The following is a 255259-nucleotide window of genomic DNA, read 5'->3' as shown; positions in this document are numbered from 1 at the left end:
TTACCTCCCCATAAATACTCCACAACATTTTAGAGAGTTAATTTATTTTCCTCTCCTCCTCTCTTCTTCTGCAATTTGCATTATCAGTTGCTAAATATATTACAGAACGCTTTATCCCCATTCACTGCTTCAAAGACTTCCCTGTAGCAATTTCGTAAGTAATTCACTACTTGATCTTGTAACTCCAGCACATATTGTCAGGCACAGGAATTTTATTTCAGCCCAAATCATCATCCTTTTGAAAGTTAATATCCATTATTTTCCTGTAGTAGAGTTTCATCTGCTCTACAGCAGTAGAAAGAAAATATTTCCATTTAGCTGGAACCATTAGGTGGAGATGTGCGTGATGGAGACATCCCAACACTGCCTGTTAATCTCTCCACTGGAGCTAAGGTCATTTGGAAAATACGAGTTTTCACTTTGCCTCATCTCTGACTTCTAATCTGAGGCGTAATTTCTCTTTCTGCATGGACCCTAAAGTAAAGAGTGCCGATCATCATTTAAGCACGTCTGGTATCTTACCTCCAGGAACGAAATATGACGTGAATTTATAACGCAGGGCTCCTCAAATCCCCACTGGCCCACAGGCGAGCGGTGAGGTGGCATGCACCACAGCACCAGTGACTGCCTTCTGTCACAAACAAATCCATAGGATCTCGGCATCTATGCACAACAGCCAGAGCTGAGAAATGCCTGTTGTCCTGTCTACTGAGGACAGCCCTGAAGCTCCCTTCCTACGTTTTGACCCTTTTGCATTACCGCTTGGATATATATATGAATTAAATGTGCTAGTCCTCAGCAAGGTTCTTGGAAGAAATAGCTTTCAAGGTGGCCTTATTTTCTGAATAATAAATATATATGCATACCGGACTTTGCCCCTCCAAGTAGCAGAGTGAGCCTTTGTTTCTGCAGTGGCAATATCTTATGGTGTTGGCAGATTCTTCTGCTTCCTCAGCCAGAGGATTAGGAAAATTATTTGTCCCTTGCTCCTGGACTGGTTAGCACCGACAGTGCATCTGGCAAAGTCACAACTGACTCATCGATGGTGAAGACTCCGACACACCATGGCAAGGGGAGACACTGCTTCTCACCAGTCGCCACCTTGAAGGGTGCTCAGCTATTCGACAGAGAAATTAATGCAACAACAAAATAAACACAAATTAAAATCAGCATGAATTGAAGTAAAACAGAGCTAGGAGGGGAGGGAGGAATTCCTCCCTGGGGCCAGCACAGGCGCTCACAAACTCCATGTGCCATGGTGTGGGAAGTCAGCAAGAGCTGGGCATTGCAATATTGGTGTCTGGCACTGGGCTATTCACGATTACAGATAAAAATAACATGCAAGAAAATACTTAGTTCTTGAAGAAGAATTTTTTAATTTTAAATGATGACATTTCCTGGTTGCTCTTCATTTCTAGGCTGTCCAGAAAGTAAAACTCCAAAAGGGGCCTTATTTGCTTTCTTTAGAAATATTTTCAGAATTTTTTCTTAAGTGAGAGGCAGGAGGATCTTCTCCTCCTGGGTCAGCAGGATTTGTAACCAAGAGGGGCAGCATTAAGAGCACAAACTGCTACTGCTACGCTGCAAGGTGACCAGCCCTGAGTGTCCTGTTGGGGCTTGTGACAGATTAAGCATCTCCCTTTCCAGCATCACCAACTTTCAGGCGCTCGGAAGCTCCCGACAGGGTCCCAGCAGACTCACCCGCTACGTTTGGTGATAAATTTAAACTGCCCTTCTGTGAGTTGTATCATTTTGCTGTTCGTCCGTTCACCCATGTATTGGTCGGGTGTTCCTCCTCTTATCTCATGTGTAAAATGTAAGGTAAGATATTGGTATGACGCCTGGCTAAAGAAAATAAAGAAAATAACATTTGCCATTAACCTTGAACAATCCCTTCCCTCTCATACTGAGCCTGTTATTGCAATATATTTCAACATACTAAATACTTATGTTAAATCCTCTCTAACAGTTCCCTCATTAGGCTAAACAAAAGTCAGCTTTTTTCCATATGTCCCACCAAGATCCCTAATCATCACCATTGTTTTTCTCTTGGCTTCCTTAATACTGCCAGTACACAGCTCAAAAAGAAATTGCCAGCTTCATCATCAGCTTTAATAACGAGTGTTTAATAATTGCAGGTATAATTATTCGTAACACTGACAAAATTTGCTATTCACCACTAATTTCTTCAAATTGCTCACAACGTAAAGGAAAAATAGACTAATTAGAAAGACATTCATTTCTAATCACGTTTTGTTACTGTTGTTTAATGAACAAAATCTTCAGCTCAGTGTTTCAACAAATTTTTGTTACAATGTAAAGAAAATAAATCTAATGGTGACTTACATGCACACACACTTTGAATTTTGGTTAGAAACACTGATCCCAGACTTCTGTCAGGGGATGCGCCCACACCAAACCAATGCAGCACCAGCCAACGGTGTATTTCCCCATCTTAGTTTTATCCTATTTAGATGCTTTGATTATTCCCACAACTAGAAAATAGGGAGACATGGCACAAAACCCCGAACAAAGGATTGACATGAAACCGAGTTCCCCCCATCACGCTGTCACCATCCCCTCTCCGTGAGGTCAGTGCATCTGAGCAGACATTTCCCAGGTGTTCCCACCTGGGACAAGACCCTTTTCCAGAGGAAATCCAGCAGCAGGACACAGCTTCCTGAGCCACGTGAGGCAGGTTGACACTGGACAGTCTCTCCTGCAAGGTCCAGGGTGATGTTGCTGTGGCACATGGGGTAGGAGCAACAGAATTCGATTTGGGGAGGTGAGCTCCAGCACTGGGAACCCTGCCTGTCCCGGAACAAGCCAAAGCTGTGCTATCAATCACAAGGCTTGCCCCAAACTCTTCCAAAGTGTTGGATCTAAGCTAAATCAGACACTCGGAGTTTTCTATCCTAGTGAGCTATGCTGTGTCCTAGCCTGGTTAACCACAGCTCTAGGCATCAGTACGGTGTGGAACGGCGGATGTGGGACACAAGACCAGGAAAGCACGTACTTCCCAGCCTATAAACACAACACGTTACCCTAGGGATCTCTCAGATATTAAGGGTGCAGAATTGTGGCTATTTGCTAATTCAGATGAGGAAGCCCCGAGGGGATGACTGAGGAGGTTAGAGTTGATAGTGTCACTCCTGTCCAGAATATCTAAGCATTCCAAGTTCATCTGTAAAACCAGTGTGTAGGATAATATAGTCACGTAGATGCATAAACATTTGTTTTCAAAATAATTTGAAAATAAACTTTGCCAGGCATCCCAACAGATAGGAAACAACAATAAACCCAATAAAATCCTACACTATAGCTAGGTAGCAATGCTGAGGTATAACGAGAGTATACACAGCTTTGCTTTCCATTTCTTTAGTATCGAACTCATCCTACTTCCCTTCTATTTCCAAGGAGCTGCTGCACACCTCACGCAATGATTTTATTCATCTCTTGAGATGAAGAGATATTGCCGTGCGCTGGTCCTGTGAAACTCCATTGCTGCCAGAGGGAGCGGTGGGTTCGCAGCAGATCCGGCAAACAGGGCGCCAGGCTTTTCCCTTGGCATCCCCGAACACATGGCAAAACACAGCCCCGCGCTTTCGCAGGGGAGGGGGCTCCAAAACGAAGGCTCTGCCTGGCTGCACGGTATTACTGTGGAGAACCAGGCGGCACTTCTCAAGCCCCCGGCGCTGCTCGAATCGCTCCTCACAGACAACGGCTCTGCAGGACAACTTGCGTCTCCTGCAGACAGCTGTAGAAGTTGATGGAACTGGCTGCTTTTTGCTGGTCAAATAAAAAGAGTAATAAAAATTAGTTTTAGGGTCCAAGCACCTCCAGCTGGAAGTCCCCTTTCTTTCTGAGCAATGGTGACAGTCACGCAGCCAAGCAGCGCTGCTTTCCCTGCGGTGCCCTCTGCCTTCAAATACAAGAGGCAGGAGAAGGCAAAAAGAAAAGGAACACTGGATGGCAAACCTAATAAACCATCTCTACTGACAGAGAGCCCTTGCAATGACAAAAGCACTTCAGATATATTTTAGCCAGCGTTGTTGGAAAATCAGTCTTTTGCAAGCATTTCTTTTAATTAGCTCTTTGCAATTCATGAGGGCTGGCGTTGAGCAGACAGCTCTCTTCCCCAGCGGAGCCCTGGCTGCTCCCGCAGCCCCACGCTCAATTTGCTCAGCTAAGGGGTGCTAATGCTTCAGTATGCAGCAGGCATTTTCTTATATGTAGAAAGACTTAAACAAATTATAACCATCCTATAATTTGGCAGGTTAGAAAAGAAGCTTTTAAAGAGCCTTGTAAAATGAATGACTTAAACCTTCACCCCAGGCTATTTTTAAAATTCATTTGTCGGCACTCCAGCGAGGAGGAAGGCACAAATATATGCATGATCCATGTCTAAAATTTTGATTGCTGAATTAGTTAGAAATAAGCTACCATCTTTGTGGCTATTAATAAATGATTTGGGGAAATGGTGCTGGAACATTGGTCACTGAAATAGCCACAGCTTCATACCCATCCTCCACAGAGCAAGAATTAGAATGAGATTTATGGAGGAATTTATGGCAAAGGAAAGAAGCTGTAGCACACCACCTCTTTGCAGCAGTTATAACTCCTAATTTACACACTCCCTTCCACTGCAATATGTGCACTTTTAATCACGCTAATTATAAAGTGCCCACTTGTCATGATGCTGCAAATCAAGATAGGCAAAGAGAGCTGCACAGGAGTTTGCATACAAAAATAACACTGCTTCATCTACCCCATCCCAGAGAGCCACGAGGTATCTACACTCTGTGTCTCTGCCATCAGGAGTAGCGTGGACCCACAGATCACAGCAAGGATGTTACCTCAGTTGACATCTCTGTGATAGGCAGAATATTTAACCTGGCACCTTCGGATGCTCTGTGGGAGCAGAGGGTGCTGAGCCAGGGGTTGCTTCTGCTCTGTTGCTGCCTGTGCCACTGGAGACTGGGAAGAGCAGAGGGTACTGGAGCAGAGATCAAAGGGATGAACGTTTGCTAAAGGAAACAGGATGAACTACTGCTAGAGGAAGCAGAGGTCCTTCATCTTCCCCAAGATGCAAGAAGAATCCCTCACTAGATGAGAATGCATTTTGTGCCCTCTCTAGGAAACAAGTTTCTATATAAATAATTGAAATGAGTTTAAAATGGATGTCTGCAATTGCTAGCATAGAAAAACCTCTGAGACCGTCAGTCCTCCAACATCTGTTACCTCTATATTAAATCAGTATCATAACCTGTGATTTTTCTATGTGAGGTTTTTAGTGCTAATGTGTTGTTCATGCAATTTGAGAAAGGAAACAGGTTTAGAAATAAGCAGTTCCCCATTCACATTTTCATTCATAATGTATCTGCTTTTAACTGCCTTGCCTATAACTTTAAGGTAACATCTAATATGGAAAATAAAAACCCACCAGGTCTGAATCTACAGTATGTGGGTAGCAGATTCACTAGTGGGAAGTAAGGCTTTCAGGTTTATGTTACCGGTGTAATTGAGGGGTTTTTCTGAATAAAAGATGTCAGCTGTTCAATATCTTTTTGAAATGGTCTTAGGGACCTCCATCTCATTGCTAACAAAACCAAAAGAATACATCAGATCACATCTATGTTCATCCACCACCACTGGCACGAGTTGGACCCCTCTCTGAAGCAACACGTCAGAGGAAAGAACTCTTTATCTGCATCTGGACACAGTACTGGAGACCTTCCTTGGTACAGGTGGCAATGTTCTCCTCTGGGAAGCCCCAGAGCAAATATTCCTGTCCCTCTTACTTTCTCTCAAAAAGAAATTGTGGGAGGACTTAGAACGTCAGAAAGAACATGAAGCAGCCCTACAGCATCTCATTGTTACCAAGCCGTAAGTCAGCATAGAAACTATTATGAATTTGGTCTTCAGATGAAACAGAACAACACAAAAACAACCAAGCTGGGTTTCACATCATCAGACAAAAGAGAGATGAAAAGACGTAAAATATTTACAGGTTAAAACATCCTCATAAGCCCACAGGCAAAATCATATGCTCTTGACATAAAGAATAAAATAGATTTAAACAGAACACATGAAATTAGCACTCGCTGCCACCAAGTGTAGATCAGACACAATGCAAGGACATATGTTTCTACAGCTAACAAAAGCATCGTAGGTAGCATTGCATCACTCTGAGCCCCAGAGCTGTGTCACCACCCTGTGAGACCTAACCCAGACAAACCGCGTTTTAAACTCTGCAACCAGCTATGGCCCGGCTAAGCTGATCCATCTGACTCGCACCAATGCTTACCCTTGGCAATTCCCTCTGCAATTCCTCTTTGCCACCTAGCTGCTCACACACAACTCGGCTGCAGCCACATCACTGCACTTGGCTCTGTAGTTCCAGTTTCTGTTTCATGATGCTCCAGCTCTGGTCCTCACTCCATAGCATTGGTCTCCACTCCAGCCCTCAAGACGTCCTCCCTGCTCATCTCACCCTCCACAGTGTGACACTGCAAGCATCCCCAGATTACACGTTTCACCTAATTCCTAGACCATTCTTCTTACCTGGCTTCCTAGCCCAGGTCTGATCTTCACTGGTCCTGGACTTCAGCTTCACAAACTTTGGTATCTGGCTCATTGTTCCTATTTACCCCTCTTTCTCTCCAAAAATGTGGTCTAGAATCAGATTCCAAGTGAGAACATCTTTCTGCACATCCTTGTGTGTTGGGTTTGTGTGGTGGGGTTTTGGTAGCAGGGGAGGAGCTACAGGGGTAGCTCCTGTGAGAAGCTGCTAGGAGCTTCCCCGGCTCCAAGTTAGACCTACCTCCGGCCGAGTTGGACCTGCCTCTGACTGAAGCTGAGCCATCAGCACCTCTGTGGATAATATAAAGAAGGGACAAAGAAACTTGGACCATGCAGGACCTGCAGCAGAGAGAGAGAGAGAAGACATGGATGGCTGTATGCACTGGGCCCTACGCCCGCTCTAGCCTGGCGCGGGGGCGGGCAGTGGCTGTGGCTTGAAGCGCTCTGAAGCTCCGTGCTCGTGGGTGCCCGCTGGGCAGAACTCGTCCCTGCCGCCTGCGGAGATTAATGGTGGAGCAGTCTGCGCCGGAGCGGGCAGCTGTGCCCGAGGAAGGGCATGACTCTGTGGGAAGGCCACGCTGGAGCTGGAGGTTAACAGTGGAGCAGTCCGTGAAGACATGTGGCCGTGGAGGACCCCAGGCCAGAGCAGGTGGCTGTGCCTGAAGAAGGCCGTGACTCTGTGGGAGGCCCACGCTGAGGTAGTCTGTTCCTGAAGGACTGCACCCCTAGAGAGGCACCCACACTGGAGCAGTTCATGAAGAAATGCAGCCTGTGGCAAAGATTCATGTTGGAGAAGTTTGTGGAGAACTGTCTCCTGGGGAGGGACCCCACGCTGGAGCAGGGAAGGATCATAAATTTAACATTATAACCAATGACATCACAAGAAGCAGCTTGGAATATAAAAAAGCTGACTACAGACATACAAGTCATTCCAACAAAACCAACAGTTTTATTTGGATATGTGCACAACCTGCTGCTCTTTAAACCTTCAGAGCACTGAAAACATGGCATTTTCCCCAAAAATCCAGCTGCATCTGTCTTGAAGTACCCCTATGTAAGTGGGATGATATTGTCGGTGAGTGAGTTTCTTCCTGCAAGTTGGGCAAGAGTTGGCATTCCTAAGGGAATCACGGAGGCACTGACTGCAGAAGACATGGCCACATTTGGTTGACACAATCAGTCGTCCACTTTGCACAATCTGGAAGGAAAGAAAGCACAACAAGTATTTGGAGCAAAGAAATCAACTTTGCTGGTTTATTTGCACCAGGAAAACAGGACTTGGAGTATGTGGAATCAGTATATTACGACTATAATAAGAAGGAACCCAGAGATCTTTCAGTGCCATCTTGGGAAGCTTTGGAACCCAGAGATCTTTCAGTGCCATCTTGGGAAGCTTTGGAACCCAGAGATCTTTCAGTGCCAAATTGGGAAGCTTGGGAAGCTTTGCCCCCTCTCTGTACACCACTAAGGAATGACTTGTAGTCACATGTCAGTTTCACCTTCAATCCAAGGCTTGTCCTTCACATCGGCTGTCTGTAGCGCCACACGTAACCCAACAGAGTTGTGCAGATCACCCTCTGCCCCGTTCTCCCTCCAACAAAAAAGAATCTGTGACAACCTGTGGATCCTTACCTTTGAGTAACCATCCATGCAAACCAGACAGCTAACAGTACCAGGCAGCCTTCGGGGAGAGAGAAAAAATTTGGAAAGAACATGCACCCATTAATTTCACCGTGTATTGCAGGTTACCAATACCTAAGAGTTTGTCAGAAATCGAAACATCCCCTATTCTATTTTTGTAACATCCCAGCACAGTACCGTATTCCTACCATGAACTCCTTCCTTATAAAATGTGTGATTAGAGGAAGCATATTCTTAGACTGTTTGGCTCTGTATTTAATGTATTGGAAACGTTTCAGCATATCTCAAGCCGTACTGTAAGATACATCAGATAACAATTTCATGAACCATAGAACAAAAGATTGTGTCGGGGTTTTGGGGATTTGTTTTGCATGACTTCTCTACCAGAAATGCAATTACATTTTAGGTCTGAAGTTTTCTCATGGTAACCGAATAGAACTCCAAAGCTTGGAACAATTCAGTTCCAACTGCACATCAGAAATGTGACTTTAGAAGGACCCTTTATCTGTCACATACGCATCATTGTCGCTGGGTTCATCTTCATCACCGCCAATCCATGCATTGATGTCCAACTGTTGCTCGCCTCCTTGCCTGAGACTCCTCCTTTGTTGTTTGTAATCTGTAAATTCATTTTGGTCAGTTAGATATAGTATAAAATATATATATATATATATATAGTCGCTCTGATAGCGACTTGTCAAACACAGATTGGATCCATTCTCTAGGACACTGGCCAGATACTTTAGCGCTGTCCTTTGCCTTTTGGTAAATGCAGTTTCAATCCATGCTGCTCAAGTTTGTTGCAAAAGACAAAAGAAAGAATCCAGTTTAGGACTATTCCATTACCAGTTGTAAAATGTCAACTCACCTTCAACAATCTTGCATCAACATACATGGGAAGGGAGAGAAAAGAAAAAACAATTAGACTTTGGTGTGCTCCCCCACTTTTACACACAAACACTAGAGAAGCTCAGCAATCGCAACAAAGCAAGCTAAGAATGGCAGGTGTCACTCTCTTATTTTGATGAAGAATATGAAAAGCAGCAGTAAATTAGCTGCTGCTGTGAAAATAAGGGGGTGGTTGCCCTTGGTTCTGCTCACACTGCTGCAAAGGGACAGAAATGGAGGCAGCTCATGACCCACCTGAACAGCCTCCTCCCTCCTCCTCAGTTTCAGTCCCCTCATTTGATTTCAGCTGGAGGAGATGCTTGCCTTCTTTCTCCTCCAAAAAGGCAAATTCAGGTGGGATATTCACAAACAGTTCAGAGTGGATGAACAACTGCCGAGAAAAAAAACACCCCAATCCCACGACTGTCTTTGGTGGAACTGGAGCTGGGGCAATGCAGATGGTGGTGTCAAGTTGGAGGCCTTTCTTTCGCAAAGGCTCGGAAACAATCTCAGCGGAGATACCCCACTGCTGCTTGTTCCTGGTTTGCATGGCAGTGGTGGCATCCCACAGCTGAGCTTGTAAACTGCACCGTGGAGTGCACCAAATACTATCCTAGCTTTATAAATAGCAGTAAAAGAAAAAAGTGGATTGTTTTTAAGACTTCTGAGAGTAAGAAACTAAACTAGTTTGTAGCACGGTCAGCTCCAGTTGAGCTTGGCATCTCTGTGACAGCCGTACCTTAAACTGACGTTGCAGCTAAACACTTCCTATTTGTGAAGTCAAAGTTATCTCCTTCACTTTTGATTTTGATCCTTGGCCTGTATCTTTGCTATAGCTGGACTAGCTGCAACTTTAAATTGCATCCCCTTATGTTACATTGCCCAGGAGTGGTGTCTACTGTCCCCAGGTTGGGGAGCAAGAAGCTCTTTTCGATTCCTCTTCCACTCTCTGCAAGTGATACTCATAGACGTCGATGCATTCATAGGGCCGTTTGGGGCTGAAGGTGAACTCTGTCTAAAGTCGTAAATCCCAGCCACAGTTTGACCCGGTCAAAAGTCAGGCTACTTATTTAGATGCCAGAAGCCAAGGGCAGCAGATGAGGTTTTGAATACGGAAGGCCTTAGTAAACTATGACTGAAACCCAAACCTTGGAAGGATTCAGCCTAAGTTTTCCTGCTGCCTCCAGGACATCCATTGAGCCTGGTTAAACTCGTTACAGTTTTGTCTAGACATTTAACCAGCCGTTTTTCAAGAAAAGTACCCATGCAGATTGACAAGACTCTGGGAAAACCCTTGCTGTGCCCAGGAAGGGGTTTGCTAAGCAGCACCTTCAGAGCAGCTTTGGTGTTGACCTGCAACACACAGCTTTCATGCACTGATGAGTCAACTTGGAACTGACATCTTATCCGTATAGCCAGATTCCAAGGGGTTTTGCTGACATTGTAAGCATTTCTGAACTCTTGCTAGCACCCCGAGAGATTAAAAATCGGAAGTGTCACAGAACATGAAATTACATGAAGCTTTCCTATGCTTATGTCCCAGTGTATTTACTGCAAACACTTACAAACCTTTCTAGAGGTACCAGAAACAAGACGTTTTAGCAATCAGGTTTGCAAATACTGTAAAGATTAAAATACTTACTGTGCTCATGCTGTTGCTTGATCAGAAAAAGCAAGAGGCAGCAATGCAAAACGACCAATGCGAGGCAAGCTATATTTATCAATTCCTCATAGTCCTTCAGGTACCACATTGGTGAAAAGGCTAGATCTCTCTTTATCTGAGAATGATGTTCTGCCAAAGCTAGAAGAAAAGAGAGGAGGTTACCTGTGCATAATGCTTGTTCTCTTTTACATAGCCCCCTTCTCCAAGATTCCCATTCCTGAGTGACCAGTTTCTGTCCAAAGCTGGAGGGCAAGTCCCAGAGTTGGGTATTTGAGCCTCAGACACCTACAGCTGGGCCTGAAGCCTCAGTCATTCTTCCCCATTTCCTAAACTAAACACCAGACTAAGCTGGTTTCTGAGCAAACCAGAAAAGGATGAAGGAATCTCAATTAAGTTTAAGTGAAAGCAACCCATTGACTCTCAAGGCAATGGTAGTGTGTGGTACGAAGTTCACAACTTGAAGCTTGCTCAAGGGAAACTTATCCTATGTCCAACACACAAGGAGGAGCTGGGGGAGAGGCAGTGGGGAGACACTGAACAAGCGAATTAACTCATTTTAGAAGACAAAGCGTTATAAATGAGAAGGGAAAATACTGTCTTTCATAGAAGTAGTAAACTGGTTCTAAAGCCTAGGAATCAAGCCTGCCAGACAACTTGCATGTCACTGCACACCAGACCGAAGAAAGGCCTTGACAGATCCCTCAGTGTCCAATGACCAAGCCTACGGAAAGCTTTGTTAACGAATCCATCTGAAAAAAAACACCAAAAAAATCAACCCCTGACAGCCGGTCAAGAGAGGTGACTGCGCCGCTGTATTCAGCGTTGGCACGGCCCCCCCTCGGGTCCTGTGCACGTTTCCGGACTCCACGATTTCAGAAGGGTGCGAAGGTCCTTGGATGCCTCCAGAGGAGGGCAACACAGGCAGTGAAAGGGCTGGAAGACATGTCCTGTGAGGAGCAGCTGAGGACTTTGGGCCTATCTAGTTCGGAAGAGAAGGAGGCTGAGGGGTGACCTCTTGGCTCTCTACAGCTTCCTGAGAAGGGCACCTAGGGAGCAAGGTGCTGCCTTAGCCGTCCACCAGTGAGCCCACGGGAGGCAGCTTCTGGTCACAGCAGAAGAAATTTTCACAGCTGTTATGCAGAACCCCCTCCCCAAATATGAACCTCACCAGTTTGGATTGCTTTCAGATTTCTGCTACCCAGCCCAGGAAATGCTTTTAGAACAAACATCTACGCTTACATGGACAGGAGCTCAAGAGTTTTTCAAGCAGGTGTGAGCAAATCGCCTTCTGTTCTCACTGGGACATACGAGACCGAGGCTCAGTTTGTTCCCTGCCAGAGGAAGTCAGGAACTGTCTTTATCTCCTGCATCCTCATGCAGTTGTTACCTAGGCAAGTGCAGTTGTTATCTAGGCAGCCACCTCTGTAACATTCTTTGCCCAGAAATGCGAGTTCTCTTTGCACATTCAGCTTGAAATACTACCAAGTAGGTTCCCTACAGCATCTTGTTCAGGCTGTTTGTTTGGAAGAGAAAGAAAATAAGCTTTAGAGGGACTTTCTCTCCTCCTTGTCCTCTCTCCAGCACAGTGTTTCATACGTGATGTGCACATGCAACAGGCAACATCAGCTTTGTCAACACCCTGACAGCAGGGAGACACCCCAACACCTAGTCATCCTTGAAAGCCAACGCTCCCTGGCACCAGCTCCCTCCACTGCTGAGCCCAGCTCCACAGCCCCCCACTGCCCCAGTCTCAAGCAGGACAGCACCCTGTCAGCCCCCATCACACCTGTCCCTGACAGCACCTTTCTCCCTCTCCCCGTACAACACACACTGGCCAAAAGAAGTACAAAGTTGGGGGATTTTGGATTTCCCCCCCCCCCCAAATCGATTAACAGAGAGTGAGGAAAACCACGTCGGCTTCTGATTGATCAAACTGATAGTTTTATTTGCACCTGCTAAAAGAACTGTTTGCCTACCAGCAGAGTCCAACAGAGACAGGACAGACAGACATAGATACAATTAAATACAGGGAAAATTGAACTATATACAACAAGACATGCATTTACATCATGAAAAAGTCTTTCTAGTCTCTCTCACTTCTTGCCACTGCAAAACATCAACAGAACTCTATTTCAGGCGTTTCTGGTTAGGTATTTTTCCCTAAAATAAAGCCTGTAACACAATTTAGTATTTTTCCATGTACTAAGAGATGAAAATTCATTTTGAGATGCACGTTTGTGGCACTTCACAAGGTAGACAAAAGCTAAAAACTTTTGTTACACATTTTGTACTTTGTGGTGTCTGAATTCCCATTAGATTTCTTTATTGAGACACAAACTGTCAAGTGATCTTTCCGTGGAGGGACTTGGTGCGAAGCTGTTTTAGGCTACGGCTAGTGCACTGGGAAAGATGCACAGATACGTGACTCGCCCTCATCCCCAGAGGTAATCCCTTAAACCCTCTTCTTATCATCCCTCTCGTACAGCAGCCACCCAAAGAAAACTGGCCAGAATTCCTTCTTCTTTGTCCCTTGTTAAGCTATTGGGAGAAAGCTGTTTGAGTGGCCCTCAAATATCGTGCCAGTTTTAGTGATGGCCTCCTTCTCTTCATGCAGTTAATGCTTTAAGCAACCTTTAGTACCGTTTCATCTTTCCTGTGTGCTTCTGGGCCCAAGTGCCAGCCGCTGTTGTCACTGCATCATCCTAAGGCTGCTGTAGTCCCTGGCTGCAGCTTATGTTACCGATGGGAGCACACAGTAAGGAACTGTGTGTAACTTGTTAGTAGTTACCCCACTGCCACACTGCAGCAACTGCCTCTTCCCGATGCCAGGGCTGAAGCAGAGCTATTCCAAACGAGGGTAGGGAAGGTCTTGCATTTCTTAAGCCAGCCTTTAGGGAACAAAACTCTGTAGTACGACACCCGGAAACATAGCAAAACATCCTAATAAAAAAGAACAAAAAACCCTTTCCTTTTGGGTTGCAATCTTCAACAAAGAACTGTGACAGAGCTAATCAGAAGAGCCACCTTTATTAAAGGCTCCTTACAGATCCCCAGGACAGGTTAGCAAAGACGCCTCGGGGATCAATGGTAACTAAATGCATCCTACAACTGTGCCGCACCGGAGCACAGGATGGTGCTTCTAATGGTTCACTCCAATCAACCAACTGCCAAAATGCATCTGAAATGTAGTTTTGCACTTTTTTTTTAATAGACAAGTTCAGCGTTCATAGATGTGGCTACTGCAGATGTGGATCTTAAAATACAGATTTTACTCATCTCATCTACATTTAATTACTAGAATCGTGTTTCTATCAGCTCATCTGGCAGTCCACATCAGCTTGCAGATTTTCACTGTAACAGGTTTAAAGCAGACATTGGTAACTCAGTCCTGGGAAAAAAAACAAAGTGACTGGCTAACCCTGCATAAACTGGCATATCCCTGCCTTGCTTCAAGAGAGGAATGCTCTCTCCTAGGAGATCTATCTATTTTTTTTTCCCCTCAGGGGAAAGGGAGATAAAACTTCTCTCCCAAAAAGCTGCCAAGTCCAGACTGCTACCAAACCTCCTTTAAAGCCTTTGCCTCCTAAATCCATGGCAATACAACAATTCGATTTTCCTTCCGATGCACCAGGCTAAAAGCAGTCAGGTGTCAGTCTAACAGCTGAAGAGAACAGCGAAGGGGACGCATTGAACTTTAAGCATTCCGCTGCGTACGCTCCATGCAGTAAGAAGATCTGTAGGGAGTTTGGTATTCAGCTGACAAGAGCAAAGTGTATCATTTGCTTCTTTTTCATCACTAGCAAGCCTAGAGAAGACCACATTCTCCTCAGCTATCAGGAGAGAGTGCTAGAGAAGAGCAGCAAACCCAAGAGATCATCTCACCACATCAGAAAACAAATTCAGTGCTGTGATTCAAAGGCAGGAATTCGTGGCAGTTCAAACCCTCAACGAAGTATTTTCAGATTGTACATGTTGCAGTTTGTCGACGTATTTTCCATCTCGTGGAGTTCATAAAGACATCTCCATGTTCGAGCCTTCTGCTTAGAAAACCTGACTGCTGGTTAACAGCGGGTGATTTTTATTGCAGGATCCTGGTTGCCAATGTCATATTGATTTAGGATAAAGCCATTCATCGTGTCAGATTTTACTCTGCTTGGGCAAAGATGGTATAGCAGAAAGCAACATAGTCATGAGCTTCGTACAGGACAAAACCAAAGAGTAACGAAAAGGCAAATCGCTGCTTTGTATTTTGGAAGATTACTCATCCATACTTGTATGCGATGCTGAGAATAATTTACAGAGTAAGAAATAACAAAATATTCAGACCCCTCTTATTTAAGCATTAAAAAAGTAGAAGGAAACGGTTTAGCTGCTTCCTTTCTGACATGGGCTGCTGATCCAGTTTAGAGACAGTCATAAATTTAACGTTATAACCAGTGACATAACAAGCAGCAGCTTGGACCATAAAAAGCTGTCTATGTATGTACAAGTTACTCTCCAAAAAATCCATTTTATTTGGATGTGTGCACAACCTGCTGCTCTTTAAACCTTCAGAGCACTGAAAACATGGCATTTTCCCCAAAAATCCAGTTGCATCTGTCCTGAGAAATAGAAGTACTCATATATAAATGGGATGATATTGTCGGTGAGTGAGTTTCTTCCTGCAAGTTGGGCAAGAGTTGGCATTCCTAAGGGAATCACGGAGGCACTGACTGCAGAAGACATGGCCACATTTGGTTGACACAATCAGTCGTCCACTTTGCACAATCTGGAAGGAAAGAAAGCACAACAAGTATTTGGAGCAAGGAAATCAACTTTGCTGGTTTATTGGCACCAGGAAAACAGGACTTGGAGTATGTGGAATCAGTATATTATGACTATAATAAGAAGGAACCCAGAGATCTTTCAGTGCCATCTTGGGAAGCTTTGGAACCCAGAGATCTTTCAGTGCCATCTTGGGAAGCTTTGCCCCCTCTCTGTACACCACTAAGGAATGACTTGGAGTCACACATCAGTTTCACCTCAATCCAAGGCTTGTCCTTCACATCGGCTGTCTGTAGCGTCACACGTAACCCAACAGAGTTGTGCAGATCACCCTCTGCCCCGTTCTCCCTCTGACAAAAAAGAATCTGTGACAACCTGTGGATCCTTACCTCTGAGTAACCATCCATGCAAATCGGACAGCTAACGGTACCAGACGGCCTGGGGGGAGAGAGAACAAAACCAGAGAGAAGATGCATCCATTAGGTTCACCGTGCACTGAGGGTTACCACTACGTACAACATCATGTCATCATCCAGCCACACAGACCAGCAAGGATGCTCTTCCTCTGAAGATCCCTGTGCATCTTGAGCTCTCTGAAGCTGTTGCATTTAAAAGGTAGCTAAAGTTTCTCTTAAGTAAAGGAAACAGTCCATTGGTTTCCATTAGGGGGAAGATGCAGTTGGTCAAGCTGCTCTACTATTTCAAGTAACAGCAGCCTATAGCACTGTGCAGTATACCTATGGCAGTATTAATCTTCTACAGGTCATAAGAGCCTTGTAACAAAGGCACCTAGCTGTCCTTTGCAAAGTATTCCTTCTAGAAGTGAAAAAGGTTGTCAGAAATCAAAACATCCCCTACGGTAATTTAGCAACATCCCAGCCCAGTAACATATTCATACCAAGAACTCCTTCCTTATAAAACGTAGGACAGGAACACACTAACACAAGGCAATATTCAAAAAACAATTTTTAGTTCAGAGAAGGACAGACTGACTCTGTGGCCGTTACCAAGCTGCGGTTACAGATGTACCTCTCCTGCCTTCAGCCTCCAGGACAGCACGATTGCATGCACACTTACTAACAGTCATAGCAACTCTGTGTAAAGAGCGTGTCATACCTTAAGTGCTGAATAATATTCTCCATCAGAGTTTCCTGTCACTTCTATTTACAGATTCATCTCTATTTGAAATCATCACAGTAAGCTGCTTTCATAAGTCTTCACTATAAACACTTGGCTTTATTATGTCACCAAGCTAAACAACAGTTCGTAGTTTATTAAAGTGGAATAGAAAGCATGAGATATCTTTTATGCCGTAATCTTAAATTCAAGCAGTGAGCACTACCAACATCTACCCCTAGTTTCACATACATAATTTAACTCCATTAATTCTCCTATTTTTTACTGCTCAAATTCCTTATGCAGCAGCTGTTAACACCAACTCAGTAATTAATTACAACTGATGATAACCTTCACATCAGCAAGAGCACTCTAACACCACAGAGTAACACTGTAGACAGCTCTGTGGCACTCTCCAGCATCAGTTCCTTTTTATCTATGTCAAGTGCTGCAGCACTGAGTTGTTTTAGCTTTACCTAAACAAAGAACAAAGGCACATTCTTTAACAGAGAAGCTTGAGACTGAAGGAACAAAACATTATTTTTTTCATATTAACTAATCAGTGGAATTTATTCCCCTGCACACTTAAGGACCAAAATTTTTAAAAAATAATCTACAAATGCATTGGCAAAACACACTATGCTTTAGAATACTATAAACCCTTTGAGTGGCACATTTAAGACACCCAAAATTTCCATACCCTAGTTCTCGCCTGCATTGCCTTCCAGTAATCTAAAAGGCTCAAAGCACATATATGAGACAGAAAAAAACTAGCCATCACAGTATTACCTCCACAATCATCTTGCAAGTACACCTTGGGAAGTACCATTCAAGAGAAAAAGGCAGTCAATTGACACAGTGTGTAAAAGAGGAGGTGAACGAGTGTAAGTTTTCACTGGAATCTGCCAGGCTGCTGCCTGCTGCTCTCATGATACCAAGCCTCATCTACAACAGTGAAAGTATTTTCATATCTAGCATCACTGCTAGAGCTTTGCATAAAAAGTAAAAGCAATACACTAAGAGCTATGACCTGTGACTAATCACAGAATCATAGAATCGTTAGGGCTGGAAGGCACCTTCAAAGGTCATCTAGTCCAACCCCCCTGCAAGGAACAGGGATATCTCCAACTAGATCAGGTTGCTCAGGGCCTCGTCCAACCTGGCCTTGAACATCACCAGGGATGGAGCATCCACCACCTCTTTCCTTGCCATAGCCCCACATTCATCTTTAAGGCTGTATGCAAATCTGTACGTCTGTCTTGGGCTGGCTTTTCATCCTAAAGGGCAACCAGTATCATTTAGTCAGCATGCGAAACGTGATGATGTACTCACTGAAAGAGGTAACTAACTAGAATAAGTTAAGACTTCAAAGACAAGCCAGGCTATAGCACATAACATAGTCCCGTGCAAGAAAAGCAAAATTCAACCTTCGGTAGGTCATAAAGCATACGTACTTTGAACTGGCAGTTTCATCTTCCAGCGGTCTCAATTCTCGAGACACTTTATCTGTCATGTACACATCATTGTCTCTTGTTTCATCTTCATCATCACTACTCAGTACACAGCTGTCTGACTGCCGCTGGCTTCTTAGTCTGAGATTTCTCCTTTGCCGTTGATTCTCTGTAATTTAATTTTACTAAGTTAGATATATTATAATACGTGTATCCCTGCAACTATCCTTGAAATGCAACCGTCTGTAACGGTTTGTATTTTAAATGGACCGTATTCAACTGGGTTAAAAGCAACTTGAAACAAACTAGTTTACTAAATATTAAAGCTGAACATCTCCAGACATCGTGAATTTTCTGCTACATATCAACACAAAACATTGCTCCATTCACCCTACACACAGTTCAAACATGATCTTAAAGATCCTCTATGTCAAAAGTTTCATATAGTTACACTACCTGTGAATAAATCTCCCCTATAAAGGGAAGCTATCTCTTCCTACACCTGCTAACAGACGCTACCACACCACGCTGAGGAATTGCTGGGGGGGAGGGGCGGAGAGAGCGCGCGCGGGGGGGGCGCGCGCACGAGCGCGGGGCGCGGGCGCGAGCGCGGGGGGGGGGGGGCGCGCGCGAGCGCGAGGGGGGGGGGCGCGCGCGAGCGCGAGGGGGGGGGCGCGCGCGAGCGCGAGGGGGGGGGCGCGCGCGAGCGCGAGGGGGGGGGCGCGCGCGAGCGCGGGGGGGGGGGCGCGCGCGAGCGCGGGGGGGGGGGCGCGCGCGAGCGCGGGGGGGGGGCGCGCGCGAGCGCGGGGGGGGGGGCAGCGCGCGAGCGCGGGGGGGGGGGGCGCGCGCGAGCGCGGGGGGGGGGCGCGCGCGAGCGCGGGGGGGGGGGCGCGCGCGAGCGCGGGGGGGGGGGGCGCGCGCGAGCGCGGGGGGGGGGGCGCGCGCGAGCGCGGGGGGGGGGCGCGCGCGAGCGCGGGGGGGGGCGCGCGAGAGCGCGAGGGGGGGGCGCGCGAGAGCGCGGGGGGGGGGGGCGCGCGAGAGCGCGGGGGGGGGGGGGCGCGCGAGAGCGCGGGGGGGGGGGCGCGCGAGAGCGCGGGGGGGGGGGGCGCGCGAGAGCGCGGGGGGGGGGGGGCGCGCGAGAGCGCGGGGGGGGGGCGCGCGCGAGAGCGCGGGGGGGGGGCGCGCGCGAGAGCGCGAGGGGGGGGCGCGCGCGAGCGCGGGGGGGGGGCGCGCGCGAGCGCGGGGGGGGGGCGCGCGCGAGCGCGGGGGGGGGGCGCGCGCGAGCGCGGGGGGGGGGAGCGCGCGAGCGCGGGGGGGGGGCGCGCGAGAGCGCGGGGGGGGGGCGCGCGAGAGCGCGGGGGGGGGCGCGCGAGAGCGCGGGGGGGGGGCGCGCGAGGAGCGCGGGGGGGGGCGCGCGAGAGCGCGGGGGGGGGCGCGCGAGAGCGCGGGGGGGGGGCGCGCGAGAGCGCGGGGGGGGGGCGCGCGAGAGCGCGGGGGGGGGGCGCGCGAGAGCGCGGGGGGGGGGCGCGCGAGAGCGCGGGGGGGGGGCGCGCGAGAGCGCGGGGGGGGGGCGCGCGATGAGCGCGGGGGGGGGGCGCGCGAGAGCGCGGGGGGGGGGCGCGCGAGAGCGCGGGGGGGGGGCGCGCGAGAGCGCGGGGGGGGGGCGCGCGAGAGCGCGAGGGGGGGGGCGCGCGAGAGCGCGGGGGGGGGGGCGCGCGAGAGCGCGGGGGGGGGGGGCGCGCGAGAGCGCGGGGGGGGGGGGGGCGCGCGAGAGCGCGAGGGGGGGGGGGGGGCGCGCGAGAGCGCGAGGGGGGGGGGGGCGCGCGAGAGCGCGCGAGACGGACACTGAAGTTAAGTTTCCAAGTAGCATGGCAAGGTAGCACCTATACAACAAGCAGGCCTGGTAAAACACAGAAGGCTTTGTTCAGCAAGTTTCTGAAGTGACAGAAGAGATGCTTAAATCATGAAGTTGCTGTGCGTTCTCACTGCTCTACCCAGGCAGGGTGCTAAACTGTTCACTCTTTTTGTCTGTGTTAAACCAAACTTCCCCACTGAAAGGCAGTTTCTATAAAATCACTTTTTTAAGCAACAATACTTGGAAGTTATAAAAGTAGTTCAAGCAGTGTCTCCTTAGAAATTTTCATCATCTTCCTCCTGAATTAAGGTAACTTGAAAATGGAGCTATATCACCCAAGAGAAAAGGATTAAAAAAACCACCCAAACACATAATTGCCTGGTCTGTAACATTCAAAGGTTAAAGAACTGCTGTTTCTTTTTAACAATTAGAAACCGCATGCAATAATTATCTCTGCAACTCTAGTGTACACATACCAATAATCAGACACTAATCAATCAAAATTACATAGCCACAACATTGAAGTTACTTCCTCCATAAGTATTCAGCTACAACTTCAACTGCAAGTATTTTTCACCTGCTCTTGATTCAAAGCACAGAACAGATTACCTTCTACGTAAGCAGCTAACAACATACTAATACATCTTATACACTATGATCAAGACAAGGTCTGAAAGATGCAAAGGATTAACACCTTTATACCTCTAACTATTGTAACACTTAATAGTAGAAAAAAAATTCCACACTTGTTAATACTTGTGCGCAATAAATTCAGTGTGTTAGACTAGATAATAAAGGTGAATACTACGATCATAAAACTTTTTTTTTTAGTTCCTTCATTGTCATAAAGGCTAAAAAAAGTTTTCCAACATTTTCTCGTTCAAAGCAGATATTTAAGTACTAATTGAGATTAGTCTCAACTTTGATATTACAGAACTTCTGTAGTTGGAAAACAAGAAAACATCTGTTGAGCAGCTGTAATGTATTTTACTTCAGACACTTTCTACAAGCTCTGATAGCGACTTGTCAAACACAGATTGGATCCGTTCTCTAGGACACTGGCCAGATACTTTAGCGCTGTCCTTTGCCTTTTGGTAAATGCAGTTTCAATCCATGCTGCCCAAGTTTGTTGCAAAAATACAAAAAGAGAATCAAGTTTAGAACTATTCCGTTACCAGTTGTAAAATGTCAACTCACCTTCAACAATCTTGCATCAACACATATGGGAAGGGAGAGAAAAGAAAAAACAATTAGACTTTGGTGTGCTCCCCCACTTTTACACACAAACACTAGAGAAGCTCAGCAATCGCAACAAAACAAGCTAAGAATGGCAGGTGTCACTCTCTTATTTTGATGAAGAATATGAAAAGCAGCAGTAAATTAGCTGCTGCTGTGAAAATAAGGGGGTGGTTGCCCTTGGTTCTGCTCACACTGCTGCAAAGGGACAGAAATGGAGGCAGCTCATGACCCACCTGAACAGCCTCCTCCCTCCTCCTCAGTTTCAGTCCCCTCATTTGATTTCAGCTGGTGGAGATGCTTGCCCTCTTTCTCCTCCAAAAAGGCAAATTCAGGTGTGATATCAACAAAAAGTGCATATTCACACTTGCACATGGACTAGTGCTAAGCATCTGACACTGTCCTGCACGACATCCATGTCTCTAAAGTGGAGAGACAAGGATTTGACAGATAGACCACTTGGTGGATAAGGAATTGGCTGGATGGTCACACTCAAAGAGTTGTGGTCAACGGTTCAATGTCCAAGCGGAGGCCAGTGACCAGTGGTGTTCCTCAAAGGTCAGTACTGGGGCCGGTGCTATTTAACATCTTTGTCAGTGACATGGACGGTGGGATTGAGTGCACCCTCAGCAAGTTTGCAGATGACACCAAGCTCTGTGGTGTTGTGGACACACTGGAGGGAAAGGATGCCATCCAGAGGGACCTTGACAGGCTGGAGAGGTGGGCCTGTGAGAACCTCATGAAGTTCAACAAGGCCAAGTGCAAGGTTCTGCACGTGGGTCGGGGCAATCCCAATCGTAAGTACAGGCTGGGCGGAGAATGGATTGAAAGCAGCCCTGAGGAAAAGGACTCGGAAGTGCTGGTGGATGACAAGCTCAACATGAGCCGGCAATGTGCGCTGGCAGCCCAGAAAGCCAACTGTGTCCTGGGCTGCATTCAAAGGAGCGTGGCCAGCAGGTCGAGGGAGGTGATTCTGCCCCTCTACTCTGCTCTTGTGAGACCCCACCTGGAATACTGCGTTCAGCTCTGGGGTCCCCAACACAAGAAAGACATGGAGCTGTTGCAGTGGGTCCAGAAGAGGATCACAAAAGTGATCCAAGGGCTAGAACACCTCTTCTATGAAGACAGACTGAGAGAGTTGGCGTTGTTCTGCCTGGAGAAGAGAAGACTTCAAGGAGGCCTTCTAGCAGCCTTCCAGTACCAAAAGGGGCCTACAAGAAAGCTGGAGAGGGACTTTTTACAAGGGCGTGTAGTGATAGGACAAAGGGCAATGGCTTTAAACGGAGAGTAGATTATAATTAGATCTAAGGAAGCAATTCTTCACTCAAGAGTAGTGAGGCACTGGAACTGGCTGCCCAGAGAAGTTGTGGCTGCACTATCCCTGGAAGTGTTCAAGGCCAGGCTGGATGAGGTTTTGAGCAACCTGATCTAGTGGCAGGTGTCCCTGCCCATGGCAGGGGATTGGAACTAGATGATCTTTAAGGTCCCTTCCAACCCAAACCATACTATGATTCTATGGTATTATATTAACAGCTTCTGAAGGAAAAAAACAAACACACACCCAAACTGCTATTGTCTTTGGTAGAACTAGAGCTGGAGCAATGCAGATGATGTCATCAAGTCTGAGGCCCTTCCTTCGCAAAGGCTCAGGAACGATCCCAGCATGACATATCCCATGCTATTCCTGCTGCTTGTTTCTAGTTTGCACAACAGCAGTAGCACCCCAAAACTCAGGTTATAAACTACACTGTGGACTGGATCGAATGCTATTCTAGTTTTAAAGATAGCAGTAAAAAGAAAAGTGCATTCTTTTAAGACTTCTTGGAATAATGAACTCAACTAGTTTGTACCATGGTCAGCTCCAGTTGTGCTTGGCATCTGTAACAGGAGCACCTTAAAACCATGTTGCAGCTAAACACTTACTACTTGTGAAGTCAAAGACTAATTGTTATCTCCTTCACTTTTGATTTAAATTATTGGCCTGTATCTTTGATAAATCTATCATAGCTCCAACTTTAAATTGCATCCCCTTATGTCACATTACTCATGACTGGTATATATTCTCCCAAAGTTCTAGACTAAAAACGTATTTTACATTACCCTCTATCTATCTGCAAGTGCATTTCCAGAGCAGCTTCAGTATTGACCTGTAACACATGGCTTTCATGCACTGACAAGTCAACCTGGAACTGACATCCTTCAAGCCAGATTCTATCAGGAAGCACAAGACAAACCTAAGTTGACCACAAGATTTAGATGAGTGTGCCATTCATTACTTACCACAACGGAATCATTGTGAGTTAGATCGACGACTACAGGATCAGATGATTCACACGTGAGATCTACTACTTCTTCACCAGCTTCAAAACAGAACGTTAGAAACAAGATCAGAGGTTGCAGAGGAAGAAAATTGCCTGTTACTACGTAACAGGCTGAGGTATGATTCAACCTTGCCCTACCCCTCCTCTCTTCAGGAACTTATCCAGCACCTGACTCAAGCTTTGCCCCTAACAGTCCACATAGAGCATTATCACTACTGTCTTCTGCAAGTTGAATGCAGGAGGAACAGCAGCTGAGGTCCTCATCCAGTTCTGTTGTAGGACAACAGCTTGTGCAAGCTACATAGCAACAAGGTATTCATCTTATATAGGAGAATGTTTATCACACAGAATAAAACAGGAATCATATGGAACAGAATAATTTTACAGTACCATGCTGTAAATGTTCCTGTCTCATGTTTCTTCCAATCTTTCATAGTCAAATTCACAGCAAAACCAGAAAAACCCATATAATTACCTGGAGACCAAGAGTTACTTTTAATTTTTCCTACAATTTCAGAAGGCAATTTAAATACCTATTTAGGAGGCCAAGGAGTCTTTTTAAATTCAGTGTAAAAACGTACTGACCAGTAACTGCCTTTCCCTTGAGGGATGGGACACGACTGATGACAAACATTTCCTTATCTTCTTAAAACCTGGGAGCTCCCAAACTTAGTGTGCTGCTATCTGAAGCAACAGCTGCAGTGACTCCCAGCTCATCAGAACGCACATTCAGATGTTTGAGCAGCTCTTGAGTACCCTTCTTATACAACTCATCTATCAGAAGTGGTGAACATATCACACCTCTGTAACAAACTAAACCAGTTGTCAGCAGACTTGTTCATAGATGCGATACTAGACACTTTCTAAAATCAGGTTTCCCTTCCTCCCTAGTAAAGGGCCTAGAACGTGGAAAAAATACACATTAAACAGGACTCCAACCCTCCAGAAGCAATTGATGTTCTTACCAAGCTAAAAATAAAGCTTACACTTTCTTCAAGTTCTATTGGCTCTGCTTCTGAAGCCATTTCTGCAGTAGAAGCTGTCAGCCTGTTTCGTTTCCGAGCTTGCCTAGAATTAACCGCTCCTCCACGGCGCTTTCGTTGAGCCTGAGAGAGAACAAAACCTTAGCATTTTCTTGCTAAGTAATGTGGCCTTCATCTTTGCAGCACTAATGAAAGCACACAAGGATACACAAAGCATCCCCCTAGAAAGGCTGTAATATGCCAAGAACAGTGGCATGGGTCATTCCTACCTCAACGCATCGCATCAAGGAAAAGATGTCACCCCAGATCTCTTACCAGCTGGGTCACAAAGAAAAAACCTATCGTGATGGTTTGCAAGTGAGAAGTCTATTCACAATTACATCAGATGTTTGCTTCCTGCACACCATCAGAATCAGGCTGACCCAAGGGTTTTGTTGACATTCTAAGTAAGCATTTCTGAACTCTTGCTAGCACCCCGAGAGATTAAAAATCAGAAGTGTCACAGAACATGAAGTTACATTAACTTTTCCTATGCTTATGTCCCAGTGTATTTACTGCAAACACTTACAAACCTTTCTAGAGGTACCAGAAACAAGACGTTTTAGCAATCAGGTTTGCAAATACTGTAAAGATTAAAATACTTACTGTGCTCATGCTGTTGCTTGATCTAAAACCACAGAAAAAGTAAGAGGCACCAATACCAAAAAAATCAATTGCAAGGAAACTACAAATACCAATTCCTTGTATTCCTTCAGGCAGAACACTGTTAACAAGTCCAGATTTCTCAGTATCTGAGAAGAATGTTCTTCCAAAGCTAGAAGAAAAGAAGAGAGAAGATTACCTGTTCGTAATGCTTGCTCTCTTTACACAGCCCCCCTCTCCAAGATTCCCATTCCTGAGTGACCAGTTTCTGTCCAAAGCTGGAGGGCAAGTCCCAGAGTTGGGTATTTGAGCCTCAGACACCTACAGCTGGGCCTGAAGCCTCATTCTTCCCCATTTCCTGCTTACCAAACTAGAATAGTATGAAGGAATCCCAATTAAGTTTAAGTGAAAGCAACTAATTGACTCTCAAGGCAATCTTAGTGTGGGGGCAGGAATCACTGGGAATTGCAGCACAAGCAGCCATCTTCAGAGAACACAAAATTCCAGACAAGCAGTTCTCTTCTCCAACTCATCTCCAGATTCCAACAGGTCAGAGCTGAACAACTTGAGAGGAATCTAAAGTGGAGCAGAGAAATTTCAGCTTAGAAATACTTGTGGATCTACAAAAGCATAAAAGCATACAGGCGCTACTCTGCGGTAACTGTAGGTGTGCATGTCCCTGCCCACCAGACAGCGAACTGCTAAGTGGGGAGAGGTGGAAAGCAAGCATAAAGGCCGTTAGGAGAATCTGACATGGTACTGAAATTCACATCATAAAGCTTGCTCATGGCAAAGTTATCCTGTGTTCAACACACAATGAGGAGCTGAGGGAGAGACAAGGGGGGTGGGACCAGGAAAAAAATCGTTAGAACAAGAACTGCAGAACTGTCTTCTGGATACTGACCTCCAGCTACACTTCAAAGACCAGCACACATGCTATTAACCTATTCTCAGGTCGAGAAACACTGAAACATGCCATGCAGGGGGATGGAAGGAGACTTTTTTCCCCTCTTAAGCTTTCTCTCCATTTCTTAAATCAATTATTTCTTAAGAGACCCATTAACACTGAACTGTGACATTATTAAAAGAAAACATACTCGAGAAAAATCCTTACACTAAGTTTGGTACCTTTCTAAGCCCAAAGATATATTTATGTACAATTTTAAGCAACACGATACACCACTCATCAATTTTCTCCCATTTTTTTCATTTAAAACTGACACCAGATTGCAAAAGCTAAAATCAAAGTCAACATCCCTCCTCACCACCTCCATCCCTCACTTGGACCACTTGCTATATGCGAGACTTAATCAGCGCAGCAGGGGGCCCACAGGCAGATTCTGGGCACCGCAGATGAAACTTTCAGAACGGTTACGCATTAACTTCCTCTCCCATTACCAACCCAATCAGTTTTGATAGTTTTAAGAATTTTTAAGATGCTTTTTAAAAATCTAAACTTACAAGTATAGTTACCCCAGAGTTTTTCTCGCAAACGTGAGCAAGTTGCCTTATGTTCTCACCTGGGATGCGGAAGACGGAGGCTCAGAGTTTGCTCCCTATCAGAGAAAGCCAAGAATTGACTTTCAGTCTCCTGCATCTGCAGTGCAGGACTCACCTACGCAACCATTTTCATAATGAACTGTGCAAGTAACGCGAGTTCTCTTCAAACGCTTCACCCCACTGTTCTTAGGACCTAGATTTCATTTCATCTGTTAAGGAAGAAGGCTTTTCTGCCTGCTTTATCAACATTCTTGGGAGGATCCTATTTTACCCACTTCACTGAATTTCTGGAATAGAGACCAAGAACTTTTAAAAGACGACCATGCCTGATTCTGCACTCACACAAAACAAACCAGACAGACCCTTCTGTGAGCACGTTTTCTAGGGGCTATAGGAGTCCCTCTCTCCATATGATTATTATTCATAGGTTTGGTTTTGGAGCTTGTTGGAGACAAGCAGAAGAGTGAGGTGAAGCAAGGTGGACACACAGCACAAGGGATGGAGGAAAGGGAGAGAATCATCCCTAAACCTAGCACATCTGGTCTGTCAAACCAGTTGCTCAAAGACAAGCTATGATCTTCATCTAACAGCTACAGCTGAAACTGAAAACAACTTTAGCAAAGCAGTTTTCTGATCAAAGCAGGAGGATGAACAAGACTGAGCAACGTATGAGGTATATTAAAAAGTTATGCCGTTCGATTCTAAGTTTTTTTCATCAAGAAAGCCAAGAGACGTTTTCCTTAATTCTCCTCAGTTATGGAACTGGAAAAAACACTTGGACATTAAAAAGCTGGGAAATGTTAGTTGGTACACACATCTGGGTATTATAAAGAAATAAACTTTATTACAAGTTATTAGAATTGCTTTTAAATACAACCTATTAATCTGATGCACTGACATATCTGCACTGCTGAAAGACAGCAAAACCCAACCCTGATATGTTCACTAGACAGCACAGTTTTGGATGTAAAACACCAAGAAGGTTTCTCAAGACTCAATGCTTTTTAAATCTGATACTGAATATAACCCAATGTAATGGTATGTTGACACAGTATCTTTACAAAGGGTTAAAAACACAGTAGGGAGCAAGCACCTGGGATGACTGCAAACAAAATGTTGCACAGATTCTATTTGGTTAAATAAGAGCTATCACAGAAAAAAACCCAAAACCAACCAACCAAACAAACCAAAACCCTTTAAATTTAAAAATTATGGTGAACAGAAAACCAAAATGATACACAGCAGAGACCTGTCATGCTAAGACCACCTTCTCCACATTAACTATTCACACACTTTTATAGCAAGATATCAAGAAACAGATTATTTATAGAATTACTACAACGTGAGTCAGAGGATCTAATATCAGACCTCAAAGACAACACTGGACAGAGCCACCTCTTGAACTAAGTGACAGAGAGCACCATTGTTATTTATATGGTTTCATTTTCAGAATCTCACACCACCAGCTGTAGGCTTTCTTTATACTTAATACAGAGAGTATAAATAAGGCACAAATATTCTAGCTGCTAATGGCTCAAACCTTAACCTCTTCAGAAGCTTATTCTGAAGAAGAAAGTTGAGAATGGATACCCATAGGGAAGCTCATCGCTGTAAAGCCACCTTAAAATAAATCATCACAGGCAGGTTCATCAGTATCAACATGACCCAGCTCAGGAGAGTCATGTTCATAAAGAAAATCACACTGCTGGCATTTATTAAAACTATGGAAGGAGTCTCATGATCCAGTACCATTTTTATCTTGTAAGAACACATCTCTTCCGTGGACCTGTAGATCTCCACATTATTGGTTTATTTGGGAAATTTCATGGAAAGTTAATTACCTGAACTGTAAGAATAGATAGCCAAAATAAAGCAAAGCTTACTTTCTTGAATACACCATAGATCAAGTTAGTAGTGCACAAGAACAGAGGTAAACAAAATAGTTCCAAGTTTTGCATGTTTAGAGACAGACTCATCAATAAGAGGTCCTTAAAGATTTTCAAAACCTCAAGTCCACTTAACTTAATCATCTGATTTGGATAGCCCAAATTAAGTGATAAGGTCTATACGCTCCTCCTTCAGCAGTCACTATGAAACCCAGCACCAAGACTCCCAAAACTGGACAATACAAATAGAATTACTGCACCAACCTCCCCCTCCTCAACCTACAAGCAACAAATAACTCCAGCTGAAGCTGTTAGTGAGCTCATCTATTGCACTTGTAGCAAGATGCATTCAGATATCAATTCAAAATTCTAGAATTAAGGTATTTAAAAAAAAAAAATTTCATGTGAAAACTTAAGCAGATCAACTTAGCAAGCCAATAAATACTTTCAACTTTCACAGACTTTTTACTGCACCACTGCAGGATGACACCATATCAGAAAAAGCCACTCCCCCTTCCTCTCATATGCAGAGCTCTGCACATGCAGTTATTATTTCTGTCAGTTAGCTCTCCCAAGGGCCTAAGTAGAGTTGTTCTCCTAACAACTTCAAGGTTTATTCTTGCTAACTCACCAGCATTTTAAGGACTATATCCACTAACCTTTCTCTGTAAAGGTAGATACTTGAGAAAAATAAAAGTAAAGTCATCTAAATTAAGGATGCTGACGTTAGGAGTAAAAGACTATTGATTCCCATATTTGTCATTTAAGTCTCCTGTTAAATTTTTTCCTCTATAAAAAAGTTCACATTTTCACTGCGTTCAAGTTCAACATGTTTGAATTACAACTCCAAAAAATGTATTCTCCAGACAACATAAACTGAAAACTTTTCTTACATCACTCCAAAAACACAGTCTTGGTCTCCCTCATACTTAGCATGAATTACGGCAAATCAGCTTAAGCAAGAAGTAGACATTTTTACTGTGTCTGACTAACACAAACAAGACTTTACTTCATAATAATCCTAAACATTACAAATACACTAAAGTAACCACCTCAAGAAAGCAGTGATGTCAGTCTTAACATTTGGTGTGTGAAAGGCACAGGTAACAAAAACAGTATACATAGTATTTGTCAAAACATGATACTATCCCTTTAAGACTTTGCTTCTCATTTCCACTATTAAGACCTCTTTCCACTCCTAACAACAGGAAATACCGTATCAGAGATGCAGTATGTATGAAAAAAATTTCTGTGGTCAGAAGATGCACAAGCAAATCACAAAGTGCTAGTCTTAACATTTTTTTATCACAGGGAACAGTAATCTGCCATTTTACTCTTTCAAAACTTTCCTATCATGTACGTCCCATACCTTTAAAGATGTTCTCATTTTTTCAGATGCACTACACCAACTTTAGTGAAAACAAAAGCCGAGTCTACTACGTTTTACTCAAATTAGGTCAAGCAGTCCCATACTACAAAAGCTGGGTGAGAGGCACTATAAAAAGAATAAAGATGAGAGAGAAACAGCCTACCATTGAGATATACTAGCCTACCTGCTCTAAGCAGTCAGCTACATCCACAGACAAATAAGCCATATGTTTATGAGCAGCCTAACAAAAAAAAAAACCCAAACCACAATAACAACAAAAAACAAATCCGAAACAAAACAAAGAAGCAGAAGAAAACACATCCAAAACTTTCAGTTCGCCAGATGTCCTATTTTAGAAACAACAAAAAAAGATGCAGACTGGTCAGAAGAAAAGCTCCTCATTGTTCTTACATGCAGTTGTTCCTCTGAGAGAGGCTACAGCTTACTTTCAACTGTCCCAAAATCAGACAAAGAAGAAGAAAAAAGAAGTTGAGTCTTTTCACGTCCTGTAATGGAGGTGTAGAGGGACGCTGAGGCAGGAACGCAGCATCCCCTTTGCTCTCACTGTCACACAAAATGGGAGAACAAACTAACAACTTCAGGCAGCTACATCTACCGCATACGCCGAGCCACCTCTCTTCCTCCAGAGCAGCGGGGGAACGCCATCGCCTCCTCCCCAGCACCTGTCTCTCTCAGCCACTTCAGGACACCCTCTGAACGCAGCAAACGCAGTTGGTGACCCAGCGGAGGCCAAGGGGCCGAGGCGGCCCGGCTGCAAGAACCGGCCAGTCTCGCTTTCGAGGGAACACGGCGCAGAATGCGGGCGCAGGCCTCGCCGGCCCCCGGAGCTCGGCGCTGCCGGCCGCCAAGCGATGAGGGCGGCCGCCGCGCTCGGGGTGGGGCGGCGGGCCGGAACGGAGGGCCCCTCAGAGCGGCGGACAGAGAGAAAAATAAAAATAACATACGGCCGGGACACGGCACCCCAGGCAGAGCGAGGGCAGGCCGGCGGAGAGCCGAGCGGGAGCCCCTCGGGGCCGCCACAGCGACGGACAGGGCCATGGCGCCGGCCCGCGCCCAGGGAAAAGGGCTCGGGTCGCCGCCCCCGCCCCGCAGAGGGGCCAGCCCCGGCCCAGCCCCGCCGCGCCGCGCAAGGCCCGGCTCTCCGCACCGGTGGAACAAGCCCCGTCTCCCCCCGCCGCCCGCCGCCCTCCGCGCCGGCCCGGCCTGCCCCTCCCCCACCGCGGCCGGGCGCAGCTGCCTTCCCCACTCCCGCCCCGCCGTTCCCGCACCTGCCGCCCACCCCGCCGGGCACCTCAGCGAGACAGGGCGGGCCCGGGGCCGCTGGTGCCGCTCCCGGGCGCCGCTCCCACCCCCACGACAGAGCCTCCCGGCCCGCAGCACTCACCCCCGACACCCGGCCCGGCAGCGGCGTACGGCAACGCCCGCCTCCGCTCTGCCGCCATTGGGGGACCGCGATCCTGCCGCTTCCGGAGTGGCCGCCGCGCACGCCAGTTGGGAAGCCGCGAGAGGGAAGGGGAGGGGCCCCAGCGCTCATCCGGCCCCCGGGGTGTGCCGGGAGTTGTAGTTTCGCGCGCGGCCGGGGCGGGGCGGCCCCGCTGCCCCCTCACGGCGGGACGCCCTGACCCGGCGGGGGGCAGCGGCCCCTCAGAAGCTTTCCTCATTCCCAGGGTTAGTCCAGCTCTGATGGACGCTGAAAGGGGCGGCCGAGGCAGGACAGTGCCTTTGCTGTGTTCTGCAATGTGGTGGTACGGGGAGGGCTGTGTATGAGCTTTGGGGAGGGGGGTCGTCCCCACCCCTCTATCAGTCTTCTGGAAATGATTCCAACGCACTGAGCAAACTTCATCACAGCCATCAACCTGGGAGATTGTGACCTGTTGCCTGTGGCATAGTTAGTGTGTGGCATAATCCTCTGCGTAACTCATTAGAAACATCTGCAGAGGTGTTTCGATGCCCTCACCTCACTGTTGAAAAGGGTTTTTCCCAACTGCTTTGCCGTAACGCAAGGATCATCTGGCCTTTCCTGGATCTTACTGCCCTGCGCCTGGCCGTTTGACTGTTCGTAGCTGAACTCAGAGCTTTCCCTGGGGACTGTTCTTGCCTTCTCCTGCGCTGCGTTAACAGCGCTTGAGATGTGTGCTAGGTATGTTTTTTGCTCACAATTCCAACATACCCATCTCTGTGCCTTTGGTTTCATTTAAATAATAACACATCTGTGCTCTCTAGGGCAGGTGGGATTAGCTGGCTGGGCAGCGGCTGAGCGTGGGCTTTGCCTCATTACCAGGGCTGATTCGGAAGAATGAGCTCATCACAGGGCTGAAACCCCTCCGTCTTCCTCAGGTAATTCGGGCCTCGTTACATGTTAAGGCTTGTTGTGGTCTGGCCATTTACACTGAAATAAGAGACCTCTAGAATGTGCAGCTTTTGGCACTGAAAGGGTTTCTTAATGACTTTGTCACTAAGATCAGACAGGTGAAACTTCTGATTGTGTGTTCTGTGAGATGATTTAAGAGTCTGGTTCACTCAGTCTTGGCTGCATTTACCGTTACAAATGCGTAAATGAATGAATCGTGAATTATTCATGCACCTGTGTTTCCGCAGAGCAGGATGAGTGTAGAGGCATTGCTGCCTGTCAGTTATGTGTGTGGATTAACCAAGCTGTGGATGGTCTGTGCCACACACACTAGCTGAGGCAGAAGCGTGAATGCTTCATGCTTGTAGTGCCATTGGAGCTCACCAGTGGAGCTCCAATGTGCCATTGTATGAGCTCCTTGTAGCGCCATTAATGAGCTCCTTGTAGTGCCATCGGAGCTCAACTGCATACTTGTAGCGCCTTTGGAGCTCACCTGGCTCCAATGGCACTACAGCTGCTTATGTAATATAATGCTACCAAGTCCTCCCAGACCTTTGCTGGCTCTGTGTTGGCTCACCTTAGGTTTCTCTGTACCGCATTGCTGGAACAGAAATACTACAGAAGGTGCTCCAGTGGCCAGGGACAGAGTGGTTCTGGATAGGGTCTGCTGCCTCCAACATCCAAGTTATTCATGTTTGTTGGGATGAACGTGGTATTTTTGATGTTATTCTGTGTATTCTGTTGCAAAACCTGCCATCACTGAAAATCAATAGGCTGTATTGATATAAAAATATCAATATAGGAACATATCCTACATGTCAATATAGGAATATACTAATATTTTTCCCAAAAGACTCGCATTCTTTTACGTTCCTTAAAACGTTGATTCTGAAGATGATTTTATGCATCAGATCCTGCAGTAGCAATAGGGCTATTTGTGACTTCTGAAGGTAAAAATTCCACAGCTGGATAATTGAGATTGCTGTATTCCTCAGTCCTTTTGTTTGAGAGCAGGGGAAGTATGGAGAAGAAAACAGTTATTAATCAGCTTGATTTCAATTCAGTAAGAATTTTGAAAACTGAGCCCAACATCCCAAGGGAAGAAGCATGCAGTATGATGGGTTTTTGAAATTTCCATATTACCTACCTAAGTACACCTGCCTATCTATTTGCTTAATGATGATTTATGTTTTTTAAAAATTCTCAAAATGCAAGACACATCAAAAAGTTTAGGAGGAATGACTCAGCTGTGGAATATCCCAGACTATGACTGTCAGCCCTGTTAATTGCTAACTTCTGGAAAATTGAGGTGTTACAGTCACTACTTGGCTTTGTTTTTTTGGAATACAATGCAACAGACTGCTGAGCAACCGCAAAGGAAGATAAACTCCCTGCCACCAAGGATTTCTTATTTTAAGCTATTACAATCCCCTACTAGACGTAGTGTCATAGTTCCCTCTTCTCTGTAGTTCTGCTCTCATTCCTTCTTTTCACCCTGATATGTTCCTTAACTCTTCCTACTGAGCATACATTACTTTCACGGACTGCTTTAGCATTTACTTTGAATGAAAAAATAAAGCTCATTTTATCAGCTTGTGGAAGTGATCTTCACAGCTAGGTGGCAACAGAAGAATTGCATTAGGCTTCCTTCTGTAAAAAGTGAGAAATGTAACGTGAGAGCATTAAAAGCAGCTGCCTGACTCGTAATGTCAGTGACAGTCTCCTTCAATTTAAATATTTGCAATAGCCATAATTAAACACTTAGTAACTGGCTTTGAGTTAAAATGGAAATACATTGCATAGGCTTACTGCTGTGCAGATTTTAATTCAGATTTACATCCTCCTTGGCTTATGTGCCTAGAATAAGTCTTGTGATTTAAAGGCTGTTTTACACAGTATAGAAATTGTCATAGTGGGCAAATTATCTTCTAGGTGAGTAACAGAGCTTTGACTTTTTCTGGAAGCAGCCCTCTAAAGGGATCAAGCAATGTGATGGTCTCCTTCAACTGTTTAAAGATTGAAGACATTCACATCTGCAAAAAGAGAGATGGTCCATCTGGGTCACTGAATCTAGACTCTGGCTCCTGGAGGCTATCACATCATCTAAACCTTCTAAACAGTCTTTTCGTCATCCTCTAAAACCAGTGTTGAAACTGGTGATCCTCTTACACAGAGTTACTGTCATGTAAGAAGACGTGTTAGGAACTTGGGTTGACCATGCCTTCTGAAAAGATGCATATGTAAACAAATGTTGCTTGTTTTTTTTTGCTCTGATTTTGTTCTTTTGGAAAATAAGCATAGCAAACTGTGGCATAGTATACAATGATAACAGAAATTCAGATCGCAACATTCTTATCCAGATATTTGCCAATGGAGCTCCAAGGGTAAGGTTTTGGTTTCTTAAAGCTTTTGAATCTAACAGAAAAATATGTATCGTTATCACTTAAAACCAAAATTCTGTTACAAAAAAAATCAGCACATTTTATTCCATTGTGCCTGTATGACCTTTTTTTTTTTTTTAATCTCACCGTAAAGGTGAAATAAATAAATTCAACCTTATTATTCTAATAAATAGGCAGACCAGGAGATTTCCAGAAGGCCTGAATTCGTTCCAAATGTATTTTATTTCACTTCAGAGCGCAGTATACAGACTGTGGCTCCACAGAGCGCAGTATACAGACTGTGGCTCCACTTCTTGCTGCCTCATAGGCAGCCATTTTCTGAGCTATTTCTCTGGCCATGAAGCCATGTTGAAGGATCTTGAACTGTCGTTCCCGACTCTCTTCCAGTTCCTTCCAATGGTTCCATTGCAAAGCGTCCTGCAGAAAAGACACACAGGTGATCAGACGGCAGAGGATATAGTGGTTCTCTTTAGAGGATACACTGAACTTCTGTTTGATAATCAGGCTGACTGGCAACAGTTTATTTGCTAACATGATTGGGAAACTTGTCAACATCAAACTGAGCATGATGAATAGAAAGGTAAATTGACTGGGTTTCCCAGTTTGAGATGAATTAAACAGAGCTGCAACACTCCACAAAATGTTAAGTCAAGATAAGATTACATCTGGATGATTTGCTCTAATGTTGCTACCTTATGTTCTTTGCCAACAGTTTATTCTTGAAGCCATAAATGAACAGTTGCACAAATCCTATCAGACTCTACAGGTTTGCTGATTCAAAAGCTGGGCTCACAAGGGACCATTCCCGAAAAAGCTCAGAAATAACAGAAACCTGCTACTTTTTCATCTGATTCTTTGCTTAAAATGATAGAAAGATAGATTTTTTTTTCATTATTGGTAGTTTTTCTTATGGTTAGTTTTCCATAATGGAATATAAATTCTGTTTTATTAAGAATCTAATAGTGATTTATAAATAAATGTTGCTTTGACTTATATCAGCACAACCCTATTGGGCCCAAAGGGCCATCACAAATGCAACTGAAGCCACAATTTGGAAATTTAATACAAGGGGTTAGTGTCACTTTTGTTCTACTTATTGAGGAACCTAAAAGGGAGCAGTGCAACCTGAATGGCAGGTACCTATTGCTTTACAACTAAGGGAGGAATTTTCTCTGATAGTCACACTGACAACATTTTCAGCAATATGTAGTTCAACTACAATAAAGATGCTGGTAAACATATCTGACCAGAATTGAGCCACATAGTAACATTTGGATACGGTCATGCAGAGCTGAACAGCACTGATGGAAGATACGTCACAACAGCTGTATAATTTATAGAAACCTTGATTTTTTCCTATTGTTTTTTCTTTTTTTTTTTTTTTTACACATGTCTTAACATTTCAGCGGAACATAAACAAAACCACTGTGACATCTTAAGACATTTACTGCGTAAAGCGAAGCTCAAGAATAAGGCAAAATCTAACTTCAAAACAACTTTCAAACTGTGGGATTTTTGCTCATTCGTATGACATCGAGGCACTCATACAGACCCATGTCAGGTAGTCAAAAGTTCTAGCATTTCTCTTTTTTATTTTAAAAATATCTCACATTTGTAATTATGTGACTGCTTTCTTTTGAAGTCTGCCTTTATTGCTTCTACTTTACTTGGGACTCCATTCAGCAAAGTGGTTAAGCATGCGTTCAAAACCTTAATTCGGAAAGACATCTCAGCTTAGGAGATGCTTTCTTCAAATAGGTCTTCAATGTTTTCTTTGCTAAAAGGGATAGACCTTGTTGTCTGTATAAGCACCTACATGTTTTGCTTGCCTGAAATGGGGATTCTGAAGGCAGGAAACCTTGATACTCTGAAAGATTGCACTATTTTGTTTTTTAAACTACACACACTTGAAAACTGGTTTTCCTCTTCATTGAATTCAGCTTCATCTAACTTTCTCACAAAACAGGTAAAGAGTTAGTATTACTTTAACGGACTGGGAGATTTACTTCTAATTTTACATTGCGCTAGTACAGTTCTTAAAAAGTGATCTCATCATGACTGTTCACTGCAGTGTTCCATATGCTGTGGTACATGTATTATTACTGGTATATGAACCACTTCTAAATGTTAGGCATGCATGAGGCAATGGCAGAGGCGGCAGCAGCAGCAGAAGCAGCGAGCGGTTCCTCACCGCTTGTCTTTAGACACTTGCCAGGGAAACACAACCAGTGTGAACCAGCATAAAGCCTACAGGCCTAGTAGTGCTTTCGTCTGATATTGTGGGACCAGGCTGAGGAAAGATGAAGTAAAAATCATGGGAATGATAAACCGGAACATGCTTTGGGTGAGAGAGGGGGTGAGCATCCCAGTTTGGTGTAATGGGGGATGAGTGTGATAGGAGGGTAAGAAAGGCAAGGGTAAGGGACAGAGGGTAAGATGCTGTTTCCATGGGATGAAAGTGTGTGGTAATAAAAGTGGGAAGTGTGTTGTATGGATGAGCCCTGCTCTGTGGTGGCAGAATGTGAGTCAAGAAGGTGAGGTCAAGGCCATGGTTTGGAGAAATCGTGCCTACGCAGGAAGGAGGGCATTGCTATTGCCAGACATGTATGGCACCATCTGCCTCTGCCCCCCCTGCCAGTGCTGGCAGTTGAGCAAAGGTCTGTGAACAGCAGGTCTACTGCAGAGCTTTTCTCCTTATGTAACTCCCAGACCTTCCTTGATGTGATGCGGGTTTTCTGGGGGGTAATCTTTAAGAGTCCTGCTTGCTTTTTACGCTCCATCGTTTTTTCTACAATCTTTTTCTGCAAGTTTAAAATGCGTTCATCTTTCATAGCCCTTTCACCAGACTGGGACTTTCTTTTCTTTTCTTCTTGCCTGCAAAATCAAAAAGAAGCAATGAGAAGGTAAAATAATATCAGCCCACAGAATGAATCCATCTGAGCATATTATCATGATAATAATGAATTTTCTCTTGCTTCTGGGAACCAGCTAGACTCAAAACAGGTTTAAATCATATAGCTTGATGAGTGTAGTATTCACAACTTGCTTCTTGCTGTTTACAGAACATCATCATTAAACAGTATAAATGATCTCTTCCCACAGGATGCCATGATGACAGTTTCTGAAGTATTTCAAGCCTGATATGACATTCTTTAGAAAAAGCAAAACGTGTGCAAAACCTGTGATAATACTGCAGTTTTTTGTTGTGAGAACTATGGAGTTTTCCTTATATGATCATCAGTATTCATCTTGATTGCTGTATTTCTTGGCAAATGAAAGATACTCTTTTCTGTGCAATCTTAATGCCCAGATTCAGAATCTATGGGATGGTGATGTATTAATTAAGGTTAGTGGGTCTAGGTGAGCATAAATTGATAGCACCATGTGCAGCATAAAAGTAAGGCATAAGAGAGATGTTATCAGAGAGTCTCTTTTTTTTTTTTTTCCTTCTATTGTAGCTACTTTTCTGTCCTCTGGAGTTTACTTTTTTTCTGGTTTTGCTTACTTTCACCCAACTGGCACAATTTACTCACAACTTCTTCATGTAGGTTACACCACCTTGCATAGTTATTCACTTACCATCCAACTTTCTCTTTTATTCAATATTGCCCTTGAATTTGGCTCAGTATGATCAAGCTGTAGTATTTATATTATGTCATGAGTAGCTGTGATTCTCTGGCCAAATTCAGAGCTAAAGTAAGTGTCAGATCTACCAAAGAATATACATAATTATACAATATACAACCAGGTTAGATCTGAGTCTTTCTCTCAGCTGGCAAGGATAGTTTTGTAAGGAGTTCTTTCATACTGCAGTAGTACAACATTACAGTTGCTTTTATTGGAAACCAGATTAAGACTCCAAATGACCAAGAACAGAGAGCACCAGGACATTGTTCGGCTGATACTGTAACATAGTGTTTTCAGTATAAGGCGCACTCTTCTGAAGCAGCTGGAGGAAGGGGAAGAAGGAAGTTCCTTCTGATACTAAAGCCACTGATTTGCCTAAAAAAGTGTCTGTACCAAGAGTCCAGGGATCCAAACACTTCTTTCGTCTTGGGAGAGGTGGCTTTTGTCTGCCTTCTTAGCTCCATTTTTGCTGATAGGAAACTTTCTGTAACAGCAAGTATTTTTCAGAGCAGCCATTCTGGACTAGAGTTCTCAAAATCCTCAGGAACTGGATGAAGTGGAGATTTGACCTGTGTTACATTCTGAAATGTGACTGTGAACTCTAAATAAGGGGCAGAGCTTAGCTTGGCTTCTCATTTCCTGAGACACTTCCTGAACCTCTCTGCTACTTCTGTCGTGCCATGTGGTTAGGATAACACTTCCTCATCCTCCTTAGTACTGTGACATACTCTGCCACACTGAGATTAATTTTTAACTCTGTTCTGTAAATCTAAAAATTAAGTACTATCATTTGATATAATTGAGAACATGGATTATTTCTTTTTGCATTGTAACAAGGCATTGCATTCCAAGGGATATAGGAGAATATAACAATAAGGTTTTATGTAAACACTTGATGATTAAATATTATCAGTGGGAATAAGCAACAAAACCTTTCATTACATGCAAATCCAGATTCTTGTAAATACAATTACAGGAAATATAGCAAGACATGAAGCAGCAGCAGCTGCTTCTGAATTAACATTGTAAATAGTTGCTTATCCTCAGAGTAATATTCAGTCCTCCTCTGCATGAAGTCATCTACCAGTCATCTACACTATTGTGAAAAGCTGCCAATCCCATAGGTTTTCAGATGCCACACCACATCATAACAGAAACTCAAAGAGGGGAAGGAATGAAAAAAGAAATTTTAAAATTCTGTTTTTCTGCGACGGTCATTTGAGAACTTTCAGGATAGAAGAAGCTCGTATGATCTCTGTCACCCCATATCACGTACTTCCTAAGGAAGTAAGAATGGGGTAGTATATAGTTAGAAGAATCCTCTCTAGATTCAATAGAAAATTGTGGTACTTTATGGAAAAAAAATGCAGAAACTATTTTAATTTTACTTTTAAGTTTATTTACCAGCTACTGGTACTGAATGTGCACCTTGAATAAAACTCGATCTTTAAAAAATATACTAGTTCCTAAAATGTAATGTCAAATCTTTGGTCCAAAAGAGAATTTGTTCATTTTATTTTCTTTTGGTCTCTGACAAGAGTCTTCCATCCCTTTGTGAGTCTGCCATAATTAAAAAAAAATAAATTTCCCTACTAAAAACTTGGAAAAAATGTGTAATATTTTTGAAGTCCATGTGTATTTGAAATGGTTTAACAAACTCTAGTTTTTGCTTTGTGACCTTGTCAGAAAGTACCTTTTAGTGTTGAGGAGTGAGATGAGATTCTTGAAAGTGCTTACAGGAGTTTGTAGTAGTGTGGGGTGTACATATAAACTACTCAAAGGAGGACAAGTAAGGGATTAATGAAAGATTTAATAGAACATGGATATAAAAGCAAAGAGTGAAAATTCCTTTATCTACCACTGATTTCATTCTCTATTCACTTTCTGTGTAAGCTCTGTGTGCAGTCAACAGCAGAAAGATTTTGGCTGACTATAATGAAGTACAGAACAATTCCATCAGTGATGGGTGCCATAAGTGTCTTTCTACTTAAAATAATATTCCAGGCATTGTAAACTGCAGTTGACATCCCATATTTGTTGCTTTGATAACTTCCTTAGTAAATATAATGAATTTTAAAAATATGTAAGTATTTTTTTTATTTCACATTTTACGAACTTGTCATAGAGTTTGTTAGTCGAGCGTCGTCTTACTTACATATCCCTTGTAATTATTTAACTACCTGCCTTGCAATTTTAGCATCTGGCCAAATGGACTCTACGTCCAAGAGGTCATTCGGCCTATAACTGAAGCAGCAATTCAGCATTAAAGGTTTTCCTATAGGAAATAAAAACACTCGAAACAGTTGGATTAGGCCTTCTCAGCTATGTTTAAAAAATGAGGAATCTGAAGATTTGCAAAGAGGATTCCTCCTGAAAACTACATTTTGCTCTTCATTTACATTTTCAAACTCCAGCTTTACATCAAAAGTATAAGGAGTCAAATGTATGACAGCTCTCAACTGACTCCAAATTTAGGAGCTCGGACTGTATTTCTAAGCTCACCTTACAAAACAGAGTCTTGTGCAATAAACACAAATCTGTTTTTAAAGCAGAAGTAGGATTGCATTATAGTGTAATAAACTGTTTTTTTTTTATTTCCTCATACGCTCAGTCTCAGTGACTAGGGCTGTCTGTACTTCACAGTACCTTGCCTTTTTTCTGTCCTGCACTGTATAATCCTTAGTTATTGCAGTAAGGAAAATGAATGTATCTGTTAACAGTTCGCTGTTAAGGGAGTCATTATTTTGACATTTAAGAACACTACACTATTAAATTGATTACTATTTTGTACTAATGTGAGGGATTTAAGCACTCAAAATCTGACTCCCTTCCAAAACAATTAACTTATTAAGCACCTAATTTTAGGTGGGGAAGTGATTGTTATTCATAACAGTGTTTTTCTCATTTGAAATAAAGAATAGGAAACTGTATAATCAAAGTTCATTCATGGAATCACCGAGTAATTGAGGTTGGAAGAGACCTCTGGAGGTCATCTTGTCCACTTGCTCCTGCTCAAGCAGAGCCAGTTGCTCAGGACCATGTTCAGATGGCTTTAGAACATCTCCAAAGATGAAGAGCCAACAACCTCTCTGGGCAACCTGTGCCACTGCTCGGTCACTCTCACAGTAAAAAAGGTATTTCCTGATGTTCAAAAGGAACTTCCTGTGTTTCCTCTTGTACCTCTTGTACCTCTTACTGGTCACTACTGAGAAGAGCCTGGCTCTGTCTTCTTTACAGCATTTGCTCACATATTTACATTTCTGATCCATCATTGCTGATAAATTTCCTCCTGTTTCAATGCTAGTGAAGAGCTGGTTACCAGCAGTAGGGAATGAGAAACTAAATCTTACTTCCTTATTGCCAGCATATACAGAACCCTATGTATTTATGAAATTTGTGAAATTAATGAAATCACAAATATTATGAAGTACCAGAGCAAAGTCCCTTATATTGCTAATTATTCAGCTTTTTTCATCATTCTAGGCTTTGTTTTTGAAGACCTGAAGCAATAGCCACACATAGGGACAACATGGGACATGTTTCCCTGTTACATCTTTCCACCTCCATGTGCTGTCTTGCCCCTTCCCTCAGTTGCGTGCTGCATCACAGGGTTGTGCTGTCTTATGGGTTTTTGAGGATGGGGCTCTGTTCTCCTCTCCTCACCCAGAAGGCCTTTGACCCCCTAAGTCAGACCTGGACACTCCAAGGAACACCTGCTTTAGGGAGTTTGTTCTACTTGGAAAGGACCATCACAGTTTTCCATCCATAACCCTCCCTTCTGCTTGTTCTCCTCACCCTTCTCATAACCAGCCTTCCCCCTTGCCCTCCTGCCATGGCTGCCCTCACTATTTCCACCCCTGCTCGGTTCATGCCAGGAGAGAGGTGTTACACTGGTGTGTGGTCCTTGGCAAGGAGGGGTTTGAGCACTGGCAAGTGACAGGGAGATAAAAGAGTGCTTTGCCACCTTGGCAAACACACCATTGTTTGTAATCCAGTGAGGAGACCCCAGCATGCTGCGCCATTACCACAGTGTGTGCCGTAAACTTTTGTGTTGGTGGGAATCTGTGCATCTTGTTCCTCAGAACAATTTTCGGATTCTTCTTCCTCATATACAAGGAAGTCACAGAGGATTAGTGTCACTTCAGAGTGTTGACCTGGAATAGTAGCTGCTACCTTCACCTGGATGTTGCCCTGATTTGGAGAGGGGAGGAGGCTCAGGCAGCAGGCACTGTCACATTGCTTGAAAATGAGCAGGAAAACAAATAAGGCAAGAACATGAGCAAGAACAGAAATAAGGCTGTCTTCCATGTACCTTACGTATGTGTCAGTGGCTGGTGGGGGCATGGATGTGCTACTATCATCTGTGTGAGCCAAACAAAAGGGTAGGGTGGTGTTCACTAGATGGGCTTGCACAGGAGCCAGAAATTGAGAATGTGAAGTTTTGTGAGATAGCTTTCCTCTGGACAGCTTTAAACCACATAAGTGATTAGAGCATGCAGTCCCACGACCGCACTAAATCCAACTCAAAGTAAGACCCCCGAAACCACAGACAATGAGGATGGAGGGAGCCTCAGCACCAACCAGTTTGATCTGCTGCTTGATTCTTAGAGCATTAAGTTACTTGCAGTAATAGATGTAGCCTCACTAGAATGACAGGAAATGGTACCTGAAGTATACAGGCATGCAAGTTTAGCGTATTCCAACACTCATAAATCTTTTGGTGCTCATGTTCAAAAGCTGATAACTCAAATGTTTGTCCACTTCATATGCCAGTGCTGATTTTCAAACTGTGTGAAATTCTAGCGATTAAAGGGACGCCCTGCACATGTACTGAATTGATTCTTAAGTGTTCTGCAAGCACTCACAAAGCCACTGTTGTGATCGATGTCACGGCTTGCACTCTGTTAAAGGCTGATGTCTCTGTAATTTTTCATGTTCCATTTCCTATTTTGTTTAATATGGCTCATTATATGCTTGCTCAATGTGCTGCTTTTGTGTTGATGTATGTCTGTAAATGATATTGAAAGGAACCTGCTTGGTAGGGACCCAATTAAACTCCAGCTGACAGTAACGAAAGCACATTTGTTTAGCAAAGCTTAGCCACCATACTTCAGCTGATTAGCAGTACCTTTCAACATAATGCAATTTAACATGTGAATTTATATTGATGCATAAGGCTATCTTATGAAGACTATTGGTAAGATTTGCTATTCTATCCCTATAATTATTAATTCTGTAAACATAAAGATTTGCTTTTTACATCTCTCATGCAGCGTATCAATAATACATCCCAAGCAATTAATCACTCACATTGACTTGACAGATATTTCAGGACTCGAGATCTGTAAATCAGGTTTAACACCAAAGCCTATAGTTTGTTGAGAGAGAAATAAAAGCTGCAGCAGAGTATCTAGCATTTGTAAACAGGCCACCACACCATACTTCTGTATTAACAGAAATAACACCATGGATTTGCATGCTAGATGACAATGCATTAAATACACTCCCAAAGAACAACATTTCTGGTATACTGTGATGATGCCTCTTTGTAGTAGATGCTCCCAAGTTACGAACATAGGTTGCCTGGGAGCCATGAAAGGAAATGTCTTAAAACACCTATAATGAAACTTTATATTTTCTTTATTTGGAGAGCAAACAGGGCTCCGTTAAAATTACTGTATTACTTATCATGAGTCTGACTAGAAGCTTGCAAATTAAGTGCTTAATTTCATTTGGATTCTACCTCTTTGGCATGCTATCTGTTCTAAAAAACATTTCAAGTATCAGGAAAAAGTGAATCAAAGTTAGCTTCTCATTCAAGCATAGCTTATTTTAGGATCAGAACAGTTTTAGGTCTGAATTAGGCCAAAAAGTCTATTTTAAAGAAACCCAGCACTACACAAAATTCACAGACTGCACATCTAGCATAACAAGTGATAACTTTAAGTGGTTACAGTGAAACAGGTTTTATGTAGTATACAAGATCTTAATGCCTAGTTTGCATCTCTGGTGGAAAGAAAGCGGTGGCTTGAGTTGCTCCCACAGGCTTTCACAACACTGAATGTTTAGTGAGGGGAGTATATTTCCAGCTCTAACTCAATTTCAGGTTCTTTAGTCTTAAAATCTTTTCTCAGTATGTGCCATAGAAGAGAGGGTCACTGATCTATGCAGACAATCCACTGCAGCTGCAGTTATTGATTCATTACATTCATTAAACTATTTTCTTAAGTACTAACATAGTAAAACCTCAGTCTTTGGAGATTAACTATCATCAACAAACCAAATTAGAGCTGGGACTAGTGCAAACTAGTTAAATGAATACATCAGTACTGCCTTCTGTAATTGAGATTTAGACCTGGATTATAAATCGGTAACATGAATTTAACTCTAAGAAGCCACCTTTGGTATCTCTGCAATAAACACGAATCTAAGATATGTCTACAGACATGTGTTTTAGCCTGATAGAATATCTTCAGAATGTCAGCCTGACCATCTGTTTGGAAAATAAATATGGCAAGACAAGGACAAGGACTAACCTCTCAAACTCACCAAAGGGAAAAGGTGAGGGACAACTTGTAAGAAAACAATGGCAAATAGTCCAGATGCAGCAAAAATGGCATAAGATCAAGAGGTGTGCCATATTTTACACTTTTACATAGGCTTTCCTCCTGCTCAGCTTTATTTGTAAATAGCTTTAACTTAGATTTTAAAGGCTTTGTGGAAGGGACCTGTCTTATGCATATGTGAAGCATCTACGATTGTTATGGATCCTTTATGACAATGAATAATAAATATGATAATGAATAATAAATATGAATAATGAATACAAAATTTGATCAGAGAGCCTGTAAGCAAAGATTTTTCTTTTTGATCTACTGCTATAATATATTTAATTTATAACTTATTATTGTTATCAGAAAATCTCCTTCCTAAAATATTTTTAACTTCTAAAACAAGGCCTGCCTTTTCACATAACAAATGAGGTTCAAGGAAGAAAACTATAGCCTTAATGTATTGGTTTAGGTGAAAATGAGGAAGCACTTTAAGCAGCAAGCTAAAATGTTTCTAATAAAATCAAATTAGTTCTCATTAGCTGAAAAGGAACAGAAGAAAGGCAGAATTTCTTTCTCAATATATAATATTGGCTCTGAATCCTGGGGCAATATTGTCAACACTAGCCTACGGAGTGTCTTCAACTATAAATTCAAAATGATGAAAAAGATTTGTTAAATCTGTTGAAAATTATTTTCAAGAATAAAAATGAAATTCTGGCCCCAGTGTAATCCTTGGAGTTAAGAAAGGGCAGTATTTTGCTCTCTACTTGTTTTCTTTGTCAAAGGATGCAATGTTGTAAAGGTCACATGGAGTTTTATACTGACTTCAAAGCAGCTGCTCGTCCAAGTTCTGCTCTGAACACCGAAATCTGGTCCAGTTTGTCTAGAAGAAGTTGTTCCTTAGCTCGTTTTTCATGAATTATCTGGTCTCTCTTCTCTTCCTCTGCTGCCTTCTGTGCTTCTCTGAGTAGAGCGAGGCGTTCACGTAGTTCCACTATTGACATTTCACAAATTAAACCATGGCCAGCAGTCTAGAGAACATGAAATATAGGTTTAAATAACACTGTAAATACCAAGAGGAGAGTAAATGAGTAAAAACAAAGTATTTTGATTGTGCTCCAAATCATGCTGAATATATTTGGACTTCAAGAAAAATAGGGGTGGCCCTAACCCAACTGTTAACTATAGGATTGTTTTAAGGTGTAGAGCTTATCTTTCGTATGCATAAAATCACAAGGCTTATAAAACGTTTAATGAATAAGCATTGAAATATACAGTAGACTAATCATAAATGCAATGTATTTGCTGTAAAAAAAATCTAGTTGACTTATCTTTTAGTTTAATTAGGCTTTTGAAGTTTTAAAATGTGTAAAACTGCATTGTTTTTTTTTAGTTTTGAAAATCAGAACAGACTTTACACTAAAAAATATGCATTTTTTGTATTTATCAATTTCCAAAGTATGGATTTGATCTATGATGGCATCTACTATTTTCATCTGAAAAGACTAGGACTAAACAATGCTTTGTACCCAGGAAATGCAGATCTTACTGCCCAAAGTTAAAATATTAAACCCTGAATATTTAATGAAGGTGTTTTAAAATCCACTTTGCAACGAGAGTGATAAAGAACCTGATTCTGAGATGTAATGAGATACCTCTGCACCTTAGTTTGCACACAAAGACAGATAATTTCTATGCATATTTGTGAACACCTGAAGTTTTTGGCCCTCGCTCTTACATATACTCTTCCTTTCCCTATGTCTACACATATATACGTCTGCTTATATGGAACACTTGCATAAACCCACACAAATACTGAGCTGCTGTGTAGCTTTCTTTGCAAAATTTTTTCCATTTCACACCAACTAATATTCTTTTGTCTATCTTAACATAATTTTGGTACACATCTTTGGTGTGTCTCTTGTACCATGGCATGTTATAATGGAATATGTCCGTGCAGGAGGTCAAGATGCTAATCTGACACTTGCTGTACAGTCCTATAACATTAAGAGTGAAACACTGGTTAGGATTTTAATCACAAAAACCTTGGTCTACTTAGTTTCTTGGAACTGGTGACAGAAAATTAATGACAAAGTTTGGAAAGGATGAAGGAGTGGGGTGCAGAATCTAGAAGAACAACCACTCCTCCAAATTGTATTTCTCAGACTGAAATTAAGTGGTAATGATAAACATATCTAAGTAAAACTAATTACAGTCCCTTTACTGGAAAGAAATTATTCAGTTAAAGAGCAATCCTTTTTAGCAGGGAAAAAAAAAAGCCCTTGTATTGAATACTGAGCAAGTTGTTGACAGAATAGCAGTCGCTTTTCTGCTTTTGAGCTTTTCACAAAACAGAAAATGAAGGGAAAAGGAAAAAAAAAAAAACAAATGGGAAAAGAGAAGGATGCTCTGTCATAGATGATAGATGCTCAGATTGTCAGTTTGGCTGCAAGAATTGGCCTGGGTCCAGTCCCTCTTCTCTGGTCTGGGATGCCATCTAAGCAGTCTAGTCAGGTACTTGTCCTTCAGTGATCATTCTCTGTCTGTTCAGAGCAATGGCTCCATGAAATAGGGGGTAGGCCAAGAGAGATGAAGAAAACAGTAAGGTGAGGTAGGTGGGCAGGGGCAATAAAACCACAAAATAGAGTATGACAAATAACCAGGCTTGGCTCTCTGCTGCGACAACATTGGTGCTTAAGAAGGTTTATTATTGAGTTAATCTGGAGAATCTAATGATATCAGCTTGTCAGTGAAGGAGGATGTCTCTTGGGTGGTCATCCCTTGGGACTCCTCCAAGATTTCCAAGAGTCTCTCCTGCAGTTCTGGTCTCCATAGCTTCTCTTTCTAAAGCTTCAAAAGTTGAGTCAGTAAAAAGAGATCATCACTGTTTTTTCACCTACAGTCTGACTCTTCAATTTTGGCTCAGTGGTTTCTTCTTCCATGCTTCTTATGTGTACCAAACCTGACCTAAACAATGGTCGCCAGTAGCATCAGTAGAAGATTGATGGAAGAATTCAATACTAAGCAGTCTTATTTCTGCATCTCTTTGAAAAATATATACTGTCATAGGTTACTGAAAAAGTAAACGATCATTTATCCCCTTCTCAGCTTTCAATTGAGAGTGAATTTACAAACAGCAAGTGCTATGATACCTTGCCTCTAATTTAAACTAGTCAATGACTGTCCAGTTGTATTCACAGGAAGTGAAAGGAAAATGTTTTGCAACAGGGCATATGTACCAGTGGTAGTGTTTGAGCATGGCAAGCAGATATTGAAAAGGTCTAGGAGAGAAAATTTCATAGAAACATTGAATAGTAGAGGCTGAATATTTTGACTGTCTGCATTTCAAAAATATTCAGTGAAGAGAGTGAAGTGGTTCCTAAAATATGAAAAGTCCTACACATGCAGTAGATAATGCTGGTGTTCAAGCAACTTAAGTGCCATCAAGGGAAGAACTGGGTACTTTAAAAATTATGAGAATGAATGAGAATTTTATGGACACATACTTAATTTCTCTAAGCCTGAAAAAGCCTTTTGTAGAAAGAAAAAAACAGGGCAAGCTATCACCAAAAGCATGCTAATTCACTCAGAGTACTGTTGTAATGTTGAGTATAAGGGAATTGTGAAATTGAGATAAAGAATGATTTGGATTGGAAAGGACCTTTAAAGATCATCTATTCTAGCCCCTCTGCCATGGGCAGAGACATCTTTCACCAGATCAGGTTGCTCAAAGCCCTGTCCAACCTGGCCTTGAATACTTCCAGGGATGGGGCATCCACAACTTCTCTAAGCAACCTGTTCCAGGGGCTCCTCACCCTCATTGTAAAAAATTTCTTCATTACGTCCAATCTAAATCTTCCCTCTTTCAGTTTAAAACCATTGCCCCTTGTCCTGTCACTACAGGCCTTGGTAACTTTCTCCATCCTTCTTATAAGCCCCTTCAGATACTGGAAAGGTGCAATAAGATCTCCCCGGAGCCTTCTCTTCTCCAGGCTGAACAACCCCAACTCTGTCTTCATAGGAGAGGTGCTCCAGCCCTCTCATCATTTTTGTGGCCCTCCTCTGGATCCAGTCTACAAGGTCTGTGTCTTTCCTGTGCTGATAACCCCAGAACTGGATGCAGTACTCCAGGTGGAGTCTCACCAGAGCAGAGTAGAGGGGCAGAATCACCTCCCTTGACCTGCTGGTCACACTTCTTTTTTATGCAGCTTTCTGGGCTGAAAGTATGCATTGCCAGCTCCTATCAAGTTTTTAATTTACCAAGGTCCCCAAGTCCTTCTCCACAGGGCTACTCTCAATCAATTCATTCCCCAGTCTGTATGGATATTGGAGATTGCCCCAACCCGGGTGCAGGACCTTGCACTTGGTGTTGCTGAACTTCATGAGGTTCACATGGGCACACTCCTCAAGCCTGTCAAGATCCCTTTCCTCAAGTGTATCAACTGCACCACCCAGCTTGATGTCGTCTGCAAACTTGCTGAGGGAGCACTTAATCCCACTATCTGTGTCATTAGGGAAGACATTACATAGTATTGGGCCCAGTATGGACCCTTGAGGGTTATCTCTCATTACTGGCTTCCACTTAGACATTGAGCCATTGACTGTAACTGTTTGGATGTGGCCATCCAGCCAATTCATTATCCATCTAACAATCCATCCACAACATTCAGGTCCATTCTCTTGTACTTGCAACATGACCTGTATGGCCACTCCATTTTCAGCAGCCTTACACTTTAGTAACCTTACACACAGGATAAGCTTGAATTTTGAATTATTTTTTCATATATGACTTGAAACCTGCTTTTTCTGCTTTGTCGTTTGAGATGAGCTAGATGGGAAAATGTATTTAAAGACACGTCGTGTACTCAGAAACAAACTATTTCAGTGGAAGCTCTATGTGAGGGGTCAACAGCCACTGTAAGCAGCAATGAAACAGACTAGGTTCAAAAATAAGCAAATGCTGACATCCCAGTCACCTTCATTTTCCTGAATGAGAGCCTGCATCATTTTACAGAAGTTGTGATTGAAAAGTCACGACATTTCCACATCTGACTACGTTATGCCATTGTGTCTTTGCAGCCTTGCAGATCTTGCGACTGAATCATCTGTGTACAAAAACATGCGGTGAGACCATGCTAAGGGCTCTGCTTAGGGTCGATGCCATGTGCAACTCTGTCCGATGCAGTAAAAGACCTCTATATTGGAGTACCTCTTGGCATTTCCCTGCAGGTAGTTTACAGTATCCGTGGTGTACAATAATTCTCTGTACTCTTCACTTTTTTCCCTGCTTTTATCACTGTGGTTCAGTAATATTTCTCCACAAAGGTGTGGAGTGAGAACTGCCAGCTTTGGCTGGAAAAGAAGTGGAGAAGTGATGGCAATAGCCGTAAAGGCAACCAAAGAGAGTAAAGGGGAGCTGATTCTATTCTTGTTCACTTATTTCACACTTTAACATTAAATGTATTCTAAAATCTGATAAATGAGATGGAGGATCTTTCTGGTGGCTGCAAAGATAGTAGGTAGCTTTGGAATCGATGAATGGCTCAGTTCTACTCAGAGGAGCAGGAGAAAACCAAAGCATCATATTGACTGTTCCAACAGCCCCATGGAAGGAACACCTGTTACTTCTGTATGGTTTCTGCAGACTAGCCATGGATGTTTTTTGATTCATGATCTTCATTTGAATGCTCATGAAAGAAAGGAAGGAAACCCCCCGAAAGACTATACTTAAAATTGCTAGTGTCATTTTACATTATTTTATGTTATTCTTCTTTCAGTGTGGATAAGAAAAATGGAAGAGTATTTTCAGCTACTCTGATTTAGTGGTAAGATAACAGATTTCCAGATGCTGCCTAAGTCTGGAAATTCTGCAAAAGTGGGCATTGCAAAGCCCACTCTCAGGCATATCAATTGTTGTGCATCAATAGTGAGTCCCAGAATTTTGGAATACATTTACTGTAGACTTAACCACACACACACAAATAATTTGCACAGTAGAAGTGTAACAGCTCAGCAGGTTCTGGATTCTCTTGACCATCTCCTTCATATACCTGAATGTTGACAGTTTTGAAAGTACAAGAAATGAATTTTGCTGATTACCCTGGCAATCCCCACTGCAATACGAACAACTGTACATCAGTACAAAGTTTGTGTTCCTTTAGTCCTTACCCAGGACTGACAAATCTGTGAATCTGTGAAGATGGATAGAACATGTTGTCATCACATGTCAGTCTCTTTCTGAAAGACATTGGGAACCCAGATCCTGTTGGCAAAATTCAAAGAAAGTTCAAGGGGACTAAGGTTTCATTTAGCATCAGAATATTCTTCCTGGTAATATCTTCATTTTAAGAACTTTGTGAAAGTTCCAGTTCAGATCTAACCTTTGTGTCACGGGGTCACTTTGTACTTAATGCTGTGCATCCAGACCGTGATATATCTGCATGCAGTAGAGAATTCCTCTGAATGTGTGAAACATATACAGTATACATTTATGTAAAAATAGTAGTTTTTCCTTTTGATCTTACCTCAGTTAAATCAACAAACTTGTGTCTGATGCTTGGTAAAGACTCAATAGCTCGTATTTGTTGAATTAATTCATATCTTTTCCTAAGCTTTTCCTCCTCTTCTTCTAAAGCTTGCCGAAGAAGTTCTTGATTTTCTTCACAAACTTCCTGAACTGAAAGAAAAGAGATAATCTCTGTTAGCTGGTTGCATGTTTTATTATTTGCATATTTAGTCCATCTGAAGGAAACTTGATATGCATTTGTGAATAATGATAGTAATATTGATCTAAAGGTACTTGAGGGAACAGTCTGGCATTGGTGGGAGGAATGATTAGGGAAACAAATGTGTACTTCCCACCTCCACTATCTATCATTCTATTCAACATGTAAACACACCATATGCACACATAAAGTAGACACGTTGAATTACTGCTCCATAATTTCTGTTCTAATTGGTGCCTACTGTTTCACTATTTAATAAAAGGATATTATACAATAGCAAATATTCATAGTTTTTCAAGCTATATATATGATAGAAATCATTGAATTGCAAAGGCTGATAGGCTTTGCTAGGCCGTTTCAGAGTGGCTCACACCCCCTGCCGCCTCAACCCTTACTGGTACAAGTATGGAGATACACTAGCAGAGAAAAGTCTGCTCACCTACATACGCACAACTAGAGGTAGCCTGTTCATACAGTAGATGTTAACATGGCATTGTATTGGAATATGTACAGCCATGCCAGTAAGAACAGCCTTCTCCCTGGAATTCATTAGCTAATGCATTAACCGGGAATTTTCTTTAAGAATAATGGAGGATGAGTAACATTATTTCTCTTCATCCTAACGACTCCTCTGTCTTGGAGGTGCTACCTCCTTCTCCCTTGTGATACTGTCCTTCTAGGAGGTGGCTTTTCTTTCTAAGCTACGGTTTTCTTCTCTGGACTGTCTTCTCTGAAGAGGACAATAATCTTGAGCCATGATTCTTTCACAATGGTTGCTAGGCAAATCCTCTCTTAATGATATGAATCACAAGAATCTGAACTTCATAACCTGATTTGACAAAAAGTGCAGTCATTCACATATGCTACTTTTAGATGGAAAGGAAACTAGTTGCAGAACAATAGTGCTGTATTTCTGCCTTTTAAACAAGGATTAATTCCCATGACCAGTAGCTTAGAATTTCTGATCTACCCATTACCATCTGATTCCTGGAATTCATATTCATGCATTCATGGGAATATATAGCCTGGATCTTTCCCTCAATTTCCCTTTCCTTTCTGTTAAAATTGTAATTGGCCCACTTAAATAAAGATAAAGTAATTTGGGGGCATTTATCACCATCTCTTATTTTTCTGGCAATATATAAATACCTATCTGCTGTTTGTATTTCTGGAGCTTTATTTTTGCTTGCTTTGCATTCTTGTGTCCTTCCACGACCTGCTCCACCAGCTCTCTCATTTCTTTCTGTTCCTGTAGACGTTTCTCTGCATACTGGTGCATCAGCTCTGATTTCTAAATCCCAAACAAACAGGTGAATAAAATTCCTGGTAACTGGTGATCTGAGTGCCTCAAATAATTGAAATAGCACAAGGACAAATGGATTCAAAGTATTACATCATCCACAACAGTAGCAAAGGACATTGGCTGGGGACAACATAGAAATCCAGATTTAAGCTCCCCTCTCTATGTTTTATTTACCCACAACAGCCCTCCATAACATTTCCACTGCCATTTTCCAGGACTTCCTCCCACATGTTTCTAAAAGCAGACAAAAAAAGCCATCTCTGGATCTGGTTGTGAGGTAGTAAGAAGACTGCCAATCTAATACACAGCTGGTTGTGTGCCTGCAGGATCTTCTTGGACCTAAGTCTTATCTCTGTAACATACAAAAAGTCAACTTTCATCTATCACGTTCCTTTTTTTGTCAGAGGAAACAGGAAGCAGGAAACTGGAATTCTGGAGACTAGATTCCTTACTATACTTTCTGGTTTAGATGGAAGACTTTCTGGTTTTAAAAGAAGGAAGGGGGTCAGCATGACAGCCGTCGGTGAATGGAGAATTGGTGCTCAGTACTTCTGGAGATCTCCATATGGATGAAGTGCCCTGGTGGCATCTGTTGGCAAGCGAAGGAAGCTGCCTGGAATTGGTCAGATTAGAGCAAGTCTGATTTGCACATCCCCAAATCTATGCGTATTGGGACATTTCTGTTAACAAATAAAACACTTATGGTCTGAAATTGAGGTGAATATAATAATTACAGTGATTTTGGAATGAGTGTGAGCCATCACACTATGCTCAGTTGTACATAAGGTTCACTTTAAGTTCTTGCTACAGCCTATCTAAACAGACATGAAGACTCAATGCCAAAAAAGGTTGAAAGATTTTTTTAAAGGCCAGAGAAGGAACTCATTAAGCAAATTTCCCTTTTGCAACGTGGACTTTATGAAAATCTTGTATGTTTGTGGTTGCATCTTAGGTTGCTGAGACACTGCAGAGATATCTGTGAGAGATGGCCAAGAGAAAAGTACTTGTTGTCCTACAGGGCACAGCAGCAAACCAGGCTAATAGAAAAGAAAAGCCTGTGATAATGACTGAAAAATTTTAAATCTATAGTATTAGTTATTTCTTGATCACTAGTTTAGTTTATAGGAAAAGCACTGGAAAAATGTAATGTGAGTTTGGGGAAAAAAAAGAAAAGATCTAGCAATGTTTTTGGGAAACTGTGATTTGCCACATCAGAAACTGTGTGAAAATACTTATTGGCATAAATATTCAGTTTTCCATATATATAGATCCAAAGAGAGTTCTCTGCCTGAATTTTCCCCAAAGAGAGATCTAGGCACGTCATATAATATAAAGTAAATTGAATTATATCAGTTTAAGAAAACAAATTATTTCATATTTGTGGTGCTCATTTTAACAAGATAATGATATTAGTCATGTATTGTTGATTTCATTGCAAATGGTGCTTAGTGTCTTAGTATGTGTTCAAAAAGGATATCCACAATGACATAGATGTAGAGGAGAATGCCTTAACCTTTTGTTTTGTTCAGTTTACTTTATAAGTGTTACCAATCAAATCAAACATTGTAAAAAGTACTTAATATATAAGCATTGCAGTGTCTGGAAGTTATGGCATTATTTTTCCATTGTTTGCAGACTCCAGAGAGTAAAGACACTGTATAGAACTTTTACAACTTCTTATAGTAGGCATCATCTGTGGCATGTTTTGCACTGATTGAATGTACACAAAATTTGAGCAACACTGTATGTGTTACCTCTTCTCTCATTAGGTCAGCTTTCTTCTTGTTTTCTTGAATTACATTCTGATGGGCTAGAACTGCCTCTTCATGACTCAGTTTCCCTTGAAGCCTCCTACACTCTATATCAGTCAGCTGCTCCTCCAAATCTTTTCCACGCATCTGTTTTTGCCATTCCAAGAATTCAGATGGGTCTCCAGCCCCTTGTAGCAAATTTTCAATTCTGCAAGAGAGAAGAAAGAGTATATGATTCTAGGAATCTGACTCTGCAGCCCTGCCTTGGTTCATAAAATATTTCTAGGAATTTGTTGTGATATAAAGTATTCGATCTCTGTAGAGAAAAAAGGCAGTCATCACAAAGTCATTTGACAGATATATTTTCATTCCAGTTTAAGAAGTGTTCCTACTACGTGGGAAGCGAGGCTGGAAGGAGATGCATGAGCACACGGACTTGAAAGTTTTCCGTAAAAAAAAAAAACAAGAGAGGGCAAACTGTAGCTACATATGGATTCTCATAAGGAGCAAGGAGAATCAGGCTGAAGGTACGTACCTTTTCTCAGAGGATTACTTTGCTCAGAGGTAAAAAGAAAAAATAATTTCTCTCTTTGGCAATGTTCTTGGCTACTTTAAGACAGAGAAATTAAAACTTTTCTCCTTAATTCTATTTCTGTTTTGTATTTTGTTAATTAAATAATATTGCTGCAATAAGGCAAAGTAATATTCAGCTATTAAGGAAAACCACGCTCTTATTTTTTGTGCTCGGCTGAGAGAGAAAAGCGTAGCAAAGCCCTGGGGCGGGCCCATCAAAGTCCTGCAGCAGAGGATGGAATGAGTCAAGAATTGGGGCAGAGACACAAAAATGCAGTGAATTGCACCTTACTGCTGCTCCCCAATGCGCATATATATATATCTGTTTTGTGTTAAATTCAGCTGAAGATCAAAACTCATTAATATAAAATAGTGTTAAGGTATGGGGAAAACATGTTCCTTTGCTGAACAAAATTCTGCCGGATAGAGTGAACAGTATCATATGGAATATAAAAGAACCTCACTCAATGTACAGACATAGCTGATAACAGACCTTGAGTGATGCATAATATCTTACTGCTAAAATCCTGATCCATATATGAAAAATTTGCTAGGTTCACAGACCAAATCCAACCTTAGGCAGTAATTCCAGGACTTAAAATGCTAACAATATTGAGTCCTTAGCCTGTTAATTCAAGTGGATTAGAAATAATACTAAATCAAGATGACATGATACAGGTTTTATCTTTGTTAAAATTATTAGTGAAAATATTAAAATTATTTACATTACATACTAACATTAGTGAAAATGTTAAAATTATTAGTGAAATACAACCTGCAGTGGCCATTCAGGAGTCACTCTCTCCCTAGTTAATGTCAGCTGAAAACCTGTGCTGCTGAGTAAGGATTCCTTATGTCAGAGGAATCTTTCTATCAGGATTCCTTAGAGCCTTAAGTGCACTCAAAGAACCCGCCACCTCTTGTTCCCCTCTCCTGCTAAGATTTAGTTGCTTGTGTTCAAAGACAGCTCTGTAGCAGTGCAACTGTGTAACGTTGCATCAGGCTGCAGTGAGAAGAGCTGTGTGAGGAAGAGCTATGAAACGTCCTGTTGTGTGTGGAGAGTTTCTTCCCGGGAGCCACGTTTAAGCTGATGTTAGCAGCCTTTGTCCTTGCCTAAGCTACGCTGTAGGTATGCCTGCACCCAGCCTAGTACCTCGTTGACGCTGCCTTGCTGACTTGGCTTCCTGGCTTGACCCCGGCCCTGGCTCGTCACTGCAGACTCATACAGCAGTCACTGGACCGTTGGCTGATCCTGCTGTCTGCCACTGGATCTGCTCCACTGCCTTGCCAGGGTACTATCGAACTGAGCTGCTGGTCAGCAAGGACATTGTCCCTACGTGTCTTGCTGTCACCCTCAGCTCCTAGCTCATCTTGCCCTGTGGAGCAGCATGCCTTTAGTCCTCCGTATCTGACTGTGATAGAAAGGGACAAGTATTTTTATACACATATAAACAAGTATCAAATTTGGCATGTAGCTGACCACAAACCACTGAAGAAATTGGAGGTATATGAAATGAATTGGCTTAGTATATATGCATCTTTTATAATGGACACAGAAATAGATGTGTATTTGGGTCATTATTTATTCTGGAGAATTGGAATAAGCATAGGAAGTGATCTTTACTGGACTTGGCAAGCGCACAGTAGCTAGAGTGCTAAATCAGAACACAATCACACTGGTTGGCATCTACAGTAAAACAATGACTTTAATGTAAACTTTCATTTCAGTCCACTTTTCTTTTTATTTGTCAACTTTATTTATAGAATAGCTTCCTAATGCTTTACAACAGATCCATTATCTTATTTTACCGGAGTTCACTTAATTATTTTAATGTGGTTAATTATTCTATATCTAGGGACATGAAAAGTAATCTGAGAGAGAAGCATGATTATACCTCTTGAGCTCTTCTTCCATTTTCCGCTGATAGAGGGCACCCTCTCTTAAAATAGCCGCGGCATTTAATTTAATAGGTATATGGTCAATCTGTCAGGAAAGGGAATGTATATACTATAGTTAGTAATGTAAACCGTAAAAAAAGAGCATAAAAACATTTCAAAGGGTTAAATAAATCGACCTAAGACTGCATAAATTTTGCTTAAAGCATTCATCTAGCATTGCTCTGACATTCACAATGAAATTGCATGCTGTTCATAAACCACTCAAGCTGCTTAAGAAATCAGCAAAGTCCTCCAAGTGGATTATAAATTTGTAATCACTTTTGGACCATGTCAAATCCCATAGAATGTGTTCACTTCCTTTCGTTTTTTTCAGTGCTCATATACATAGTGTGCAGGGATTCCATCTGCTTTGGACAAAGAAAATAAACTGCTCCTCTGAAAGACAGTAAGTTAACCAAAACCATTAAAGGAAAACATAAGCAGTACCTTTCATAGGAAGATGTCAAAACTGTTTTACAAATAATCACTGTTATAACTTCAAAATAGTTCTAAGACAACTGGCATCACCACTTGCCATATATCTATTTTCTAGATAGTAGAAGTGAAGTACAGTTCTCAGTGACTTTCAGTCCTCCTGGCATAACTTGGACTAGATCCTGTGGCTGCTTTGCAGTTCTTCAAAGTATTGCCTTAGGACTAACTCCCAGACAACCTCTAAATACTGAGGGAGGAAGGGAACAACGTCTTTGCCATTTAAAAATGTTCCCTGCACAAGTAGGCTATTCAGAAAAAATATATCACCTTTGCAGACACATACAATAGACCTGATCTGAACGGAGGCAAAGCAGTGCTGGTGGGATAAGAGCTGTGATCATTCCTGCAGAAAACAAAGCTTAGTCACGATACATTTGACCTAAATCCAGACAAGTTCTGTGTTCAGAATCCAAACATGTATTTAAATTCCAAATTAACAGCTTAATGAGTGGCTGAGAAACAGATGCACAGAATCACTCAAGCTATATACTGCAAATATTGTATGCACAAATACGTACTGCAGTCTCCTGAAATACATAAGCTAACTGGAAAAAGGATGTTTTATAATTGATATTAATTAGGTAGGATAACAAACACGTTATCACCTAGAAATTCACTAAGTAGAATTACTGTGCTTTCCACACAGATGGCACATTTTAGTGGACGAAAATTAATTACCTCTCTGTGTCTTCACAAAATGATGATAACTTGAAGAACTTAGGAAAAGAACCCAAAACAATGTATTTTATTTCGTTTGTTTGACTCACTCTAGTTACTCCTCTTAATGCCTAATGATATCCTTCCTTTTGATCTACTCAACTCTACTCGAAGTCTTCTGCATTATATGAACATTTCCTCTCCAGCCTGTATTTTATACATTGTCCTGGCTTAGAGCAGACATTTTCATATTTTTTTTCACGTTTCTACGTTTTTTGACACGTAGAAATTTTCATATTTTTGGCAATTAGCTGTGTATACAGATTTCATGTTCTATATTTACTAACTGTAATTTGGATAGAGAACTAAACTAAGAATGATTACAGAAATACTTTTAAGTTCAGTTTCCCTGTTTATGAAACAGAAATATGACTGAAGCCCATATAGTCAAAATAACTAGGACTCCCAAGATATATGCAGACAGGTATAAGTAAAATAACTGAATAGATTCTTCTATGTCACATGGTATCAAGGAAATTTTGTATTTTCCTTGTTCTCTTCCTGTGATGAAATATCTTCCCTTTTTTCAAGATGAGAAAATGCAAATAATCGGGGAAAATGCAGAACACTGTAATTCTTGTGGAAAAAAAACTCTATTCACTATTTCCACCTAATGAACACACAATAGCTCACCAAACCCAATACATATGTAAAGAGCAGGGCCTGATATGAGCAAGAGGCAGACTGAGACAGAGTGATGATGCATTTGTACCGTCTCATTCTACCAGTGAAAAGGATGAATATTTTGTAACAGCAATGAGAAATAATTGCTGCTGCACATAATAAAGGCGTCTGAAATGAAAAAAAAATGTATTTAATAGACTGCAGGTGTTCTAAAAAGAGGAAAGGAAAATACTAGTTGGCTAAAACATTATACAATTTCATTAATTTGAGGACAGATTATAACCTTATTTATACACCTTGGATAAACCTTCCTCTTAGAATTTGTCTACTCACAGAGTTGCACAGGCAGGAAGGCAACAGGAATAGAAAGTATTTTAAAAGTCAATAACAATATGCCTATTTCAGCTTGAAATTTATAGCAGCATCTCGAATGTCACCTAACCAATCTTTAAGGAAAATGTGTTTGGATGAGATAAAACTGATTGTGCTCCTACAGGAGATACTAGCAGGTGTTAGAAGCACCCCTGATCAATGCCATGAGATGCTAAATCCATATTTTTCTTTATGCAATTTAGGCAGATGATTTGACTCTCATTAGTCCACACTAAGGTTTCAGTATTTTAAATTGTCAGAAAAGCAAGTGAAATCTACATAGTCTTGTAAGCCCAGATAAGTACAGGTCATGCGTGTTTGGGTTAACTATGTAAATATTTCTTGGGTTTTTTTTTTTTTTCCCCTCTTTTGAGTGCAGAAGGAACTAGGATCTTACTACTCTTCTGTAATTTAATGCTGCTGGATTGTAAGCAAGCAGACTAAGTAGGTGATACTGTTATTAAAGATAACTTCACTATGTGATAAATGACAGATATGCTCTGGAAATAGTTGCCAGATGCCCAGTTTCCCAAGCAGGGAATCAGTCTTTCCAAAGTGTATATGAGCTGTACCTAAATACATAATTTTAAAGAGTAGGTAGACCTGCTCACAAGATATTTGAGGTCACAATACAAGCACAGCTTCCACATTAAATTATTCTGCATATGAACTTGAAACAAATGAAAGGTGACAGACTGAACAATGTAAGACTGAAGATTATCTGCAGTACAGTTATTGCAGAAATAGCAATGTGAGTTTTGTATGTTACACCATTAAGGCTGAACAGCCCATTTTCCGTGTTTATAATTCTCTGTCCCTTGGAAATCCTAGTACAGAAGCAATCAGTGTAGTGGATTTTATGACCTCAGTATATGTCTAAAGGAAACAAGACAAACATGAAGACTGATTGTATATTGTGTATCAGTCGTTAGCTGAAATGATTGCTCAGCATTCTTTAGGATTTACAGATACAAGATTCTTCTGTCCCTATGCTGAGTTCTTACATCAGGGGTTCACAATTCTTCTTTTCCTGTGGACTATTCTCAATTCTTGCCATTTTACATAAAAACTTCTCCCTTTGGATCTGAAAACACTGTTAAGGCAATATGGTGACATTGTGCAACTGCCCACACCTTACCTGTCAGGGCCCTCAGGGAACCAACAGGACCAGCCTCACCTAGGACCTCCACTCATAGCCTCTGCTCTCTGGTCCAGGAGCCTCACTTAAGCTCAAATATGGACTTCAGTCCTTCCCCATTATGTTGGAGGTAGTTCTGCTCCGGGATGTCTTTCCAGTTCTGTCTCCTGCTGTCGCAGACCTGGGTTGCTGTTGTAGACTTGTCTCCTGACTGGACTTCCTGGGTGGACCCCTGACCTCACTTGTTACCTCGCTTTGCCTAAGGATGACTTGCTGTCAGCAAAACCCGTCCCTACCACCAACCTTGTCATGTTCAGATACTGTGGCCTGGTTGGTGAGAGCACTGTCTGTCCTTTCCTTACCTTTTACTCCTTGTTTCTCTTCCCTGCTGGAGTAGCCACACTCTGTTGCTCCCTTACCATTTCTTTGTGGATTGTTAATAGTGGATAGGCCGAAAATCATGAGCTGTAGATGCAATCCATCCCATTCTCTTGGCTACAGAACTTAGTGTAAAAACATGGATTCCAGTAGCGTTTTCTTCACCACAGAATTTGCATGCATGCTTTTCACTCCAAAGTTTTCAAGTACATCTGACAACAGTACCTTAAAGGCTACTCACCTTGCTTTGGATCTTTTGAGCTTGGAACGCTGGTTTACTCTTCATACTGTCATGTGTGATCTGCAGTTCAAACCAGAAATACATTATTTCATTTCAGAGACATATTTTCAAGTACTCAGCAAAAAATATTCTATATTTACCAAAAATCACTCTTGAGTATTCATCTACAGTAGCATTTACGATCATAGGGGACATATTTTGGAATTGTTATGTACACCAAACTTAGTGGGAATATTTCATATCAAATTACTATACAAAGGTAGGTCCAAATATTGACTAAAATTTATTGACTGAAACAATGCTAAAAAAGTAACAGTTATGTTTTGTTTGACTATGAAATATTACCTATATATAAATATATTCATCTCTTAACTGAAACAGATATTGGGAAGACAAAATATGGCATCAAAGCACACCTGATGGAATTATGGTAATTAATTTCATTTTATGTTTATCATGTTAGCTATAGATACTGATGTGGAAGTGTCTGGTACCATGGGGATTAACACAGTGAATAGAATACGCAGATGTGATGCTGAAATGAATATATTACATACGTAGTTTGGTGTCATAGTTGTAAACTGGGAATCAACCAAAACAATAATTCTATATGAATGGGACCATATTCCCTCAGCTTGGATGCTCTGTGGCATAAAAGTTAATGGAAAAATAATATGTGGGTTTAGAGATATATTGACAGTTTGGAGACTTCTTGAAGTAGTATCACAGGAAGGCTGCTTGTCTCAAAATTAGGAGTCTAATAAAGCAGCACCAGAACTACAAGAAAAGGACCTTGTGCATTATAATCCATAGAGGGAAATGTTAATATATTACATCTGAAAACAATAACACGGATGTGAAATGACAGTACAGCTATAAATGATAGCACATAATTCCTAACCCCAAACAAAAAAATTTTCCAACACTTTGAGGTATCTTTAAATACTCCAGTCATTTTTCATCTTCATACTGGGGGATTTTTAGGTAATAAAGTATTTTGTAGCATACCTCTCCCTTTTCAGACTTCATGGTTGCACACCTGAACTGGTTAGCATTTGCCTTCTGAAGCAGATCCTAAAATTAAAGCAATTAGCTTAAAGAGTATGGTGCATTTAAGTTCTCTAATAAGAATTTTCTGTCTTGAAAAGCCTTGCAGCCCAGACCAGTATATTAATTTGTTTCCAATGAATGAAATCTTCACTTGATAATTATATGAATTTTCATTCCTGATTAAAGACTTGAAGCAGGCAAATTTTGATTTTATGCATGGTTCTGCCTGTTGTATCCTTTGATGATGTAGTGCATCAAGCCTTTGATAGGTCTGCCCTTACGAAACATGTTGCTTATCCAGAATTCAACTTAAAAGCCTCATAATTATCTATGGCACATCAGTACCATAGGTAGTAACTGTTTCCCAATGGCTAACAAGCAATGGCTTTGTTTTTGAGTTAAATTAGATTATGATCAGGGGATCCGAGCACCAAGGGTTGCTCCCATAGGCACAGCCCTGACAGTAATTCCACCTGTCCTTTTATAGAATCATAGAATCATAGAATGGTTCGGGTTGGAAGGGACCTCAAAGATCATCTAGTTCCAACCCCCCTGCCATGGGCAGGGACACCTGCCACTAGATCAGGTTGCTCAAAGCCTCATCCAACCTGGCTTTGAACACTTCCAGGGATGGGGCATCCACAACTTCTCTGGGCAACCTGTTCCAGTGCCTCACCACCCTCAGAGTGAAAAATTTGTTCCTTAGATCTAATCTAAATCTCCCCTCTTTCAGTTTAAATCCATTGCCCCTTGTCCTATCACTACACACCCTTGGAAAAAGTCCCTCTCCAGCTTTCTTGTAGGCCCCCTTTAGGTACTGGAAAGCTGCAATAAGATCACCCCGGAGCCTTCTCTTCTCCAGGCTGAACAGCCCCAACTCTCTCAGCCTGTCTTCATAGCGGAGGTGCTCCAGCCCTCGGATCATCTTCGTGGCCCTCCTCTGGACTCGTTCCAGTAGCTCTATGTCCTTCTTGTGTTGGGGACTCCAAAGCTGAACGCAATATTCTAGGTGGGGTCTCACGAGAGCAGAGTAGAGGGGCAGAATCACTTCCCTCGACCTGCTGGCCACGCTCCTTTTGATACAGCCCAGGATACGGTTGGCTTTCTGGGCTGCCAGCGCACATTGCTGGCTCATTTTCCCTTTTTTAAAGGGGAAAGTACAAGCAGCCACATTTCTAGTTTTTGGATATTTCTGTTGGTTGTATACATAGTCTCTGATCAAAGCTGTGATACACAGACTACATTTTCTAATGGCTTTCTGTTCAGCAGCTGTCCATAACATCGTCGCTTCCATAACTGTCTAGAGTTTGGCTTCCAGTGTTCTCACTCCTTCCAGATGCTTAGACATGGTATGTATAATGACAGCTATAGCTTCTGCAAAAATGCTATCATACAAATGGCATTTTTAGTATATATTTCTTTTAGGACCCAACATTTCAGCTTGTTTAGCAAATAGTCTAGGGAACTGACCTTTGTGAATGCTTTGGATGCCTTTTATAACATTCCAGAGGCGATGAAAACTGCTGTTATTGTAGCTATAATTTCTGTGTGGTTTCCCTTTGTTCCTTGTATTCGTGTATGTTCTCTACTGAGGAATGTGGCTGGTAGTTAAGTGATTATTTTATAGGTGTCATAGATTTTTGACACTATAGGCTCTGCGATATCTTACTTTTGCTCCCCAGTTTTTCTAGGGAGTTTGTACGTACAAATAAGCACACAAATAGGTGTGTACGTACTTTCTCCACAATAATGGAGATAATAAAAGGTTAGAAAATAATGTTGTATTGTTTTCTAATGAAATACCAAGCATAGGCAATGTCATGGGCCAGCAAAAGGAATGCAAAGTTTATCCTCCTAGAACCTCTCACACATTAAAGCATGTACTATAGTTTAGGAACAGAATCCAATGCCCCTTTCACAAGGACACGAGGAGAGCCCAGAACAGTGATAAATGGACTTGTACTGGCTAGTGAAAGTTGGCATAAGGCATTTTCAGAATGGAGGTGGGAGACTGCAGATAAAAAGGACTCAAATAGCATGCCTTTTATCAAGCTTATACTGTTACTCGATTGGATATGGTGATTGCAGTGAGAGGAGGAAGAAAGAAAGTGGAAACTGACATTTAATTAATTCCCTTCCAAGGAGAAGACAACAACAATCTGCTTTAGCTATGATAGGAGCTAACTCATTGAACAGGATTCATATCAAAGTTTGGATCAAATAACTAGATCTGTTTGCTTGTTTTTCCAGGCCTTCCCTTTTCCTGGTCTCTTAACACACAGACCATGTACTCTGCTTCTTTACAAATCATGATGATTTCCCACTCTCTTAGCCTGCTGAAGGAAAGAGTATGGAGTCTGCACAAGCAAGAAGTCAGAATCTGCTGATATTTTAAGACAGTGAGTGATGACGTGGTTGTTTATCAGCTACTATAGAAAACAAACAAAAATGTTGAACATATTTTGCTTTTTTAAGCCTTAATTATTAAGTGAATACCTTAAATATCCACATGTCCTGTGGGAGTAAAGGAGCCATTGAACTATCTCAAGCTTGTAAAGAGAAAGTAATTATGTTTCTGCTACCTTACATGGCTACTTGCATATTTTCTTATGTAGTACTTGTGCAGTGAATAAAAGGTGGACCTCATCTCAGACAATTAATAATAAAAGAAGAAAGATGGAAAAAGGGTGATAGAAACTTCATAACTCTAGAGAAAGAGCCAGGAGCTATTAAGTGCAAAAGAAATATATTTCAGATAAAGTTCTAAGACTTGTGAAAATGGAATATTACAGAAGAAACCATTTAGAAGAAAGAAAATACTAGAACAAGAACATAATACACTTACTTCTGCTTTTTGGCGATTTTTTGTTTTGATTTCCTCTAGTTGCTTTTTTTCCTTTGGAGGTCTGTAGGTGCTTGGAGGAACCTATATTAAAAGGCAATAATCTCCACAATATGGGGTATAAAACATTCTAAGTGACACATTCTTGCAGGAAAAAAACAACAAGTTACAGAGACTCCGAAGAAGTTTAGGGAAGATAAATCCTTTGAAGTTTATTAAATATCCAGTAAGTTCATTATAACTGAGGAAGCCCTTGAGCTGAAATGGTGGGAGACTGAGAATTCAGTTGGAGAGAGCAGCCGCTATGCTTGGCCTGTCCCTGTAGTCTTCCTGGACATCTGTGTTTGGCCACTGCTAGAGAAAATACACTGGGTAAAATGGGCCTTGGTCTGCTATGGCTGTCCTAATGTGCTTGTAAGGGAATACTGTTAGAGGTGTAGATTAAATGTTTGGAGGTAGAGGACTGAGAGGACCTTCCTAGCATTAGTCAAGGATTTGGGAAAGCATTCGCGTGTCAGAAAGTGTTATAGATAAAATGACCAGGAAAGACTTATAATCTGGCTGTCATATGGATCAACAGGACACTAGGGACTGTATGGTTTTGAGATAGGCAGAAGCTTCTGAGGGATTTCGATATTTGCATTAGCAATACATTTTGCCCAGAAGCAAACTCTGAAAACAGACTGGATGTCTTCTTCCTATGTGGGTGAGATAGTCTGCCAGTTTACTGGACATCTGTTTAAATATTTATCTTGCTAAAAACGTTCTAGCTCAATTAGAAGTTACAGAATTAATTCAAGAATTAAAGGGGAAAATTCTATAATCTGTATTATACCGGAGGTCAGTTGAGGGAACGTGGGGATCCCATCTAGCTTTACTGGACTATACAAAGAGCTATGCTTTGAAAAAACTCGTGAATCTGATGTACTTTCCACTGTCTTTGCTATTTGACGTCATTACCTGCAGGCAAAACAAATGCACAAACAGAAGCAGCTAGCAATTAAATGCACTGGTGAGACTGCTCAAGTATTTTTGTGAGCTTTTTAAGCGAAGTAGAACTGAAAGTATTTCTCAGCAGTATCTAAGAATTTTTATTATGCTTTTACGAATGGAGAAATTAAAGCCCAGAGGATTTGCAAAGGGTTGCACAGGCAGTGAGTATCGGTTTATTTCACTCTTCTTCCTAGTCATGTGCTTTATCTGCAAAACTGAACTCATCTGCCAGTGTAAGCTGAAAATCTCTCCTCGGAAACTGCTGTGCTTATTCCAAGTAATTTAAGGAGGAGACTTTTCAATCAGCTCTGTTTCAAAAATGATCTTAGCCTTGTAATTTAGCCCTCTGATACCATAGCGATGAGTACCAATCAGACGGACAGATAGACAATACAGCAATTACCCGGTTGCTGGAAGAGGATGAACAAGTCACTGTAAGTATTTTGTAAATTCCAGCAATAGAGAGATCAAAAAGGCCAAACTGCACCTATTTAATCCTAATGTGAAAAAGAGTGGGCTGGGAGTAAGAGACACCAGCCCTGCTTTTCCTCTCCAGCCAGTGGCCAGGCTCACCTATGCTTTCTGGATATCTTTTTACCAGAGGTTTTTTTAGGGAGTAGGTACCACAAGAAGTTTAAGGAAGAACAAAATGAATAATCACTTTGAACTTTGGTAGTCATCACTCTTCTATTTTTTTTTAAGTTACTGTAGTAAGATGGACAAGGGCAAGCTAATGCAATGCTATTATATTAAGAGCTTCTATTTTTATACATAAGATCATAAAGATAAATATATTGTTGGGTCTGTATATTTGCAAACAAAATCCTCTGTATTGGCCAAATGAATTCACCCATTTAATTATTTTAAACCATCAAGCAACTCCATTCATAAAGCACAGCTGAAATAATAAGGAAAATACCTAAAAAATATACGAAATTTGGCTGAATGGTGTTAGAATAATGTCTCAGTGCAGACTTTTTATTTTTTTTAACTACATTATTGTTTTATAGAAAGTCTGAAAATAAAATAATTGCATAATATTATTATGCTAGCACAGTGGTGATATTAAAAGAATGGATTTTATTTGTAACTCAAGACCAAGATATCCGAGGAAGTTAAATGTGTCCAAATCATTTTGCATGTTATCAGGTTTAAGCAACTATCTCTGTTTCCTTTGCAAACTTTAAGCTAAAGCACTCAGTTTCCTTTGTAAATTGCATGCAAAATGTATGTATGCATGTGTGCATGCTTGTGTGTGCATCCATGTGCTTGTGTGCAAACGACAGTGGAGAGTGGCATTTATAATCTTTAGACTAAATATTTAGAGTGAAATGTTTCATTGTTAAATTTCAAAATTAAAGTGTTTTTCCTTTTCACTTAGTGGCACCCATTTCTGATGGATGAATGTTTATCCTAACCTTCTAGGCCTATGTTACTCCAATGAAACTTTCCAAGGTCAGTGGAGAGTCCCATCCCAATATAGATCACTAAGACAACTGCCCTGCCTTCTTCAATAACCCACATCTCCACTCCTCTCCTGTGAAGGAAGCCTGTGTTCAGTGTACAGGACAGCAGTACTATCCCAGCTCCTGAACTCAATGTATGTGATACATCTCATCTTACTTTGCATTTTATCTCTACTATAGAATATAATGCAACCTAGCAGAAAGAAATACCTAAAATAATAATCTTATTAATCAGAACGAACTAATTTCACTATAGGGATGCAATAACAGTCAGTAGTTGTTCCTCAAAATCTAGACGCCTCCGTATGAATTCATACAGCTGTCGAGCAGTAAATACGCCCATAGTGATTGTGACTACAATAGTCCCTGCTAAGATGCCAGATGACAAGCTCTTTGACAGATTCATGAGAATCATCAGAAAAAATGGGTATCTCACAAAACAAACTTTGTGAGAAAATGGACGAGAACCTTTCTGCAGAAGATTATGGGATGTAATCCGGAAGAGTTGTATTTCTGTGCACTTCTCTCAATTATGTACAACTCTCCACCATACAGTAGCCCAAACTATACCCTGCTCTGAATTTACTAACTTTTTCTTGCCATCTGGGCTGTCTTTTCAGTCCCTGTTCATTTCAGGATCTAAAATGGTGATCCTGGCAACAATATGGCAAATTAAAGTGAAGCTTAATTTGCTGAGATAGGTACAGAAATGAGCACAACATATGTCACTACTATGCTAATGGGTTTAGATTCACACAAGCTTTTAAATTTGCAGACTTGGCCAGAATGTAAACCAAAATTAGTATAATCCTAACAACACAAATGAACTTCAGTAAATGCATCCGCATTAAAGCAAATTTATTCTAAGAGGGGCTGCACAGCATAAAGGTACTAAAATGACAGCAATATGACTCATTCCTACACTGATTCAGTAGTTATTAAACGCAGTTTTTCAGAGCCTGGTATTAAGCTGTTTCAATGTAAAATCCCATTAACTGTATAACACACTACCATTAAATTGCTCTGCCATCCTAAGATGTAAATGGTTTCCAGAGCATTCAACATATGTATTATTTAAAACCTGAAGTGATAATACAAGGTGGCAGATAATGCCCAAAACTATGACTTTCAAGCTCACTTCCCACTGCATTTAAATATAGCTGATTTTGGAGTCTTTATTAAGTTAGTCATAGCAGCTTGATCCCAAATCCTGTTTGCTTTACCCCAGCGAGCTAACTTAAAACTAATTGCATGTCCCCGATTTGTAGCAGTGTAACTGAATCACAATCTTAGACAAGTAAAATAAAAGTGTAGCATTTCAAAGATAAATCTAGTCTCATTTACATGTGAGCAATAAATTCTAACTGGAAAACCTTCATTTTAGAGATTTAAGATTAAAAAAAAATAGAAAGGAATAAAATTCCACCCTCAAGGAGGAGCTGCAAACCTAGAGTCCATCTCATCTCCAGGGAAATTGCTTTGCTATTTAATTTAGTGACAGTTCATCTACAAAAAATCTTAAGTTGATAAAAAATTTTCATTTGAGTGTTCTCTTCTTACCTGCTTCATGCATTATCCAAAGCAAACATCTCACAAATCCAAGGACTACCAGAAACACTTATATCAATGCTGTCATTAATTTGTACCCATTGTATAGTTCTACCTCCAAAAGTCACAAAACAACTACAGGAACCAACCTTTTTCCCTCTCCTTTGTTTGGCTTGCAATTTACTTACACAACATTCACTGAAATGAAAAGAATTAGTCAGCTGGGTTTTTTTTAGAAATCTGACCTTCAATAACACAGAATATTACAAAAATCCTTGTTGATCTGTCATAGGTTGTAGATTTTCTACAATTATTTTGAAAGAGACTATTAACTGCCCTACCATGATTTTGTGCACAAGCATACATAAAACTTAGTGTCTCTCAAAGCATAAAAATACTCACAGGTGGCCTTTTTTCCAGTACTGGTATTGGCAGAGGTACAGGAATGGCACGTGGTTTGGGTACAGTCAAATTAAATTCCTTTGGCTGAGTGACTCTCGAAGTCTTGACAGTGGCAGTACGATTATTTAATTTATCCGTGAGCTGTTTGATCAGTTGCTGTACTTTTGGCTGCCATCTTTAAATAAAAACAGATTTTGCAATTTTATTTACTTTTTTTCTTTCATACAAACTTACACACAGTATATTAGGTTGGCATTGGTGCAAATTCTGTAAAGCTTTCAACCTTTCAATTTTCATGAAATTGACCTATGAATTTGTACTCATGATTTAGTTGGACTGGGCTACTTCACATCTTGACGGGTGCTCGTCCGTTCAGACTACTAGTGGTGAAATAGCCACAGGTTTTGCTGAATAAGCAACTACATGTCCAGTTTGTTTTGCAACTGGATCAGACTATGAATCAGAAAAGCAGCTGTCGTCAGCTAAGGACGCGCTTAACATACTCAGATGAAGAGTCTATGAGCAAACAGTGGCGTGAGTATTGCCACTTTTAGCAACTGACAGAGCACGTATAAATCCATGTCATAGCACAGGCAGCTCTAACAAAAAAAAGGGAAGACATAAGGAGGTTGGTGAATTAGCAAATGAACTCTCAATGAACTCTGTGGGGCAGTGAAGATGATTAGATGATTTTGATTTTCTCTGTGTTTGGATTTTGGCTTGTATGAAGGTTCACACTTCTTCCAAGGAATGACGGGAAGGTACAGAATTCAAGGTAAGTCACAAACAGGGTAATTATGGTGACTGTCACCATTCATGTCAGTTGTTCCTCCTCTGTATACGGCCTGTCCTTAAGTATTATGCATGCAATGGAGCTTTCCCAGAACTTAAAAAGCAGCTGACAATGCAAATTTCCAGTAACTTGTGTATGTGACTGACACCTTAGCTAGTACAGTCATTATGGGATGAGGCTTGTAAGTAACTTCTGGAAGTAATGCAGCTCCATTAAAGTAAATAGGACTCTTTATATTAACCTCATTGACATTAGGAAGAGGAATACGAGACATATTTAAAAGAATTTAAGCTATTGAACTGATTAAACTGATGAATGCATCCTAGGCCCCCAGAAGAAGGTTTCAAGCCTAGTAACCAAATATGGTCTTTAACATTCTCGTACAACTTACATTTACTACTTTTAGGTAAAATATGCGTTCGTTACATTGAACATAATTGACTGTGAAGGACAGCTCAAATGACCTTAGTGTTAATGAAACAAGCAATAGATTAAGCATCTGCCTGTGTGCATATGTGCATACAAAAGTGTGTAGATGTGTGTGTTTATGTGTCTATACATCTCTATCTGTATGTTTATACTAGTCTAAGCATATGTGACAATTAGAATCACTACAATGGAACGTCAAATGTATCCCTGCAGTTCCTGTAGAACACAGTGGAGTTTGGAGTATTGCAAGTCAAATCTGTACTATACATTTGCTAACTTGACATAAGCTACATAGTATAAAAGGATTAATTCTACTGACTTTGATATCACAGTTCCAACTAGATGCAAACTCTTTTTCAGCTGACATTGTAAGAAATTTTTGTCTGTTTGCCATCATCTGGGTTAATCTATACTTCAGTGAGGAGGATGCATGATTGCAGGCACATAGGTATACCAATGCTAGCTGTAATTTAGCTGTCCTGGGTGAAAACAAGAGTGAAAAAGTGATGCAATAGGCTGCAGAGCTACTGTTTCTCCACATGAAAGTGTTCCAGTTTGGTGAGGGTAGTCATGCTGTTCTATCGCCACCTAAACAAAGTGTGGACACACCTGGCTCCTCAGATCATTTAAACTGTTAAATGATGCTGCAATTGTGTAAATCATAGAATCACAGAATGGTTTGGGTTGGAAAGGACCTCAAAGATCATCTAGTTCCAACCCCCCTGCCATGGGCAGGGACACCTGCCACTAGATCAGGTTGCTCAAAGCCTCATCCAACCTGGCCTTGAACACTTCCAGGGATGGGGCAGACACAACTTCTCTGGGCAACCTGTTCCAGTGCCTCACCACCCTCAGAGTGAATTTCTTCCTTAAATCTAATCTAAATCTCCCCTCTTTCAGTTTAAAGCCATTGCCCCTTGTCCTATCATTGCACACCCTTATAAAAAGACCCTCTCCAGCTTTCTTGTAGGCCCCCTTTAGGTCCTGGAAGGCTGCTAGAAGATCTCTCCAGAGCCTTCTCTTCTCCAGGCTCAACAACCGCAACTCTCTCAGCCTGTCTTCATAGGAGAGGTGCCCAAGCCTTCTGGTTATTTTTGTGACCCTCTTCTGGACCCGCTCCAATACGTCCATGTCCTTCTTGTGTTGGGGGCCCCAGAGCTGAAGACAATACAGCAGGTGGGGTCTCACAAGAGCAGAGTAGAGGGGCAGAATCACCTCCCTCGACCTGCTGGCCACGCTTCTTTTGATGCAGCCCAAGATATGGTTGGCTTTCTGGGCCATTTATTATTAAATAAATAATGATTTTAAAAGACTTGTTTATGTGCTTATCTGATTTGTTCAGAAAGGATTTTACAACCACTGGCATAAACAAATCTGTGCCTAAAGCCAAACTCAGGGAAGTCAAACATTTTTTTTTTCAAATGCTTAATGTCATACAGATGTTGAAGTGACTTATGAGGCACAAGTCTAACATTGTAAGATAATTTGAACCTTCTCTTTTTTTCAGAGTATGATATTTATTCAGAGTCACTGAGAACCAAATGTGCAACAGCTGTGAAAGGACTATCCTGTGAGATAACTTTGCCTTTGGGTAAGTAAAAAGGATTACTATAGTCTCACAAAGAGAAGAAGGGTTCCGAGTGACTTCAATAGGAGAAACACTTTAAGAGCAAATTGAACCTTCAGGAGAAGCTTTCCCCAGCCCTTGAACTTTGAGGTGGCCACAGGCTACTTAAGTACTGCTTACCTTAGCAGTGGATCGATCCAGTTCTCTTTTACATACACTGAATCGTAGAATTGGCTCCATTCATCTTCTATCCAAGAGTTCAAATACAAGGCATTGAAGAAGAATCTAAGAAACTAATAAGTTATTTCTTTTAAATATGAATACTGAATGTGTATGTAAGTGTAATATAAGTGTAATACTTATGGTGTATATAAGACTACAAAAAGATAGTTGCTTTTACTGCAAACACTGCTGAAGAACTTGCTTGTATTTTACCCTGTAATTATAATTATAGCTGCTTGGTATTTTTAGGTTCTTCTTAGTTCTGTTAGAACAGTCCCATGTCTTTCAGCTCTATTTTGTGAAACACTAATAGATACTAAAATATTTTTAGTGGCCTAAAAAAATCTAGGGGCTACAACATGGGAATGTGTTGATGCATCTTTAATTTGCTTCAAACATTGTGAAACAAAAGGTTTTCTTCAAAATTAAAGTAATTAGTAGTGCAATATACTGATTTTAGTATAATTATACAATAAAGTTTCACAGTCTAATATAACCACAATCAACTCCTGATTATATAGCTAAAAGATCCATGGTGCCCAGAAACATCTCAGGCCTGGCACTGCACCTGAATTGCTTAAGTTCTTTTCAGCTCCTTGGGAATTGGGCAGGGAGAACTGCTGAGAACTATAGTAAATGCCACACAATATGGTTTCTTCTTTTATTGAGATATAATTAATTGGCATATTCCCATTAAACTAGAAGACTGAAATTTGGCACACTTACACATTGTAGGGCTCTACATGCTGGAGAAATAGCAACTACCATTTGAACTTTTGATTCCCACTGGAGTTCACCAGAAGGTCAAGAGCCTTTCTTTAAAACTTCAACTGCTCAAATGGCCTTTTGAAACAGACTCTTGAAAAATGGCACTCACATTCAGTGGGTATCATTTACAGCAATATAAATTCCAAACTTGAACCTGAACTTCTTCATTAAAATTCTTGGAAATTAATGTACAAGCAAGTATCATGCTGAAATAATCCCAGTAATAGAAAAAAGCACACGATATAGTATAGACATTATGAGACATATCGGAAAGCAGTGTGCAGTCACTTGAGAAGCTTCGAATGGAGACTGCAAAGCTTATTGGTTCAGACTTGGCATCAGCCTTGTCTTGGGTTGGTTTCCACAGAGCTATGTAGCTTTGTATTGCGTTTTCAGTTCTGGAGGACTACCAAGGAGCTTCTTAATTCACATTAAGAAGCCCAAGGTGGCTCAGAGCTTTGTGAATAATTCAGCTAATAATTCAGATTTGACTCAAGGTGTTTGCTGCAGATGTTCAACAGGTGTAGAAAGCCTGCTCCTCGAAATCTCTAGTCTTGATGTGAACATTTCCAAGGAATTAATCTGTAAATTTAGTCTTATTTTCATCTGTTGTGATTTTGGTAGAGTTAAATGACTGGTCAACAACTGAAGGACAAAATGAATATTACCTCTTTGGATTCCCATTCTTGTCTAGAAACTACTCTCTTCCCCAAAACTGCAGATGCTGGCATATCAACACACCATCCAAAAGAAGGTATTTCATCCCTAAAAGCATGACTATAAACTGAGCATTGAATTGTGAAGAAGTTGTTTTTTTGATGCTTCCAGGTTCAGAAGAATTTGCTAAACATATGGTAAGCGATGCATTTCATCCCATTGGTCTAGAAACTCATTCATTCTCCTTATGGAGGATCTTTCTCTGTACTGCATGCATGTTGGATTACATTTTTCACTTAGCACAGTAATTTGTACTTATGCAATGTATAAATAAAATGCTAGAAGGCTAGACAGAGTTTGTACTCTCCAACAGAACTGATGCACTGTATATACACTACAGTTATCGTAACAAAATTTTACATCCAGGTATTGCAGCTGTATATATGATTATAGACCCAGAGAACATGTCCCTTGCCAAAGTACTCTTCTTACCTTATAGAAAGCCCTGACTATACCTAACATTTATAAAAAAATGTGGTTTTAAACCCATGTCAGCAAGTGCGTATGCAAGGGTGGATTGAACATGAGCTGATATACTTAAAATGAGACAGACCCTAAGGGGTGAAGCTAGTTTCAGATTTCTAGGTATTTGGAGGGCTCCCAGGAGTTGATGTAGAAATACTGTAGGTGGTGATTTGTAAATCCTCTGGTTCTCTTTCACTAGCTTACATTAAGATGAACGCCTCCTCCCTCTCTGCATCCTCAGTATTCCTCTTTTATAGCCTAGTCCATCCTCAGAGGCTTCAGTTGGTTGTCTCTTACATTGCCATTGAAACTAAGTCTCCAAACTGTTGTTTCAGCTCTTCCTGACTGATCTTCTCCATCTAGGTCTTCTAAATATTTGCTGTAACTACCTTTAATGAAGTACTTGCTTCTCAACTACCTCTTCAAGCCAGATGAAACAATAATAAATGCACACAGTTACTGATTTCTAGCTGTTGTATTTAACAGCTGGCTATTACCCCTTGAGGCCTCCTACTGCAACACCAGTTATGTACTGGTTATTAACGTGTCACACTTTATTAAGACAAATGGGTAATTATGTGATTTGATAAATGCTATGAGGTACTCCTATGAGGTGCAGAGAATGTTTAATGGTGTAATCAGATATCAATACTGTGATGTATATTTTAGTACTGTTTTAGTCACAGTCCCCAGAGAAATACTACAATAAGGATATGCCCCAGTATGTATCATTCTAGCTAAGGCTTTGAATGCAGCCCTGGAATGGTTATCCTGGCAATGCAGGGATTGCAAACGGCACTGCAGGATCACCAGACATCATTTCTGACCAGAGTCTGCCTGGGCCAAAGTCCACAATCTCAGTTTTGATAATCCATATAACAGATGGCAAGTGTGGGCAGAATAAGGCTCATGAAGCCATAGCACATTTAATTTCTTAACAATAGAAACTTTTGCGTTTTGTCAACTAAATTTCTAGGAAAAATCCCTTCTATTTTTGTTTTGGCTTTGGCCACATGTGACACAGGTTGCAACCCCAATATCAGCAGTTGTTGCTTTCATATCAGCAAAATGCAGTTTGAAGTTCTCACAGATTTCTCTTTGGATGTTACCAGTATCTGTCTCCTTAGAGAAGTCACTGTACAGTCATTTGGTAACAACATTACTCTGCTTATCCTCTGTTTTAAATGTCCCAAGAATTTCACTACTCACAGAGCATGATAACCAAGATTCATTTCCCTTCTAGAAGTGGTGGGATTACATGAGAAGTGAATTGTATCCATTTTACTACTTTAATGTACTCTAGCTGTAGTAGGACAAGTATGTACAATTAAAAACAGTTTTGTAATGCATTTTTACAGGTGGGCTGAATTAATACCTTGCTTTTGAGAATTTGAACATGCTCTGCTAATATTCTTAACATATTTTTATACAACGCGATTGTGTACCTTTCTAAAAAACAAATTAAAAATGGGAAGTTTCCTCATCTAGTATTATCTTTACATCTGTGTAGTCATCTGCAGAGCTGAAATCCTTATATTCACAACATAAGCTTTTGACTCTTGAGTTATGGAAGCAACTGTAAGAAACTGCAGGTTCTGTTTCTCCATACAGACCAGTCACTACCTGAGAATGCTATTAGTTTGGCTGTACACACCCACAGCTATTTGCTGGAGTAGCAAATGCAATCAAGGAGGTTCCTGTCCACTCCTCTCTTCATCTGCTGATTCTTTCCCTCTTATTGTAGTTTAGTTCTTCAGCTATGCCAGCTCAACCACCTGTAGGATTGTACCTTTCAACTGCAACAGAGAAATGAAGAGCAAGGCAAGCATCTCTTTGGAAGGCTTTCCCATGAAGAAACTGTAATGGGAAACTGTAATTTGAGGATCCTGAGGTAAAGGTGTAGAGAAAAGTGTCCTAGCATGGCCTCAGGTTCTTCTGCCATTGTATGACCCAACTGGGACTTTTTTTAACCCCATGTCCACCATGAGGCTGATCTTGTCTTACTATTCCTACCTCATCATAATAGCAATTACTATATTCAGTTACTATACAATGATTTTCCTTTGCAGATCTCAGAAGTTCTTTATAAAGGACTTCACTGCTCTTAGAGGCAATCAGAACGGAAACAAAACAAAACAGCTTCTTGAATGCCAGAAAGCAAACGCTAGTTATTTTGCATTTTTTTAACAAGGCGATTATGAAATTATAAAGCTGTTTACTTCAATTTTTATTTCAACAGAATGTTTTCTCTAACATACAAACCCTGAAATTTTACAACAAATACAAAACAATAACATGTATTAATAACAGAACAGAAAAGTAGGCTTAAGCTAGCAATGCATAGCTAAGTTCTTAGAGTAACAATCACACTAAAGTTACAAAATTGGGTTTTATCCCATGGTTCTGTAATTACACAACCACAAAGAATTTTTGCATGTATTGTTAACATTACAGAATGAGATCTTATGATTTTCTGTTTAAGCAGATGAACATATGTTAGAAAGGCAGCATTATTATTCTGCCTGGATATTCTGCCTAAATGAAAATATTTGAACATGCATCAATCATAGGGAAACACTGTGACTTTGATTTGAATGGATTCCACCATGCAGTCCTTTATGAGAAAGGTCTACTCGCATAAGTCTATCTTATTCAACTGAATAGTCCATTTAATTTCATGAAGACTACTCATTTGAGTAAGGTTTATTTGCACAATTAATAAAATTCCATTCAGCCTGTGATGTACAGAGAAATTTTTTTTTTTTAATTAAAGTAAATCCATTCTAAGTAAATATATGTGCAAAAAAATTTCTGCATCTCAACTGAACTCAAGACACTATAGTCATCAGTCAAAATCCACAGGTCAACATCCTGAAGAAGAATCAGAAATTTCTGACAACTTCTGTTGCTAAGGCTGCAGATCTGCCTTCTGCTGTTTTTGTCTCTGTTGCTGGGGGGACCAAATGCTGCTTCTAAATCCTCTGCTGCAGGTGCATTAATATAATCTAGCATCACTTTGGAGACAAAGATCCTCTTCTAATGCAAAAGAAGAAAACTTAGGTACCATGGTGATGAGGATCTGATAAGATATTTAAGCAAAGCCACGTCTACAGGAAAAAAAAAAAAGTAGCAGGTGCAGACCATTGCATAATGCAGCACTTCTGTATCAGAAAAGAGTTATTCCAGACAAGGAAGGAGGAATTATCTGAAATAGAACATCAGGCCACTGACACTTAAGCCATATAAAGCTAGGTGAATGAAATCAACAGGAGGTAACTGGCATGAAGTGGGAAAATTGTGTTACTAGCTGAATGAGCTCAAGATGCATCCAATTCAGTGGCTTGTATCTAAGATGTTTACCAAAGAAGGGGATGGGAGAGCATTGTAGACAGAGTGCTTTGTCTGTCTACCAGATTATGATAATTCTTCCACCCACTTCTCTGTTTTTTTTTTTAACAGTTAATGAAATATGGCATTTTTGTCTCTGAATGGAATTAATAAAACCCATTCCATAATGAGCTCATCAAAACAAAGTGAATAGAGTGTTTCTAAAAACATTATGCAGTCAACCTAATCTACTCTGTCCCTACGTATTACAAAGCAACTGTACTCATTAAAGAGACACTGGCATGCACGTGAACATGCAAAGGAATAAGCATAAGAATAAATCTTAGCTTTTTGAGTATTAATTACTAAAATTTGCCTATCTCTTGAATTCCACATGCGTTACATGCACCATGTTTGGACTATGCTCTGAAAGATCTGGATGATCAAATTTTACATATGCTCTGTCACCAGAAATTTAATGTTTAGCCTATTTTCCTAAGAAAATAGGGCTTATGAGACAGCCTTGCCATTCAGTTTGTCCCTCTCCCCATCTTTATAACATAACTTTTAAGGTAATCAGCACTTTCAACCATTTTGAAAGAGACACAGAATATATGTTTATTTCTACAAATTTCATTAAAATTAGCAAACAAGTAGTGGAGTGAACCCCAAATTTGTGACTCCAAAGAGGAAAAGGCAGGCAGAACTTTGTTGTCATGTTTTCTATTTGGCAGCAATGGTTTGGTCAATTGCACTTATATTGTAAAGTGGTGATTGGTACATGCATAGCTCCAAAAGAGCGACTGGTTTTTGGAAAGAGGAAAAAAACGATGGAAGGACAATAGGCTTGATAATCAAAGTGGTAGAGGGTTGTTCAGGGAAAAAAAAGAACACTAATCAGCAGAAACTGCAAGTTTTAATAGATTTGTTGCATATGGAAGAAACTTCCCCTGCCTGAAGTCAGAGAAAGAATGCACAGAGGCAAGAGTGAGGGACAACTGTAAATCATGTGATTATTCTATCTTCTCAGATTATCTAAAACACATTTTGGAGTGACCTTTGAATATGAGATAGTCACTGCGTAAGTATAGAAATTGAAGGGTTTTGTGATAACAAAATACTAACCTAATTTCTGAATTTAAACAAAAAACAACACTATTTTCTCAATTTAAATTATCCTGAAAGTTAAGAAAAGTCATCTGATTAATCAAACACAATGAACAGGTCATTAATTATTTTTTTAAAAATGCTTTGTACTTTCATTACCTTATGCATTTTTGCCGTGTCCAGAGATTTCACAATTCTGCTGAACTGCTGAAAACCGAGCTCTTCTAGTTGAAAAGCAGCCAGATAACAAATAACTATCAAAAGATACATACATTTAAAATGCAGCAGGAAATTTTATAAACCTCTATCCTAAAATCAGCATATGCTTAGATTTAGACTGTTAATTTTAAATAGTCCTCAATATTTTTTTATCTAACTGGGCAATATAATGCTTGACAACGAGAAATTGGAATATGAAGCTATAACAGAATGTTAACCTTATGTTCATTATTAGCATTGTGACTCTGTACTGTGGTTTATATAGATTAGTTACCTCTTTCGTGAGCCAGAACCAAGCTAGTGCAAATCTACACAATTTTATGAAAATTCTAACAGCTAAGGATCTGGCCACTTACACAAAACCTGTAAAACAATTGTAGTCCTTCATAGAGGTCCTTTAGGTGCCTGCAAATAATTGCTTGTTCCCATCCCCTCCTTTTACTTCCTGAGTTTCTTCTCTTAGGCAAGTACAAGTCACACGGCCAAATTGAACCAGGTTGTGAATTTTAACCTGAAGCACTTTCTTATCAGTTCACTGGATGGCTGCTAAACACAAGTTCTTAGTCAAGAGAAGATAAGACATAGGGGTGAGAATGAGTGGCCAGCGATGAGAGAAAGGGTGGCCTGTTTCTTTGGGTAGTAGTACCAGATTATAGAATCATAGAATCATAGAATGGTTCGGGTTGGAATGGACCTCAAAGATCATCTAGTTCCAACCCCCCTGCCATGGGCAGGGACAACCTCCACTACACCAGCTTGCCCAAAGCCTCATTCAACCTGGCCTTGAACACTTCCAGGGAGGAGGCATCTACATTCTCTGGGCAACCTGTTCCAGTGCCTCACCACCCTCAGAGTGAAAAATTTGTTCCTTAGATCTAATCTAAATCTGCCCTCTTTCACTTTAAATCCATTGCCCCTTGTCCTATCACTACACGCCCTTGTAAAAAGTCCCTCTCCAGCTTTCTTGTAGGCCCCAGTTAGGTACTGGAAGGTTGCAATAAAATCACCGAAGAGCCTTCTCTTCTCCAGAAGACAAATATCTGCATATTCCATCTGCGAAATTCTGTGTTAGTCTGGCAAGAAGCCAGGGAGGATAGGAGTCAGATGGCTCCTGAGAGACATGACTGAAAAGTTTCTGACAGTATTATGTTGTTGGAAACAGCTCCCTTTTAGAGTAACCAAAATTTTCAGTGTAAGCAAGCTTATTCTGAGAAAATTTAATGTAAACAGAAGATTTAAAATAAAGTTTTCATAGTGAATTTTTCAACATACTCTGGTTTTAATGTTTACAGAGAGGATAGCCCTTATTCTCCGGTTCCAAAATCATAGTTTATTGCCCATAATAATATTATACAAAAGAAAAAAAATTTAAATATGAAATACTGTATTTCTAATTTTTTTTTTTTTTTTGCAAGCGACCATTTTGCAGAAAGTGTTATAATCTTTGGTTTTATTCTGAATTAGAATAAAACCAAGTTTTTAAACTGTGAAATACTCTGGGAAATCCAAATTTGGTTCTTGCAATGCCTCTGCAAGTACGCAGTTTGATACAAGAAGAGTCACAGTCAGTGCTGTGAGATTTTTGCAGACCTGTTATGCTCAGGAGCTCCTGTATCAGCTTTCATTTGACCATATTCACTTTGCTCAATCAGGCTTCACTAGCACTGCAGTATTTTAGCTGCCACCAAACAGTAATGATAAAATCAGTGAATTCTGACCAATGTGCTGCAGCCAACTCAGCGTATCGTTAGGCTTCAGTTTTGTGCTTCAGCATAGCAACATATTTAAGCAGTCTTAGTAGAATATACATTTATCTCCTACAAGCTTTATTAAATTCAAATCTGCTCACACATAGCAACAGCCTTTATAAGCAGCTTTGATCATTTAAGTGTCAATGCAGCTTGGCAAAGGGAATCACAAGCAGCTTAAAAAAATGTAAGCCAATGACCTTAGACTCTTAACTTGTTGATAAAGGAAAATTTTCCGGGGTCTACCCTCTGCCTATGATTAATGGAGGCTTTTGAGTGGACCAGTCCTGACAATCCAATTATAGCAACACTCAGCTTAAAGGTATAATTTATGTGCCCCAGACACTGAAAAACATGGCTTTGGAGAAATGGAGACAATGAAGCATTACCATTTAGAATAAACTCAACATACTATTAATTTCATCCTTGACAGTTTAGGTTCCCTTTCATTTGTTATTTGATTTGGATTTCTATACCTTTCCAGATTGTGACAGAATCAACCAGAATTGCCATAAAAATTTAATAGTTTTTAAAACATAAAATTTAGATATATTAGATATGTTAGATATATTAGATATGTTATATTAGACTTCATAAATCAACCTCAGTATATGTGTATTCAATACATAGCATAAAAATTTTTTTTAAATTATTTTTTAATGTACTTCTCAATGCCTGAAATAACTTTGAGAGTAGTAACTGCTCCGATTAACTAGCTCATACTATCAGATATAGTTGTATTGTAACTGATTCTAACCAAGTAACTGATGAAGGGAAGATAATTGACCTCATTCATGGAGACAGACAGAAGTCTGTTTATGTCATTGTGATGGTCAGTAATGAAGAAACCCATGTATGGATAGAGACAATCATAACTTCATACTGTGAGACATGCTGTGTTCCTCAGCAGAGGTACTAGCTTGCATAGAACAGAATAAAGGGAAATCACTGAAGAACATTTTTTAAAGTGATGGTTAAACTTTCAAGGTACTTCTTCCAGTCACCGATGCTATTTTCCATCTGCATGTTACCTAATCTGCAGGCATATTCTGCAGAATTTTTCTAGGTAAAATTCCAGTTAACACGTGTGAGAGTCCAGACTAAATAACAATTTCAAGATTTTCATCATAAAGCCATTGGAGAAGGTCCTGTATTTCATAATGCACTGGGCACAATGACAATGCTTCAAATGTAATATAATATTAAGACCTACACTAGTAAAATAATATTTTTTTAAAGTTTTGTGGTAAACACATTTGGTGTTTTAAAGAAAACTTACCTATATAGAGATTACGCTCAGAAGTCAGGCAGTATCTCCCATCCTGAACAAAGAAGGCATTGACTACTACATCCAATAAGGATTTATATTCTGTGCATCCAGCTAGTGTATCCAACACAAATTTTTCTTCTGTCACATTAAGAGTCTATCAAGATACAGAATTAATAATGATTAATGTAGTCTGGAAAGGAAATGTTAGTTGTGTACAAACAGAAGTACAATAATTTTGAAGTAATTGGAAAACATCAATAACGAACAGCAGTGCCTTTGGTAGGGCCGACACAATTCTAATACTATCAAATACGGGCAGTCCTAACAAATTAATGGCCCCTGTTAAGCAAAATGTAACCTTCCCCAATGTTAAACTTTCAGTTTATTTGCTGACATACATTTCTATTAAAGGCATTGATGTGTGAATGTCAACAGGAACCGCAAAGAAAATTTGAAGTTTCTGAGCGAGGAGCAATGATTAACTCAGTCAACTGTATGAGAAAGTTTCAGTAAGAGTTTGCTTTTCCAGTAAGAAACCTGTTCTTTGCAGGTGAAGTCTGTGCTACTTGGGGAGACTACATTGAGGGGAGAAACTGGACAGAGATTACAGAAAAGACTCTTCACTGCTACTGTAACCTAATATTGGAGAATATGACTATTTAAAACTAAACTTGTGAGTGCCAGGATTTTTGTTAATGCAGACTGTGTGTTTCTTATCCAGCTGTGCTCTCAGTCACTTGCAATGTTCATGCAACACCGTAACAACAGAAAAAGGAGAGTTAGATGCCCACTGCACACCATTTGGATCCTACTTCATAATCCTTCTAAAAAGTGCGAATGCTCCTTAACAGAGAGTTTCACTCATAATAAATAACCTATGGAATATCTGCTACTACAAGAAATAAACTTCTAGTATGACACACCTTTAAACATTGCAATAAAATCTGAGGCCCAGAACAGTTTGTTATTACATGAATCGAAAAAGGACAGCCACCCTATGCCAAAATGAGAAACAATAACTATTCTTTGATTTAAGCAGGTTAGCCAAGAAGCCAAGAAAAAAGCTAAGTGCATCTTCTGAAAACATGTAGTCCACATTTGATATAGGATCTCTCCCACAGCTCTGAGATGTGGAAACAATTGAATTTCAATAATATATCAAATCAGAGGTTAACCTTGCCTGGTAGACTATCTGCTAGCATCTTGGTCACTTTATTTCCCTAATGTGATTAATTTCTAGTTTAAAAGTATTATTAAAGGCTGCTGGAAGGAACTGTGTAAGTCTTCTGATGTATGACACGATATAGACTAAGCAAATACGAGGCAAAACTTTAAAATTCCAGTTCTAAATTTAAATGTAAAAACGTGATGCAGAAGTGTTCCAAGTGTATTTTCTCAGGTTGTCATTCAGAGTAAGCATAATTCTTTCTTACTACTCCTGCTCAAAAGCCAGGTTTCATTCCTTCCAATTTGTGCATCATCACTAGAAAAAAATAGTGCCTCCATATAACTGTCTCCATATCCATATGTATGTGTATACGCATATACACACACGTGTGTGCAGGCAAAATTACACCCACATACGTCCTTGTAATTTCTTTACTGCCATTGAGATTCCACTGCTAGGCTACCTCCCTAGCAGAACTGTAATAGACAATATTACTAATGATACACATACAGAAACAGAATCAAGCTGTTTGTGGTTTTCAGGTCCTTAAGGCTAATAATAGTTAAAATGATAGAAAAGCTTTATTTCTATAACTGAAGTAATCAGATATGACTCTGAATACATTCTGTGACCCAGATATGTTGGTTAAGAAGAAACAGAGTGTAACCATTACACGGAGACATGAAGCTTCACTATGTCTGGTGGGCAGCACTAGAGACTGAGTGTGAATAAGCAGGATATCACCTACCTTTTTAATCAGGGCTCTGGAGAAAGAAGAACCAACAGGTTGTGGTTGAGATGGGAGGAAGAGAAAGGGGAATGCCTTTGGGAAAATGGAACCAACGAGAGTGAGGTAGCAAAGAAGGAGCACAGAGAAAGGAGTGAAAAGGAAGGTAGAGGAAAACAGGAGATACAGAAGACTTAAATGGAGGATGGACACAAATGGAAGGGCAGAGGAAAGAGACTGAACACATCTGAAAATATGCAAAAAAAAATTGTTTGATGAGAATCATGGACTCCATCTTGCTAAGCACTGAGAATTCTTGTGAGGAAAACAGTCCATTCCAAATACACCTATTCTGGATGAAGATTTACAGAAGTTCTTTCATAAAACCGAAAAAGAAAATCCAGAAATCTAATCCCTCCAACTAAATCTTCATATATATATTCTATGTTTGAGAATTCATCACAAAAAGCAAAACCAAACCTAAATAGCTGAACAGCAAAGTGAGAGGATGACGTAGTTCCAGTAAAGTAGGATTGTGATATTTTGAATCTAAAACAATTGATCCCCTTGAACAAATACTGTTGTTCATGAACAGATCAATCTGCAGACAACAGTAGCTCTGATAATAAACAGAAAGTCACAGTAAAACTGGACAAGCTCATTGGAAACAAACCCAAAAAACCCTTTCACAAGTATTTCCACTAGAAACCTAGAATATAAATTGTTTCCCAGATCTTTATTTGATTAGAATTTTTGCATTCACCTTCTGAGTACTTTGATATATTGTATAAAGTGCTACAACAAACCAGTGCTTTTCAAATGTACTTTGGAGAGATGACCAAAAGTAGACAAACCGATAACAAGAAGATGACACCAGTGCCCAAATCATATCTCCTATACAGTTCAGACTACAGCATAAAAATGCAAGTGCGTATTTACATTTACTCTGCTTTTATTGTTCTGAGTTAACAAATCAGTCACAAGTTAGTTGTTAGGACAAATGTAGAAATAAGTGCTTGGTCTTGCTTGCTCTCTGAGCAAGAAAGTACATAACCACTACATGTCTTCGAGCTAAGCAACAAGGAGGTGCAGCCTGAGGACCTCTGTGCCCCAAAACATCAGTACTGATGGTAATTTGGTGCACCACAGACCAAAAAGTCTTGTCATGAAATATTACAAATTGAATTTGCTTTCAACTACAAATGGTACTAAGTATTCTGTTCCTACATATAAAAATTGAGAATAGTTAAGCAGCCTACAGCTGTGTCATCTAAGGAAGTGATCTCATTAGAACTCATAATAAGCTAAACAAGACGGGGCAGGATGAGTACTTGGCTAAGAAATCTCAAAGGTGAGCCAGGTGTTGGTTAAGCCCCGCTGACAATCTAGTGAAGCAAAAACTGAGCCAATGCTTTAAAATAGCCAGGATACTCTCTGCATAGAAAGTGCATTGTGTCCTTAACAAATATCATCAAGGATATTGACAGTTTATCTGTGTATCTGAAATCATAATTGCTTTGGGAAAGTAATATAGAGGGTAGGTGTAATTTCTAGCATTAATTCCTAAGTGCATTCTTTCTGTGAGGCTTTACGTTGCATTTTGTGTCAGTGGCATGTATTTCAGAAGTGGGTCAAATACTCCTGAAACAGTACAATATGATGACAGACTGTATGTTTATAGCACCTTTTATAAGAGGTTCTCAAAACACTTTACTAACATTAATTGCATTCAATGAGATTCCTTTTGCTAATGTTATTTTGTAAATGCAGGAACTACAATATGGAGCAGATACGAGATTTGCCCCAGGTGAGACACTAAGTCATTGGTGGCAACAAGAATTTATTAATTTACGCTAATTTGTGAGTCTTTGTTCTGTCCATCAGACCATCTTATTACCTTTTCAAGTGTAGTTTACTTCATGTATTTCTCTGAAATAACTACCAGTTAGCTAGCTATGCTCGCAAGTATGTTACGTGAGTCCTTCAGCATGAAGAAGGCCAGATAATTTACAGGTGAAACGTAACATATGCAGCTATCATCTTCTGTTGCACCAAATACTGAAAATTATGAGAAGACAAAATAGATCTTGAACAATATACCTATTGTATGCTCAGGAAACGACCTCTCTATCTCTAATGTTACTGCTTACTATTTGTTGTTTTGTTGTGTAAAGCACAGTAAGTTTGTGGTAGATGAATATAGGATGGTCCTATATTTTTAATGTCTGGAAGCCTGCGTATTACTGTGTTGACCAATGGCTGCACCGAATATAAGTAAAATACAGTTAGATGTCTTCACAATGTCATTCCCATACCAGTATCTGAAAATGTTCTCTTTATGGCATTGAATTTCAGCCTTTTCTGATTCCCAAGTGTTTAAGTTGTGAAGTATGATCCTGTCTGAAATTATCCTGAACGATCCTGTGAAAAAGGTGTGACTCTTCTCTGAATTCTGTGCTGATTGGCGTTATCTTCCACTTTTCAGAAATCTGTAATGCCCTTAGCCTGCTTCCCTGGACATATTTTCCTTGCTCTCTGACATTTAGCTGTAGCTGGGAACCAGTCAAGCTTCTTCAAAAAGAGAAAAGACTGTGTAAGAAAAACAGTGTATATTGTCATACATATATATATATATGTCCTATGCTGTGTATAGAACTTTGTACACAAACAACTTTCAGTGTGTTAGCACAATAAATATCATGAATTAAATGGAGAAATATCTGCAAAAAGCAAGCTTTGCCACAGTGGGCGTATGGTACAATAGGACCTGTTTAAGGGTCAGAGAGATCAGGAAAGGATGGGTATGGAGAGAAAGAAAAGCTCTTGTTTCTGGAAAGAATGAAGGAAATGAACATCAGCCATGCTCCGTTTGAGACTTCTCAGGATAAGGATTTAGTTTAAGGTGAAACAAACATTTAAGAGAAAAGATAATATTTGATTAAAAGATAAAATAGCTTTCGCCTCCTGAGAGAACTGAGTAATAGAATGTACCAAACTTGTCTACTTCTAGGCAGAATATGCACATTTTGCAGATGCAGTCTGATTAATTTATAGTGCTTCAGATATCAGAGCTAATCCTCTCCAAGGGGCTAATCGAAATGCTGTGGAAATGAAAGAAAATATTCCTACTGCCTTCACTGGGTTTTGAATCAGTCACCAGAACCCAGTCCTCTTCCCATCTGAAGTCAGTGAAAATGCTTCCAGTAATTTCAAGGGGAGAAAAACCCCTGGGATCTTAGGATATAAGCAGGAGTATGTCCTGCTTCTGCTATTTACAGTCTATGTTGCAGTCAGAAGCTAGTGTTTTCATCTTCATATGATAATGCTGACCATCATGAAGAGGTACAGTTAAATACTAAATCAGATGAGCAGGACATTGCAGAGAAATCATATTCCATCCTTTCCTTAGAAAGATCCTAATCTGCATTTATGTCAGTAACTAATAAAACAAATTAGACTTGTATGATTTAGTAGGATTTTTTTCACCACATGTATCAAAATAATACATTATTTCCATATTTAAAACTAAATCTATGACGTTTGACATTTGGGGATTTTACTCATCGTTGAGTGGGCATGTGTGAGACACACAGCTGAACCAACACAAATGAGAACTATGAAGAGTTATGCCGAATTACACCATGTTCTTGTGAAATGGAAAGCTCATAAACAGGTTCATCTTCCTATCAACATGAGAGGGATAAAGGAGTGAAACAGTGAATTTGGGGGGCAGTTCTGATTTTACAGAAGTAAGCTTTTCAGTAGAAGGGATTTATACAGGTCAATACAAAGGGTCTGATCCTACAACTCTAATGGAAGCAAATAACTCCATTGAAAATAAAGTGAGTTATTTGCATAAAGGCACAAACATTCCATGGTAACTTCTGTGTTAAAATCTGGCTCTTGTTTTCATAGCAAAAGCTTGATTCTAACAGTCACAAGGAAGAAAAAATGCCTGAGATGCTTCGGTTAGGAACAAAAAAATCTTTTTTTTTCAAAATGAACAGATGCAGTCCATTTCTATAAATGGCCTGATGAAATCATATCCTTATGTACAATATTCACTGGATGACACTCTGGATATGGATCATTTTTGATAGATTTAATTGAAGAAGACAATAAAAAGAAGGGGGTTTAGTACACAAGAATGAAGGTATTTTCTGGAGGGCATCAGTCTGATGAAAGGAGTATTAAAAAGCATTTAGGAAGATAAACAAGGAGAAGTAGTCTGGCATTCAAATGAAGAGCAATAGAAACAGAGATGTAAATTTGAATGTGAATGCTAATAATTTAAAGAACTGAGATAGACTTAAAGGATTATTTTAAGTTAATGTGTTATTCAGGATAATTCAAATTAAATTCTGGTTTAATAGCAACAAAGTCACAACATCAAGCAAAGGCACTTTTTGCACTTATTGTTTGTTCTAAGGAGGTTTGAGAGACATAATATGATTCTTCATGATTTAAGGTGAAGGCTTGTTTGTTGCAACCATCATATTACTAGCAAACCTATGTTCTCATTGAAAATATTTGCAGTGAAAAACAAGTCCAATATTATGTTATAAACATCACAACTTACAAGACAATAAACATGAAGATTGTAAGTAACTGAATTACAAGTTGAAGTGTAGTTTTCTTCCTGGAAGAGAATCAAGTCTGACCATTCACTGAGAACAACAAATAGAAATTCTTTTTATGATGTAAAATTCACGTTGCAGAAATAAAATGTATGGAGTTTAACACAGAATAACCTCTAGACTAATTTTGATCATAACATTTTCTAATTAGCGAAAACCATGTAATTTATCTCCCACTATGCAAGAATTAAAAATCCTTACCATATTGCATTTGTATTTCTCTATGAACAGGAGGCTAATAATCAGTGAGTTTTCCGAAGTCCACTTGCATATAGAAGCGTTAACTAGAAGTTGGAAAATAGGAATTGAGATTGGAATGTGTCTTTCCTTCTCGCTTCCTGAGTGGCCTTGTAGAGACTGTGTTCTCACTTGACATCTTGGTTTTAAGCGCTACGAGCTACCTGACACTTGGCAATTTATTTATACATTTCCATCACACCAAAAGAAGATTCCATCTTTATACAAACAGTGGTTCAGACAGACCCAAACCACTGTCAAAGTAAAGGCTTACCTCTGCTCTTTCAAATTCACTTTGTAGTCCCTGAGTACTAATTTTCTGATTCCCTATTTGTATCTTGAAATACTAAGTGGTTGCAAAGTGCAGTAACTGAGGGAGAAAAATGTATCCCAGCGTTTATTGGATATGGTATCTGCTTGATCTACCTCAATTACAAAAATGCAGGGAAAGAGAGGTGCTTTTTCAAAGCAGTACACAGGGATTACATGTGTGGCTGTCGTTACTGTAAAGGACTGTATAAAGCTAAATCCCACATCCAGTATCTAATGCCATCATTTCTCTTTAAAGAAAGATGGCCAACTGCTTATCTCATTTACACCAATGTATGTACAAGAGTAATACTTCTGACTCTGGGCAGTCACTCTGGAATATACTTGGAAGCAGACTGTACACCCAAATATTTTCCAAACAGATTTCTATCTCGAAGCTTGAGATTTTCCACAATGAGAGAATATGTTCAGATGGGAACACTGATATTTAAATAAAATTAGAAAATGAGTTAAGAAATAAAAATAATAATAATCAAGATGTTGCTTCTGCTTCTGTTGAAGTTAATGAATACCCTCCTGTGCTATTCAAGAGGAACAAGATGAGACTAGCTCACATGGTCTGATACAAGCAACTGCTAATTGATAGAAAGTTGACAAATTTTCAGATTTCTAACTAGCTATTTGGAAATAGTAGCTGCAAATCAAATGCAGGGAAACAGCTAGGGATGTATTTTCAAAGTGGCACACAAGGGCCAAACAGTGCCTTACAAATTTGGCTTTTCGGTTTTCTTATGAAAATCCATGCACATTTTGTCAAGTGAAAAATATTCATTTCCATGTGTTTTCTGTGAACTTATACTGTAGCACTTCCCTGAAGGTTCTGCGTGCCCTTACGACACCTAGCCCAGGGCCAGCAGAGCTTTGGCTACAATACAGGATGAGACTGGGATAAGCCATGCTGGCTCAGTCTGGGGGCTCAAACTGATAGAAGAGAATCTGTCTCCCATTTTCTTTGTGACATCTGCCTCTTGTGGGCTTCAGTTTGGAGAGAGAGAGATACTTCTGATGCGATTTAGGTACAGTAGAGACTGCAACTGAATGTGCAAAAACTTTGAAGTGAGCAGAACACCACCAAAAAGGCGAGCAGGACTTGCTGGACAGTGACAATAGCACTGAAATCAACAACTTGAAGAGATGGAACTGGAACAGGTTAAATGAAGAGACCTGGGCAAGTAAGTTTGAGGGTGAGTAAGAGAAAATACAGGGACAGAAAGATGATGGAGCTTAGAACAGAACCCAGTTTATCTTTCTCTTCCATCTGACCAATATTCTGCTAGCAGAGTATTCCAAACCTCTACAGTACAGCCACTCCCAACTGTTGCGAACTGTCAAAACACAAAAAAATTCTACATGGTCTTTATGAAAGAGCAAAATATACTAGTATTTTTTCACACAATCATGTATTTTGAGTTTTGTTTTAATTATTCATCTAACCTAACATGTAAGTAAAATTAGAGCATCTAGAGATTAAGAAGAAAATTCTGCTGAAGAGTTATTACGCAAAGCTCTGGATTGTGTCAGCTTCGCAGCAGCACAGTGAAACCAACAGAAATGTTGTGTTGGATTTTGAGCAGAATACTCAACAAAGACTGATTCTATACTTAGTAAAGTATAGACTTTGGAAATCTACCAGTTACTTTTTGCTATCATTTGCAAAGCGAGTTATTCACAGTGGCTGGTATATTTTCACCCTAAGGCTTCGACCCTTTGGATTTTATGCCTCTTTCTTGTTTTATATATTCATATTGTAAAGTCTTTCATTTTAACATGTATTTGCTTGGCCACTTTCACTTCTTTTCCTGTGTCTCACTTTGCTAGCCATTTTTACTGCTTTAATTTGCAAGGATTCCCACAAGAATGGTCTTATGCCCCTGGTAGATGGTCGACAGAGATATTTTGATCAAGACAGATTGTGCCTTCCAGACTCGCTCCCTTAGGACTAAATCCAACTTCCTTTCACAACATATTCACATTTATCACGTACACAAACAAGAACCCTAAACTACAGTCTAAAATGCTGGTCTCTTTCTGTGACATTTCCTTGTTGTTGTTGTCAACTTAATTTCAACAATGTCAAAACAAAACTTCAGCTCTCTCCTGCTACTTCTTTCCTCAATTGTTGGTACTATTGCCACCCTGCCTGTCAGTCAAGCCCATAACTTCAGAGGTCATTTTTCATGTAGACTGCTCTCCAGGGTATCATAACCAGTCTACACGCACGCCTTCTTCACTCTTTCTGAACAGTAGGTTTCAAGTAGTATTTTCCTATCGCTTCACAGCTAAAAACTAAGGTAGTGTTTCAACATTTTCTATTTTATAATAATAACATCTCTTTCCTGGGTTTAACTAATACAATCTTTCTCTAGCAGATCAACTATCTGGAATGCCATTGTTAAGATAGTTGTGCTAGTTCATTGTTTTGACCCACTGACTCCACCTAGCATCTCACAGCTGATTCTAGCACATAAAATGGAAGCTGCCTGTCTTTGCTATCAAGATGCTTCACAACTCAGTTCCATTCTACTTATTACCTCTTATTCTTTACTGATGTCATCCTCCATTTCTGATCAGCCAAGGATGCCCATCTCCTCATTTCATTTATTAGATTTCCAAGTAAGTCATTTTATTTACTTTGATCAGCTCCTAGAAACATTCATATTGCTCTTTGAAACCTACTTCATTCTGACAGAGGTTTTGCTCTGCAAAATGCCCTTTGCTATCTGCTGCTTGCAGTTCAGGTGAAAATGTGTGGCTGTCACAGGTACTTATCTCTAGGATCTGGCATTTGACAATACAGGCATCCGTAGTGGCTCCTGCAGCCTGGCAGAGACACTACTGGGGTGCTGAATTCCCTTGAACATATTCTGGAATGACTTGTGCATGCTGTCTTTTCATTTTAAGAGAAATAATCTAGCCCAAAATTGTTGGTTTAACCAAGAACAGCCACAAACAGCTGAACAATAGGCTAACAAGCATATGTTAGGTAGGTCATCAACAGGTTATCAAAGAACTAAACAAGACACCTCAGGTATCATATCAGAAGGACGTAAAGACATTAAACCACCCGAATTCAGTAAAGATGTATAATATGAATGAAACATACAGTGTTGATAATGACTGTAATCTGATTGAATTTTTAGGAGATGGAAAACTAATTAGCCAGTTAGAAAAATCTAATAGAATTGAAGATAGTAACTTGTAGAAAAGGCAAGTCTGATACACTGCATACCTAAGTAAATAAATAGAGAGCGAGCTGTGTCTTGCAATTATTCAGATTTGTGCTCTTGGAATATGACCTTCCTGATTTTTGTCTGGCCAGTAGTACGCAACACTAGGTTTGCTCTTTGTCATGCTGCTAGCATGAGACATACAGGCTTGAATCTAATCCGTGATTGAAAGTGGTGGCATTAAGCAGGATACAAACTGGAGGATGTTTCTGCATGGGTCAGTTAATATTGCCTAATTGGTAAGTGTAAATGTGTAAAAAATGTGTAAATGTAATTGCTAAGTGTAAATGTGTAAATGCAATGTGTAAAATAATACTGCAATATTTTTAGGATCTCATGCCTATTATGAAATAGAAAATAAAGAAGTGAAGCGAGTTTTCCATGATGAATTGTAATCACCCATTTGGTACTGAAACAAAGTTGAATTTTATGTAAACATAGATCTTACTTTTTACATCCTTGGATAAATTCACAGAAAAAATATTACATAGTAAGTGAACTGAAACTATCCCAGAGAAAGATTTCTGCCTTATCTTTGGAATCAGCTACCCTCCCTGTTCTTCCCCTTTTGAGAAGGTTTATTATTAAAATTAAAATTCATGTTTCTCTAATGGAGTTACTGCTTCTTTTGTCTTTATATCACCTTTCCTGGGCTACAATGATCTGAATATTAATTTTTACAAGTATTTATTTCGGCAGCAGTGGCAGCTGAATTTACCCGCTCTCTGTCCAGTGAAAAATGATTATTTTGAAACTGGATCAGTTCCCTGATGTAATTCAACATAGGAATGCACAGGAGTTATGCCAGTACAACAAGGCAGGAGGGCAGTGGCAGAAACTAGGGGCCCAAGCGGAAACTGTTTAAGAAAGCAACAAGCACCCAAGAAATGCGTATGGATCCACTGTCTCAGCGTCTGATTTTCATATCACGCCTCCAGTTCTATATTATTGTAGTGATCTGTGTTTACATAAAATCAATGTAAAAGACTAGCTAACTGGAACAGCAGTGTTTTAGACCTTATTGTCAGAAGTGAAAATGAGCACTTGAGCTACATAGCAGTGTGGAATCAGGGCTCTGGCACTACAGTTTGATAGTACATGGCACGCACGGACAATAGCAGTTTAAACAATATTACTGTCTTCCCTTAGTGATTTTCTAAAGCCAATTTAATCTGGTAACAGCATCAGCACAAGAAAGGGTGGCACTGAGGACAAAGAGATGGGAAGAGGTGACAGACCTCATTGGTTGTCATGGTTTGATGTGGAGGGGGGGGTGGTTCTGGTGGCAGGAGAGGGGTTTTGCTCCCTGCGACCTCCCCGGTTTTGGAACCAGGTTAGGCTTAGTTCTGGCCACCAGATCAGACTGCCATCCCCCTTGGGGTTGAGCCAATCAGCGCCTCTGTGAATTGCCCTATTTAAGTCGGGACAAAGGAACTGGAAAAGGTGCTTTGCCCAGGATCGAGCAGAGAAGGGAGGAGGGCACTGCCCCCGCTCCCTGGCTCCCGGCCGGGCAGCTGCCTGCGTCGGGCCGGCGCCGCCCACGGAGAATGGTGGCGGCGGAGCCAGCTGGGGAACTCGGGGGCACCCCACTCCCGGGGTGCCCACTGGGCTGAGTTCACCTGGAGAGGACTGAGATCTGAGAGAAACAGCTGCATCGACAGCAGGTCAGTGAGGATGGAGCGGGAGGAGGTGTGCCGGAGCCGAGTTTCCTCTGCGGCTGATGGTGAGATAGCAGGCGGCCCCCCTGCAACCAGGACGGCCTCGGCGGAGCAGAGACCCACTCGCAGCCCGTGGGGAGAAGATGCCTGAGCCTGAGGATGCTCGTGTTGGGGTGCACGACAAGGCAGAGAGGCATCTGGAGTCTGCGTGATGACCCACGCCGGAGCGAGTGGCTACAACTCCCTAAGTACCCGAGACTGTGGTAAAGCCCACACCGGAGCAATCTGTGGGGAAGGATTGTTTCCAGTGGGCTGGACTCACGCTGGAGAAGTTTGTGGATTTTTCCTCGTGGGTAGGGGATCCATTGGAGCAGGGGAAAAGGGTGTAAGGACTCCTCCTCCTTTAAGAAAGAAGCAGCAGTAACAGCACGGAATGAACTGACCTGCACTCCCCCAGTCCCTGCCCCCTGTGCTGCTGGGGGGAGGAGGTAGAGCCGGGAGGAAAAGGAAAGGGGGGGGGAAGGTGTCGGTTTTAAGATCTGGTTTTGTTTCTTTCTGTCCTCTCGAGTAATCGGTTTTGTTTCCCTTTGTCCTTCTAAGTAATCATTAATAAACTGTTTTGCTTTGAGAAAGCCCTGTCTGTTTTGCCCAGGACCATGGTTGGTGGGTGCTCCCTCTGTTCTTGTCTCAACCCACAGTCCCTTTGGTTTTTTTTCTCTCCTCTCCACTTTACTGGAGAAGGAGAGACTGTGTGAGTTTTAGTTGCTGGATCAGCCTAAAACCACGACATCGGGAAAGGATGGGAACTCCTTCAGTGACTATAGCTGCATACTGGCAAATCTTAGTCTGGTTACTTGCAGTATTAGATTAAAACCACGTAGCTGTAGCTGATTTAGTGTCCCTTGCCTTCTAGCCCACTGTTCCAGCGGTCACTTATGTCCTCAAAGGAAGAACACCCAATCCTGTGAGTCAGCTCCTGAACTGCATCCATATATACAAAATGAGTGCTGTGGACAAACTTCCATTTCGAAGGAGGAAAGGAGACAGGAAACTACAAAACACGTTATAAGTGGAAAGGGAAGCTTTTCCTATCATTGTCAGATCCATTTTAGGAAGCTGTTGCTTTCCCTGTCTTTTGTTGCTACCCAAGCAGTTATTCAACCCCTCTGATCTTTAATTCCTTGTTTTTCTGATGATAACCACAAGATATTTGGACTTAAGTCATGAATGAAAAATGTCACTGTAAGAAAAATGTAAAGAAATTACAACAACATGTTAGAAAACAGATATCTTTAGATTTAAAATCAGCTAGTAACACATGGTTAGCGATGTAAGATGAACTGAAACTTAATATACCTGTAACATCTTAGCTGATTCATTCAAGAAATCCTCCACGCTCTGATTTTCAGGGTTAAATTTGTTAAGCTGTTGGACTATTATTGCAATATGTTTTCCATGGCTGACCATCTTCACCATGGAGAATCCTATAAATATAGTAAATCATTAATTTTTCATGCCTCCTTCAGTTGTAGCGTAATGTATGTTGATAGGCTCATAGAGAAGATATGCTGCAGTAATGTAAAAGAGAACATTTAGGACAAGCTTTCAAAATCACAGTTACTCAGAACAGTTAAAAAGAGAAATGAGAATACAGTACAAACATCAATAAAATAGAAGACACAATTACATATTTCTTATTCTGAAAACGTCTCAAAAGATCCTTGGAATGATACCCCAAATGGTTTCTGTATCAGGTTATTAGACGGAATATAATTAAAGATAATACTCGAGCAAAAGCATGAAATTTTGCGTGTGCTACACAGATCCTATTTAACACATTGCTCTTCCCAGTGAGACGCAACTGAAAGCAAAATTTTAGTCTTAAATCTTACTACATGTTGCTATTAACAGCCTGTTTTTCCAAAACCACAAAAGAATAGGAAGAGAGAGGAATTATAAGGAAGCAATGAGACAGTGCTGGCCAGCAAGCTGGGCAGCAATCACAACACGTGGTTAGTCTGGGCCACCACCAAGGTTTTTAAAGGCACAGCAGTTGGGTACAGTATCGTAACATTTCTAGTTACAGTGTTTTTGTAGTTTGCCTTTCAGCACTACCATACTCAATAATAATTGCCTATAAAAAGAGTTTGTTTGTGATTATGCTCAATATAGGCATTTAGTTACCTGTGATTATGCTCAATATAGGCATTTAGTTGGACTAAGACAAAAAGTTCAATTAAAAAAAAAAATGTCCAGCAAAACACAGCTGGTTCATGACAAGGGATGGCAAATAAAAAAAGAGGTGCTACTGTGTCTCTGTCACAGGGAGAATCACCGTTTCTCCACTCCTCTGAGAATCATCATCTGTTTCCCTGTACCTGCCAATGTTTTTACACTCACCAGGGATTTTGGACAGAGACAGAAATACCTCTGTACTCATTCAGGCTGAATCATAATTCAGGCTCCAACAGCTCTACCAGTGACAAATATTTTTTCTTCTGGTATATTAGAAATAAGTTTTGAGTTCTCATGCTCTGTACGTGCTGATATTCAGACCTTCTGTCCAAATAATGATCATTAAAACCAAAAATTGGAATACGAAAACTAAGACATAGAGTAACACCTTGAGAACTCTGGACATACAGTGGTTCTTAATAGAAGGAACTTCACTTGTGATTTTATTTAAACAAACTGCCACTATTATCATCAATGTTTTAAAACATACACACCAGGAACAAAACACTTTGTGCTATGACATGCACCCTGATTTCGACATGGCCATTTAGGAGAATATTCTAATTGTTAAGTACAAAAATAATAAAAAAATTATACTATATAAAAACTGGTAGAAATTTTATTTCATTATCAGACGTAGAATTTCAGTTAAAGGAAGTAAGAACCTGACCTAGCCATATTTTACAATGGGGCTTGGAGATCTTTTGAAAGCAATTACATAGGATAAGACTGGCCACAATTGTAGGGACTGGCTTCAATAACCTGAAACATTCCTTCAGGTTTTACATTTGCTCCTACGTTCCTAGCCTAGAAAGACTGCAAATGCATTTCCTCTGATGAAAGCCCTCCTTCCTAAAAAGAGGGCTGAAGTAAGCCTCCCTGCAAAATTCAGTCAGATCAAGTAGCTGCTGCTCAAAATGGAATACGTGTTTCTCTCAGCTGTGTGCTAGAAAAAGCCACGGAACACAGGGTACAATTGTCCCAGTGGTTTCATCCTGCCATTTTCATTTACTCTGGACTTTTCCGCATCGCTGACTGTCACCTGAGCATAGCGGAGAGCAGTTCTGGGCACAGGCCTTCTTTTCAGCAGATTCCTCTCCTAAGGCAGCAAAGCATCAGGTGGAAAACATTTATCCTGAGCAGCTATAGCCTGGATCTTATGTTTATTTTTAATTTGCATATATTTCAATGTTTTGCATACCTACACGTATTTTACTTGACACAGTATTGTTAATGCAATGTCTCGTGGAACGCTACGACGAAATATTCATTGTACAAAGCCTTCTGCAAGTAACTTACACCGTATTTACGAGGTAAGTAAGCCAAAGGGCACCGAGGCTGGCTGCTCGCCGGAAACCACAACAATTAGCAAAAGCTCTGAGAGCAAAGCCCAACGATCCTGTCCACAGCACAAAGCAGACCTCCGCCGCCGCCGCCGCCGCCTGAGGTAAACACGCGAGCGCGCAGCAGCCCCCGCCCCGCCGGCGACCCCGCCGGAGCCCGGCCCCGCCCGGCCCCGTACCTGGCCGCCCCGCCGGAGCCCGGCGCCCCTCTCAGCGCGGCGGGACCCTCCGACCGCAGAGACCGCGACGCGACCGCCGTTGCTACGGGGCGCAGGGGCTGCTGGGAGATGTAGTTGTCCCGCGCGCCCGCCTTCGTCTGGCGGAACGGCCCGATCGGGGGCAAAGAACTACCCGGGCGGGAGGAAAGATGGCGGCGTTTGTTTGGCGCCGTTGCCGAGCAACTCGTTCCGCCTTCCCTCGATTTTCGTGCTCGCGGGCGGCTGTACACCAGTCAGCCCATCACCGCGCACTCGGGTAGGGCTGACTGTCACACGCAGAGGGTCTCTCTCCCGAAGCGGACACGCTCAGCCTCGCCCGCGGAGAAGACTACAAATCCCGGCATCCACCGGGCCACGGCGCGCTGCACCGCGCCCCCGGCTGCGGGGCGTGGCATGCTGGGGCACGTAGTCTCTCCGCCCCCTTCCCGGGTTACGCAAATAAGCAGCGAGGGGGCGGGGCGAGCCCTCCGCGGGGCCGTCCCTGACCGTCACCCGATTGGTCGCGGGAGGCAGCGGGGCGGGAGAGCGTGGGCCCGCCCCTGCGCATGCGCGGGGGGTGGGCGCCGCTGCCGGCCGCGCAATGTTTTGGGGGCTGTCAGCGAGGCGCGCAGCCCTCGGTGCGGGCGGCCGGTCCCTGCGCTGAGGGGAGCGAGCGCGGCGGCCTCTGCCCTGAGGAGGAGCGGAGGCGGCGGCAGTGACGACGACCCGGCGGAGCCTCCCGGCGAGGGGCAGGGCTTGTCCCGGTCCCCCGAGCGGCGCGGGCGGGGAGCCGGCAGCCCCAGTGGCAGCGGCAGGCGGCGGCGGGGTGGCGGCGGCCGCGGTGATGATGAACAGGTTCCGAAAGTGGCTCTATAAACCCAAGGTAAGTTGTGGGGAGCGGCCGGCGCCGGGCAGCTCGGGGGCGCCGGGCTGCCGCTGCCCGCCGGCACCTCGTCTCGCCTTCCCTCGGGGTCACCCTCACGCCGCGGTTGGGAAGTTGAGGCGCGGAGCCGGGCGCGGCGCTGGCGGCCGCGGGTCGGTTCGCGCTGGTGCCTCAGCCGGGGGCCGCCGGCCGCGGAGGGGGCGTGAGGTGGGCGCGGAGCGGGGTTCGGTCCGTTCGCTGTCGGACGGGTCCCGCCGGGTGCCGGGCACGGTCTGTGGCGGTTCCGCCGGGGAAAGGCGGCGGGGGCGGCGGAGCGGGCGGTCGGCTCGTACGGCGTGCGCGCAGCGGAGCGGCTCGCTCGCTGCGGGGGGAGAGATGACAAAGCAGAGCGTGTGCCGCGGCGCCCGCTGGACCGGGCGAGAGCACGGCCCGCCGCACCTCCCCCCCCCCCCCCCGCCACGCAGGGGGCTCTCCCCGGCCCCGGCGGCGCTCCCGGGCAGCCTGCGGAGCGGCGGGCGGCGCGGCGCAGCGCGGATGCGGCTCTGCCGTGAGCCCCGGGCCGTTCTTCGGGGCCGAGCCCCGGGCGGCTGCTCGCTGTGAGGTGCGTGTAGCCCGGACCGGGAGAGAGGCGGTTCTGCTGCGAGTGCCATCTGCGTGCACCTGGGAACTTCTTAAGTTAAAAAAAAAAAAAAATAGTTGAATGCTGTTCTGTAGGTGTAAATTTTTTGCTCTTTTCTTCGTGTTTTGGAATTCTTGGAAGGAGTCCAAGAATCATAGCTTGCTTTGTAATGAAATTATCATCTTCTGGCGTGAGTTAAATAACAACTGTCTGGAGAGTGATCTTGTCTCGCATGTGATATTCGGGTTGTATATGAAGGGCACTACTGGTTTTGAACGACTACAGCATCCTTTTTCTGTCCAGGCATTACAGCAGTCAGTATAGTGATTCACTTCATAAAGTACTCGGTTTAATTTTTGACCCTGCTTGTCACTACCACCCATTTTTTCTTACGTTTTAATTTCAGTAATAGTGTTAAGCCTCATTTTGGTAAATCTTCCATGCACACAGTCCTTTTGCCTGAACTACAGCCAATATGCTGCGATTTAGGGGAAAAAGAAAAATCGAGGTGATAACTGCAAAATAGAAGGTCAGATTATGCTGGCTTTATGGATTTTGTATGTAGTCATAACCCTCGTGAGTACTGTTGAAGAGCACATACTTGTCTGATGTTTCTGCTAATAACGGAAAGAAATATAATTTATAGATTAAGTAACTGAAATTACAGTAACAAATGACAGGTGGCTTTCAACAAACTTTGTTATTTGTGTTTCACACCAAGGAACAACTGAGAGAGAAACAGTTAATTAACCGAAAGAAATATTGGTAATCTTAATTGCAGAAGAAATAATTGCAAATACAGCTTTTGTCACTATTTTTTAATAAAAACTAGTTAGTTTTCACACTAATTTTCTTTCTAATGGAGATTTCATCTTTTTATCATAAAACTTACTTTATTAAGATACCATTCCTTCATTGTACGCTGGATGTTCAGCATCCGAGGTCTCTATCAAATAGTGTATAAATCAGTAACATCTATTGCTGTTAGTTTAAAACCTGCACCCTGTCCTTTTTGTTGTGTGTTTATATTTTCTTTGCAAATAGTTTTTGTTAGTTTCAGTAGTAGCTTTCTACATAATTTTTGTACTTGTATTCAGAGTGGGCTACTGGCGAATTGTAATAGCGTATGTTCCTTCAGAAACAGGCATTTTTTTCTGATGTGCCTATTGAATTGGTATGGATAATATAAACTAAATACACAGAATTTTGCATAGCACTTTTTTGGGAGAAAGTAAGATAGAGGAGCTCACACTTAGAGATTGTAACTTTTCTGGTTATACTACTTGCTTTTCTATTTTGTCAAGGAATACTTAGGATTCCTTCCCCTAAAGTGAGTGAGTTCCACAGTCTATTTGGAAATGGTTTTGAATATAATATATTTTTAAGATTACTTTTTTGAATATTTATTCAAAATGGGGACCATCACAACTAGCGACTTATGTTGCTTAGTTATAATCCTCTGTCAGGTATTTCAGATGCCAGGTACGTTTTATCTGTTAGATTTTGCTACTACCAATGATGGGAGGGCTGCTTCTGAAATATTCCAGATCCTACTGTCATATAATATGACTTCTGCATGGCAGCAGATTTTGATGGTACTGTGCGTTTGGCCTACAGCTTTGATTAATATTCGGAGATACTTTTGAAGGTAAGGGGGGGATGACATCACAGTGCAGCAAATTCAGAGGGATAGCCCTTTTAGAAACCTGGATGTCAAGTTTAGCTTAATCCCAGGGGAACATTTCATAATTGTTCCTAAAAAGAAAAAAAACGAACCACCAACCCCCAAATATGCAAATCAATTCAGCTTAATCTTTGTAAATGGGAGAGAGAGAAGGAAGTGGGATAGAACAGATGCTGTTTAACAAGATGGAATTACAGAACTATCAGGATAATCATCAAGTTACTGTAAGATGCAGGGACCTGCATCTAGGCAGCGATATTTAGTTGTAACTGCATCTCTGAACATACTGAGGATGGGAGAGAAAATGTGGGTATAGGAAGTGGCAAGTCTTGACTGAAGTCACGATCATGTCACGAGAACAGCACCACTTTCCTAGATCCCTGTGCGGCCGGTGCTCTTCCTGTCCAGCCCTATTCTCCAGGTATGCTGATGTACCGGATTTTAATAACCCTGATCAAATGCGGTGGCGGCAGTAACCAGAGCATGAAATAAATAGCAGTGACGTGATCCGTATAGCTGGTAGGACGCAGACTTTTAACTGATGTATTAGGGCTGGAGCAGAGAGGAGATTGTTTCTGGCCTCCTGTGCCACATCAATTTTTATTTGATTTTTTAAATGTTGCCTGTAAGATGTGTCTTCTTTTTGGGGACTGCGGATTCAATGCGTTAAGTTTTTGGAGGGAAGGTTGGTGTTTGCTTTTGAACCGGGAGAAAAGCAGAGGAGTGATTTGAAGCAATAGTGTTCTTGAATTGCTGCACACTCATGGAACAGTAGTTAACTCTGTTTGACCTCCTCAGGACACTGCGGACTTCCCAGGCACTGCCACCTTTCTGAGGCAAAAGATGATTCCTTCTAAATCAAAATATTTGTCTGTATGCACAGATGTAATAGAAATCTTTCCTGTCACTTCAGGGAGTTTCTTATCTTGTGCCTTCTGCTGCCGGAGCATTCCACAGGTGTCAGGTCAGAACCTCCTCCCAGGCGGATCTGAGCAGCCTGCAAAAATACAGAACTGAACTGATCCGTACCATACAGAACTGGTTTTGCAGAGTTTTGAAATGCTTTTGGTATCCAAAGTCTTCAGAATAATTTCTGTGAATGTTGCTGCTTAAATCTAGAGATTAGCTTGAAAAAAGCATGGGTAACTGGCTCACTGGGGTAACTCTTTTGAATTGAGCTTGAGTTCATTGATGTTTTGAAAGAACTGGTTAGTATTTGACAAGGGAAAAAAAAGTCTGACTCTAACCACAACTTCAAGATGTTTTAAATCTATTTGCATAATGGACTGAAATGTCTGCAGCGTATGTTTATTTTTCATATTTTTATTTATTTTAATAATGTTGTTTATTTTGTTTTTCCATCTATGAATCTGAATAAATTTTTACCCGGGGAACAAAAGCCAAGGAATATGTTTTTTCATGAGGCCTTACCTTCTTTTTTGATATCTATTTCAGTTGTGCATTCACTAACCTAATTTTTTGTTCCTAGTTTCTTTTACACAGTGAAAGAATGCAAACTTCTTGTGGTAAATGTTGAAGAATTTCTTATGTTCCTATAATTCCCACAAAATTCATAGACACTGGTAGTAAAGATGCTGCTTTGTCCTAGTTAAATGGTGCTCACAAGGCTTGCATGAGCCTGGAGGTTTTGAATGATTTTTTTTTTAACACCCTCTCCAAGATTGGCCAAGGTACAGCTGTGCCATTAGTGTCTCTTTTGAATAAAAGACTCGGTATTTCCCATGGAGATGTGAAGACAGGTCTATGGAAATAGCCCCAACTTGTAGCTAGGAGTGAAGGCTTACTGACAAGTAGGTACTCAGCAGACCTCTCACATGCTTCAGAGGTTTTGCATCTTCTCCCCCTGGAGTGCTTGGATATGCTGAGAATTGTGGTTGCTATCTTCCTGGGTGTTTGTTTGGAAATACTTTTCATTGGTTTCTTTTTTAAATCTGATTATTACTTTCTGCAGCTGGATTAGCAGATCCATCCTCAAGACAAGAGGTTCTTGCTTCCTGTTAATGTGTTTCGGCAACGGTGCTCTCTGATCAGAAATAACATTTAGGGATAAGTGGAATGGCTGGTACTTGGAAAAGGCCTGTTTCTGTGTTTGTGCGTAGTGCCTTTCTGTAAGTTTTTTTAAGGGCTTTTTTACTAAGCTATGTTCTGTGAAAGTAAGCCATAGCTAGTAATAATTATTGCTAATAATAGTTGTTAAAGGACTTTGAAGAAAAGGTAGATGTGCTAATTTTAAAAAAGCCTTTTAAAAAGGCCTTTTAAAAAAGATAGTAAATGAGTATCTTGGAAGAACACATGGAAGTAAGAGGAAGAGAGAGCATTCCTAGGGGATCAAGAGCAATCCCCCAAAGTAGGAAAATAAGCCAATTGCAAAAAAATTTAATCAAATGACCTCTAGGAGCTTCTACATTACTTTACACAAGAAGTGTTTTAAAAAAGTTGTAGGTGAGTGTTGAACATTGGAAGCTGCACATAAGGTAATCTTTCTCAGCAGTGTTGTCAGGATTGCTCAGTGGCAGAGCTGACTCAAAGTAAAAAGATGGGAAATACAAGAGGAAATAGTCTAAACGGATTTTTTCTTGAGGAAAAGAGCAAATATTTGTGGGGGATAAAACTGGTTGTAAGTAGAAAGAAGAAGGGGTCCTTCAAGATTAATAGAAGTTTGAACTTTAGAAGAACTGAAGATCATAAAAGTGACACAGTTGACTGTGCTTAACGTACTGCAAAGGGAGGATTCTTTTAATTGGTGTTTTGATGGATGGAAATGGTCAGAAATGAAAAAGGATGAAGCTACTGGAGTAGGCAAGTGAATATTGAGACTAGTTTTGGGAGAGTGAATGAAAAAGGAAGAAGTATTTTACAGTGATAGGTAGAAAGCAGTTCGCATCTTATTTTAATTACAATTTTCAGATCTTAAAATCTGAAGGGTGTGCTTCAGTGAATTCAGTCTGGGGAAAAATGTCTTAGAGGAAACTACTTAAATGAAGAGTGAAAGAGGAGGTAAATGCTGTTTGTAGCATAAAGCTTCTTTTTAATGGTGCCATACAGTAACCAAAGCCTTTGGGAACAGCAGTTTGGGGAAAAAAAAGCACTCCTTATTTTAATGCAGTATTTATATTAACATCTAATGACTTGCAAAGACAGAAGAATGAGGAGTTTTTCTTATTTGGGGAAACAGCAGTTACTGGGTTTTTGGAAGTCTTTGCTATTTTCATGATCAGCTCTTTAATCTCCATTATCTGCTTAATTATTCTTGTTGCTACTGTCTAATCAGAGGCTGCAGCTATTGAACCCCGTGAATCAGTATTAGTGGTAACAATCCTGAGCAAGGTGACTTAAAGTCATCACACGCATTCCGTTTTAGAGTTTTGCATACTGAATTGCTTCCTTTTAGAAGCACCACCCAGTGGTTTGAACACAAGTGTGGAACCCTTACGGTTCTTTGTGGTTTCATTCTAGCTCTGCAGCTGACTGAAGATAATTCCCCGCAGTCATATTGTTTCTTAGCCTTGATGTTACCTGTATCCGAAACGGGGAAGTGGGTATTGCAGCTGTCTAAGAGAATTACTTGGCTGTTCTTAATTACTCTCATGCAAGAGAGATACCTACACCTTGCAAGGTTACTTTTGATGTGGATTACTGTGAGCAGAGTCACAGGATATCAGATCAAAGGTCCATCTAGCCTGGTGTGATGTCTGGTGGTGATCTCTTTCTCTGTGTTCTGTGAGAGATGCCTAGGGAGAAAAGATGACATGAATAATAACTGATATTTCCCCTTGGCTTTTTTTTTTAAACTTATGATAGTCTGCAGTATAGGAGTTTGCTGAACTGCAGATTGTACCCTCATAATTCAATAACTTGCCAACATTTTTGCTTAAAATGTCTAGTAATTTTTCAATTAGTTTATACTTCTGGTCTCCATAATGACTACTGGCTTCTCAGTGCTTCAAGCCAAGTTTCATTCTAATGAGCTAAGCGTTTTCTTTATACACTTTTTCAAGCAGCCACTGGTATGACCTAATGTGTCCCTTGTCCCGCAGACTATCTTCTGCTTTTTCTCTTGGAGACTTGATTTGGATGTTTAGATTCTGTTGTTCTCCCCCCACATGGTATTTACCAGGATTTAGAAAAAACCCCAATTTTTTAAAGATCACAGTGCAGTCTTCCTAGGATGTTTAGAAGAATGGCAAAACAAATAAACCAAAAAACCCAAACCTCAACGAAAATGCCCTGTGTGTTGGACGACAGAAGAATATTTTCTTACTGAACTAACTGAAAAATCAACAGTGCAAATACTTCAGATGTGCTTCATTTAACTGCTTTAATAGTTCAGATGATCTACTTTCATGGCAGTTGCGCTAGCAGCATTCATTTAAATGCATTCAGTAAAACTATTTTTAAATAATGATGTTAAAAATAAATTAATTGAAGGCTGAGTTTGTTTGTTTGGCTCATATTTGGAGACTGACCAACCTTCATCATGCATGTGAAAGAGCAAGTTTCTCAAGCTTGGTCATTTTACTGGAGGATGCTGCTAGATTGGAGTCTTTCTTACCTATTCTCAGCTGAGTGTTTGCTTTTATCTTGAAAGTACAAAATATTCTAGCTCTTTATTATAGCTAAAATTGCAAGCTGGAGATGGTTGGTATAATGGCTGTATGTTTTCTGCTTGCGCTTAGAAGTGAATTGCTGCATTCCATGCTAGCTGAAGCTGTTGAATACTGTAAACTCGAGCTGTCCCTAAGTCAGCTAAAGCAGAGCACTTAACCTGTGTCTGATGGATAGCTCAGTGTAATAGAATATCTTTTTTCTCTGAGGCAGTGTCAGCTGCCTGCTGTTTGAAAACAGGTGAGTGACAAAAGTTGTTATGTGTTTGTTATAGAGGTTTAGGTATAGGAAAGAGTTGAGTTTTGGGAGAGATGGGATGTTTGGACAACTTAAAGATACAGCCTTCCTGTCTCAGTATACCTTGCTGCTATAGCTGGAAGGTCTTGCTCTTATTTATTTATTTTGATGATGTGTGTTAGACTTTATTGCATGCTGTCTGCGTATTTCTGTCCTACCCTGCAGGTGGTAGGATTTTTCCCTCTTGTCTCCCCAGTAGTCAGTGACTGTTTTGCAGTCCTTCCTCAAGCCTTTAGCCTGGCAATTCTTCTTGATCCTTCTGAATCCCATCCATGGTGGTTCTTACTCCGATTCCTCTACATTCACCACCCTCTCCTCCCTGTAGTATTAATGATTTTGATCCTGTTTAGCAATAACATTCCCTGAAAAGCTGATTGGCAGGAACTATGTTGTGAAAGGAAATAGGATTCTGCAGTGAGGCTGTGGAAGTGGGTAACAATATACAGCAAGGATGGTTGACCTCTGAGAGTGTCATGGAGGGACTGCCTCTGCTTTGCTCTGTCTTTGTAGGCCATAAGCTCGTTTTTCTTTTCTCTCGCAGAGCCTTTGTCCACACTCGTAGCTGTTCAGAATGAGTAACGTGAGAGTAAGCATCGTGTCAGCTCCCTGTACACCACACCGGGTGAACGAATGAAAGGAAAGCAAGCGGGGAAAAGGATGCTGAAGGGGAGACGAGTGAAGAAGATAGGGTGGAACAAAATGCTTGGCATAAAAATGTAAGAAAAATAGTTTGAGGGAGGAAGAAAGGGAGGATTACTTTCCTGCTCTTTCAAAATGCATGCTCTTTATTTTCAAATGGGGCACAGGTTCATTTAAATTGGGGTGATGTTTATGCTGGAATGTGTTAATTCCTGCCATTGACTGGTGCTTTGATCTCTGAGAATTGTCGGTGGTTGAAGCTAAACCAACCGGATGCTCAGGGTGTTCTGCATTTCTGCTTTGCATTCTTCCAATTCTCACTTTCCTTGTAAACCTTTTAATGTAGGAAACATTTCCTGACATGCTGAAGTTCATCAGATGTTCCAAAACCCAGTTTATTCAGGTCATTTTCCCGCCTTGAAAGGAGATGAGCATGAAAGGGGTCTTGCATGTTTGTAAGTGAATTTTGTATGTTTGTCGTCTAGGAAACTTTTTCAGGAACGGTACAGGCTATCATATCAGTGCCTCTTTGTCTAAGTCTGTTTTTGTAAGCATCTGTCTCCTGGCAGAAATTTCACCTTGCTGTCTTCATCCAGTTGCTGGAGTTTGTGCTCTTACCATACAAATAAGAAAGTATCAGCATGCTTCCTATAAAACCCTCTAAATCCTCTCAAAGCACTGTCTACTTTTACTTTATTTTCAAGATTCATAGATATAGAGTGCCTGCACTGCTGAACACATTATTTAATGTTTTTTAAATGTATATTTTTATAAAATTAGAGCAGTATTCCTGATCTAGATGACAGATCAAGTATACAAAAATATCTTGATGCAGTTGAAATGTCATTTCATGGTGCCAGATGGATGGAAGCCCTTATAGAATAATGAAGAGTTAATATGATGTAAGGAGTAGGAAAAAAAAAAATCTAAAGGGCCACCAAACAACAGGTGTTGACTGTAGTTTTACTGTATTTTGATATTTTTTTTTGCTGTTTTGTCTAAACAGTTGATTGAGTATATTTGAGGAAAGTAAAGATATATTTTCTCAGTTAATCAGCCACAATATTTCCTGTGACAATTAGTTTCTTTAAGAAAGCCTTAGCTTTAGGCTGTATCTATTTTTCAGTTGACAACTTCTTTTCCAATTGAACTTTGAGAGTCACTGTTTGGCACTTTCATAGTAGCCAGTGCTATGTGGAGTTGACAACAAGAAACCAGTAGGTTAATATTAAAGTAACTCATGCCTCTGAATTCTAAAGTATTTTTAGACGTGGAACTGGGATGCAACTTTTTAAAAAATTAATGCATCTTTAAAAAGCCATGACATGCTTTTCTGTATAAAAAATTAAAAGAATTTTTTACTCTACATGAGAAATGTTCAGTTAATTTCTTGATGTAATATGTGTATATCAATCTATATGTACATATGCATACATACATCTATATAAACTACTGTTTTGATGTTAACAAATGTAGGTGAGTCGAAGGTTCCTGGTTGCTTTTGTTTTCTATGTGAAATAAAGAGGTAGTCTGTTTAAATTCAGTTGTCTTGATTGAGGCTTAATATTTTTGATTAGTTTAGAAAAAATGTGTATCTGATAGACATTAATTCATGCTCTTTGAAAAAAGAGAAAACTGATTAAGACTGTCATTAACTCTTCAGGGGCACTCATGAAGTATGATTTATATGTGACAGCCTTTCTCCTGGAAGCGCTAGTTTTTATGTAAGAAGACTAAGTGCATTTTTTTGCTTAAGCCCAGAGTAATTTGTTATCAGCCAGGCCAGGCAATGAAATGCTGTGAGATTGGTTCCTACTCTTTTGTAGTTACTTCTCTCTCCCTCTCTGCGCCTGTGTGTTGTGTGTGGTCCAAAACTTGTGTGTCATCTGTGCGTCTTTCAAATACAAACAGTTTTTCTTCCTAGCTTTCAAATGGGGGACTGAGGCATGAAGGTGAGATGAGGTTATTCAGTGCCCTTAAATGTAAACTAATAGCCAAAATAGCCAGAAAAGCTTAATTTGAGAGTTTTTTGACCATTTTATTCCTCTTTTGCCATTTCTCTCTGCCCATGATTTTATGAGATTATTTTTCCTTTTAGGTTACACTACAGTAACACTTTACAGCTGAAGCAGTGGACCAGATTGTCTGTACTTTGCTATTCAGAGACTGGAGTGCAACTTACTGTTGCCATATGTTAAGATTCACTGTCCAGCTCTTGCTTACAAATGAGAACATATGGGGAAATAGGTAATGGTGATTTTCAGTTGTTAATTAGTCATGTTTAAACCAATGCCTCACTAACCATGCCTCCAGTCTGTTCAGTCTCTTTCTCATCTCCCGTGTGGTAAAATCGCTGGTGTATGTTGACATGCAAAGCTTTCGGGGGGTGGGGGTGGGAGTTTTTTCTTTCTACTGAAACGCTTCTGTAATTTGGAGGGTAGGGCATGTCTTCCAAGTCAATAACTGTCCCTGAGTCACAGAATCACACAATGTTAGGGATTGGAAGGGACCTCAAAGGATCATCTAGTCCAATCCCCCTGCCAGAGCAGGACCACCTAGATCAGATCACACAAGAACACGTCTAGTCCTAAGTGCAGAGTACAGAATATCCGTTTCATTGAGGTGGTGTATTATGCTTACAGATGCTATGTTTTGTTTGGTTTGTGTAAAATAGAGTTGATGGGATAAATGCTGTGTAATAAAATAGGAGTTAGAAGTGTCTCTTAAATACGGATGTCTGTGGTGTATATAGGTTTTACAGTGCTGGATAAAAGATTGATCAGTAGTGACTCAACCTTTGAACCTGTTTGCTTCAAACTCTTCTGATAGAGTGTGAGTCTGTTTTATAGCTACCTCATATCACAGCTCTGGTTACTTAACTCTGTTACTATATACTGTTTATGACTCCCTGCGCTTATCCGGCAACTTTTCTACTAGAATGACATGAATCTTCTATCAAGTACTGTAAGATATGGTCCAATGTGTTAGTGCAGTAGTGAATGCCTACAGAGCAAAGGGAAATGTGTTCACAGTATATGAAACCTATCAAGAATCTTCGTGCACTCCCCTTGTGAATTTTAGGTCAACCAAGGGAGTACAGATCTGGAGTGCAGTGCTTCAGCTTCTGGCCATGTGCTCCTGTCCTAACTCCCTGCTGTTACTATTGGAAATTGTGTGGTTGCTGTGTGTTGGATGAGCTTTCTAACACGTGTGGAAACTTAGTCACTCGGTTTATATAATTTTTTCAGAGTTAGTTGCCAGCTTAGTGAGAGGAGAGGGGCAGTATGAACTCCTCTTTTGGTGACAACATGGTCTTCATATTGCCTTGTACCAACTATGGAGTTGCATCTTCAGTGTCTTGTAGTGCATGTGTCTTATGTTATATTGGTAATACAAATAATGGTAAAATGAAATCCTAATCCACATTGTACCTAGCGCTCTTACTTGTGTAGGAGAGATGTTAATTCCTCTAATGCAGAGGGCAGTCTGAAACCCAAGTGAAGTTACATGGGACTAAGAGTTGGACTTCTGATTCAATTTTTACTGTAAAACAGGCTCACCCAAAGTTATTTTTTAGGTGAGGTTAAGGTGCAGACCTTGCACAAAATGTTAATGCAAGTAACCTTGAAGTGACAAAGGCACATACAGCATTTGCCGGAAGCAAAACTGCAGAAAGAGTGAGGCAAGACAGTGAGCTACATAAAGGGCAAGGTTTTCGTTCTTAAACTACTTGATCCTTTGAGCCAGCTGTTCTTACCAAAAGGACTTGTGAAGGTATTTGGTTAATGCTCTGTTGTGTGTTTGGCATATCTGCTCTCTGTTTCAAATTCAGTATATGAATTGTCAAACCTAAAACTTGCTGATTTGGGGCTTGGACCCAGTAGAGTGAAGGATCAGCTAATGATACTATTTCAGCATTAAAAAAAAACCCCTAACTTCAAAGCCTTTAAAAGCCTTTCCTCTATTTAATTTTCATCAATGGCAGTATTGTCAGATAATGTAACATTTTTCACTGTGTGCTTGCTGGAATGAGATTGAAAAAGCTGTAAGAAAGAGAAGTACAAATTCTTGGTAAACTTAATTTTAGCCGAAAGCTTTGTGGTTGTTTTGTCTGCACTTTGCTTACTTGAAAGCTAGCAAATAAAACGCTTGCAATGCTAAATACAAAAGTAAGATCTGGGTTACACAAGTAGAGGTACTCTCTTTATTTTGTAGATTCCCACTCCCCAAGAGTAAAGCACTATCGGCACAAGCCACTGCATTCTGCACTGAGAGAGCTTTATAGTGGTGTTGAGAAGTCACAAAAAGCTAAAAGCTTTGTTATTTTTGAGGAGCTGCTCTGAAAGCAGGAGAAGTTTCTTCTAGGGAGGTTATTTGCTTAAGCAACTTGAAAGCAGTATGGTTGATGATACTACAGTATGTGTTTCCATATCTATGGGTCTCCTTTCCCCACTTTGCTGTCCATTAGATCCATGTGGAGCAATTAAGTATTTTGTATCTTAGATGCTGGAAAAAGGCAACATTATAGAGAAGTGCTGCCTTCCTAGATGTTATTCCCACTCACAACACCTTCTGTTGGTGGGGAAAATAATTTTTTTGATTCATATCACCTCTCTGTCTGGATAAAACAAGATGTTAGAGGAAGCCTTGTCTTAACCTGCCTTCAAAATTGTTTTCAAATACTAATTAGTTCTGAAAAATCAATGAGTGATTTCCTGAGGAGTGAGGGGATTGAATAGAAGCTGTCTATAAGCAGTGTTGGAGCACCCTCTGCAGCCTCATAATAATATTTAAATGAGCTTTGTACATTTCTGGTGATAAATTAGTGGTATGAATATCCAAAAAGGAAAATTAAGTATCTAGGTGCTTTATACTGTTCTACAGGCCCATCAAAGTACAATGGTAGAGCCTTAGGGAAAATAATTTATTAGCATGTTGTAGACCTTTTGTCTATTTTCCTACTGTACCTCTCCTGAAAAGAAAACTCTCAGCGGTTGCTGTAGGTTCGCTGTGGTTCGGGCTGAAAAGTAAAGAATAGCATGTCCAATGGGAATTGCGTGAAAATCAGTTGTGAATGATAGGCAAATTATAATGCTGTTTAATAAACAGGGAAGAAAAGCTTAAAAAGTATTCCCCTGTTGAATTACTAGTTTACTGCCTTATTGATTACAAGTTCCCATGATTTGGTAACCTGTGAGTCATTTGAGAGCTCCACGTTCAGCAACAGACTAATCACTGGTGTCATACTGGGACACTGGTTCAGGTCAGATTGGGAAAGCCTGTGGTCAAGTGTATTTCCAATGCTGTGGGCTATTTGCAAACATCTGGGTTCCTTCTAATCTGCTGTTGAACAGCCTGACCTTCCTTGATTTATGAGCCACACTAGGTTGCGTAACAATGTGTTGTGAGGCATTCATGGCTGCGCTGCTGAGCCATGAACAACTTGTGATTTGTTTTCGTAGGTGAATGTTGTTCTTCACGTATGAGAGTAATTTATTTTTTTTCCATAATGTGTTTTTAAATCAATGATATTGTATATACCAGGATCATGTCAAGCCTTCTTTGTGTTTCTTTTTTTGTGTATCTTTAAATGATTCATTTAAAATATTCTAACAATAACTAATGATAACTAATGAAGCACTTGAGAATTTTGTCTACTGTGTCTGTGTAGAATTTCCTGGCTTTGGGTGATGCTATTATATTGTACCTGTCTGTACATTGTAGATAGATTTGCAGCTGTGCAGAACATCACAGAATTGTAGAAGGGGTGAGCTTGGAAGCGACCTGTGGAGACTGTCTAGTCCATCCTGGTTTCTCAGGACCATATCTAGTCAGGTTTTGAATGCTCCCAAGGATGGAGACTCCACAGACACTCTAGGCAACCCGTGCCAGTGCTCAGTCACCCTTACAGTGAAAAAATGTTTCCTGATGTTCCAATAGGATTTTCTGTATTTCAGTTTGAATCTACTACCTCTTTTGCTCTCACTGGATATTGCTAAGACAAGTCTGTTTCAGTCTTTACTCTCTCTCTTCAGATATTTATACACATTGATAAGATCCACTCTGAGCCTTCTCTTCTCCAGTCTGAACAGTTGCAGCTCTGTCTGAGTATGGCAAAAGTTCCAAGGTGTGAATCTTGGGCCCTTTAACTGGACTCCCTCCAGTATGTTCATGCCTGTCTTGTACTGGGAAGCCTTGAACTGGACACAGCACTCTGGATACTGACTAGAAAGGAAGGATCATCTCTCTCAACCCACTTTACCTAATGCAGCCCAGGATGCTGTTGGCTTTCTTTGCTACAAGGACTCATTGCCAGCCTATGCTTCAAATTTAGCAAAAATGGTTTTCACCATCTCTTTGGACAGTCTATTGCTCTTCCTCCATAATTAGTTCCCTTCCAACTCTCAATGCCAATCACTTTTTTCCTGCAAATTTATCTCGTTTCTTCCACTTTTAATCTCAGAGACATAGGAAATAAATCTACTTCCTAACCTTTTCCATACCAGAATGGTGACGTTTGTTGTTTTGTTTTGTGTGCTTAGGGTTTTTTTTCCCACCTCCCTGCCCTAAATGGCCTTTTTTAATAAATACTTTTATGGGCTGTGTTTTTTGAAACCTCTTATTCTTGCTTCTTTTCTACTCCTTCTCTAGTTTGCGATGGAGATATTCTATAAAGCTCGATAGGCAGGGCTCCAACTAAGACGGCAAGAGTGTGGTATGGACTAAAATGCATGTCTCGAGTAGCTTACATGTGATCTTGTTTTTAGTGGTGTTATGACATGGTCTTACATTCGGTTGATGGTATGTTGTAATTGGCTGATCCTTCTTTGCATTCCTCATTCATTGGAACCTGTTCTTCAGGAGTAGTTTCCACTTTGCAGTGTTGTAGAGTATCATCCTATTGCTTTTGGATCGTGTCTGTTAAGACAGTGAACTTGATGTGAGGATGCAGTTGACCCCATCTTACAGCAGCTGTGACTGTTTCTCACTCTCTGCCTTGGTCCCTCTGCTTCCCCAGCTGTGACTTTGGCATTTGTTGGAGCCCTTGCTGAGCTGACTCGGACTAGAAGAAAACAGTTTGGGGATGTATAAGGGGACCTGAACTGACCTCTTTTCCACACTCCTTCCTGGCCCTTGGAAAGCTTTTTGGTGGTTTTTGATTGTTGTCTTGTTTTTTTCCTTTCCAGATGTACTGATTAAATCAGTTTGACAGTGAAAGGCCAGATAAGCTGTAGTCTCCTGCAAGAACCGAATAGTAGCCAGCCAGGTATGCAGGAATGGGGGAGGAGGATTCAGAGAAATGGGATTACTCTTGGCAACAGCAAGTCGTTAAAGTTCATCAGTCAAATTGAGTCAGTTTATTCAAATGTAAATTCTTTTCCTGCTTTCCGAAGCATTCAATGCAATTCGCATATAAGCAGACTGTATCTACGCTTCATTTTTAGAAGTTGTGTAGAACGGGGCCCATGGCAGCTCTTGAAACATGCTCAGATTTTAACAGCAAATCGTGTGTACTTTAAAGTTACACAAGAAGTTAAACAGTCTTTATCTCAGGGACACTTTATCTAGACTGCGTTCCTTTAGTTTGTTAATAAGAAGGTCACATGGGTCAGTGTGAAGAGTTTTAGTAAGGTAAAGAGGTGGTTCTTCTGTCTTTACCAGACCAGTCTTGTGGTAGAAGGGAGATGAACTGACCTCTGGCCTTAATGGAAGAAAATCATGTCAGTAGTTTATTAATTTACAGTCCTTTCCAAGCTTAGAAATTTATGCTTTGTGTGTGTCTCCCCTTATATCTTTCTAAGCTTCTCTGAATCCTTCTTGCTTCCTCATCTCAGTAAAATAGGTTGTTTTTTTTTACTTTGGTTCTTGGTGGTCCTAGTGTTCCCTGCTCTTCCATGAGGTGTTTGTCTCATTCCTTAAGTATTCCAAGGGAAACTTTATTTGATACTACTGGTATGAATAATATTTAATTTTTAATGTTTTATTTGATAGGTATGTGTTTATTTCAATATCAGAAATGTACCTTTTTCAGCACTTAAGTTTCTTGTTAGAGTCAACTTGTTAGTACTCCTCTGTTGTAATATTGGAGAAATGAACGTTTCCAAGCCTATGGGTTCATGGAATTCTTACAAAGCATAATTAAAACCTTCGCACTCTTACATATTGAGTGAGATTGCCTCATGCCAAAAGCAGATGATGAATGAAGATCTGAGAGATACCCTAAATACACATGAAGTAACTAAAGCTGTTGAATGAGGCAGTACAATTAATATATTTTCTTTTCAGAAATTACAGAAAATAAAAAGGCCAATATTTTTCAGATCAGGTTTTGGCAGATAACTTCATATTCAGTGACGAATATGTGATAATCAGACCATACACCTTGCAAAAGTGTTGATTCTGTTTGATTCTAAGTCTTCTTGCTAGGTCTATGTGTGGGTGCATGGTGTGGATTTAGGCTGGATTTTTTTATGATGAACATGAGGAAATAGCTGCTTTTTTTTACTTAGAAGCTTTGACTTCGGATACTTTGAATAAAGCTGTATTTGCTGATTTAGTTTGTGGTCTGATTTGACTTCTAAAATATCTGTTTGCGCATCCTGAAGATTTTTGTTTTCATGAGAAGTTGGATAAGCTTTAGGCTATTTTTAGAAAGTTTCTAAAGAGAAAGTTTTTCCTGAAGAGAAAGTTATGGCTTGTTTTCCATAGTAAAAGTAGCCGGAATTCAGAGTGGAGTTATTTATTCTTATGAATTATTGCAGTAGAGTTTTCCAGAAGGTACCCATAAGCTGATGAAGGAATGTAAGAATTGAGCCTTTTTGTAGGTAGTTCCTTTAGAGATGTTTGCATAGGAAGAGAGCTGAGAGCAGGGTTGCTGCTGCCGCTGCCAGTCTCCTGGTTAATGTCTGTGTGCTGCTGCCACAGAGCACACCTTGAACAGTCCTATTTTCTAAGACCATAAAGCTTTAGAACAAAAGTATATTGACTTTTTCCTGTCTTTTCCATTTGCAGACAGTCTGAGAGTATTTGCAATTACGTGGACTTTACAAGAGCTGCAGGGAGGGAGGAATATTGCCTCCTTTTCTGAAGGGAAGAGATATAGCAAAGCCATTCAAAGTCTAACTTCAGCTTAGTTGAAGCTGGTCTGCTTCCCACATCAAGGAGGTGAAAGACACTTCTGCGGGAGACAGTCTGTAGCATCTGCAGTTAGTTTTTAGTGTGACTTGCCACCTAAAAGAGCTCTTCTCTCCTGTTCTCTCTGCTGGCTCCTAAGCAGGGTAAGTCTCGTCCCTGCAAGTCTAGCTTCTGTGAATGCTCCTCTTGGAATTCCTGTAGTGAGCTGAGGAATCTACTCTCAGCATTTGAAGTAGTATTATTTTCTCCATTAGAGATACTTCTGGATTTTGAACATAAGACAATTATTTTATTTAAAATATTAGAGGTGTTGGAGAATGGAAATGGATCATAGCAATCAGTTAAAAGTTTGTATATGCTATATAGGATTCCTTCAGTTTCTGACCTTTCCTAAAGTCATGTTCTTCTGTAAGAAAAAATTCAAATAAGTCTGAAAGACACTAGAGGACACTGACAATACTGATCATGTTATTTGAGTCTGTTTTTCTCTTCTGACTTTGTCCTTTTATCTCATGAGAACAGCATCAGCTACCCTGAATCTTTGTTTTACAGGTATTATGGCTTCCAAGAATAAAAAGAAAAGATTTGTTAGAAGAGCTTTTTTAGAAGATTTGCCTCATTTTTAGAAGATTTGCCTCAGCTTGGTTTATGTTTGAGTGCTTTCATACAGCTTTTGTAAATGGAATTTTTGCTGGTGCTAGAATGCTGCTAATGGTAGCAACTGCTGCAAGGTGAAATCCTATTACTGTCTCAGAAAATTCACACTTTTTGTGGCTTATTTTTTGTTTGAAGACTGGAAGATATTGCATCTCTTTAAGGTAACTCATTGGTTTAGTTGGATGGTTGGACAACAACCAACTTTCCAGGATTAGAATATTGCATTTTAAACATAATACTTAAAATATATTTTGGCATTTAATTTTGCAGGTATTAGGTGTAATTTTGTTGGTAATTTTTGTCATGTCTGCAGAGAAAGTTTAAGGAAGGATCATTATCTCTGTTTTCTGTTTATATGTCTTGTTTCTCACCTGAACTACAGTATTGCAGCATGGTTGAAGTTCGAAGGGACCTTGGGAGATCATCTGATCTCCCCTCTGCTCAAATAGGGCCATCTAGACCCTGTTGCCTGGGGCTTTGTCCAGACAGCTTTTGAGTATCTCCAAGGATGGAGACCCTACAACCTCTCTTGGCAACCTGTGCCAGTGCTTGGTCACACTCATAGTAAAACAGTGCTTCCCAGTGTTCAGAGGGAACCTTCTGTGTTTCAGTTTGTACCAGTTGCCTCTGGTCTTGTCAGTGGGCACCAATGGAAAGAGTCTGGCTCCATCCGTTTTGCACTCTCCCTTCAGGTATTCATATATGTTGATAAGTCAGGGCTGAACAGTCCCTTCTCTCATAGGAGAGGTGCTTCAGTCCATTCATCACCTTAGGCCTTTCATTGGACTTTCTCCATTATCTCCATGTCTGCCTTGTACTGGGGAGCGCAGAGCTGGATGCAGTGCTCCAGATGTGGCCTCACCAGTGCTGAGTAGAGGGGAGGTATGACCTCTCCTTGACTTGCTGGCAATGCTTTGTCTAATGTAGCCCAGGCTACCATATGCTTTCTTTGCTGCAAGGCACATTGCTGGCTTATGTTCCATTTGCTGTCCACCAGGACCCCAGGTCCTTTTCTGTGCATGGCAACACAACCTCCTGATGTATCAGCCACTCTTTGCAGTTTTGTGTCATCAACAAACTTGCTGAGGTTACACACTGCCTTGTTATCCACATTATGAATGAAGATGTTAATCAGGACTGGACCCAGTAATGACCTCTGGGGTACACCTGTAGTTACTGGCCTCCAACTAGGCTGTCCCACTGATCATTACCCCCTGGGCCTGGCTGCTCAGCCAGTCTTCAATTCATCTCACTGCTCATCTCTAGGCCGTACATCGACAGCTTGTTTATGAGGAACTTGTGGGAGATAGTGTTGAAGGCCTTACTGAAGTCCAGGTAGACAATATCCACTGTGCTCCCCTTGTTGATCAGGCCAGTCACTTCATTGTAGGAGTTAATTGAGTTGGTCAAGCATGACTTCCCTTTGGTGAATTTGTGCTGACTACTTCTGGTGGTTTTTTTGGTTTTCATACGCCTGGAAGTGGTTTCCAGGATTAGCTGCTCCATCATTAAATTAAAAAGGTTTGTGGCAGATTGCTCTTAATACCAGGAACTAGCCAAAGTAACTTTTTTGAGGAAGTTTGTTAGGGCTATCAGGCCCCATTCAGCATGCTCTTGATTGTCATCCTGGAGCTCTCAGCAGAGGAAAGGGATCATTGTAGTATGGCTTACGTTATAGCATGAATGTTGAGTTGGTGTGGCTTAAAGTAGTTACCAGCATTTTGTTGGGCTGCTCCTGACATTTCTAGTCCTCAATATTTTAATTTCCATTGCCTGTGCCAGTTTGGCTAAAGCTAGCAAGGGTCTACCAATCTACAGCAGTAACCTTTTGATCATCGTCTGTGTAGACGAATGTGATGTAAAAGGCACTTGTACACATGGCCAGTTCAAGACTCCTGCATAGTTTAGGCCTTTTTCTAAAACCAAAATGACCCAAAGTTGTCGTGATTTCAACATTTTTACACTACTTTGTATCCGTGTATTTAACTTGTATGCCTCGAGGTAAAATAACCACGGTAGGGAATAACTGAAACTGTGCCAAGTGGCTGGATTAGCCTCTCTTGTATCCTCACTGTCTTGCTCTTCTGAACATCAGCAATGTTTGAGTTTTAACTGATGTTTCTAGCAGCTTTTCCTAAAGAATTGATGAGCTCAAGCAAAAAGTCTTACGCGAATGGGACACAAAGCTTGAGTTACAGTTTGAATTAGTAGCATGGTAAGGCAGAGCCCTCAATTTGTCATATGAAAAATGGAGAGATTTCCCTCTTAGATCTGAGTTAATCTGATTACAGAGTACTAATCACAAATTTGAATACCGATGAGCGTTGCTTCACTTAAGCTTTTCCCTTCCATAAATTTAAGGTAAAATGTAGTTCTGTTTTTTTGCTTTAGGTATGTCTTATCTACCTTGTTCAGGAGTTTAATTTTCTCCTGAACTACTTTGAAATGTTCAGATCAGCCCTTGTTAATAAATTTAGTTTCTTTAGGAATCATGACCTATTCCTTGCTTCCAACAAGACTAGATTTGCCTTAGTTTAGCACTAAATTGTGCTAAACAATTGAAACAATACGTATTTATTCAGGGTGATGTCCTGGTCCTCTTCCAAGTCAAAGGGAACTCTGTCATTCACTTCACTGGAGGTAAGACTTCATATCCAGCTTTTGGAAGGTATTACCTGGGCTAAGACTTTGAGATATAGATCTTAATTTTTTTTTTCTGACTAAACTCCAATGTGACTAGGAAAAGATCAGTAACAGAACATAATGTCTGGAAATGTAGTTATAGTAATAACTTATCTTTTCCTGTACTTGGACATAGGCATCTGTAGCTAATGTTTTCTTTATTTAAAAAAAAAAAAGACGTGATCTACCTGCCCTGTGTCTGAGTTTTGGTAGCTTTTCCATCCCTTATGTGGCATTCATCTCACAGCTCATAGGAGACTTGGTGCAGCTATTTGAAGTATTTTGCAGTTTACCAATTTTGTAGCATCAGCTAGAGTTGCTGTGATGTGCAGAAACAGATTCTCCAAACTGTGGCAGTAAGATCAAACAGCTTCTATTCTTCTCAAAGGTGTTTTCTAATAATTGCCCATGTGAATCCCCTTAGGTAATTAGTCTCCAATATAGAAATTTATAAAATCACTTAGTACACAAACTGAATGCACATCTTAAGTGGAGATCACCAAGTGTTGACAACCAGACATGAAATACTTCCAAACTAGTTCAGCAAGTAATGACACTTTGAATCAAATATTCTAATTGTTTCCTTACTACCTGTAGTATGTAGCTGCGAGTTAGAAAGAACTGTTGCCTGTCACCAGTTGTCTGAACATATTTCTCTACAAAGAAACTTTTATAATTTGTGAAACTAGAACATTTGAATGTCTAACAACAATTTACTTAAATGATTTGCATGTTCTGTTTCTTAGTGTATAAATTGCAAAAATGCTTTCTAGTTGCATTAATTCTAACATGGATTTTCATTTATCAGAATTATTGAAAGAAATTATGTACATGCAAACATGGACTTTAATGCAAGGGAACCAGGTAACTTTTAGAAACATAGCTGAAAAGGTAACCTTAAACCACTTTTTCTAATCTTAAGATTTAGCATTTTAAGTGCAGATTTCATTAGGTTTTAGGAATTTATTTTAATACAGCAGGTTGGAAGTATACTACAGCAGGTCGGAACTTGAATGTCACATCAGTAGTTCAGCCACAGAAGTCTGTTACTAGGCACTATAAATCAACATAGAGTTTTAAAACAATAACCTCAGTGAAAACCAGTCACATGTGTTTGGAAGGTGTTATTTTTTGTTGATTTTGTTTTATTTGAAATGTTTCCAGCACCTTGGTAAGTGAATCTCTGCATGAAGTTGTTTTTGTGTGGAATTAGTACAGGTAGCAAAAACTGCAGGGAATTAGAGATTTCTTTTGTTACCTTTGAGGCTTTACCAGGTTTGGTGTATTTCTCATTATATGTTTTAATACTGTTCATCCCCAGATATTGAGATGGTTGTGGGTGAGAATTGAACGGGCAACATAATCTAGCAAATTATAGTCTCTATACTGCATTGCTTAGACAGTGCACAAGAGAATTGGGTAAATTAAGGTTCGTAAGTGTTCAACCTTATGATGAAACTGATTTCTACTAATCTCTCCAGGAATTCTTCTTTCTTTCTGAAGTGTTAAGCTGAGCAGCAGATGGAGATAAAGAGTACTCATAAAGATAAATTGTCTTTTTTCTACCTTTTTTTCCCATCTGTTTAAATAAGCAGCACTTTTTAGCTGGTTAAGATCAAAGACCTGATACATGTGCAGTGTTAAAGGCCAGATGTTGGCAAGGTTGGTCTATGTAGAATGTACTGTTGTGGGTTACTTTCCCATCCTGCATGATGTTTTTTTATAATTAAATTAAAGACACGAAAATATCAACACTCCTCTGCCCCAAATCCTTCAGTTGCAATCTCTTTTCTCCCTCGTTTACCTTTGAAGAAGGGCAGCTTGTTGATAGCTTGAGTCTTCCAACCAAGCTCCGCAAAGCTTCATTGCAGACCTGACTAGGACCCCATCCCAAAAAACTGCTACCACTACAGATAAATAGGCAAGATCACAAGTGACTAAAATGACACTTTGTTTTCTGATGTTGGAGGGAAGGCAGTATGCCTAGGATTTTCAAGGTCATGGACACTGTGTAACTTGTAGTAAATGCAGTCACAGTGAGGTGTATCATGTAACAAGCACAAGCTGCGAATACTTAGTTCTGTCAACTGAATGCCAGTATTTTTTTTTTTCTGGAAAAACACTTTCTTGTGTTGTTTAGAGAGTTAGCATGTACTGTTGCAACGTGCACTGTTTTGTGCAATTTCCTGAATGGGTTTTTGGTGGTGGTGGTACCTACGAGTGGGTAGTAGTTCTGAAAACTAGATAGAAACGCTACAAGGGGGTATGGCATCAGCAGCTTTTCTGTATAATATGTAACTAACTTGCTAGAGTTGCCTCGTAAGTTTGAGGTAATGGGTTGAGGGATTGAAAGGATTTCTAGCTTTTTTTGAAGGTAGTGTGCATTCTTCAACATCAGTCTCTGATCCTCTTGTTTTCTCTAGCAAAGAGCTAAAGGTAGTGCTGAGTAGGGTTTGGAGTGCCACTGAATTTGTACGTGGGACTAGAAACCAGAAATTCTTAAACAGTGATGTTGAGTCTCAGCTACTATTTCACTACTTGTAGATGAGTTGCACAAAATCACTGTCTCATGTGTAGGGTTGATGATCAAGCACTTTTGGGAAGAGAGTTTATGAAAAACTGAAGCCAGGAGAGTGATTTGGACTTTTTTCCTTGACATGTTCTGAAAGTTTCTGTTGAGCAACATGATCTCAGAAATAATCTGCCTTTCCAAAATACATACTAGTGAATTGAGGGGGAGTCCTACCTCTGAGTAAAACTGATATGAAAATTTTTCATAGAATAGGTTTCAGTAGGGGGGGGGGAAAAAATGTCAGTTTTGAGATATGTGGGCACAAATTTTTTTCTTTATGCTTTCTGACTTGGTCAGAAAATTCTCTGTCCTAGCTTAATTAGTAATTAAAACTTCTACCTGTTAATGGTTGGTGTTGTACAAAAACTCCCTTGATAATATTAAATTAGAACCAGTGAAAACGTTCATTGCATTATCAAAGCCATTATCCTTCAAATTGGTTGAATTTCGGATTGGACATTTGTTTTGGACGGGTCGAAACCACTTTCCCATCTATTCAAAAATATGTCTATTTTACTTCTGATAGCAAGGAAAATTATTGTAGTGTTCTCATTCGTTGTTCCTTTTTTCTCTGGACTTAAGATCAGATTATCTTTCTGTGCTTTGTGGAGCATGTTGAGAAGATGATAATTAGTTGTAATTCAGTAGTTGGCACTGTGTACAGCAGCTGTGTGTGCCACATGAAACAACTTGTGGGAATTTGTTTTTCAAAGCACCTAATGGAGCTCCTGTTTGAGCCTGTGCTTAGCGGAACTGCTTCAGGTGTGATTGACCAACTTCTAGAATAAAACAACTTTCAGGTGTTTTTAACACTTACCAGATCATTATTTAGGAAATGTCCAAGTTACTATTTTACTCAAAATGTGCATTTTCTTTCTTAATTAGATTTTAATCCAGAAAGTTGGTTTTTACTTTAACATAGGAAAGTTGATAAGAAGATGATAGATTTAGAAATTATATTGGCAGAAGAATGAGAAATGTGAAAGTTCAAATTTATTTCTATTTGCTAAGTTATTGTGTGCTTTCAAAGGAGAGATTATCCCAACCAAAATGTGAGGGGGAGAGAAGGAGGGGGGAAATAAAGCAGTCAAACAAATTCAAAATACTGTGGCTACCTGGGAAGTGGAAGGAATTTATTACTTTTTCCTAGTGTCCTGAACAACTTTTTTTGTTAAATCCTGAAGGTTTTATTTTGCTTTTTATCCAAGGAATACATGAACAAAATAGAGATTTGTAAGGGATTTATTGTGTAGTTTGTCTGTCAAGAAACATCTGGTAAATATATCTGGCTTGAAGATTATTTTGACTATTTAATATCTCCTCTTAACTTTTTTTGAACGTGAAATATTTTTTTAATTAAAGGAAAACACCAGAGAGAGATGTTTGATGCAACTTAAATTCTTTACTGTTCTGGTTAGTAACTCTGTGATGAGACTATTATGGTTAAATCATTGATTACATGCTAAAACGTTACAAGGGACCAGAGTGCACAGTGCTTTACAAAATAAGCCATGGGCTATTTTGGATCTTTAAACTTCTATGAACAATTTCAAATATTGCATTAAATAGGGACACTAACATAATTTCCCTAAAGAATTTTTAATGTCTTAGGTGAGAACTGTTTCAGTGTATTGGTGTGTTTTCCTGTCTAGAAGTAGACAAATGGATTTAGTTAGCTGTACTGGATAATTTGACTTTGTATAGCTGTGTTTAGTTTTTCAGAAGAGATGGAATTTTTTTTGTATGTTAAGTGTGATAATTAACTGATAAGAAATTTAAATGTGAATCCTGCTATTTGAAATAACACTTTTTTAATACAGTGTCTGAAACTGCAGGTGGGAATTCAGTATGAAAATTCTAACTTACCTTTTCTTGACAGTCTTACATGGCATACTTGATAAAACCTGAATTGTATTGCGGTTGCCTTGCAGTGATACTTCCAATATGGAAGTGGTGGAAGAACAAATACTGTCTTTGATCAGGAAAAGACCAAATCCTTGTGTGATGTAAGGGGATATTGATCTGTAACAGGGTCTACTTTTTTCTTTAAATCTTAAATATGCCTTTTAAGGTGTTTATGGAGGAACAGAAACTGGGCAGTGTTTCAAAACTGGAAAGGATAAGATTTAAAGCGACTATGAGAGAAATAGTTCTCTTGGTTATTTAAAAAACAAATAATTCAAATATAAACCTTGCTGTTGTCTCTCTTGGTTTGTTGCTCAGAGATGTGCTTTTTGTCAATTCTGTTTTAGATGAAGCTTTTAAAATGAACTAAAGAAAATTGTCTTAACTAATACAGTTACTTTTGTGTGAATAATTTTAATGTTTTCTTGCTCTTTTTTAATGTTGCTTATGCATAGTTTCTTGAATTTATAGTGTAGCAATAATTTTAAAAATACATGGGTGTGACTACTGTGAGGAACTAGAACTTTTGTCTCAGAATGTAGCTTGTAACAGTTAATAATCTATCCATAGTGGCAAGGGAAGCTTTGCTGTGGAGCTTGTCTCATTTGATACTAGGGATTTGTATCCTGAGAGTAAGTCAGGAAACTCACCTTCATGGAGCTCTGTGAGCAGCAGAAGCGCCGTTCACCTGGCGAGGTGCCCTGGCCCTGCACTGCCGCCTCTTGAAGGGCTGTCAGTGCTCGGGTGAGCCAGTTCATGGAACTGAACCAGCGAATGGTCCTCCAAGGAATGCTATTTGCAAAAGATTACTTGGAATAACTGTAGACAACCTGTGTTCTTTATGGACAACACTAGTCCCACCTTTCTGCTGCCACCAGTGACACACTGCAAACCGGCACATAATGCGACTGAAGGGCGAAACCCAAGCCTTGCAGGAAGGTACAGTCATTCATTTGCAATAAGTATTGCCTACTCTTTTCATGTTGTGAAGAGAATCTTTTGCTTTGTTCAGCAGTAGCTTAAAGGCACTAAATTTTTCAGTTCTGAAATAAGTCTTGACACTGTTAACTGTTTTCTTGCAAAGGTTTTGAACCTTCCAAATTTTTCTTCTACTGCGTGTTCTGTGCTTTCAGTGTTTGACAAATTTGACAGACTTGCTCTGCAAGAGAAACCTTGGAATCAGCAGAACAGAAATAGACCTGTTATGTGCCTATTGAAAGGTAACGTATGTAGCAAGAGTTTGCAAGGGTAGCCTAAAAGAATCCTGCTGTTCTGAGTTTTACCTGTGGAGATGGCATCATGGAGCAAGGAATGGCATGAGATTTGGTATATTTTTTCTTTACAGATAGGCAAGGTAACTAATATTTCTAGTTTTTATCCTTAAAAATGCCATCACTGAATTAACTCTGGTAAACTTTATTCTCGTTTGTCAAAGCATGTGGATAACGCGCCAGCGGAGATAATGTGAAATTTCTGTGTGATTTCTGAAGTACACTGAAGCACAAAACAAAATAACTGTCATGCTACCTGCAGCTTAATGGAATGTGTTGTTTGAAGTTTTTAGGCCCGTTAGTTTTTTCAGCTCTGTACCTCAAATGTCAGGATATTAGGCACCTCAGCGTGGCCTTCGTTTGATTGTTTCTGGTCAGCTGTATTAGAATTTAACTTGTTAAAAATGTGTGATATGTTTCAAATGTGTGAAGGGAAGGGCATGACATCTCACTGAAATTATCTTATCTTAAAGATAGTATAGAACTGTCAGGGATAGTGATTTTTGAAACCAGTGCAGGTTGGCTTAATAAGGCTGAGAGTGCCAAGGATACCATGTTATCCTTAGGCAAGCCATAGTTTTGATGTATTAATGCTGAATCAAGTAGTCTAGGAGGTGGTAAGCCTTCTGTACTAGTTAAATAAAAATATATTGTCATAATTCTGCTGCTCAAAGGTAAATAAGTGAGCCCAGAGAAGTTTTATAAAACTTAAACCTATGAATGCTCCAAGAGGCCATGGTTAAACTTGTTTTTAAATCTGTTTTTTGTTAGAAATATGCACCATATGGTGCGCTGAGGCTTGTCTTATATCAGTAGTTCAGCTGCGCTTCTACACTGTTGCAAAGGGCATGGGGCGGAGGCTTCTAGGGGGAAGGAAAGCTATAGCTCTTGAATAATGCAGAACAAAAGCTGGTGGAGAAGGAGCCTGCAGGTAGCTACCAGCAGGGAGTGTCCTGCTTGCAGGTGTTCCAGGAGGATGCTGCGTTATCCCTTACAGAGATTTTTAATGCTGCTGTTTCTGAAAGAAAAAAGTGCTGAAGCATCTACTCTCTCAAATCTTGTATTTTTACATCTTCTACAGTTTTGCCAATTAGGTAGGTTTTTTATGAGGTGTTAGTGCTTGCTCTTTTATGCCATTTAGGATGTCTAAGGGATTGTCAGTCCAGTCACATTCAGGACAGTTGATACAATTAACTAAAGATGAGAAATTAATGCCTGTAAGTTAAAGTGCATTATGCCCATTTGCAGAGGAGAAAATGGCCTTCGTTTGATTTTCAGGTTGATCTTCCTGGAGGGAATGTCCTTACAAGAGTTTAATGCGCTTTAATTTATGTGTGCTGATGTAATGCCTTTGGCTAACTCATCTTCTTTCTCTTGACACTCTGTTTAGGTGATCTGTTAGACATGTCCTCTCAAGGCCAAACTCAGGAAAATAACTGCTTGGTTATCAGATATTTCTTGTATTTCAGTTTGTGCTATTTTTGAGACAAACTTTTTGTACCTTCTTTTCATTTACACTTAGGGGTTTCTACATTGTTCTACTCACTTCCAGCTTTTTTCAACGTGAAGGGAATGTGGGGAAAGATGCAATACTTCCTTATGTTGGTCATTTGTACTGTAATATGATTGCTGATCTTTTTTCTTTTCATGTTTGTACAAGTTAGTCTTCCTTGCAAGTGATGTGGTGGAAAAACTATTCCCCAAACCAGGATCCTAAAGCCCCAGCTGTCACTTGATATGGGAAGCTCTTTGTGGGTGTGACTGTGGTTCCAAGTGCTAGCTGTGTTCTGCAAAGCCCGGGAGCCCAAGGTGTGTGACTTCTCCCAGGAGCCTTTTTCCTTGGTCGTAACTGGGATATGGGTTCCTCTGCAGGGTTCCTACTTGTGAAGGCCATTCTTTCCAGGGAGGGACCCTGTCTTTGGGAAGCTCTCTGCATATGCTTACAGGGATGCTGGAGATGAGATTTCGGTCTGCTCTTGCTTAGAGGAGGTATCATGTCTCACTAGCTAGTTGAAACCTCCGATTGCTGGTGTGCTCTGACTATGTACCATACTGTGTCTCTGTAACTCTCACCAGAGGTCTGTTGCGGAGCGACAAAGCTTGGATGAGATGTGTTTTATGGAAGCAGTTTTTGATGCGCTTAGCTAAATGTCGTAAATCTTCTGAATTTAGCTGTTGACAACATGTTAATCATGGCCAGGAGAGAAGTAAAAAAGGAAAGATAGTTTCTTTCAGAGCTGTGGAGGTGACTACTGAAACTTGCTCAGTGGGTTAACAACACTAGGAAAAGTACGTAGATGCCTTGACTTTGAGCTCTGTGTCCTGCTCAGCAGATTTCTTGTGTTAAATAGGATTAGAAATAGCAGAATATTTGTGCTCATAAATTGTTTAATCTGAAAACACTTTGCTCTTTTTGCATTCTTTTCTTAAAATTTTAAAAGAAAAAAGGAAACTTGTAAAAAGAAATACATGCAAACTATAGAACTATTAAAAAAGGGAAAATAAGCAACAGTATGTCCTGAACCTTGAGCACCACATGGCATGTTTGTAGCTGCAGCTGTTAAGTGAAGACAGTGAGTGCAGTCACAGTCACACTTCTTGTGCTGTCTCTGCTGGAGAGGATGTTTAGCAAAGTCATACCAAAACAATGTTGATGGGCATGGTCTGAGAAGTTGAGAGCTGCTGAACTTTGTAGTCACTTCCCTGCATGGATACAAGTTTGAAACAGCATCTTTAGAGAATGTGTTCTTGCCAATCCCTGCTGCCAATAGTGGAGAGCAGAAGAAGGGGGTATGTGTGGTGTGCTGTTGTACTCCAGTGTTACTGTCTTTTAAGTTGTATCGTGACACATGCAGTATTATATTGTTTTAAACAAGGTGATGGCTTTCAAAAGAGTTAGTTGCTGTTATTTATTAACGCGTTAACATAACCCCCTGCTTTTCACACTTTATTGAAAGGCAAAATAGAACACAATATTTCAAGACAAAGCAGATTGAGATAGCTGCAATCAAATGTATGTTTGTTTTCTCATTGCCATCTTATCACTGTGAATAAGTATGGGATTAGTAGGGAAGGCAAGGGAAAACAGTCGTGTGGGAAAGCATTATCTTTTTTAAGAGAGAGGAGTAATGAACTGGACCTGAAGAAGGTTAGTTGTATGGAGTATGTAAATATTAACTCTAGTTGCAGATACTCCTTGAGGTTAATGCAGGATCCATTTCATTTTAACATGTACTGAATTTTTATTTATTTTACCAAGGTTGTACTGACTTGTTTAGAGTGGTCTGTTTTTGTCAGTTTATTCTATTTTTACGTGCAGTAATAATTTAGGCTTAATTTAGTGCTGATGCTAAACGAGTCACTTATTCTAGAAAGTAATCTGTCCAGGAACTCAAATAATAAAATCAATAGATAATGTTCATAGGAGTTGATTGCATTGTCCTCTTTTACCTAAGAATAAGTTAAATTAGTAGTACCGTGTAGTTCTGGAGTAGGTTTTCTAATACAGGGTAACTTTTAAAAAAAGTGGTAAGTTCTGTAATTTGGAAGTTTGACTTCATAATATGCTAGCTTTATGTAGTTTATTTGATTCTACACATGCCTTTCTGTGTTTGATCTGAGGTACCAAACTCTAGATGCTGATGGACTATAGTGAGGTCTCACCCTTCTAGAGCTTGTCTCCTGTTTTTTAGCGAATATTAACACAGGTCCGTTGGTATACAAGGAGAAATCTGAGAGACTTAACTGAGGAACCTGAGTTCAGTGCTTTGTGTGACACGGGTAGTTACAGATGAGAAGCGACATGACTTCTGCTGGGTTGCTACACCAAAACAAGTGCTGTCCATGTCCCTGGCTGTAGCCTTGAGTTAGGTCACTTCATCTCAACCATTCATTCGTTGGTTGAACACTGCTTCCTAGTGGAAGGAAGCTGAGCTCTTGTATCAGCAAATTCGAGTTTGGGATGTTACGTTGGTTAATGCTCATGTGCTTGGTCAGGATCGGGGAATATGTTGGTCTTTCTGCTATGTGTAAACATGTTGGAGAGTTACAAACTCTGGAGTTGTTTTTTTTGTTCAGATATTAGTGTATCTTCGGACATATTCAGAATTTCTGTTCCTAAGGCGGTGTCAGGGTCTCATGTTAATCACATTATTTACCCTCCTTGTCTTTTTATCTTCCCTGCACCTCGCATATCTCTAGTGATGTTGCAGTTGAACTGCGTTGGAACTGAAGTTGCAAAGCAAAAAGGAGGAGGTGGGGATTGAGGAAGAAAGCAAACCATGAACAGGAATGTTCCTTAACCCATTACTCATTTTGAAATTATAAATTCACATTAGAACGAAGAGAGGCATGTTAGGCATCTCGGCTAGCTTTCTGCCTGTTACAATAAAAGATTGTAATGTCTGCTAAGTCTTAGTTTAAAAAACAAAACAAAAAATTATGGATAGAAATGCGGGGATCCCCTTTTAAAATTTGGTGCAGTCAACATACTGCGGATAAGTACTCAAGTACTATGACTACCATAGACAGCAATTTTATAAGTGTTTGTGACTTGTTAGTTTTGGTGGGGTTACTTCTGCATAACTGAATGGGTGCTTTATTCAAAAGGGGCTAATACTGTTGTCAGAGCTCAGCTCTCACACGTACTACCTCGTGCTGCGTTTTCACTGGTTTTGGCTTAATTGCAGTAGAAGCTTGGATGTGAAAAATTATAATATTTGACTAAAAAGCCACCCTTTAATTTTATACTTTTAAATTAAAAATTAAATTATAAACACTGGTCAACAACACTGTTTCTTGAAGAAAGTATTTTTTTTGTAATGAAATAATGTTTTGTAGCCTAGAATTTCACATGGCTTTCAGGATGGCCTTACCAGAAATATGAACATAGCTGAGAAATTGCTGTGTAAATTCAGTAATTGCCAAATTTTCAAAAGAGACTAAGTAGAAACAAGAATAAAGCTACTTCTACAGCATATAGCACCATCAGTATTTATCAGATATGATCCAATATATGTAGTTAACATTTTTAAATTTTACTTCAGTAATAAAAAGCAAGACCTCTATAGATTATGACTCTGGAAACCGAAAGAGGAATAGGGACCTTGCTGCAGTTGAAAGTATTCCTCTTAAGGAAAACAATGAAAATGTGTTAGAACATCTTTTTGATTGATTTTTTTTTTTACTGTTACTGTATACTCTTTATTCTAAGATGATTCCTGGAGAAGAATAAATTAGGACAGTTGTAAGCACTTCATTAGTGCTGCTTCTGTGTTCTGAGTCCTTACATGCAGAGGTGTGTTTTGTGCACAGAGATCCCTCTCATGGCAAAATATGACAGAAGTAGTTCCCTAGGAAAGGAAATTGCATTGTCTTCTGTTGAGATTCACCTCTTCCAGTGGAGCATCATCTTTCATTTGTGCTATATCACTCAGTTCTATGGGTTCGGGATGATCCTTCACATGTTGGCAGGAGGGCCACAAAGATGATCCGAAGGCTGGAGCACCTCTCCTACGAAGACAGGCTGAGAGAGTTGGGGCTGTTCAGCCTGGAGCAGAGAAGACTCCATGGAGACCTTCTGGCAGCCTTCTAGTCTGTAAAGAAGAAAAGCTGGAGAGGGACTTTTTGCAAGAGCATGTAGTGATAGGACAAGGGGCAATGGTTTTAAACTGAAAGAGAGTAGATTTACATTAGATCTAAGGAAGAAATTCTTCCCTCTGAGGGTGGTGAGGCACTGGAACAGGTTGCCCAGAGAAGTTGTGGCTGTCCTGTCCCTGGCAGTGTTCAAGGTCAGGTTAGATGAGGATTTGAGCAACCTGGTGTAGTGGCAGATATCTCAGCCCATGGCAGGGGGGTTGCAATCAGATGATCGTTAAGGTTTTTTCCAACCCAAACCATTCTATGATCTGTCTGCCTTTCCATTTCTGGAGCTGCTTCAGTTGGTCTGAGCATCCTTTCGCTTGCTTGTTGTTTGGAAATGCTGTCAAAAGTGTTGCCCTTTCTCTTGTGATTTCATCAGGTGCATTTGGTTAGTGTTGCCCTTTCTCTTGTGATTTCATCAGGTGCATTTGGTTATAGAGGGGTGTGTGTATACAGGTGTACGCATTGATCTATACCCATATCTTGACTACATTGTCGCAGTTTTGTAGTAACAATGTAGTACTTTGAAATTGTGAAGTGTACTTGAGGTGGACTATCTACTTGGAAGACTTTTCCCAACCTTACTTAATGTTAGCTAATGAGCTATTTAATTAATTATAGCTGTACGTAAGGTCCAGTTGTTGAATATTTTTTCTCCTCAACTAGAGCAGTTGCACTACCGTCAGACGTCACCACACTGCAGTGCTTGCGCTCTTCCCAGGATGTTTTCAGAGTCCATATTTTTGGGAATGCTTAAGCAGGTAAATTAATCAGAACATTCAAAAATCACCACTGAACAAGGTTTTTAAAGGCAGGCAGCATGATTTCAAGGAAACATTGTTTTTTTAAAGGAAGGAGTTCCTGTCACTGTTAAGTCAAGACATCATGTGAATCTGGGTGGGCTCCTAACAGGACTGTTGCAGCAGTGGCCTCTTAGTGCTGCGCTCTTCGTGGCCCACACGAGCAGTGTTCGATCCCTGGGCTGAAGGAGATGTTTGCTACTGTCCAGCCAAACATCACAAACATGTACAGCTCATGTGGATAGGGGGCGTAAGTGCTTGAAACTCAAGGAGAAAGAATGTCCCTTTGACAAAGTTGTCACCAGCCAAGAAGGAATTATTATTTCCTGAGCAAGATTAACTTTCAAGTTGTTTTTTTTTCTCCATTCAAATAAGTTTCCCCTCTTCTGATTTTTCAGGGCCAAGTAATGCCATCAACTCATTGCACACAGTCAGATGTCTAGTGATTCTGACAACAGTGAAGTTATTTTATTTAGCTTAACTGTCTTCTATTGAGTGAATCCTTACCTCTGATTGCCCGGCGTTTGCCTCTGGCGAAGAGCGTGCACAGCCTCCTCACTGTAAGCCAGATGACAGGCATTAACTTGTTTGTGTGCCTAAACTTTCAGATGCTCTTTTTTTTTTTCCATCCCTCCTTCTGTTACAGATCATGGAACCACACCACAAATTCACTGTAAGAGTCCTAAAAAAGAAATTAACAAAGATACAAAATTAATGTTTCACTGGTGACTTGGGGTTTTTCCTAGCCTTTTTTTTTAATAAAAAAGCTTAAAAAAAAACAAGTCTAGGAAGTATTTGCGTTTTGAGTTAAGGGAGATGTATGTATTGTTTAGAAGCTTTCACTTCTGCTTGTAGAGCTTATTTTCTCCTGACTGACAAAGATACAATTTGCTGTTGGGAACTGAGGATGCTTGGTTAGAAGCAAGGTAGGAGAAACCACTTTAGGGTTTATTTGCAACTTGAAAGAATGTGGCTTGTGTGGTGCGTTGGAGGCTTTGAAGTGGTGACTCATATTATGCATCATCAGTATCAGGAAAGAGTGCTTTATATAACATTGATTTTTGTACTTGGTTAGAAATTTCAGACAAGCAGACTACATTTAGAAACAGTGAATGTGATGTTTGAAGAAACACCAAGTTGGAAGTTTGATGTACGTTACAAGTAACTTCAGTAAGCAGCTTTGCAGCAAGAGGAATGAGGATTTCATGTATTTATTCCAGCTTTGACTATTATAGGCAATTTGTACTTCCATGATTATTATAATTTTGGAATGGTTTAAGTACAAAACTATGGTCTACAAGATTATTTGCTATATGAGATTCTGTGTTGGATTTGTTACGACTGTTACAGTGCCAGCCTTTTGCTTAGCTTTCTGTATAGCATGAATAGCATAAAGCTTCATTAGCTGGAGCTGTTTTGGGAAAAACATGCTCTATAAGACTGAGACATAGAAGACAAAAATGCTTCAATTGTGGAGTTGCATCCACTGAAACTCTGACAGAGCCCCTAGTATACTGCAAGTTTGGATATCATCAGTATACCGCATCATCAAAAGGAGTTTTTTCTCTCATTTGCACTTTAGCTCTTCGTATGGTTTGTTTTTTTAATATTAAGAAATAACATAGCTATGACCAAAAAAAACCCAAAGCAACCAACCCTCCCAAAAAAACCCACGCTCTGGAAAAATTTGGGAAGTTGCATTAAAGTATTCTTTGATGCTGTCGAAGAAGTGCAACATGACAGATGGAATAAAAAGAACATTTTTAGAATCCTAAAGCTGTCTGTTGAACATGTTCAGCAAGTTCATACAGAAACTCGTCCAGTCTCAAGCAGATGAAGAGGGTGGTGCAGGAGTTGTATGGCCTGAAAGGGAATCCCTGTGCTGTGTGTGGTATCATGTTTATACCTGTACTTTTCCTGTCTCATTCATCTGCAGTTAATGTAATTGTTAATAAGGACTCCTAATTGTTAATAAGGAGCAACTTCTAAAATAAAAATTACTTGCATTACAGTTGTAGCAGTATTTAAACTTTCATCTGATTGATCAGAAATCACATACTTTGTATTTCCTGTGGTTTGTTTATCTTTCTGACCTTCCTCCAGTGCTCTTAACGAGCGTTTAGATTCTGATGTTTGGGAGAAGACCGTGCAAAGTTGTTATCTCATGCTTTTCTTTGCGTTTTAGGTCTCAGGAAAGCCAGGTGTGGTTCAGTGCCAGTTACGCCTTCCTCTGCATCTTGTTCTGGTTTGGGCTTCCATGTCACCACTCAAGTTGTGCGCTGCCTTTGTGTTCAGGATTCAGAGGATTAAAAATTTGTTATTATTGATATAAAGTGTTCATAATCTTTATTTCTTTTTAAAGGAAAATTTATCTTTTTCAAGAGAAACGACTGTGTAAAACCCCTCGTTTGTAAATCTGAGTCTGCAGTGGAAGCAAGCAGGTATACAAAATACCTGAAGTTGAATGGCTTTTTCAGGATCGATGTTAGCCTGCTGGCTTAATTGGTTTTGTGTGTGCTTCAAGGAAGAATGTCGTTCTTGATTCTTCCCTTTCCTTAGTGGTGTGATTTAGTAGGCTTTGCTTGTTAGGTAAGAGAAGTCAGCAGTCTTTTTATGAAATTCTATTTTGTGTATTGAGACTTGAGTTTGGAGTACAAATGCATGCAATTAAATTTAAAGAACTGAGTCCCCTTTCTTGTGCTTTCTTAATGTACTTTGGAGGAATTAAGTTTTAAATTGCATCTTATTGATTAAAACCTGTGCAGTATGTCTCTTCTCGAGCTTTCTACAGGTGAAGATAAACCTAGTCTCCAGTGGAAAATTGAAATGGAAGATAAAGGACTTGCTAAAAGCTGAGCCGAGACTGTAACCTGCTTCTCTTAACCCAGTCTTGCTCAATAGTTAACTCTTCTAAATTGACTAGCAATCTGACCTCCTCTGTGGGTTGACTGGTGGAAGAACTTTCTCTGGTTAGGATCCTGTGTGCTGCTTGATAAGAAAAAGCTCTCTGATAAGAAAAGCTCTTTGCCTTGGAACTTCATGTTTTCATCTTATGATGAATTCTATTAACATTAAGCTTATTGTGGAACATAGACATTGAAATTAGTTATAGCAATATCTTTACAGTAATATTGCACTGCATGATCTTTCTCATTACATCTGAGACTGTTCTGATTACCTTTTTCATGTGTGCAATGTTTTGAATATTGAGTAAGAGGCAAGTACAAAAAATTGACCCTCATTTTAGGAAGCAGGCTGGTAAAAGCTGGCAGACTCAAAGTCCCTGACATTACTATGAAAGAAAATAGCAATGTCTATGAGTTTTTTCCTGACTTAGGAAAAAAGGAAAATAGAATTATGGTTCCATTGCAAGTATTTAATAAAATAGTATTTAGAATCATTTTAAGACAATATACTGAATGGCTTAAAAGTTTTTTTCTCCTTTGTCTATGTCTTTCTGAAAACTGGCCATGGTCACTTTGATCAGGAAGTGAGAAGCTTTCTGAATGCTTGGTTTTATGCTTGCTTTTGTTTATAACTAGCTGTAGAGGATCTGGAAAGGAAACATTCAGTGGGGTGAATAGGCAAGGAGATCACAAAGGATTGTGAAAATTCAGGTGTATTACTGTATTACATGTCTGAGTTTCTCTTAAAGATCCTATTCTCTAGAGAAGTGTTGATCTTGATTTCAAATGAAGTCCTTCCAAGGATGTCAAAAGTTGGCCATCCAAAAATAAACGTTTCCCAAGTCACCTCTTCTGAAAACCTTCCCTGTGTGTTAAGGCTTGGACTTTTTGCCATTCCTTTGTCCATTAAAAGTACTTCTCTGAAGTATTTAGGAGTTCATTCTCATTCTGATACATGTTGATTTTTTTTTTGTATTGTGGAAAAAAAAAAACCCTGTGGTAGTTACTCTTTAAAGGGTTTGAATTTCATAGAAATAGACTGTAAGGAAGCTGGAATTTTTAACAGAAGCAATACCCTACAAGTGAACCTTGAAATGTGGTTTTAGTAAAGTCCAAATGCCAGGCAGGTTTTACCTTGCAGGTGCAATGTGACTATGAAAGTTGCAAAATATTGTAAATACTACTGTAAAATAAAGCTCAGCTTCACAGTAGCTTCTGCTCTGTGCTTTTTTAAAAGCATACAGTTACAGTAAGTTGTCATAAAATCATCATAGCTAGCAATAAGCTAGAGATGTTTGTGAAGCAATTTGCTTGTCTTTTGGCTTTCCCAGAGGTGGATATTAATGTACCAGGCTTCATCTCCAAGTTCAGAATTATTACTGCTAGAACTGCTTGTAATTGTTTTACATCGAAATAATTATTTTTCTTTGTGATGAAAGGTTATTTTTTTCTTCTCACTTGCTTTAATATAATGGAACTCCTTCTGTCTAAATCTTTTATATTTGAGGAGTGGGACAAGATTGCTTTCTGTGAGAGATTCTGGCTGAAAACTGTTGATTTGCAAGCTAGCTCTGGAGAGTTGTGATAAGTTGCCAACATCAGTATTATAATGGAAATATTCTTGAAATTCCCTTAACACTAGCAGATAGCGTGGTAGGTACTCTGTAGTGTAAGGTAGTGTTAGTCTCTTTGGACAGTCCAATTTCTCTACCAATATAAAATAATTTTATCATCTTTGATTTTCCATTTGTGGCTCCCGATACTATTTAGCTTCTTGTATGCACCTTTAAAGGAACTAGTGGTATCCTCATCTGCAAAGCCCTATTTTCTGAGGCTTAGTCCTGAAGGCATTTTAAAAATAAACTTGGCATGCTACACCCAGCTGTAAGGAGGAAATTTCAGTGTATTAAAAAAAATCCCCTCTTGTCTTATAACTTTTCTTTTTACTCTTTATTTAACAATTCAATTTGCTGAAAAGATGCACTTAAATTACTTGACGCTTGATTGTAGGCAAAATGCTTAGGAGAGCCTGTTCTGCAGGAAAACCTGGTGCTGGTACTGAGCTTGGTCCTCTGCTCTGAGCTGCTGGGAGAGGAGGCACAGGAGGCAGGCAGCGGCTTCCCATCCAGGGCTTCGGCTGGCCCAGGGAGGCTGGTGCAAGATCCACTCCTGCTCTCTGCTGGTAGGTCTTTCGCAGGTGTGAGCACCATTACTGGTGACATAGGCAGCTGTGCCACTTTCAGAAAGACCTAGAGCTCAGATTTGCAAAAAGTCTGGAAGTGTTGTGTAGCTGCAACAAGGTGATTCACATGCTGAATGTGAATACTGGAGATGGCCTAGCAAGGATGAGGATGTCCTTGCTCTAGTTGGCTGTTGCCTATAGCTTTTTCTGTCCCAGGAAGAGGACGAGTGAACAAACTCACTATACTTAAAAAAGTTTCTTGAACGTTTCAGTTTGAGTTCAATATGCATCCAATACATGACAGTGTTTTTCTGCATTAGCTCTCACTTGCCATGTTTTTTAATCTCCTTTTGGATAGTCGCACTGTCCTGATTTTTCCCTTGATTCTCTCTGCTGTGCCATTTCAGACTCTGAGTAGACTTTGCCTCTAATCTGTGTCTTTTTTTTGCAAATCCTTTTGGCACGGCATCAGTATGATACCACCTTCCTATACATCCACAGATATAAAACACTTTGAGCAGACTGCTGTCATACTTCTCTCTTAATTCAGTACTTTCATTGACTGTACCAAATAATTTTTTACCCCTTTGCATTTAGATTGATATGATAACTCAAAGTAATACCGGAATTGATTACTGTGATATATACTTACCTGGCACTGTTTTCCACTGTGTCCCTCTTCCTCATCTTAACAGATACATAAGCTTATTTCCTTCATTTTCTTTGTTTTTCAGTCTGAGTCACATACCCCATCTAACTCCAGCATATGTAGGAGTTTTTGTTTAATATTGAAAGGTCAGTGCTCTGCAGTTGGACAGTAATGCCCAGCTTGTGTTGTTTGCTTTCCTCCCTGCTGCTCCCTGATGGGAACTCCTGGTTGTTGTTTCTGTTTCTCCTGCTTCATCATCATAAAAACTTGGCTGTAGCTAACCTGCTCATGGGAGTAATTAACATGCTAGGCATATCTTGTTCCCCTGTTTGAGTGAAAATACTAAAGCTTTTTCTCTAAATATTCAGGAAGTTCAGAGCAATGTACAACAGCCCTGAGGTGGCCCGTTGGTTGGGAGAGAAAAGGACATCCTGAAGAGGTGAGAGATGAGCACAAGCTTTGAGATGAGACAAGTACTGTTAGTTAGGAGAGGGAGTTTATTCTGTGTTTTCATAACCTGAGTTGAGAAACATCACCTGTGTGATGTCCAGGGCAAAGAAGATGCTGCAGTTGCTGCTTTTGAGTAAAAGAAGAGACCTTGCTTGTTTGATGTATTTCCTTTTCCTTAAACAAATAAACACAAAACCCTTGTGAAACTTACCTGTTGGACTGAGCAGGAGCTTAGGATCACAGAATTAGTTAGGTTGGAAAAGACCCTGAAAATCATTGAGTCCAACTGTAAACCCGATGCTACCAAGTCCACCACTAAACCATGTTCCCAGGTGCCACATCTATATGTCACTTGGTCTCCTCGTCCAGATGGCTGATAGAGATATTAAACAGAACTGACCCAAATGCTGAGCCCTGGGGAACACCGTTTGTGACCAGCCACCAACTGGGTTTGACTCCATTCACCACAACTCTCTGGTTCCGGCCATCTAGCAGGTTTTTAACCCAGTGAAGAGCATGCCTGTCCAAGCCACAAACAGCCTGTTTCTCCAGGAGAATGCTGTGAGAAACAATGTCAAAGGCTTCATCTTGACCCTTCACATCTCCCCCAGTCTAGCTACAAATATTTGAGGTTTTGGGTCTTGTTTTGTGTGTTGTGTTTTTGTTTTTTTTTTTCCTTTGAAACAGTAAGATTCTGTAGCATCTTTTATCAGGCTAAAAATACTGGTATTAAGATCTTACCATTATGGTAGTTCCAAGTCATTTTGTTTAGTGCCATTTCAAAACCCAAACTACTCTACAATAATACTAATACATATAGATTTGTACCAAGTTTTGGAGTCTGGGAGATGATGATAGATGGTGATAGCTGTTCATCATTGTGTTTCGCCATAAAGACATGAATTTAGGACTTGTAATGGATAAATACACAAGTCCTAAGTTCCCATCAGCATTTTGCTCGTAGTGTCTAAACATAGAGAAAGGTAGCAAAGCAAGGCAGCAAAGTGTTAGCTGTTTGTGTATGTTGCAGATTGGTTGTTCTGCGTAGCAATAAGGATCTGTAGTTATTCTGTGTGGCACACCTGTATGTTTTAACTGAAAAAATTTATATTCCAAAGGTTGTTTTGGTGGTTTCTGCTATTCCTGACACCAGTCCCTGTAACCTAATACATAATTTCTAAAAATTCTAAAAATCAGCAGCACAATGGTTGTAGGAAACAAGTCCCCTTTTTCTCACCTTGGATGAGTTATTATTTGGGATAATTACTGGTTTTGCAGAGTTTGTTTCATTTATTTCATGTTGCTTTGCAATGGTGTTTGAATAATTTAATTTTAACCCTTTAAAGCAACTTATAAAGAAACTTTTTATAAAGATATATTTAATGTAACTTTACTTAAATGTAAAAGAAAGAAAATGGTAACTCATACATGATAGCTACAATTGAAAGATCACATTGCACGTGGCTGCATTAGGGGAAAACGTGCCATTTAAATCTTACTTTGCCAAAGAAGCTTGTAGTATGAATTTCTGGTTTTTTTCCATGAAGTCTTTAAGATGATGATAACTTGTGTTTTCTCTAAGCAGAATCGAACACTGCCTGTTGTGAGTTAAATGATGTTTCTCGTTGTCAGTATAGGCCTTATTCTCTTAGGTCAATAGAAGATACAAAATAAATTCAGTGCAGACTTGTGAAGATTAATGGAAAAAAATTATTTTGTCAATAGCTGCTATATTAGGAGGAAAGCTATGGATGCTATTTTTATTTTTGCTGTGGCACTTCAAGGCTGTATTGTTTCCCATGGCACTCCAACTGGAGTAATTTTTCTTGAAGGTGAATGACATTCAGAAGAGTATTCTCCAGTAGTTCGTTGTGTGGCAGCCACAAGTCAAATTAGATGATCCTCATTTTTAATGTGAAATCACCATTTTAATTCCCTCCCATCGCTCCTGTGTGTCACTGATAAACTAGCAGTTCTGCTTTCCTCCAAGCTGTCAATCAGCTCAGATAAGCCTTTCCTTTTATTCTTTAAATGAAAACTAGGGACTTTATTTATACCAGTTACTAAAATATCAAAATAGAGTATATATGAAGTTTTCAATAACAAGCTGTCCCTTTCGTGACCAAAATAAAACCAAGGAAGGATATTCAGAACAGTGAAGCAGCAGCTTAAATACCACCCAATCTTAAAAACAAAAAAATAAAGAAAAAAAAACAATTACAAAAAAAATCAAAGTTGGTGGGCTTGTACAGTTTTTGAAAGATGATGCTTGACTTGTTTTAGACTGACAGGGAAGGTAATTACTGTGTGCAGGTTCCTCCTGAGCATGCTGCCTGTCACTAGGCATTTGTATTTTGGAAGCTCCAGTCTGAACACCTCACTTCACCCTCTTACTGCAGCAGGTACAGAGCAGCAGCAGCCTCCTGCAGTGAAGGTCCAGGGCTCTCAGTGCTTCGAAAGCACCAGGCAATCAACAGGAAGTCAGGGTATGTATCACAAGTACCTGATTAGGTGGTTCTTGCAATTAATGTTGCCAAACCTTTTCAGCTGTGCTTGTCCACAGCCCAGCCTTGCAGGGAACTCCTTCAGTTTCATCAGCAGCTCTTCCCAGATCTTGTGACATTAAGCTTCTTCCACTCAGTCAAGCCTGTACGTTTTGCAGACTTCCTGCGTCACGCACCGTGAAGATCAGGTTCACACAGAATGGCTGCTGTGTTGCTCTCCTGTTTGGCTGGGCTGCCATATCTGTTTGTCTCGCACCTCGTATGATGCCAACCAATGCATCTGACCCGCAGGGCTACAGTGCAGGAAGAGTCAATTGCACTGGGGCACCCCCCAGGTAGCCTGAAGGCTTACTGGGAATCTTTCCCATGTATCATCATCCCTCGACTGTTGTGCAGCCTAGCATATGCTGTCACACTTTAAAAGAGAGAACAATTGAAGACTGTGTGATTTTAATTTTACTTTTTTCCCCCCCTTGACTTCAATCTTATATGATTTGGCAGTATTCTGGATGAAGGCAGAAAAAGAAAAATGGAGTTAAATCTATTCTATAGAAGAACAAGTCTGATAGATGAACACCGTTTAGAGGTACTGAAAACTTGGGACTGTACATGTTTAGGTAAAACTTCACTCAAAGTTTATTTTGTAGCTCAAGGATTCATGTTCTGAGATTTGTTTTTTAATGCAGCATGTTCAAAAACGTTTTACTTGTTATTGCTAGAAAAAGGCTTTTGAGTTTTATTCTTGATTTTGAAAGAAGCGATACCTTAATTCTCTTCTTGAAACACCGGCTTTCTTTCAAGTAATAAAAACAGGCTATTTTTATTGTTTGTCCATTTTTTCCTTCTACTTTCACCAAGAGTTTAAAAAAAAAAAATTTAGAATTCCACTTTGGCAATTTCCTATTCCGTTCTTGCTTTCACATCCCTGCTCCTCTGCTTATCTCTATTTGTTTTTGACCTTATAAGCATTTTTCATGCTATTCTATAGATTTCGTTGTTGTAGTATAGTTTTTATTCTTGTTTCCTTAAGAGCAAAATAAACCCCAAAAAGACAGTTTAAAATCTCTGGGAAGGCTCAGGATATGAACCTAATGGGCAAAGGCATCCGAAAGTCTAACTTGTGGTTTCCTTTTTTCTTCTACAGGTTTGCTCTGTCCAGTTTTTCTCATGTGAATTTGCATAGTGAGCTCCTCAGAGGAGGATCAGTTTAGTTTGCAAAGTGATTCAGCCTTCCCCATATTTTAAGTCTAGTGTAATTTTAAAGGACACGAATATATCTTCATCAGTAAGACAGCAATAACCAGAAATACGTTGATATGGACTAGATAAGTTGTGCCCCTGTCATTTCCTTGGTGAACTTCAAGGAGCAACTGCTATATGCTTATTGTAAGCTTTTTATTTCTTTGATTTAATGTTATAAGCTGTTCTTGCTTTACTGTTTACAGCTGTTGAAGATTGGCTGATTTTGCTGGGCTGGAACTTTGGGGAGTGCTTGGCTTGCTGCCTGGTTTTCAGCAGCTTGTCATGGACAGATGTTGTGCTGTCTCCTTCTCAGTATTTTAAAGCTGCTCAAGTGAATTCTTCAGACAGCACTTATAAATCCACATGCAGGCTTTTGAAGGCTAATAATTTAAACTGTAAGGCTAAAATTTTAAAATCTCAGATGGCATATTTGACATGCTATTTGGTGAGTGTACAAAAAAAGTGTCAGCCTTTGCTTGTTTAAAAATATACTTAGAAAAAAACAAATACAAATTTTAATAAACTCGGGTAATTCTTTAAGATTACAAAACAGGCGAATATGTAACTCCCCAGTGAGAGGAGCATGTTGCTCTACTTTGCAGTGTGTCCCTAAAATATAACTTTGACTATTCACATTTTGAACGTGCAAGCGATTGTCATAGATGTACTATGCCTCGTTCACGTGATTCCAAATTTGCACGTAATTTCCAGGGCTGCACTGTTGGTTATATGGAGATGTCTCTTCTGTACAACCTGCAACCTTGATAGTACTTTTGGAGTTTGTAAGGAGGCCCTGCGAGGATAGGGACTTGTTAAGGACTAAAATGTGTGTCTTCATCTGGTTCAAATTTTTAAACACAAACTAGGTTTGAATTGGCTCTTTTAATTTATACATAAGAAAAAGTTACAAATCTGAGTTCATCACTTTGAGTCATCCTCCACTCGTTTCCTGATTTCCCCTAAGAAATCCCTTCCCCTTACCTACTTCTCTCTGCTTTCAAATTTGTACAATTACAAATGCTGTTGACACACAATGAGATGTATTAATGCAGCAGTGTGTTTTCCTTTCCAAATGTAATCCGTGTAGAATAATGAAAAGCACAGGCTGATCTAATTTGTGATATATATCGTGTTAGGAAGAGATCGTTTCTTCTCCTGTCCTTGATGAAAATTAGGCTGTCAAAGATACTAGCTGTCCATGTGTTAGCAGATGGGTTTCCTTGGTTCTAAATGTCACCAATTTTTATTATGGTAATGGCTCAAGGAAGAAATTGTGCAGAATGGGTTGTCATTAGCTAAGCAGAATTTAATGATGAAAAAGTATCCTGACAAAGTCTATTTAGAAAGATGTCTCATCATCTTATAGTTTGTCATCTTCAGGGTTTCACAACTTTGAAAGAAAACAAAAGGTACAAAGATGCATTTAAAAAAAAAAAAGAAAAAGCTCCCCCTTATGCTTCATCTTTAATGTCTATTATAATGAAATCTGCCTCAAGTTGGTTCGTTTTTTGTCACAGGTATTTGATAGTTTTGATTAAAGAATTCTCTTCCAAATCCACTTTAATTAAAAATCCTGAGCATTAACTATGTGCCAACCGATTGCAAAATTGTTAATGCAGTTGTTGTGGTTTAACTTGAATATTGGCAGTAAACAGCGTGGTTCATTTTAAATTTGAATCTGTCGCAGATCAGTAGTAAAATGTTCATTAATTCTGATCTCAGGTGGTACATAACATCTTCCAAGTTTTGTGTTTAATTTTTTTCTGTATTAACTAATGAAAATAGTCACAGTAAGATGTGGAATATATGCAGAACTCTGAATCTTACAGATGTTTGAGTCTTTACATTCCTTCTATCACAAAGCAAGGATCGATACATGGCTTTAGTATTGAATACAGGTTTTGAGTATCTTCTGCTGAACAAGTTCTTTGAGACGGTAACTGCATGCAGGGAAACTGAATCTGAGTAACAATGTTTTGAGAGCAACCTCTGCTTAACCAAGTAAGACTGAATGTGTACATCAGACTCTGCTGAACATACACCTCTCCAGCCAGGAAATGCCTGTACAAACTTTTTTGAACATTTTGAGTGCAGCAACAACAAGGCACCTAAATTGGCAACTGGAGTAATACGCAGAGGAGGAGCATTAACATAAAGAAAAAGCATCTCCAGCTTCATAACTTGAGAAAGCAAAGGGGCAATAGTATAAAGCCCAAAACATGACCCCAAAGTTGTCTCAACTGGCTCGCAGAAAAGTGGTAGGACTGGAAGGAATGAATAATGAAAACATTACTAAGTGGTTGCATTCCTATTCTGCTTTTTGCCTAGCAGTCCCTAAGCATCTTGTGATTACTTTGCTTTACAGATTTTTGGGTTGGGGTTTTTTTGTGTGGTTTTTTGTGTTGTTTTTTTTTTTTTTTTCCTGGTGCATTTTTGGGTTTTGGTTAGTTTTTCTTTTTTTAAAAAAAAAAAAGTAACTTCTCTGACAAAACAAAATGCACAAATTAAAAATCATATGTCACTGCTGTGAGCCTGCTTTTTCTATCAAGCCTGCCTCTGCCATTTGTGGTTCCCTGGTCTGTGGTAGGCAGGACAGGAAGTGACTTCAAGAACCTTTCACAGACTTTTAGCTAAGGAACTTAGGCACAATAAACACATTAAAGTTTCTGAAAAGTCCTCTTGAAAGATGGGGAGACTCTTTTAAAGGTCCTTATCTCTTCACCCTGCTTTCGCCATCCTCGCTTTTAAGGATAGTGATGGAAAGTCATTTTGTAGTCAGGATCCCGTGACTGAAGAAACAAGACTTAACACTGGTACTTGGAACCTTGGAGACATCTCGTAACAACTCTGTACTGGGTCTGGCAGAGATGGAGTTAGGAATTCAACTTTCTGCATAGCAGCCCGTATGGTGCTGTGCTTTGGTGGCTGAAATGCTGCTGGTATCAGAGCAAAAACAGCAAGTAGGCAAGAGGTTGGGAGGGGACACAGCTGGAACAGCTGACCTCAGCTGACCTAAGGGATATTCCATGCCTATGACGTTGTGCTCAGCACTGAAAGCTCTGGGAAAGGGAAGGGATATGTTTGTGGTTACGGCATTTGTGTTCACAAGCAAGCGTTACCTGTGCTGAGGCTGCACTTCCCAGGTAGCGGCTGGACATCTGCCTGCTGATGAGGAGCACTGAATTAATTCATTTTGCTTTTCTTAAATTGTCATTATCTTGCTTCATAAGTCTTTTTGCCTTCTCTCTAATTTTTCGCCCCATCTCTTAGGAGAGGGGAGTGGGCAAAAGGCAGGGTGGGTTGTTGGCTGATGGCTGGAGTCAGCCTACCACAAACTCTTTTGTGGGGCAGCTGATAACTGGATAGGCTCAAAAAACCATTGCAGATGGGTGATGAATGTGAGGCCAGACCTGTTTGAAGAGGACCTACTCTGCTGCTCAAAGGGAGGGATTTACCAAGAGAATTGCAAGGTAAAGAATGCTTAAGTATCGTCAGGGGCTTGGTGTAGCTGATTAGGATGCTGGTGGTAGAAACCAGTGTGTGTGATAGCTTGTTCTGTGCTCTCCTGACCTAGTCCTGATCAGACTGGTGATGTTGAAAGCGCAAGACAGGCTTTTCAACGAAGTTCAGGACCTCTCTGGAAAAAACAAACAAACAAACAACATTTTTTTTTTTTTCAGAGCAACTATGAAAATAGGCTGCTGATGCTCATGGTATCTGCTGTTGCTTTTTAGAAAGGATTTATCTGACGAGCTAATGCCACTCTGTCAGACTGTTCTTGTGCTCAGCTGAATGGATAAACTATTGGAGAGACTATGTTTGAGGATTTGGAAATCTGTATCTTGGGAATATTGTGTCTTTGTAACCTGTTTTTACAGAATGACAGTTACAGAATGAAAGAATTATGTATTAATTAGTTAGTGGAGGATATTATTATTAATTAGACTCTCATGAGCAAATTGATATAATCGGACTGTGGAACTGTTTTTCTACACAGGTAAGGAGATGTGTTAAACTATAAAGAGAGATGTATCAGGGTTTCTACTTTAACACAGGAAAAATTAAAAGTTAAAGTTGGTGAGCAGGTTCAACATCAAATAAATTACCAGACTAGCAGATAAATGTTTAATACAGATCATCTTCATCACTCATTATCTTAATGCCTTCTGAGATAAATAGGATATTCGATGCGTTTTAGTGCTCTGTTCAAGTTCCCTTTAAAATGAACCAGATGTGACTTCATCAGTTTTTACTTGAGGGAGTTATGGTACCATATTGCTACATATCAGTGTAATTAGAGATGTACACTCAGTGAAGTTAAAATTGCATATTTACAAGATGTAAATGCAGTTCTATAGTTGTCAAGTCCGGGAATAAAATAGCTGAATTAATCTGGCAGAAGCAGAGTCGTGAGAAATGTCACCTCAACAGGTTTGGCTGTGTTAATCTAAGTTGAAAGCCTTTGAAATGCGCAGTAAATCAAAGAATGGTTAGAGTTGGAAGGGACCTCAAAGATCATCTAGTTCCAGCCCCTCTGCCATGGGCAGGGACAACCTCCACTACACCAGGCTGCCCAAAGCCTCATCCAACCTGGCCTTGAACACTTTCAGGGATGGGGCAGCCACAACTTCTCTGGGCAACCTGTTCCAGTGCCTCACCACCCTCTGAGTGAAAAATTGCTTCCTTATATCTAATCTAAATCTCCCCTCTTTCAGTTTAAATCCATTGCCCCTTGTCCTGTCACTACACGCCGTTGTAAAAAGTCCCTCTCCAGCTTTCCTGTAGGCCCCCTTTAAGTACTAGAAGGCTGCTATAAGATCACCCTGGAGCCTTTTCTAATACCTAAACCTTCTTTGACACCTTAGCAAGGTACTAACAGCAGGAGTCATGAACTGATATAAAGAAGGTTTAGTTTGCTTATAATAATTATAGTGGGAGAAAAATTATAGAAGATGTGAGAATTAACACAATGTGGGAATCAGTTGTGAAGTGTCTGAAACTTTTTAGGCTTAAAATCATCCTGAGAAGTGGTAAAGGAACCTTTACATTTAATGATCCATCTGTGCACATGGTCACTCTTCTTGAAATGCAGCAGTCTGCTTTCCTCTCCTACGTGTTTTTTTTCTCCTCCTCTCAGAATTATTATTTCAGCTTACTGGGAAAACAATATTTTTGTAGACTTCATGCCTTCATCCTAAAAATATTTCTGTTAGTTTTTGTGCTTTATTGTAAACAAGCCAAATTAAGATCCTTTTTGTGGCATGTTTGTACCTTCTAAGGTTTTAAAAGGTGGTGTGCATCCATGCCATAGAGCTGAATATCTAAATATATAATGGTTTCTAATTTGTAATTGTGGAATGGTTTTATAGATGCTTTACAAAGATACAAGATGACAGCAAGAAGGCACTGATCTTGGCTGTCCAGTTGGAAACTCGGAGCTGTGTTTTATCTCATATCTACCCTTGTGTAACACGACTTCCAGAAGCTTCAGACGTGCTGCGAGCTCTCGGTATTCCCCTGTTGTACGTAGTAATTGTGCTGTTGGATTACGAGCAGGATGCTTAGCGGTTGTGTGCTGTTACTTGTCTGAATTTCATAGCTCCGATTTTTCTTTAAACTGAGGCCTGTAGATATGGAAAGTGCAAAATATTATTTTTCAAGCTTTCATTATGCAGATGCTCTTTATTTTCTGAGTTGATTTTTTTAGAACTTTTAAGTCATTAACCAATTACAGCAGAGCTCGTTACAGCTTAGCTCATTTAGTGCATTCCCAAGGAAAAAAACCAAATTGCTGCTCGTGCATTCAGCTGTAGTTGAGTGTGCATTAAACTCTGCCTGACCCCCTGTGTGCTATTCTGAGCTTCTGCATGCAAACACGCGCCGTGTTCAGCCAGGTACACCAGCAAAACCTTCCTGTCCTGGGGTTGTTGGCTGTGACGGAATGACATCATGCACCTTGCTGTTGTAAAAAAACATCAGGAAAACTTGTAATGAATTTTGGGAGGGTTTCAGGAGAAGAGTTGTGCTGGTACAGCACACAGCCTTCAGTCTGGCTAATAGAAATGGGGCAAAGAACGTTTTTTTGCCAAAGTATTTACACTTTTATTACAGGAATTAGCTAAGGCTGAAGTATAAACTCCATGTTAGAATTACTGTTTGGGAATCAATTCTGGCTGTGCTTCCAGCCAAGAGCCCCACTGGCAGGTTTTCCAATGCCACTTACAGCCACAATTTAGGACTTTTCTTCTAGGAGGGCTGCAGAGACTGATGGTTGAACTATGCTCTTTGGTTGCTTTAAGTCTCTTAGCAAATGAGTAAGGGATGTTCACAGCCATAGAAAAGCCACTCCTAAGGCTGTTAAATGAGTTGATTTGGATCTGGGCATAGGAGTTTATTCATTAGATGCCTTTACCAGGTATTCTGAAGTAGTCCTACAGTGGCTGTAGGTTGATGTGACTTTTAGTAATGAGGTTTTGTGTTTAATAATGTTTTGCTAAACTTTATTAGCTGGGAATTGGTTTTATTTGCTGAGCGTTTCTTCTGTAAGCCTTCACAAGAAAACAAAGTACTGCAAAAATATACTGTGTGAGTTACCAAATTACAAGACGTGATTTTTGTGGTCAAATACCGATTATCCTGAAATCAGGTAATTAGATCAAATATTTTCTAGTACTCCATGTGCACAGCAGAGAGTATGCAGTATTTATTGGTAAAAGAAAACAAGTGATGGGCCATGTGACAGGAGCCAAATATGTGTATTTCCATAGCCTGTTGTATTATAAATGTATTTTGTTGTTCAGTATCTAACATACTTAATTTTGTAGTCAGTTTTTATAGAGGTTGTCAATTGTATACTTTGTGGTTAGTATTCTGTACAGGCTTTAACTGTTTCCTTGTTTCTAAGTACATGTAGTGCTTGCATGTGTAAATACTGAGTTTAAGGCTATTTGAGAGGGACAAGTAGTTAAATAAAGCTGAACAAACGAGGTGGTCTTTAAGATGTAATACAGTGAAATATTTTTAGCAACTCTGATGTTTTTTTGAAAAGTACAATGAGAGACTATATGATAATGTTTTGAAAACCTATCTGTTTCTGACTGAAGGGGTAACACTGGATAATATGCTGTCCGCATAGGTGCCTTGTTGTGTAGATGATCACGTACTATACGTCCTTTGCTGTAGTATTGTGTAGATTGGCTATCGTAAATTCTGTTTGTACCTGAGGGAAAGGTATTTTAAGAGTAAATACCAACCAAAACTTTTCAAGTTCCTTATTCCGCTGTCTTTAGCCAGGCTTCCTGAAGCAGAGGTTGTTTGGGGGAGGTGGATATTAACACTCTGATTTAGTGGGACCTGGTGAATGTGCACCTGAAGTGATAGACAGTAAAAAAACAAGAGAGAAATGGGCCTTTAGATTTACTGCAACAAGGAGTGTAAACTCTCTGGCTAGTTGAGACTGTAGCACTGAAAAGCTGATATTTCTTTATTGTCACTGTGGGTGTGTGTTAGGAAAATGCAAAACTGCAAGTTGCTGCCAGCAGTTTGAGTGCAGTGGGATTGTGTCATGTTTCTGACAAAAGCTTTGCTGTGCAGCCACATGACTGCGGCATCCAGAAATAATCATATAATCTCGCTGCTAGAGGGCCCGCGTTAGACTCACGGCGGAACTCTCTGTTTGGAGCCGAACTGATCTTCTCTTCAATGTTTTTCTTAATTGCAGACGTAAGGAAATTTACAAATGCACCAGGCCCCTCATATTACTTGTCTGTTTTTATCTACCAGACATGGTAGAAAGTGAGTTGTATGTTTACAGATAATTCAAATTGTACAAATGCATATTATTTCAAGATGGATTTTTGCTTTAGAGGGAGCATCTTAAAATTAGATGTAATTCCAGGTTATTTTTTGTGAAAAATAATGTATCTGGGAAAAGTTGCAGATAACTGAATTTCCATTTTGTTCCTAGGCTTATGTTTTTTACTTCTAGTGGCATTTCTGAACATCTCAGTAATTCTCTTATGCAACCACTGGCAGCAATAATATGCTCTGAAAAAGCACAAGTAGGCCAGGCCAGGCCAGAATTTAATACTTTACACAGGGAAATCTGTTGAGCAACCTGCTCTTGTGAAAGATACCCTTGCCCAGGGCGGGGGGGGAGTGGACAAGATGTCCTTTGAAGGTTCCTTCCAACCCAACCTATTCTATGATTCTGGGAAATGTTAGTATGTTCTAGCTTTTACCTATTTTGAAACAATTGCTATACCTTGGCTACTTGCCTTTCCTATTTAGATGGCAAAATTAGGAAGATCTTACAAATAAGATCTACCAGGTTTTTACCTGAAGTGTTTTTTTAGACTCTAAATGTAATGTTCTGTAATTGTAATAGACATGTATTGTTTGGGTTTGTTTGGGGTTTTTAGTTTTGTATTCAGTATGCCAAGGTACTTTCCCTCTTGTATGTGACCTTTAGAAACTGTTGGGAAGGGATGCTTTAGCTCTTGTCAGGGTAGGTTTCTCAACAGAAATTAGAGGCAGGCAGTTCTCTTGTTTTGGGTAACCAAAAAAGCAGGGAGGGCAACTGGCTGCCCAGAACTTGGCTATGTAAAAGCTGAAGGTTGTTCTGCAAGTCTTGCATGTTCAGCTCGGGGTGGGGGGGAAGTTCTAGTGTAGGGCTGGTTAGACTTGCCGCAGTTTTAAGTGGTCAGGTCTTACCATCTGACTGATGTAAATCAGTATCTTCAGTCTTGAGTGGATTTTCCAACTTTTAGCATTTAGCTTGCCCATGTCAAACACACATTTATGAGCACTTACTGCTTGAACCATCCAGCTGCTGTTGACAGATGCTTCATAACCGGGTATCCGATGCAGTTAACAAAATGTACTCTAGTAAAAGTGTGGAAGATCAACTGATTTTCCCCTTCATTTCCACGGTTGCCTGTAATGTCTTCACTGAAGCTCCCATTTTTCAGACACCTCCTTTGATGATAAAGGCAAGTTAGGGATAACTTTTGATGCTACCAAATTTATGCAAATAGTAGATGTGTTACTGTTATTTTTATGGTTATCACTGTCCTCCCCGTATTCAATAATACCAAGAGTCTCATTTTAAACAGAGCTGTAGTCTTTTTAGGACCAAAAATCATAGAATGGTTAGAGTTGGAAGGGACCTCAAAGATCATCTAGTTCCAACGCCCCTGCCATGGGCAGGGAAACCCTCCACTACACCAGATTGCTCAAAGCCTCATCCAGCCTGACCTTGAACACTTCCAGGGATGGGGCATCTACAGCTTCTCTGGGCAACCTGTTCCAGTGCCTCACCACCCTCATTGTAAAAAAATTCTTCTATCTAATCGAAATCTACCCTCTTTCTGTTTAAATCCATTACCCCTTGTCCTATGACTGTATACCTTGTAAAAGTCCAGCTTTCTTGTAGGGCCCCGTTAGGCACTCGAAGGCTGCTTGAAGGTCTCCCAGGAACCTTCTCCAGGCTGAACAGCCCCAACTCTCTCAGCCTGTCTTCATAGCAGAGGTGAATCATGTTTGTGACCCTCCTCTAGACTCGCTCCAGCAGCTCCATGTACTTCTTGTGCTGGGGACTCCAGAGCTGAATGCAGTATTCCAGGTGGGGTCTCACGAGAGCAGCGGGGCAGAATCACCTCCCTCGACCTGCTGGCCACGCTTCTTTGGATACAGCCCAGGATACGGTTGGCTTTCTGGGCTGCAAGTGCACATTGCTGGCTCATGTTGAGCTTCTCATCCACCAGCAATCCCAAGTCCTCCTTCTCCAGGCTGCTCTCAATCCATTCTCCACCAGGAGAGCATAAAACATAAAGTATAAAATAATATATGTATGGATTGTTACACAACAAATTCTTGATGTCACTGCCTTCTTGTAGCCATTTTTCTTTCAGTATGGAGACCATTACAATGTGTTTGTGGAGTTTCAGATGCAGTGGGCTTTAAAATGTGAAATATAGCTAGCTCTTCTGTTGTATGAAATGATTGCTGTATACATGAAAAATTATTTCAGCAAAGCTTACTGGGCTTTTTTAACTTGGCTCACAAGTAATAAAAAAGCCAGATGATAATAAACATCTTGTGAGCAGGTGGTCACAATTTTTTTTATTTGAATGTCTCAGTAACCTTTCTTACTGCTGAGTCATGGTATTTCTGCAAGTATTGATCATTTAAAAATATAAAAAGTTACAATAGCAATACCTTTTAAGCTTACTGAAGCGTTACTGTATTGATTCCCACCTAAGTGAGGCTGAAGGTTTCTGATTTAGTGGGTCTCAACCTTAGTTAAGTAAGAGAGCTGAATTTCCTCAGCTGCAGTAGTTTAAGAGCTGTGACTTCAGGCAGGGTTGAACTTAGGAGGTAGCTGGGATTCTGTCCCTGCAGGCTCTGTTAAAGTGGGGAACATTGTAGTGGTGGTGCTGTGGGGGGTATGAGCTCTGTTAGGGGAGGATGCAAAATGCCTCTTGCTAGTTTAGAGTAATTTAATTTTTAATTATATATTATATTTAATTTAATATCTTCATAAACACTCATGGCTTTGTTCTCACAATGTTCTTCTGCATTGCAGTGCTTTGCAATAAGGGAGTGCTGTGAGTGTAATGTTACCTTAATTTTCCAAATGTGAGATGGGCATGTTATGGGTCTAGTGCAACAAACGTTCATGATGGCTTCTAGTGTGAGTCACAGGGTAGACTACAGTTTTATTAAACTTAATCATACAGTTGCAGGCTAAAATTAAAGGCTGTAAGCCTATTGTTAAAGACCTAGAATTGTTCCACGGTCACAGAGGGATTTAGTGCTCATGTTGGTAACGGATATTCGTACAGCAGTCAGCAGTGTTGCCAGGCCCAAAGCTGACAGTTTTCTCATCATTCACAAGCCATGAAAGTTAAAATAGAATTAAGATCAGGGGAGGTCCATTTCTTATTTAATCCATTTGTTGTCTCATTCCGCTTTTTCATCTTACTTTGATTTTTTTAATACTATTTCTTTGATTAATACTTTGATTTTTTCATTACTGAGTAATGAAAAAGTTTGTAAAATGGCTTTTTAAGAACTACAGTGTTTAATCACTTGAATAGAAATTAGAAAGCTGAAAGAAACAGAGTAAGGGAAAACACACTAATTGAATGAGGCTACAAATCTCAGCTGCAAGAGTTAAGATTCAAGGGCTGCTCTTTCCTTGGGGCCCTCCTTGTTTCTCTATTTTTTTTTCCTTGTCTTCCTTAATCAATATAGTTTTCAGCTTAGTGATTCTTCATATCATGGTTCCTTAGCAAAATGTCACCAGCCTAGCAATGCTTCAGGTTACAATCTGTATCACATCAGCAGCCTAAAACTGTATGGAGTTACTTGGTTTTGCTCATGGCTCCACAACGTGGCCTTTAATGATGGATTTGTAACAAGCAGGGAACTCAATATGGAAATGTTTACTATGTTTTATTGATTTTATTTTTTTTTCCCCAAAACTGGGCAAGCTTTGGTGGAAAAACAATTTTATTTAAATCAGAAATCATTAGACTAAGTTTCTTGGAGACATGATTTCAGCAAAGGGGAGGTCGTATGCAGTAAAGCTGAAAACTGAAATGTAGTCATTTATGAGTAAGCTTTTACGAAAGAGGTAGAGAATGAGAGAACTTCCCATCAAATGTTCTTAAGTGAAAGGTTCTGCTCTTCCTTAGATGTGCTCTAACACTCCCATACAAATAGAGAAAGCCAATACAAACATGAAGGCTTCTTGTTTGGATATCTTCCTTGTTGTGTTGGTAGTGTTTTTTTCTAGTCTTCACGCTGTATCAACAGTTATATATCTGTGAAGACATGTAAGTTGACTCTAGTGAAGAATTCAAGAAAGGAGAAAGACATGACAATGCTGCTAAACTCAAAAATTTTTCTCTGAGGAACCGATGGAGGTTCTGTGTGGTCTCAGGTAGCCTGAATAATTTTCACTTTACAAAGAAGAACAAGTTGCAAAACTTGAATTTATCCAGATTACCTATATATTTGGCATAACTTTTTTTTACTTTCTAGGAAATAGTTGAGGAAACTTGTATGTAGCATGTAAAATTCAATCATGAATTTGAATGGTTCCACACTTGCCCTTTGGTTGGATAGGGATACCTCTAGATGAATCTGAAAATAAATTTTATAATATGATAAAATGCAACTTCATAAAAAATGTAGCAAAAGCTGGTGTGGATTATAACTTGTGTTTCCAGGTCTGGGGTTTGGCTCCTCTTTTGCCTTTAAACTTTACTTTTCCAGATGTGTATGCAGATTTCTCTTACCCTTTTTGCCCAGAGTATTTTCTTTTTCTTAATTCCTCCTTTATAGTCAAATTCTTCAGAACAAGTCCAAGTTTTTTTTTCTGTTTTCACCTACAGTGAAGAAAATGAGATTTTCCATTTCTGCAGTTTGATGGCAATTCTCAGTTCCTTTGGTTTCTGTGCTAAAAATGCAAATTCCTTAGAATATTAGTTGTCTTGAAAGTTCATTTCGATTCAAAGATGCGATCGCGAACCAAGATTGTTGTGCATTAAATTACCACACATTGACTGTGAAAGTCCACTTACCTCATTATCTTCAGTCACAGTTTTTATTTTGTGCTTGGAAGCATATAACAAATGCTACTGCAAAACACTCAGTGTGACTGCTAATAAACTGTGTGAGTGCTACGCAGCTCCAGGTGTGAAATAGCCAAGGTGTTAAAGTTCACAGTGGTGCTTTCTGCTGGCTCATGCAGGCCTTGCTTGGGTCGCTCTGGGATAACAGTCTAGCTGTGACTGCTCTGAAGGCTCCAGTGAAGTTAAACTGAATGGGCATCATTTCTCTGCTAAGGCACTCAGACTTGTCCCTGCTTAAACAAGGTTTAAACAAGGTTTGTGCATTGTGTGCCTTTTGACTTTACTCTGTTGATGTACATGATGGTCCTTTGAGTCCTGAAGTTTTTCTTGTATGTATACAAAAAAAATGGTAATGAGTTCTATGCTTTGTATACTACAGTCTGTTGTCTTGATTTCTTGGATTATTTTTCAATTTTTGGTCTGCAAGTGAAAACCTAAGTGCTATTGTGTATATAAAGATATTTCTGTTTACATCTGCCTCTGACGTAAACAATATGCAACAGCATCCTTTCGGTGTTCACTTAGCAGAGGACATGGGTAAAGATTGATTGCTGAAACAGACACTCTCATTTTTCTTAATTTCCTTAATTTTTTGCTGGAGAGAGTGAACTGCTGCTGTCTTCCTCACCTCCTCACCAGTATTTCAGTATGTACATATTTACAGAATATTTGGGACAAACTTCCGGAAGAAACCTTGAAGGCTCAGGGATGCTCATTGCTATCTTGAGCATGCGGAGAGCCTTCTTGCCTATCATTAGTCACTGGAGGATGCACTGTTTCCCAGCAAGCATTGCTTCTTACAGCTTCTTTCTATCCCCTCTGGTGCTCGTTGTCCTTGTTTCTCTTTGAAGTGTCCCTTCCTGTAGATCCTGTATGCTAACAGACAAACTCAATGTGAACACCTAGATGAGGCTGATCTGTTTAGCTCCTTATTAGCTCTAAGATTTGAGACAAAACACAGGAAGAAGCACGATAGGTGCTCATGTGAGAGTATTGTGGTAAGCGCGGAAGAGATTCACCTTTCTTCTCATAGCACAAAAAGGAAGGGGAATGGTGTGAAGCAGGGTCAGAACAAATGAAAGATTCACTGTTTTTCTTCAGCATGTGGCTGACCTGTGGAGCACCTTGCCCTAGGATGCTGCAGATACCCAGTGTTTACAGTATTTTCAGGAAGCAACTGAATGACTGAAATAAGTCAAGTCCTAGACACCGCTCCAGTTCAGAAAGTCGCTTAGCTACAGGTAATGCTTGCCAGATTCCAGCTATCCATGTAGTCTTTGGGTATCTGCTATGATCCATAGCTGAAAATGGGACACTGGGCCAGATAGACACTTGTTCCATCCTTGTGTCACTGTTCCTTATGGAAACAAGGCTTGTCCATAGCATTTGGAATGGGAACACGCTTGAGTTCTCATTTACAAAGCTTTAAAAATCCTGTCAACTTACATGTTTGAACCTGCAAGAAGATGCTGAATTTGTTTGCAGAGTTTGTACTATAGTAACTTTCAGCTGTTAGTTGCAAGTGATGCTACACATCACGGATGGGTGGCGATAGTGCAGAGAGCCTGTGAGCAGTGAATGTTTCTTCCCTTTGCTGTGTAAGCTGAATTAAATGGCTAATGGCCGTAGCTGGATGCTGTGTTTAAGTGCCTCTGAAAAAGTATGGCTGGTTTGCTGGCACAGTTATATCTAAATACTAATTTCTTCAGATTTAAAGAATAACCTTCAGGTTTGCTATTATAACACTTTTGTAAAAGTGCAAATAATAAAATAGCAAATAGCAATAAAATAATAATAATGTAGCAAATAGTAGTGCTATCACTATAGCGCTACGTCTTAGATTTGCAAAATGCTAAATATTTTCTGATTAAAAGAAAATGGAGAGCAACTCATGCTGTTACCTTGAGTTCTGTGACTCGCTTATCGTCCTTGAACATACGATCCTGACACCAAGCATGTGCTAGATCAAGCAGGAATACAACGTTATATTTTGTTTTCTAGAGAAGTTTGAGTAAAACCGGAAGTGATTAACTCTAGGTTGTCTTTTTTGGCTTGTTCTGCTTTGCTGTTGAATGTTGAAAGAAGAACGTAACTGTAGACACTTGGCATAAAGTCAAGTCCAAATAATTACTGGTTGCTCTGCAACAAACTGGTGTGAAGACTACACATGAAGCAGAAGCCAGCTTCTGAAAATAAAACATCTTAATAAGTCTCAAAATATGCTCTTGCATCTTACATTTATATGTCATACAGAAAAAAAAGGTATTTTTGAGAAGGAGGTGAGTAACAGCAAAACTGAACAGCTAAGCAAATAGACAAAAACTTCAACCAGAATTGAAGAAAGGCAAGGGAGGAAAAGCAGTGTGGAGCTAATGCCCCATGTAGGTTTACTGAGCTGGTCTGCTTCTCTTCTGTTTGTTGGGGTTCCTGCTTCTGTTTTTTTCTTTGAAGTTTGGGGAGGAGTTGAAGTCAAAGTCTTGAGGCTAAAGATGGATTCCCAGGATGATTTGGGAACACTGCTGCATAACTAGATCATGATGAAGCCTGCTGAGAACTATGGTAGTATTTATATTATATTAAGGTTGGTTTTTAAACTGTAGAGAGGGATGCAGCAGTTTTTTGAAAACTAATTACGTACGTTGTTGCCAAGCTAAAATTAAATTAGTCTTTTTGCTAATAACTGAAAGATTGAAGATAGGAAGTATGAGAGGTGACATAAAACCCATCAATACCCACTTTTTTGCTATTAAGAATTTGTTGGCATGTCCACCTTAAAATTTTTGAGAGAATTGCTTTTATTGCCAGTGACTCTCTCACCCTCTCAAGGTGCCACTGAAAAAGTAGATGTTGCAAACTAATTATTTTGTGTATGTGAGAGAAACGGGATAACCAAAGAGTTAAGGAAGTTTTATTTCAACTTTGAAAGAAGATACATTCTGTTTTATCAAGTTCCTTATCAGCAACCAGTTCAATCTGTCGGTTTGGTGCTTTATGTGAACTTTTCCAATGGCAACCAGCAAAGATTTTTTTTTCCCCCTTGTATATAAATCTCTAGATCTGTCAAAGTCTGCCTTCAGCCTGACTGTTCGTCCATATGCCACAGCATGTTGAAAGAACAGAAATGCAGCTATTTCTTACAGACAGAAGTATTTTACTGTGTTCTGGAATGCTGGATGTGGAAGCTAATTAGCATTTTTTGATATTTCTTTGTAGTTTATGATTACTCAGTGCAAAATTTCACCTGGGTATATGCAAACAAGTTCATCTTTGTCTTAGCAGTGTAGTGTGATATCTGAATGGCAATGACTAACAATAAAAAAAACTATGTGCAGTTCATTTTCTAGCATCTTACAAAAGTTTCTCTAAGCAGTTTAACCTTTCCTGTGCAAAGCAGTCAGTCACTGGAGAACCTTATGTAGAATTCTGCATTATAATATGTTCTTACACATAAACCAACTTTAAATGTTTTTAGGTTTTTCTGGTGTGCTGCAGTGGTTCAGTAGTTTGTTTTTAAACTGAGCCAATATAACCATAACAGCTCTTTGTAGGTATAGAAAACAGATGTCAAGATGATGAGAAATGTCTAGATGCCGTGATAGCCGTATTTGAAGTAGTGCAGATGTGAACTGTGTAGGATTAGAGGGTCATCTGGTTCTCTAAAATTATTTTGCAGCATCATATTAGAAATCAATAGATTTGAATATTTCTACTTTTTATGGCCATGTACATTCTGATAAGAATCTACTAGGATTTTGGTTTTAAGGGAAAGAATTTTCAACCACCAAAAGAATAAACCTTGAGTGTCTGTCAAAACTTTCTTCCCTGTTAAGCAGGCCTCACACATTTCTCCTTCCTTCTCAGTCCTCTGAATTTGCTGCACCATAACTTGTGCCATCATGTCCAGGAGACTTCAAGATATGAGGAAAAAGAAATCTTTCAGTGTATACACTCAAATTAATGCATCCTGCAGTATGTTACCACTAAAACTACTTAGACTTAGTAAAAGTAAATGAAGTCCATTGACTAAATTATTTTTCTTTCTTGGATGGAAAGTGTCCTTTTCACTCTTCTCTTCGGACTTTTTGATAATCAAAGCAACATATGTTGTAACTGCCATTTTTTTGATGACTCAATAATAGCAATAATCATGATCTGTTGGGGTTGTTTTGGCTTTGTCCAGAAGTATTGGTCTTCTCTTGAATGAGGTATTGCCAATACACAGTTCAGGATTAGTTTTTTTTTTTGCAATGTGTTTAGTATGTTCAATGGAGCTGTATTACAGGGAGAATGGAGTTTTGATCCAAGGTTTTTCCATCAGTTGTAGGAAGAAAAAAATGGAAAGATAATTCTTACCTTACCCCAGCAGTAGATGCAGTTTCCAGGAGATACTTCTCTATCTCTTGTTCTGCCAGTTTCTCTCTCCATCACTAACCTGCCAGTGTTTTCATCTTAGAATCATAGAATCGTTAGGGCTGGAAGGGACCTTCAAAGGTCATCTAGTCCAACCCCCCTGCAAGGAACAGGGATATCTCCAACTAATCAGGTTGCTCAGGGCCTCATCCAACCTGGCCTTGAACATCTCCAGGGATGGAGCATCCACCACCTCTCTGGGCAACCTGTTCCAGTGCTCTACAACTCTCATGGTAAAAAATTTTTTCCTAATATCCAACCTGAATCTACCTTCCTCTATTTTAAAACCCTTACCCCTTGTCCTATCACAATTGTCCCTCCTGAACAGCCTCTCCCCATCTTTCTTGTAGGCCCCCTTGAGGTACTGGAAGACTGCTATAAGATCACCCCAGAGCCTCCTCTTCTCCAGGCTGAACTGCCCCAACTCTTTCAGCCTGTCCTCATAGGAAAGGTGCTCCAGCCCTCTTATCATCTTCGTGGCCCTCCTCTGGACCCTCTCCAACTGGTCCATGTCCTTCTTATGTTGGGGACTCCAGAACTGGACGCAATACTCCAAGTGAGGTCTCACGAGGGCAGAGTAGAGGGGGAGAATCACCTCCCTCGACCTGCTGGCCACGCTCCTCTTGATGCAGCCCAGGACTTGGTTGGCCTTCTCATATTGCCGGCTCATATTGAGCTTCTCGTCCACCAGTACTCCCAAGTCCTTCTCCTCAGGGCTGCTCTCGATCCATTCTCCGCCCAGTCTGTATTTGTGCCTGGGATTGCCACGACCCAGATGTAGGACCTTGCACTTGGCCTGGTTAAACTTCATGAGGTTGGTACGGGCCCACCTCTCCAGCCTGTCGAGGTCCCTCTGGATGGCATCCCTCCCTTCCAGCGTGTCGACGGCACCACACAGCTTGGTGTCATCGGCGCACTTGCTGAGGGTGCACTCCATGCCACTGTCCACGTCACCAACAAAGATGTTGAAGAGGGCCGGGCCCAACACGGACCCCTGAGGGACGCCACTCGTGACCGGTCTCCACTTGGACATCGAGCCGTTGACCACTACTCTCTGAGTGCGGCCATTGAGCCAATTCCTTATCCACCAAGTGGTCCATCCATCAAACCCATGCCTCTCTAGTTTAGAGAGAAGAATGTCATGCGGGACAGTGTCAAAAGCTTTGCACAAGTCCAGGTAGATGACATCCGTTGGTCGACCCTTGTCCACCGATGCTGTCACCCCATCATAAAAGGCCACCAAGTTGGTCAGGCACGATCTGCCTTTGGTGAAGCCATGTTGGCTGTCACCCACCACCTCCTTGCTCTCCATGTGCCTTAGCATGGTTCCCAGGAGAATCTGCTCCATGACCTTGCCAGGCACAGAGGTGAGGCTGACCGGCCTGTAGTTGCCCGGGTCCTCCTTGTTCCCCTTTTTAAAAATGGGGGTTATGTTCCCTCTCTTCCAGTCATCGGGGACCTCGCCAGACCGCCACGACTTCTCAAATACAATGGCCAGTGGCTTGGCAACTTCATCCGCCAGTTCCTTCAGGACCCGCGGATAGATCTCATCAGGTCCCATGGACTTGTGCACCTTCAAGTTCCTCAGATGTTCCCGAACCTGCTCTTCAAGTACAGTGGGCGGTGGTTCATCCTCACAGTCCCTGCTAGTTCTTTCCACAGCTTGGGTGGTAAGACAAGAGGCTTTATCAGTGAAGACTGAGGCAAAAAAGTCATTGAGTAACTCAGCCTTCTCTATGTCCCGGGTAACCAGAGCACCAGTATCCTTCCGGAGGGGGCCTACATTCTCTTTGGACTTCCTTTTGTCCCCTACATACCTATAGAAGCATTTCTTATTGCTTTTTATATCCCTTGCCAAATTCAATTCCTTCGGGGCTTTAGCCTTCCTCACTTGATCCCTGGTCACTCGTACAGCTTCTCTGTATTCCTCCCAGGCTATCTGTCTCCACTTCCACCCTCTATAGGCTAACCTCTTCATTTTCAGTTGGTCCAGGAGCTCCTTGCTCATCCACGCAGGCTTCCTGGTCTTTTTGCTTGACTTGTTCTTCGTCGGGATGCACCTCTGCTGAGCTTGGAGGAGGTGCTCCTTGAATGTGGACTAACTTTCCTGGGCCCTTCGTCCCTCCAGGGCTGCCTCCCATGGCACTTTGCCCATCAGGTCCTTGAAGAGGCCGAAGTCCGCCTTCTTGAAGTCTAGGGTACAGAGCTTGCTGAATGGTTTCCTTGCTGCCCCATGGATCTTGAACTCCACCGTGGTTACTGCAGCCAAGGCTGTCCTTAAGTTTCACATGGCCCACCAGTCCCTCCCTGTTGGTGAGCACAAGGTCAAGCATGGCACCCCTCCTTGTCGGCTCCTCTATCACCTGCAGGAGGAAGTTGTCGTCCACGCATTCCCAGCGTTCTCTCTTTTCCCAGCTAGGAGTTGCGCTGATTTTGTGAATGGGGAGAATATCCTTGGAGCGTGTTGTCTAGGTGGCATAAGGCTGGATAAGGGTCTAGAAACCTCTGCATGGACTAAGCAAGTCAAGTGGAATATGGAGTAATAAATTACCAGCTTGGGAGACCCAGGCAGATTTAATTTCGCTCTACCAAGCATGTATATTCATATCTCTTCAAAGTATATAAAAGAATATTAGTGACTGGGATGGTAAATTTGTGATCATTTGTGATTGAGAACTAAGAGCTTTGTAGAGCACTGAATCCAGACTTTCTTTTGGCTTAAGGGGCGCCTAGTCTTCTACAAACAGCCGAAGTATAAGTACTAAAATTTTGATGGTACACTGCCTGCTGTTCTCCGTGTGTCAGTGATATTCTGACAAGTAGGATGTATCTCTCTCAATGAACATCTTACAAATAAGTTCCTGTACAAGACATGTACATATTTAGTGGAAGGCCACTTTACTGAATATGTAACTTTATGATTATATTTAATTTTACGGGATTGTGCAAGTTGCTGTCTCTGGTTAGGGTTGTCTCCCCCTCGAAAGTCAGTTCATATCTTGGCTTGCTTGTTTGTTTTGAGCGTTTCTAGTAATTTTCAGATAACTGGAGAGACTAATACAAAGCTTGATAAAACCCGATGGGGTGACATGTGATGGAAAATGAAGAGAACTATACCTAATTGGTTTTTGTTTTATGGTTTTTTAAAATGCAAGTTACCATGTTTCATCCAGCTAAAATGCTGCCAGGGCCTTAGACAACCTCTTGTAGCTGAGGTCTTACCATGATGCCAGGCTCATATGTCTTTACTGAGGAGTGCCTTGTTATGACAAGAGATTTGAACTTTGTGTGATGGCTACAGGATTTCCAGCCCCCAGCTGTGGGTTGGCAAGGAGGGGGTTATTCTTAATATGTAAATACTTTCTGTACAAAAACATTTCTCATAGTTAGATACAGTGAATGTATACCATGTTTTATTATAGTTTTGTTCTTCAACTTCTCCTTCAGATAAATGGAACTTTTTTTTCTCTAGGCTAGACATGCTAGCAACAAAACAGCCTTGGGGATAATAGCATGTTTTGGAGTGAATATCCTAAACTTGGCTAGATTGAATGTAGAACATGAGCTTTGAGTACAATTCTGGATTTTGGTCTGATTTTAAAATTTCATACAAAGGAAATACACATTGGAAATTAATTCTGGTGTGAAGTGCTATAAGTGTCTGGTTTGTCTTATTACCTCAGAAAGAAATCTGATGTTCTGGGTCCCATCCTCACTTGTCATGTTGCTTTTCACGAGCTGTTGCTCTCAACATAAGTACTGTTTTTTCAGGAAGTAACTTACCTCCAGCTAAAAAGCCTCTGGGAGCATCCCTCCGTACTTTAAGTCCTTTACAGTACAAATGCCTTGGTTCTTTAGTGAGGAGCAATATGCTTTGTATCAGCAGGGTGAAGAAGGCTGGAAAATGAGTGTGCCATAGAAAGACTTGGAGGTACAACGTAGGCAGATGCACTCGTACGTGTGGAGAGGGATGGCTCAGTGAGCGAGGAAGACCAGTCTGCCAAAACAAATTCATATGTGCTGTGGCTGCACATGCTGTAGTTGCATCTGGCTTCTAGCAGCCTGAGAGAGGCTTTGGGTTCTTCCAGAGAGTGAGTGAAAAACTTGCTTTATATAGTTTTCAACTGTTCTGCTATAGCATTACTGTTAAGCGGTAAATTTTAATGGTAACTGTGTTCTGGCTTCAACATTTTTTTGGAAGTGGACATGATTGAGTTGATTGGTTAAGAGCAATGTCTTCATCCTGATTGCAGTAGTCTGCATTGAGCGATGCTTGTGGTGAGGTACGCTAAGGCAAGGCTTCATTGTAGCATCATCCATTGCAAGTTGAATAAATTCCTCAGCATGTGAAATGAAACGTGTGAGAGTCATGTCGTCTTCTGCCATGATTTGTTGCTGAAGCGTGTAACGGTGCTCTGCTGGAGAGTTTGCCCATCTGTTGCAGAGGATGATACAGGAGTAGGAATGTTGAATCAGTGGTGGCCTGGGCAGGATGAAGAAGAAAGGAACTTTTCTGTTCAGAAAATTTTCTGTTTTGTTGGTCCACTGGGAATACTGGGCTGAGTGCAGGTCCAACTGGAGCGGTACCATGGAGCCACACGTGTACTACGTGAGAGGAGCAGATGGCACCCTGATAATGGTGGGATGGCAGAGCACAGCCTCAGGCTCCTTTGTAGAAATTTGGGGTATACAAGACAGGCTCTTTATGTACGCATCTTTTTGCAAGTTTCTTTCCAACAGCCTTGTGGTAAGAAACATATATAATCATTAGGAACTCTAGCAGCCTCCTGTTTTTTCGTATTTTGTCTAATGAAATTATTGCCTGGGAAATGAAGATGTTTGTAATGGCTCTTCTGGTAATTTGGCAAGTCTTACTTCACAAGTAATGCAGTTTTTCCTTTATGGAATAAAATGACTTGCATAGCTTTATTGAGGTTGTCTTTTACAAAGACAATTAGATACAGACAGGAGCTGTTAATGTCATTTTCGTAATTCCAGTTGCCTCATTTACTGTAGGATTTATCTTTCTTAGGAGATCGGCGTTCATCATAGCTTTAGAAGTTAACTTGGGAGTTGATGCTCAGAAGTTACCAGTGAGGAGGAGGGCTGGGTTCACTATGGAACTTGAAGATGCTTATCAAAGACATAAGGCTTGTGTTGGGCTTAAATCCATCTTTTCAATTGTAACTCTTTCCTGTATTTGCCCCGTTCAGTAGTACTTGGTTTAGTGTTTGTCTCAGCCTGGGTGCTTTTGTTTATGCTTTTTTGCATCCTGTACTTCAGATTTTTATTGCCTTCCGTGACACAGTACTTAAGCGTTTAGTGATGTGTTAAACAATGACTACTATGTTTCACATGTAGATTTTGTGTAATTTAAATGCAGAAACTGCCTGCCTCAAACTGGTCTTCCTGAAACAATCTATGCTCACGTACCTCCTAGAAATTAATTTTTGCTATAATTTTTTGACAGGTTATTTTGCTATATATGGAGTAAATATGTAAATGCATATCCCTGGAATGAATCATCATGTTCTAATCAGTTGGTACTTCACCATCTTACTGCAATTACACACACACACACCACCCTGTAGTTCATGTCCTTTCCTTTGTCTTAAGGTTGTATTGGGACCTGACTAGTCTTTAGACTGCTGTAGGTAGTAACAAGAACAATCGAGCCGTAGCTGCTTGGAGAGTAGAAGTACAATGCCAACTTGATTTACATTGCTCTGTGTTCAGTCCATTTCAAAAACGTAATTGCGTTTTGCTGAATATAAATTATCTTTGATACCCCTCCAAAATATATTAATATCCCCAAACTTAATGAGTTCCAGGCTATATACTTCTGCCTGTCATCTCCAGTTGATAAATTCTGGACTTCCTTTTTCTCTCAAATAAACAAACAAAGAAGTAAATTAATAAAAATTGTTTCTCAACACATGCTATAATTATGGATGTTAGTCATGATTTTCAATGGTGTTTGTGTTCACAGTGCAATTTTGGGATGTGATAACATCATCCTCTGAAGTTAATGTGTTTTTCTGAATGAAGCCTTTAATTGGATATGTTCTATTTTAACCTAACTTGTAATGATTTTCTATGTATATCGTTGATAATTGCAAATACAAAAATTATACAAAGGAAAACATACAGCAAGTACAAAAAAAATCTGAGTTACTTGGTATTGACAGGTATATTTGAAGTTTAAAAAAATCCCTATCGGTCTCCACAACACTTTCTTTGAAAGAGAATGCTATATTTCACCTATATTTTGTTAAGGAAAAGCAATGTAGCTTTAAGTTGTGAAATATTCAGTACATCAGGAAATTGTTACCTGACTAGATAAGCTAGGTGCTTGGAGGAATAACCTAAAGTATGTTACTATGAGACTTTTCAATTAATTGCTTTGAGTGTGTTTGCAAATCGCCACAAAAGAGCAAAATATCAGTCGTCTGTATTTCTCTTTGGTTGCTTGGGTCATATATATTAAAAGTGTGGTGGTTTTTTTTTACTTTTAATAATGTCTTGAGAATTTTTTTATATTACTGGTAGTTCCTGAAGTTCTACATGCATTTGCAGTCTGCAGGATTGCCCATTTCGTACATGCTGCGTTTTGAAAATTGAAGTAGAGCTGTGGCTGATGCATCAGTAACCACAGCTGGAGGGAGCAGAACTGCAAAGGCTGCAGGTACTGGAGCTAAGTTTGAATGCAAGGAAGCATGTCTCTAAGGAAGCAAGTAAGGGCACAAGAGACTTTTAGTTCAGTAGGTTTGAACAGATGGCTTTCACCTTCAGAAGGAAATTGTACCACCATACTCTTGGCAAATCTAGAGGGCTCTTTCTCCAGCTTTTGTTCCATTCACAGGTTCAAAGGCAACAAAGCATCGTTTGGGCTGGAGGGCAACTTCTCTGGTTCAAGCAAAGACTGCAGTGGGAAAGTACTTCCAAGTTCTGACTTCCACTTTGCATTTGTTACATGAAGCAGTATTCAGCAGGAAAAAACTGAGAATGGGAGATGACAACTGCTATTTTTGCATGTTTTTTGGAGCAAATTCCTATGTTTTAGGCAAGTAAGGTGGTCATGTGACTGTAGGCTGGATAGCTGGGTAAGTCAGGCTGGATGCAGCTATTATCTATTTTCAGAGTAGTCTTGAAATTACTGGGAATAATTAAGAGCTTTGGTGTCAGAAAACTTTTTTGATACTTTGATTTTATGTTTCTTATTTTCTCCAGAGAAAATATTCAGTGTTTCTCAACTGAAGAACGATGAATAGCTTTGATCCAAGACTGCATGTGTGCTGAACCTGCTGTCAAATGCAGTATGAAAAAAGTTGTGAGTCTGCCTCTGATTTTGGTATGGTCACTAGTTTGTATTCATGTCTGGAGTTGTAGAGCCTCTGTAGAGCAGTGGTGGTAGAGAAGGAAGTTCAGCTGTGGTGAAAGATAAAGGTTACTATTGTCTGCTGATAAAGTCCTGCGATAGGTGTCTACATTGAAACGAAAGTGAATGAGTTAATATTTTTGCATTGCTTAGTCATGCTTCATTTTCCAAAGATCAGACTTTTCTTTCCTTTTTTAATGTCTTGAATGTCGTGTTGTTGTTCGATGCTATTATCAAATATGACAAAAGAAAACTAGTTTGAATCATATTCTTGTCAAAAAGCATTGTAAATATTATGATAAGCATTAGTGGTAATGCATTTCCTTGCTTTTAACAGCAGTTTTGCAATTAATGTCTTTGGCTCTTTTATCATTTAGCATACTAGAGAAAATACCTGGCAACCAGAAGTTTGCAGAATGCATTTGGGGAGAACCTGAACAAGTATAGTTATAATGTGAAAGTGATACTGCTGATCAGTTAAGACTAATAGGCAATAGGCTGTATGTACTATATCTTTTCTGAAAGCTGTTTTTGGGAATGTGGGAGAAGAAGCAACTCTTCATTAGTAGTACCATAATCGTGTTTGTTTTTGTATTTACCTAAACAGGCAGCAAACAGGTCTGAGAAAGTTGATCTTGACCGAAGATACAATATATGATTTTTAAATCACTGTATGAATCACAAACATGTAGAGACTAGAGGGTTTTGTTGCTTTGGAGGTGGGGGGGGGGGTGGTGGTTTGTTTTTTTTTTGGGGGGGGAGTGATTTTTTTTGTTGTGTGTTTTTTATTTTTATTTTCCCTTCCAATAAATTAATATAGAACTGTCTATCTTAGGAAAATATATGTCAGGAAAACATTCATGTTTGTACTTCTGTTTAGGTTTTGTGCATTCTGTGCTTTGGCTTGAACTGGTTTGGAAGTGGGTGGAACAGCTGAAGACTGATAGAGCTTATCCAACATGCATGCTGATGAATAGAAATGGTTAAACTAAAACTGTGTGCTGTAGCACAGAAAACAGGAATAGCTGTACAAACCCATTTGTTTCCCAGGAGAGATTTTCTGCATGACCAGGAGACCAAGGACAGACCTTGAGGATATTGTCTGAAAAGACCCAGGAATGCCTAATTGAGCAAAAAGATTCATTTCAGCAGGGGGTGGGAGCAGGGATGCAGGTGAGCCTTCTCCTATGCACTGTCATCCATTTAGTTTACTGTCTTTCAGCAGATCTGTGCTTTTTGTGTACTTGAATATATCTTTTCATTGATGGACTGTTTCAAAAGTTTTTAGCACAGTTTAAAGTCATATGTGGTTTTACTGTTGTCATGCTGTTGGTCTGTTTGGTGTCTGTCATCTTTCTCTCTTCTCGGCCATCTTCTGGTAACTTTCAAAGCCACTGTTTGTGTTCAGGCACGCTTGGAAAAATGGTACTAATTTCAGTATCAAGTCCTTAAAAACAAAGAAGTTCCTAAAACTTTCTGAAAGTTTTAGGTAGGTCTCTACATAAAAGGAGACAGGGACTTTCTGCAGAGAGAGATGATGTTAGATGCTCCAACTGAAGGAGTGTCTTGAGTGTGTTCGTTTTTAGACGTGAATGAATCTCCACAGGTAAGTGCTGTGGTGGACACAGGACAGACATCAACTGAAGCTTGCTATTATCTGTAGAACAGAATAGGAAACCCAGTTTGGCTGATGATGACATGCAGGAAGCTACTTTATATGATTTAGCTGAAATAATAGAAATGAGATCAAAATATTTACTTACATAGATGTTCATTTGAAGTTATTGTCAGAAGGCAGAAGCTGGGAAAGGTTTCTCTGCGGAGAGTCGTAAAAGCGGTTTCTTTCATCACTGGGTTTGAACAGATGCATTTTGGAACAAAGTGCTGATGAAATCTTAGATCTTTTTGTTGCAATGATTGATTGTGCTAGCGATATGATGCCAAGGTAGTAAAATCCTGAACATTCAGCAAGGTATTCAACCTGAACTTATTGAAAGCCTCCTACAAGGCAAATGAGGTTATGTATGAGCAACTTCACACAGATGATTGTGCTTTTATTAAAATATGGTACGGAACACCTCAGACTCATCATAAGCAAGTTTGCTGAGGCAAAGGAAAATGAAGATGCACTTTCAATTTGAAGAACCCTAAGGAATGTGCCTTGCCTGTTACTACCTGGGAAAGACTATGGAGTAACTCTTTTACAGTCAGCAGGCTTGAACTTGTTGCTGGGTCAGATTTCCCTCTTGTTGGAGTTTTGTCTATGCCCTGATTAACTAAGACGTTTATTTCATGATCAAGAAGTAAAATGCTGTACATGACAGACTGTTCAAAACAGGTTGGTACTGAACAGCAAGGCAAAACTGGCGTTCTACCAGGGCTGCTAAGCATGAGCAAAGTGCTGGAGCTACAGACTTGGGAGGGGAAAAAAAAAAAAAATCCTATTAGGATATGTGCATGCTAAAACAAGATAGAGCTGAAAAGAGACTGCAAAGCAATTCTTCAACTGCACAAAATGTGTTGATTTTTTTCAAGGTTTTAGTTTGATTTTTGTTGTGGCTTTTTTTTATTAAAATAGAAGTCTGATTCTGAAAGGAAAAAAGGTATCGCAAACTAATAATTAGAAAGATGTTAACATTGAGGACATCTTGGAGAAGAGGTCCTTGTTTACCTCAATGTTTGGAAATTGTTATAAATATTTAGACATATCCATAAAGCATGTTATAACATAACTATAGTGGGTTAAAAAGTTCTCTAATGCAGAAAGTTGTGAAGACATGCAACCTAGTAAGATGGAAGGTTACATTGTTGGAGGAAAAATAGATGGGTGCTGCTTCCAAAGGCCACACCATTCCTCTGCGTAAGGGGGGAAGCTGTAGATCTGGAATTGAATGTAATCAATCAGCAAGCCCAGAGAGCTAAATTGGCTATTTTCCTCTTAATAGGTAACAAATCACTAAAAACACTGCAGAATCGATTTTGTTTGAAAAGATACTTAATGTCATGTTTGAGTTCAAATACAGGAATCTAGACATATCTGAAGCAAACTGCATAAAAGCATTTCAAGAGTGATTTGTTCATTTCAATATGTATCCTGACAAGCTGAATTTGCTTCTTCTAAGTGAATATTTGTCCTTTAAACTAGATGCTCTTGCAGCAGCTGAGAATGGTGTGATTATCTTAAGGTCAAACTCTGGGAGATTAGCTGCAAGAGGAGACTTTTGTTAAGTGTTTCACAAGTTCAGCAGGGTGGGTTGACCTTGGCTGACTGTTAGATGCCAACCCAGCTGTGCTCTCACTCCTCTTGCTAACAGGCCAGGGAGAGAAAATGGGAAGAAAAAACTTGTGGGCCAAAATAAAGACAGGGAGATCACTCATGAATTACCGTCGTGAGTAAAACAGACTCAATTTGGGGAAGATTAATTTCTTGCTAATAAAAAATAGCCTGCCATAGGCTGAGGGACAAGGTGGCATTGCAGGTTACCCACTTTTCTCAAGGAAGATGTGGCTTCTCCATCACTACTCACACCTGCTTAGCATGTAGACTTCTCCACAGCAAAACCCCTTTGTCTTCCTGAAGTCTTATCTTCTTTCCTAGAAATCGAAGCTGCAGTTTGGCTGCAGGGCACTCCTCTTCTGCAGAGTACATGTCCAAAAGCTTAAGTAATATGTGCTCAGCATATGCTTGTGTACTTCCCCCAGAAAATACGGATTTAAGCACATGCTTTTCTAGATTAGTGTTATGAACACTCAAAAATAGAAACTCTGTACAGTGACTTAACCCATCATGAGTGAAAACTGCGTGACAGTCTCAAGTACTTGCTACTGTAATTCAGTGTAACCACTATCAGATTTTCCTTTTTGGGGGGAGTTGGTTTTATACTATTCTGTACGGGAAACAAAGCACTTAAATGTGTTTGGGGAGAGTGTGCTAGTATGGCAAAAACTCATCCACCTGTTTTTTGTTGTCTAATAAATCATCTCACTGATTTTTTTTTTGCTGAAGGTGCTGCTAGCATTTTATTGTGTTAACAACCTGTTCACCTGTCTCATTTGTGTAACAGTGTGCTATAGATAAACACGGAGCAGCTGGCAAAGCTTTAACCAGGCTGTAGATTTGCTCATGGTGCTTGTTTTTTATGAATCCTCATGACCGATTACCAATTGTTGTATTCATCTTGCAGTCCTATTTCTTTTTATGCATGTGCAACACCTGTTTAAGACTTCAATACATTCTACAAAATATGAAGATTGAGGGAATTTTTCTGTGTTTTTTTTTTTTTCGTAATGGAGAGCGCTTCAGGTAATCAGTAGATTAAAAGAAAAAAAAAAGACGAAAAAACCCCAAAGAACAAAGCCCCTAAAACAACTGCGTACTTGGAATAGCAGAGTTCCTCTTTCATTTAACATGAAGAAATATTTCTTCTACTAAAAATTAGGACATTTGAATTGAACTATCAGACATTTTGGCTCATTTGCCTGTTAGAGAATGATTGTTTCTTATTGTTATTAATTAGCATTTGGAAATCAAGGAAAAAATCTAAGGACCTGTCCAAAGGAAGGATTTAAGTACATGTGCTTACATGGGAGGTGAAAAAGGAACTGATGTAACAACTTGCTGGTATCCTTTTCTGAAGAAATGCTTTAAATTTTTGGAATTACTCATCTGCCAGTTAAGCCTACTAGTGCAAATGTGGCTGGTGTAGTCAGTTTTCAATTAGATAATTTCCTGTCACTGTAAGTCAGTTATTTTTCACACTGGTAGTAAATAAACTTGAGACTTTGTGCCTAAATCCTATTGTTTTTGAACAAAACACTTCTTCTGATAATGTTATAAAGTCTTAGTTAACTAGTTTTAAGCTATTTAAACTTACATGTAACATAAGTTGTAAGCTTTCAGAATACCACGTTGCCTTGTCACTGGCTATATTTAAAAGGCTTAGGACCTAATTCTGCCCTGTGCACAGATCATGTTGTTGTCTCATACATGAGTAGTTGTTTTCTAAAATGTTCGGTGGTGTTTTCTGTATGCTGCAGAGTAGGAGCGAGTTCTTAACCTCTAGTTTTCACAAATTCACACCTCAAAGGGAATGCGCTTTCACTTGTGAAATTCCTTTTCTGATTTGTGCTACACAGTGGTTTTTTTATTTGGCACTGGCTGATAATGGCGGCATTTACTTCAGGGAATGGAAAGTTTGAGATTGATCCTCTTTGTCTGGGTGTGCAACACTGCTTCTTTCCTTTCCCTGACAACATAGTAGACAACAGATTTAGACCAAGAACAACTAGGCCCTCAGTGGTAGAGACATTTATATCACTCTTTGCCTTACAAAGGCAGAATCAAGGAAGCTACATGAATGAAAGACAGTTCCACTGATGTGAATGCCATGGCCTTTCTCTAAAACTTTTCACTTTGGCCATTAGAGTTGTAGCATCAGTTGTATTAGAATAGAATTTGTTGAGCAGGCAGTTGATGTTTGTTACCCTTCCTGGCTAAGGAAGAGTAGTATCATGGGGCACCTGCAGCAATTGAAACTATTGCCCATAGACCATCACTAAATACTGTCCTACGATTTTTTTTTTGTGGATATAGTTGCTGCAAAGTGTAATAATATATGTACTTGTGTGAAAAATACACCTTTTACCATTACCAAGTACTCCTTGGAGTTACCCCAATGGATGTAGGTTTATTTTGTTCCCTTGTCAAAAAGCACTCTGGATTTACCATCGGCAAAATGCATATACTTAATGCTTTTCCATATAGCTTCTTTCTGTAGCTATCAGGTTAGGGTTTCTGAGCGTGTGGGAGAGACTTAAATGCTTAGTCCTGGAAAAGTGCCAGTGAAAAGGGAGATCTGCTCACCTGTATGGTTCCCTTGCTTCTATTCTTTGGCTCATTTGGAGTGATGATGTCTTCTGTCTCTTTGTGGTGAGAGGAAGCTCTATTTCTGTTGCAATGTCAGAAGAAAAAGCCTGAATGATATCTTTACTTCCCTACGAAGGATCACAGAAACCTGGGAGAAACTTTCCTTTCAGTGTTCAAATTATGGGCTGCTGTCCCATGTCTTTATAAGAAGACACATTTTGTGTTAGTTGAAAAAGAAGCAATATGGATACTTGAAAGCTGTTGTTAAAAATCACGCAAAAGATACTTGCAATTTCCTTTCAAAAGGAGGAAATCGTCCCCAAGAAGCAGTCTTATTTCTGGAAATGGAATTCGTAAATTACAGAATTACTGTGTGGTTTGAGATTGATTGCTCGGTGCCCTGGCTTCTCCTTGTAGTATCAGTTTTCAATCTAGCTGTTTACTTATGTCCTGTGTTGAGAAGTCCATGCTAGAATTTATTCCTTCCTCAGTTAGTTGACCCTTATTTTTAGTGAATAACTGGTTATGGTTTTGATAGACCAGTTTTTTTACCAGATGTGAGAATAACATCTTTTCATCTGATAACATGCAATAAATAATCTTACAGATCTGTTACTTATGTAATAACTTGTAGCTAACGGATCTCTTAAATTAAGATCTTTTCCCTTTAACATTCTCTTATAGACCATATAAATCCTGATTAGAAAAATCAAATCAGAGTTCATTATGCAACAAATGGAACTAACCTGATCCTAGTCAGTGTTCAATAGTAGGACTTCATGGGCAAAACGTGAGTGTAACCAGTTCAATAGTTAATACAACTTTTTCATGTGCCCTGTTTTGTGCTGACCTTCTGGATGGCAGGCAGCCGTCTTCTGATTTTGATCTCTGACCTAGTGAGTGGTACCTAATAGAAAGTAAAAATCATTAAAGTAAATACTCAGTGAGTGATTTTTCATAAAAAAAAAAAAATGAATTATGCAGTATTGCATGCCATGGCTAAATATTTCAAAAAAACAAAAAGTGGTGTGCTGATTCCTGTCATTGTACTGACTAGGGTGATAATCACTGTGTATAATACAAAGCAGGATAAGATATAACCCACATATGAAATGATAGTTCCGAATCTATGGATAATGTGGTCCAATGGTATAGTAAATTATGCACTGGCAATATAGCTGCACAGATTAATATGGAACATTTGGTGGGCTGAATCCTTTCGAATGTTAGATGTGGAAGATGAAGAAACATTAGACAGACAGAATGCAGAGTGTACTTACAGCATGAGACTCCCACCTGGATAGCTCCAACTCAGGAAGGTGTTGGGGAACAGATTTAGAACAACAATACCACCACAAACAAAAAACTTCTGTGCACACCCACCCCAAAAAAACAACCAACCAAAAATCCCAAAAGTGCATGTGCAGCCTTCAGTGGTGATATGGTTGAAGGGGCTGCTGCAGTCTGAGGATACAGAAATAGGCAAATAGAAGTAATACGAGTACTCAAGTGTTTTAGTGGAAAAAGACAAAACTAGCAGTTATCGCCCAGCAAATCAAAACAAGAGACTCGATGCATTAATTTGATGATAAATGTGATTATCCTGATAGTTTGTTGCAGGAATGTGAGATTGGTTCTCCATTAGGTGCTTTCAAATTAAGTCTTTCTATTAATTTGAGCAGGAGAGGATGAGAATTACTAATTCTTAGTCTGCCAAAGAATGATAAGTAATTTGGGTGGAATTATTTGAACCATATTTTGCATAAACTGAAAGTAAAAATTGGCATTGAGCATGGCACTCTTTCTTACTTTCTGCTACCAATTGGAACAGAGTGAATTTAGGAAGTTGTGGTTATTTGCTTTAAACAGCCTCCTGCTAAGAGTTTTCATTTCATGCAGCTTCGGCTTGCCAGGGACCACATATGATTGACACAATTAATCAAAGATCACGCTACTAATCCACACCAAACATAACACAGTTGAGAGAACTCAATTAAAACTTTTGTTCCTCCAATTTAAAAGATCAGCCACGTGGGAGCTAAGTATCTCAGCCTCACTTGTTTTGCTTGAGACCAGTCTTGATAAATTGCCTTATTTTTGCTTCTGCAGTGCAATTTAGATGCTTATAAATCAGCAGTCATGCTTTGCCACAATTCCACACATGAACCCCCGCGTCTTCGGTTAACAACTTTGTCTAGAAAGTTTTAATGGATGTAGATAAATGTTGAAGGAAAATGTAAAAATTGGAAATAATAAAAATAATTGAGTAGGGGAAATGCTGAAAGAAATGCTTTTCTAAGCCTTACTTTATAAATACAGAAATTTAGAACTAAACAAAATTAAGTTTAGTAGTTCAATTATAGGCTTTCCCTCTTATTATCCTTCATTTTGAAATTTGTTTGTTTCCCTGACCCCATATATCACAAGCTTTATCCTTCTTCCTGGACACCTTTATATCAAGGCTATAGTGAAGACATTATTCAAGACCGTAAATTTTTGACAGCGTACGCTTCGGGTGCCAAAGCTGCGAGAAACCCAGACAACATTGGAAGGAATAAGAGGAAGAAGCTTATGATTGGAAAGACTCTTTTTTGTAGAAAGTGGCTGTTCAAAGAATAAAAACCTCGATGTTTCTGTTACTACGTTTCAACTGCGTGAGGAGATGTTTCGTTTGCGACTTGCCTGGGAGTTTGGGTGCTGTGAAGTAGGGATGTAGGGAGCCCCTGGGCAGTGGGGTGGCTTACAGCAGTGTGAAAGCTGGCCTTGAAGTTGCTGTGTTGGTGTGCGGGAGCAGGAGTCGGTGCCTCTGTGTTCAGGGAGGGCTGTTGTCTTGTTCAGTTGCTGGCTGAGAACCAATCCAGCAGGTAACGCGGAGGCAACGTTTAGCGACGCTTCTAAGATTAACTCTTTTTCTGTAAATCTTAGGGCAGTAAAATACTTGCAGTAGTGAACTCCTCGATCCTGGTAAGTGTGGAGGATGTATACTGTTCCCTTCAAAAGGTGTTAATAGTCTGTGGTTCCTTTTCGGGGACTCAACAGCTGTGCAGGTTTTAGTGCTGTTGTACTACGAAGGCCTGAAAGGATTTTTCTGCAGGATACGTATCTTGAGGAGACTAAAATAGGGAGTTTAACAATATGATGTGGGTACCTTCGGTTGAAATTTTTTTTGGAAGCATGGAGCAAAAATAACTGCTTTTTTCAAGTATTCCTGATGGGCATTTATTGTGCTTTCACCACTTCTGAACCCATGTTGCTGTTGGCAGAGATTTGCTACTAATCTTTTCTGTCTGGTTGCCAGCAACTCATGCTTTCGGGACTGGTACTGCAGGATGGGGTGTGTGTGCAGCATGAGATTCAGCTCTGTAGTACACCGTCGTCATCATCCCTATCAGGGCTTTAAACCTGTGGTTTGCTAACAGCAGCATTTCTGATCCCACTGCATCCATATACCCATCCCTGAAGAACTTCGGTAATTTATCCTTTTACCATAGTGGAAATGGTTTGTGCTTCAGGTGGAAAATGTTGTAGTTCTCAACATACACTTCCTCGTATATCCTCGGTGTGTTTTTCTTTTTGCCATTTGTTGCATTTGGTGATGTCTTTTAAAGTGATGTTATCTTCTGTTTTGATGTTGACTAATTTCTTTACTGTATTGCACTTATTTCTGTTGGTACATGTTCTGCTTTGAAGTACTTATCTTGTACATCTTCATTAGTTGTCATTTACCAAGAAACAACACCCTTTAATTTCCACGCTTTTGCTATTTTTTAGTTTATAAAAGCAATGTTTTGTATTTAAACAACAGTTTTCTTTATCGAGAAGTTCTTCTCTATGTGGATTTCCACCACTCCCCCAACCCCTCTATGTTTGAGTCCCTTTAAATTGCTTCCATGCAAGTTGGTCTTTATTTTTCTTACTGGTTATATACATAACTTGGCTTTTCTAAAAGTATTTTTCTGTTGTTTCATTTTTCAGTACCTTAAGGATCAATTTCAAATACTTTGCAGCTATTTGTTTTCTGTAGTATCAAGTGTTTTTTCTTTCATCTAGTGACAACTAATTCTAATTCCCAGTTTACAGTTAATATAGTCTTAATGTTTCTTACACTGCGATTAAAACCAGCTGTTCTCATTTTATACACATCTCCTGCAAATCTTGTGTATGATTTATTGAGTATTTATTTAGAATAATATGAGGTTGTGCTTATCTCAGCCCATGAATCTCTCACCAAGTTGCTGGCACCTACAAAAAGCTACCCTCTCCCTCCTCCCACTTGTATCTCCACTTTAACAGTCAATGTTATCTTCACACCCCCCCACCCCCATTATCCTTATTTTTTCAATATTTGGATAAAACCTTTCATTAGGATCAGAATTTCCAGTTGTCAATATTAAAAAAAAAAATCTATTTTATGAGGTAAACTTATTAGTAGTATTTCTCACTATTTTTGTTGATGCATTCCTTTATTCTTCTGTTCTATTATAATTACTGTTTTGTTTTAATGTGGCCAGAAATCTATTGTGATAATTCTGTTATTTGCCACTTGGAAGACTTGTGGCATGGTTTTCTTTGTAGTGTCTTGTTTAGTCATGTTATTTGCTTTGTGAAGTCTTTGTTACCAGGGCCAAATAAATGGATCTTGTAGATTGACTACTTTTTCTCTTTTATGACTCGATTCTTATGATCTTCCAAGTGAGGATTCACTGTGCATCATGTTGCAGAGGTTACCACAGTGCATGATAGATTATCACATTGCTTGGTAGGTTTGGGGACTTTTGTTTGTTTGCTTTAATTTGAAAGCAACTTTGTCTTGCTTTACCTAGAACTGAAGTGTACTTTCATTTAATAAACAAAACTTGTGATTCAGTTGTTTTCTCCACCAAATAATTATACCATGAGTAGTTAGAACACAGAGATGGTTTTGGAGATAACAGTAGCTGAGTAATGCTCCAAGTTTGTTTTTTTTCTTTATGGTAGGAAAAATTTGTAAGCATGCATAAATGTCTTAAGATCATTCTTTTCTGTGCTGCCACCCTACTTACCTAGCTTAAATGTAAAAAAACAAAATAAAAATCACAATAAATATAATTAACTGAAGTGGGGTTTTTCGTTTACAAAAGATGTAACATTTTTTAACATCTCTGTATTCATTGCAGAGAACAGACCCACAGCTCCTTGCTCAGTTCTACTATGCTGATGAGGAACTAAATCAAGTAGCAGCTGAACTGGACAGTTTGGATGGAAGAAAAGACCCACAGAGATGTACGCTGCTAGTCAACCAGTTTCGCTCTTGTCAGGTAATCAAAATTGCACCTTCCTGATTTCAGTAACGTTTTTGTGTACATTGAATGTATTACAGTATTATTTATTGTATTAATTACACTTTTTCGTCAAATTCCTTTAAAATGAGCCTTTGGTAGATATATGCATTTCCTTAGTTGAACGGGTATATTTTTGAAAACACCATTCATAAATTAAATCAACTATGTCTCGTTTAAGAGTGTGTTGATGCTTTCCCTTAAATAAGAACATACATTGAAGATTTTACTTGTTTTATATAGAGGAAATATACAGAGCTTATCCGAACATGAGAAATATTTCAGAATTTCAGACAGTATAAAGTAGCCATGTCTTTTGTAGATGCTCAGCTTTCATACCTTATTTATCTGATAGCTTTTCACTAGCAAATGAACTACGTGAAGACAGCTCGTAGCTTTGCCAATTTTTGGATGTTATCTGCTTCGTATAAAAAGTCTTGAAGATGAGAGGAACTACGGAGGAGCAAGGCAAAAGAGGTTTTTTTTTCTGTAAATTATTTCAAAAGTGTGAATCTGTCTCTAAGTTCCTGCTGCATAATATAGTTCACCTAAAAAGAGATTCCTGGTAGTATCTGCTAAAAGTATAACTATACCTTGAGAAATACTTCAAGAGAGACTGCAAAAAACAATTTGGTTAAGTCTGACAGTCAAGGATGTATTTTGGTTCACTCTTTGCTAAAATTTCATACTGTTACTAATAGTAAAATGTAGCAAACTGCGTTATGTGGAAAAATTTCATCACTAATCAAGTGAAGATGAGTCTGAAGAACAGTACCCTGGTCATCATAACAAACATCCACATGAACTTTCGGTTGAACAGGAAAGTCAGGTACGGTGTGCTTGCTTGCAAGAACACTAAATTTAAAAAGAGCAAGTTTTTTTGAAGAGCACTTACAGAGAAAGAGTTGACAGTCAATGTATTGTTATGTCAGAAAATTTTAATACTTCTGTCTACTTTGAAAATATTCCATTTCCTACTGTACTGTGACTAGGCAAAAAATATGGAGTTAAGGGTTTACCAAACTGGAAACTCCGAGTTTAGTAACAGTCAAAATACAATGACTTGCAGGGAAAAAAATAGGGGTGAATGTTATCCTGAAAAGTCATTAACTTTGTTCTTCTGTGTGATGGATCAGCTGTACCTAAATCGTTCTTCACAAATATTTATCTGACTTGTTCTTATAAACCTCCAGTAATGGACATTCCACAACTTTATAGGCAAATTCTTTCCAGGCTGTTTTTAAGGAAAGGTTTTCTGATAATATGTTTGGATGAACGATATCACGTGCAAGATAATCTCCTTGTTTGTCATTTTATCCTGGAGGTGACAATTTAGTCCGTGTTTCTCTGCAGGTGCACGGGCTTTACGATTTGTTTCTTGTAGTATAGGCAGACCTGAGGAGCTACTCTGTTGGAAAAAGTGGCTTCTCTGAATGTTTCACCTGTAGGAACATAAGAAATGCGGATTTGGATGGTTCCTTGGTCAGTTTGCTTGTCTTGTTGTACAGTGACTCACCACCTTGTGACTCTTAATACCTTCTGATGCCTGGTAATTTTTTCATTTCTCAAACAGATTGCTGTTGCTGAAACAATCTGTTGCTAGAGCTGAAAGAAAAAATGTAGATGGTTTTATTTTTTCATGTAGCTATTTTTGCAATTTCTGATTTTGAGTTCTGCAGCATAGGTCAGATCATTGTCAAATGCCATGTCAGTTACGGCTTTGCTAATTGGGACTTACGTTATTTTGTAATACTTCGTGTAAAAGCAGTGGTTTTCGGTCTTTCTGTTAAGAATTTGGCATTTAAATGCCAAACAAGAGAAGGAGCAGCATTTTAGTAAGGATTCAGAATGTAGGTATTTGCTTATCAAATATTGCATGGTAAGAGGAAAAATCATTTTAGCCTGAGGTGTGGTGGAGTTCCAGGAAGACTGTTGGAGAACCAACAGCCATCACTGGGGTGAAAATGGTTGTAATGGAATATTGTGCATATGAAAGTAGGATTGCAGCTACATTGTGCAATATTTCTATGATATTTGCAAAAACAATCACACAAATCTGAAACTTTTTTTTTTAGAAATGTGCTCTTTCTGACTCCTCAAGCAATGCTTTTGGAAAGAAACTTGTGACTGCGGAATATAGTTAACTAGACTCCTGGTCTTCGCATGATTTTTTTGTTTTGTCCTTTTTTTTTCATGTAGTAAGGTTTCTAGATTATTCACAATTTTTGTCTCCGTAAAGTTTAGAGGCATAGTCTTTCTGTCAGATTTTAGTGTTTCCTAGGGACAAAGATTTCTAAAATTGCTTGACTTTCTGCGTTTTCAACTGGTTTCCAAATTAGTTCATGGTGTCGGGGTTGCTTCTTTTCAGATGATTTACTGGGAGTGTCTGCTTGATTAACAGGTCATGTTTTGAAATTGTATTTTCTTTTATTAATTAGAAGAGAGATGTCTGTAAATCGGTGTGAATCTTCTGAAAGACCAACAAATCTTACAAACTGATTCTTTTTAGAGAGGTTATATTCTGTTGGATCTTAACTATATCTGAAAAGCTGTTATGTATCTTCGTCTATATTTTCAACTTTTGGTATTGTTGTTACAGAGCTCCAAGTTTACTATAGTATGTGAACAGATTCAGACAAAACAAAAGGACTCTGCCTAAAGGATGTAATTCTTTATAGTGGACATAATTAATGTTTTGTATCTCAACAAAACCGGCAGTATTAGTCAAGGCAAGTTAAGGTAAGGTGCGTTGTAGTTTTCTCATGGATATGCAGAGATCTTCAGTCTTCAGGACTGTTGGTGCTTCCTTAGTAGGGAACTGCAACTTTAAACGTTGCCTTATACTGTTTTGCCTTAGTATTATTTGATGATTAAAAAAAAAAAAATCACACTTTTTATAGTGAATTAACTTCAAAACATCTGAAGAACTTGCAACTTGGATTTCAGATGCTGCGAGTTGACTATATAGCATGATGCTGAGTAGCATATATCTGAGTAAGAATCAAGATAATGGTTTTCCAAGCTTCACTTTTCATTTTCACATTAATGCAATATAACACTTTTTTCCAGTTACAGTAGTCAATTATAAAAATGCTGTCCCTTATTTTGCTTTGGTGTTTCCATGTCAGTGGTAGAATATTTGTAAGAACATATAATAGTTATTAATGTCTTGCATTTACTGTATAATTCTTCCTCTACTGGTTTCTATTAAAATTAACAATAGCTTAAGTGTGCAGAGAAGCGTGATGAAAAGCTATGTAAGTTTTTCTTAAAAAAAAGGGTAGGTAAGATGTCATACTTGGGTTTGTTGAACTTGATTGAAGGTAGTAGAGGAAAAGTACTTTTTTTGTTGTAAGACAGACGAGTGAATCTTGAGTAATGTGCAGTGCTGGTTCATCTGAGGTGGTTTTTCCTGCAACACAAATAATTAATGTAAATATTTTTATATTAGTGGTATAATAAGATGTCCTTTTCTATGTTGCTCCCAGCATCATATGTTATTGAATTTCATAAGAAATAATGGTACTTTGTATACGCCTTTTAATTAATCACTCATGCATTTGTGATCATTCTCTAAATTAATTTGCCTTGATGCTTGTTACTTTCACATTGATTAATATTTGAGTTGATAAACTGGTTTAAAACAATTTCTCAGCCATTTAAATGGAATTAGATTTATTGTTGTGTATCACAGAACTTCATTGGTTTTGTTTGAGAGTAAAGATTAAAAAACCCCTTTGTTTCTGACCCAGAGATTTTGTTAGGACTTGATAAGTAAATGTTGAATCTGTTCATAAATACTTTTTTGTGAAAATGTTTTCAGGATCATAATACTTGCTGTTTCAGTATGCTGAGTGTTATTTCTCTGTGTACAGTAGTGAGATCTCAGAATAGCATATGAGTCAGTTCCCAGCATGGTTTTGTCAACATTATTCCTTGAACTGCAGATAGTGTCTCAGGGATGTGTAATCTCATCTGCTAAAGTACACTGGGAAGGAATTTGCCCTGGTCAGGGCACTGACCCGGAGCAAACCATAGACTTGCCTGGCTGTGTTACTGTACCACAGAATAGCAAAATGGGTAATTTATAATATTTGGGAAACGTGAGTGTTTCACATTGGTAGAAGTGGTTGACGCTGTGTTGAGCGGTAGTGTATTATACTGGGCTCTTCACTCTTTTCCTGCTATTTGCCTGCTTGGGAAGCATCTCTTGAACTCCTGAACGGAAACTATCAGCAGTTTCAGTTTGCTGTATCATTAGGCTTTAAAGTATAGCCTTTAGTGGGCTGCTTCATGCATAGGTCACTCCTCTGTATAGTAGGTGAGCAGCAGACACCTGTGAGTCTGAACCTCATAATCTATTGCAGTGTAAGTTGATGTTGTTGAGGAATCGGAGCCCTTAGAGAAAGCCGAAGCATGTTTCAGTGTTGCATTGTTATCACTTGTCTGTCTCAATTTCTGTAGCAATATAAAACGTGTGGTGAAAGTTATAAAAATTGCTGTGTTTCAGACAGACATATCTCCATGTTTCTTCCAGCTCAATTTAACTGAAAGCATCAGTATCAGATGAGTTGAGATTCAAGTGTCAATGAAAACAAAGCTTTGCCGTTATCGAAAAGGAGTACATGTTAGAGTGATTCGAACCTACATGCTGAAGGAGCTTCTGTGGAGTGTGGAAAGAGGGTAAAAACAAGCTGTGGAAAACAATGAGTAATGAAATGGTAGAGAGTAAAATGCTGTCAGGAGCCCATCTTTGTCACAGAGTGACACATTGGAATCATAGAGTTGTTTGGGTTGGAAGGGGCCTTAAACGATCATCTGGTTCCAACCCCCCCGCCATAGGCAGGGACACCTGCCGCTAGATCAGGTTGCTCAAAGCCTCATCCAACCTGGCCTTGAACACTTCCAGGGATGAGGCAGCTACTTCTCTGGGCAACCTGTTCCAGTGCCTTACCACCCTCAGAGGGAAGAATTGCTTCCTTAGAGCTAATCAAAATCTCCCCTCTTTCAGTTTAAATCCATTACTCCTTGTTCTATCACTACACGCCTTTGTAAAGAGTCCCTCTCCAGCTTTACTGTAGGCCTGCTTTAGGTACTGGAAGACTGCTAGAAGGTCTCCCCAGAGCCTTCTCTTCTCCAGGCTGAACAGCCCCAACTCTCTCAGCCTGTCTTCATAGCAGAGGTGCTCCAGCCCTCGGATCATCTTTGTGGCCCTACTCTGGACTTGCTCCAACAGCTCCATGTCCTTCTTGTGTTGGGGACCCCAGAGCTGGATGCAGTACTCCAGGTGGGGTCTCATGGGGGCAGAGTAGAGGGACAGAGTCACCTCCCTTGACCTGCTGGCCATGCTGCTTTGGATGCAGCCCAGGATGCAGTTGGCTTTCTGGGCTACATGCACACATTGCTGGCTCCTGTTCTGTTTTTCATCCACCAGTGTTCCCAATTCTTTCTCCACATGGCTGCTCTTAATTCACTCATTGCCCAGCCTGTATCCATGTTTGAGATTGTCTCAACCCATGTGCAGGACCTTACACTTGGCCTTGTTCAATCAAAATAAAAATCTTAATTTAAAAAAATATACTCTTCATCTATGAAATATAGTTTTTGTGTATCTTAAAAGCTTAAAACCATTATTATTTTATTTCTGAAGCAGGAGATGGATGTTTAAGACAAGTTTTAAAGTGGGGTAAGTTCTTCATCTGATACTTCTTAGTGTCTCATTGAAGCAGTGATGATGTTTGATAACGGGTCACTTTAAGAGGTAGTTACCAATTTCTGCATAATACAGGGAGATGAGTCCAGTTGCCTTTCACCTCAGCTTGCACCATGTACATGGGCAGATTTCTTGATTGCTTTTTTCTGTGGTTTAAAAAAAAAACCCACCAAAACACCACCACATACAATGCTGAAGCTATTGCCGGGTTTGCAAAATGCCTAGTACAATTTCCCGAGTGGAGGAGAGCCAAGACTCAACTGCAATGAACTGTCATAGAACATGAGTGTATTCCTCTGTAGTGGGAAATGGGAAGGATCCTCAGAGTGTGACTTTGGATATATAAATTTAAAAATAAATAAAAGTTGATGTAGCATGAAATGACAACACAGGTGGCAATCAATAATGCACAAGGATGAAACCGATGCTAGATTGACAAGTTTCTAAATAATGAAAAGGGAACTGATCTTTGTACACAAAATACAATTAATTTTTTATTAGTGAAAGAAGGGATGTGATTATATTAAGTAGCGTGTGCTGGGGAAGACATAGGTTGTTATTGATGGGGCTGTGACCTGAGGTTATGCTGTGACATCTGCTCACAAGGACCACATTCATTGCATGCAAACTCCTATGGAAAAACGCTGTCTTTGGTGGAAGATGAGGTAGTCATCCATTTAAAACAGGAGGAGATAACAGGAGAGCAAGATTAATGTGTTATCTGTACTTCAATTAGAAAGCCAAAGAAGAATACTCTCTATTTTTTTTGTCATGATGTCACAAGATTTGTCCAATTTAAAAAATACGTTATTTTCTTCTTTGTGACAGAGAACCCAGCTTTCCCAGGTGAAGCTGGAAATGTATAGAAGGCTCTTCTTTTCTGGGGTTATGAAGTCTTCTAACATTCTATTTATAAAGATAAGATGATGTTTTACTTCTTAAGGGATGATTATCAGCCCTAGATCATTCTTCTTATGTTAAGAAAAATTGGCCTGTTTGTATCTTGATTTGATATTGACACAGTGGACCTGAGACACACTGGTGTAATTCCCAGAGCATTTGAAGGCTAAATGAGGACAGTGGAGCCAGGTCATTTTAAAACTGACTTTTCTCAGCATTTGTGAAGTCTGAGACTATACCAGATCCACTTCTGTAGGAATTAATGTAATGTGACATGTCTGACTATCGGGGGCTTTATAGTTCTTCCACATTCTTCACTGGTGCCATCAGAGAATTGCTGTCAGCTCTCCTAGATTTCTCCTTTTTACATTTTTTTTTTGTACTCTTGCAAAGAAGGATAAATTCTAGCATCAGCCACTGAATTGTTTATGTAGTCTCATGACTTAAATATTTTACCGTTTGTTGTCTTTCTTCCATGTGCATGTGGTGGCACCATGTTAGCAAGTTTAACAATGCATGCAAATTATTTATTTGGTGATATTTCTGTACTTGGGTATTAAGTCTTTTTTTTCTATTAGAAGCTTTTCATTTAATCATATAAGAAAAATCCTCTTTCTTTCATTTAACTTTTCTTCAATGCTGGGGAAGTAAGAAAGAAAAGACATGTTTTTAAAAGACAGTTCTTAGTAGTGGAATTTAATTTCATTATGAGTTTAACATGTATGTGAAAGTTAAAATAAAGACTGGCTTTTTTGATATGAAATAATTCATAAATCGTGAACTACTTCATCTATTTTAAAGGGTTATAACACCAATACTATAATGCTGTGTGTATATGTGTGTATTTCAAATGTGAATAATGGATTATTATGAAGAATATTTTGTGGAATGTTGTGCAACCTTGTTTTCTGATGTGTCAAGTTGTTGTAAGTTTTCATTAAACAAAAAGAAGCCTTTAGATGTTTATCTACATCTGTATCTACATCTACATGTATTATACGTTGGGTGCAACAAGGATTTCTACATATTAGAAGGAAGGATTACAAAATATTTTGTAGTTGGAGATGTTTTGGACAGAACAGATCATATAATATTATATTATTAGATAATGTATTTTGGACAGAACAGATGAATTTCAGATGCTCCTTTTGTTACTGTTAGTGTATAATTTAACAGTAAACTACTAATTGAATGGCTGGAATTTAAGGTGATGGGAAGAAAATCAACTGTTACCCATTAGAGTAGCTTGTTCAGTCATTGTAACTTTATAATTAGAGAGAAAGAGAAGATTAAATAGTTCATTTATAACTCCAGGTTCCTTTTTGTTGTAAAGATACAGTGACTGTCTTCTGCCTCAAACTTATGCTTTGGAAAGAATTTGCAGCACATTGTTCTTGGTAGAAAAAAATGCTGATTTTGACAGTCACTTAAGACTATTCATTTTTGAAAGAATTACGTGTATTAGCAAGTTAGCATTGCTTCAGAGAAGTTTGAAATGGTTGATATGAAAACAGCTTGTGATAAGGGTAAAATTGATGTTGAAGAGCAGGCATGGGCTGGTAGACTTTGTTACTATGTGCTTTTGCACTACTTGCACGTGTAAAAAGTTGCCCTTTTAGAAACTTTGGGAAATAAATACTTGTGTGAAATGAGTTATGCAAAAAGTGTGCTGAGTTTGTTAAGAATGCTTACCTTTCTGCTTATGCCATCTATTCTCTCCTGCTGGATTTTCAGTTTTTACGGAGTAGTGCTATTTGGTAAAGACTGTTTTGTAAAAGTGGCGTTGAGGTGAACAGCGGCGTTAACTCACGTACGCTGCTCTTCCTGCTGCAAAGCAAATAAAGCTAACTTTTTATATGCCGATACTGCTGTTTCTTCCATAGTTCAGAAAAAAGCCCAGAAGTTAATTTAAGAAATGTAATGTTCTTGATACTGCCGTATGATGTGTAAAATATAAGTTCTTGGGTTTGCCCTGAGAATACATTTTTGTATTAGTTCTCAAGGTTTCTGTGCATGAAGATTATATAAGCAGATACCAAGCAACAGATATTTATGTTCTTTGATTTCTCAGTTTCCCTAGGGTATCTGTAACTACTGCTAAAGTTGTTGTTCCACTTATATAGTGCACATCATAAGAAGGCAGAGTAGTTCATGTGGAAATATAAGTGATCACCTTTAGACTGCAAAGCTTGTTGAATTGATTTGTGCAACTGAGGCACTGAAATAAACATATTATTGATGTAAGCTGGTTTAATTTTTGCTTTAGAATAGTTCTGATACTGTGATAAGGTGTATTTTTTGTTTTTGTGGGTTTTTTTATTCTGGTTAGGTCTGATATAGTCTCATAATAAAACAAGGATGAATTCTAACAGACTCGCAGAGTCATATATACTTTTGACTTGCATGATAACTGGGATTAAAAAATACTTTCTATTTTCATACATTCCTACAAACCTCTGGCCTCAGCGTCAGTCCTGTTTATTTTTTGTACTGTTGTCCTCCATAGGGATTTTGCCAACTTGACTGGAAAATAATTTAACCCCGTAGCTGGAATGTGAAGAGTTCTCAGTCAATCTAATTAACATATTTGTGGTTGTCTGGCTTATTCTGCAATGCAAATAAGAGTCTAAAAGTATATCATGGTTTATAATTGAGAAGAAAATTTTGAGGGCATTGCTCAACAATGAAGCCAGCATTACCTTTATGTAAATTTTTCTGAGATCTTTAAAATATATAGACAGTAGAAATGACGCTAGGCCTGAACACTGTGTTAGAACACAGGTCTCTCAAGATTTGGGATCTGCAATTTTAAGCTGAGCTGATGTTGAATATAAGTCTTTATTGGTGGTGTAATACCATATTGGCCTTTCATTGTCTATCCTCTACTGCTGCAGACCTTCAACATAACTCTCTCAATTTACTCTGTGTTCAGTGAAATCAGATTTTCCATTGTTTTTTTAATGCAAAATGTGTTCTTTCTCTTCTAGCAGGTAAATGCTTTTAAATCTACCAGTGCTGGGAGTTAACACTGGCAGGTTTTATAACTGTATCAATGGAAATGCATAGAGTGATTTCAGAAAAAAAAATGGTGTAAATTCGGGTGGTTTTGGTCAGAGTCCTATGATAACTTTAGTAACTGTGCATGTGGAGCACCCAGGCTTTGATTCAAGCAAGCCCTTGGGCACTTGGTAGAAATGTTGTAAACATTTTCATTTCAGTAAATCTCTTAGCTTTATTGCTTGGATATGCAGGCTGAGTATGGGTAAACAGATAATTTAACTTTGAGTTTATAAAAAATATACACAAACCTGTATTTCTGTGTTATCACCCATAGTTCCTTAGGCATAATTCCATGGTCCACTGGCAGTATCAATTTAAAGGTTTTCCGTTCCAAATTCACACTATTCTTGTTCCTATCCCCACAGTTCAGCGTGGCATCCCCACAAATCACAGCTTCCCATTAGCTTAAACTCATTAGACACTGTGTTGCCATCAAGAGAAAGCTTTGTCTGTCCTCCCTTCCAGCACTGGTCTGTGTGCTCCCAGAACCTTGGCTCGTGTTCCAGCAGAGGGTGGGATCACTTGGAAGCCTGGCTGTACAGGAGGCTTTGGTGGGATTACTGTATCTCAGCCCAATGGTCATGTTGGTTCACTGTCCATGTGGATGCATGATGATGTGGAAGGGCTGACGTACAGCTGGAGCAGCATCTGCAGACAGGAGTGGAGAGAGTGCAGTGGGTGTTTAGATCCTTATCCACAGCCAGTTCAAATAAGCTGTGGTCAGTTTTAGGCCTCTGGGAGACCACATCTTCATCTGATAGACAGAGTCATTCTATGAACTTTAACAGTGATATGACCAGGGTTGTTGTGGATCAGTGCACTGAAACCATTTACATATGCTCCCTGTCCAAGTAAGCTGAGAGTGCTGGTGAGACAGCCTGTGGCAGCCTGGAGATGGGAACAAAAGCTGCAAAGTAGGTGAGATAAGGGGCTGCCTTCTCGAGTTTGCCTTGCTGCTGAACACTTATACTGCAAAATGACTTTATGCTTTTTGCTACCCATCATTGAAAAGTGGCTTTCTGTGTCAGGTGTGAAAGAAACTTATCTGAAGGTTCTCCTGTTATCTGATAAGTTTAAGTGGTATGAGAATAAGGGATCTCTGAGAAAAAAAAAAGCCTTTATTCTGTGCTTTATCTGAATTGTATCCATGCTGAAGAAAAGTCAATTTTTAGAAAGAAAGTCAGCATTAATGAGCATTCCTTGGTGAAGAAGGTATCTGTGAAGAGCTGTTAAATAACTCATAATAATGTCATAGCGGATTGGCAGTGAGTTATCTAAGAAGCACTAATTGTATTCATTAACATTCTTGACAAGAGCAAACTGGGAGTATGTACCATAATCACTGTGAACAATGAGGCAGTTCAGAGGTGCGATGTTCTCATGTTTGATTGCATCTGTCCCTCGAAGAACGTTTTCTTGTAGAATTACGCAGAAATAGATCTCATTAAACGAGACAAGTGAGACTAAAGCTGTAAGAAACTCCCAGTTGGATGCTGAAACCTAATGATTGGTTAGTAGTTGGCAAGAATCTATTCCTGATGTTACTTTGTTAATTGATATAAAGGTTAAACAGTGTGGATTGAGCCAGGAGTACTTTTAGCTAAAGTAATGGCCAAGTCTTTGTAGCCTGTTTAGTTTGCAACCCTTGAGAACATTATATTAGTTATATTAGTGGAGGTCAATGAAAAAGACAGCAGGGTAATTATTGAGATCAAGGGAAGGAGTTGACTGAAAGAAGTTATCGTGTTCCCGAAGTTTAGAAACTGTAGTAGACAAAGATATTTTTAACAGTAGAGAGAAGTAGTAGGAACCAAAAGCAGACCCTCTCTAGCCCAGACTGTTGTATCAGAGCACTTGGGTGTTACTCGTTGATCTGTAGTGAGGAGGGAATCATGCTAGTTTTCTGAATTGTACCTGTTTGTGAAGCTTTTTCTAAAATGTAGTAGAGCTGGTGGGATCTAGAGAAAATCAGATAAGGTCTATATCTAAGAGACTTGATGCAAATGTGGGAAAGCCAGAAATTTGTGCCAGAAGGCTTGGGCAGTTGAATGATGGGATAGTGAGTCAAGCCTTGTCCAAAGAAAATTATTCTCTTTTATACAGTCTTTTCCAATTTAATTTAAGTGGGGCCAGTGACAGTTTGGAAAAGAAAATGAAAATGAGAAGAAAAACACTTTTCAAGTGATGATGTCAATTATTAAATTCCAGACAGTGCACACTTCTGCTCTGCTGTTTATCTGTGATGATGGAGCTTGTAAGATGTTTTTACCCTATCGAGTTTCATCTCCAGTTCAGTTGTTTTATAATAGATTACAAGATTTGTCATTTCATTACTCCTGGAGATGATGACTTGAGTTGCATTGCTCCAACAGACGCCTTCTCTGTACTGCCTGATGTTTTCAAACAGTTGATGTCAGGTACCTGTTTGCTGTTTGAGTATACAACTGAATGAAAGCTTGTAATATTTCTTTTGAAAACACACGGTCTTGTCAACCCTTTCATATGTTTTTACTGAACTTCAAAGCACTGTGAATGAAGAAAAAACTTGAGTATAATTGTGTTAAATAGAATAAGTAGCCTGTAAGTATCAGAAAAGTTGATTTTTCTTCTGTTGGGATTCAGGCTACAACTGCAGATTTTAAATTTACCTTTTTCCCTCAAGAAACTTTAGGTGATCAATGGAAAAATGTAGCGAAGTAGAAAACAAATGTGGTGATAAACATTTCTAATTAGTAAATAAAATAATTATGTGGTTTTAAATCTTGTCTGCTTAACAGCTTTTCTTCATCGTTGGCAAACCTTTGGTCACTGGTATGGAATTATTAGCACAGTGGCTAGAAAAAATAAAATGCTTGGCCATAAGTTGGACCATCAGTACAACTCTATCAATTAACCAAGGATTTTGTTTTCTTTCTGAGTTTTGATTTGTGTTTGATCTTGGAGTGATTAATATTGTAAGGCGTTTTTTTCTTTGAGAAAAAGGATCATAGTAGTGTGTAGTACTGTAGTTGTAAATTGAAGTTTCCCATGTTAACAAGCTTTTTCATGCATTTCCATTTGCTCGTATGGATCAAACAGGTCATTTGGAGAAACTGCCTGTTATCTAAGACTGGGTGGAGGGGATTGAAAATGCTGTGCACTGCAGGTCAGGGAATTAATTTGCAGCAGAAAACCATCAGGAGGAAGGCTGGCTCGGTGCCAGCTCAGCACTGGCTGTGGTGGGGATGCAGGAGGCTCGCACCCTGCACTGGGGGAAGGCAAAGCAAAGGTGGCAGGAAGTCATGATCACGCTACCTCCTTTCTGCTTGTGGCCTTAGCTACGGAGCGGCTGTGGAGTGATTTGAAGAAGGTGTTGCCACCTCTGTGTGAGGCTGAAATTCTTTTGTGCTTGGGCAATCTCAAAGTAGATTTGAGGGCGGTTTTGGAATCACTGTACGCCATGGTAGTTGCCTGGTACTGGTGAGGGAGGAAGCCCATTTTATGTTTATTGCAGCAGATACTCATGTTCAAAGCAAACATCTTATTCTTATGTTGCTATGAAACTATGTAAAAGGAAATGTTAGCCTACCAGGTCACTTACTGGATTATTTTCAAATGTGTTTTAATATAAGACAAACATTTTAGGATCTTAATAGAAAAGTCTTCAGTATGTATACACTGCTGTAAGAGCATATCTGCATCCATGGTGTTTATCTAGTAATATTTTTATTCACTGTGGACAAAGTTCTTAAGTTATCTGTTATAGATAAAGGGATGCTTGGCTGAAAAGTTCTGTACTGAGAACAGTCTTTCAGTACAAGATTGAGTAGACTTCATTTCAGTAAAGACAGTCATATCTAATATTAGCTAATGGCTTTTTGGTGTGGAGGAGTAGAACAGTTTTTGTTGTGATTTTTTTTTCTTTTGTTAGCATCAGGAACACTTAGGTTTTGGTGGTTTTTTGTTTGTTTGTTTTAAGTCTGAAAATGCTTTTTTCTACAGAGAAAAGATGATGCCCTGTGAGGATACTGTACTTAATGTAGCCTCTCAAATTGCTGTTAGTTATAAACAGCCCTTCTGTAAACGGCGATTCCTCTTTTATTTACTGAGAGCTATATTTGTGCGGGTAGTATGGAAAGAGAGAAATGAATTCCATGATTATGTCTTCATGTTAGAGGCAGAGATGCTCAGAAGAGATGTAAGTTAAATTTAAATATAATTTGTCAAGAAAGTGCACACTGGCTTAGTGAAAAATGGCATTTTAGCCAATAAATAAATACTACATTTTTGTTAAAGAAACGTTTTTATTGGAAGCTGTGCTCAAATATCTGTGACCTGTTTTGTTTGAAAAATGGTGTGCCACTGTTCACCACTTCATGTGTAACAATTGCTCCACTTGGGGAGACGTAATTATTCAGTGTATGCATAATAAATTTTCAATATATGCAGGAGGTAAGATCAAAATTTCCATTAATAAAACCGGTGATATTTGGAGTGTTTAGTGCCCTCATGAGGGTACACTAGCAAGACGGTTCAGGAAGAGAAGCTTTGACGTTGCAGTTCAACACAAACTGCAACAGTCATTGTTGCTGGGCTGGGGCAATACAGCATTTAAATTGCTAGAGATCCAAGTTGCCTTTAATTCATGATGAATTTTGGTACTGCTCTATAGTGGGCTGGGCTAAACTAGGAGCTACTGCCGGACGTTCATATGTGGAAAACTCCTAAGTTACTTTTAGAAAGTCGAACATCTTTAATTTGGTGGTGGGAAACAATCAGATGGCTTATCAGGCAAGAAAGAGGGACTGAAAGCATCTGTGGGATCTTTGCAGGATGGGCTGGAGGGAGAGTGGTGCAACTTACTGCTATCTGGAGAGAGACTTTGGATCTCTGATGGGTGAAGTAGCTGTCTATAGAGACCCTGCTGGGTTCTGAAGCCAGGACTGCTGAATGTCCTTTGAAATCCTGTTACTTAAAATGGAGTATGTTGCCTTATTATTGGTTTCATCTGTTAATGAAAGCAACCCATAAAAACCTGTCTACTAGCTAATTGCTTTAATTACAACAAAGTCTTCCTTTATGTTTGGCCTTAATTTGTTTTGTCAGTTGCTTCTGTTTGTTGTAAATGTGATGTTGAAGGAGGTCTGCAACTTAATATTAAGCCAGCAAAAGAAATGAAAAATGTGAAGGATATGTTTAAATTAAGAGGCTAGAATACCATCTATCAAGCTCATGGTGAATATTATCAGAGACTGTGTTACCTTGACTAGATTTTACTGATAATTCAAAAAATGGGTATTAAAGAGCTACTGAACAACACAGGAAGTTATCTTCCTCTGAAGAAATCTTGCAAAAGACCCTAAGAATGTCATGTTAAATTTAATAGCATGGAAGACCAGCATAAGTTTTATCAAGGACACATACAAAAGAGTAGATAAGTCTGTCTTTTGTTGATCTAAACATAGGTTTTAGAGCAGAAGTAGGATAAAGTTCATGTCTTTTCTTTTTGTACCTATTCAGAAAGCTAATGCAGCAGTTGCTGTCAGCTTTATGTTCTGGTTATTGAGTATATGGCAAATTACTGCTGGGCCAAAAATAAAGCCAACTTTTTGTCCTCTATTGTGGCTAACTACATACATTGTCTCACTACCACTCATTATCTTTCCTATTAAAACAAAATATAAGTGCTCTCTGTAACATGAAACAGAGCTCTGTTTTCCAGGAAATGAGGAACTTGGATTAAATCCCCAAGCAGAATCTCTGCAACGGCTGCCTGTTGTGCTGCTGGAGAGCCTAAACAGAGCAGCTGGAACAAAACTGTGCTCATCTTGGTATGCAAATGAACCAAAAGATAACAGATAAAGCCACCAAAGGATACATTAAAATCCGGAGGCTTTTATGTAGAAAGATGGATCAAGTGAAAGATTTACTACTTCAATTCCAACTAATTGATTTCTGTTGCTCAAATTAGAGCAAAACCTCAATGCTACCATGTATCCGAACCCGTTCGTTCTTAGCTTACCAAGCAGAATGCTGTAATTAACTAAATTGAATGTTTCTTGAAGCTCTCTTAAAGAAAAGACTAATTTGCTTACAATGCATTGGATAGTCTGTCTAAATTGGCTGGCATCCTTCCAGTTTAAAAGCAGCTGAGATTTGAAATTATCATGGGAGCAAGATTCCAGATTTCCTATTTAGATTACTCTGCTATTTGTGTCATAAGAAGGAATGGAAGAGGGCAAGAAAGTGATGGAGAATTGGTGTGTGTTTGTTGTTTGGGTTTTTTTTTTTCTGCAATAGGATAAAATAAACTCTGTAGAAAATCAGAGAATTTGGGAAATGGCACATCTTGAAACAGCAAAAACAATTCACCTTGTACAATTCTTTCAGCATTTATATACTAAATGGCAAAGTTCCGTCAACTATTCTTTCCTTAATCTTCCAGTATCACAGCTAGAGTATGCAGGAAAAGATGCTCATCTTCGTAAGGGTCTCTTTCACTTAGCTGTTTGACAGGATGACCAGCTGCCTGTGTAAAGACAGGTAACTCCTTAAAACAACTGCTGCTACTAGTCCAGAGACTGAGCTGTTGTGATTTATCTCCATTGGAAAGTGTATATTAAAATTCTAATTACCTATGGTTTAACTTACTAGTACTGCACAAGTAACAAATAACACTTTTTTTTTTTTTTTAAACTGGCTCATGGAGTTTGGCATACAAGGAGATGTGTTGGTAGATCTTGGGTGCACTGGAGCAGAAGCATCTAGAGATTATTGAAGCAATGAGGAAGAATATTCAATGTCATTTAGGTGGTTAAAAAAATTAGATACTGAAAAATTAGTATTTTACTTGTAAAAAGCTTAATCATCTTTATTATATCCTATTGCTTTCAGTTACAATATTTAAGTGCATTAAGGTACAAAATTTCATGATGCTTGAGTAATTATCTCCTGAGATGACTGAGACAGAATCTTAGTATTTTTTTATAGGTATAATAATTAGAAAAACAGAATGAAAATACAAAACAGTTGCTTGGCCAGGTATGAGTCCTGTTGCTTTACTCCATTTGCCTAAAACTTTCTTTGATATATCAGGAATTTTGAGTATGTATGTAGATGATTATAAAAAGGGAATTCAGTCTGGCCTGTAGCTGCTCTAAAATAAGATTGCATTTGAAAAATAATGCCTTGAAGAAAAAAAAAATAGAGAAGAAAGCTTTTCAATATGGGTCCCATCCTATTCTGTGTAACTTCTTAGAAAAAAAAACCAAGAGATTGAAAATTGCGTTTTCCCATATTCGAGTTTGGTCACAAGTAGAATGAATTGGAATATGACATCCTAAAATAAAGTGGAATTGGATTATTTAAAATCTGATGTAACCAGATTCAAATATAATTCTTCTCAGAGTTCCCTGCCTTTATATTTCTTTGTATTTCCTGCATTTTTTGTGAAATTTAACTGGTAGGATTACTTCTTACCACTGCGCCTCTCCAATGCTAAAAGATCTTTGCAAACTTTTATTAATTCCCTGATAACAGCAATCTGGCTTTTTTCATCTGAATATGCCAGCCGGTATTGCTCTGGTGATAAATTGGAGCTACAGGCAAAACACCTGGTCTCAAAATAGATCAGTAATAACTGATTTAAAATCCATCATTAGTGACTCATGCCCTTCTACAATTTAAATGCTTGAATCCTCAGTTTCATTCTTTGCTCTGTAACTTTGGGTAGGAACTAAATGGTTTAGGAGTTGATTTTCTCATGGCACCTACTTTCAAAATAATAGTAACGTGAGAAGTATTCTCAATACCAGGAATTAAGAAATGGAAGGAAGGAAAATGGGAAACTTGCTATTATTCTGCCTATTCTCACCCTAAAGTATCATACTAATTTGCATGTGATTCCTTGACTGTTTGTTTGTTTTTTTTTCCTGGAGAGGGGAGGTGGTGGTGATCCAGCTGGTTCTTCAAGCAGTGGTTCAGGATGGCAGTGCCAAAACAGTGTGGGCATCTTCACTCTGTTCTGTCTTCTTCCAGGAACTGAACTTAAATTTCTCTTGCAGTCATCCTAGGGAATGTTGTGAGGCTGGTGTGTTGGGTTTTTTTTCCCCTCAGTTTCTACAGTGGGCATCTTTTTGGATTCCAAGGGATCCAAGCGTCCTGCTGATCCTGGCAGTATGCTAAAACCCAGCAGAGTGAGGAGTGCATCTCTAAAATTAAGTAGTTTATATGTCAGTGAATCTCGCTGTGTTTTCTTGTCTGTTCTCATGCCTGCTGGCCACTGTCTGTGTCATGACACCATGGTGGAGCTACAGAGCATTTGGTTGTCAGACTTGTTTCTAGAAAAGATGGTTGAATATTACACATGCCAGGGTGATGTAAACATTTGGGGCGTGTGTTTCAGCAACTTTATTAAAATGAAATGTGTTACCTCATGATAGACTTGCAAAACATACATTTATGTAAAAATGCTTTAATTGTTAAAGTACCTTATAACAATGTGTAATAAATGTTGCCAGTGACTGATTATTTCTTTAGGATTAAGGCAACTGTGCTTATGGCGTTACTGTTAAGGTGATTTTCTGGAACAGCAGTTCCAACAGTCTGCAGTGAAATGGCAGAAAATGTGAATCTTGTTTTGTACCTGGAGTAGGTCTTGTGTTTCTCAGTGAGGAACGTACAAAAGGGGCAGGTTTCTTCTAAATTCCTGTTGTGTTATTTTTTTGTTAAATGCAGAGGAAAATAAGAGTAAAATGTAGACTTAAAGTTCTGTCTGTTAAACAGTTCTATACAGACAGATTTGTTTTTATTTGTTTAAAAATATTTTAAATAGACCATGAATTCTGTAGATATTAGAAAAAGCATGAGACAGACAAAACATCTTTAATGAAAGCACTCAGGCCATTTCATGCTCTGAATCTACCTTTATTATGTTAATCAAATTCTATACAGTTCCCAGTAGGGGTATTTGAAAATTATCTTTCAAATAAATGAACACAGATTATTTACTGCATATCAAGAAGCTGGTTATAGGTCTTTGATCTTTGTCTTGGTCCAGAACTAGATCAGGGAAGTTAAGAGTGTCTTAACTTGTGTGGTGTCCCCTTATCCTCCTGGATGGCCAGGGGGTGAGATGGCAGGCAGGAATGCCAGCCCTTGCTCTCTCGGGACTTGTGTGGAAACTACCTGCTTTTGATTCCCAGGGTGAGTTTAAGTCTATTCAACCCCAATTGTCCCGATATAACTCCAGGTCACTCTGTCAGATGTTGTTTTTGGGAGGGATGAAGGGTGTATCATTGGGACTGGTGAGAGGAAATGAGAGAAGTGTAATTTACTTGTACTTCTAGTTTTTTCACTGATATTTTTACAGATAGATAGCTGGAGGTAACGAGCTCTTTGAATCATGCCTCCTTGTCAGAAGTCCCACTAAAGTAGTCAAAGTTAAATGCAGTGGATCCGAGAAACGATCTCTAGGAAAACTAGAAAAAGTCAAGTTTGCCACTCTTCTTTCTATGCAATATTCTCCTTTTTGTTCTCTCTCTCTATGTGATGACCGTAAGAGTTAAATACTGCATTTTCTATTTTACTTAATTAGTTGGCGCCTGACTAAAAGTCTGTTAAAAGTTGGAAAAAATTTTGTGGGATTTCTATGGGAACAGTATATATCCTATCCTATATTTTGCTTCAGGATAATGTTTTGAACATCATAAATCAAATTATGGATGAATGCATTCCACATGAACGGGCCAACCGAGACTTTTGTGTTAAGTTTCCAGAGGAAATACGCCATGACAACCTTGCAGGACAGCTTTGGTTTGGAGCAGAAGTAAGTCTCTCGTATTTCTGTTACTTGAAGTTAATGGACAGGTTTTTTTGTGGCATAAAGCCAGAAGTTTAAAGTACATGTTGATACTTCTCTGAAAATGATATATGTGTTTACAGAGCAAAGTAAACATCTTAGAGAACTTGCTCCAAGTGCTCAGTGGAAGGAGATTCTTTAAGGCCAACGGCATACCAGTTTATTTTCATAATTGTCTGCTGTCATTATGACCAACTTTTAAAAACTATTCTTTTGTGAATTAGCATCTAATTAATATTCTTGATATATTTTTTTTTATCCTCATGGGCCGTCTTGCATCTCATGCTTTGAGAATCTTAGAAACAAAGATATATAAGGGAATTTTATCAGGGTAAATGTTTATCTTCAACAAATGTAAGCACATGTCACTTTATTTTAATGACTATATTGTGCTGTAACTCATATTAAAATGTACATAACTTTCTTGAGCTGATATTTGTTGCATATGATTCGCTTGTTTGTATGCTAAAAATATAATAGTTTCTGTGCAAAACACTGAAGTCCACTTTTCTTTTCTTGGTTTCTCTCAAAGACCTGCTTCTACAGCAACCTGTAGGAACAAGGGATTTTTGTAGCGAATAAGCTTTAATTATTTTAACCATGGGAAGGCTGAAGTGTCAGAAAAAGGGATGTGATTTGTAAGATACTTACTCATTTTGGCTAAAAAAAAAAAAAAAAATCATGTGGCATCTTTAATGATCAAGTTAGTGTCTTCAGCTCTGCTGGCCTGAAGGTGACTTTAAACACCACGGTTTTGAGGGTTGGGGAGGGAGTAGTCTAGACATCCCACCACACACAGCACGTTGTGGTGTTGTTTTCAACTTTGCCTCTCCTGTATTTGAAGCAGTCCTTTAGCTCCTGTTATTGTCCATGCTTTTCTCTACCAGTTCCTCCTTTCTTTTTAAAGTCCATGCTCTCCATCAGTAGTTCCTATTGTGGTCAGTGCAATATACTTCCACATGTTCTGTTTCTGAAATCGTCATTGACAGTTGTTAATTGTAGGCTCCTCTGAATCAGGGAAGTCCCAGGTAGAATTTACAAGATAAATTTGATATGTCAAGGGTTCATAATTCTCAGCAAAACCAGCAGCAATCTTTCTTCGCGTTATCGCGTGACTGCCATCATCCAGGTGACACCACGCTCTCTTTTAAAATGCTGGGAGTCTGACACATTGACTTATAGGTGCTTCCTTGGTAGTTAGGTAGGAGATGAGGTAGTTCTTTCTGCAACCGTCCACAATGAAACCCTGTGAATCCTTGTTATACTTTTTTACTCTAAGGGACTAACAAATCAGGATTACAGCAACAAACAGGAAAAATGCCAGTCACAGTAGTAACTTCTTGCATTGTGGAAAATGCTTGAGGGAATCACTGAGACAGCCAGTATATTCTAGGATAAAAAAAAAAAGTCTCCCTTTATTCACAGTTTGTGTTACATAAGTGAATGCTATTACTCTTTCCAAATCAAACTTTTGCTGCCTCCAAATCAAACTAACGGGCTGGAGAGACTTGATTTCAGAGAAGGTAACTTGTGCAGTGATGAAGTAATGCTAACTCATACTACTGTAGACACTGTGCTCCGGTAAATTCATGTAGTAAGGAAGACTGTTTGGACTGTTAAGAATATGCACTTATGTGTCCTTGTCAGTGCAATCACTTTGAGTTATCAGACTAAGAGTACCTATCAATAGTTAAGACTTGCCTTATTCATACTTTCCCACAAATACTGCTTTGTCTGATAAAAGGTAAGAACATGATCTTCTCCCAGTGCTTTTAAAACATGAATCAGTGCATCAGGCTGCTGAGCAAGGGCTGGGATTGAAGGTCTTCCATACAGAGCTGCACAAATGCCTCCCATCCAGGGGAGTGCAGGACAGAAGGTTATGAGGTGAAAATGGAGATAAAAAAAAGAACTCTGAGACAAGAACAACCCTGTATATTTTCAATTAATAAAAATATTTCCATTAACACAGCAAGTATAATTTATATCAGTGCTTGTTGTCTTCCAAATGTACCCTTAAAGAAATAAAGCCAGCAGTAGAGATTATTAAATAGCTTGTTCTTAATAGCAAGGCTTTAAAATAGTTTTATTAATGTGTGTTACAGTCAATATCTACTTTCAATGTCTTTATGAGCTGGCCAGAGGGACTTCATGCGTAACTCTCGGGGTAACAAGTCTCTTAAATAGTTGGTTTCCAGAAACTGAAAGGGAAGAATCACTCTGTGACCTGTTTTTTATGTTCTTTCCTATAAAATATATTCATGGTCTCTGTGGGAGGTAGGATACTTCTCTGGTTGGATCCCTGGTCTGATAGCCTGTTTGACCAGTTTTGCTGCAAAAGGCATCATGGTTACAGAATTTCTGTTCTTTTTGTGAGAAATAGATTTATTTTACAAAACCAAGCAGTCCAGCCTGAATCAAAACAGTCCATCGATCATACTTGAGCTGGAATCACATCTCTTTTATGCAAGCAATCCTTGCGTACCTAGAGCAATATATTTATTGCCTAACTAGTGGGAGAAGAGGTTTTTCAAGTTCTTTTCAGCTCTGTGATTCTTGCACTTAAACCTCTCTCTGTTCCCAGGTCTCCCTGACTGAGCTGCTCCCTGACCTTTTATGTGAAGGCTTGAGTCTCGGTGCATCTGTCTTAAATCTTTCACTTGTTCAATAATTTGCAACAAATTGGGGCTAAGAACTGCCCTTGTTCAAAGTATTAAATATCACATCTTGTGGGGTTTTTTAAATATAGAAGTAACTTTGTAAAAATTAATTTGTTCTCTTTTAATGTATTTCATAGTGTTTGGCTGCTGGTTCAATTATTATGAATCGTGAAATCGAGAGTATGGCTATGAGGCCGTTGGCCAAGGATCTGACCCGGAGCCTAGAGGAAGTTAGAAATATCATCCGTGACCAAGCCTTAAGGGATTTGAACCTCTACACAGAAAAAATGAAGGATTCACTCAAGCATTTTGACATCCTTTTTGCTGAATTTGAATTAAGGTAAAAGATCTGAAGCAAATGCATTGTGAGCATTGACTTGGCCACTACAGCTGTTGTGTGGCTTGTTGGGTTTTGGAAGTTGACTGGTTTGTTCTGTTTTCTTTTTATGGAAAGTCTATAATTTTTTTATCATAGTGTTTGAATTCTTCAGTACTTTGTTGTATTGTTAGGTTTTTTCTTTCCAGTGTAGCAATAATAAAAAGAAAATTAAATAGCTTTTTAGCAATCAACATTTGCTCTCTTCAACGAAACTATAATCTTCCATTTGCATACTGGCATATGGCATTTGAGGGATGTTTTCCAAGACACCAAAGGAAGCCATAAATCTCTTCCCTTAATGTTTCCTTTGTTAGAGGAAAGGCAACAAATAAGAAACATTTAAAAAAAAATAAATTGTGTGATAACAAATAGTCTAGAGATTATGAGATTTTGTTCTCATGTGCTCAGAGATAAAAGCAAGATGTTCCCAGTGAATTTAAGAAGGTAAATTTAAATCTGATGGAAGTGCTTTTACACAAGCCATAATTAACCACAGGAACTCACTGATTTAAAAACTTGTGATTGAAAAACAGCTTGGAGGTTGATAGCAAAACCAAAAATAACTGCTTTTGGGGTGAGAAAAGTAACTGCTTATTGCATCAAAGGTCATATTGACCAAGTCTTGCATTGTGCTTCAGAATTTAAGCCAGCTTCCTGTATGTCTGTTAGATGTTTGTGGTGCTTGGCACAGTTACAGACAGGATACTGGACAAGATTATCTATGGATCTAATATATTACAACTATTCCTGCCTTCAGCAGAACTGGTTTCTTGGAACTAGGTAGTGGTTTAAATTTTTCTTGGGAATAATCCATAGATTGTCTTGTCTCCCATTATTATTTTCTCTTCCTCAGTATTCATACTCTCTTGTATGATTTTACTCAGGTAAGCATTTTTTTCTGATTTGAAAAACTATCATTATTATACTGCTACATTAAAAAGCATCTTAGTTTAAAATATTGGCTAAAAATGTGTTTTTAAGTGTGGCTTTGAGTGCAGACACCCATGACAATCAGTAGCTGGTTCCTGGCAGTGCCTGTGCATAGTTTTTGGCCTGTCTGTACCAACTACATGTACAGAATTTGATTTGCCATTGTTCTGCAAACAACTTTTTCCCTTCCTGTATTACCTATAGTCTACAAATGACTGATTAAGTAATACGATGATAGAAAATCACTTCTACCAGTACTTCTTGCCTTGTGAATTAGTGCTTTTGCATGTAATTCCACGTATAAACGAGGCTAACTTTTAAGTCTCCTAACTGTCTCTGCTGGCTAACTGAATTTCACTAATAGAATTTCAGGTAAAACCTTTCTGGATAAAATGTGCATTTTAGTTTTTTCTTAGAATAGTTTACTCTGTATTTCTTCATCTTCAAGATGCAGCAAAATAAAGATGCTTCTAGGACCTACCTTCCTGTGCCGCACAATATAGAGTTCCTATTGCTAAACTTTCATAGTGAGCGCTGTCAAAACAAATGAAAAATGATACAGGAAATGTGTTTCTAAGATAGCTTGTTCTAGGTTTGTTTTTATAATCCGCTTTGTTAAAGCGTGTAAAATAGTAGTATATTATTTTATAATCTTTGTAGTTATGTGTCAGCCATGGTACCTGTGAAGTCTCCAAAAGAATATTATGTACAGCAAGAGGTAATCGTACTTTTCTGTGAAACTGTGGAGAGGTAAGCATTTTAGTGAAGTACTGGATTTTCATTTCTGTGTTTACTTTCAGTCAGAGCTTTTGTAGAAATACTTTAACTGTAGTCTTTAACAAGCATCATAAAACACCAGCTATTTTGCAGTTCTGTTAAGTATCCAAGTACAAAGTTAAAAGCATTAAGCATGCCTGCCAAGCACAAGCCTATGCTTTTTTGGTTTATAGACAAAAAAAAACCCAAAAGTTAATAATCCAACAATAACAGTATTTTTGATCTGCCTAGCTGTAGATGTGTAAATGAAGACTAAGCATTTAAATGTGCTAAATCAGTTTAAGGCATCAAGATAATGATATTTCATGCAAGAATACATGGGGAGACAATTCAAATCATCTGTGAACCGCTAGTGATTATCGAAATGAACTTGTAAAGGCTCTTTAAATAGAGGATTGGAGCTTGGCTCTATATGGATGAAGAGATAATATTAAAAAAACCACACACTAAAAAAAAAACCCAAAAATAATCCAGCAATTCTTTTAGGAGTATAAAGTGATAAGCAAAATGTGAATTTGTCTGCAATGTACTGTGTTGAACAACTTTTCTTTTCCCCGCCCTGTGACGGAGTAGCCTAGCAGGTGGGCAGTAGAGGGGAACAGCATGTGAAATACCCACCTTTAGTAAGGTTTTGAGCAGTGCAACACTGTTCTCAAAAGGAAACTAGTGAAGTTGAGTCTGGGTGAAATTGTTAGAGACAATTGACTGTAAAACACGCTCGGAGTAAGTGTTGGTTTTACTGTCATATTGGGAGAAGTTGTCAAGTAGGACCCTGAGTCTGGTGTGGTCGATACTTTCATTAAGGAATGAAAGAGTACAGAGCACACTGCCACGGTCTGTGGGTGACACCAAGATCAGAAGGCTTTCAAGCATTTTAAGACAGGATTACAACTCATAACAGTCACAATTAGGAGGAATTACCTTCCATCAGTTAGAGAGCTGCTACCTATACACGTGTTTGGCCTGTAAGAGGAAAAAGATGGCTTCTCATTTGCTGCTTTGGATAATCTGGCAATGGACTGTAGGAAAGAATGGGGTGAGAGTGAGCCACGCACCAATGAGTCCGTCTACCATTAGTACAAAGCAGTGGTTGCTTTGTGGCCGTTTTGCTGTCCATCAGCAGCAGTGTTGGCAAGACAAATGCTGACAAAAAATAAGAAAAAGTTGTTATTTGTCTTCTCTTTGAGATCAGTCCCATCTCAACGGGACTAGGGTGCCATTTTGAATGTTGTCTTATGCACTGATATGGCCAAATCAGAGAAGAAATTTGAGGGCATTAGGAACCTTGTGAGGAAACTAAGAAATTGTGAAGAAACCTGGAAAACACAGCCAAGTGAAAAACGTAAACAAATTTGGGTATAGTCTAAAAGAGGCTTAAGGTATTTGAAAAGTTATTAGAGGACAATGAAGTGTCCCTCAAATATTAAACTCTTAGGCTTCAATAATAGTTGCTGTATAGACCTGGAGGTTTTCTAGTTTGGTTTGTTAGTCTAGGGGGGGTTGACCTAGATGATTATAGCAAGTTTTATTTGCAAATGAAACCAAATACTTTCCCCTATTTCTTTAAAAATGTTTCTCTTATTGAAAAACCCTAAGTACCAGTGGTTTTCAGTAAAAAGCTGAAGCTTGGTATGAAATAGTAAATAAAAAGGGAAAAGGGCATACAAATTGTTTTGGGCTATAAAAGCTTTTAAGTGTTTAAAGATTTTTTTTCTTATATTAATACTTTTTTAAATCAGAGACTACAGCAGTCAGCTATATACACAGTGCTTTAGATTGTACAAAAATAGTTCGTGCGTTAAATACTATCAATTTGGTTTTGCTTAACACTTTTTTCACATATTTTCCTATTAAAATGTATCTTTCAAGACTTTGATCTCTTACTAAGTAATTTTATTCTCTTGCTTAGAGCCTTAAGGCTTGGATACCTCACTCAAGATATGATAGATGACTATGAACCAGCTTTAATGTTTACAATTCCAAGATTAGCCATTGTATGGTAAGTCATTTTTTTAACTACTCTCCCACTCTGCCTCATTTAAAGATTTATTGAAGATTTCAAAACCTCTGTTGAGAATTTTGGCGTGTTTTTTTTCACTTGAGTTTGCTTTATACTTTCTTTAAAAAAAATAGAGGAATATGTTTTGGTTTTTTTTTTTAAATCATTACCAGTTTCATGTAGAAAATCAAGAGAGGAAAAGAAAAGAGAAGGTAGAACTCTAAATATAGAAGACAAGAACCTGGAGCAATTTATCAATTGTCCTCCAGAAAAATTAAAAAATTAAGAACGTCGGTCTATGGAATGCCATGTTGTCAGAAATATATTTTGAAAGCACATATTTTGTCACTCAAAAATAATATGACCTAAGGATCCAAGTCTTTGAAACCAAAAATTTTCAATAGGATTTGTATATTTGTCTTAATGACTGTAGTTTCAAAAGGAATTGTCAGGACAAACTGCACTGCGACCACTGAGTTAGGCTTAAATCTTTTTCAAGGAAGGTATTAACATGTATAACTTAGGTGTAAATTGTGCCCTATATTGACTACTCAAAACAACTAAATTAAAACAGTAGTTTTGCTTCGTGCAGTTTTTGCAATACTGAACAAATCAGATGCATTTTTTCTAGTGAGTCTTCATGATTTAATAGACTGCAGTTCCTTTGGAGTAAAGCCAACGTATTTTTAATATTTTACCATTGTGAATGTTTTAAAGTTAGCTAATACAAGTAGTATAATTGAGAGCAATAAGAAACCTCAAATCCTAAGTGTAATATACTTCTCAGGAAATCCCTGTGGCCCATTGTTCCTGTTAAATAGAATATTGTCTATAACTGTCATTCTAAAAATAATAACAGTAATAATCTGATTATCAGAAGACAACGGAAATATGAGAACTCAGTTTGAAGCTGCTGGAAGACGCAATGAAGAAGAATGCATCATGACTAACTGGAAAACCAAGGGCTCTCTGGAAACACGCCATATCAGTCTTAAATTACAAAGAAGAGCAGAGAGGGAGAAGAGAAAAAAGTTTAATGGCTCCAAAGTATCCAGTGATTTGAAAATAAATCACTGCCATGTGAAGTTCCACATAGAAACTGCATCATCCAGATAACAGTGTTGTCTGGAAAACATGCAAGCCTTTCATTTGGACTGTGAGAACAGAAGCCTTTAAACTCAAGACAGATGCAACTCAAAGTTGCCATGCTGTTGCTCTATTGTGTCTTAATGAGAAGGATGGCTGTGGAGCAAGAAGTGCTGGATCCCCTCAGTCTTCTAATAGCAAACATTTGAGGAATACTTTTCAGAATCATTTTTGTTTAAGGTTTCTTTTCAGACATCAGTTTACCATGTACACTACACAGTGTACGTCGCCTAGTACCTTAACAGGTGTCAGTGAACTTTGAACCTAGTGAGAAATATTAAGACACACTTTTTTCCAGTTTTTAATTCTTTCCATGGTACAACTATACTCAAACTTTGATTCAGAACTCTTTCAAAGGTCATACATATGCACAGGCATTTCATAGTGGTTTTTTTTTTTTTTGGTAGTGCTCTGTCCCTCTTCTATTTCTTTAATTCTGTGAGTTAAATTCCATGGAAAATGAACTGTCCCTGGAAACTGCCAAGGGAATGGTGATTTTGCATCAGTTACAAGTTTGGTGAGAACAGCCTCGAGCTTTCACTCAGCAAAGCAGTAACATTTGTTTAGGCAGAGCATTAGTATGTGAGTCAGCAATAACTACTTTGCTTTGTGGCAGCCTGCTTGCTGAAGCTCAGAAAGCTTAGGGGGAAAAAAAGTAAGAGCATGTAACCTTGGTAACAGGATAATTTGTCTTAAGCTACAAAAAAAAAAATATATTATTACCTGCAAAAGAAGGAACTTCTTTCCTCCCTCTCCACTTCTCCCCTTTTCCTGCTCCTGCCCTGGAAACCCTAGTCCCCATAGCAATGTTGATGAAGTTTAGTAGTTGGATTTCTTGGACCTTCTGTCATCTTGACTATTCTGAACTCTGATGGCCATCTTCCCCTTGATGGGAGACCACAGTACTATCCTGGTACCAGGGCATGAGCCAGACTCTGGGTTTACAAACAGAAGAAAAAGAGCATTATTCCCCAGGTGGTAAACAGTGGAAGTGGTCTTTTTCTCAGTGCTTCAGTGGGATTCATGTAACTTGTGACATCAGCTTTGCTGCTCTTTCTCGGAGAGCCTTTGGTGGTTGCACAGGGTCTTGCTAGTGAACAGGTGGTCAGCAGAAGACTCTTGATGTCTTGTTAACGTCAGCTGAGGGTTCCCATTACTCTGGATGATTTGGATGCAGAGTAGCTAGAAAGCTCTCTGAAGCAACATGTAATTGGAGCGTAAGAAAAGGAACATACCTTTGAAATACCGTGGGTAACTGAGCACAGACTGTAAGGGCAGGAAGGGGGAAATGGCCTGGGAAAAGTAAAACCTGGGTAGTTTTGACTATGAGAATGCGTGATCCATTTGCCTTTGAGAAACATACGTTGTTTTTGCAGTGGGCAGAGAATTAAACAGTTTTAAGCAGAGTGGTGCCTGGTGTGGGTGGAATCCACTCTTTCAGACACAGCGCAGTATGATGCAGCAAATATGGTGAAGAAGGTGAATGTTGTTTAATCCCTGACACAGACAGGTTTGAGCAGTGGTGATTTGATCAGGAGGATCTGTTGAGATGTTTACAGTGAAGTACACACGGGCTTTCAGGATCATGAATAACCTCTTTCCAGGGAAGTTTCTACAAGTGCTTGAGTTGATTTGCTATTATCAAAATGATTGTTTTGTTTTATGTGATTTAGAAAATGTGTTTTCTCTTTACCACATGTTAATATCAAGCTGTATTTACTTTGGAGGTAGAAAAATAGGAGCTCAAGAGTCAACTATCTTACCTAGAAATTATTTAGGCTGGAAAAAAAGCCATTTGCAATCTCTCTCAAGTCAGTGGACTTTCCCCAACTTACTTGATAATCAGTTTCTTGTTTTATTCTTTTTGGGTCAGCTGCAGCAATGAAATAAGTCTATGTTCTTCCCTTTATGCTTCCTTTTTTTTCTTCTTCCATGTTTTAGGGGGTGTGGATAGAGGGGAGGGGATCTTTTTCTTCTTGCTTTAAATAGCGTTTAATTCTAACTGTGGGCGAATAAGACAAAAATAAGGTAACGATATGTAACTTGAGTGTAGTTCTAATGTTTTTGTACAGTTGTTTTTCTGACTCCTTATTCAGTAGTTGCTCTGTGTAATGAAATTTTCATTTTTGTGTGTGTTCATGCATGTGTTTGAATTACAGTGGCCTTGTTGTCTACTCTGAGGGACCATTAAACTTGGACCATAAACCAGAAGACATGTCTGAACTCTTCAGACCTTTTCACACTTTGCTAAGAAAAATAAGGCAAGTAATAAAAGATTGTTGTAACTGCTTCTTTTCTGAAGTGAAAATCAGAGGCCTAAAAAAGAACTCGTAAATGCCTAGGAAAGTGTTTCTGTTTGCTGTGTTAACCATAAACTGCCTTTTCCTCTCATCTACCTGAAATACCCATGAAATGAGTAGATGTAGTTTTTTCATTCGTCTTCTGAACTTTTCATCTCTTTGTGATAGCTTCTTTTATTCTGAATATCATTTTGTTACATTTCAAATATTCCTTATGGTTGGATGACGCCTGAAATACTGAAGTGGCAGTTTATTTCTGGGACATACTGTTTCTAATTAGCATCGGTGTTAATTAGGCTTGTTACATTTTCTGAGAATATTATGATGCATTACTCTGATAGTTCTTGATCTAGTAGAAATGATGATCAGTTTTTCAATAGTGTGGAGCTGTTTTTACAGGATGGATCATTTTATGTATACTATTGCAGATGTGAGCTTTAACTCAAGTATTAAGGGCATCAAAATATTTTTCTTTCTTAGTTGAGTTAGAAGACTGATCTGTTATTTTGGGAGATCAAGCTGTATCTTTAAAGCATCTTTATACTAATTTTTTTGTATACACCCTTGAGGTATTTTGAGTGTTAATAAAAAAGTTTTCTAAATCTATAAGCCCTGTTGTTTTCTTAGAACTCAAATTTATATACCAACTGCAAATTTTGTTCCTAGAAAACTAATTTGGCAGAAGTTTTTCTTTCCTGTGTCCAATTTTCACCTGTTTGTCACCTTCCCTGTGTGTCATGACGACAGCTTCACGTGATAATACTTTTCATGTAGATAAATTTATCCAGATTAAACTTCTCTGACCCACTAGAGGTGAGGCATCTCTTGACTAGAGGTCAAGCATGGTTTAGAGAGGAGTCTATTTCTGCAGTTAGCTTTTATGAATATCCAGACCACATCTTTTTGTGTCCCTTGAAGATTTCCCAGTATTTCTGTCTAGAAGACAGAAATATTGTTTTTAGGTACCTTATTTTATTTTTATTTTTAGGTACCTTACTGATATTGATATTGAAATTTCAGAATTAAAATTGACAAATCAACATGTTTGTGGAGGTTTTTTGAGTGATTATGGCTTTATAAAACAGTGAGTAAAAAAGAACATTAATTGAGGGGCAAAACTTAAGTTAGAGGGAAGAAAAAACTTTAATGGCTCTGAAGATTTAAAAGTCCATGAAGTTTACATTAAAATACCTTATTCCCATTATATGGCTATCACAGAAAAATTCACCAGCATTCCACTGGCTGACTAAAGCCAAAAGAATGTTTAAAAGCTAATGTACTACTTGTAATCTGTACTTTGTGCTTACTCCTTACATTTCACAACACAGAAAATGAAAATCAATGAAGTTAGTTTATTGCTTAGTCCATTTAATTTTCAGTTACTCTGAACTTAACGCTTGGGTGGAAAACACACAAGTAAAATGCTTGTTTGTTCAATAACTACAATTTTCAATGCACCCTTCAAAAAATGAGAAGACTCAGATTTGTTTTTGGAAAAAGTTCTGATACACTTTGAGTCTTATGTTTGTTCTTTCAAGGGGGCATTAAGAAATGTGATTTCATTTGTCTAGCAGACAAAGTTTGCAAACTGTTCTTAGTGAGATAGCATCTATCAGAGCAAAAATTTAAGCAAGTTAAGATGTAATGTGAAATTTTTTCTCTGGCAATCTCTGAAGGAATGTTAAGCAACTTGACTACTAGAAAGAACTAGGCTTAAAAAGATCCTTTAGTAATATTCTTGAATTAAAAATACGGTGGATGAAAATAACAATGAGATACAAATGAGTGTGCAGTTCATGTAGGATAACTAAATCACTTTTTAAATTACCTAAGTTGTCTAGGTTTTTTTGTCACAGATTTTTTTTAACTCACCAGGCTGCAATTCCTACCAAGTGAGAATGTTTACAGAAACCTGTAAGGGAAGATGGAATGGGATATTTGAGCTCATTCTCAGCAAAAAGGAAGCATTTTTTCCGGGAGTCTTTCTTCAGTCTCCATTGCCAATATTTAAGGCATGAAAATAAATTCAAGTAGTTTCTGTTAAAATAATTGCATCTTGTATAGCAGTCATGTGCCTGTTGTAAGAATATAGAACAACATCTTATTGTGGAATGTGATCAAATCCCAGTAAGTTTCTGTGTAAAGTTTTATAAATTTTTAGCCAACCAAGTATTTATACTCATGGAATAACAGCAAGTATACAGCTGGTAATTTTTAAGATGTATTATCCTAAGACATCTCTCTTGTTAAAGGCAGTGATAAGCACTGCATTTGTGCAGATCCACATAGTTAAGTTATTACTAGCAGAGACAAATGTCTATTGGCTAGGACAACTTTTGATGTCCTGTTGGTGGCTGGTGACTTTGAAAACAAAAGAGATTGTGGAGACTTTCTGAGCAAAAGCAGCAAGGGTTCTTGTCTGGGTTTTGGTAAGGTTGAGCAGCAAACGATGACTTCAAATGCTTTAATTAATACCTAAGCAAGATGCTTGTGTTGATTTTTATTTCAGATATAAAACATCAGCATTGATATTTTATACATCTAGTAATGCATAATTATATAGGAGTATCTCTGTGCCTTTTAAACTAAGACATTTGAACCATTTCAGCCAAACTACTGTAATCTGCCTAGTAAGTGTACAAAGCATATCATCTTGTAGATGCATAGATATTTAACTTAGATGCCTGTGATGCTGAACATAGGCATACTTACACTATGTATGCATTTGAGGCTGCTATACAGAAGATTTTCAGAGGTGAGCAAACTTGGGATTTTGCAGTATTTATTAATTCTGCCCTTTTTTCAGAGCCTTCTGCTTGCCTAGTGCTTGTTTCAGGACCACTAGAATTGATGGCAGGGTCCCTATGAATTTTGGTGGTGCAGAACCAAGCAGATTGCAGATCAAGTGGTGCAGGATCAGAGGATCATACAGTTTTAAGTACACTGAAACCTTTCTGTGTCACTGACTAGAAATCAAGTGTAATATACCTGTTGTCAGTGTGTTGAAGTTGGAGGGTGGGGGCTTGTGAAACTCATGCTTTTAAAGCAAGCACAGTGATTGGGGGAAAACTGGTTAGTTTTTCCAAGATGGCTGTGTTTAAAACTTTGAGTTGATATTTGTTATATCAGTGTTGGTTTCTCAGTGTCAATATATCAGAGGAGATCTGTGGACTTCGGTGTCCTGAACTCAGCTCAGCACTGTGGAAGCAGGAGGATGCAAATTGCGTTCCTGGACCTGCAGCATATTCTTATGGTGGCAGCTCCATCAAGACAGCTGTGTATGCTCTGTTCAGAGCATGAACTGAAGCACAGGCTGGCAATAACAGCAATGCAGCTCTCTGAAAACACACAATTTAAAATTCTAGTCAGAATAGGAGGAAAGTTAATGAAGGAGGCTTGGAGAATGTGAGATCAGTGCATCTAGGTCTTTATGGCCCTGTCCTCTATTCAGCTGAACTTGTCTTTAAATGGACGTCTGGCTTCAGATCTTTGAAAAAGAGGTTTCTGCACTCTGGATATTGGCAGTAGAGTAAAATACGTTTATTGGTTTTGCAATAGGCAGAGTAAATTTTTACTACTGCTTGTAACAAGCAGAATGCATCTTAAGAACTTGCTTTGTTTTTCTGCTGGTGGCTGTAGCTGCTGGAAGAAAAATGTTCCTCGTATTATCAAGGCTAGATTGCCTTCCTGTGATACAATACCAAAAAAGAGTAAAAGCAGGTCGAAGCCTCAACATGTACCTTTTTTAAATTCAGTGTTTTCTAAAGCTTCTGTGAGAAGGAAACACCCCGCTGCTGTCAGGGTGGATTGCAGGAGCTCTCTTTACCTGTGGCTTCTGAATAATGAAAGCAGAGGGAGAAGAAATTCTTTTTTCCATATGAGCACAGCACTTGCTTGGATCCAATGATGAGTTATAAAGCACTTAAACATAACAGCCTCAAATAGCACTTTCTTTTTTGGTGCTTGTAGTCCAAAACTGCAATACGGAGGACCCTTTATAACACTGGAGATATTCTACATGTCTCTGGAAAACATAGTTTAGCAAATGCTTAAGTGTTTGCTTTTAGGCCTGCCTGTTTCTTAGCATCACGCAGAAGCTTAACTCCCTAATGACTGAGTTATGTGCTTGAGGTGGGAGAGAGGCAAGTTCCAATCCCTGTTTCAGTGAACAGGCTTCCAAAACATCAGTGTTACGTAAGCGATACTGCTATTTTTAGTCAGCGCTTTTTATCTGACAATATAATGGTGTGAAACTTCTACTGTATTCTTGGTAGAATAATTTTTAGGATCTAGTACCAAGGATAGCAATTTGGTTTGCTAATCAAAGTCAAATTTGTGAATTAAAAAATTAAAATGACAAAATATATCTAATGTTGGTAACGGTTTCAGTAGGTGTGGAGGGGAAGAGATCAGTTTTTGGATGTGTTTTGATTTGGTTTTGAGTTTCACTGCAAGGATGTAAATAATTTGGTACCCTGCTTTTGCATGAAAAATCTCAAGTTCAGGCATTAGCAATCACATGTGTTCTGAATATGAATGCCAAATGTACTTTGAGTTATACAGCTGAAAGTACTCTGTGCCTCCAAGTCGTGGATTTCTGTACTAACAGTAAAAGCTTTCTTAAAATCCGTGCCATCAGTGCCTCCTGTGATTGTAAATGCTAAGTAATGTGTGTGACTCTTAATTTTCAGGGATCTACTTCAGACATTAACTGATGATGAACTGCACACACTGGAACGCAACCTCTGCATCTCTCAAGATGTGGACTTCCCTGTCCGAGCAGATCCTGAAGTACCCTCTGTCATTACACCGAGCATAACTGCGACTTTGCCTGCGAAGGAGCTTTCAGCAAAAGCTGAAAACACAGAGACTGAGCTGGCTTGTTCTATGCAGTATGATGAACAGGAGCTGGAACAGCTGAATAGAATGGTACACAGAGTCGGAGATGAAATGTCTTCTCTGCTTTCCCCTCCAAGCATCTGTCAGTCTCCAGCTCGCAGACCTAGCCTGCGAAATAGTTCTAGCACAGAAGCTTCACCAACAAGACACCATCTTGACAATTTAACTGAAGAAGAGGACAGAGTGTTTTTTATGGATGACCTAGATGGAGCAGGAGAAGCTCTCGCTGGGTTGGATTCAGTAAGTGACACTTTTGCTTGGGTGAATAACCCTTGCCACGATTCAAAACAGAACCTGCAATATAGAGACGCTTTGCTGTATGAGAACAGCCATCAGACAGAGGAGACTTTGCTTTTAAAAGATGCTGAAAGTGACTTAAGCAATAATAACAATATTGAAGATAGCAAGCAGATGTCTGGCATTTCAGTTCAGAATTCATGCAGCTGTCTAGAAGGTCCGGACTCACAGTTATACCTCAATGGCTGGGATGCATCTGCTGATGATGCAGAAATGGCAGAAGTGATAGCTCACAGGACAGGGGGAATGAAAATATCTGCTACTGTAATATTCAATCCTAAATCTCCTTCTAGCTCAGAATCCCCAGTAACAACTCCAGAAGCAGCTATTAGTTGTGTTCCTGGATCTGCTAATCCATTAGCAAATAATGAGGAGGATGAATCCCATAAACTCAGTATAGCTGCCACAAACTGTCTAATTAATTCCTGTGTGTGTTGTGGCAGCTGTGAAGACAGCAGGGAGGACAGTGTTGAAGGCTTGAAGACTAAACATTCTGCAGGAGGTGTTGTAAATGCTTCATACACATTAGTAAAGTCTAAGGAGATGGACCATGTAGATAACTTGGACAGTTCAGTTGCTGCACAGGAAACGATAAAACCCGAAACTTCTGCTTTGTTAGCAGAAAGGGATTTTGGCAGAGAAGAGCAAAAACTGCCTATCTCCTCTAAGTGCCTGGCACATTCCTCAGGTTCACAGGTAGGAGCAGAAAATGACTCACAAGGAGAAGCGGAAGGCATCTCAAATCAGCAGAAGTGGGAGAAGAGAAAACAACCATGTGAGAAAAAACTGGACAACAGTGAAGATGCTAGTAGTGAAAGGACAACAAAGGAGGATGTAAAGTCAAGATCTAGTTCAAGGTAAGAGCAACTTGATGTTTTCGTAGTAATTTGCATTTAAGTAAATTCCTATATCCTTGTACTTTAGTGATTAGTGTATAATTAACATTCATTTTAAAGAAAATAGTGTATTGCAGGATTAAGGAATTTTTCAATATACGTTTTTAATGCAAGTAGCTTTTTATTGGACTGCATCAGCTTTTTTGGAAAACACCTGAATTTTAGTTGTATAATGTCACTGTCATTGAAATCAAGTACACTAATCTTACCAGTTTAATGTAACAAAGGGTGCATTGCTGCTAAATGTTACCTGGGTCATCACCTCTGTTGTACTCTGCTGTTTTGCAGGAAAAGTGTGTCTGGCAGATACTAAAAAGTTAACTTCTGCATCAGTACACGGGATTAAATTGGGATCTAACCACATCTTAGCTTCGTTTTGCGAGAACCGGGTTGATCTGTTTATGTTGCCTGTGGGCACGAGTGTCTTTGTGAATGTCTGTGTGCTGTAGAAGCCTAATGGAGTGCAGAAGCAGCTTTTAAACCTATTGGACCATTTCAACCAAAGCTGATAGAGGATCATAGATCAAGATTCTACGTATTTAATGAGAATAAGGAACTAGGTAACAGGTAGAGACCGTAATAATAGTTCTGTTAAAGAAAATGCTATACTTCAGCCCAACTTTAATTAGACGTTAGGGATCCTACCCATGTCAGTAGGAAGACAGACTTCATTTTGTTTTACTGTGTAGAGGATAACCTGTTCTTCAGTGAGTAATGTCCTCATTTTCCCTGAAGTACTAATATCATAAAGCAGAGGGAAGAAATTAAATAGAAATTATCATTGTTTTCTGTATTTCTGTGACAGTTTTCTTCCTTTGTGCCTTATTGTGTCAGTACTGTGGAGATCGTGTGCGTGATGCAGGATGTATAGAGTTCAGGATAACACGATGGGGGTAGCTTGAAACTGAAGCATTACCACAGGCTACAAAAGGAAACATTTGTTTAATAACTTACTGATTGAATTATGAAATATTTTACTGGCATTGGAAATAGAATCAAGAGTTCTTTGCACTGGAGTTAATCCCTCTTATAGGTAAAACACAACTTAGAAGTCGAGTTTTGTGCACACTGAGAAAGTAATTTCATCTTCCTCATTGTTATAAGTGTTTGCAATCTTAGACTTGCAAGTATGATCATATTCAAGGCCTTACAACAGGGTTTCTGAATGGACTTCATTGTAAGAAGTAATTCACAAATCCTTTTGATAATTCATGCTTTTACAATACTTCAAGTGGAATATTGCTTAAAAGTAATTACTGTATGTTTAATTAGTGTCCTGATAAATCATACATCATTTACTAAGCTCAAATGATTTGTCTACTCATTTTTGCCTTGGGTAGGATATTAAGTGAAATCTGTGAGAGCAAATCTGTAGAATAGAATAAAATGATCTATATAAGCTTCTTTGTCAGGCGCCCATGGTTCGTGTGTATAATAACCTCTTTTCCATATACTTGTTCAGCCTCCATTAATACTGTGTAAAAACTTTGAGAATTGTCCTTTTACAGAGAGTTCTGTAGGTCTGTGTTCCTCTGTGGCCTTTGGTTTGCTCTGGACTTGGCTCTTAACAGCTTCACTGAACATCTCCTAGATCCCACCTGGCCTCTCCATGCTGGTTGTGATTTTGTAGACTTCAGACACACTTTGCCTACGATGTTGTTTTTTCAGGTTGGAAAAGTCACAGCCTACTCAATCATTCTTTGGCCAGAAGTTCCTCTTAACGATAAGTAAATCAGAACTACACTTACTCAAGATATGAGCAAACCATGGATTTGCATAGTGGCATCATTGTTTTCTATTGTTTTTCCAGTGGCTCCCAATATTTGACTTTGGATTTTTTGCCAAGTGGTGAGCCAATGTTTTTCCGAAGTTGTCTGCCGAAGCCCCAAGAATCCTGCTCGTGAGCTCAGAGGCTGTCATTCTATATCTGATGATAAAACTTTTCTTCCTGTGTTTACCAGTCGAAACTCATCTTACCATTTTATTACCTGTTAGTCAGACTTTAAAATCTTGTGCAGTTCTTCAGTCTGCTCTTGTTGTTATTATCCTGAATAATTTTGCACTGGTAGCAACCTTTCAGACCTCATTGCTTTCCTCATTTTTGCAGATTGTGTGTGAAAACAAAACCCCCAGGGTCCTAAAGAACTTCAGTGGTGACATCCCGCTCTCTGAGAAGTGGTAGTTTAACAGTTCCTCCCTATTTATGGTTAAGAGTTATTTATCCGTTTTGAGCCCCTTCCTCTTATGCTATGACTCCTTAGTTTTCTTAGAAGCCTTTAGTTGAGGTATTTTGACAGAAGCTATTTGAATTCTAGAGGCTGCCAGCTGAATTGCCATTATTCACAAGCTTCTTGACCCCTTCAGAGAGCTCCCAAGAGGTTCCCTCTGCAGAAGCCATGTTATGTCTTCCCAGACAGATCTTCCTGTTATTTTCTACCTATTTTAGCTTTGGATATATTTTGTTAAGTTGCTTGGTATGAACATCAGGCTCACAGAACTAGTGTTGTTTGAGTCCCCTTAGAGTCCTTTTTGTTTTTAGAGATTGCTATCTTTAAACTCCAGACATCAAGGAAGTTTTAAGTGAGAGGTGATTCATCTGATTCATTCTTGAACTCTTAAAACTCTTGGGTGAATATTTTTTAGTATTTTTATAACAAGTTAGTGAGTTTTGTCTGTTTTCACCATAGCCTCTTCCACAGTTACTTTATTGATAACATCTGATTCTCTCTATTTGTTGTTGAGACTACAATACCTCTGTTGTTAATTGGCAAATATTCCATCTTTACAGAAGTGGAGAAAATAGGAATAGAGGTATTTTGTTACTAAATTGTTGCTCCTTTATTTGGAAATGGTCTGATACTAAATCTTTGAGTATGTTCTGAGAGATGGAGATGCTGTGGGTCTACTGAGGACTAGAGCAAAAAATTCTGTGTGTGTAGATCCTTAGTTTTCTCATACCTATATATATATTTGGTTCTTGCCTCAGTCACTAGTCATGTTATCAGTAAAAGAGAGAATTCGGTTACAAAACAGAACTTTGTGGACCTTTTCTTACTCATGCTGCCTGGGTGGTGACTAATCATAGAATTGTTTGGGTTGGAAGAGACCTTGAAGATCGAGTCCAACCATTAACCTAACACTGCCAGGTCCACTACTAAGCCATGTCCCTAAGCACCACATCCTACATGTCTTTTAAATATCTCCAGGGATGATGCCTCAACCACTTCCCTGGGCAGCCTGTTCCAATGCTTCACAAATCACTGCTTTTCAATAGTGTTTTTAAACTGGAAGATCACATTAAGCTTGTGACTGCTCCTTATTACATGCTTGTGAATGCCAGCTTAACCATGGGGGAAATGTTGGAGACAGGAGATTATTTTCAGAATGATGGACCCATTAGCTAGAACAATAAGCAATCCAATATACATGGAATAGCTGCTGGATATGCTCGTTCATCAAATTGATAAATGTATTTACTTTCTAGTTACTGTAACTCACCAACTAGGAGAAGAAAATTTTCTTTCCCTTGTCTGAATCAAGGAGCTGTCAAATGCGTACGTTATGGCACAAACTGATTCTTTTAGTAAATCAGTTCTTATGCTATGCAGTATGACATTATTCATAAGTATATTTTTAATGATCTAGTCAAGTTTACTGTAGTTAATCCTTTAAGTCTGAAATAGCTGGTATTTCATGCTTCTCAATCTAGCCTTATTATTCAGCAGAGTTTGAACTACAGATTAAATAGATTAAATACTCGTCCGCTTAAGATTTTTGTACTGCCAGGTCTCTAAGACTTTAGTTTTTAAGTCATAACTGATGTTAATGTCTTTCTCCATTATTTGCTTTTAAGTATTTCAAAGACCAAAACCGCAAAGGGCATCGAGAGTCTTGTGCAGCAGCATGACTGAGATGCAAATACGAGAAAAGCGCTAGCAAAGACGTAACCAGTATCTGATCTGCTGCAGGGACGAAGTGATAAGTAAAGGCTGTCATGTAGCAAAACAAACTGTTAAAGGGGGAAAATAATGTAAAAATAATACAGAAGATGATAAAACTATGACAAAGCAGCATTTGGTGTTTTGAGGTGAAAAAGGACATAACACCAAAACCAAGCTTTACACCTGTATCTAGTATTGCTTCTTTTTCAACTGGAAGCAAGCTATATAGATGTTTAAGATGTTTGTTCTGTTATATTATTCTGCCTGCTTTTTCCAAGGGGAACAAAAATTACAGAGAGTGAAGATTGTGTTTATTTTGGTGTTTTGCAAACATTTGGCTTTGTTCTTTCCAGACTTCAAGAGTCCTTGTAAAATTGCTGATTCTTCTACGTGTTTTATGAAGCTTGACAGCTTGTTTCATATTGTGGCACAATACCAGTGTTTTCATGTTTTAGTCTTACATACCTGGTTTTGTTGCGTTTGTTTATCTGCGTACTGACCTTGCAAGAGTTCTGATGTACAAGTGGATTCTTAAACATAGTTTCTCCTTTCCACTGTAGGTCTATTACATCTTGTTTAATTGATATGGGGTTTTTTTGCCATTTTCCTTAATCTATTTGGATGTACTCTTGATGAAGCCTCTTTTAGTGCACCTGATAATTGGCAAAAGGAGATGAAATTTATAGTGGGGATAACTTACCTTCACGCTTTCTGCAAGGTGTAGCTGTGTCCATCGGCTGTTAGATGCTGGCACTGTTCACGTTTATTTGTGGGAGCTTAAAAAGTAGAATATTTTGCCATATGCTTTTGCAGTGTAAGGAGGAGGAATGAGGCATCCTTGGAAAAGCATGTTTTGCTGTTTGCTGATCTGTATTGCAATTCTAGAATAAGATGAATAATTTAATCTTCTCCAGCTTGGTATTCAAGTTGTCTCACTTCTTATTGTTGCAATTGTAGTCTAAAATTGTGTATGGTGTAGATTATTTAAATATTACAATAGCCTATATTGTAGTATATTTAAAGTTTTATTTCCTTAGCATATTAGAATGACTTTGTAAAAAGATGAACACCTGTTTTATACAGTTGGTTTCTAATTTTGATTTTTCTGCCTGTATTTTATTTCGTTCACTCTTTAGCAACATGAAACGTGCACATTTTCAGTACCGCGACTTTAAGATAAGATTATATAATTTATAAAGGCATGGAAAAGAAGCATTTATATTTCTGGGATAGTTAGCATTTACATTAAAAAAAAAAAAAAACCACAAAAAAGAAGCCCAACCAACTCACAGAAGTTACCTTTCTAGTTTGTCTTTTGGTTTATAACATTTGATCCTACAAGCAATCCTTTATCAAAACTCATGTGATATTGCAATGCAAATAAACTTGATTAAATGTCTTAAATTCATGCTTTCCCTATTATATTCCTGTTGAAGTAAGACTGAAGAAAATTGTATTTGTCTTTACATAGCAAAGTTGCCTTTTCCGTAAAAATTAATGGACAGCTGTGCATATTCATATAAACAAACCCATGTCTGCTTAGTGTCTTGCATTGATTAGTCTCTTAACTAGCTGTTCAGGAGTAAGAAAACTTCTCAGCAGAAAGAAGGAAATAATAGTTGATTGGGAACAGAGTTATCAGCCTTTCAACTGCAAAGCTTCCCTTAAGCAATCCTTTAGCTGGCTGTTGATGGAAATTCCTCTGCTCTCCTCCTGGTATTGGGTTTCTTTTCTTTGTGCAACTGACCAGATTCAGTATGAATAAGTTTTTTCAACCCCTCCTCCCCATCTTATTTTTAACAATACCGGTCTCAAATTAAAAGTGGCAGTGTTTAACCTTGTCTGAACACTGGGTTTGTGTGGTATCTGATAACGTGAGTGCTGTTATGAAGCCTTAGCGTGTGAATAAAAGGTGTCAGTGTGTTATACCAGCTTTCCTTTTACTTAGCTCCATACATCAAATGCAGTAAAGTGAACTGTATTCACTCTCAAGATAGATTCCTGAAACGAGGATAGTAGGTAAAACAGAGTTTTAAAAGCCACTTACTTGAGTGGATTTAGTGTAGGGGGCACATGAGGCTTCAGAGTTAGTTCTCATGTAGTGAGAGAGACAGAGAAAAGATCTGTGCCAATCAACTAATGTTACATGAAATGTCATTGTAACTCAAGTAATAACATTGATGAAGAAACCATCCTCTGAAACGAGGGGAGATTCAATTAAACGTAAGAGCCTGGAAACACATTCCAGTAGAAAGAGCACATAAACCAGCATAAAGGTAGCTTTCAGTTTGTTTTTTTTACTTATAACAGTTACAAAAATTGACTTTAAATAAATGGTTTGTTACTTCAGTCTGCCCGTATTCCCTGAAAAGAGGCAACCACGTCACCCCATGTCACTTTGCTCTGTTGCCTCAGATCTTTATACTGTATTTTTTATCAGAAGTGCTGAAGAATTCTATTTTGATGAGTGTGGATGGTGGTTTTATCCCGTGCTAGAATGTAATTTTTAAAATAGCACTGTAAGCATTTAAGACCTCATAAACGAAACTAACTTTTGCCATCTTACACAGTTTAAACAGTCTTTTGAATCCCAATCCAACACAGCATTAATTTCAGATGAGCATGAGATGCGGTGAAGTTCAGGTCACTGTGGGCTGGTGTAGGAAGAAAGGATTAGGTGCTATCAGCTACAGAATGTGTCTGTATGCACATACCTTTTCTTCTTGTAATTGTGCTAATGAGCATGCACTCAGCTACCATCGGCTGGTAACAGGAATCATGAGTTGGGAAAAGCAGGTCAATTCACTTCAGGATCTACCAGCATCTTAGAAAAGCTGAGCGAATCATCAGGCAGACACTAAGGAGAAGAAAACTGAGGTATCCTGAGTCTGTGTACTGAGAAGGAATGCAGTGAGTACGTCAGGAATCTTTTTTTTGTTTTTTAAAAAAAGCTATTTAATTTAACACTGAGAAGGTATAAAACAAAGTTGTTATTGGATTTTTTATACTTCTTGGTAATAAATAAACACAGAATTTCTTATCTGAAGAGTTACAGCCTGAATATGAGCCAGAAATAAGTATTGTAAATAATAAATATTATTTCTGGTACAAAAATTCAATCTGTATTGGTACACAGGGGTGAGAAAAATGTTTACATGTTGTAATTGTCTAAACTACACATCCTTTATTACAACAAAGTAACCTCTCTGAGCATGGCTTTTGTCAAGTGTATCCAAACAGTTAAGTTGCCAAACAATGACTGACTAGATGGATATCTAATCCTAAAATCAGCGGATGGCTGAGCATGGCCAGGTTTGTCCACCAAGTAAAAGATGGAGTAGTGGAAAATGAAGGCATTTATTAAGTGGTTTAGAATGGCAAATGGTGTTCTCATCTGAAAAAGAGATGAGAGAGTGGAACTGATGAGAGATTACGCTGATAGCAACTGGTGTGCCTTCCTTGTAGTTTTGCCTTCTGGTTTGGACTGTCCGCTCCACAAAGTTAGCTCAGGATAGAAAGTGATTTCATGACTTGGAACAACATTGACGATGAATAATACTTGCTTTTAACCGAGAGATGGCAGTTACGGTGGTGGTTTTCTTGGTTTATGTTTTAACCCAGAGCATTTAACTCCAAAACAAAAAAAAAATAAATGATAACTTTGATTTCTTTATTCCTAAGAAATGTGTTAGTCCATTGGATTGTGAATAAGAGCTGAAAACCTCAAATCCTTTAAAATAAAACAAGAAACCTAGAAAACCAGAATCTAAGAAAATTGAATTTAAGTTCTTAAATGGTTTCATAACTTTGTTTCATGTACTCTTGATAACTGAGATATTTTGGCTGGATTTCAAATACATCAGGCAGAGCTTCACGGAAAGCACTGAGGACAGCTAAACCCGGACATGTTTCAGAAAAAGTGTTACTACCCAAATCATCTGGCAGGATTGTAACACTGGAAAAATCTGAAAATGGCAGGGAGGTGAGAGAGAATAAAAGAAGGTGCTGAGCTTGCTAGTTATTCTTGTTTCTTGGTTCTGCTGTTCAAAGATTACTTTATTCTGAACAATACATTTCATCTTTGCAAGACAGCTTTTCCTGCTCAATCATGCTGTGAAATCACATGCTAATGGTTTTTTAATATCATTTAGCTGCCATAAAACAGATAGTAAAACTACATTTTAGTAGCATGACCATATTGTAAGATTGGATGGGTGAAGGTGATGAGCTACAAAAGAGTAAGCCTTTGTTTAAATGCATATATCTCTTCATAATGAGCAGAATTAGCAAGGGAAATTACATAAAACGACTGAAAGTTAAATAGATTTTTGTTCAAGTCTGATAAAATTATTTCCACTTGTGACAGCTCCCCTTTCAGCTAAAGCATAGTACACTTGGGATTTATTTTCAAATTGGCAATCAGAAATGAGGAACATGAAGGGGTACATTTTCCAAGCGATTAGTAGGAGGTATGCAAACAAATCCTATTATTTCTTAGTGGGATTAGAGCACATACCTTCAGTACACTGCTTTGAAGAATTCCCCTTAAGCATTCTTCTAGACTTCTAGCTGCAAAAATAGCTACAATAGTAAATTTGGTAGAAGAAAATAATTTGGGGCATAGCTGGTTTGATTATGTACCACACATAAGCCTGCAAATCAAAAGAGCATTAAAAACATCTAGTAATCTCTTAACTAAAGATATTTCTTAAGTTTCTCTGTGTTGTCCAAAGATTTCTGTTGACTGAATGTTTGAGTTCAGCAGGCTTGAATGATTCTTCTGCGCTGCCTAGAGCCAATACAGCTTCAATACCTCTGCTCAAGATCACATAATTTCTTATCTAGTACAATTTATTTTTTTTTCAGCTTGTGGAATTTCCAGTAGCTGAGTAGTAAGTTGTTACTGAAACAAAAAATTGGTCTTTCCAAGATAATTCTGTAGCACTCATGAAACTATTTTTCATCTTCCGATCCTAGTTTATGTTGATACTACGATGTAAGATCTAAAACGATGTGTAATTTGAAGGCTTTTCATTAGCCCAGGGATGCCAGAGACAAGCTGTGTACAATTCATTTAAATTATTCATATCCTTTTACTTAATAGCTAGTGGATTTCCTCTAATGAAGTGTCAGTGGTTTGCCATGGGACTGCTCCTTCCCGTTCATCTGTCAGTTTAAAGCACAAAATTTGAGGTGCATATATGGCAGTTATAGGGACTGAGCAAATTTAGGGGTAGGTGCATTATCTTCATCTCCTTCACTGAAGAGTCAGCTTTCTGCTTTCTTACAGGCTTTATCCTTCCCATTGTAAGAAAACTTAGGTCAAACTTGTCACACTATTTTAGAAGTTGTTGAAGCTTATTGCTTAGGGTGTCTTGGCCTGAAACACTGATTTTATGAACTTTCAGTTTTGTTATGTCTTTGTTACAACATTAAACCACACTTAGCAGCATGGACATGCTATTTCCTCTCTGCCCCATGAAAATGTAAGATCCTCGGTCTTTCCTGAATGTTTTAGCTGTATGACATGAATTAAATTGAGAATTTTTATAAAATGTGTGCCCCCCTGGCTTTGCCAAATTGTCTGTGGTTTTGGGAAGAAAAGTTTGTATCATTTTCTGAAGAGCAAAAATACAACTGCCAGTTTACTTATTTCTGTATAATCCTTGACAAGCCATGAGTTATCTCGGTGCTCTGTTTTTTTCCCTTTGTTTGCTTCAGCAGTTCATTTTGTTTCCATATGTTTTTTCAGTTCTCAGGATGGCTTACGTGATTCCCCCCTCAGCTCCACCTCCAGCAGTGACTATGAGAGTGTTTCTGTCACTACATGTAGTCTCTCCAGCATATACGCTCTGAGGTAATAACATCACTTCGCAGCCAGATTTGACGAATGGTAATTGAATTATGCTTGGCTAAAAATTTTCATTGAAGTAACAATCAAGTGACAGCAACACTTGTGAGTGTTCTTCCTTTTGAACAGCAGGTTCTCTTTTTTTTCTTTCTCCCTAGCAGTTTCCCTCAGTGCTGTGCCAATGGAGAGGCAGCTATTTACGGAGGAGTTTTAATGCAAGCGGCAATGAATTATATATGTTTGTGATCCCCCTTTTATTTGTCCGTGTAGCGTTTCTTGAGAGACATCAGGTTTTAGCTTGAAAAGAACGAAATATGTGTCTTAGCTCGGTCTTGGCTTTCTAGAAAACATGTGTTTTTTCATTTTGTTTCACTTAGTGAAATGAGGTGTTGAAATAAGGAGAGTGTTCCAGTTAATAATTTAACTTCCGCAGTATCATTGACCAAAATTACTAAGAATACTAGGTTATATTTTCATCTTCTGAAACTGCGTTGAGAGTTTTAACTGTAATTGGTTTTGTTCAGAGCACTTATTGAGAATTATAAAAGAATAAAGTTTAGGGCAGAAAAATATTACTAAAGCAGAAATGTGAGTTCTTTGCTTTTTTTAGGGTATGCATAACATACATGTATGTGATATATTGCGTACATTGTATGCAATAACTTTACTACCCTGGTACGGGCAGATTGAAATACCACTACTTCTGTTGAGGTAGATGATCTTCTGCTGTTTCTTGTCCTCCCCTTTTCATGTGTTTATCTCCATCTAGCACTTCATTCGAACTTCAGGAATTCCCAATTTTGTCTAGGTTTGAGGATAGAAAGAGGAGGTTAGAAGTTCTTTTCTAGTAGTGATAGAGGAAATAGTACATATAATAATACGCCTTTTTTTTAGGATGTGCACATGTTCAGGCTCAATTTTTTTAGAGTTCCGTATTTTTAAAACAAGGGCAGAAAGATGAGGCGAAAACTATTTTTTCATGGTTTTAATTTTGAAATACATTTCCTTTCAACTGCTCTTCAAACAAAACCCAATCTACCTGCATGCAACAGTTGCCCTCTTCTAAATGCTGTATGCATCAGACTTTCACACAGGGCTGCTCTTCTAGGAAAAACTAACTCTGTCTCAGTCAAAACCAGGACAGGACAATAGAAATAACGTCAGGTATTCTTCAGGAATAATTGGAGCAGTGAGAATAAGTAAATCTTCATTAGGTACACCACCTCTTTTCAAGGCCTTACTGTACTGGCTTTGTATGTTAGCATCAATACAGTGGCAACTACAATACTTAGGTAAATTAGATCTGTCTTGTCCCTTTTTCAGTTTTTTATTCTTGAAGTTTGATTTGGAAGACAGTATTTTTACATGTGCATTTGTGCTTTTGTCTGCTGACCTATAGCATTGTATCATCCCTGGGTGTCATGCAAGAAACCTAAGTTACCTATTTTTCTGTATTCAATTGATACTAGTAGAGATCTAGCTATTGTAGTTTATGATCCAATAAAAAAATAACTAAGTCCCTACTTGACTATACTAATGTGAATTTCCCCTTTTGAAATATTTAGTTTTAAAAAAGTTTAAACTCATTTTAACAACTTAATAAAATAAAAGAAGGAAAAAGAAAAGCTCAGAAGTCTGACTGCTTTAGTAGTAGTATGTCCCTAGATCTGCATGCATATAAATGTAATATTCAGTACATCTATTTGTGTTTTTTCTTGAGTATGTTCTCTTTAATGGCCTCTCTCATTTTTTATCTTGTGTTACCTAAAAAGTTTTATTTGGCTAGTAAACAACTTCTCTAGAGTTGTATCATTTGTTTATACAACAAGCGTGTTCCTTGCAAAGACAATCTCTACAAAAGGTTCTTTTGTGAAAAAAATGAGTTCTCCCTGATGTCATGTGCATATCCAAAATAATACTGAATTTTTTTATTTTCTTTTTTCCTCTGAAATATGCCATTTTAATGTACTTAACTTCTTGCTGTTTTCACTTAATAATTAGAAATTTAAATGTAACATTTCCAATGTTTTCTGAAAAACAATTAGCCTAACATAGAATTCTTTAAATGCGTTTATTTGGCCTTTCAACCTCCCGTGAATCATAATGAATTCCTTTGTGCTATTAGATAACCAATACTGAGGCTGAAAGTTGTGTTGTCAGGTTGCACTGTGTTTTGGAAATACTCAAGTGCCTTCCAACAATTCTGCTCCGATAGCAAAACCAGCTTAGCCAGAATTGCGCAGTGTGTTGAATGAATGGCTAGTGTATTAAATAGCATAGAATGAATGGATTTGAAACAATGAAGTATTGTATATATGGAATTCTATATATGGATACATTTATGTCTTCTAAATGGTGAACCAGGGAGAAAATTCTCACTCCTGGGATCCCAGAGCACCATTCAACCCAAGGTCATTGTTTGCCATTTTGGTTTTTATTGGGAGGAAAAAGCTGTTAGGACTGTAAGGAACCGTTTGGGACCTGTTCGAGAAGGCTGCTTCACATCAGCCTGTGATTTACTGCCTTAGACTTTTTCCATCATCAACCAGTGATGTGTAATTTTTTGAGCTGTATTCATCCCACCTAATTTTAGGCACCAAACTGATATACTTAGCTTAGGAGTTTTGCTGCTGTAGGTTCCTTCTTTAGTCAATGGAGAGAAAAGTGGAAACCTCGGTTAAGCGTGTAATTTGTTGAAATGCATCAGGGCCAAAGATTTTCAGTCTTAAATCAGAACTATGATTGCATACTTTGATTACTGACTGTGCTCACACAGTAATTTGAAAAATGTTTTAAAACCTTGCTTGAGGTTTCTAGAGCACAAATTGAAAAAAGGTACAGAGGGCTTCTCAAATGGTTTTGCTAAGGCAAGGTTGATGATTTCAGTGGTACCCAATCTGTATAGAAGGGTGCTCCTTCTATTCTGAGGTCTGATGGTCAAGAAGTTAAATGCTCAGCCCAGTTCAGAAGATGATTTTTTGCAAAATGTTCATTAAGCAGTATCCAGACTTGAGGTGCCCATATCAGCAGTGAACTTTCTCAGCAAAGAATAAATGTATTCTGTGTATTTCAGGTTTCAGAGAACAGAAATATACAGACTCACAGAGTATGCAGAATTTTTTTGTTACATCAATGTGACTGTGGAATAATATTGCTGACTTGAGTAAAAAACGAAATGTCTATAACTGCAGCAGGGAAGTGGCAATTGGTCCATTGTTTATATTAGCTCCAGGAAACAATCCATCCAGTTTTTCCTTTTTAATGGCTTCTTTTCTGTAAATATAACTTCTAGAACAATTTTTAATATAACTTACTGAATTGTAAATAGGCAACTAATAAAATACACTGCTGGAATCTTATCCATTACATCGTTGGAAGTAGTAAAGTCAGTAGCTTTTAGAAATGAACTGCAGGAATTTGTCCATCAGCTTTCAACACGAATTAGAATTTATTGGGCAAAATCCCGAGAGAGTCATTAATTTGAGTGGAAACCTAAGTGAAGGCTATTCATATGCTAACAGAATGAGATTACTTGATATGCTTAAAGCCAAGAATGAACCTAAATTCTTTGAAAGACTGGAGCTAGAAAATGGCAAGAAAAGTGTTGTTTTGGGGATGATGAGGAAAAATAAGTGAGACAACAGAACAACAAGGTAGTTATGGTTGGTTGATTTCAAGCCTCAGTGTAGTTTTTGGAGTAAGACAGTGCAAGGGGAGCTTGAATACAGCTTCATCAGTGTTTCTTGGTTTGCCTGCCTAAAGTACCTGGTAAAGCCTACTTCTTCATTTTAAGGTTATGATGAGCCAATAAATGGCAACTTTAAATACAAATAATAACTTAAAACTAACCTTAATGATACAACATATGCCTTCTCTGGTCAACAGTCAGTTTTAGTCTGTTTATAGTCTGTAAAACGAGATATGAGGTATATTGTGACTCGGGTCTGTGCCCAAACAGCAAGATTCTGCCAGCAATTAGAGTGGGTTATTTATCTGGCTATTTCTGTTAGAATATCTGTGTTTGCATACATGTGGGCAGAGGCCAAGGTCATTGGCTAGCTGGATATAGTTGAAGGCTATCACTTTATTGTGTATTTTGAGTATATCCCTGTTAGTATAAACACACATGTGAAAACAGGCGGGGAAGGTTATCTTGGCGTGTAAATGGGAGACGAGATTTTGATTAGCTGCTTCAGAAATAGATGGTGTTTTGCAGGAGACTGTCTGAAGCTACCTTGCCAGTCAGTTTGCGGAATTATACAACAGCCCAGGTTGGAGGGAACGTACAAAGATCATCTGGTCCAACTTGTCATAAGAAAGGGAGCCTAAATGAGATCTAGCACCCTGGCCAGTCCCATCTTTAAAATCCCCAGTGATGGGAACTCCAAGTCCCTGGGGAGGCTGTTCCAGTGATGAATTTTTCTCGTTGTAAAAAAAACTTCTTTCCTATCTTGAGATAAGACCTCTCCCAGTGCAATTTGTACCCATTGCCCCTTGCTTTTCTCCACAGGGCTCCTTGTGAAGAGAGCCTCCATCCTCTTTGTAGCTCACCTTTCAGTACTGGAATTCTATGAGAAGGTCACCCCTAAGCCTTCTCTTCTCCAGGAAGAAAAGACTTAACACCTTCAGCCTTTCTTCATAGGGCAGGTTCCAGCTCTTGATCATCTTCATGGCCCTCCTTTAGACCTTCTCCAGTCTCTCTGCATCTTTCTTGAATCATGGGGACCAGAACTGGACACAGTACTCCAGGTGTGGCCTCACAAGCACTTGGTAGAGTGGGATGATCACATCTCCGTCTCTGCTAGTAATGCCCCTGTGGATGCAGTCCAGGATCTGATTTGCCTTTGTTGCTGACTCCTTGCTCTGCTGACTCCTGCTCAGCTTGTCCACCAGGACCCCCAGGTCCCTTTCCGCAAGGCTGCTCCCCAGCCTGCACTGGGCTCTATGTTGTCCCCAGAGCACGACCTTACACTTGTCTCTGTTAAACTCCATGCCGTTCCTGTGAGCTCACTCTTCCAGCCTGTCCGGGTCACTCTAAGGTGACTCTTCATTCTGATGTGTCCCCCTCACCACCCAGTGTGGCGTCATTAGCCAACTTAGTGATGGTGCTCTCAATCCCATCGTCCAGAGCATTTATGAAGATGTTGAACAGTGTGGGTCCCACTGTCGATGCCTGAGGGTCCCCCTCTTGTGACAGTCTGGCAGCCTGAGTGAAAACCATTGATCACCATCCTCTGAGTGCAGCCTGGGAGCCAGTTTCCTGCCCATCTCACAGACCAAGCCAAGTTCTTGTGGGTGGACAGTTTCTTACAATGCCAGGTTTTGCTCTGTGTTTATTTATCAGTAGACCTCAGTGTCTTGAAGAGAATGAAAGAAGGCAAATTTACTCCATCATTCAGCAGGACTGTGAATTATACTAGGAGAATTCAGTTCTTCCATCTCATGATCCACAGCCATCTATTAGCCTGTGCTATCAAAGGTACAGCACAGACCACACAACCACAAGTTTTAATAAAGAGATCACAACTACTCCTGAAGATCTTTTAGATTGTAGTTTCAAGGACAACAAATGCACTAGCAATGTATTTTAACTGGTGTCTCACAGCCTACCTGATCAGCTGTGTCTCCAGGTCTCTTGCAGTTTTACTATTGTTTAACCTGGTCAGGTTATACTTGTTTAAGCTATGCAAAATGACAGATTAATTCTGTAGTAATGTTTGGTACTGTCACTTTTGTTTCAATCAATGCATTACTGTAGATTTTCTTTCTCCTTTTTTCTGTGGAGCTCTTCTCTATGGAAAGACAGCTCATAGCCGAAAAAGGCTAGTGATAATGCCTTTAAATGTACTGTACTGGAATCATGGAAATAAGGAGCTCAGTGAGAAGAGTTGTGGGAAGAGACGTTTATACCTTGAACAATTCAGAGTGACTTCTAGAATAGATGCTCTTCCTGCCTAATGATTTTGAACTGCAAACTGTCCATGTGTGTTAGGCACTGTGAGTCTGTGCAGTTTTGTATAGCTCTGTCACTCAAGCAGCATGAGAATATTAAATATGCATATTAATACAGTCATCAACAGGCTGCTGTGTACAGTCATCTTGCTTTGCTGCTAAATCCCTTGCCCCAACAACCAGCTGAGCAGTATCAGCAAAACAAAAAAAGTCAGTGTTGATGAGGTCTGTCAGCTTTTGCTTATGATTTTAGTCGGTGAGACATATGTGACTGAAGCAGATGTCTCTGGTTTTTCACCGCCAGGATTCTTCTTGATGTGTTTCTTGCCTGTCTTGTTCTTCACCCTGCAAGACTGAAGAATCAAATCTCCAAACGTTGCAGCATTTTCTAAGCTGTAATGTTCCCTTTTAGGAAATTCCACAAGGTATTTTTTGGTGTGTTACATGCATGTCTTTGACTTCAGTAACAAGTAACTGATTTAGATTTTATTTTCTCAAGGAATAACCCAGGCAGCTTGTGTGAACTACTTGTTAACAAGTGCTTATTACAGTGAGGAGGTGAAAATTCAGTTGTTCAAAGTTTTTTTTTTTAGTCTTTTCCTATTAAAATGATAAGCTTCATATTTTAGAGATGTGAAATGTTAAAATGTCTGATATGGTTGAAGTAAATTAAATATAAAATATGTTGCTCTGTGTAAATCAAGTGAAACAGGGCAATATTTTAAGCTGAATAGCGTCAGTGGCAAAGGTAATAAGTCTATTCTAGCAAAATTGGTAGACACCTCAAAATTTGCCGTTTGGGGGCTATATTCCAGGTGGCATATCATCTGGCTGGAGACTGACACAAAGTGATCATAATAATGAGTTTGTGTACTTGTTTCTGTATAGCTCACTTGTAGCTTTCATTTTTAGTAATGTGGCCACATTTATAATCATGTTCATTTTAATGATGTGTAAAAAATCTGTTGTTGAATGTCACTTGGTGTTCCCTGTACTACTAATAGAACAAAAATTGCTAGCTTTCAGAAATTAAATTTTGTTTTACAGATTATTTTTTCCTCAAAAAAAAGCCTCTTAGAATAGCATGTCTGAGAGTTTTGAGATTATGTGTAATTAACTAAAATCACTACAGTAAGTGCAGGTTTTGCAGAGTGTTTGGCAGTGCCTAAAACCAAGATACATTGTAAAACCACAGTTACATTGGAGGAAGAAAAAAAAGATTTCCTCATACAGTAGCACTGAAGGTGAAAAATAAAGGGAAAGCTTTCTTTTCTAATTAAAATTTTAAGGCTCCACCTAATACTTTAATTAGCTTTTCTCAGCTTTGACTCCCTTGGCTGGTTACCCAGTTCCTGCTGGATTCTCCTAGATCCTAGGATGCTTTAATGCTTCAGATGGTTGTTCTGTTTTATTTTTTGAGGGAACTGATGGAGGCAGTATGAAAACATCGTGCTAATAAGTTTCCCTATCCCTCAGTGTTTCTCTTGCTGGAAAATGTTTTTCACTGTGGCTTCTGCATCTCTTTCTGCCACACACAGGAGTTGCAACTCGGGAGAGTATCTGCTGGAATTGGATGCTAAATTAGTTCACTTTTTACTGTGCCATGCAGAATAGTTGCTTGCGTATCGCAGAGGACATTGCTGAAGAGCTATATGAAATGACTCTTTTCTCTTGGAAGTATTTGTATCCGGCATCAGGTATCCAGGTTCTGTCTGTCCCGTGTCGAGTTCTGGATGAGATGTAGAAGCTGGTGCTGATGTGTTTCTATCCCTGTATCAGATACAAGAGCTGGTATTACATACCATTTCTTCACAAATGCTGTACTATTTCTGTTTTTCACTTTCAGTTTTTCCAGTTCAGGATTATTTTCGAAGTCTAAATATTTCTGTTCTCTAATCGCATATTATTTGTCCTTTTGCCATGTAAGTGAAAGTTTGAGAGCTTTAAATGTGTTTGATTACAAGGAACTGTTGGGAAAAAATGTCACCGTGGAACTGAGAAATATTCTAACTTTGGTATTTTCAGTTCTATTTTTTCTTGAATTTTACAATATTCTTCTCTTGCAGGTTTTGTCCGTTTTGCTTTAAGTTTTGAGACAAATACTAAATGTAGTACCTTGAAAGTATCTGACGTTAAATTTAATGGTTAGAAAACGCACTTGTTGATTATTAACGCTCTTAAGTTGTTTGTTCATATGCACTCTTACAGAAGTTTTATCTGTAATGACCAAAAAAGCTATTTGGGAGAGAGCACTGCTAAAGTTGATAAATCCTGCTCTGGCTATGTTGTTCATTTTAATTTCTATTTGAAATACAGTATCTTTGCTTTCTTCTGAAAACCCAGACAGGAGTAGTAATGAGTTGGAATAGGCCAGTTGTCTAGGTAGTTTCTTATGGTGGATCTATTTAACGAGATGCTGCTTCAACAGCTGTGATTTTTGAAAAGTCTAAGATGGTAAATATGAGAATGCTCTGCAGTTTGAGTTGAAGAGCTGAGGAAGGATTCAAGAAGATGTTCTTCCAATGGAGTGGGCAGCTGCAGAAGCTGCCAGGGTACAGAGCAGAAGTTGTTGCTGTAGATTTCAAATTCGGTAGTCTTCAACGTTCAGGAATTTTTCCTGATTGAAGATATCACTGAGGACATACGGCTAATCCCATTAGCTAAATTACTTATTTTATTTAGCTGACCTCAGATTGCCCACCTCAGCTGGGGCAAAAGAAGCTAAGAAGGGGCTTCTGCAAATCTTGCAGCGTATGAAAAATAATTCCCCTACTGTGGAATTCAAAAGATTGACAGCAGATGGGGCTTTTAGCACATGTCCTACCATGTATGGAGCTGGGCATTGCTAATACATGTGATAATACTGTATACAGTCTAGTCAAGTCCACTCCTTCTGGTGATGACTAGCTGGATTGTTCATGATAAAGGGATTTGCATGCAGTTGTATTATTTGTTTCTCAAGACAGTCTTGAAGCCTTGGGAATGCTTTATGGGTAGGGATTTTTTCCCTCTTCAGCCTTTTCTGTTAAAATACAGAGAAAATACCTAAGGGATTGCATTTTAAAACCCTTTTGACTTAATAAAATATTAGAGTTAAAAAGTCAAGAAATCAAGTTCTGATACAAAGCTTTTTTTAGTCTGCTTTAAATGTAGCTTCTGGGGTCATTCCTTAAAATATAGTTCTTAGCTAAATAACTATATGCTGTTACTCAATAAGACATGTTCTTGATCTCGTTTAAATAATTGTAAAATTGAGTGTGTAGCCACCCCCTTCACTTAAAGTAATTGCAAGAAACCATTAATTTCACAGTTTTCTTCCCAACTATATCAAAACTAGTACATGTTAGAAACCAAAGCGTTTTATCCTGCTGTTTATTGTGTTTCTAGTGAGAGTATCCAAAAAGAAATGCTAGAGGTACTACAAAAAGCAGAGTGGGAAGTAGTAATTTTTTTCTTTACTGCCATGGAGTCATACTTCTTTTACTAAACCTCTGTCGTTTTCTTCTTGTCATTCCTTCTGTATACAGCCTTTGTTGTTCCCCAATTAATGTCTGATCTTTTAGATGGCCGTTGGAGCCATTGTTTGTTCTTTTGGTTTTTTTGTTGTTGTGGGTTTGTGGTTTGTTTTTGGTTTGGTTTGGTTTTGTTTATTTTTTTCCAAATAGGAACCCAGAGTTTACTACAGCCTTATGAAGTATAAAAGTAAGAGTAATAAGAGTAATAGCTTAGGAAAGACAGGTTGACAGGTTAGTGGTGGGGTTTCCAGTTACAGCCTACACAAGTATCAGTGGGATGAATGTACCAGTTACTGAAGTAGTTTTAGAAATCATGTGCATACAATAACATAGATTTGCCTGCTAAAGTTTTAGGTTGTTTTTTTATTTCCTTAAAGTAGGAAGAAATTCAGATGGGAGAGAAAAAACTTAAGTATTGTCCATTGAATTAAAAATATCATTGATATTGTACCCAGAGCCATTGTGCTAAATTCTGTATGAACGAAAATGAAAGCCAGGGAGCTCATGATAATGTTTTTTGAGAACTACTTTAAGAACTAGAATATTCAAAAGATATATATGGAAATTCGTGTACATGATGTAACTATATATACACGGATATATCTTTATCTTAGTTGTTCAAAACGTGGCATTTTGAGTAATAGGCAGGAAAGATTCATTAAGGCCAACTAGTACAAATGAATTGATGCCATGTAAGTCCAAGGAACTGCACTATTTAATGTGTTGTGAGCATCCTCTCATAAATTTTTCAATGAACTATAATTGACATTTAAGAATTGGGCTATTGTTCCTTCGCCAAAACTTTCAGCATGTTTTACAGCTGCAATGTCCTTTTATGTAAATAGAAATGTGTGAAATCGTAGAAGACCTCTTGCAAAATTGTCACGTTTCCTTACTGTAGAAGACGTCTCATCTGCTTCCATATAGCATGTATGAAATTTTGCTGAAGAACAACTTTGTCTCAAAATTTATCACTCTGGTTTTGCAAAGTAGGTAAAGCTCTGCATCAGGATACTACCATTTAATACATGGATTTTTAATTCATTCACAAGCTTTGAATTCACACTACAGCAGGAAGGTGTTACCTCTTTTTGTTGCAAATAGTTGCATGCTACTTAAGCATGTGCAGTTTGCTGGAGATTTTGAGCAGGTGAATCGGAATCACTGATGTCACAGGTATTTGTATAAGAAAAAAGGCATCAGGGTAGTCACTGAATTACGTGCTAACACTTGTCGAGTAAACATTTGTAGTATTGTTCATAGAGCTCTTAAGTGTTTTGCTCTTAGACCTTGTTGGGATGAGTTGGTCTTGCTGGAATGTGAGCCCTCTCAGTTTAAAGGCACCACTGACAGTCTTCTGAAATCTGTGCCTGAAAGTAGTTGAGATCAAAGATGTTGCCTGAAATCAGTCAATTCAGAGCAGATTGCAGGTTTAATGGACCAAATACTTCGAGACAAATTTGGAAGGAAACATCTGTAGGTGGTCACAAATTTCTGCTGCTACTGACTATTTTTTGAGCACAGGTGTGAAATATTTAAATTTGGACCAGCTTTTAATCGATTGGCTTTGGTTGTTCAGTTTTAGACTTTGCTGGTTTTACTGGTTTTGGATGAGTGTCAATGACCAAAAAATTCAACACAAGGCTGGTGGTATCACAGATGGATACCTGAAATAACTGGTCACTTCTAAAAGTGTCAGTCATAATCTTCTAGTTCCACAGTCCTTTTTTCCATTATGTGTGGACACTACTGCTTAACCTGGCTCAGAAATATTATCCTTTGGGACTTATAAGCTGTAAAGCAGATTGGTTCCACGAGTGAAAGATGGTATTGTGTACAATTACATTGTTGAGTGTTGTTTGCTTGTACGTATTTGACTAAATTTCAGTCAAGCTTTGAGATCAGGCGGTTGTTCTAGAGACACATCTTTAAAGTGTTGAAAGTGTCTTGCTACTCTTCTAACATGGCAAATGGAGAGTAATTTTAAATTTCTAGGTAAACACTAGCCAACGTAAGTAAAAAGCTAATTCATTGTATCTGCCAAAGGGTATCTGTTCCTGTATAATGTGTAAGCAAGTTTACTGTTTGGAGTCAACCTTTTACGTACTGTCTTCTTTCTTGATACTCACCTTCAGACATGTTAACTTTACAGCATTTTTGCAATATGAAAAATACATTTTAAGTATTTTTTGTATGATAAACATTTCACCAGGGGAATTCAATGCTTATTTTGGTCTTATCTCTTCTTAAGCTAATTCCTTGAGTAACGCAGGGTTCCCTTCAACAAAGAAGTTGAGAAAATAAGGCTTGTCTCTAGCTACTTAGTTTGGCTATTAGTATTCTACAGTGATTCTGCAGATATCAGCAGTGAAAAGTTCGAGATCTGAGTGTAGTCTGACATTAATGAAATGCTTCCTACACATCTGGTATCAGCTGAGAATTTTGAGAAAATTATGCATGTTAGATAAGCCAAGTAGGAATGGTATTCCTTATAGAACTAAAAAGATAACTTATTTGAATGAATAATTTGGAGAAAAGGTAAGCTGAACACTTCAGATGAAATTTCAGGTTTATTTTCTATAATATCAATTTAAAAAGTCAAGACAATCTTTAACATTCGCATAGATGCCATCACTGCTGTTCGGGATACCTTGTTGTAAGAAAAGCTGTGACTCTTGCTATTTGTCTGAAACAATTGCAATGTTTCTCTTCTTACAGTATTTCTGCCTGCCTCTACAATATTAGTTTTCTGGCTACGTTCTTTAACAGTAAGATATATTTTAAAATAAAGAGCAGATGGTCATTAGTCATTCTTAGAGAGTAATTTTTGTTTAAATCTGACTGAGTCCTGTTGGTAAAGGCGAAGTAATTGTTTCTAACTCTGTAGTGATTTGTAGGTCCAGTTTTAAATTATTCTGGAGCACTCATTTTTCACTTTGCAGTGGCACAAGCAATCCCAAATACAAAATATCCTCTTTTCTGAACCTCTTGTATGTGGATATTGTACTTTATACGTGACGGTGCATATGAAATTGTTATAAATGTTAGTGTGTGTATGATCTGACCTGCCATGCCACAGTGCTGAAGCAATTCCTTTTTGCTCTGTGCTAGGGATTTTTAGGACAAAGAAAGTTGCAGCCAGTCTTGTGGTGGGACATGACCAGTCTTAATGACACACCACAAAATCTAACACAGAATAGCCTAGAACAGAAGTAGATCAAGCCACATTGCTTGAAGGAATTAGGAAGTAGGTAAAACGGCATTCCTCCCAGTAGGATGAGACTTGGAAAGGCAAATGTAATTATTAAATTGGTCAGAATTGCAGAATGAGCCTCTTTTCCTTTCTGCGAAACAGGAAAGGACTAAATAGCTTATTTTCTTGAAAAGCATTCTTCACAGCTCCTTGCCCACTCAACACCTTACTTTGAAACATTTTTTTCAGCTGTGATTTGGAGGGAAGAGTCATCCTTGAATCAGTGCCCCTGCTTTCCCCTGCACTAAGGTTTTTGCTTATTGGGATTTTCAGAGACACCATTGTTTTGAGGTTATATAATTACATACATACTGCATTTGTCTCTGTTCTGAGGTCCGTGCTTGCCTTGGAGAGCAATTTGTAGTGCAAATGTGCTCATCACTGTAAGATCAATTCTTCTAAAACACGGAAAAGAGTAGACTTTATTTGGCCATGTCAGGAGGCAAACAAACTTCTTCATTGGTATATGTGAGTGTTTGTGCAAATAAGCAATCGTTTACCTGGAGATGATTGTGAATCAGGGATCACCCCTTGACTCTTACTGCCTTTCTGTTTACTCCTTCACAAGCCACGCTCTTACATGACCTTTTCATTGTCTTGAACACAAACCTTTCCACACTGGCAGACTTACTATTACATGTATGTAGTATATCCCTCATGGAAAAGGAAAGGAAAAACGGAGAGAGAAAATTCTCACTCAGTCTTCAGTATCTTTAATGAACCTAGTCAGTCATAGTGCTGAGGGAACTGTAATCACGGAAATTAACATCTTTTTACAAGAATTTGCTTTTGTTAATAGCAGTAGATAACAAGAATAAAACGCGTTTCTTGCAAGCCTGCTCTTTCCTCTGTTTTTGAAAGAATGGGAAGCCAGTTAAGGTACTCATGCTACACATTTTCCATTGATATTTCTATCAATAACGAGTCTCTAGTTATTTATTTATTTTCATTTCTGTTTTTACTAGGGCTTTTAAGATTGTGTGGTCTCATAAATTCATTTTTAGGTTTTAAAGGATCACTTGTATAGGCTACAGGTAGAATTTCAAAACTTTATCCCATTAAATTTTGTTATAAATAGTTATAAATGTTACCTGTGTATCTTAGCATAGAATCATAGAACGGTTAGAATTGGAAGGGACCTCAAAGATCATCTAGTTCCAACCCCCCTGCCATGGGCAGGGAAACCCTCCACTACACCAGGTTGCCCAAAGCCTCATCCACCTGGCCTTCAACATTTCCAGGGATGGGACATCTACAACTTCTCTAGGCAAGCTGTTCCAGTGTTCCAATTTCTTCCTTATATCTAATCTAAATCTCCCCTCTTTCAGTTTAAAGCCATTGCCCCTTGTCCTATCACTACACGCCCTTGTAAAAAGTCCCTCTCCAGCTTTCCTGTAGGCCCCCTTTAGGTACTGGAAGGCTGTGATAATATCACCCTGGAGCCTTCTCTTCTCCAGGCTGAACAGCCCCAACTCTCTCAGCCTGTCTTAACTGTTCATGCATACTGCTGTAGGGATGGGATCTGCAAGGTGGTGAATGTTTCAGCATGTAATAAAAGCAGATTGAAGTCGGAATGTGTTAGAAACTACTTCCTTCATTATGCATGCTGTTTCTGCAGTCAGTAACTTTTTTTTTACATAGTAGTTGTCTGCGTAGTAGAGAGTGCTTGAGTTTTGGACAAGCCAAAATATGTTTATAAGTAAAATATTCTATTTTTTTTGCAATCATTGATGAGATTAATTTCTTTCCAAAATGTGGGGAAAGTGGTTCAGTGTTGCTCTCTATCTTAATGTAGTGAAGACGTGTCTCCTTTGGTCAACACTGTAAATCCTTAGGACTTCAGTGTTATTACATCCTGCACTCTACTCCCACTTAAGTGTTTTTCCATTAGCAAAGTGCTACTTTTTCCCAAAGTACTTCTTTTTAAAAAAAGTACATCTTGATTTACAAACAGCTTAGGTAATTTCTGATATTTGAAGAAGCTAGATTCCCACCAAAGCTTCCCTGTGGTCTCAGGTTGTTTCAAGCTTCCTCTCCATGAAGGGTGGGGGGGTGGAAATGGCTGGCAACTGTGCATCTGTTTTTTTAAAAGAAAATTTAAATCTGTAGTAGCCAGTTGGTGACACGTTTCAATCTCTTTGGAGTTGATGAACCATTGTGTTAAAATAGTCTGACATTTCAGCAATTTCTACATTTAGGATTATAAGAGGACTAATCTACCTCTCTACTGTGTAAATTATATTTTATCACTGTTCTTTATGGTTTTTTTTAATGTAAGGTTATACTTAGATTCTATTCTCACTCTTTTAAGATAATATAATTCAGAAATTCTTTTTTCAAATTAACTTTCATGTTAATAAATTTCTAAGTTGACTTCAGAACTGACCTCATTTTTAGGTTGATATTCCTCTTCCAGATTTTTGGTGGAGTTATGGTCTCGGGACTGAGATTTTAGAAGAAGTTAATGTGAAAAATGGCAGAGCACTTTGTAATAGCTAAGGAAAATGCAATAAAATACAGACAAATTATTTTCTGCTTAAAACTTTTTGCAGCTATGCCACAGAGTAAAAATCAAACATGATGGTGATTGATTGCATGTTGATTGACTTCAACAAGAATTTACAGCAATTAGTTCCCATTTGCTGTAGAGTCCTGTCTGAGTCATAAATCCTTAAAGACTTGCTGAACATCCTGAAGGACTGAGTGAAGATTTACATTACTTTTCTTTACTTTTTTTTTTTCCTCTGACAGCAGTTTAATGACGAGTTCTTGTTCATCTGATGACATTGATCAGGAAGAAATCCAGCTCGCTTTGCAGGCTGCTCAAATGGCCACCCGAGAAAAGATCAGATCCAGGTTTCATGGCAGTAATGATCTTATTCACCGCCTTTTTGTCTGTATCTCAGGTATGACAGTAGCCTTTCGCTCTGAATGTAAAAACTATTCGTTCTTTTTTTGGTGCACATAAAGTTATGGTAAATCAGACCAGAGATGAAGTTGCAGCAAGACTGTGTTTTGGGGCCTGAGTTGCAGACTGATGTAGAAAGACTTGTTACCTGATGAGAACTTAAGAATCAGAGATGCAGACATCTTAGACCTGTAGTGATGAAGAGTTTGGGCATGCCATCAGGTTTGACTTGAAAGTGCTTCCTTGTTCCTGGTGATGCTCTGCAGAAGCAGAAGAAATTTGCTTTGGGAAGAAATTTGGTGCAGCAGTTGTATTTTGATGCAAAAAAAAATCTCTAAGTGTTTCCTGCCAAAGAACAAGGAAGATGTGTATCTAATTGCAGGTAGCATAAAGGCCAGAATGCAACTTGGCCGTTATGGAAAATTAGTTTAATTAAATGTTCCATTTTTATTTCTAACACAAGCAATTGATCCCCTCAAAAATAAATACGAGGCTGTTACTGGTAGCAACAGTCAAATTTACTTTTTTTTTTAGGGTATGTAATAGTCTAGTAATAGTTTACCTGTTTTCTTGAATTCCCAGGTGTTGCTGACCAGCTGCAGACAAACTATGCTAGTGATCTGAGAAGTATCTTAAAGACCTTGTTTGAAGTTATGGCAACCAAACCTGAAACAGAAGATAAGGAAAAGCAAAAGAAAGGTAAAGAGATTTAAGCATTTGTTTCCTGTAGTGAATTTCTGCTGATAGCCCCATGAGGATCCATGATCTATTTGACAAGAATATCCTTAATTCTGTGTTAACTTTTGACAGGGCTCACTGTACAGTGATTTGACTCAAGTTTAAAAAAAAAGTCATGGAAACAGATTGTAAACAGGATGAAGTCACTGGGAAGTGTAGGTACACAGGAGTATGTCTTGAGGCAAATGTTGAAAGAGTTAGAGCCTTCAGAGTGCAACTGCTCATTTCCATTGTATATTCTATTCCTGTGTATAACAGAACAGTGTTTGTAGCCCATGTAGTCATGACATAATCTGTGCAGGGTTTGGACTTAATATATTGATTTTTATTTTTTTCTCGTATTTCGCACTGGACACATTTTAATTTGCCAAGACATTTATCTTTGATTGTGAAGATTAAATAGCTGTGTAAAAAGAGCAGACTATAAGATGAGAATGCCCAGGAAAATGCTGAAATCTGGCCTGTCTTGTAGAAATTGCAGAATGCTGAATTTGACTTTAAAATGGAAAAATATTGACTTCTGAATTCTAAATAATTAAGATAACAGAACCAGAACTACATCATGAGCCAGCACCAGAAATTTTTTCTGTCACCATTTTGATTTTTCTTTTTCAAAGAGGCAAGTCTGCTAACTTATCTAAAAATAACCATGTCATCCCAGTGAGACTGCAATTACCTCTGTGCTTTGTTATGATTAGAACTATCACCATCTGAAGGTTATCAGAACTCTTCCCCCCCACCCCCCATGATTGAAAGCTTTTCCTTTCCCTTTCTCCCAGTTTCATTTAAAAGCATTGAGGATTTTATGTGAAACACTAAGTTAAAAATTGATTAAATTTAGCAGAAAAACCACCAATCCAACCCAACTCTGCAGTGGGATAATGTACAACATGCATTATAGTCCTCTGTTACTCGTGGTTGAAACTTCCATGACATTTTTATGGTGGCAAGATGTCATGATTTGAAGAGACACTGGTTTTTTTCATTGGCAAGAAAAAATGGGGTTAGATAGAACTGCTAAAGAGAGGATCAAAGAGCTCCTGAGCATTCAAATAAGAGTAATAAAGAAACTGGAGCTGTAAAGAATTATCACTAGGAAATATATTAATCACCACTACTTGGTTGGAATAATTTCTAATGGATGAACTATTAAAAAAAAAAAGTTGTTGACAAGAGTAACCATAAACAAAATGAGCATATAAAAGTCAGGGGACTTTTGGGATGAAATTTTTCTTTGATATGTGATTTGATGAGTGTGATTCACCTAGGGAATCTCCGATTTTTCTTGTAATCTACTTCTTTGTAAAGGATCCAAGTTGAGAACTGAGAAATAAATTATAGAATGCAGCTAGACTTCTAGAAGAGGACTATATGTCCTGTAATAAGAGTATCTTTCATTTCTGTTGTCATTCCAAAGAATAGAGGAGACTTTTAAATCACTGTTTGTGTCAGGGTAGAGAAAAAGCAAGAAGTAAAAGACAGTTCATATGGATGCTACTGTAATCTAATCCCAGAGGTCTTAACATGAATATTTTAAGTGCAAATTGGAAAAATATGAATTTCAGTACTTTTTGGTTTGTTTTACAGTTAATCAGGGTTTAAGGAATGCAGCATTGGAAGACTGTGCTTTATGTCAAGAAAGCATATCATCGTCAGAACTTGCAGCAAAAGCCAGAGATGGGGACTTTGAAGGTACTTTCATTTTTCTGAGAATAAAAATGAGACAACACTGATGCATTTAAAAGAAATCATTAAAATGAAAAGAAAACTCTTTAAAAGTTTTTGGCTCTGGAAAGTGACTATAAAACATTGTCATAGTATGATGTAGAGATAAAATCAGATGATAAACTGAGCTTATTTCTTTTAGATTTTTTTCTAGCAGCCTCATGTGACTTTGATCTACAAATTATTGTATCCAGTATGAATTCCTTTGCATCGGTGGAGAAAGGTTCTGTATAGTAAAGGCTTTAATATAGCCTGTGACATTACATATGGCAAGTTTCAGAGGGTTGTGTAAGATGCAAAGCCCCAAGTAAGGTCTTCTCAGCCAAACATAAAGAGATCTTTTATATCGTTTGCTATATGTGGAGGTGCTACTTTTTCCCATGGTCTAAATACCTTTCATATTTTCTTCACTTTTGTCTTCAATAATATCAAAATATTTTGGTTATTACTTTCATATTCTTCATATTACTTCAAATAAAAAGTTAGGTTTAGGTAAGTCTACAGGGGTTACTCAAATCTCACTGAATACATAAGAAGTGAAGAAAAGCGTGTATCTAAGTGTCAAGTTTTGGTCAGGATTTAAGAGCTCAAAAGTTCTTGTTCCTCTCATTTTAATCTGAGCTGCTGCAGGAATGCTTCAGAGTCAGTTACAGACTCTAGCCCTAGTATGGTAAACGTTGTCTAAAAAATGGATTATAAGATATCAGAGCACTTGCAGTCAAAGAATAAGACAAGAGAAGGTAGATAGATGAGATGGAGCAAACAAGAAAGCAATCAGCTTTGATCTTCAGGGTGAAGTGGTGGTTTCGGCACACCAGGAGCTCAATTATTGGAGCGGTGGTGTGTCTGCGGTCAAGTGAGAAATAAAAGACAACCGTCAACTGTGAAACTGTATCTAAGCTTTCCAGAAATTCAAGTGTGCAGTAATTTCCTTGTGCTTTAAAACTTTGATCTATTGTTGTCTATTTGTCCACATACACTACTGTTCTTCCAGTGAGAGGTTTTGAATGCAGGATGACTGAGAGCTGAGTGATGAGCAGTCTAAGTCTCTGCTTGCATGCAGAGAGGGGTGACCAACAGAAAAGAAACATTGGTTCACGTCATTTGTAATAAAGATCAGAAATCACAGGGGAGAAAATCCTCTCAAAGATTACGTTTTAGAGTAATGCTACATATTTAAAAGTTATTTTGTGCTTATATAAAACCCATGGTTTGCTTGCTCACCCTTCTGAAGCTGCAGGCTAAAGGATCTCAAATCTCATCTATTTATTTAGAACAGCAGGGCTAATTCATGTATAATGTGCTGTAGAAATATTATCTCTTCTGGAGGAAGATGATTTGGTGGGAGATAAAGAACTATTCGGTAGTCATTTTAATTGATTTTTCTATCGTGCCATAATTCAGAATATCGCAGAAGGTGCAGTAAAGAACCAATCTTTAAGCAAAATCCTTACCATGTATAAGCTGTATTGGAAAAGAATGCAAGAGATTATTAATTCTTTCTCATTTCAGTTCATATTCTTTTGTTTTGAATCGATGCCTGATGCTGTCAGTGAATTTGACTTACAGAACTTGAAAGCAAGTTATTCTGAACTGCAGGATGCTGAATAACCTTCTCACAGTGAATGTACATTTTGCCATAGTCAAGTCACTTCATTTCCTTGACATGTTATTCAACTTGTAAGGCTCTTCAGGTTTTCGTGGTGTCTGCTCTTGGCACGGGGAATGTTTTGTGTTTGGGGAAGTGCAGTCTATGGCTTGGGATGTTATTTATTGAAACAGAGGACAACAGTCTGGGTGCCTAGGTGATGCTATGGCTGCATAGGAGTGTGGTAGAGGGGAATCTTTGGAGTATACAAGGGCCACTGCCAGCACCCAGGCAGTGTGAATCAGTAATGTCCCTGCCCTAAGTGAATGGTAAAACCCAATCTGCAGTATCAATAGCATGTGTAGATAACTACAGCAAAACCAGCCCATTGCCTGCACCTTTGTTCTGAAATAGCAGGTGTTTCACATACGCCTGCATGATGGAAAGCAGAGCCTTGTGAGGTAACCAAGTCCTTTTTGAATAAGTAGACTTGAATGCCAGAATGAGCTTGACTGCCTCGGCACAATGTTTTCCCATGCTAATGCATCCTCTAAAGAGAGCCAGTTAGCCGACACTCCTGCAGGTGCTCTGCTTTTGGTACCCATGCTTGGGCATGTCTGAATCAGTCTCCTTGCACTTTCTCTGGGAGTCTTACTTGGCCTGTGTCTAAGTGGTTATGCTGTAATTACCTACTTGTACAAATCGGTACAGCTCCTCTGACTATGGAAACTAACTCGTGTAGTCTGCTGTTACTTAGCCTTCAGATTTGCTGATGGGCAGGAATCTTCCATATCACAAAGAGACAGAATGGTGGGGAGCATGGAGATGAGCTCCACCTTCCAAACCAGAACAAACCACAAAAGGCCTACAAAAAGGGACATCCAAAGCAGGTCAGTTAGTTGAATATGTGGGAACTGTAGAAACTCCCGTTCTGTCCCCTCACTTCCAATACACTCCAGGCCCCTGTTCCTTCAGATCACCGCTGTTGTCATTGCCAGCATCACTGTACAGACTTTTTTCCTACTGAGGTATGCAGTGGTAGCTAATGGGATAAATGGTTTTGCTATCCCTATGGTACCTAGCATGAGGCATAAACTTACAGCAGTATTTTAACCTCAGCAGCCATGTACTTTTTTCCCCTTATAACACCTTCCTGCCTACCTCATTTTTTCTGGCTACTGAGGAAGCAACAGCCCTCGACTTGGTGCTGGGTGATGTTTGGGTGCAGATGAAAATGTCTGGTGGTTAAGACAACCTTTGCTGCATGAACGTTGTGCCCTATTTCTTGCAGCAAGCCTGATGGGTTTGTCCTCCAGGCCAGATCTGGGCCACTGGCCACCAACAGGCAAACACTGCAGTTATCACTGTAAGTGGACTGAACACAAATTCTGAGAGCGTTGCGCCAATCTGTTGACAGCACTGCACCAAAATTAATTTTATCTCTTTTTGTACATCATTACTACACTTCAGGTCACTCTTAATGATTTCAACTGAAAGTAAAAACAATTTAAATGAAGTGAGCACATCAGTAGCTCCTCCCTTCCGCCATTGTGGCAGAACAGGAGTATGCATCAAATTGAGAAAGTCCAGCAAGCTACCTGCCAGGAAAGCTTTTTCCAATTATCACATAAATCCCTCTTACCGAAAGTACTGAATGTTTAAGATTGCATCCAATCAATGGCAATAAAAAAAAAAGAAAGCAAGCCCAGCAACCTGAACAAATAAATGAGGAGTTTTAAGATGCTACTGAAGGTTCCAGCCTCTACTCAGATTATGAAGATGAATCACTTGTTTTTGTCAGATTTCTTGTTCTTACCGTATATAAAACCCACCAGCTGGTCTGGGTCGTAAAACAAATATGAATGTTTATTATGAGCCAACTGACATTGGCATGGGTATAAGAGTTAAATCCTGTGACCTTCTGAAGGTTGGAATACAATAAACTGCAGATTAATTGGCATTCCAAAACAAAAGTGTTTTCAAAAGTACAGCTGAGCCTGTGGTGTTATATGTTCATCTTTGCTGTCCTAATGCTCTAGGACTTTTTTCCAAGGAAGCATGTGTTCATACTTCATAGAGTGTAAAAAGCACTATCTTTTTATAGAGAGAGAATATAAAGCAAGTACATTTATGTTTTCCTAAAATATAAGATGAATTTATACAATATTCCATAAATAAGTTTTAAATATAATAAAACTTCATGCCCTGGTTGTATGATGGAGACAGTGGACAGTGGGCACAGAGTTCTGTGTATAAACTCAAAGCAAATTGTAGTGAGAGCCGCTCAGAAAAGAAGTAGGTTGGGTTCTTTGTCACCAGTGGTGCTTGCTTTGAATTGCAGTAACAGCAGAAGGAACCTGTGTCCCAGGACCCTTTGTGGTATTGCCTTTCTCCTTGTGTCCTGGTGAGCTACAAGCCAGTACGGGGAGAAGATTTTTGGGGAGGTCCAGAGCTCCAGCTTGGGACAAACCACTGTTGGATAATAAGCTGACCAAGAAGTTTGCATGAGACTGAGAGGGAGCAGCGTGGGTCACATACAAATGAAAGTAGACCTCCACATGTGAAAATGTATGAAAATTGCTCTTAGTTAACCAGGTATAAATGTTTCCTTGCTGGGACAGAGCTGAGTTATTCTTAGTATGTATTATAGCTTTAAAAAAACAAACATCAGGGAAGTAAAGTTTTATGTCTTTCTGCTATTTATGCGTCTGAGATCTTGCTTCCAGCCCCAACACAGAACTTGCTTTGTACTCGCCAACAGTTTGCCATATATATACGCACATAGTAACTTCTTTTTTTTGTCTTGATAAGGATTTTAATGTATTCATTTCTTTATCAGTCTTCAAATGTGATCAAGCTTAAGTCCCTGCTCACCGTGTTTGGGAGCATTATGGTTATCCTTGTGAGCTTGATGATTTTAATAGTGAACTTTGGCAAGTCTGAGTTTTGACCATACGTGTGTATTGGTATAATATATTACTCAGGAAAATTCATCTGTTGTGGTTGAAGGAAGGCGAATGTTCTTAATTGTCAGTGTCATGAAGTTACAGGCTGGCTGAGAAAGTGAGTTATGCTTCTTGTCTAGGAATAAGAATGAGATGTCTAGAAATCAGAAGACTTTATGAAGCTGTTGGTGCTCTATGCAAATATTTGCTGTAGCATCTCAGCTTTCTCTGCAACCATACATTTCATTTTCACTCTTTATCCCTCTAGCATCCGTACAGAACTGCCTTGCTCGCTGCCACCTAGTTATAACTCCAGCCATAATGGATTTGCTGTGGCTGCCAGTACAAATAACTGTTTGTGCCAAATGGAGTTAGCGTCTGTTTGCTGCACAACAGCACACTATTTCTCCTTGATCCCTTTTCATCTCGTAATATTCCATCCTACCCACTTTTGCCTAGTCACACGTCCTCGCTGCTCTCCAACCAGCAGCACAAGCACAGTTCAGCAATTTATGGTCCCAAGGCTCGAGCTCTTGTTCTTGCTGCAGTAAGAAGTCACAGTAGCAGGAGTGGGTTTTCTTGACCTTGTATGTGCAGAATCTAATCACCGTGAGCCTAGAATTAGCTGTCAGCTCTAGCTGAATGCTTCGATTTTTCTGTAGTCCTCTACACACCTATGGCTACTCTATTATTTATAATGATGATCAGCAACACTTTCTAAATGAAAGAAGTTAAACTGTTGCACAGTTCAGTGGCCAAATATATTCTGTCCACATAACTTTTTACTTTTTCCTTATTCAGCAGCTCTGCTTACACTGTGCAAGAGAAGAATCCAGCATCAAGTTTCCCAAATTGAGGCAATGTTTTATAATCAACTGAGCATATTTAATCGTGCATGTAATATTACAGGATTTTGTACAGGTTTTAGGTTGTATTGCAGTAATTTTCTCTGCCTTACACTTTAAGAACTTGCTCAGAGCCTTTATGTTTTCAGACTATCTCTGTCAGCACAGTGTGGAACTTGTTGAGACTTCATTGCAGAAGGAGAAAACATCCCAGAAATACTGTAAAGCACAGGCTTATTCACATCCACAATGGCATAACTGAGATTTTGATTAGGTTTGAAATTTTTTTTTGTCCTAAAAATGCAGGTATCGAGTGTTCTTTTGGCATGTAGTATGTAGATCTACATTACCAACTTGCTTCTAGTTTATAATTGTTGGTAGCTCTTACAGAGAAAGGCTCCTAGTAACAGTTATATGGAAGATCCATGTCTCTGATTCATCTGATTTAAAATCAAGATTTGAACCATAGCCCAGTGGAAAACAGTGTTTTCTCTCAGAGTTGTTCCATTTTACGTAATGATTACTTAGCCCAAATAATGAGTTGCTGATCATGTACCTGTACAGAATGGACATGAGATGCCATGGTTCAAGGTCACATGAAATCAAGCAGAGCAGAGGCTCAAGCCCAAGTCTGTAAAGCTCCATGCTATGGTGAAAACTTTCTAGATTTACACAGAAACTTCATCCTAAGAAAGCCATTTGACAAGAGCTGTCCTTGAAGCTTCTAAGTCTGTACCTCTGTTTTCTCCCTTACCCCTGAAATTTTCATCAAATCATGTTGTTGAAGCAGAAAATTTATTTTTATTGAAAAACTTCAAGCTAGCTGTAATCAACACTCAACCTACTGAGCAAGGGTAAAGATTACTTTGGTGCAACTGCCTCCTAGGAATCTTATATACAAGTCAGAGATGGCCCAGAATGACATGCGGAAAATTATGTGTGATAAGGGACAAAAAGGTTCATCTTACTGTGGCAGCTGAAGTGAGAGGTGAAGTCATGGCACCTTAGTTCTCTACTTTCCAGGCTTATTACTGTGAGAATTTACAATTTCTGCTTCCGTCAGAAGAGCTAGAGCGAGCCCATCTGACCTTTTTTGCAGCTGTGAGGGTAATGCACTTTGACAACTGCAGCGGTGTAAGTTCCACGGGCTGCTGTAGGAACAGCCCTATTAAGGTTAGTTTGTAAAAGTATAATCAGGGTTATGTGATGTGCTCAAGAATCTACTACACATCAATGCAGGAGGAACTTTCAGTTTGACTTCTGCATTAGGAATATTTGATAAAAACAAAAGATGCAGAAAGGCGTTTTTTTCCCTCTGAATTGTCTGGCCATAAAGCAAACACCACCACAAGTTTAGAGTTTAGTAGCTGCTGTTCAACAGGCAGTCATAGTGCGCATGCTTTCCAATTTGTTTCCTTCTAGAATACAGATTTGTTGAATTAGGCCTTCTGCAAGCTACAACAACTTTTGGGATTATTTCCCTCCCCAGCCCCTTGACCCAATCTCTTGTGTCGCAGCACCACTGAATGAACTTTCTGGTCTAATGTTGTTTGAATCAACACTCGTGACAGATCCTGGTCCAGGCTCTCTTCTCCTTCTGCTCTGGGACACAGAGATGTTCTCCTTGGTTTTGTAAAATTAGATGGGACTAATTTTTAATTTTTATAGAACAGAAAACTTTTTCAGCTAATGAAGTTGCAGAGACATGTGAAGGTGAATTCTAAAAGCTACAGCTCAAACGCATAAGATGACTATAAAATTATATGATTTATAGGAGATAGTAATGCAAGATTTTTGAATAGTTAAAAGTTGGGAATACTGTTTCTCCTTTTTAAATGTCTTTTTCAGTCTTCACACTATTTGATTTTTATCTTGTGCCTTTTCCTTTCTCTAAACTTGTTTCTTATTCATTTAAATACTCGTTTCTCTTTCTTTCTCTGCCTTTTTTCTGTACATGCTTTTAATGCTTTCTTCTAAAATTTATTTCTGTAGCCTTTCTGTCTCGTTAATCCCTTTCCTCCTTTCCTCCTCCTCTTTGATGTTTGTGCTATGGTCTTCATCTGTTTCCCAGCAGACTTCTCTTTGCTCTCATTGCATGATAAAGCAGTGGGCCAATTAGCCCACGAACAAGGTTTTCCCTCCATTCCTTCTACAAATCCCTGAAGCACAGGCAGATAGTGCTGTAGAGACGAGATGTTTCTGTTCGCTACTACGTGCAGAGCTAATGGAGCGATGTAGCCTGGCGAAGAATTCCAACTTGAAAAGCCCAGGGGGGTGGTGGTGCTTCCCTGCTTCCAGCACGTACTTCAGGCTAGTGCTGGAGATTTAATTTGTATAACTCTGCTCCTTGTGTTGCAGCTTTATCCCCTCATGAGTCTGCTCTTCAGAGTGTTTCAAAAACCTGTTCTATAAAAAGCCCGATGACTCGTTCATATACGTACGTCAGAAGGGCCGCTCCCAAGGTTGAGCGAGATGAGGCTTGTGAAGGGGACCTAGAGGTGTGGATCTTGTTGCCGCTGGGGCTTCCATGGACTCAGAGAGAGCCAGTCATTCAGGGCTTCATCCTTCCTGCCAGTGTGAGCAGTTCAGCTCCAATCCAGGGTTGCGTTTGATTTCTAAGCGCATACTCTCAAGATGAAGCCTCGGCATTGTTTGTATTCAGTGTAAGGACTCTTGGGCACAACTGGAAGCAAAGGCATAGGGCTAGCAGCTCAGTTTCTTATTTTGAATGTTATTTCGAGGCTGCACCACCATGTGACTTTGGACAAGATGTTTCTCTCCTGATTCCTCCCCACACGCTTACTGACTGTAGCTGGGTGATGCGGATTAAAGCAATTAATGTTTGTACAGCATTTTGAATATTAAAAGCTGTTACATAACTAAGTGTTACTATTTGGGGGTGTGCTGCAGTGCAGCAGATCTCGGTGCGAGCAATTGGGATGTTAAGAGGGCACCAAAGTGCAGAAGCGGCGCAGTGTGGGGCTGGCTCATGGTCCTCTCCAGGGGCCTTGATGTCTGGGGAAAAATGTGTCCTTTATCTCACTCTACTGATGCATTAATTTAGTGCATCAGCTGATGTGACACCAACATGGAGGTCAAGAGAGTCCCTCTAATGTGGGAGAACATTCTGTAGAGAGGATTATACTGTTTCTATACACTGAGTACCAGTGAGATGTGATTTTTTTTTTTTAAGCAATTATAAAAACAAAGTGTGCAGATGAATTCATCTGGCTGTCAAGTGATTCTGTAGCCATGAACTATGGGTTATATTATGAGTTTATAAGGTCGTTATTTATCAAAATAAATTTGCTGTTTCTCATGGGGTGTTTTTGCAGTTTTTATTTAGCACTGGAGACAATTAAATCCATAAAAGGTCAATTAAAAAAATAACTTTTTCAACATTACACTTCAAGGGCAACAACAGGAAAAAAAAAAGAGAAAACAAAACCCAAATGGTAAACACTTGATAAGAAAATTACTTTCTGTTGATGAGCTCCAGAGTCTTTGTGGTGGAGTCACATTAGCTTTATAACGTGTCTGAGCTAATTGTGATCTAAGGGAAGGAGTCATTATGGTAGTAGCTGCTGCGGAAGTTGTAGTTCATATTGGCATGCTGCAGTTTGCACAAAAAGGACCTGTTTTGTGGCTTTTCTGTGAATATTAAAATGAGTAACTAGCTGAACATGGTAGCCCACGTTATAATGCAGTTGATAAAGCATCAGTAGCAAAGTAGACATCTTACGAAACCTGCTTCCACCAGCTCTGTGTTCATCTGGGAGGGAGACCTGGTGGCACAGAGCTTGAATAAGTTCCTAAATTTTGCTCTCTTTAAAATCAGTGACACTCAATGGGATTTTTAAATCCCTGAAAACATAATCAACGCTATGTAGTCTGATGGCAAGTTTTAAACAGGGATATCATTATTGGCTTGGTTATTTTGTTTGGAATATATGTGATAACCCAAGGGACTTCCTGAATGGAGAACATGGAGATGCTTCAAGGTCAGCAGGCTTGTGGTTTCTGATCAGAGATTTCTGTGAAAGTGATACGAAGTTTTCAAAATCGACATCATAAACTGATATTTAACAGTAAGTTTCACTGGGCAAGTAACATGTAGTAGCTAGGGAAGTTGTAGAGAAGGAAAATAATTGGAAAGGACAATTCCTTGGTTTCACTGCTATTAATACTTTGGTTAAGTTGGCAGTCCTGCCTCTCCCTGCTGCCATAGGAGAGCCTGCCTTTGAAGTAAGAATTTGTTGCCTTATGGCCCCACAGAATGTTTTCTGGTGAACCAGGGATGAGGTGAAGGCTGCTATGTGCAATCTCTTTTTTTTTTTTTTTTACCACATCGGTCGTTTCTCTGCACACAGACTTTGGTTTTGGTTGCTGTTCCTATAGTTGTGACCTTTATCAGACCAGTTTGTTCATTAAGTGAAAGATTGCTTAAACTTCCAAAATAATTTGGAGGAGCCCATAAAAGCTGAGTCGAGATTTGAAGTTCTCTTTGTTCTTATTAATCTATTTTTTAAAGATTTTTCTGCATCAAAAGCTATATCCTTTTCTAATTTGACAAATGTTGCAATGTGACAAACACATGAAAAATGGTCATGGTTATGTTTGAACAATACAGAAGATTTTTCATTTCGTTATGTTCTTCCTGCCTGTAGCTGTAGCCCTCTTGACCTCTGCATTAACTGCACCATAGATCTTGTTGTTTGATAATATGCTCCTTGAGGCAGGGATCTTGCTTGTCAGGTTTATAAATCAGCAACTGCATGGGTTGAATACTGTAAATAATACTCAGAGAGGAGCTGCACGCAGGGAACTTGGGTAAATACATACAGCAGTTTGTGTTCACTGTGTTCCTGGGTTCCTTCTGGGTAGAACTTGCTTTGCCCTGCATTAGATTTTTAACAACTTAATTAAGCAATTGGCTACATCATTTCTATGCTTGTAATTGTAGACACTCTGAGGTCATGTCAGCTTGTCGCTAGCAGAAGCAGCTCAACAAAAGTGATCCTAATACCTTCTGCTTTGACAAAACTGAGTCATTTCCCTGCTTGGCTTTTATGAGAGGTTAGAGAGCTCATAGGAGAAATAAACAACTGAAACACGTCGATCAGGATAACGGTCAAACTTTCTCTGCTAAGTCTTATACACTTGATTTTTGTGGATTTGTTGTAGTTACTGGTGACTTACTCTTCCAGTAAGAGTCCTAATAGTTTAGCAGACAGTAATCAGGCTTCAAGTTTATTATCTGTAGAGTTGTTTGCCTCACTGCAGAAAAGCAGCTAGGCTTTCTGTAGAGAGGGCGGGTGGCTGGTTGCATTGACAAACACACCTGTGTTCCAGCTCTGCTTTAATAGTCTCTTGTCTTCATGCTTTATTTTGCTTATCTCCTTTTCCCTGCCACTTTCATTTGAATAAGATATGTTTTCTGCTGAGTCCAAAGCTGCTGTGCAGCATTTCGGTGCCTGCTGTGCTCTGCCCGGAGGCGGGTGCCTGGCCGAGGAGGGGGGAGCTGAGCCCCTGTGGGCATCCTGAGCTCACCCTGCTGCCTGTTCGCAAAGCACCTTGAGAAACTCAGATGAAAGCAGCTGCTGTTGTATTTTATTCTCCCTACTCCCTTGAGGATCTGGTAAATGTGTGTTTGTTTTTATTCCCTTTTGATTTATGTTCCCTTTTGTTGCTGTGTTTCTGACAGATCCTCCTGACTGGGTTCCAGATGAAGTCTGCAGCTACTGCACTGCGTGCAAGGCTCCTTTCACAGTCATTCGCAGGAAACACCATTGTCGGAGCTGTGGCAAGGTAATGACTCAGTCCAACATGTGAGAAGCCATCCGCCAAAGAGAACAGCAAATTTATACGTACCGCAGAAACTCAGCTGCACAGCAAAACGCGTGCGCTTGGCCAGGGTTTTCAAGTTACAAGTGGTTTTATATGTCTTGGCTATCAACTCCTCAGCTTACTTTTCGAAAGTAGCAGGGGGGAGGGTTTTGACTTTTATACAGTGAGAAGCATTTGTCTTCTAAAAAGCAGGACTCCCTGTTGAGATCCTGGAACAAACAGCCCGAATCCAGAGCGCTGAGCTTTCACAAGCCGCAGCAGCCTGCGCCGCGAGGGGTGATGCACCGCTCAGCCGCAGGGACGGCATGTCCCTTTGCTTTCTTTCTAAACCTTTGCAGGAGGACTGCGGTGCGTAGGGCTGCTGCTTTGCAAGTTTGTGGGGGAGGAAGAGGGAGCGAGGGAGAACAAAGCAATCATGTGCCTCAGGAAGTCAGAAATCTGCAGTCCCGTTTTGCTCGCTTGCTAGCATACAAGTTAAAAAGGAAGAAGGTAGAGAAGCTGGTTTTGTTAGCTTTATAGTGGACTTGCAGGAGTAGGAGCTTTGGGGATATTCACAAATATTCCCCTAGTCTTTCTTTAAAGCCAGTGGAGAGAGATGCTGCTTTTTGTCTCTGGTGGAGCGCCTTCCCCTGTGACCTGCGGAGAAGACGGGCCTGCCTTGGCTACTGGCAGTGCTGGGGACCCACATGAGAGAGGCTGAGCACGGTCACATTAATCGGTCATTGGGCTGTGCGTTGCCTGCAGAAGGCTTTCCCTTGCTGTGCTGCTGGTGTGGCCGATTCACAAGAGCCCAGCGCGTGCAGTCTTCTCTCCCCGCTCTTGAGATCAATTTTGTCCCATCCTGTTCTTCGAAGGAACTGAAGCGAAACCTCCCTCTTGTTTTCCAGATCTTCTGTTCCCGCTGTTCCTCTCACTCCGCTCCATTACCTCGCTATGGTCAGATGAAGCCTGTCCGTGTTTGCACTCACTGTTACATGTTCCACGTCACTCCTTTCTATAGCGACAAAGCTGGTATCTGACATGTTAAACTACTGGTGTGTCTCCGGGAGTCTTACACGGACTGGTATGTTCGACCCAAGCCAAGAATTAACTTGAAAGAGGGACCTCGTGAGGGCATGTAGGCTTTGACATCCATTACTATAAATTTTGTACAGACAGTTTTTATTGCATTTTACTAAGCTGCTAAAGGGAGTTATGAAGCGTCTGTAGCTCTAAGGCTACAGTGCAGTCTTCCATGAGTTTATAACATTAATGTTACGACGCCATATGCAGAACAAATGCACTGTGTGGAAGGAAATAGGGCTCAGAGAATTGAACAAGCGTTGCTGCGTATCTTACATGCTAGGAACAGAGTAGCAGGTTAACTAGTCCGTCCCAGCAGGTCAGTCCCAAAGCTCGGACACTTCTGTGCTCACTAGAATACCAGCATGGCTGTGGATGTCAGCGCTCTCCCTCCTGCTGCAGTTTAACTTTCCCGTTACTAGATTTTTTTGCTACCTATGTTAGGATTAATTAAAGCAAAACTGTGTCAAATCCATATTCGATATTTACAAAGGCAAAATTTTCTGTGAATCACATAGGAAGCACCGAGGGTCCTCAAGCAGTGTATTTCCGTTGCCTTTCATTTACCAAGCAGAGCAATAACTCCAAGTTGTCTTCTAAAAATTAAGTTTTACAACTTCCAGTTCCATATTTTGGAGTTCTGGAAGTATTTATAATCTGTATCATTTATGCTAAATCCTGTTAATAAAATGATAACACAGAGCTTTGGTTTCTATATCAGCATTTAAAACACAACAAACTTCAGAGGAAATGGTTACCAAATAAATGAATTAATATTAAAATACATATTTTTGAAAGAGTTTAGCAGCAAAATTCAGTAGATGTGACAAATTATTTCTCCCATACTGAGTTTATAAATGATTTTTAAAAGACAAATATGTAATGATACATTCAAAAGGTCCTGCAGAATGGTCAACCAGAGAAGGGTGCTTGTCCACATTTGGCAGAGTAACTCTGTAAAATATTGCATATTGTTAACTTCACTCATGCTAACAACTCAGAAGATGTTTGTATTTATTTGAAACACCAGGGATTAATTTTTATCTCCACTTGGAGAGGAAAGAAATAAGACTCACATGGATTCATGCTATGATCTTGCACAAACTATTTGCAGTAAGAGCTCCCGTAGCACTGAGGTTTCAAAGGCGTTTGGACATGCTTTGAGTTAGCCACATGAAAAGCAAGGCAGTGTGTGCTGTGGTTACAGAGGAAACGAGATGAAGAGCTCTTTGCTGTATCCCTTTTCCTGACTCGCGGTGTTACACGCTGTGTTTCAAAGTGATAAATACAAAAAAGGATGAGGAAGTTGTTTGCGGTATCGTGCTCAAGAAAGGTTGTCATTCAGAATGATAAAGCAAAACTGGCCAGTGTTGACTTTTTTTTTTTTGCTTTTAATTTATTTGGGGGCACATTCCCTTTGTTAAATGGTTTCATATTCAGTGTTAATGAGCCATATAAGGGTACAACAGTTTGGCACTACCGTCGTTTCGAATCAAATGAAACAGCTTCACTTAGTTTCTGTGTAATGCACAAGCCTTATGATGCTGTTTGTAGACAATGTCAGCTATGATGTGTTATCTTCACCTTATTTATATTTTTGCTATTATTATTATTTCCCCAAAAATCTTTCCTGTGGAATCCTGGAGTTGGAGTGTCGGCATTCACCAGAGTTTGGAAAGGCACATGGGGTTGGGCGATTGGTGGGAGGTGGGTAATGTGGTGCAAGCAATGATACTTATTCAGGCTTAAATCTCAGGCTTCACATTGCAATGATTATTGCAGCTTTATTTTTAGAAAAAAAAAAACACAACCAATTTAATGCTTCTTTTATAGGATTAAAAAATACAACAAACTTAAATTGTGAAATAAATATGCACAAAAAGTTGCTTCTGTGGGGAAAAAAAAATCTTATTTAATGGACTGAATATTTATTCAAGCTTGTTTTTATTTTGTAAATGCTGTAATTCAGAGTCATTTCCATAAATATGATATTTAAAGATCTCAGACACTATAGTTTCTTATGTAAATATAGACTCCTATTTCTCTTACTGAAAAGCACAATGACTATATCAATACTAATATACATTTGCCTCAAGGAAGACTTTCATCTTGTAATCTCTTCAGATAATTAAAGTGTCAGGACTTTCTACTTCCATGTGCCGGGTTGCTCTTTCATTTCGGGGTCTGTTTACATGGAGTGACAGCTGCCATCCTGTCAAACAAACTGGCCTTAAGTCTTTCTCGCTTTGCAAATAACATGAAAAAAATTAGTTTAAATTTGAAAATGGAAGTCGCCCATACGGAGAAGGGGGTGGTAAATCACAGCTGGAGTACTGGCCTGTCCCTTAGCATTACCTTGTGCAGTCTCTTGCCACTGGCTGAAAAATCTCCCTGCCCCAAATACCTTGTGTCAGTGGCTGCTTCACACGAGGCATGTTTGATCTGCCTGTATCAAATCTGAATCATCTTTTCGGGGAGGGGGTGGGGGGTGGAATACAAATCTGCAGTGAGAACAGTGCAGATTTGGATCTACCTGCACAG

At 39.5% G+C, this 255259-nt stretch overlaps 3 protein-coding genes across 3 annotated transcripts; 1 reads left to right on the top strand and 2 right to left on the bottom strand.

Annotated features, from left to right (window-relative positions):
• Positions 1 to 12692: 12692 nt before the first annotated feature.
• RNF4 (ring finger protein 4) lies at positions 12693 to 25277 on the bottom strand. The gene is made up of 7 exons (XM_086611576.1): positions 25146 to 25277; positions 24506 to 24623; positions 23477 to 23556; positions 21158 to 21167; positions 18109 to 18274; positions 15928 to 15976; positions 12693 to 15542 (listed from the first exon to the last, which is right to left on the bottom strand). Exons 1-7 carry the CDS (start codon positions 25152 to 25154, stop codon positions 15393 to 15395), a joined length of 582 nt encoding a protein of 193 aa, XP_086467702.1. The 5' UTR covers positions 25155 to 25277; the 3' UTR covers positions 12693 to 15392.
• Positions 25278 to 34895: 9618 nt separating this feature from the next.
• On the bottom strand, positions 34896 to 95499 carry CFAP99 (cilia and flagella associated protein 99). Its single transcript, XM_086612037.1, has 15 exons — positions 95380 to 95499; positions 82049 to 82193; positions 78962 to 79056; positions 72377 to 72489; positions 69408 to 69582; positions 65002 to 65082; positions 62115 to 62180; positions 61107 to 61166; positions 57099 to 57187; positions 54634 to 54838; positions 52726 to 52867; positions 51376 to 51527; positions 45677 to 45882; positions 37382 to 37544; positions 34896 to 35087 (listed from the first exon to the last, which is right to left on the bottom strand). The coding sequence occupies exons 1-15, from the start codon at positions 95497 to 95499 to the stop codon at positions 34896 to 34898; spliced, it is 2004 nt and encodes a 667-aa protein (XP_086468163.1).
• Positions 95500 to 98649: 3150 nt separating this feature from the next.
• Positions 98650 to 254513, top strand: ZFYVE28 (zinc finger FYVE-type containing 28). The gene is made up of 14 exons (XM_086611727.1): positions 98650 to 98681; positions 176593 to 176733; positions 196095 to 196232; positions 199063 to 199265; positions 200895 to 200984; positions 202921 to 203010; positions 206316 to 206417; positions 211148 to 212509; positions 222242 to 222346; positions 237812 to 237966; positions 238551 to 238667; positions 240294 to 240398; positions 251514 to 251617; positions 252544 to 254513. The coding sequence occupies exons 3-14, from the start codon at positions 196125 to 196127 to the stop codon at positions 252673 to 252675; spliced, it is 2673 nt and encodes an 890-aa protein (XP_086467853.1). The 5' UTR covers positions 98650 to 98681; positions 176593 to 176733; positions 196095 to 196124; the 3' UTR covers positions 252676 to 254513.
• Positions 254514 to 255259: the final 746 nt, after the last annotated feature.

This window comes from Tauraco erythrolophus, chromosome 5 (assembly GCF_009769465.1).
Source record: "Tauraco erythrolophus isolate bTauEry1 chromosome 5, bTauEry1.pri, whole genome shotgun sequence".
NCBI classification, from domain to species: Eukaryota; Metazoa; Chordata; class Aves; order Musophagiformes; family Musophagidae; genus Tauraco; species Tauraco erythrolophus.
This window is presented reverse-complemented; position numbering and strand designations above follow the sequence as displayed.

Excerpts from the sequence above, each read along its gene's own strand:
- RNF4 (XM_086611576.1), bottom strand. Across the intron at positions 23,557-24,505 it reads GCCAATAGAACTTGAAGAAA|CTGGTGAAGAAGTAGTAGAT; the intron begins GTGTAAGCTTTA and ends TCTGTTTTGAAG. Across the intron at positions 15,543-15,927 it reads GCATGGATGGTTACTCAGAG|ATTGTGCAAAGTGGACGACT; the intron begins GTAAGGATCCAC and ends CTTTCCTTCCAG.
- CFAP99 (XM_086612037.1), bottom strand. The coding sequence starts at position 95,499 with ATGGTGAAGATGGTCAGCCATGGAAAACATATTGCAATAATAGTCCAA. Across the intron at positions 82,194-95,379 it reads AATCAGCTAAGATGTTACAG|ACTCTTAATGTGACAGAAGA; the intron begins GTATATTAAGTT and ends GTATCTTGATAG. Across the intron at positions 69,583-72,376 it reads TGGATCGATCCACTGCTAAG|ATGGCAGCCAAAAGTACAGC; the intron begins GTAAGCAGTACT and ends TTTTATTTAAAG.
- ZFYVE28 (XM_086611727.1), top strand. The coding sequence starts at position 196,125 with ATGGATGAATGCATTCCACATGAACGGGCCAACCGAGACTTTTGTGTT. Across the intron at positions 199,266-200,894 it reads TTTGCTGAATTTGAATTAAG|TTATGTGTCAGCCATGGTAC; the intron begins GTAAAAGATCTG and ends TAATCTTTGTAG. Across the intron at positions 222,347-237,811 it reads TCCAGCATATACGCTCTGAG|CAGTTTAATGACGAGTTCTT; the intron begins GTAATAACATCA and ends TTCCTCTGACAG.